At 50.9% G+C, this 279793-nt stretch overlaps 9 protein-coding genes and 1 long non-coding RNA gene across 19 annotated transcripts; 4 read left to right on the top strand and 6 right to left on the bottom strand.

The window, feature by feature from the left end:
- Nucleotides 1–67105: 67105 nt before the first annotated feature.
- Nucleotides 67106–192289, top strand: LOC150052050 (uncharacterized). Of its 2 annotated transcripts, XR_016538373.1 has the most exons (8): nucleotides 67106–67423; nucleotides 68455–68538; nucleotides 69039–69127; nucleotides 69603–69788; nucleotides 70518–70655; nucleotides 70790–70982; nucleotides 71414–72058; nucleotides 192243–192289. XR_016538373.1 is itself a non-coding variant. In XM_090351290.1 (7 exons), the coding sequence occupies exons 1-7, from the start codon at nucleotides 67222–67224 to the stop codon at nucleotides 71695–71697; spliced, it is 1176 nt and encodes a 391-aa protein (XP_090207416.1). In that variant the 5' UTR covers nucleotides 67106–67221; the 3' UTR covers nucleotides 71698–72093. The 2 variants fall into 2 exon arrangements, 1 of the variants encoding a protein (XP_090207416.1); XM_090351290.1 differs by lacking the exon at nucleotides 192243–192289 and having other exon boundaries at nucleotides 71414–72093.
- Birc5 (baculoviral IAP repeat containing 5) lies at nucleotides 75556–80972 on the bottom strand. The gene is made up of 4 exons (XM_090351284.1): nucleotides 80756–80972; nucleotides 80424–80533; nucleotides 78506–78623; nucleotides 75556–76094 (listed from the first exon to the last, which is right to left on the bottom strand). The coding sequence occupies exons 1-4, from the start codon at nucleotides 80864–80866 to the stop codon at nucleotides 76005–76007; spliced, it is 429 nt and encodes a 142-aa protein (XP_090207410.1). The 5' UTR covers nucleotides 80867–80972; the 3' UTR covers nucleotides 75556–76004.
- On the top strand, nucleotides 81020–93578 carry LOC150052057 (uncharacterized). Its single transcript, XR_016538372.1, has 3 exons — nucleotides 81020–81273; nucleotides 92754–93002; nucleotides 93374–93578. It is a non-coding gene; the product is annotated as an uncharacterized LOC150052057 (long non-coding RNA).
- Nucleotides 86824–98287, bottom strand: Afmid (arylformamidase). Of its 2 annotated transcripts, XM_090351282.1 has the most exons (11): nucleotides 98208–98287; nucleotides 97575–97665; nucleotides 93315–93419; nucleotides 93173–93221; nucleotides 89921–90006; nucleotides 89752–89824; nucleotides 89508–89605; nucleotides 89212–89290; nucleotides 88990–89131; nucleotides 88671–88775; nucleotides 86824–87029 (listed from the first exon to the last, which is right to left on the bottom strand). In XM_090351282.1, the coding sequence occupies exons 1-11, from the start codon at nucleotides 98238–98240 to the stop codon at nucleotides 87003–87005; spliced, it is 888 nt and encodes a 295-aa protein (XP_090207408.1). In that variant the 5' UTR covers nucleotides 98241–98287; the 3' UTR covers nucleotides 86824–87002. The 2 variants fall into 2 exon arrangements, with proteins under 2 accessions (XP_090207408.1, XP_090207409.1); XM_090351283.1 differs by lacking the exon at nucleotides 88990–89131.
- Tk1 (thymidine kinase 1) lies at nucleotides 98369–106809 on the top strand. Of its 2 annotated transcripts, XM_090351775.1 has the most exons (7): nucleotides 98369–98583; nucleotides 98658–98689; nucleotides 99465–99575; nucleotides 103126–103219; nucleotides 105110–105199; nucleotides 105742–105861; nucleotides 105951–106809. In XM_090351775.1, exons 1-7 carry the CDS (start codon nucleotides 98410–98412, stop codon nucleotides 106140–106142), a joined length of 813 nt encoding a protein of 270 aa, XP_090207901.1. In that variant the 5' UTR covers nucleotides 98369–98409; the 3' UTR covers nucleotides 106143–106809. The 2 variants fall into 2 exon arrangements, with proteins under 2 accessions (XP_090207901.1, XP_090207900.1); XM_090351774.1 differs by lacking the exons at nucleotides 98369–98583; nucleotides 98658–98689 and having other exon boundaries at nucleotides 99093–99575.
- Nucleotides 108069–111956, bottom strand: Syngr2 (synaptogyrin 2). The gene is made up of 4 exons (XM_090351281.1): nucleotides 111811–111956; nucleotides 109615–109852; nucleotides 109169–109308; nucleotides 108069–109021 (listed from the first exon to the last, which is right to left on the bottom strand). Exons 1-4 carry the CDS (start codon nucleotides 111907–111909, stop codon nucleotides 108824–108826), a joined length of 675 nt encoding a protein of 224 aa, XP_090207407.1. The 5' UTR covers nucleotides 111910–111956; the 3' UTR covers nucleotides 108069–108823.
- Nucleotides 113475–123591, bottom strand: Il40 (interleukin 40). The gene is given in 8 exon segments (XM_090351534.1): nucleotides 113475–113596; nucleotides 113752–113764; nucleotides 115069–115310; nucleotides 117140–117185; nucleotides 117187–117235; nucleotides 117237–117438; nucleotides 120502–120534; nucleotides 123540–123591. Coding segments are annotated over 8 exon segments (759 nt in total).
- Tmc8 (transmembrane channel like 8) lies at nucleotides 124686–134342 on the bottom strand. Of its 3 annotated transcripts, XM_090351279.1 has the most exons (15): nucleotides 134148–134342; nucleotides 133909–134057; nucleotides 133559–133708; nucleotides 133361–133446; nucleotides 132538–132674; nucleotides 132198–132345; nucleotides 131483–131653; nucleotides 131151–131290; nucleotides 129159–129282; nucleotides 128800–128897; nucleotides 128479–128662; nucleotides 128087–128217; nucleotides 127511–127669; nucleotides 126182–126260; nucleotides 124686–125558 (listed from the first exon to the last, which is right to left on the bottom strand). In XM_090351279.1, exons 1-15 carry the CDS (start codon nucleotides 134273–134275, stop codon nucleotides 125304–125306), a joined length of 2139 nt encoding a protein of 712 aa, XP_090207405.1. In that variant the 5' UTR covers nucleotides 134276–134342; the 3' UTR covers nucleotides 124686–125303. The 3 variants fall into 3 exon arrangements, with proteins under 3 accessions (XP_090207405.1, XP_090207404.1, XP_090207406.1); XM_090351278.1 differs by lacking the exon at nucleotides 124686–125558 and having other exon boundaries at nucleotides 125785–126260; XM_090351280.1 differs by lacking the exon at nucleotides 124686–125558 and having other exon boundaries at nucleotides 125785–126260; nucleotides 128087–128145.
- Nucleotides 136768–149410, top strand: Tmc6 (transmembrane channel like 6). The gene is made up of 19 exons (XM_090351276.1): nucleotides 136768–137242; nucleotides 137343–137473; nucleotides 137594–137689; nucleotides 138084–138239; nucleotides 139399–139504; nucleotides 139635–139725; nucleotides 139880–140143; nucleotides 140326–140516; nucleotides 141553–141697; nucleotides 141964–142119; nucleotides 142636–142787; nucleotides 142892–143071; nucleotides 144176–144268; nucleotides 144363–144438; nucleotides 144974–145107; nucleotides 145230–145406; nucleotides 145492–145570; nucleotides 147490–147557; nucleotides 149159–149410. The coding sequence occupies exons 1-19, from the start codon at nucleotides 137187–137189 to the stop codon at nucleotides 149280–149282; spliced, it is 2475 nt and encodes an 824-aa protein (XP_090207402.1). The 5' UTR covers nucleotides 136768–137186; the 3' UTR covers nucleotides 149283–149410.
- Nucleotides 153041–252204, bottom strand: Tnrc6c (trinucleotide repeat containing adaptor 6C). Of its 5 annotated transcripts, XM_090351288.1 has the most exons (24): nucleotides 252101–252183; nucleotides 219560–219659; nucleotides 218528–218549; nucleotides 210889–211215; nucleotides 200064–202655; nucleotides 190978–191184; nucleotides 187194–187360; nucleotides 182455–182535; nucleotides 180599–180656; nucleotides 179654–179796; nucleotides 177383–177556; nucleotides 176062–176199; nucleotides 174766–174885; nucleotides 172592–172675; nucleotides 172151–172385; nucleotides 170253–170420; nucleotides 166460–166651; nucleotides 165361–165504; nucleotides 161076–161192; nucleotides 158387–158581; nucleotides 157462–157532; nucleotides 155592–155731; nucleotides 154930–155092; nucleotides 153041–153526 (listed from the first exon to the last, which is right to left on the bottom strand). In XM_090351288.1, the coding sequence occupies exons 2-24, from the start codon at nucleotides 219620–219622 to the stop codon at nucleotides 153509–153511; spliced, it is 5619 nt and encodes a 1872-aa protein (XP_090207414.1). In that variant the 5' UTR covers nucleotides 219623–219659; nucleotides 252101–252183; the 3' UTR covers nucleotides 153041–153508. The 5 variants fall into 5 exon arrangements, with proteins under 5 accessions (XP_090207414.1, XP_090207415.1, XP_090207411.1 ...); XM_090351289.1 differs by lacking the exon at nucleotides 153041–153526 and having other exon boundaries at nucleotides 154373–155092; nucleotides 252101–252204; XM_090351285.1 differs by lacking the exon at nucleotides 153041–153526 and having other exon boundaries at nucleotides 154373–155092; nucleotides 177383–177532.
- Nucleotides 252205–279793: the final 27589 nt, after the last annotated feature.

The following is a 279793-nucleotide window of genomic DNA, read 5'->3' as shown; positions in this document are numbered from 1 at the left end:
GGCTGGGCTCACCTCTCCGGGCAGGGGCGGGAGGGAATCCGTCATGGGTCACCAGGGGTCACTGACCCCCTCCGGGAGACGACTCAGAAAGCCCTGACTCTTCTTTTCTCCCGGCAGCAGCGAGTGAATCAAGTTTTCTTGTCCTGGAGGAGCAGAGACCTCACCATTAGGCCAGCAGGGCCAGCAGGGATCGGGTTCCCGGAGCCCGAAGGCCCCCCTCTCCTTCCCGTTCATTCATTCGTGTGTCCATTCAGCAGATATCTACTGGACAACATGGGGGGTCAAGGGCGATGCTGGGCCCAGGAGATTTAGGGTTGGACCCCACAAGGCCCTGCTGGGGAGGCTTCCCAGGAGCCAGGGGTAAGACCCACCACTCAGTAAACTAGCAAAAACGCAAAGTGGATAAATAAGGACTGCCATTTGTGTCACTAAGGAGCCTGTCTTCACTATTTGGTACAGTTTTGTCTTTGAGACTGGCCAGCCTGTTCAGGTTTGGCCCTGAGAGTTTGCCATGCTAGGACAGCTGGTTTCTCCACCCCAAGGGCAGAACTTGTTTTCCATTGTGGAGATGGAGACACTGAGGGCCCCCAAATCCAAAGACAATCCAGAGCCCTGGGGTTAGAGAGAGTTGAAGGCTCTTAATACACAACCTAGTTTTCTTCCCACAAGCCCTCTGTGTCCTCCACCCTGCTTCCCAAAGTCCCCCTGAAAGGGCAGAGGACTGACTCTGGCTTCCTCCCCACCCCTCACCCCCCACAACCAGACTGAGGGTGAAATGGCCCTTTCTTGAACTCCAACTTCTGCGCCTGAGACTTGCACATCTGAGGGGACATCTGGAGTCTGGGCAGTTAACCACCTCCCAGACTAACTCTTCCACCACCTCCAGCTGCCTGGGTCCTTCTCTCTTCCTGGACAGGGAGTTTCCTCCTTGTACTTTGACTAAGCCAGAGCTGGGAAATCAGCTGGGAGTGCACCACCACCTGCACTGTGGCAAGCGTAGACAAGTGAAGCCCTTTCTCTGTCCACAGGCTGCAGCCCCAGGGGCCCTAGGCCCAAGGACAGCTGGGTCAGGGTGCAAGATGGTGCTTCTTCCACAGCTCTGAGCCCTCCCAGCTGTGCAGTGCTGGGAACCAGCCAGGCAGTTTGTGAAATTCTTGAGTGAGCTTGACCCACTGTCATGAGGACTGCCTGTGGAAGCAGGAGCCGGGAGGGGGATGGGGGGCTGTTCCCAGAAGCAGGGAGAACTCTGGACTTCCCACTCCTGAGCGGGCTCTGGATTGCAGCACAGCCTTAAGCAATAGCAGCAACCTGGAAGGCGGCTTGCAGAGAGAACCAGAGGCCCCAGAAGAGAAGCCAGGGCTCTGAACATTGAAACGATGTGGACCTTTGTGATAATACTCTCCTGGCTGTTATTCATCGAAATATATTTAGGTCTACCCTTAGGAACATCTAGGCTTAAAAAGAAAAACACCGAAATGCAAGTTTGTTATGTACATTACACAAGGAAATGTGTTTCCTCTCTTTCTCCTCCCCTCCCCCAAAGAATCACTTTTCATACTGAAAGGCATTGCTTTGCGTCTGTGATGTACAGAACAGTGGAGATGTGCATTGGAATATAAAGTCTGGGAGGCGGAGCAGCGTTGCACACCTCCAGGGGGCACTGTGGACAGTGCCAGCTCTGTGATGGGATCCCATGAGGCTGAGAGCCAAGCGGGCTGCAGTGTTCTTCAGCAAGGTAGGGGCTATCACCTGACTGGTGCACGCAGGTGGAAACTTCTGGTCACTCCAGTGTCCAGTGCTGGACATCAGTGACCAACTTGGATAAAAGCTGGCTCACAACTTGAAAGGGGAACCAGACTGAAAACTGAGAAGGATCCTAAAAAGGAATGGGTATAAAAATAAACTGGTTTGCAGGGTACAGCTGGGGGGTGCCCAGGAGGAAATGACCTACGGTGGCTTCCCAGAAGGGGAAACGGAGAGATGAGTGGAAAAAGCAGGTGCTCCATCCAAAGGCCCCAGAGAGCAGACACCAAAATACCAGTACGGGGAAATGGCCTGAAAAAGAGGAACTTCAGGAACTTTGTGAAAATTTCTATGCCTCCACTGGGCATATCCATGCCAGACTCATCTTCTAAAAATATTTCTGTCCTGTCACACAGGATGGGATCCCTGCTACTTCCCCTTGGTCTTTTCCACCAAGCCCGTTCCAAGCCTCTCTGACCTCTCTGACTGGTATAGTCAAGGCAGGGTGGGCTCAGTCATCTCATCCTCACTGGAGGCAGGTATACTCCTGTCATCACAGCCATCTCCAGTTCACAGGCGCATCCCGCCCTGACTCCACCTGTGGGCCCACCTTGACGTTATCCCACCTGGCCAGCCAGCCCTTCCTCTTCCTCCAGGTCCTATCTCCCTGTTGAAGTGCTTCCCATCCCTCCTCTTCCCAGCAGTTTCCCATGACAGCCACTGTGCCCCCAACCCCATTTCTTTAAAACATACCCAGCAACTATGCATTACCAATCTATACCTCTCAGAGTGAAAACTCACACTGTGTGTGTGTGGGGGGGGGTGTCTTGAACTCGGGCCTGGATGCTACCCCTGAGCTTTTGTGTTCAAGGCTAGAATTCTACCACTTTGAGCCACAGCTCCACTTTTGGTTTACTGGTGGTGTTAATTGGAGATGAGTCTCGCAGACTTTCTTGCCCAGGCTGTCTTTGAACCACAGTCTCTGACCTTAGCCTCCTGAGTAGCTAGGATTACGGGTGTCAGCCACCAGTACTCAACTCATTCATAATTCTTACTTCAAGATGTAACCATTATCTTTTGGGCTGAGAGTTTGGCCTAGTGGTTAAAGTGCTTGCCTAGCATGCACAGACCCGGGTTCAGTTCCTTGGTACCACATATATAGAAAAAGTCAGACGTGGTGCTATGGCCCAAGTGGTAGAGCTCTAGCCCTGAGAAAGCCAAAGGACAGTGCTCAGGACCTGAGTTCACACCCTAGGACTGGCACGCACACACACACACACACACACACTCACACACACTCACACACACCCATTATCTTTTATGAGTTGTACCATATATCTGGATACTCTTGTATTTTTGTTTCCTTCCTTCCTTCCCTCCTTCCTTCTGTCTTTCGAAGCTGGGACCTGAATTCAAGCCTTCACACATCTATGACAGGTACTACCCATCTATGTAGTTTTCTTTTGGTTTTCCCAGAGGAGGGTCAGAGAAGTTTGCACCTGCCTCCCATCACAAAGCAGTGGAATCGGTACCGCCTGACTTTGCACAGTGCCCTTTCCTCTTGGGCTTACACCTGCGCAAGCAAGCCTGCCTGCCATCCACTTCGGCCAGTGAGCCTCTCCACTCAGCTACCGTGAAGGCTCCCAGTGGGACGCAAATAGCTGCTGGGCCAACGCAGCTGTCGTCAAAGGGTTGGTCAGCCCTGGGGGCAGTCAGTACTGGACCGTCCTCCTGCCCCGGTAGCCCCCGGGGAACTACAGGAGCACTGTTTGTCCTTTTGGACAGGGGACCGGTGAGCCTTGGCACTCCCAGTAAACACAAGTTCCCCACGCAAATCCCAGCAAGGCCTCTCGCCAATCCAACATCCAGGACTTGGCTTGAAGCCTCAGAGAACCCTAAATCTCTTCAAACAATCCTTTCTAGAAACTGGGGACATGGAGGAGATGACCTCAAAGTTCCTTCCTGTTGCGGAATCCTAGGACAGGAGGGGAAGAAAACCAGTGCCAGGAGGGAGGCAGGCTGCCTTCCAAGAGTGGTCCCCGGTCATTCATTGTCCTTTCCGTGCCCTTTGGCACCTGGTGAAAGTAGGCAAGGGGGTCTGGCAGAGGGCTGGCATTGCCCAAGGAGAGGGAGGTGCAGCCACTAACTCTGGAGTTCTGCCCAGCCTGTCTCAGCCTCTCCACTGGACTCCATGGGCCATCAGAGCTCCAGACGGTGGCTAAGAACTCGGCAAGACCTTTCCTGAGCAGACTCTGGCCAGAGCCCTGGAGTGGAAGGGAAGAGCCCAGAAGCCCAGCCTGGACTCTCCCTCCGGCCCTCTTCCAGGCCTCTCCATTCTAAGAGAAGGAGCTAGAAGGTCAGCCAAGGGGCCCAGCTGCCATAAGAGACCTTGTGCCCACACAGGATGGGATCTGGGCAAATGTGCCCTGAGAGGAGAAGGGCCTTGCTGAGCCCTTGGAGCCAGGATCTGTGTGGCTCAGAGGCTAGAAGGACTCCTGGAGAGGAGCCCCCTCCCCTCCCCCTTCTCCTGCCTCCTTCTCCTCCTCCTCCTCCTCCCCACCAATGATGGGGAAGTAGCCAGAAATGACGGGAGAATTTCCCGGAGGCGTCCAGGCACACAGGTTGCTACACGCACATTACTGCTCGGCACATTCTGAGCTCCATTCGTAAAGACGACGGATGGCTCTGCGGCTGGCCTGTGTGTGGCACATTCTCTTTTCCATGGGTGATGAGTGATAGTGAATCACCTCCAGGCTAAGCTCTCCTAGTGAGCCAGACAGCTCGGTGTGAGACTCGGAGGTCGTGGCAGGGGTCTGAGTTTTCCTCCTCGGGAGGAGAAAGCTGGCTCAGTCCAAGATCAAAAGGTGACCTTCGTCTTAGAGAAGGGATTACGCCCTGGAGTCAGCTAGTCCTGGACAGAGAGGAATCTCAGCATCCTCCTGCTGCAACCCAACTGTGTGACAGTGGCATCGGCTTCATCTCTCCCTGGCCCGTGGAGGAAGAAAACCAGTGGCCATGCTGCAGCTCCTGTCTGGGTGCTAAGGCTGGAGGAAGAGAATCTGGCATGGTTTGTTGTATTTCACCAACACTTTTATGACCATGCTTGCAATGTGCCAAACACTATTCTAAGCACTTAAAACATAACTCATTAAATTCTCTAGTAATGCCTTCAGTTAGATACTATTACTGGATTCCAGGAAAAGAAATGATGGGCCAAAGAGGTGGGGTAGCTTGTGCAAGGATGGTCAAGAAACCAAAGAGAGCTGTGTGCCCGTGGGTCATACCTACACTCCCTGCTGCTGAGAAAGCCGAGGCCTGAGGAGTGTAGGTCGAAGCCAGCCTAGGCAGAAAAGTTCGTGAGACTGTTTTCATCTCCAGAAGCAGATGGAGCTCAAATGGTAGAGTGCCAACTTTAAGCAAAAGAAAAAACAAAGGAAAATACAAGGCCTCAAGTTTAAGCCCCAGTATTAGCACAAAAATAAAAAGCAAGAGAGGGTTGGGAGTGTGGCCTAGTGGTAGAGTGTTTGCCTAGCATGCACAAAGCCCTGGGTTCGATTCTTTGGTACCACATACACAGAAAAAGCCGGAAGTGGTGCTGTGGATTAAGTGGTGGAGCTCTAGCCTTGAGGAAGCCCAAGGACAGGGCTCAAGCCCTGAGTTCAAGCCTAGGACTGGACAAAAAAAAGGAAGAGAGAAGAAAAACCTCGGGTACAGCTGGTGCCCAAAACAGAGCAGATGGGCCACAGTGCTCACCACACCTCTCAGCAGCTCCAGCGAGACTTGGCCTCATGCACGGGAGCCCTGGAGTAGCAGAGATTAAGAGGTAAGGGCAGGCGTGAGCCATGGGTCAGGAAGGCTGTGCCTGTGTTCTGCACCACTGCTCAGGGTCTATGACCTTGAGTCCCCTCTACCTGCCTAAACTGCTACTTATACCCAGGGATGTGAGCAAAACATGAGCTGCTGTGTGGAAGAGTCAGTGATGCCAGAGTCAATGAGATCTTATCATTAACAAGGTCTCCCAGCAACCCAGCAACATCCAGATCCCTTCACTTCCTTACTGCTGTCCCATCCCCCCATCACTCCCCCACCCCCCACTTTGCTCATGCCCAGAAGTGATAACTTCTGAGGCACCACCATTGGTCCCCAGGTTCCTGTCTGGGGGGAGAAGAGGAAGTGGGAAGCATTTCTTCCTGTTCCCTGCTTGGGCTCTTCCAAGTCTTTGCATCATGAATCTGATGTGGGTTCTCTCTCTCTCTCTCCCTCTCTCGACTTCTCCTCTTCCTTTTCCTCCTGTGTGTGTGTGTGTGTGTGTGTGTGTGTGTGTGTGTGTGTGTGTGTCTTGCAGGGCCAGGCCCTGAGCTTTTTTTTTTTTTTTTTTTTTTTTTTGGTAGGTCATGGGGACTGAACTCTGGGCCTGGGCGCCGTCCTTGAGCTGGTCAACTCAAGGCTACCACCCTACCCCTTGAGCCACAGTGCTATTTCTAGTTTTCTAGAGATTAATTGGAGATAAGAGCCTCACATCTTCAGTGCCCGGGCTGACTTTGAACCAGGATCCTCAGATCTGAGCCTCCTGAGCAGCTAGGATTTCAGGTATGAGCCACCAACAGCTGACTCAGTGAGACTCTTATGCACAAAGAACTAGCACTCGTCTAGAGCGCAAAAGCTCAGGGACAGTGCCCAAGCCTGGAGTTCAAACCCTAGGCCAGGCACACACACACAGAAATGAGGCTGGCAGGGAGCCTGTCCAGCAGCAGGGCTGAGAGGCGGACATGTGGCCATGGCGTTGCTTCTCAGGGAGAAAGCACTCATCCCCTCCACAGCCTGCCTGGCGTGGCCTGGTTCTGCTCAGACCTTACTCCATTTACCACAAGGATGTTTCCCGCATGTGGCTGGGGAGGAGCGGTGGAGTTAGCAGCCTCTGATGAGCTCACACAGGAACATCAGCCTCTAGAAAGCTTAGGCCCAACTTCCAGAGGTAACTGGAGCGGAGGGAGAGCTGGGCAATCGGACATACAGACAGTAGCACATTTCCTTGGCAGGGTCACCTAGGGGAAAGTCCAGGCAATGATCAGCAACCAGTCCATTCTTTTCCAAATCCCTGGAGGATCTGAAAATGAGGGGGGGGACACACGGCATGGAAATCTTGTCCCTTGGGAGCTTGTATTGAATCAGGTGCCCAGGCTTGGGAGAGGCTCGAAGGCTTTCAGCAGCATCTCCCATCTCTGCACCCTTCCCTGCATCCCTCCTTGCTCTCCTCAACCAAGCCTGCAGTCCCCTCTCTGCCCATCCTACCCCTCAGCTGCAGCGCAGGACACTAGATAAAGGCTTGGCCTGGAGAGGGTCTCTGGAGGTCCCCAGATCTGACTTACAGGGCTTGGGAAAGGAGACAGAGGATGCCAAGAAGATATGGGGTTATGCCCTCACCTGAACCACAGGAAGAGGACCGCCCCTCCCCAGTGTACCCACAGCCGCTATCTGTTCCAGGGACAGGAAGTCAGCTGAGTTCCTAGCAAGCAGGTGTTGCACCTGCTTTGGGGGGAGGGTAGAGTGGGGGGGAGGTGGCAGGTACCTGCCAGTCCACTGAGCCCAGTGGTTCCCACGCTTAGGAGACCGGATGGTGCAAGGGGTTAGGCAGCCCTGGAAAGCCTTGACTTTGACCCAATTTGCTTCTTTGCAGCTCTGAGACCCAGGCAAGACTCTAAATGTGCTTCCCATCTACGTCACGGGGCTAATTAAGTCCTCACTTCTGGGGTGGTGGTGAGAGTTTGGTGAGTAAACACCCATAATGCTAGTGTCTGGGGAATGCTCAGTCAACACTAGCCATTCCAATGCCCTCAGGAAGGAGCTAAGCCCTGCACAGCCTGCCCCCTCCCCCCATTTTTTTCTTGCATAGATAGAATCTGGCATTTAAGCAGAGGCCTGGCTTGCTCAGGAAAGAAGTGCTCATCTCCTTCCCTTGGAACGCAGCAGGCCTTCCAGTCCCCAGGACACACACACTGGGCCCCTGCAGTGTGAGGCAAGCTCTGCCCCCATCCTCCCTACACCGGAGGCCTCTCTCTTGGGCTGGCCTGCCCAACCACAGGCCCATCGGGCGTCCAGCCAGGAAGTTACAGTAAACTGGGACCGCCTTCCTTTATAGGTTGGTCCCTGCTTCCAAGCCTGGGTCTCATACAAGTGGGGCAGCCAGCTCTTCCCCTGCCACACACACACACACACACACACACACACACACACACACACACACACACACACACCCCAGTGGCCGTGTGCTTCTAGTGCCATCCCCCTTTTACCCTGAGGACACAGGTGGTCTACCTGATATCCAGGAGACACCTCATCCTGGCAGCCACCTGGCCCCAGCCACAAAAGGTAGCAGCCAGAGTTGCAGCTGGCGGTGAGGACAGGCTGCCGGCCCCACTTCAGCCCTTCTCTCCTTGGGCCTCAGCCCAGGATCCCTGCAGGCTCTGGCAGTACATTGGGCCATCCCTTTGAGTGAGGTGGCATTCAAGTGAACCCTCAGACAATGCTCAGGCAAGGGTGTGTGTGCCTGTCCACCCCCAGGCCTGGGGGCCCGGTAGTCACACAAGCGGGCTTTTCCGCTGTTCTCTTTTTAACAATCCTCCAGGGTGGACTCGGAGGTTAGGGGAGCTGGAGGCTGGTGGTGGGAGGGGGTCAGCCGAGAGAGGGTGGCTGCTGTAGGCAGCGTGTGTCCTCAAGCACTTTGGGACGTTGCCCACTTGTGTTGAACGGCCCCCACCCTGCGTCCTGCGTGGACGGGGTGCCGTGCACCTCTTGGGGGTCCCAGGACCCCCACACCCCCAGGGACTGCCAATTGCAAACTGCACCCAGTGGGCAGGGGCTGGGCCAGGAGAGGGGGGGTCCCTGGGAGCGGGTGACCCTGGCCGCCTTCCACCCCCAAGCCCCACAGTTGTCCCGCGGGATGCGGGGCTCCCTGCGGCGGGACCCGTGGCCATGGCAACCGCCGCCGCGCGGGGCGCGTGTGGCGGGGACGGGAAGGCGGGAAGGCGCGCGCTGCCAACCGCCAGCTGCGAATTCCTCGGGGCTTCCATCAGCCCGGCCCGCCCCGACGGCTTCCACGGGGTGTGGGGGGGGCGGCTGAGGTCAGCGCCCGGCCCGAGCGCCTCGCCGTGGGGTGGGAGCTGGGCCTGCGCCCAGGATCCCAGCGCGGGGGCCCCCGAGGTCCACCCACCGCCGGGCAGGCCCAGGGCGCCCGGGTGGGGGGGGGGGCCCTCCCGGCCCCGCTCCCTCCGCCGCGCCCGACCTGCCGGGCCCTATTTCGGGAGCTGGCGCAGCGGGCCCTCGGCCCTGCCGGGAAGGGAGGTTATTCTGGGCCCGGAGGCCCGAGGAGCGGCGACCCGGGGGTTCTCGGCAGACTGGGCGCGCGCCGGGCACAGGGGGCAGGCCGGGGACAGGGCGCAGGCCGGGCACAGGGCGCAGGCCGGGGACTGGGCGCAGGCCGGGCACAGGGCGCAGGCCGGGGACTGGGCGCAGGCCGGGGACTGGGCGCAGGCCGGGGACAGGGCGCAGGCCGGGCACAGGGCGCAGGCCGGGGACAGGGCGCAGGCCGGGGACTGGGCGCAGGCCGGGCACAGGGCGCAGGCCGGGGACTGGGCGCAGGCCGGGTACAGGGCGCAGGCCGGGCACAGGGCGCAGGCCGGGCACAGGCCGGGCGCAGGGGGCACCCGGGGACAGGGCGCAGGCCGGGGACAGGGGGCAGGAGGGGCACAGGGCACAGGCCGGGGCAGGGCTCCCTCCTCCCCCCTCCGGCCTACCCTGGGCCTCTGGTTCCCTCTTCCTCCGCCCTGACCTGGTCGGTAACCAGGGTGAGTGCTGCCACCTGGTTCTCAGACCCTGTCCGTCTGTCATTGCACCCCACTGTCGGTCTGGGGGCCAGAGCCTGGTCTCCAGTATCTGTCTGACTCGCCAGCCTTTCCTCCCTCCTCCCAGGACTCTGCTGTAGTTAGTTCCATGTTGAATCCCTACTGCCCAGTCCAGGACCTGTGCCCTCAAAATGATCATGGAATATAAACTGGCACGCATTTATGTCCTTTTTAGAACACCAAGCTCTAAGTAGGTTTGTTGAGCACTCTATGAGCACACATGTCAGCTGCCCTCCAGGCCTCTTCCCCTCCACATCCACGGATGTCCACAAAGGTGACCCTTCCCCCTTGGAGTTCATTCTTTTTTTTTTTTTTTTTTTTGCCAGTCCTGGGCTTGAGCTCAGGGCCTGAGCACTGTCCTTGGACTTTCTCAAGGCTAGAGCTCTACCACTTGAGCCTCAGCACCACTTCCGGCTTTTTTCTATGTATGTGGTACCGAGGAATCGAACCCGGGTCTTCATGCATGCTAGGCAAGCACTTTAACCACTAGGCCAAACTCCTGGCCCTGGAGTTCATTCTTGTGACCCAAGGACCCCTCACTCTCTTGCGCGGTGGGGGGGGGGGGTGAACCAGGATAAGAATATCTGAAGTTGGGCTGGGAATGTAGCTTAGTGGTAGAGTGCTTGCCTAGCATGCCTGAAGCCGTGGGTTCTATTCCTCAGTACCACATACACAGAAAACGCTGAAAGTGGTGCTGTGATTCAAGTGGTAGAGTGCTACCCTTGGGCAAAAAGAAGCTCAGAGGCAGTGCCCAGGCCCTGAGTTCAAGCCCCAGGACTGGGGAAAAAACAAAAACATATCTGAAGTTGAGCTGTGGTCACTGAGTTGCTCACACCTGTAATCCTAGCTACTAAGAAGCTGAGGTCTTTGGGTGGTGGTTCAAGGTCAACCCTAAGAGAAAAGTCTATGAGATTCTTATCTCCAATGAACCAGAAGTGGAGTTGTCACTCAAGTGGCAGAGCACTAGCCTTGAGCAAAAATGAAGAGAGAATGGGAGGCACTTATGAGGCACTGGGTTCAAGCCCCAGTTCCAACATCAAAAAAAAAAAAAAAAAAAAAAAAGACTTAGCAGTTGGGTCCACACAGCAGTGGTTTTCAGGAGATCAAAAGCTTTCAACACCACCAGAATACAAGTTGCTACCATGATCTAAACCCAAACACTCTCTCTGCAGAGTGAAGGCTCCCCACTCAGCCAAGTGTCTGGGACTAGCAGAGAAAGGGGAGGAGGGACGTCTACTCCGCCCACTTTCTGCCAGGTGTTTTGCATACGCTCCACCATTTTCCCAGAGCCTCTCATGCTTCAGCGTCAGCTCCAGTCCTCTGGAGCTCGTTGAACAGCAGCCTCTGATTCGTCAGGTCCAAGCAGGGCTTGCAATGGTGCATTTTCCCTGAGGTGGTCTTGATCTGGCCTGGGAACTGGGAGGGAGGGTCCCCTCTCCAGTCCTGTGGGTGCCACACAGCTCATTATTGAGTCATCAGATGAAGAACTCGAGGTCAGCAAAAGGATGGAGTGGCTGACCGGAGTGCCAAGCGGGACAGCACCCAGGCCAGCTGGTCCACGGAGGGCATCAGGAGCCCTGGGCCCCAGGCCCCACCCTCTGTCCTGGCATGATCACAACTTTGCTTTTTCCTTTCAAATATTGTCCTAGTACTAAAGGTGTCGTCATCCAAAATAAAAGCAAATGTTTAAAAAGTTCAAGGTAAATTAAAAATGTGACTTACTTTTATGACACTGGCGTTTGAATTTGGACCTTGTGCTCTTCTACTTGAGCCACGCCTTCAGCCCCAACATGACACACACACAATGTGTGTGTGTGTGTGTGTGTGTGTGTGTGCACGCGCGCACGCATGCGCTGAGGTTGAACTCGGGGCCTGGTGCTAATCTCTTAGCCTTTTCACTTTCGCCTGATGTTCTATGGTTTGAGCCACAGCTGCACATCTGGATTTTCTTTGGTGGCGGGGTGTGCTAACTGGAGGTGTGTCCTGGGCTTTCCTGCTGACTTTGAATCAGAATCTTCAGATCTCCGCCTCTTGGGTGGAATCGGAGGCATGTGGCTTAAATGACACTTAGTGTTCATGAGGTAGAATGTGAGTGAACGAGTCGCACATGGGCTGGACCTCTCAGGAGAAAGGAGGAAGGGATGGGAGCGTGGAGGGAAGGAGGTGGCCTGTGTGTGTGTGTGTATGTGGGGGAGATACGATTCCAGTGTAATCCCAGGAAGTCAGGAAACTGCTTTCTCCCCAGGGCGCTTCCCCTCATCTTTCAGGGCCTGCAGGAACAGGTGAGGGGAAACCCAGATGTGCCCACACCCTCCTTCCTGAATAGGTAAGCCACCGAGTGCTTCCACTCTCAATGCTTGCTTCCTGACAGAGAAGCCAGAGCCTTTCCCCTCCCTGTCAGTGGAAGGGGAATCAATGGGCGATTAATTATGGTGGAAGTGACTAGGAATATAGAGTGTCTCTGTCCATACTCGCAAAGGCAGGATTTCTCAGGTGTGAGCATGTGTGTGTCTAGCATTGCAGCTGAAATGGCGCCGGGTGTCTTAGGCTCCTGGTCTTGGAAAGCCTGGCCGTCCAGGGTGCAGCCTGGGAAGCTGGTTGGTCTCCATCATTGGAGCCAGGACACGGTCAGCTTCTGGCATCCCCGCTCACACCCACAGCTGCCCTTGTACCTTCTACAGAATGAGAATTGTCAGGCTTGCAAGGAACCGTACAGGGCTGGTTTGTTTTCCAGACGGGCATTTTCACAGACTTGAGCAATTGGGAAAAATCATGTCTCATTTCTGAAAGGGAAGAGATGCAGCCTGTGGGGGAAGGGAAAAGGGGGTAAGAGTGAGAAAGGAAGGGAAAAGGCTGGGGGAACTGGGAAATCTCACCCCTTCTCACTTCTGTTTTTCGGGTCATAATCTCTGAGCTGCCCACAGCTCCCCCGCCCCCCAGTCTCAGCACTTCCTTCACAGAATCCACAGGCCATTTGCATGTGTCTCCTAGAAATTGAGGATCCCAGCCTCACCCCAGTAGACCTCTGCAGCACTACGGGGGAGCCGAAGCGTGGGACAGTGTCGTGTGCCTGAAACCTTCCCCAGGGTGATTCACTCTTCTTCAATCCACAGGCCATTTTTCCTAGAATGTTGCAACAGGAGTATTAGGGTTTTTCCAGACGTTTCTACTCTCGATTGCCCAACCCTGAGCCCCCACATAGGACTCAAGGTGAACCCCCTCTGGTGAGCATGGGCGCCCCTTCTGACTTTGGTGTTGGCTCCATTTGGTCCCTTCTGAGGGGAAGGCTCACTCTCCTCCGGAGAGCAGACCCTTGCTTGGTGCCTCCTAGCTGCTTACGCAGTGGCTCTGATCCTGTGATTTTTCTTTCTTCATACACATTTGTTTAATGAGTGAATGACTGGAAATTACTTAGTCCTGATGAAGAAACAGGAAGAAAACATACTTCAATTTCCTAAAAAAACAAAAATAAAACACAAAGCAACTCTCCCAATCCTCTCCCCTTCCTCTTTACATCCTTCTACTTCCAGTCCTAAAATTTCCAGGCCCAGAGCCCCAGCTCTTAGGAAATAGGTCCAAAACCTTTTTGGGGTGGTGGGGGTGGTGGTGACTGGGCTTTCTTCATTTCCCCACTCCCCACCCCTGGTTCCCAGGCTCACAGGAAGTGCTCGTTATACATCATTGTATCAGATTGTGTTCCTTTTCTTTCTTTTTCTTTTTGCCAGTCCTGGGGCTTGAACTCAGGGCCTGGGCACTGTCCCTGAGCCTCTTTGTGCTCAAGGCTGGCACTCTACCACTTGAGCCACAGCACCACTTCAGGATTTTCTGAGTAGTTTATTGGAGATAAGAGCTTCATGGATTTTCTTGCGTGGGCAGGCTTTGAACTATGATCCTCAAAACTCAGTCTCCTGAATAGCTAGGATTACAGTTTTCTTTTTCTTTTCTGTCTTTTTTTTCTTCTGTTGATTCTGGGGCTTGAATTCAGGGCCTGGGTGCTATCCCTTCACTTTTTCTTTTTTTACTCAAGGTGAGCACTTTATCACTAAGTCCTTCCACTTCAGGCTTTTTGCTGGTTAGAGGAGATCAGAGTTTTACAGATTTTTCCTGCCTAGGCTGGCTTCAAACCTCAAGTCTCAGATCTCAGCCTCCCAAGTAGCTAGGATTACAGGCACGAGCCACTGGTACTCAGCTTGTGTGGTTTTTTGTTTGTTTTTGTTTTTTGTTTGCCAGTCCTGGGCCTTGAACTCGGAGCTTAAGCACTGTCCTTGGGCTTTCTCAAGACTAGAGCTCTACCACTTGAGCCACAGCACCACTTCCAGCGTTTTCTATCTATGTGGTACCAACGAATTGAACCCAGGTCTTTGTGCATGTTAGGCAAGCGCTCTACCACCAGGCCACACTCCCGGCACTGTGTTTCGGTTCTTAACCATGGATTACTAAGGCAGCCCTTGGAGAGCACAGCAGCCATCACACCTTAACCTCGGGCTGGGTTTGGGGATCTAGCCTGTTTGGGTGAGGCTGAGCCCACAGCCCTGTGGGGCAGTCCTTAGCTTTGCCCTGGTTGGCCAGGGATCAAAACTGTCCTCACCCCAGAGGGAACAAATTTCACCCTGAGGTCAGGTTCTTCCAAGGGTGCTTGCTGAGCTACCCTACAGCTCTGTTCTGCAAGGCCACACTGAGACTTTAGAGGGAATATTTCCAAAAAGCTCAAGAAACTCTAGTACAAAGCTATAGTTTCTAGGAGTAGAAATGGCAATTCAGGAGGCTGAGACCTGAGGATCTCAGTTCAAAGCCAGCCGGGGCCCTAAAGTCCATGAGACTCTTAGTTCCAATTAACCACCAAAAAACTGAAGTGGCCCTGGTGGCTCAAGGGGTAGGGAGGTAGCTTTGAGCGGAAGAGCTCAAGGACAGAGCCCAGGCCCAGAGTTCAAGCCCCACCACAGATGAAAAAGAAGAAAAAGAAGAAGCAGGAAGAAGGGAGATGGCACTGAGCACTCAGTAAAGCTTTGGGGATACTTTTTTTTTTTTTTTTGCTCAAGGCTAGTGCTGTGCCACTTGAGCCACAGCACCACTTCCAGCTTTTTCTGAATATAGGGTACTGAGGAATCGAACCCAGGGCTTTGTGCATGCTAGGTGAGCACTCCACCGCTAGGCTAAGCTCTCAGCCCAGGACCACCTTCTTAAGGGTGGTTTCAGAGGGGAGAGGAGAAAAGAGGTGAAGCAGAAAGGAGGAAGGGAGGAAAGAGGGAAGAATAAGGAATAGAGAAAGGAAAGAAGGAAAAAAGAAGAATCAAAAGAGGAAGGAAGGAAAGCAGGAAGGAAGAAAAGAGGCAGGGAGGGAGGGAGGGAGGGAGGGAGGAGGAGCAAAGGGAAAAAAGGAACGAGGAATGAAGGATGGGGAGGAGGAAGGGACGGCGAAAGGAGAAAGGGAAAGAAAGAAGAAAAGGAGGAAGGAAAGGAGGAGAGGAGGGGAGCAGGCATGCGGAGCAGACTCGCTGAGAGGAGCGCTAGGGTGCTGTGTGGACGGACGGAAGGGAGCTGTTAAACTTCAGCTCCTAATGAACCTTCTAGGGAGGAGACAACACGGTGGACGATCGTAGCCAGGGGGAGAGGGAGTCTGCGATGGACAGTCCTTAGATGGGGATTATTACCTTCCGTGCAGGCAGCTGCCTCCGTCTCTCAGCTTCCTACCAAGCGGACAATCTCTTCAAACGCCAGCCCCACATTCTCCTGGCTCCTCTGTCTCATAGGAAAGTAGCAGGGAAGGGGACACCTGGCTGGCATCAACTCTGGTGGGCTGGGCTGGGCACACATTCCCCAGGATGGGAGTTGCTGGCACCCATGGCCTCTGAGCTGGCCCTGTCACTCGTCCCTAAGACCAGGGATGGGGGGTGGGCGGGGTGAGGGGAAGGTGTGGAGGAGAAACCAGGCTTAGGAAATTAGAAACCAGTGCATGTTGTGTTAATCAGCAGTGCAACTCCAGTGAATCACTGAACAAATTCATTTATTCATGCCCTTAGTCAACAGGGATGTGTGTGTGTGTGTGTGTGTGTACTGGGTCTTGGGACTTGCACTCAGGGCCTTGCAGTCTCAGCCTTTTTGCTGAGACTGTACTGCGACCACAACTCTACTTCTAGCTTCTGGTGGATATTGGGAGATGCGTCTCACAAGACTTCCCTGCCCAGGCTTACATGGACCCATAATCCTCAGAGCTCAGCCTTCTGAGTAGCTAGAGATTGAATAAGGCATGAGCCACTAGCACCCCACTTTGCAAGCCTTAACTTTTTTTTTTTTTTTTGTCAGTCATAGGGCTTGAACTGAAGGCCTGGGCACTGTCTCAGCACTCTTTTGCTCAAGGCTAGCGCTCTACCACTTTGAGCCACAGTTCCACTTCTGGTTTTCTGGGGGGTTAATTGGAGATGAGTCTCATGGACTTTCCTGCCCAGGCTGGCTTTGCACCATGATCCTCAGATCTCAGCCTCCTGAGTAGTTGTTTTTTTTTTTTTGCCAGTCCTGGGCTTAAGCTCAGGGCCTGAGCACTGTCCTTGGATTTTTCTCAAGGCTAGAGCTCTACCACTTGAGCCTCAGCACCACTTCTGGCTTTTTCTAAGTATGTGGTACCAAGGACTAGAACCCGGGTGTTCGTGCATGCTAGGCAAGCACTCTACCACTAGGCAAACTCCTGGCCCCCTCCTGAGTAATCCAGCCCAAAGGCCCCAGGTGCCCAGAAAGAAAAGCTGGATGTGTTGCAGGAAGAGCTCAGAAATTTCCAGAAGCTGATTCCTTCCTAAACATCTTAGAGACATGGTGTCCAACCTACAGCAGTCCTGAGATTTGCTGCTCAGAGGGAGCCAGACATGCCTTGAGCTTGGGCCTGGACAACCTGGAGAGCTGGACCCCAGGGGACAGGGCATGGGGGTGGGGGTGGGGGCTTTGCATGGCTTCTGAATGCTACTGGGTCTTTGGTGGGTGAAGGCAGAGTGCCAGAGCCCCAGCAGGGTCGAGGACTTTGGCAGGGAGTACTGGCTGGCTGTCTCTGCAGGCATTGGGGAATTCTGAAGGAGCACTCGGCATTGAGCAAGTGCCCACCAGTATCTGGGCAACTCTGCAGGCTGGGGACAGAGCTGGCTGGCAGAGAGGAAGGTTCCCCAGCTGAGTGCCCGTATCCCCTCTTTCTGCAGCACCACTCCTTGGCTATGTCTGTGGGCGCAGAACTCCTTCTCTTTGGGGCCTCAGCCCATATTCCAGCCTCCAAAAGGGAGGGTGCCACCCTGTGAGTCACTGTGCCCACTTCCTGCCACATAGAACCCGTGGCTGAGTCACTGACCCCCCAAAGGGAAAGACTGGCCGCAGGCCGCGAAGCTGAGGCCTATAGTGGCCAAGGGGTGCTGGGATGGGGTTACTGCACTTCTCCCCCTTGGAGGTCTCCAAGCCTCCCCAAACCCTGCGGCACGCATCCTTTGCTGGGGGTTCTCCTAGAATATTTATCGTGTGATACCCCAGAAGCACCACCATGGAATGGAATGCGAATCCTAAGCTTTACTTTGAAATAATACCCGATGGACGGGAAAGTCACTACACACCCGGAGTGTCCAGGTAGGACCATTCGTCATGTGTGGGCTATTTTCTCTCTCCTTTTCTCCTCGCTTTCCCCCCTTAGATAGTTCTTTACTACAAAAATATTTCCTTGGGGTTTCCAAAAGCAAGAGCATTTTTCCCCCCAGGATAACAGAACCTCAGCCGCCTTCAGAAATGGCACCTCTGTCACACCTCTGCTGTCTCCAGGCTCTGGCCTCCCTGGTCTCCGGCAGAGGCCTGCCTGGCCCTCCCAGCTCTTTCCTCCCTCCCATCATCCTCTGATGCCCTAGACATCACAGGATGGTGGGCGAAGCACGTGGAGATGCTTCGTCAGTGGCTGGGCACCGGTGGGTAGATTGAAATCATCAGCTTCCAATCTCGGCCTTCTGAGTAGCTAGGGTTACAGGCGCGCGCCCTGGGCCCTGCACTGGAGCTTTGTTTCCAGCTGCAGTGTGGAAGTGAAGTCCCAGGAGGAGGTCCAGCCTTCTGCCACGGCTTCTTCATCCCCGCTCATCCAACCACGCTGCCTTCTCCTGCGGGTGGGGCCTGGGCAGAGAGGGCAGAGCTCCTGGGGTCCTGATCAGCCCTAGCTTCAGTCACTGGTCACCTCATTTACCACTGAGGAAACTGAGGCAATTAGACAAGACGCTGAGGCCATGTTTCTGCCTCACATGGAAGGTGGCACCTTGCCCTGGCATCTACCCTTGCTACCCTCATGGCTTCTACTCTTCTGTCTGGAAGCTGCCGTGGGTGATTCATCCTCAGAGCACTGGTCACCATGGGAGAGAGCAGCACAGCCTCCTGCCTGTCCCAGTGCCACCCAAGGTGACTATTAACGGTGATGTGGGCTCTCTTTCCACTCACTCGCTGAGCCCCCAGCCTAGTTTACAGACCTCCAGACCCAGCCTTAGAGCCACGGAGATGCCCACGCCCAGCCAGGAACTCAGCAGGGAGCTGGCTCGTGCTGTTCTGAAGCCAAAGCTCTTGCTCACACAGCCGTGGTGTGTCAGGGCACCTTCTTGGACCACGGAGAAGCAGGGCAGCGAGTCTTGTGGAGCCTTTCAGGACAGGGTGCTGGGCTTGGGTCTGGGCCTGCATCCGGGAGACATGGGAGGCCTGTGGTCAGGGGGCCGAGCCCAGCGGCTCCCAGCAGTCCTCTGATCCTCCGTTGGGGGATTCTACCAGCCAGGTCCCGTCCAGCTGCACCAGGAAGGCCCTGCTGACCCTCACGCCTCACCCATACTCAGGCGTCCTCATCCTTCCTCACTAATTTGTGCGCTTTCTTTCCTGAAAGAAATTAGGAGTGTCAAGCTGGGAAGGGGGTCAGTTCCCTCAGCTCTTTAGCCCTGGGGTCCAGTTGCAGAGCCTGGGCTCCTGTGGCCCGGGGTGGGGATCTTGGCCCTATCTCCCTGCCCTCCTGGGCTGGCCCCCACAGAGCAAGTGCTCTGAGCCTCACATCCTCCTAAACGGGGCCCACGTGATACCTTGGAACTGAGGTTTCCAGGGGAGCTTGAAGTTCTGGAGCATTCTGAAGAGAGCCCACGGGCCCTATCTGTGTAGATTGTCTTCACTTGCCTGGCACTGGTGGTGCATGCCTGCAATCCCTGCTACTCAGTAGACTGAGAGCTAAGGATCTGAAAGGATCTCTAAGGAGCTCGAGGTTCAAAGACAACCTGGGCAGAAAGTCTGTGAGACTCTTATCTCCAATACACTACTCAGAAGAAGCCAGAAGGGGTAACCTTGAGCACAAAAGGCTCTTGGACAATACCCAGACTCCAAGTTCAAGCCCTAGGACTGGCAAAAAAAAAAATCAATAAAATAAAATTCTTCACTCTATTATCGGTCTTTGAGGGAGTAAGGGAGACGGGGAGGGGTGCGCACAGAAATGGAGGGACCGAGAGTGAGCAAATGCTGCAGTGGTGCTCAGTACTCACTGGTGAAGATGAGTTATACAACGCGTAGGTGGGGATGGGAGGGGGGAAAAGTGGGCGAGAGCAAGGGACGGGGTGACATTGTCCAGAAAGAAATGTACTCAAGGAAGTGGCACTGGGGCTCAAGTGGTAGAAAGCTAGCCTTGAGTAAAAAAGCTCACAGATAGCCTGGCGCGGTGGCTCACGCCTGTAATCCTAGCTACTCAGGAGGCTGAGATCTGAGGATCAAGGTTCAAAGCCAGCCCAGGCACAAAAGGACCGGAGACTCTTCTCTCCAATGAACCTCTAGAAAATGGGAAGTGGGGCTTGGCTCAAGGGTAGAGTGGTAGCTTTGAGCTGAAGAGCTCAGGGACAGCGCCCAGGCCAAGTTCAAGCCCTAGGATCCATCAAAAAAAAAAAGCTCAGGGACAGCACCTAGGTCCAGAGTTCAAACCCTAGAACTGGCATACCCATGCGCATATGTGCATGCAGACATGTACGCGTGCACACACACACACACACACACACACACACACACACTCCTCACTCCATGAAGAGGAAAACAGAGGCTGAGAGAGGTTAAGTAATCTGTGTAAGGCAGTCCAGAGGGCCAAGCAGTTGACATCTAGCAGATGACTGAACGGAGCCCTAGCCCTAGAGGAGCAGCGAGCTCTGGCCTGGAGCCCAGGGCTCGCAGCGTCCAAGGCTGTGGCTGTCCAGCGCCAGGCCAACTTGAGGAGGAGCAATGAGGAAACTGACCCTCCAGATAAACAAAGCACTTCCCCTCCGAGCCTGAGCCCAGAAAGAGGAGGTGTGCCCGTGTACAACTGTTTATAGAGACAGATGTTTGGGATGGAAAAAGAGAGAGGGCCCTCCTCCGTCCCCATGGAGACAGAGGAAGTTTGTAACTTGGGCACAGCCACTGGAATTGAAAAGGGAGAGGGGAAAAAAGGGAGGGAATGGGTCTGACCCAGTGAAGAGGGTTTGACATTTTCACAAAGGGCTGTTGCTAGGGCAACCAGCCCACAGGGCACAGGGCTGTCCATCCCAGCTGGATCCAGGGAGGTGGCCAGGAGATGAATGCATGGGGAGGGGGATCTGCAGAGGAGCAGATGTACCTGGAGGGGCCTGGGGAAGGAAGGTTTCATGGCCCCGTCTTCTCTCTCTTCTCCCTACACCTTCTTCCCTCCTTTCTTCCATCTTTTCTTCTCTCTTCTGTCCATCCCCTTCCCTTTCTCTTTCTTTCCCCTTTTGTCCCTCCCCTCCCCTCCCTCCCTCCTTCCCTTCCTCCCTCCCCAGTCCTTCCCTTCTTCTGGAGAATTCCATTTTGCTTCATCCCTGGCCTCCTCTTCTGGGTAACCACAGGCCCACAGCCATGAGCACGGTGACACTGGAGCACTTCCTCAGGGAAGACTCAGCTCCCGCTGCCCGGGACCCTGAGCTCTAGGGTGCAGCCAGGGCCAGGAGTTCAGGCACCAGGAGCCAGCCTGGAGGAGCCAGCCCCGGGAGCAGCAGGGCCATGGCCTCCTGAGGCTGATGTGGGTTCCTCCTGCCTCTGGGCATCTGGTGGCTCCCGATACTGTGATGTCCACTGGTAGCCAAGACCTCGGGACCTCATCCAGCTCCCAGGCCAGACGTCCAATGGGTCCAGTATGGTGATGACCCTAGGCTCTGCGCCTTGTCTCCAGTCAGAGCTAGGGAAAGGGTGGACCATGAGTGTGTGTGTGTGTATGTGTGTGCGCGCACGCGCGCGCGCACACACACACACACACACACACACATTTTCTGCTAATTGGAGATAAAAGGTCTCATTTTCCTGCTTGGATGCCTTCAAACTATGATCCTCAAAGCTCAACCCCTTGAGTTACTAGGTTTATAGGCATGAGCCACTGGTACCAGCTAATCTATACTTTTTTTTTTTTTTTGCCAGTCCTGGGCCTGAGCTCAGGGCCTGAGCACTGTCCTTGATCTTTCTCAAGGCTAGAGCTCTACCACTTGAGCCTCAGCACCACTTTCGGCTTTTTCCTAGGTATGTGGTACCGAGGAATGGAACTAGGTCTTTGTGCATGCTAGGCAAGCACTTTACCACTAGGCCAAACTCCTGGCCCTAATCTATACATTTTTAAACAGTTGAAAAATAAACTATAAGAAAAAAAAGCATTTCATGACTCATGAAAATCATATGAAAGTCAACTTTCTGAGTCCATAACCTGTTATTGGTATGGTGGTCTATGAACTACCTATCTGTCCCGCTGAAGCCAGATCCTAAAATAATTATCACCTGGCACTTCTCAGGGGGAAAAAAAAAAAGTGTGCAAGCCCCTGGTCTAGGGGAGGAAACATGTTCAAAGGCCCTGTGGCATGACACAAAGAGACTGCACTGACAGAAGCTGACTGCAGCTGGAGTTCGGAAGGGAGGCTGCGGAGGCCACCACACCCTGGCACTGGAGAGGACCCCATGTCCCCACCCACTGGAGGGTGAAAGTGCTCTGCAGGCCACCACCTGCCAGGTCTTACCCTCCACAGCCCCCAGTCAAGAGGAAGAAGAGGAAGACAAGGGGAGAAGCAGACCCTCCTATGACGCTGCCCCAGGAAGCGGGTTGGGTAGGGGCACCCTGGCCACCCCGGGGACGCAGGGCTGGCAGGGGAGCCCCCTTCAGCTGGAGGGGGAATGTGGTGGAGTCTACTGATGGTCGGTCCTTCCAAATCTTTCTCTCCATCACCCAGATCTGCAAACCCAGATTGGGTGCCTAACACAACGGTCTAAGGGCTGGCCGCCAGGGTCACGGGTGGATAGCTGGGAACCTGGGCTTTGGGATCCCTCCTCTGGGGGAGGAGGAGGGGGGGGAGGACCCAGTCAGGATGTGGCACGAGTAGAGCTGAATGGCTATGAAGACAGGTCAGCCTTGCTCCAGTAGCGACAGAGAATCAGGTGTGGGGTGACTTCCTGGCTCAGGGTGTGGTCACGGGCAGGAACAGCCATCTCTGGCTGGGGCTCTGAGCGCTGACCTGTTCAGTGCGCAGACAGATCCCCCCCTTTCCCCATAGCTGCACGGGTGGGGTCCCTGCTTCCTCAGCCCCCTTTCCCCTCCCCTCTCCTCCCCTCCCCTCCCGCTGCAGGGCCCTCTCTGGCCTCCCCCATGCCGGGAGCCACAGCTAACTCTTGGCTCACAGACTCCTGGGGCTCCCTCACGGGGGGGGGGGGGGAGCCCCACCTCCCACCGTCCTTGGCTCTGGATCCAGAACTCCTGGCTCTGATGTGATCTCATCCTCCACCAAATCTCCTCCTCAGCCGATCCCCACCCTGGCTGGCCCTTTCCTTCTGTCCCTCCCTCCCTGCCTGCAAGTCACCTGATAGAGAGGCCCAAGTGCAGCCCCACCTAGATCCCACACCCTAACTTTCCCAACTCTGAAAACACCAGGGGGGTGCTCTTCCTAAGCACGCAGGCTATACCTTCCAGCCACGCCATGCAGGCGCCACACTCTCAGAACCACACTCGCCCACACACAATCTGTGCACACACCTGCTGCAGCTTCATGCAATGCACAGCCATGGGTGTGTACACATGTACATGCACACACGCACGTGTGCAACCTTAGGCATGTACACATCCACACAACACATGCTCATATGCACACACACACACACACGAACTATCCTGTCCATTTTACACCCTGCACTCCTTCTAGAAGATTCCTGCAAGGCACTTGGCGTATGTCTTGGAGCCTTCCAGAGATCTGCCTTTATAGCTTGGAGTCACCGTGACAACCACACCCCTGTCCCCAGGCTCCTCCTTCCAGAGCTGACAGCTCATACTTCAACCTTTTTTTTTTTTTCTGCCAAGATTGAAAACCATTGGCTTATGTTGGCAGGCTGCTGGGGAGTGGTGGCGTGGGCAAAGCAGAGACTGAGTTTCAGGGGAGAAAGGGACTTTTCCTCAGAAGGAACCGAGACGCCTCCTGCCGCTGATTGGTAAGACTGATTTGGGAAGCTGAACAGCGCTTTTACTGTAATTCCACCAACTAAATTATTCATGGAGAACTGCAGACGGAGATTGGACGGTGACCAGAGAAACAAGCGACCCCAGCCCAGCCCTGTGACCCAGGCCTGGGGCTGTCTCCCTGGCCTTCTGGGTGAGGGGCGTCTAGGGGACCCAGGCATCTGGCTGATTCTCCCTGTTGTGTCAGGGGCTGGGATGTTAGGGTACCCTGGGGGATCAAGTAGGGAGGGGGCAGAGAACAAGAGTACACCAGAGCTTGGCCTTCAAATTTAAAGCCACCACGGGTGGCCCTTCCCGCAGGACCCCTGCTCTGGGCAGGGCAGGGGAGGGCCAGCTGGCTGAGGAGCAAAGCTCCCTGGAGCCCACAGGCCCTGAGCTCCAACCCAGGGAGGAGGCAGACAGAGAGCTCCACCACGTTCCCAAGCAAGTTTTGGGGTCCAGAGCAACCTGTCCCAGAGAGGGGCGCGGGCTCTGGGTTGTGGCTGCCACTGTCCTCTGGTCATGCCCTGTGGGTTTCCAGCACAGAGGAGTCTGGGAGGAGATGGGCCTCTCTCTGACTCCCTCTTTCTTCTTCCATGCAGGGCTGGGCCTAGAAGGGGAAAGGATGAATGGATGCACCAACAGATGGACAGACAGAAGGACAGATGGATGGAGGAAAGGAAGCTGAACGACGCAGGGTGAGCCCAAAACTGGAAGAAAAGGAAGAGAACAGAATGGAGGAGGTGGAGAAGGCTAGAGAAGGAGGAGGAGAAGGCTGGAGAGGGAGGAGGAGAAGCAATTGGGCCCGGGGCCGCACGTGCTGACTCACTCTCCTGCCTCCAATTTTCCCTGTTTCCTGGGGATTCTCATTTTATTTTCGGGAAAGCTGCCTGTTCTGTGACTAATTTGTTCTTAAACAAACCAAACCCAAGCAGTGGGGAAGCTGGGCGGGGCCTGAGTCACTCTCCACCCAGGGGGACCACACCTCAGGGGGTGGCTGCCTGGCTCTGTGCCTGAGTGGAGGCCTGGGCCGGGCCCTGCTCTCAAGAGCCCTTCTGCCAGGCCTACAGGTAACCCCAATGCTCCTGGGGGTGCCAGAGCGCTGCCCACTCTTGAGGGGGGCACCCTGGCTTCGAGGGGTCCCAGGCTGCTGGCAACTTTTTGACTGTTTACTGACCAGAAGTGTGCCTGGTCCAGAACTGACGGTCAGGTGAAGCTTGCTGAATGACTCATTTCTTCACTTCTTCACTTTTCTCTCCCAAGATTCCCCCTTGGACGCTCTGGCAGCACCCCCTCCCCCAGCGGCACGAGGCAGGCTTTACTAACAAGTCCTGTTTCCAGGAACCCCAGTCTATGCCATGAGTGTACACAGTCACTGCAGGACCCTTCCTGGTGGCCCTTTTTGGGGGGAGGGGGAGTGTCTCTCACTGTACCACTGTCACCCCATTCATTCATGGTTTCATCCCCCTCACAGGCCCAGGCAGCAGGTCCAGGGGTTTGTCTTACAGCCCCCAATGCCCAGTGCCCACTCCCAGCAGGATGATCCCTCGGGCACTCTGCTGCTGGGGCAGATTCAGGAGCCTTCCCTTGGTAGAAGAAACTGAGGCTGGGCACTGGTAACTCCAGTCTGTCATCCTAGTTACTCAGGAGGCTGAGGTCTCAGGAGCCTGCATTGAACCCAGCCCCAGGAGAACAAATCCACAAGACTCCTATCTACAATTAGCCCACAAAAAGCCAGAAATAGAGGTGTGGCTCAAGTGGTAGAGTGCTAGCTTTGAGTGAAAATGACAAGAACTCAAGTCCCAGAGTTCAAGCCCCAGGATTGTCACCAAAAAAAAGGTGGGGGAGAGGAGGAGGAGGAAGATTAGGAGGAGAAGAAGAAGGAAGAGGAGGAGGATTAGGAGAAGGAAGAGAAGGAGAAGGAAGAGGAGGAGGATTAGGAGAAGGAAGAGAAGGAGGATTAGGAGAAGAAGGAAGAGAAGGAGAAGGAGGAGGAGGATTAGGAGGGGAAGGAAGAGAAGGAAGAGGAGGAGGATTAGCAGAAGAAGGAAGAGGAGAAGGAGAAGGAGGAGGAGGATTAGGAGGAGAAAGAGAAGAAGGAGAAGGAGAAGGAGGAGAAGGAAGAGGAAGAGAAGGAGGAGGACGGGAGAAGGGGGAGGGGGAGGAGAAGGAGAAGAAGGAGGAGGAGGTGGCCCTGGAAGGCAGAGGGTCCCTGGGCCAGTGAGTAGCAGGTGTAGAATTTGAACTCAGATCCAGAGCAATTCCTTGACCTCCCTCAACCCTATGTAGAGGGCCAGCCTGCCAATGCCTGCAAGCTAGCTCAGCCTTGGGCCTGGGGACCGGGTGGCATGAGTCCAGATGGAATGGGTGCCCTTTCCACCCCAGGGCCCAGGCAGGATACAGCAGCTACTGAAGCCAGATCTCCGAGGAGGGATGTGTACAGCAACTCATCCCCACACAGAAAGAAATGAAGCCCTATTTCTATTTTTTTAAATCTCACCCTCTTTAAATTTCAACTTTTATAGATACATAATATATAAACCGAGTAATAAAGTGCTTATGGCTTATAAATAAATAAATATACATGCTCTGAAGCATTTTCCTGAAAGGGAGAAACCGCCCTCTCCTCCTCCAGTCAGTGCGCCCAGGGAAACGCTCAGGTAATAGGTGCTCAGTAAACGTCGGTGCCCCATGCACGCAGGCCTGCAGGTCCTCCGCGGTCCCGTTGGATGGGAGGAGAGGCCGCAGGCCGAGGGGCCCCCCAGGACGGCTAGCCAGTACCCCAGCCCCACCTGCCCCCTCGGCAGGGCGTGGCCGCGGGCCGGGCTCCCGCCTCCGCCCCCCGCCCCGGGCTGGCACGGAGCCTCCACCCCGCGTGGGTCCCGGGGGTGGCACGCGCCCAGGGCGGCCCTGCGAGGTGGGGCAGCCTGCAGACTCCCCGAGTGCCGGGGCCGGCCCTGCCCGCGGCCCGGGCGGCAGCCACCCAGCTTCTCCCCGCTCGCTCGGGAGCGCGTTTCCAGTAAGCACGAGCCAGCGCAGCCCGGCCGAGTTCCCGACAGCGCGGCCCGGGTGCGGGCGGGCAGGCGCGCACAGCAGCCGCCGCGTCTGCGCCAGCGATCAATGCGCGCCCGCCCGCCCGGCCCCGCTCCGCGAGCGCCCAGACGGCGGGGCCCCAGCCGCCCCGCACGCACGCATGCACGGACCGCACGCACGGCACGGCACGGCACGGCACGGCACAGCACGGCACGCCAGCGCCAGGCCGCACACCGGCCCGGCCCCGCGCCCGTGCCAGGCCCCGCGCCAGGCCCCGCGCCCCCCGCCAGGCCCGCACACCCGCCAGGTCCTGCGCCCCCGCCCGGCCCCGCGCCCATGCCAGGCCCTGAGCCCCCCTGCCAGGCCAGCATACCTTCCAGGCCCCGCCCCCCCCCCCGCCAGGCCCACACACCTGTCAGGCCCCGCGCCCCCTGCCAGGCCCGCACACCCGCCCGGCTCCGTGCTCATGCCATGGCCTGCGCCCCCCGCCAGGCCCCGCGCAGCTGGAAGCCAGAGTCCGCTCTGCCAACTGCGTTAAGCCGGGGAGCCCCCCCACCCCACCCCCGCCAAGCCAGAGCATGGAATTGCTCAACCATGTCCCCTCTCACCCGCGCTGGGTTCCAACGCAAGCAGGTGGAGGGGTTACCTGGGTACTCGAAGACGGGTGCCAGGGAGCTGCCCGTGCACTGGAGATGTCGTGTGGGTCTCACTAGGAATCCGTGGGCAGGGCTCTGTTTGGGACAGCCAGGGGTGAGGAGACGGCTCTGTCCTACAAGGGTCTTCTTCCAGGACCTCACCCGGAGCTGCTCCCAAGACCAGAGTCGTCCCCAGGATGCCAGCCTCAAGTGGGGGCCCTGGGATGGAGGGACACCTGGTGACCGGCCCTCTCCGTGCTCTTCCACCTGGGAGGGTGAGAGGGAGCCCAGGCAGGAGGCCTTGTCCCCAGGATGTCGAGAGCACACTGGGCAGGTGTGCAGGGTAGACTTTCCAGACTGGGCCTCATCTGTGGCCAAAGATCCTGCTGCAACCAGTGGCCTAAGTCAAAGCGCAGGGGGAGAAGCAGGAGAGGCCCGCAGGTCTGTGCGTCTGGAACGGGGCTGTGGAAGGCATGGGCCGGACGAAGCACTCACCCTCGGAGTCTGCAGATGGCTGGTTGGGAGCTGGGCTCCCTGGACGCTGGTGGTCACCAGGCAGTGTCCGTTGAGGACTTGGGTCTCGAGCCTGGCACTTAGGCTTTCCCAGAGGCTGCCCTGCTACGGAATCCCGATGAAGGGCTGCCTTCCTGTTTCAGCTGCACCCACCAGAGTGCAGTCCTTCACACAGTCATTCATGCATTCTCTGAGGAGTTCATTCATGCATTCGTTCTCAGTCATTCATGCATTTATTTATGTCTTCATTCATGCATTCACCATACAGTCATTCATGCATTCGTTCATATGCTCATTCATGCACTTATTCTCCCATTTGGTCACACATCTGTGCAGAGTTGATGCATATTCTTTTCTGCATCTGTCCCTTGCTCATCCCATGTTTGGGGACGACAGTAGACATGACAGACGCTGGGCTGGGCTCAGAGGATGTGGAGGAAATGCTGGCTGCTGACGGTGTCTTTATAAAACTAGGATGCCAGAAATACCAGGAAAAGCCCCTAGACAAGACTTGAGCACTAGAAATAATTTTTTCATTGAGATTTTGTGGCTAGAGCTTGAACTCGGGGCCTGAGCACTTTGTTCAAGGCTAGCTACCACTTGAGCCACAGCTCCACTTGTAGCTTTTGGGTACTTCATTGGAGATAAGGGTCTCACAAGTTTTCCAGCCTGGCTTCGAACCATAGTCCTCAGATCTCAGCCTCCTGAGAAAATAGGATTACAGGCATGAGCCACCAGGGCACAGCTTCATGTTTATTCTTGTTAATTAGTTTTGCTTCTCTGCCCCCTCCTCCTCCAATCTTCTGCAGCAAGTAGGAACCACCTCATATATGCAAAGCTTCTGCTCTACTACTGAGATACATCCTCAGCCCTTTTCTCTCTCTCCCTCTTCACATTCTACGTGAACAATATGACTCAGGGCCACATGCAGGCTTGCGCAGGCTGCACATGGCAGAACTCCATTGCATTGTTGGAAAATGTGAGCGATATGCAAGCTGTTATGCCTCTGGGGCCTGGGTACGTTGGAGGTGGGTGATCTGATGATTTAGGCTGCCAGGAATTCTGCCTGGGAGAAGAGTGAGGTAGTGGGTTTTGTTGTATCATGTTTTGTTGTTGTTTGGGGATTTGTTTTTTGGCAGCACTAGGGTTTGAACTCAAATCTTGGCCCCTACCTAAGGTGACTCCACTGCGTGAGCCGTGCCACCTGCCTTAGCAAGGGGGTTTTTGTGGGGAGAAGGTTCCTGTGTGTTTATTTGGAGCAGAGTCTTGCATTAAGTTAGATGCTCTGTAGTTTCAGAGCTGGAGTGCAAGATCGTGCTCAGTATCTTTGCCAGTCAGGAGCTCCTTGCATCTTTATTTGAGTGCTTAATGTCTTAGTCCACTCATGCTGCTGTGGCAAGAAATCGGGGACGGGAATTTATTTCTTACTGTTCTGAGGGCTAGGAAATCCAAGATCAAGGCTCTGCTTCCAAGATGGCACCTCACTGCTGCCTCATGGAGGAGACAAAAAGGCTCCACATGGTACAAATGGGACCCAAACACTGTGTGAGTGTCTTTTATAAAGGCCTCAATTGCATTCACAAGAAGGAAGGAGCCATGACCTAATCACCTCCTCAGGCCCCCCTCTTAATCCCCCTGCCCTGGACCCAGCTCTGTCCCCACATGGACCATCCACTGCAAAACCCTTCAGTTCATATGGCTCAGTGCTTAGTCTGCATCTCCTCTACCCCGTGGGTCATGTGACCAGGGCTGGCCAATCAGGACACCCCCTTTTTGGTCCTAGCATGTGAACCACATTCAAGTAGCCCCAGGCCAGCCAGTCTATCCAGCTCCTAAAGTCTCACATCTCACAGTCCTTTTCCACCACTGGGAAGAGCCTGTTTGAGGGTAAGGCCCTGGCAGAGGTCAGGCACCCTAGGAGGAGGTTTTGGGGTCTGAGGATGGAATGCTGTGTGTTTTTGCCTTGTGAGTTGGTAACATAACTCTCTTCTAATTACTTAGACCAGTTTTAATTGTATCCTGCAGTCCTGGCTGACCCGGGGCATTTCACCAGCACGTAGGCAGCTTGGAAGGTAGAAACAAAGGCAATAACAATATTCATTGATAGGACTCCTGTGATACAGGAATAACACAATGAATTCAAGGAGCTAATTAGTGTCTCGCACGTGGTGAGTTCAGTTATTGTGGCAGAGTAATTACTTTGTGGGGATTGGATCACAGCCGTGTTGATCAAGCAAGTATGCATGACTCAAATGAGCCCTTGAATTCCAGCTGGGGAAAAGGCTCACCACTGGGCCGGGGAGACAGCTCAGCAGATGCCAGAGCAGCTCTGTGCTAGGGGCAGAGACCTGCTTCCTCATTGGAGCCAGCCAGATTGGCAGGAGAGCCCTGCATCGATATCTGTGGATGGTACTGAGCCACTCCAAGATGTCCCTGTGTCATTGTCCTGGGGCGGAGCCCGGGACTTGTGCTAAGCAACAGAATATGGCCAAGTTGATGACATCACTTCCCCAAATCGTGTTACACTATACAGGCTCCATCGCAGCAGACAAGACTGAGATGGAGTATATGTACCTCCAAGTTGACCAGGCCCAGGACCTTTAGGAACTGAGGGTAGCCTGGGCCTCTAGCCTCAAGCCTCCAGCCAGCAAAACCATTCACACAGCCACCAGGAAGCCTGCTGTGGACAGGATGCAGAGGCAGATTCTTCCTCTGTTCTGCCTCCAGATAAGAACACAGCCCAGGCTGGGCGTAGTGGCTCACGCCTGAAATCCCAGCTACTCAGGAGGCTGAGATCTGAGGATCATTGTTCAAAGAACCTAAGACTCGTATCTCCAATTAACCGCCAGAAAAGGGGTTGTGGAGATGTGGCTCAAATAGGGATGTAGCCTTGAGCGGAAGAGCTCAGGGACGGTGCTCAGGCTCACAGGTCAAGCCCCATGACCCACAAAAAGAAAGAAAGAAGAAAGAACACAGTCCAAGTGACACTGTGGCTCAAGTGGTAGAGCACTAGCCTTGAGCTGAAGAGCTCAGGGATAACGCCCAGGCCCAGGGTTCAAGCCCCACAACTGACCAAAAACAACCACAAGGAAAAGAACACAGTTCAGCTTCCGCTGGTGCCTTGGATAGTGGTGTTGAGACCAGTATGCACATGGTCTCCAGTCCTTGCACAGAAAACCAACACCCAGTGCACCCACACTTCGGGGCACCGATGTACGCGCCACACTGTCTTTCTCACCAAGCTACTGCACTATTTTTTAAGGTACCCCAAAACTTGGTAATTTTAAGCAAGGATCTTTGTTTATCATCTCTCCCTGTTTCTGTGTCTGGGAAGCTTGGGCTGGATCCAGGCAGAAGGACATATTTCTTTCATTTCTTTTTCTTTTTTTGGCCAGTCCTGAGGCTTGAACTCTGCCACCCACCCATGGCTAGGGGCTCACTTGAAACAAGGAAGGTCCTGGCATTCAGGGAATGGTTAGTGCTTGATTTCTGGGCCACTTCTGATTGTGTCGGCCATTTCTTCACTAGGGTCCCGCCGGGCGCTGGTGGCTGCTGCCTGTAATCCTAGCTACTCAGAAGACTGAGTTCCTAGCCAGCCTAGAAAACCAGAGGTGACTCAAAAGGATAGAGCACTAGCCTTGAGGGCGGGGGGGGGGGAAGGGGGGAGTCAGGGCAGGACCCAAGCTCTGAGGTCAAGCCCCATGACCAACTAAACAAATAGAGATTGGTGGGGGGGCATCAGGCACATGGGAAAGTAGTTATCTTACCCTGTGTGCTGCTGGTGGTCAGACTTCTTGATTATCTTCCCCTGGTGGCCTGGAATCTCTTCCTGATGCCCCATCGTCCATCTGGGGAAACTGAGGCACCAAGGAAGTGGAGGCTCAAGGAAGCCTGGGAGGAAACTTTCCTGCCCGAACCCAGGCTGGGCATGGGCCCAGGAGAGGAAAGAGTCAGAAAATCACTGCCCAGGAGGAAGCAGCCTGGTCTTGGCCTAAGGGCTGGCAGGGGATTGGACGCCCTGCCTGAAGCCCACCCAGGACCAGGCCCTGTTGCCTCTGCCCTGCTTGCTGGCGGCCAGCCTTTTCTCCACGGAGCCAGGAGCTGGTCAGGTATCCAGAACTGCCCTCCTGGCTCCCTCCAAAGAGCCCAACCAAGCTGCGAGGAAAAGGGCAGAGATGAGGAGGCCCCAGGTACCCACGCCCCAGCTTGTTGGGCATTCTGGTTTCTCTGTAAGCTGATGACCCAACTCGGCTTGGGACCCCAGGAAATGGTCCTGTGCTTCTGGGGAGGCTTGAGCAGGAGGATGGGGCCTAAGGACCAGCAGATCAGAGGAAGGCTCAGGGCTTGAACTTCAAGGGAAAGGGCAGGGGAGTTCAGGCAGATGTAAGCCTGAGTGGGGATGAGGGAAGATTCTAAGATGTCAGAGGGAAGTGCAGCCCTCCCCTGCCCCCAGGTCAGAACCTCTAACCTCTGGGAGGGGGTGCAGAGGAGGGAGAGGGGGTTCCACACAGGGTTTCCCAGGACTCAGAGGAAAAGGAATTCTGGCACAGGCAGTGATGTGAGCCAGTCACAAAGTAGATTCTGCTCCCAGCCTAACTCACAGGGACAGGAAGCAGTGTGGGGGCTGCCAGGGCCGGGGAGGAAGCAGAGGGGAAGGAGTTGTTGAGGAAGGCAGTTATTGAAGAGCCAGTTCTGGAGATGAAGCTGGCGGTGGCTGAGCAGCACTGTGAGTGTCCTTAGCGTCACAGAGCACGGAGAGAGCACTTTACAAGGTTCAGATGGAGCTGGGTCCTGTCATCATACTGTCACCCTAGCCACTCACGAGGCTGAGAGCTGAGGATCATGGTTCTAAGCCAGCCTAAGCAGGAAAGGCCCTAAACCTCCTAGATAACCAGAAGTGGAGCTGTGGCTCAAAGTGGTAGAGTGCAAGCACCGAGTGAAAGGGTTCCAGGATAATTCCCAGACCCTGAGTTTAAGCCTCAACACACACACACACACACACACACACACACACACACACACACACACACACACACACACACGGTTAAGACAGCAAACTCATGGAACCGAGAGTTTAGCACACTAAAACTATGAAATAAAAACAGCCCCTGCCCTCTAGGCTTGGCCCTTCACCAGGTTGTAAGGATAAGTTTCAGACCTGCAGCCTCACTGTGCCTTCCACCCCTGTCCTGGCAGGTTATGGGGTACAGAAATCGAACACCCTGGAACAGGAGACTCCACAATACAGAGATTCTGCAACAAGACTTAGGGGTAGCTGCCGTCTGGGATGTAGGTGAGGCAGACACACATGCACTGTCCCTGTCACAGTCATACGGAGCCCAGCGCAGCCCGGGGGACAGTCCACAGAGGAGATGGGGTGTGCCTCCTCACATGTACCCATGTATCTTGGGAGATTTGCAGACAAGGCCCAGGACCCTGGTTTCCAGACACTCACTTCCCCCTACACACAGGTGTGTTCGAACCCCCTGCACACAGACACATATACTCACACAAACACATATGGGCGTGCACACAGCACTATGTGAACAGACATGACGCCTGCATGTGCACAAAGCGCACACATACAAGCATATGCACCTATATCTGTATATACCTGCACATGGTGCACATGTAAACACATATGTACAAGTCTAACACATGCACACACATGCAGGTAGGCATGTGCACACAAAGCAACGAGGACATGCACATGCATGTGCATACTGCAACAGCAGGCACACAGGCACACGCGTCTGCACAGAATCATGTATGTACATGCATATTTGTGTATACACAGGTGCAGCACACATGTATCTGTACACACCCCTGCACACACCCCTGCATCACACACACACACACACACACACACACACACACACACACACACGGGTGCATATGCACGGCATTGAGAAGGTCACCCTGTCCCAGAAGCCTCTTCCAGCCCTGCCTGTCCGTCCATCCCAGCTGCTCCCCTCAGTAACAGTTCAAATGACCCCAAGCCCAGGCACCTGGCTCGGTCGGAGCAGGCCAGCCTGGGACCTGTCCCAGAAGCTGCCTGGAAACAGGAGGCCAAAGAATGCAGTGGGCAGCTTGGCAGCACCACAGGCAGAGCCAGCCAGCTTCCAGTAACTCACCCGCCCCCCCGACCTCGCCCACCGGCCTGGAGCCTCAGCCAATGGATGCCAGCCCCAGACTCCAGCCCCCAGAAGTGCCCTGATGCACAGCTGCTGCTGCTGCTGCTGTCTCCACCCCCCCACCCCGCCCTGGGTGCCACCACTCCCTGTCCCCAGTGACAGCAGAGCAACAGGGAACTGGATCCTTGTCCTCACAGGGACCTGCCGGGAAGGGGGATCTTCAGCTGCCCTTCCTGGAAGCCCACTGGCTCCCGTCCCGTGGGGCCACCCCCCCCAGGACTGACTCCCCAGGAAGGGAACAGCACCCTGCCCCCAAGAGGCTTGACCCTGACTGAAGCACGAGACCCCAGATCCAGCCAGGACACGAAACCAGGAGGACCAGGCTGGCAACGGCCCTGCTCTCCCCACCCTTCCCTCCCCACTGGGTGGTCCTCATGAGGACCAGCCCCTGCTCTAAGTGAGAGGCTCCAGCAGTGCTCACAGGAGCCCCTTCTTGCCAGAAGAGGCGGCAGAGGCCCAGACTGGGAGACAGAGCAGGGTCACAAACGACCAGGGGCAGAGGAGCTAGGAGAAGGTGGGAGGCTGAGATCAGAGGAAGAGCATCCGTGCACTGGCTCCTCCGGGGGAGAGACCTGGGGCCAGCAGGTAAGGGCTGAGTCAGACGGGGTCGGACAGTCAGGGGAAGACATGCAGGTCTGGAGCGGGGGCAGCCCTGGGGCTCAGTGGAAGTGAGTAAACCGGGGCAAGGTGACTCCACAAACCTGAGGATGACATAGTGGGGCTGGGCCCGACCTCACTCCCTAGGCTGGAGATAATGTTCAGTATGATGTGTGTGGGGTGTGTGCGTGTGTGTGTGTGGTTTTGTTTGCCAGTACTGGGGCTTGAATTCAGGACCTGGGTGCTCTGCCTTAGCATCTACTGCTTGAAAAAGCTATGTTCAGCTTTTTGTGGATGACTTGGAGATAAGAGTCTCACGGGCTTTCCTGCCAGGCTGGCTTGAATCCCAGAGCCTCAGACCCCAGCCTCCTGAGTAGCTAGGATGACAGGCGTGGGCCTCGGGCTCTCAGCTTGGGTTGATTGGCTAAGCCCTGTCCCGAGCACTCTCCACCAGACTCAGATGGGGAACCAGCCTTCCGGTAAGGAAGGTAGGCGGGAAGGAGAATTAGTACCCAGGGCTGGGTGGGGACCTGGAAGGGGGGGAGGCAGCATACTTATCCCAGTCAGGAGAAGCCTGGGGGTCTTTGGGGGAGGCAGCTGCTTTGGGGAGGCTGCTGAGGGGCAAACGTCCTCCATCCAGGACAGCGTTCCAGTGACTGGGGCAGCATGAGATCAAGACAGAGGCGGAGCCGGTGCCTTGGCTCAGGCCTGTCATCCCAGCTATTCAGGAGGCTGAGATCGAGGATCAGGATTCCAAGTGAGCCCTGGAAGGACAGTCTGTGAGATTCCTCTCACCAATGAAACACCAGAAAGCCAGGAGTGGAGCTGTGGTTCAGCACACAGACCCGGAGTTCAAGCCCCAGTATTGGCATCAAGAAGAAAAGAAAAGGGAGAGGACAGATGGATGGGCGGGAGGCATGCAGCTCCCTGGTTTGCGATCCCAGGGGCGACCAACCTGACAGGGGCTTTAAGCAGAATGACCCTGATTGTTGAAGATACAAACAATTCCAAAGGTTAGGATGCTTTCAGACCACCGATTTCAGGTCGGAAGAGGTGAGCTGAAAGATGCTCTTGCTAAACGCTGTGGATCAACTGAAAGTTCCCCCAACTTTGTACCTGTGCCCTTTGACCTCAACTACTTTGTGCTATAGTCCCTTTGCAAACATGTTGGGCTCCAGTGGGAAAGAGAGGCTCTCAGATAACATCTTGTGTGGAAGGTATAATTATCCCTCCGCAGGCTAGGCCTTCTTATCACCATCTCAAAGGAAACAGCTGAAAACCCAGGAGATGACCCAGCAGGTCCTATCTGCTCCAAATCCTTTCCTGTAATAGAGTGCTAACCTCTCGGAAATCCCTCCAGAGACAAAGACTGAGGTAATTGTCAACCAGGCTGTACCTGGGACACGAAACTGTTTCACCTCTGCATACCTTTCTCACTCCCTGTCTCCAGTCCTCCTGAGTAACCCAAAGACAATGTCTGCACTCTTGAGGATCAAAGGAAGTGCTGTCTTCCCAGAGTTTGCCATGTAATAAATCTCCTTCCAGAAGGAGAGTGTGGTCTAGTGGCAGAGTGCTTGCCTACCATGCACAAAGACCTGGGTTTCATTCCTTGGTACCACATACATAGAAAAAGCTGGAAGTCTACTTCCAGCTGGGAATTTGGCCTAGTGGTAGAGTGCTTGCCTAGCATGCACGAAGACCCAGATTTGATTCCTTGTTACCACATACACAGAAAAAGCCAGAAGTTGTGCTGTGACTCAAGTGGTAGAGGTCTAGCCTTGAGAAAGCTCAAGGACAGTGCTCAGGCCCTGAGTTCCATCCCTATAACTGGCAAAAAGAAAAAAGAAAAGAGCAGTTTTGGCTGAGGATCATGGTTCAAAGCCAGCCAGGGCACTAAAGACCATGAGACTCTTATCTCCAATTAACCTCTAGAAAATGGCAAGTGGGGCTTGGCTCAAGGGTAAGGTGGTAGCCTTGAGCTGAAGAGCTCAGGAACAGCGCCCAGGCCGAGTTCAAGCCCCGTGACCCACAAAAAAAACAAACAAACAAAACATAACACATAAAATGACAGACAAAATCCATGCTCTGCACATGGATTTCAGCTCAACTCCTAAGACAGCAGAAAGTCCAGTGCAGCCAACCTTGCCTTGTGCCTCAGTCTCCCATCCAGGACTGTACACCACAAGGTGAGAACACTTAGCCAGACTGGTGTCTTACAAGATGCTCTTTGCCAGGCACAAATGGCTCATATCTTCCTTCAGTGCTTACTGCTCAGTAGGCTGAGATCTGAGGAGCATAGTTTGAAGCCAATGAAGGCAGGAAAGTACGTGAGACTTATCTCTACTAACAGCAAAAAGCCAGAAGTAGAACAGTGGTTCAAATGGTAGAGCACCAGCCTTGAGTGAAAAAGCTAAGGGATAGGCCAGGAGTTTGGCCTAGTGGTAGAGTGCTTGCCTAGCATGCACTAAGACCAGGGTTCAATTCCTCGGTACCACATACAGAGGTACCGAGTCAGAAGTGGTGCTGTGGTTCAAGTGGTAGAGCTCTAACCTTGAGAAAGCCCAAGGACAGTGCTCAGTCCTTGAGTTCAAGCCCCACGATGCTATTGGTCTAGCAGAGGCACAAGCCTGTAATCCTAGCTACCTGGGAGGCAAAGCTTGCAGTTTGCAATCAGTCACCCTGGGCATAAAAGTTTGAGAAACCCCACCTCAATGTCCGGGGCAGTGGTGCTTGCTGGTCATCTCCAATAACGCCGAAAGACCACAGCCCGGGCTAAGCCAGGCATTAAATGACACCCTACTCAAAAAATAACCATGGGAGCTGGCCTGTGTGACTCAAGTGGCAGAGCGTCTGTCTGGCAAGTGGGAGTCCCTGAGTTCAATGTCCAGTACGACTGTTGGGAGTAGAAAGGAAAGTCTGACTGGAGGCTCTGCTTGCAGGACAGAGGCTGTGTGGGACCAGTGGCCTGGTCAAGGGGCCAGACGGAGGGGTCCAACCAAGACGGAATTGTTTCCTGGACAGGCACCTTTGTGGCAGGAGGAGGGAGCAAACAGAATGGTTTTTGTTGCTCCTCTCCTCTCCGGGGCAGCAACACGGGAACGGGAACTAGGAGGGACACACAGGGCCAGCCTGTAGTCCCCCGGGGGGCCGAGCGAGATGGTAAGTGTCGAAGACCCAGCCCTCCCCCAATCACCGGGGAAGAAAAAACCATGCTGAATCAGAAGCAGTGTTAACCATCAGATCTCTCTGCTGATCTCTGCTGATCTCTGATGCTCTCCTCTCTTTATTGCGTCAGACAATTAGTTATATACTGTTAGGGTAGGAGAAGGTGGGCACTGGGAAGCTAGCCAATAGGAAGAGGGCCTCTGTGCTACCACTAAGGGTCTGGGTGGGGCTTTCAGGTACTGGGCAGGACAGGTGCAGGAAAGCGCACAAGACTTGAGCTGCTGCGAGACCCGCGAAACTGCGGGGGGTTCAATCGAGTCACTACACAGAGATGCCTTAAGAGAGGTATGCAAAAGACCGAATGCCTAGACAAAGCCCCTTAATTGCCGCTGAGCCAGAATCAGGCCTCAGAGATGGAGGCTAGGCCCCAACAGTTTTCACCAGCAGGCTGGACGATTTCAAGTCTGTGTTGGTTGCACCCACAGTTAACACTGCTTTAGCAATGTTTCTCCACACCAGGCACACGAGGATGATAAAAAAAAAAGTCTTTCAATGGAAACAGAACATGCCTTAGGGGGGCATGACCTTAGTCACCACACTTGTACAGCAGGCAGGAGGAGGGAGAGGCGCTGGTTCCCCTCTCCAGGATCAGAGGGCAGGGGTTATGCCCACAGCCAGCCTGGTATGCAGCCCGGCCAGTTTCCAAACTTACTGTAAGGGTACAGCCCACACCCAGGTGCAGCCGGGAACCCATGCCTGCCCTGGCTCCTTGCATGCTGTGGTGGACAGCTTGAGCACCTGTCCAGTACCCTCTCGGGTCTGGCCTCCTGCAGTCAAATTATGTGCTGCGGAGACTCTGATGTCCTCAGTGGTGCATCTAGCTGCCGCCTGCTCTCACTTCCCAAGGTCTTTTTCTTGAACACTGGGATTGTGCATGTGTGTGTGATACTCGGGATTGAATTCAAGGCCTTGTACTTGCTTAGACAGGCCCTCTACCATGTGAGCCACGCCCCAAGTTCTTCCTCCTCTTCTTCTTCTTTTTTTTTTATTTACCAGTCCTAGGGCTTGAACTTAGGATCTGAGCACTGTCCTTGGGCTTTCTCTACACTTGAGCCACAGCACTACTTCCAGCTTTTTCTGTATATGTGGTACCAAGGAATCAAACCCAGGGCTTGATGCATGCTAGGCAAGCACCCTATCACTAGGCCACACCCCTAGCCCAAACCCCAGTTCTTTTACTTTTTAGTTGTGTGTGTGTGTGTGTGTGTGTGTGTGTGTGTGTGTGTGTGCCAGTCCTGGGGCTTGAAATCATGGCCTGAGCAGTGTCTTGGAGGGTTTTGCTCAAGACTAGCATTCTACCACTTGAACCCCAGCTCCACTTCAGACTTTTTGGTGGTTAATTGGAGATAGGGGTCTCATGGACTTTACTTTCCTGCCTGGCTGGGGTAGCTGAACCACTACCGTCAGCTCTCAGGCTCCTGAGTAGCTAGGATGATAGGCTTGAACCGCCAGCACCCATTTTACAAGTCGAGTCTCTCACTAACTTTGCTTCGAGCACGGCTCTGTGGCCTCTGCCTCCCGAGTCGCTGGGATTATACATGTTCAGCTCTCTCGTGGTCCTCTGGGCCCTTTCCACGTGAGACCATTACTGAGGGAGCCCCAGTGACCATTTTAGCACACACATTTTGGTGGCTATGCGCAGAGTTCCTGCTGGGTACAAACCTAGGAATAAATCTTGACGCTGCTGGCTGTGAATGTCATTTGCTTTAGGAGTCACTCTGGCCCAAAGAGGGCTCCATCTCACCACTGACAGCCCAGCGTGCATGGCTGCCCGGTTCTTCCATCTCCTCACCACCACCAGTTGTTTCCCACCCTCCTCTCTTTCATTTTAGCCATCCTGTTGGCAAGCAGCTGTACGGTGCTGTGGTTTGAACTGAATTGCACTCATCTATTTCCCGGCCATGCACAGCCTCTGCTGGACAGGACCAGTTCAGATCTTTGAATTTTTTTTTTTAATTGGTTGTGGGGCTTGAACTCAGGGACTGAACTCTTTTTTTGTTTTGTTGTTGATTTATTTATTTATTTTGCCAGTCCTAAGCTTCAGCTCAGGGACTGAGCACTGTCCTTGGGTTTTTCTCAAGGCTAGAGCTCTACCACTTGAGCCACAGCACCACTTCTGGCTTTTTTCTATGTATGGGGGACTGAGGAATCAAACCTGGGTCTTTGTGCATGCTAGGCAAGCACTCGACCACTAGGCCAAACTCCCAGCCCCTGTTTATTTATTTATTAGGGTGATATGTAGAAGGGGTAGTTACATTCATAAAGCAGTGGGTACATTACTTCTTTTTTTTTTTTTTTTGGCCCCCTTCTCTTTCTGGCCCCGCTCGCTCCGGCCCCGCTTGCTCCGGCCCCTTCTCGCTCCGGCCCCGCTCGCTCCGGCCACCACTCGGTTGGGCTCCGCTTGCTTGCTTTCGCTCTCTGTGGCTTGTTGCAGTCTCGTCTCTGCCACTTCCGGCTTGGTTGTGTATGTGGGATACCGAGGAATTGAACCCGGGTCTTTGTGCATGCTAGGCAAGCACTTTAACCGCTAGGCCAAACTCCCAGGCCCGGTACATTACTTCTTGAACATTGTTACCCCTTCCCATGTTTTTCTCCCATTTTCCCTCCCCCACCCCTGCCTGAACTCTTTTGCACCAAGCCAGCACTCTATCACTTTGAGTCACAGTTCCATATTCCATTTTCATATGCTTAATTGGAGATGAGATTCTCATGGACTTCCCTCCCAGACTGGTTTTGAACCTTGATCTTCATGGCTCAGCCTTAAGTAGCTAGGATTACAGGTGTTTGCTGCCAGTGCCTGGCTCATCTTTTGTGCTTTTGCTTTTGGACTCTCCTCCTGTCTGGCCGATGTGGATGGGTTTGATGGATACCCTGGATCTGGATTCTTTCCTGACCATGCCGTCCACACAGTGGCTTTCCTTTCCTCTTACCAGCTGGGTGCAATCACCACAGTATGAATGGTCCTGGGACCTCATCACCTCTCCCAAACACCCACCATGCATCCCCAGCAACCACTGTGTGCTGGACCAGTGCTGGAAGACAGGCCCCCAGCTGCACTGTCCAGTCAGTGCCAGTGTGTCTCAAAGAGAAGTAAGGGGTGGTGGCTCAGGCTCTGCCTCCCCAGAGAGGGAGCACAACAGCGTCCTTGAGGCTGGGACATCAGGGCCTGGCCACGCTGCCCAGCCACTCTGCACATTTTGAACGGAGTGATTTCCACACATGCCCACTCACCCTACATACACAGAGACCCCACGGGCTCTGCATCTCCAGAGAACTCTCACCAGTGCAGACCTGCTCCCCTGTAAGCAACACAAACACGAACACCTAGCCATGGGAGAACAATCCAGTCCGGAAGGCAGCCGAGCGGACACAGCATCAGGAGAGCCCACTGTGGAAGGCTTGACGGGTGGAGCAATCTGGGGTGGTCTGGTGGTCGAAGCACTCTCGGGATGGTGGAGAGAAACAGAAACATTATCTCTTTCAGAGAGAGAGAGAGAGGGAGAGAAGTTACCTGGCACGGATGGGTTACACCTGGCTACTCAGGAAGCTGAGATAGAAAGATCACAGTTCAAAGCCAGCCCAGTGAGGAAAGTCTGAGACTCTTATCTCCAACTAAGCAGCAGAAAACTGGAAATGCAGTGGTGGCTCTAAGTGGTAGAGTGCTACCCTTGCGCTGAAGTGCTCAGGGACAGTTCCCAGGCCCTGAGCTTAAGTCCCACAATGAACCAAAAAATAAGAACAACAGTTTCTTTTTAAAATGGAAAGTGAACAAAACTGAAGGACTTTCTGGTTGTCAGGAAATTGTAGAGTCTACAGGAGCACCCAGCTTGTAGCCCTTTTCTGTCAGCTCTGAGGACCAGTGCCAGGGGTACTGCAGGTGGACAGCCCTGCTCTTGGGGCATCTCAAGGGGCCGGGGGTGGGGACTGTGGCTGGGTGGGGGGATGGCATAAGCATGGGTCTCTGGGGTGGCAGATGGAGAGGAGGCTGGGTCATCCTGGCTTCCGTAACAATATCCGTGCACAGTGTGATTTACAGAAAATGAGTGTGTTGTTCACATTCTGAAGGCCAAGGCCAAGGCCAGGATCCAGCCAGGCGTGGGCAGGCTCCCTGTTAGATGACGCGCCCGTGTCCTCGCCTGGCGTAGGGGAAGCGCAGGCTCCTTTGTGGGACATTGCATTTTTTAAAGTCACTTCCTGTGGGCTCACCTCTAGACTGCGCCAGCAGAGACACCGTCACAGCAGGCAAAAATGTATTTGTTTGGGTTCTTGGGTGAGGGGTACACCGCATTCAGACTATGGCAGGTAAAAAGCTACCGAGGCAGGCACAGGACTCCTCTCCCTGGGCAGACATCTTGTCTCTGAATTCCCAGCAAGGCACCTGGAGGCCCCCAGGTGCTGTGTTTACTGAGCAAATGGGGCAGGGATATGCTGGACGCATTTAACTCTGCCCCAGCAAGCCCGTGGGGGCCGCTGCTGACAGCCCCCACCTGTAATCAGGAGGCTGAGATCTGAGGATTGAAGTTCAGAGCCGGCTCAGGCAGAAAAGTCCATGAAACTCTTCCTGCCCATTTACCAGCTAAAAGGCCGAAGTAGAGGTGTGGCTCCAGTGATAGTCTGCCAGCCCTGAGCAGAAAAGGCCCAGGGAGATCATGAGGCCCTAAGTACAAACCCCAGTACCACCAAGTACACACACACACACACACACACACACACACACACACTCACACACACTCACATACCACACACACTCACACACACTCACACTCACACACACTCACACACACCACACACACTCACACACACACCACACACACACTCACTCACACACACACTCACACACACACTCACACACACCACACACACACATTCACACACACACCACACACACCACACACACTCACTCACACACACACACCACACACTCACACACACACTCACACACCACACACACACTCACACTCACTCACACACACACTCACACACACACACTCACGCACACTCACACAGTGGGAGCTGCAGAGGGAGAATTCTGGCCTCAGTGGGCCCCGGGTGGACCTTGAAGAGGTCCAGCGAGGCTCTGGCTCTGATTACCCCCTCTGGCCAGGACACAGCCTGTTCCCAGAACCCTGCCTGCCCCACAGGCCATTCACCCTGGCTGGGCACTCTGGGTCTGACCAGGAGCCAGGAACCAAGGATGAAAGATGCCAGCTGAAGGTCAGGCGTCCCTCCACTTGGCTGACCGAGGACAGATGCTGCAGGCCACTGGAGAGCCCTCCCTTCATGCGGTGCCAAGCATCCCGAGGGGGCTGGGGACAGAGACTCCCTCTCCATTGCTGGGGTGCAGGGGGGCACGGGCCGGCCAGCCTGGCTGAGATTCCCATCTTGGGATATGACAGCCAGGGATATGGCTCGGACCTCGACTCCAGGGGTCTTCTGCCTTTAGCCCCTGTTAGCCAAAGGAAGGGTTGGGCATGGATGGCCAGAATAGCCTCTCATTTGTCTCCAATGCCCCTCAGCTCCTCTGCTCACTCCTCCTGGGGGGCCAAGACACCAGAGGGGATGGGGCAGGCACATAAGTGGCATGCTACACCCCACAGTGAGTGCCAGGCAAAGTGAGCAATGAAAATGCTAGGATCCTTGGCCCAAAAGGACTAAGACTGCTGGGAGGCCAGGCCCCGTGTCACACACAGCTAATCCCAGCTACCTGGGAGGCAGAGATTCGGGAGAATTACAGTTGGAGGCCAGCCCAGGCAAAACACTTGGGAGACCCCAACCCAACGGTTAGAAGCTGGGGCTTGGTGACCTGCATCTGTCACTCCGGCTATGCAAGAGAAGGAAATAGGAGGATCTTGTTCCAGGTCAGCCTGAGCAAAAAGAGAAACCGTTCAAAAAATAGCTAGTGTGCGCTAGGGGCTCCCTCATTCTAACTACTCTGGAGCCTAAGACCTGAGGATCAAGGTTTGAAATCAGTCCTGCTCACAAATCCCAGAGGCACTGATTTCCAATGAATCAGCAAAAAGTTGGAAGTGGAGATGTGGCTCAAGTGGTAGAATCCCCAGCCTTGAGAGTCCCAAGTTCCTGAAGTCTGTATGTACGCACAGAAATAACTAAAGGAGCTATTCAGGAGGCTGAGATCTGAGAATCACAGCTTGAAGCCAGCCTGTGCAGGATCATCTGTGGGCTTGAACTCAGGGCCTGAGCACTGTCCTTGCACTTTCTCAAGGCTAGAGCTCTACCACTTGAGCCTCAGCACCACTTCTGGCTTTTTTCTATATGTGGTACCAAGGAATTGAACCCTGGCCTTTGTGCATGCTAAGTAAGCACTCTACCACTAGAACAAACTCCCAGCCCTGTGAGACTCTTATCTCTAATAAACTACTCAGAAAAAGCCAAAGGTGACTCAAGTGGTACAGTGCCAGCATTGAGCAAAAGAAGGCCAGGGACAGCACCCAGGCCTTGAGTTGAAGCCCTAGCACTGGCAAAACAAACCCCATAAAACCTCAAGGCAAAGGGCTGAGATGTGACTCGAGTAGTGAAACACCTGTCAAGCAAGTGCAAAGCCCTGAGTTCAAATTCCATGTTGAAAAAAAAATCAAAATGGTAAGCATTAGGGAAGCAGAAAGTCTTTCTGAGCCTGCCCCCCACCCCCCGCACACATCAGGTCCCCCATACCTGGTGCTAGCCCTGCTGGAGGGGAAAGTGAAGAGGAGTGCGTGGGATAGGACCACGGGCACCCATGGAAGCGCCCTCCTCCATCCTTAAGAAGCCAGGCCCCTGGGCAATGTGTGCAGGGTCGGGGTGGCTACTCGTGAACATCTCTGCCCAGGAAGGATATGCGTGTGTTCACATGTGCACACACGCACACATTCCCTCAGCCAGGGTGCCAGGCTGCAGGCAAAGGTTTCAACCAAGTGCATGGCGGAGCCGCCAAGGTCTCCCTCTAGTGGCCTTGGTGCAGAGCAGCTCCTGGGCCCCTAACCAGCTCACACCGGGAGCAGATGAAAGCTCCCAACAGCTGCAGCCCAAGCCAGAGGCCAGATGGTAGAAAAGAGTCACAAGGCTCCAGGACCTGGAGGGCCCCAGGCTGGCACAAGGAGCACAGCCACCCCCAGGTTCACAGCACTCCTGCACCCTGGGTGTCTCGGCAGTGGACAAGAAGGCTGTGGGGGGTTGGGGGTGTGTGGAAGGGGGGAGGGTAGGCTGTGTTCTGGAAGGTGTTTGAACTCGCAGAAACTGCAGGAGAGGGGTGGCTGGGCTGAGTTTTTACCATACAGAATGAGTGAGTGAATGAATGAGTAGATGAATGAATGAGTCAGTGAATCAATGAATGAGTCAGTGAATAAAGGGAATAACTGAGTAACTGAATGACTGAGTGAATGAGTCAATGGTGAATGAATGAGTGAATGAACAAGTTACGGAAAGACAGAATGAGTGAGGGAATGAATTGGATGACTGAGAGACTGGGTGCGCGGATGAATGGATGGAGTACTCTTGACAGTCACCACAATGGATCCCCAGGCCTTTTCTCCACTTGCTGGCTTGAACTCCCCTGTAGGGAGAAGTCCAGGAAGCGCCCAGATCCCTCTGATGGGCTCCCCACGGGACCCCCAGAAACCCAGGAGGCCAAGAACACAAGCAAGGAGAAGCTGCTTGTATAGCAAGCACTCTGTGTGCCAAGGTAGGGGTGGCAGCCCCCTGGGCAGTATGGCCCCTAGAGGAAGAGGCTCAGAGGAACCTCAGGGCCACAGACACAGCCACTGTCGCAGCCACTGGTGCGGGCCCCAGAGACCTCTGTCCACGCACGTTCTGGAGATGTCGGAAGTCCACTCAGCAGAGGTCATGCCTGACCTCACTGGAGACACCTCTATCTCTCCTCTACCTCTTCCCCACTGTGCGGCCCCCACCACAGCCTGGCCATTCCTGGTCCATGTCATCACCAGGCCCATCCAGTCCACAGGCTCCTGCTCCCCAAGAGATGCTTTCCTTAAAAAAGAAAATGCATGGGGCCGGGAGTTTGGCCTAGTGGTAGAGTGCTTGCCTAGCATACACAAAGACCCAGGTTCAACTCCTCGGTACCACATACATAGAAAAAATCCAGAAGTGGTGCTGAGGCTCAAGTGGTAGAGCTCTAGCCTTGAGAAAGTCCAAGGACAGTGCTCAGGCCCTGAGCTCAAGCCCAGGACTGGCAAAAAAGAAAGAAAGAAAGAAAGAAAGAAAGAAAGAAAGAAAGAAAGAAAGAAAGAAAGAAAGAAAGAAAGAAAATGCATGTAATAGACCTGACATATGACATGTCATGGTACTGACAACTCACGCCTGTAAATCCTAGCTACTCAGGAAGCTGAGATCCAAGGATTTTGATTTGAAGGCAGCTTGGTCAGGAAAGTCCATGGAACTCTTATCTCTGATAAATCATAAAAAAAAAAAAAAGAGCTACAGGTGGCTCTGCGGCTCAAGTGATAGATCACTGATCTTGAGCAAAAGAAGCTTAGGGACAATACCCAGGCCCTGAGTTCAAGCTTAGGGACAAGACCCAGGCCCTGAGTTCAAACTCTAGGATCAGCACACAAAAAACACAAAAATCCAATGTGTCATTCTAACCACTAGTAAGGATTTCAAGAGCAGTCTCTGAGTACCATCAGACTTCTGCAGCCACTAACACCGGCTGTCTCCAGGACATGACTCCTTCCCAAGCAGAAACTCCATCCCGCACACACAGAACTCCTGTCCCCTCCTCTCCTAGCCCCTCCCAGCCATCTACTTTCTGTGCATTCTAGGAATCGCCTGGAAAGGGAATCCTAACATTGGTCATTCTGCACCTGCTTCCACTGCACATGCTGTACTTAAGGTTCTGCTGTGTTATAGCAGATTTTCCTTTTTTGTTTTTTTTCCAGTCCTGGGCTTGGGCTCAGGGCCTGAGCTTTGTCCTTGGGTTTTCTCAAGGCTAGAGCTCTACCATTTGAGCCACAGCACCACTTCTGGCACGTTTTCTACATATGTGGTACCGAGGAATCAAACCTGGGTCTTGGTGCATGCTAGGCAAGCACTCCACCACTCGGACAAACTCCTGGCTTAATTTCCCTTCTCTTTTGAATTCTTTTTTCTTCTTCTAGTCCTGGGATTTGAACTCTGGGCCTGGGCACTATCCTTGAGTTTTTGTGCTCAAGGCTTACTCTCTACCACTTGAGCCACAACTCTACTTCTGAAGTAGAGTTTTATGGCTGGACAATATTCCATTGTATGGCTTGGTCAACTATAGCTACACAAGCGCTGATGAACATTTGCTTCTTGCTATTTTCTTTTTTTAGTAGTGCTGGGGATAGAACCAGAGCTTTGCGTGTGCTGTGCAAGTGTGCTATACTACATCTCTTTTTCGAGAAAAGTTCTGTGTGCAAGTTAAGCTGACCTTGAACTTTCTAAACCTGGGCTGACCTTAAACTCAATCCTCCTGCCTCTGCTTCCTCTGTATCATGAGTCACCACAGCTAGTTTATTTGTGGAGATGGGGTCTCCATGAGGCCTGGGCTGGCCTCAAACCTTAGTCCTTCCGGTCTGTCTCCTGAGTAGCTAGGATTACCATGCCTAAGTCCAGTCCCTGCCAGAAACTTGGCATCTGCATCTGTACCAACGGCCTGCCAGGCCCTGTCCCCAGGCACCAGAACAAAGCTTCTGCGAGCACCCGCTAGGAGACCTGCCAGGCTTCTCAACTCTTCCCCTTTACCTGCCACCCGGTACTCTGCTGGTGTCAGTGATAGTGTCACAGTGGCTGCACCTCCCCCCCAAAAAAGATATGGAGATATGTCACCCAGAACCGGTGAAAGAAAGAAGGCTGCTGGTGTTGTAATTAAGTTAAGCATCCTAAAATGAGAGAATCTGCTGGATTAAGAGAGGCCCAAGTCCACTCAAATCCCTTTAAGCGTCAAAAGAGGGGGGCTGGGAACAATGATTGCTCACATCTATAATCCTATTACTTGGGAGACTGAGGTCTGAGGATCAAGGTTCAGCTCTAGCTTACAAAGGAACGTCTTTGACCCTCTATCTCCAGTTAATTAGCGGAAAGCCAGAAGTGGAAGTGTTGCTCAAGTGAAAGAGTGCCAGCTGTAAGTGGAAGAAACCAAGTGAGAGTGAGTGTAAGACCCAGAGTTCAAGCCCCAATACTGGAGAGACTGCAAAGGGAGAGAGAGAGAGTGAGAAAGACAGAGAGACAGAAATAGAGAGAGCACTGTCAGGCAATGAGCTGCACAAGGTGGCAGAGGGTACAGAGGTGAGATCAGGTGTGGTCAAAACTAAGAGCGGCCTGGGGCCACCGGGAGCTGGGGAAGACAGGAAGGGTGGGCCCCTGGAGTCTTAGGACCTTGGAACAATAGGGTTCTATAGCTTGAAGCCCTGCCCCCACCCAAGTTTGTGGTTCTCTGTTCCTACATCCAGGGAACTGGACCCTGGGTCCATCCAGCATGGGCCAACCACCTGATACTTTTTCTTTCTGGTACTCAGCACCAGCTGTCCACTTAGGGTCCCTTTGCCCCCCCACAACCACTGGTGTTCTGAGGTGTAAAGGAAGGCCTCTTTGTGTGTCATGTGTTTTCTTTCCTTTGAAGTGGGCCCAGGAGCCCCAATGGGTCAGGCAACCCCCCCCACTCCCCATTCCCCACTCCGTCATGAGACCCATCAAGATGGAAACAGAGCGCACTTTTTCCAAGAAAGATGTTTAATGTGTTTCCAGGCATTGCGTTGTGATGTGTATGATTTACGGTCAGTGTTTGGGACAGAAAATTCAGCTGCATTGTTGGAAGCAAATTTTATTTCCATGGCTTGAAAACACACACAAACAAAAAATAATAATCCCATTAGTAGTTGAACATTGTTATAATTCTGTAGAATGCAAGTATTACTGCAACAATAACTGTGAAGTACCAAAAGCCCATGGCAGCGGAACCACTGAGCATAATGTTATTGCTAGATCTTGGGCTTTCATGGGCCTCACACTGGGAAACAAAGATGGTAGAAGCCGGCTGCTGGCGGCTCAGGCCTGTAATCCTAGACTGAGATCTGAGGATCGCAGGTCAAAAGCCAGCCTGGGCACTAAGGACTGTGAGACTCTTATTTCCCGTTAACCACTAGAAAACCGGAAGTGACTCTGTGGCTCAGGGGGTAGGGCGGGAACCTTGAGCTGAAGAGCTCAGGGACAGCACCCAGACCCAGACCGAGTTCAAGTCCCACGACCGACCAAAAGAAAAGTAGGGTGCTAGCCTTGAGCAAAGGAAACTCAGGGACAGTGCCCTCACAGTGCAGGGCAGAGGCCCAGAACTGGTCACAGGACAAGCCCTTAGTCTGCCTGCCAGGGAGACATGTGTACCCCCTTTCCACCAGCAGGCCCTGGAGAGGGGCCTCCCCGAGTCCCATCACCCGCGGCAGCCTGGAGCAGCCTCCCCACCCCCAGCCAGGGAGGGCTCATGGGCCTCACCCTCCTGCTGTGGCATGGTGGGGAGGCAGGGAGCAGGGGGGAACCCTCGGTGCAGGGCTGGCTGCTGGGAGAGCTGGCACCTGGGCCAGCCCCTCCTCCACCCCGGGTTCTGTCATTCCGGGAAGCCAGGAAACCTCTTGGGGTCTCACAGAGCTGTCTGCTGGTAAGTCCCATCCCCAGCGGGCCCTTCACAACTCCCACAGCCCCAGCTGTGCCCCCAGCTCCATCCTGCCCCCGCTCCCTGCGCCTGGCTCCTGCTCCAGGTGGTCTCCTGAGGCCCTGGCAGTGGGCAGGGAGGCATCTGTGCCACCTCCCCCGTTCCCTTTCCAGAGGAAAGGAGCCCATGTTCAGGTCCACAGCAGCCCTTTTGGACAAAGGAGGACTCCTTCCCCTTCAGCCCCTAACAAACTCCCTCCAAGAGGCCCAGCCTCTTGGGCCTCCTTCCCACACCAGCTTTTCCAGTTCGGGGCAGAGGGAAGGGAAGCCCTTCCAGGCAGTGCCCGCTGGTGGTCATGTGGCCTTGTGACTACCTTTGGTCCAGCCCCTCATGCCCTGTCCTGCAGTGGGCTTCAGGGGTCAGGAGGTAAAGGGACAGTGTGTGAAGAGCTGGACACAGCACAGGCCTCCAGCATGGTCAGCACAAAGCCAGGGTGGACGTGGCATGCAGAGCTGGACAGCAGGGCGTCCTCCAGCACCCTGGGTGGCTCCGGCTGGCTGGCAGAGTGAGCACTGGCAGAGGGGAGCTGAGGACAAGTTCAGCCTGGAGTGGGTGGCCACTTGCATCTGGGAATTGAGGTTTAGGAAGTGGGCAGAGTCTTCTGGAGCTGACAGCTTGGTGCCCTCATACAAGGAGGTACAGAGGCACCATGAGGCCCCTGGGAGGGGAGAACGGATGGGGAAGCCACCCTGTCCCCCAGGAGAACAGCCTCACGGTCCAGTCATCATCGCCCCCCTCAAGCCCTGTGTTGGGGCGTCAGGGCCCTGACCACAGGTGAGGACTTAGTGACAGACAGCACACAGCATGGCTTTTTGTTTTGTTTTGTTTGTTTGTTTTTGATGCCAGTGCTAGGACTTGAACTCAGGCCTTCTGTTTTTGCTCCGCTTTTTCATTCAAGCCTGATGCTCTACCCCTGAGCCACACCTCTACTTCCAGCTTTTTTGGTGATTAATTAGAGATGGGAGTCTTAGGAATTCTGCTGTCCTGGTTGGCTTCGAATTGCAATCCTCAGAACTCAGCCTCCAGAGTGGCTAGGATTGTGGCTAAGTGCAGCTGAGGGTCGTGTTGGGGAGAAGACCCAGGGCTCTCTGAGTGGGCACCTGCGGCCCCAGGTGTCCTCAGAGGACGAGAAGGCAGAAGTCAGACATGAGAGCAGGAGGCAGCTGCATGGCCTGAACATGCAGGAAGAGACCCCGAGGACTGCAGGCAGTTCAGAGAGCCTAGAAGAGGCTGGGCACGATGCAAGGTCCTAGCCTGGGGTCCTCAAAGGGGACTGGCCCTTAGCCAGGTGCTGTTAGTTCACAGCTGAAATTCTAGCTACTCTAAGGCTCAAAAGCCAGCCTGGGCAGAAAAGTCTTCTCTCCAACATAATACTCAGAAAAAGCCAGAAGAGGTGCTGTGGTTCAAGTGGTAGAGCGCTGGCCTTGAGCACAAAGAGGCCCAGAACAGCACCCAGGCCCTGAGTTCAAGCCCCCAAGCCTGGGGGAAATAAATAAAAGAGGGAACTGGTCCCGCTAATCCCTTGATTGTCATATAGGGAGACCCTGTTTGATTCTGGACCTCGCAAGCCCTAGGTAGTAAATTCGTGTTGTGTAGATCCATGCTCCTGATGGGACACAAAGAGTTCGAATCCATGCATTGATGGCAGCCCCCTTCACCAATCCTCAGCATGCAAGCTTCCCAGGACATCTCCTCCATCTCCAGGACCAGGATACTACACTATGACCCTGTGGCAGGATCACTCGGCCAACGATGACAGGGACACAGCAGCCTTCAGAGCCCACCTCCTCTCCAGATGGATACGTTCTGGGTTAGTCATAAAGTACCCGAAGCCATAGCTTACAAAGAGAAGAGGTTTGTTTAGGTTCAGGTTTGGGATTGGCTGCCCCCCTGTGTGGGAGCTCTGTGGCCTGCCCCCATTCACTTGCTACAGAGTCTGGAACTCTGGGATTAGAGGTGTGTGCCAGGACGCCCAGCTAAATGCCTACCTCCTGAAGCTTCCACCCTGGACACCGAGCCTTGAACACATGACCTTTGGAGGACCATTCAAGATTCAAACAGCAGGCTGGGCACCCCAGGCTCATGCCTGTAATCCTAGCTACACAGGAAGGAGAATTCTGAGGATCACAGTTCAAAGCCAGACCAGGGACGAAAAGGAGACTCTTATTTCCAATTACCATTCAAAAACCAGAAGTGGAGTTGTGGCTCAAAGTGGTAAAGCCTTGAGCAAAAGAGCTCAGGGACAGCACCCAGGCCCTGAGTTCAAGTCCCACAACAGAGCGGGGGGGGGCGGGAGAGAGAAGAGAGAGGATTGAGAGAGCAGAGGAGAGGAGACAGAGGAGAGGAGAAAGGAGAGGAAGAAGAAGAGGAGGAGGAGGGGGGGGAGAGGGAAATCCAAACTACAGCAAGACCCTGTGAGGGTCATCATGCAAGCCAGTTATTCTGGTGCTGTATAGATGGCAGCCCAGGAGCTCAGCTGGACTCTCGAGGGCCTCTCTCCATACACGTGGCCACCACCTCCTTCCACTGAGAGCCACGTGGGTCCCGTGAGGACTCCCAGAAGCTCCCTGAGCTCCTCTGGGACTGCCCAAGCTTGCAAGAAAGTGGAGGACGCCCATCAAAGCCCAGGATCCCAGACCCTCTGCCACCCTCTGTGTGGCCCTAGATTAACCCCGTGATGGAATGTGAGGCCTCGCCATGCTTCTCTTCCCTCAGGAGGGCTGAGGCAGGACTGGCCCAGCCCCCTTAACAACTCCAGGGCGGGAAGGCAGGGCGCCCAGCACAGCTCCACAGGAGGGTGGGGCCAGGAGCCCCACCTGGGCTGATCCCGAAGCCACAGCCACGGCCGTGGGATCTGAAGCTAGGCCTGCCGAACCGCCCTAACTCATACCAGTCCTAAGAAACAGAAACCCAGCTCAAAGACCAGAGTAAAAAGGAGACTGCCATGCAAATCAACAGCTCCGCACAGGGCCAGGCCCAGCAGGCCAGCCACAGCGCACGACACAAAATAACAAGCGGGGGTGAGGATGTGGAGAGGCCCTGGGGAAACTGGAACCCTTGTGAGCTGGCCTCTGGTGGAGATGCAAAGTGCTACAGCCACTGTGGAAGGGAGAGTCCATCCTCAGGAAAATCGTGACCAGGTGACCCAGAAATGCCGCCGCAGCTGCACTGGAGTCTGTACAGGAGGACAGACGTGCAGACCGACCGACCGACCGATGCTCACTGCAGCTTTGTTCACAGGGGAGCCACCCAAGTACCCACCCATCAATTAATGCAAACACAAAAGACAGTAGATCCTTACAGCCTTAAAAATAAAAGAATGAAAACGGGCTGGGAGCATGGCCGAGTGGTAGAGTGCTCGTCTAGCATGCATCAAGCCCTGGGTTTGATTCCTTGGTACCACCTACACAGAAAACACCAGAAGTGGTGCTGTGGCTCAAGTGGCAGAGTGCTAGCCTTGTGCAAAAGTGCTCAAAAACAGTGTGCAGGCCCTGACTTGAAGCTCCTGGCCAAACAAGAAAAAAAAAAAAAAGAGGGGCCAGGAGTGTGGTCTAGTGGTAGAGTGCTGGCCTATCATGCATGGAGACCTGGGTTCGATTCCTCAGTACCACATACATAGAAAAAGCTGAAAGTGATGCTGTGCTCAAGTGGTAGAGCTCTAGCCTTGAGAAAGTCCAAGGACAGTGCTCAGGTCCTGAGTTCAAGCCCAGGACTGGCAAAAAAAAAAAAAGAAGAAGAAGAAGGAGCCAGGCTCGGCAGCTCACACCTATACACCTAGCTACTCAGAGGCAGAAATTAGGAAGAGCGGTTGGCAGCAGATTTGGGACAAAAAAATTGACCCAGCCTTCACGTCAGTCATACCTATCACCTCAGCTGCCCGGGAAGATGGGCGTCCAAGCTAGCCCAGGTAAAAAGCAAGGCCATATCTAAAAAGAAGCAAAGGCAAAGAGGGCGCAGAGAGTGGCTCAAAAGTATCTGCCTGCCAAGCACAAGGTCCTGAGTTCCAAACCCCAGTTCTGCAAGAAGAGGGGAAGAGAAAAGAAAAGGAAAGGAAAGACAGATTCTGCGCCATGCCTCTTCTATGGGTCCGGGGGAAGGAAAGCAGTGAGGAAGCCGCCCCGGAATGGAGAGCTGTCTTTAATGGGGACACTGCTACACTGGGGAAGATGGAAAACGACGAGCAGACACAGGGTGGTTGTTGCGCAATGCCAGTTACTCAATGCCACTGGGCTGTCAACTTACACTCGGTTAATATGGTAGATTTGTTATGCATGCTTTGCCACAATGGAAAGTTTTGAAAGTTCGGGGATTAAAAAGGACAGAGTAGACAAATACGGGAAGGCATTAATAACTGTGGGATCTGGGCGACGTCCCGTGGGGATTCCTTATGCCCTTCTTCTGTCTGTTAAAAAGCGTTTGCATAATAAACCAAAAAGAGAGGGTGGGATTGAATCCTGACTCCTCACTCTCTCTTTTTTTTTTTTTTTTGCCAGTCCTGGGCTTGAGCTCAGGGCCTGAGTACTGTCCTTGGACTTTCTCAAGGCTAGAGCTCTACCACTTGAGCCTCAGTACCATTTCCGGCTTTTTTTTATGTATGTTGTACCGAGGAATCAAACCCAGAGCTTTGTGCATGCTAGGCAAGCACTTTAACCACTAGGCCAAACTCCCGGCCTCTTCACTCTCTTGTAAGATGATTACACATAGATACTGCTGTCTTTTTTTTTTTTTAAGAATTTATTAACATTGATTTTTACATCATATTTTAAATGACAAGTTTAACATACAAGTGTTCAAGGAGGGACTCTCTATTTACAATCACTGGGACTTAGTATTCAGAACTTAATCACGATTAGGCTAAGGGTTTGTATGTCATAGAAACATTAATTTATGAAATAAAACATTATGTCTATAGAGTCATAGGTTTTTATGTCTATGTAGTGATGTTTGTATTTCCATTACCATGTCCATAGTTTTGCGTATGCAGTTATTGAGTCCTCGCTCTTGTACTCTTTGGATTTAATAGCCACCTATTAAGGATACCGTGCGCCTTTTGAGCCTTAGGTCTTGACTTGTCGATACTGCTGTCTTTTGAGCAGAGCCACGTGCCTTGCTTTGACCAATGCTGGGCCTGGAATCTGCTTTGTGCAATGAACTCTCTTCTTCCTGCTGCTAAAAAAGCTCATGGAGGACTATTCACTTGTCAGAAAGCACGCTGGTCCAAGAAGGATGAGTGGCACAGACGCGGGACCCAGCTTCTAGCCTAGAGCCAACCCTGCAGGGCAGACCCACAGGGATGGGGGCAGAAAATAAACACCTCCTGAGATTACCGAGCTACTTGTTATGAAGCCTAAAGATGGTGACAGCTTTCTGATACACAGAGGGGAACCAGAAGGAAGTCACCATCAGCACTTGGGAATGACAGAGGCACTAGCTAGTTAGCTGAGGCAGAGGAAATACTAGCTCAGGTGGACTCTCGTTGTCTGACTTAAGAACAGTTCCAAATTACTGAGCTTGTCTTTGTTTAGGTGCTGGGGACTGGTTCAAGTATGCTAAGTATGTATGTGCTCAACTATTGAAATGCACCTGCAGCCCTTTTATTACTCTCCATCCTCCAGAGTCTGATTCAGAGTCAGGTAGAAACATCTGATGAGTCTCTCTGGTCATGTGTCTATACAAGCCCTGCTCTCCCCAGTATCTTGGTCCCCACTTGTGTGTGCCCCACATGTCAGGGCATTTCCTATCTGGCATTGAATGACAATCCTCAAATCTCAGCATCGAGTCGCTAGCTAAGAATACAGGTATGAGCCACTGGAGCCTGCTCCTGGTTCCTTTCAAGAGGAGAGGCTGTATGGACACACTAAGCATCCTGCAGACTGTGGATGAGAAAGAAGATATCTGCAGGGCCTGAAGGTCTGGGGATGTGGCTTCATGGTAGAGTGCTTGCCTAGCATGCATCAAGCCCTGGATTTTTCTGTGTATATGTAACACAGAAAAAGCCAGAAGTGGCACTGGGGCTCAAGTGGTAGAGTGCTAGCTTTTGAGCACAGAGAGGCTCGGGGACAGAACCCAGGCCCTGAGTTCAAGCCCCAGGACAGGCAAAAAAAAAAAAAAAAAAAGAATAGGGCCAAATACAAGGTTCTGCCATCTAGAGGGAGAAGACTTCCTCTTCTCTACTCCTGGTTTCTGAAGCCAGACAGATGTCTATTTGTGGAGAATGTGCCCGTCTGTTCCCATCACTGCAGCTGTCCCCAGCCAGAGGGAGAGAATAGTTCCCAGAGGTGAGGAAAAGGAGGGGAAGGGGCCGGGAGTTTGGCCTAGTGGTAGAGTGCCTGCCTAGCATGCACGAAGACCTGGGTTCGATTCCTCGGTAGCACATACATAGAAAAAAGCCGGAAGTGGTGCTGAGGCTCAAGTGGTAGAGCTCTAGCCTTGAGAAAGTCCAAGGACAGTGCTCAGGCCCTGAGCTCAAGCCCAGGACTGGCAAAAAAAAAAAAAAAAGGAGGGGGAGACAAGCAATGGGCTCAAATCCTTCCTTTGACATTGGCCAACAGCTTGGTGGCTTACAGCTGGCACTTTACCACTTGAACCACAGCTCCACTTCTGGCTTTTTCTCTGGTTAATTGGAGATGAGTCTCTTGGGCTTTTCCCGGCTTTGAACTGTGATCCTCAGAGCTCAGCCTCGGCTGAGTAGTTAAGATTTCAGGTGTGAGCCATTGGCTCCACTCATCTCTGCCCACTCATCCCCACATCACAAGTCAGTGGGTTCTGCCGGGTCCTCCCCTCCATGTGTCTCAGAACAGTCCTATGCTCCATCCCCGATCCACATCTCAGCCCGTTCCTTATACCCACAGTAGTCCCCAAGTGGCTCCCCTGCAACCACCCAGCCTAAGGCTTCTGTTCCAGGTCTCTGTGCTAGTTGGTGCCTGCCCTGACTCTTGGCTGGCACCCCGCAGCTGGAGAGGATCCCACCTCCCACTGTTCCTGCACTGCTTTGGGGCTGTCTGCACCCCACCCTACCACTTCTATGACTGCTGTTCTGGGGCATCGCTGTGTTCCATCCATGCCAGGTGCTGCCTGAGGCTCTGCAGCCTCGGGATCATTCCCGTGTGTACCCCTGGCCATTTGAACTGGCCTGGCAGGGGGGAAAGCCTAGGTGAGTGTGTTCCCAGTACCCATCCATCAATGCAGCGTTTCCAGCCACGCCTGCCAGCCCCGTGCACACCAGCACAGCCCCAAATGCAGGCATGTTTACTGTCTGACCTCTGCCTGGAGGGCAGGCACAAAAGCTTGCTTCTTTTCCTGTCACTCCCAAGTTCCCGAAAGTGGCCCAGGCTGTGTGAGTAGGCTGGATTGATGGAGCCCAGGCCCCGCCCAGCAGCTCCCCCCACCCCCCACATTGTGAGGGTGCCTCTCCCTGAGGGCTGAGGGCTCTGTCCAAAGCCTGGCCTCCACACTTGAGCCTCACCTTGGGAGAGGAAGCTCCATCCTGCGTCTTAGAAGGTGGATGGAACTGGGGGGGGGTGCTATCTGTCAATCCCAGAAGTCAGGGTGTCAGGTGGGGCTTAGGGGGCTCCATCCCCAGGCACATGCAGGGCCCCTGGGCCTTGGAGGGAGCTGCGGGTGAATGAATTGTCCAGGTTGCCCCAGCTGGGCCCCTGCACAAGTGGCCAGCCTTCCTTCATCATTTGTAGCAAGCATTTACAGTCAATAAGCAGCCTAATTAATTCTCTTCAAAGACCTCTCAATTATTCATCCGGGCTACAGAGAGAACAATTAGAGCACACACCACCAGCCTCCCCCTCAGGCTCCCCGCTCGGGCTGAGGAAGTGAATGAGAGCTGCCTGGCCGGCTGCAGGAGCAAGCCCTGAGCCCACCACCTCCTTCCCAGCCCCCTCCCGGAGAGAGGCCGGGCAGCCTGCTCCTGGGGGGGCCTCAGCTCTGAGGGCCACCCTCACCCCTAGACTTGGAGAGCTGCAGGGGGGCCATCACCCCCATCTCTCCTGAGGGAGTCCAGCAGCCCCCAGGGCAGAGCTGCGGTTGCAAAACAACCAGGCTGCTGGTCACAAGCCCTGTGCCTCCAGCAAAGGGTTAATGCCCACAGAGGCAGAGGAGAAGGGGCAGCTCCGCGGGCCCAGCTGGCAGCTCCGCGGGCCCAGCTGGCAGAGCCACTAACGGCAGCTGGCCTTCCTCCTGGAGGCTGCAGCCAGGCCCCCGGGGCCCCAGCAAGGCCTCCTGGAGTCCCGGGAGTGGGAGGCTAAATCAGAGCAGCCTCACTTCTCAACTCCAGCTTCCTGGAGCGGCTCGGGTCCCTGGTCCAGGCTGTGAGTGATGGGACAGGCAGCTCTGCCCGGGGTCTCCTGGGACCCTTCTTCTGCGCAGAGCCCCCCGCTTCCCGCACTGGGGACTTCTGCTCCCCCCACCCCGCGTCCCCTAAACCGAAGCCCCTGGCATGCGCAGGGTTAAGCCGCAGCCGCTCCCGGCGCAGATGGGGGTGGGGGCCGGGGGCGTGCCTGTCGGGAAGTATGGATTTCTGCAGTGGTTTTACTGGAAAAGCTGTAGCTGAAGGTGGGAGGGGGTCACCATGGCAACTTCAGGCTGTGGGAACAGGTTGGCTGGTGGGAACCAATTCTTCCAGGGGCCCGAGGGGGCCTGGGAGCCCTGGGCACCGGGGGGGGGGGGGGACCCTGTTGTCCGGGGTCCTCAGAGACGTGGGACGACATCCGGGGCCCTCCCCGACCTGGCTCACCGGTTCCCCGCCTCCCCCGGGGCCGCACTGCCCCCCGTCCAGGCCCGGCCCTGCCGCAGTCACCAGGTGGCCGGGCGCGGGCCGCTCCAGGGTCTCCGCCGGGAGAGGGACCCCCTGCCCGGCCCAGCTCCCCCGGGGTCTGGGGTGCGCGTGGCCGGAGCGCACCCCAGCCCGGGCCCAGCCAGCGGACTGCGGCCAAGCGAGGCGCTCAGGTCCTCGCCGCCCTCGCCGCACGCGCGCGGGGCCTCCGCGCACCCCAAGAAGAAGGCGAAGATTGGGCGGGGGCCAAGACGCCGCTGCGGCTCGGATCGGAGGCCCCGGGCCGCCACCTGCCGCCGGCTCCGACCTGCCCGGCGCCTCCCGCCCCATCCCCGCGAGCCGGGCCTGCCCGCCGGCCTCCGGGTGCGGGACGCGGGGCCCTGGGCGCGCAGAGCACACTGGGGGGGGCACCCAGGATGGCCTTGGAGCCCCAGCTTCGGGAAGGGGGGGGACTCGGGGGAGAGAAGGGGCGGATATGCGGGGAGGGGACCCGAGGGCGCTTCCAGGAATCTCCAAGGGCTCTGCCCAAGCCGGGACCTGGTGGGGAGGCGGGGAAGGGACGCCCCGCCCTGAACGCAGGGGAGCCCCGATCCCCGCTGTCGGGGGTCCCCTAGAGCTGCAACGCCTCTGAGCCTCAGTTTCCCCATCTACAAAACGGGGAAGGCCACTCCTGCTTCCAAGGAGCGGTGAGCCCTACCTGAGCAGGGGACGCCCGGCCTCTCTTCCCCCACCCACTGGAAGGGGAACCCGCGGACGCCGGCGCCCCTGCCGGCCCGGGCTGCGGCCAGGTGAGCCTGCGCTGGCTGCGGTCGCCGCCCTCCCGCCCGCCCGCCCGCCGCCCAGGTGCGGCTTCTGAAGCCCACCGAGGGGCCCCTTCCTGTCCCCGGCCGCCCAGGCTGGGTGCGCATCGCCCGCCCCCTGCGCCCCGGCTCCCCACCCCGCCCCGCTCGCCCTGGGATCTGCAGAGTCCCGAGAAGACATCTGTGGGGAGGGAGATAAGTGCTGCGTGTAATTAAGACCACATACATATTCGCCAACAAAAGACAAACTTTTGAACCCCCATTCCGGGAACAGCCGGCTGCCATGGCCCACCCCCACCCCTCCAGCTTGGGAGGGCCTGCCAGAGGCCCCACCCCAGCCGGCCAGGGGGTGCTGTCACCCTGCTGGGCCCACCGTGGGCCGGGAGAGGTGGGGAGCTGCTCCTAGCCCTGGGGGGAGGAAGCACCCCGTCTGCAGTCTGGCCTGGCACGGGTGGTGGCCCACACACACCCTGGCCCAGCCCCTGTGCCACGCAGGCACTCCCGCAGCCAGCTGGTCCCCAATAAACATTTATTGAATTAATGAAGCAACGAACTCCAGGTTGCATTGCAAAGGAGTGATTGTCCTGGGTGCTGGCTGAGGGCACACGGCCCCACCTGGATGAGAAGCCTGGAACTTCTGGGGTGGCTCTCCCTGGCCTCCTCTTCCCAGAAGGGTCGTCCTAGGCTGGCTGGGGAAATTAAGCCTTCCTCTGCCACACCCCTACTTGAGGACCTGCTAGGGCTCTCCACTTAACAGTCTTCAGTCTTTGCTAGAGCTGTTACCCTTCCCCTGCCCGGGCCCTGAGTTCAAGTCTCATGTTGGCAAGTGCATGCAGGCACAGGAGCCCCCTTCCCCCCCCACACCCTGCCCTCCATTAGCCAGCAGCCCCCTGTGAAACCTCGGCAGGCAAGCAGGTGCAGAGTGGGATGTATCTCAGGAGATAGTGAGGCCGCTACGGAAGACTCCCGGGATACTGAGAGACTGCAAGACAGAGTGGACCTGCGGGCCCAGATGCAGAAGAGGAGGAAGGCTGGACAGAACCTCCAGACTTGCAGCGCTATCCCTGCAGGCCTCACACACCTCGGGCATTGCCAGCTGGAGGGACAGGAGGGGGACGTGGAGACCTGTGAGAGGCCAAGTCTTCAATCCTGGCTAGTTAGAACACCTCCCTGCCTGCCCTGTTTCCTCACCCGAGAAATGCCATCTCGCTTCATGGAAGACAAAGCACCCAAGTACCACCTCAATGCCAGTCTGAAGTGTCACACCCTCTCCCTCCCAGCCACTGTATCTGCATCCAGGAACAAAGCTGGGTGTCCAAGATGTGCCTTCCTGTGTGTCCTGAGTCCACAGGACATCAAGGAAAGAGGAAGCAGCCCTGGCTGCAGAGGGGAAAGCAGAAACAGGCCCCGGGGGCCCAGGGTAACAGAAGGGCACCCTTCCTGTGAGGGGTGCAGAATGTGGGTGCAGATCAGCCCTCGGTGGCCAAGGTTGGAATCTTGGTTTGGTTAAACAACAGACCAGAGAGCCAGCAGCTATAACGCACAGTAGGTTTTCAGCAGTTAAGAATTATGAACCACACTGTAGGTATACAGCATATCAGAAGCATTTAGTGCATGGGAGATACTTGACACATAGTAGGACTGTAGCACACACTGATTAATAGCACATGGGAAGGGTTCGGTACCCAGTAGTTATGAAGCACAGCAGAGGTGTTCAACGCACAGTAGGAGTGCAGCACACAGTAGGCGTTCAGCATATGAAAGTGTTCTGTTGCTAGCAAGCATGCAGCACACAGTAGGTAATCAGTACATAAGAGGATATTGGCACACAGTAGGCAATTGGTACATGGGGGTATTAGCACACAGTAGGTGGTTGGCACTGTGCAGCCATTATGGGTGTTACTTGCCTTCCAGTGGGTTACAGTAACACCATGACCTGAAAACAAAGAGTGCATTAGTCCAGGACAGTGCAGCTGGTGGGTGCAGGATGGTGGGAGCCAGGTCCCTTCATGTCCCTTCAGGGCTGACCGTGAGCCCTGAGTCCCCACCACTGTAATCCAACCAAGTGCAGTTTCTAGTGTGCGCATGTCCCTTTCTCACCACAGTGGAGTAAAAACCAGCCGGGGCTAAGTCAGGATCTCCCAGAGATGGCAGGCCTTCCACAGGGGTGGTGGCCATTCCTGCCTACACCCCCCTGCCCCTGCCAGAAGAGTTGGGGGGACCCACCCAGGGTGGCCAAGGTGGGCAAGTCCTGGAGCTCTGCTTCTCCAGGGTCTAGACCTGAAGCCTAGGCTTCTGGTGTCCCCTGCACCTTCCTGTCCTTCCCTGCAGGCAGGAATGGAGAAGAGTGCTCTCCATCATCCTTCACCAAAGCCTAGGCAAGAGGGGGTTCAGGATCTGCTCATCCTAGGGTTGCCTGTGCCCCTCACTGCTCAGACCTCCCCACAGGGCCGCAGTGACCCCGCCATCCTCCTGCCTGCTGGGCCAAGGAACCAGAACAGGAGTCCCACAATGCATGAGGACCCAGCAGGCTGGGAGCTGACCGTGGAGCCTCAGTCCAGGCCCAGTAACAGGAAGTGAGCACCCCATTGCTGGTAAATTCGATCTGAGAGATTAGAGGTCTCGCTGCCTAATCAGAAGCCTCTTGAAGTTAGAGAAGTTACTGGAAGGAGGAGGAAGCTGCAGCAGTAAATAATGTCAGAGACACACCAGCAGCTATAGGCAGGGCCTAGCCTGGTGCAGATGGGGTGAAAGGTACAAAGGTGTAGCTGGGGCACCTGAGAAGCAGGGGGCGGGGAGACAGGGGTGGGGGGGGAGGCACAGCTGGCAAGGGCTCAGGAGGGCAGGGAAGGGGTTTTCTTGAGCTGGGGGGGGGAACCCCTGGGACTCAAGTCACCTGTACCTCAGAGCCCATGCCCAGCTCCCTCCCTCTCCGGGAGACCCTTGAAGTGGGAGTATTGGGGGTGGGGTGGGGAAAGGGGATGTCTATTACACCCCAGTCTTTGTGAAACCCTGGGTTCGAGGCTCACAGGCTTGCCCAAGGCTGCCTCTGACGGGTTCCTTTGTGATAGCCTGGTGTCCTGGGGGCTCTCAGCCCCCTCTGCCCCCTTGAGGTCCTCCTCATGTGCCCTTTCCTCAGGACCTGTCACCTTTGAGTCCTAACCTGACCCTGCATATGGCCCTTAGGTTGAGTGGAGGTCCCTGGGGAGAGGATCCCGCTGTCCTCTAAAGTCAGGCAAGCATAGGGAAGTGGTACATGTGCAAACTTACACGCTGCACAGTTTCTCAGAGGATGGGACTGCAACACACACACACACACACACACACACACACACACACACACACACGAACATCCCAGCCCTCGCCGGCTACCTGTGGCTCACACCTGAAAGCCTACCCACTCAGGAGGCTAAGATCTGAGGATCACGCTTTGAAGCCAGCCCAAGGAAGAAAAGTCCATGAGACTCTTAGCTCCACTTAACCAGCAAAAAAGCCAGAAGTAACGCTGTGGTTCAAGTAGTAGAGCATAGAAACTAAAGGGCAGCTCCTAGTCCCTCAGTTCAAGACCCAGGAGTGGCACAAAAATAAAATAAAATAAAGCCCTCAGTCTGATTGGTCAACAAGAGAAGACAGATAGAGAAATCCAAATGTAGGAAAGGCCTGGTGCTTGGAAACAATACTCGGTGCTTGCCTGAGGCAGGAACTGAAAATCTCAGGATACAAAAGTCGAGGACAGAAACAAGCGTGGAGCTGTGGGGTGAGTTGTTGCCACCCCGTGGGAGATGGCTCACGGGGTACCAGTGATAATGGACCATTCTGCAGGACTGTGCCCCATGGGACGGGATGGAGACCCCTGAGGCTGGGACCCAGGAGAGCACAGTCAGCGGAGAGGCTGGAGAGGTAGGAGGAGGAAGTGTGAGTGCCAGGGAGGGGTGGAAAGGCTCAGAATCACCACAGTGACTTGGGAGCAGGATGCGGGCCCAAAAGAAGTCCACATAACCCACCTGCCTGGGTGTTGATTCATGTACATAGAGCATTAGACTATAAAGAAAGATGGGTGTGAGGTCACAGCCAGGGCCGAGGGAGGGAGGGACTGGACAGTTCATATTTATTTGTCTCAGGGAATAAATATGCTTCGTGGGCATCTCCATACTAGGGTTCTATTTCATAATTTTAAAAGAAAACGTTAGCCGGGTGCTGGTGGGGTCATGGCTATAGTCTTGACTATTCAGGAGGATCACAGTTCAAAGCCAGCCCAGTGCAGGAAAGAACTATTCAGAAAAAGCCAGAAATGGTGTTGTGCTTCAAAGTGGTAGATCACCAGCCTTGAGCAAAAGAGCTCTGGGACAATGCCCAGGCCTGAGTCCAAACTCCATGAAAAAAAATATAAAAATAAAAAGCTGCTGGCAACAAGCTAAGGGACAATGCATAGGCCTGAGTTCAAGTCCCCAGAGCTGGCAAAAGAAAGGGGGGGAGGGAGGGAGAGAAAAGGAGGCAGTGAGGGAGAGAAAGGGAAGGGAGGGAGGGAAGGAGGGAAGGAGGGAGGGAAGGAAATTATTGTATAGTGAGATCCTGTCTCAAGAAAGCCCAGAGCTGGGGACATAGCTCGGTTGTGCAGAACTTCCCTAGCATACGCAGGGCCTTGGGTTCCACCGCCAGCCCTGCAACAAAAAGAAGAGGAAGACCAAGTGTGCTTGTGACCCACGCAGCCGTGCACAGCGCTCACCCAGGCCAGTCCCCGGAGTGTCCACCATGAGCTGCCACTCTGCACATGGGCGGTTTTAGCAGGGCAGCCCCACAGTCCAGGAACTGGAAGCACACCTGCTCCACCCCTGCCAGGGTGCCAGTCCTTTGGCCCTCCCCTCTCTGCCCCCTTTCTCTCCCAGCCTTCCTTGGACACCCACTCAGGGTTTCATGAGATGGTTCAAGGATGTTTGGCAGCTTCCCCGCCTGCCCCCCCAGTGGAGGTGGAGACAGGCCAGGCTGGAAGGACCCCTCGCCCTCTCCTCCACGCAGCACAGATGGCTCCCCCATGGGCCTATGCATGTCCACCACGACGCCCAGCCAGGCCCCCTGCCCAGCCCCCACCCTTTCACTGCTGTGACAGCTGGGAATGACAGTGATGGTACAAACAGCTGTCTCTTGACACCCAGACTAGCACCCCAATGGAGGGGGCAGGGCCGAGGAGATGGGATGGGGAGGACACCCGCCCCCCCTCACCACACACATGTTTACCGGGACCCACTGCTATCTGCAGCTCCAATCTGCTGAGTCCTTTATCTGGGCAGGGCCAGCGTGGGTTCCCAGCAGCTGCCACCCGCGGCTCACTTCCTGCCAGCAGCCCAGCCTTACAGGAATGTGCACACTGAACAACCCAGCACATGAGTGTGTGTGTGTGTGTGTGTGTGTGTGTGCCCACAGCCCAGAACCCCGCCTGCCTGGGCAGGTGCCAGGGAGCCAGGGGTAGAGAGAAACAACCCATGCCTGCTCTTGTCCTGAGACTCCTGAGACCCACACTCTCCAGGGCTGGCAAAGTTAGAAGGCCGGAGGCCAGGCCAGCTGGAGGACCAATGGCTATTCCCATCCATACTGCTGAGGAGACCTGAGGTCAGAGCACGCTGGGCCATGGGTCCTTCTTGGTATGTGCTAGGCCACTTAGGTATTAACTGAGTTCCAGGGCCAGGCGCTGGGGGCCAGGCAGAAGGACGGGACCCAAGGAATGAATGAGGCAGAAACTGTATGGAGAGGCCCAGGCAGGCCTACAAGAGCATCCAGGGCTTGAGCAGTGGACACTTGTGAGCAGGGCCAGCTCCCGAGGACAGGAACCAATTAAGCCAGGCAGGAGTCCAGGACGCACACTCCAAACATCAGCTATGATGAAAAAGCCCAGGAGGCAGGCAGGAGGCAGAGGCCACCTCCCGCTCCATCAGTGGTAGGAATGCAGGGACAGTCAGCTCTGGGATCAGGGCAGGGCTGGCTCCATGGAAGGATTCTTACCCCAGCCCAGGAGCTATGGCCTGTCCCCAGCTGACCGCAGCATAGCTGGGTATACACAAAAAACATGGCTACACACACAACACCACTATATTCATATGTACATGTGCACACACAGGCAGACACACAGATGGCATGATGCATGCATGCATGCACATATGTGCACACGTGTGACTGATACCTATATACATAACCACCCGTTCAAACACATCTGTGCACTATATGCCCACATACCATGTGTTTGTGCATGCACACAGCTTCATACAGTTATACATATGCACGCACATGCACGCACACCCACACACACCACACACGAATCCAGACAACTTCCCCGAGGCTGGGCACTGGTTGGCTTCCTTCAGGCACACCTCACTCTGCTCAGAGATACTACTCTTCCACATCAGCCCCCTTGCTCCTACCCACTCCCACCCCCAGACCACACCAAGCCAGGGCAGGAGGATCTGTCCCGGCCCCAGGGAGAGACTACCTCCCTGGGGAGACAGGGCTGGGCCAACAGACAGCCAGCTGTGTGAACTGGCTGGGAGTGGGGGTGGGGTCCTAGGCTCTAACCTTGCCCATTACCCTGGGTCCCTGCCAACAGGGAAGAGCCTGAAAACAGGAGGGCATTCTGTCGTTCTGCCATAACTGGGAGGTACCCAGGATCTGCTCTTTTGTCCCCTCCTTCCCTGCTCCCCTGTGAGTTCCTGGAGGCTCCCAGCCCATTCATCTCCCTTCCTTCCCACAAAGCCTCTACTCCCCACCCCCCACTTCCCAGCAGAAGGGCTGGAGCCAGACAATGAGATAAGGGGTTTGTTTTCTAAGGACTGGGAATTCAGGAATTTGGTGGCACTTATGGGTCAGGGCCAGAGGCCCTGTTTTTGGGGTCCTCTGTAAGCCTTTCCATTAGGAGGAGTCCCTGGGGGTCATAAGCCTGTAGGGACCTGTGACAGCCACTGTGTCAGGATGGCTTGTCAGGTGCAAGGGGGGAGGAAGGAAGGGAGGGGAGAGGCCTAAGAGAGCTGGCCCTGGCTCTGGTGTGGAGTTTGAGCTCCACCGGGGTCCTGAGCACTTTCCCAGCCATTCTGCAGTTCCTTCAGAGCCTCAGCCTCTACGCCACCGCTAGCCAAGCTGCCACCCACACCGTCCTCTGCTCTGGATGCTCTCTGCTCTGTGTCTGCCTGGTCACTACCTTAGGTAACCACAGCCTCTCTTGACTGGCCGCCTCCACCTGAGCGGGTGGCCGGCTGACAAAGGGAAGGTGCAGCCGGCATCTGAACTGAGGGTCTTGGGCACCAAGCTGTGACCCGTATCAACAATGATAGAAACATCTAAAGGACACCCAGAGCTGACCACGAGCAGCTACTGGAGTCAGCACGAAACTCATTTTCTCCTCCTCACCACTGCATATGCAAGATTATTAAAATTGTTGTTGTGTGCCAGTCCTAGAGCTTGAATTCAGAGCCTGGGCACTGTCCCTGAACTTTTTTTTTTTTTTTGGGTTTCTCAAGGTTAGCACTCTTGAGTCACAGCACCAGTTCAATCAAACCCAGGGCTTCATGCATGCTAGGCAAGCAAGCATATTCCCATATTCCCAGCCCCAGAAGATTTCTTTTTTTGGTCGGTTGTGGGGTTTGAACTCTGGGCCTGGGTGTTGTCCCTGAGCTCTTCAGCTCAAGGCTACTGTCCTACCCACTGAACCACAGCACCACTTCTGGTTTTCTGGAGATAAGAGTCTCACAGACTTTTTAGTGCCTGAGCTGGCTTTGAACCACGATCCTCACAGATCTCAGCCTCCTGAGTAGCTAGGATTACAGACATGAGCCACCCTGCCTGACCAGAAGATTTTTTTTTAATGTCTTTTTTATGGCACTGGGAACCAAAGCCAGTGTCACACAGGATAAGCAAGCACTCTACCAACTGAGCTACCCCACCAGCCCTAAGTGGAGGATTTGAACTTTAAATGCATTGAGGCCGCAGCAGTGTCGTCCACCACAGCCTGCACAAGTGTACCCACCCCACCAGGACGCTCTAGGTACCTTCTTGTCCCCCTTATGCTCTCTAGGGCTGTATGGTTGGACCCAGGTGCATTTATCCTTGTGTTCACCCCCCCACCCCTGAAACCTGGCACCAACCTAAACAGACCTGGAAACAATAGGTGCTCAGTTAAAACTATATTGGAAAAAAAGTAACTGATGAGCAGGTATGTTATCACGTGCCCCTTTGAGGGCCACACAGATAGCATCAGTGGTCCAGAGCTGGCCCAGTTTCTACTCAGGTGACCTTAGCAACGTTCAGCTTCTGCAGTGTCTACCTAACTGGACTAAATTTGTCTGCTCCATAAAAGCTTGGTGAGCCTCGTTTTCCCCTTCAGTACACAGAATCCCATGCTGGGCCGGTGTGGACTACAACTCCCAGCATGCTGTGATGCCCTCGGGAATCTCAAGTGATAGATGGTGGACTACAACTCCTAGCATGCCTCACCCATCTGCCCGAGCGACTAGCTCGGACTACAATTCCCAGTGTGCCCCGGGGCTAACCCAGTGCAGGTCCTGCTGGAGACCCCGTGTGGAGGAAAGGTGGCCTCGAGGACCCCGCGCTCGAGAGCAGCAGGGTCGGCCGGTCCCTCTGGGGAGGGGCGGGCGAGCGCGCCTCCACCATGCTCGGCAGGCCTGGCCGGGCGCTGGGCCGGGTTCTCCGGGCGTCCTGGGTGCGGCGGTCTGGGAGCCAGGCTGGGGTCCCGGCCCGCGTGGTGGACCTGCGAAGCGACACGGTGACCAGGCCCGGGCCCGCCATGCGGCGCGCCATGGCCGAGGCGGCCGTGGGGGACGACGACTACGGCGAGGACCCCACCGTCCGCGGTGAGCCCGGCGCAGGCGACCCCCGGGTGCTGTCCGTGGTGCTGGCGGGGAGGGCGTCCGGGGCGCGGGGTGGCGGCCCCACCACCCGGAAACCCAGGGCAGAGTTCCGGGTCCCCCCCCCCCCCCCCCCCCGGGCCGGCTGAGCCGGAAAAACAAACCCGGGGCGGCCACCTAGGTCTTCCGACTCATAAGAATGGAAAGAATCTGCAGGCCGGGTTTCTCCGCTGGCTGCCTCCCCCGCCCCCCAAACGGTGCCTAGGAGGCTCAGGAATGACTTACAGAGACGGCGACCCCCAGCCTAGCCCAGGTTGAGTCACTACTGCAGAGAACCACCGGTACTGCTGGGGGGTGTGCAGCCCTCCACCGGGTCTGGGCCAGGGCAGATTAAGGCTAATTGTGCCCTGAGTGACATTCAGTGTGGTTATAAAACTCAAAGACACAGAGCCTCTGCTCAGCAGATACCTGATGTGTACCAAGTGGCATGTGGACTGGAGTCTGCAGAGGGTTTGTTGGGACCTAGGGAAGGGGGGGGAATGCCTCTCAGAGGAGCCCCTCACCCAAGGATGAGAGGCAGCATCCCCCAGGGTTTGGGGGGAGAATGCAGAGTCACCTGGCAGGGCAGCTCCAGGGCACTTCTGGCTTGGGTGACAGAGGCCAGTTCGTGTCAGTCTTGAATGTCATGTCAAGGGCTCTCAGATCAGTGTAGACCTAAAGCAGGAGTCCTATAGGCAGGACAGGAGATTCAAATGATGAGATTTGGTGGCCTAGGGATGGACATAGCCTGGGAGACAGGTCCTGGAACCACAGTTGACCAAGGGGTCTCTGGACCTGGAAATGCCATTGCCCAGCCCACAGACTGCTGCTGGCAGGCAGCTCCAGCTAGGCTCCTTACCACAGCCCCAGGGCAAAGGGCTGCCATTGAACAAATGAACTTTATGCCCTGTGCAAGGCTGGTATACGGAGACTCTGAGAGCATTTGTTGATAAAGCCTTTCCTGCTTCTGCTCCTCCCCCTCCCCTCCCCCTCCTCAGAGCTACAGGAAAAGACCTCAGAGCTGCTCGGGGTGGAGCGGACTCTGTTTGTGCCCACAAACACCATGGCCAACCTCATCTCTGGTGAGTCTGCCTCCTCCCCGGCCTCAGTGGACACTCCTTCCTCTCTGTGGAATGTGAGAGTGGGGTGTCCTGGAGGACTGGGTCGTGTGGACTGAGATCAGCATGAATCTCCCTGAGATTCCCCCCCCTCCCGCTCCCCGCTCCTCCTCTATGCTGGACTATATTAAACACTCTCACTGGGGTGGGTCCCAGCTGTGCCCTCATTTCCTCCAGGCCTGGCAGCATCTGGCACTGAAGGGGCAGCCCTGTGGTCCTTTCAAGGAGACCCTGTGCTGGGCACTGCAGGGCCCAGCAGGCTGTGTGTGACCCAGCAGTCCTGGAGTAACATCCAGTTATAGATTCCATGTGACAGTTTTCTGGCACATGGCAGGAAGGTGTTTTGATGGGGTACCATTTTCTAATTAGCATAGATCTGGCTCAGCCTGGCCAAGCTGAGCAGGGGCAGAGGGGCCCCCTTTGAACTCAGTGCCAAGTCCCACCCTCCTCCCCATCTACCTCAGTGATGGGTCATTGCCGGCGCCGGGGCTCCCAGCTCCTCCTTGGGCAGGAAAGTCACCTCCACGTCTATGAGCAGGGCCTAGTGGCTCAGGTAAGGACCAGGCATAGCTTTCCTGGGGCCCTGGGAATCTTCCAGCTAGCCTGCCTCAAGCTTAAGGGAGTACTTGTTTACCCTGGTACTAGGCTGGGATCTACAGAGGGAGAGAGGGAGAGCCATAGGGAATCTGGCAGGGGGGGTGGGAAGTGCCCCACTCCAGCTTTGCCACACGGGGGCAGTATTTGCCAGGCTCTGGTGGGCCCCCACCATCAGGTGGCAGTCTTCTTGGTGTTCTACTGCCCCCTAGTGGACAGTGCATTCCAGGAGGAAGTCAGGCCTCTCAACACCAGCAAGGTCCTGCACCTGCCCCATCCTACAGGAAAAGGTCCTGAGGCCCACCCAGAGCTGGGGAGGGGCGGGCTTAGGAGAGGGAGTCTGGCTCCTCTCCCAGAGGGAACCCCTCCCCATCACCAGTGTGTGCTGCTGGACCCCTGCATCCACCTGGTCCTGCGCTCTTCTCCACTTGCAGATTGCCGGGGTACATTCCCACCCCCTCCCAGACCTACCCCATGGCACCCTGGACCTGGATGAGCTGGAGCGGGCGATCACGCGTGGCCAGGGGAGCCCGTACCACCCCATCTGTGAGCTCGTGTGCTTGGAGAACACACATAACAGTGCAGGGGGCCGAGTCCTCCCCATCGACTACCTGCGCCAGGTAGGCCTGCCGCTGTGCTCTGTGATCCTCTGAACTACCCCCTTCCTGGACTGAGTCTTCCAACATATGCCATGGGCACTCTGGCTACACTGTCATGGCAGGCTGTGGACCCATGTGGATGATACCAAGGGAAATGGCCACCCAAGGACAGGGTTCCAGCCCCTCACTCACCCAGGAACTGGTGTCCTGTGCACATACTCTCCTTGCCCAGAGCCAGGTCCCAGGGCAGCTCCAGGCACTGCCCTGGCCTGGAAGCACATGTCTCAGGTGAGGCTGGGAATAGCCGTTCAGCTCCAGCTCCAGCTCCCCTGGGCCTCAACCCGCCACATACATGGTGAGGGCCACTCTGCTGAGCTTCTGCAGTGAGAGCTCAGCCCACACCCAGGCTCCAGACCTCGGTGCCCTCACCTCTACAGGAGCAGCAGCCCCTCACTGAGCCACTGTGCAGCTAAAATGAAATGAGCCTTTTTACCCTCTCCTATTGCCCCCCAGTCCAGTGTTTGCTGCTTGGTGATGCCCAATAAGGAAGCAGAGGGCCTGCCTAGCATGAAGACCCTGGCTACAAGCACATGAAGTTAGTATGGTTGCTGTCAGCCCCTTTACCACAATGAAGCCAAGGCTCAGCCAGCATGGTGTACATATCCAGAGCCAGCCAAGCCCAGGGGCCTCCCTCTGGCCCAGCCCCGCTCTGGCCTGGCTCCTATGACCTCTGCCTGCCTTCTGTCCCAGGTGTACTGCTTGGCCCAGAGGCATGGGGCCCGGGTCCATCTGGATGGCGCCCGGCTGATGAACGCAGCCGTGGCCCTGCGTGTGCCCCCCGCCCGCATCGTGGAGCACTGTGACTCTGTGTCCTTCTGTTTCTCCAAGGTAAGGAAGGAGCTCCTGGCTGGCCTATCACAGGAAGGTGGGGTGCAGAGCTCCTGTCTTGGCTGCATCTGCCCCACCCAGCTAGAGGACAGAAAGGTACAGATGGATGCCAGGAGCCTCTCCTCTCCCCCCAGGGCCTGGGCGCACCTGCAGGGGCCCTGCTTGGGGGGCCTAGGGACTTCATTGAAGAAGCCTGGCGACTCCGGAAAACCCTGGGCGGAGGCATGCATCAGACAGGGGTGCTAGCTGCAGCCGCCTTGGTGGGCCTGGCCGACGCAGAAGAGGTGCTGCTGAGGGACCATGCCAACGCCCAGCGGTTTACCCAAGGTGCTGGCACTGCCCCTCTTGGCCTCCCTTTACTCTTTTCCTCTCAGGCCTCGTGGACTCTGCAGGGCTCTGCCCTTGGAGCCTCTGTGATGCTAAGTGTTAGCTACCCTCTGCGGGGATCAGGTCTGCTTGCCTCCCCAGCCCCTGGTGCATTCAGCAGAACCTGCCAGAGAACCTCCAACACGGGTCTCCCACCCATTAATGGAATCCTCACAATCCCACCATGTCTCTACTTCACAGATGAAGACAATGAGGCCAGGGGGCTCAATTGATTTGTCATGGTTAAAGTAGCAGAGTCAAAGGCTGCATGGGCCTGGAGGCTACATGGGGATGCAGGGTCCTCCTTTCCTCCCATGGCAGCTGGGCTCCCACTCTAGGTGCTGAGGTATGGGGGGGCTTGGGCTCGATGCTTACCACTGAATCTGGTCTAGGACTCCGGGATCTGGCATCACCCATTTGCTCTGTGGACCCTGCTGCCGTAGAGACGAATATAGTGCTGGTGAATGTGGATGGGCTGCCACCTGACCAACTGTGCCAGCGCCTGCAGGCTGTAAGCGCCGAGGAGGTGGCCCAGACAGGCCAGGCTGTCCGCGTGCTGCTGTTTCCCTGGACAGAGCGGACTGTGCGTGCCGTGTGGCACCGTGACATCTCCATGCAGGACACTGAATTGGCACTGCGGAAGTGGGAGTTTGTGCTGCGGCGGGTGGAGTCGTGAGGACAGAACAGGAAACCGGTGCCCTGGCTGGGACGGAGTGGGGATGGAACCCTTGGCCTAGTGGCCTGCCAGGAGTAAAGGCCAGTGTTTCTTGGGGAAGCTTCCAAGTGCGTATGCAATGCCCCCCCCCCTCCAGCCAGGAGGGGGATGAGACAAGAGGTGATCAAAATCAAGAGAAAAAGACAAATCAGACCCCAAGTCAGGCACTGGTACCCCACTCCTGTTATCTATCCTAGCTATTGAGGATCATGGTTTAGCTATCCCAGGCAGGAAAGTCCATGAGATGATCAAGATTATAGAGTTATTAGAGCAGACTTTAAAGTATTTAAGAAATTACAGGGAGTTTGGCCTGGTGGTTAAAGTGCTTGCCTAGCATGCATGAAGACCCGGGTTCAATTCCTCCGTACCACATACATAGAAAAAAGCTGGAAGTGGTGCAGAGGCTCAAGAGCTCTAGCCTTGAGAAAGTCCAAGGACAGTGCTCAGGCCCTGAGCTCAAGCCCAGGACTGGCAAAAAAAAAAAAAAAAAAAAAAAATTACAGGGTAAGATAAAAAAATGTGACCAAGAGGCCAGGACTTTGGCCTAGTGGTAGAGTGCTTGTCTACCATGCACGAAGACCCAGGTTCAATTCCTCGGTACCATATATATAGAGAAAAAGCCAGAAGTGGTGCTGTGACTCAAGTGGCAGAACGCTAGCCTTGAGAAAGCCCAAGGAGAGTGGTCAGGCCCTGAGTTCAAGCCCCAGGACTGGCAAAAAAAAGTGACCAAGAACCTGAAACTATAAGGATCACATGGAGATTTTTAAACTGAAAAACATGAATTAACTCAGTGATTCAATTGACCAGCCACTGCTGAAGAGAATTGGTGAAGAGGAAGGTTTATCTAGAGACCCAATGGCAATTTCATGAAGAGAGTAATTGATAAACCTGTGGTGAATTGATTAAGAAAGTGCAGTTTCTAGTAATACAAAGAGAATAAAATTAAAAGTGCCTGTGTACATATCATCCAATAATCGCAAGTGTGTCTATGTTTCATTCTGGATATGTATGTGTCCCATTCTGCATGTGTGTTAGCTCTCCCTCACTGTCATAATTCCCTGGTAAGAAGAAAGGTTCCCTTTAGTCCACTTTGGGCCTGTGTTGAGGCAGTGCATGGTGGGAGCATTACCACAGGGTCTCTGGGGCACATGACAGGCAGTTAGTGGTGCTAACTACTACAGGAACAGGGGCCCAGGGGAGGCTGAGGAAAGCCAACTTCAGCTTAAGAGCTCATGGAGGTGGCTGGAAGTTCCAAGCATCTCGGCGGCCTGGCGTTCAGATGTCTGTGGCACAGGTGTGGGAGTCCACCAGAGGAGTCTGCAGTGAGAGGGCTGTGTTCTCAGAACTCCAGGACGTGATGAGTGCTCCTCACAGGGCCCAGCTGTGACTCACTCCTGCATGACACCTCAGTGGGCCTGCGCCCTCACCTGTGACTGCTGTCTGGGCTGTGGTGCTCCCTGGGGACACTGGTGTCACCTGAGGGTGTGACCAGAGGAAGCCACAATCCAGTGCCCCTTCAAGCATGAAAGGAGGGCTCTGCTAGCTATGTGTGAGATGCGAGCTGTGTGTGGGAGGTGGGGCCTCCTCGGCCACACCCATATGTGGCTGAAGGAACAGAAGTGCAGTCAGGTGGAGGGGGGGACTGACCGCAAGGGGCGGGCGAGGTGCACCCCCAGATTGCTGTAAGTCTGGCACAGGGGTGGGCTTGGTACCTGCTCTCAACCTTCAACTGTGGTGAACCTCTTCCCCGCAGTGCTCGTCCACCTTTAACCTTTAAGATGAAACTTGAGCTGGTCAGAGGGTGAGGTATCAGCTTTGTGGCTAAATCACACACATGTGCACGTGTGCACAGACACATACACACACACACACGTGTGTGTGTGCACATGAGCACCAGCCATCAGTGTGCTGGCCCAGAGCCCAAAGCCATGTGAAGTCAGACCTGGGGTTAAACTCACAGCTCAACTTCCCTGCCACCCCAGAACTTCCTGGTATACACTTGGCTGGGGACAGAGGACAGGCCTGAATCCTTCCTCTCATGAGGCAGCCCAGCCCTGGCTGACAGCCAGGAGGCAGGCCTCACATCTGCCTGGCATGGGCTACAAGCTGATGAAGGGTGAGTAATGAAGAGCAGTGGGTCATTCTAAAGCAGTACCTCTTCAGGCTGGCTGTGGCGGAATTCAGGCCCCTCTCAAGGAAAGTACACTGCCAGAATTTATCTGAGATGGTGGAGGGCTGATTTCCAGGCTGGCCCAGGGGGCTGTGACCAGCTGTCAGAATCCAGCATGCGATTTAGTCCCCATCAACCTTTCCCACCACAGCCCATAGATATCACTCACCCCATCACAGGTTTGAAATTAAGACAGACACTCTCAGATAAGGGCCTTCTCTACACAAGGTTTCAACATGTAGGCCAAGCTGGTTTCAAACTCATGATCCTTCTGCCACAGCCTCGCTACTGCTGAGATTACAGGTATGCCCACCATACATGGCTTGGGGCTTTATTAACTAATGTTAATTAAGCTTTCAGATACTGTGGTCTAACAGAACGAGTGTGTCAGACGGACAGCTACAGCTCACCAGGATGGATGAAAGTAGAGATTGATATCACTGATTATGAGCAAAGGAACTGCACAAAACATGGCTTCCTCAGGGGACATCTCCTGGTGTCCACGGAAAACAAGCAGCTCAGGTGAGGGTCAAACTGGGAGTGCTTTTTTTCTTGAGAACAAAAATCCCCATAACAAGCAGGGCACGGTGGCTCACACCTGTAATCCTAGCTACTCAGGAGGTTGAGATTTGAGGATTGTGGTTCAAAGCCAGCCCAGGCACTAAAGAATCTGAGACTCTTATCTCCAAGTAATCAGAAAACTGAAAATGGGGCTGTGGCTCTAGGGGTAGGATGGCAACCTTGAGCTGGAGAGCTCAGAGACCAAGTCCAGGCCCAGAGTTCAAGCCCCACGAGGGGGGAAAAAAAAAATCCCTGTACTATTCAGTGCACAGTGCTGCAGGTCTGAGCCTCAAGTAACCCTCAGGAAGCTGATTTACATATCTGTAAATCCATGCTGGCTGCTTCCCAGCCAGGATTATAACTCTTCCCCAGCCGCTTGGGCAGGAAGGCTGTACTGGCAGGCTAAGGAAGGGGTACCATAAAAAAAAAAAAAACCCTCAAAAAACAAACAAAAAACCCACAAAACATTTGAAAATCCCACCAGGGTCTGCAGCAGTGAGAATAGGCTGCAATGTTACAGCAGCCACCGGGGCCATAGCCCTAAACCAGCCAGGGCTTTGCCCTTAACTCCAGAGGAAACAAAGGCCCAGAGGGGATGTAGCTGCTTAGGAACAAGCTCCTCTGACAGCTCCGGCTACCTGACCTCTCTAGAGCCACAGGAAGAAGCCCCACTGCCTCCCACTGGCTTGGCATAACACTACAGCACCTTGTACTGTTCTGAAAAATGGCACTGCAAACAAGAAAACCACACTAAATGTTATTCGGAAGAGGTGACAGAGGCTTTGTCTGGATTCCCTACCTCAGCCGACAAATCCAGAAAGGAAAAAAAGAAAAGAAAATGCAGGAGAAGTATATGGGACAGACAAGAAACTGTGGTCTGGATGCCGGTCAAACCACAGGCAACCTCCTCATGAGAGGAGGCAGTAACGCAAGAGTGGGGTGTCCCAGGCAGCCTTCTACTACTATTCAAACTCCTCCTGCTCCACACTGGGGATGAAATAAAACTCACTGGATTTACGACCTTGAAAAATTGCAAACAATAGAAACAAGTTACTTCGAAAACAAAACCCATTTCCTCAAAAGAGAAAGGGTTTCCAGATCACTTTCTTAGATTAATTTATTCCATTACCCTTCTTAGGAAAATTCACATTAGAAAGTCAAGTGAGTCAGCGGCCAGGCCTACCACCCAGGCCCACAGAAGAACAGGAGTATTGGAAAAAAAATGCTAAGACCAGAAACTCTCTGTGGGCACCCTTCCCCCTGCCTCCATAGTCCAGTCACAGGACACAGCCCCCTTCCTCACCTGCGAGTCCAGCACCCAGCAGAGCAAATTACAAAGCACAGGGAAGTGGCCAGGGCAGCCAGCAAACCAGCTGCCAGGTGGCGGCGCGGGCACCACTTCCCAGCAAAAGCCAAAGTAAAGTGATATGGCTAGTTTCAGAATGCTGCCATCCTCCTTGCCTTTGGTGTCACAGAAAAAGAACAGGCCTGGACATGGTGTGTTGCTCTGCCTGGAACCTGGTGGCATGGCAGGTGCTCACTTCAAAGTGTTCATCTGCTCAATGGCATTGCGGACTTTCTCCGCAGCTTCTCCAAATTCTTTCAACTTGCTGTTCGCTTCCTTGGCCTGAAAGTAATAAGGAGACTTTCAGGCCAGGAGTGAGGCTCAGTAGGAGGGCTCTTGTTTAGCAATCAAAACAAACACATAATTACATGAAACAAGCAAGCTCTTGTACATAAGATCAGAAAACGGAAGGATCCTTGAGCACCTAAAAGCCAGTGGGTTGTGTTGGGGGATACATGACCACAGGGAGCCAGTCCTGAGTTCATCTGTCATTAAGTATGCAAGGGTGGGGACACCACAGAAGCTTCCCCAGAGCTGCTGCCACTGTTCTCCCCATCCTCTCGCAGAGCTTTACTAATATGTAAAAATGATTATGGCCATGCAGGTGTGGGCCCACCTGTTATCCCAGCACTCAGGAGGCTGAGGCCAGAGGACCATGAATTTGAGGCCAGCTGGGCTTCCTTGTGAGACACCGTCTCAGAAACAGAACCACACTGCCATCGATGGTCACACAAATGCCCCTCCCCTGCCTCTGGTGCTTCATAAAGCCTCCCTCACAAGCGTCACACAAACCATTCAAGAACAAGGTTCCAGGCGTCCTCACATTAAGCTCATTCCCTGAGCTCATCCATTCCTGCTGATCTAGTTCTGTTCTGTTCTGTCAAAAGCTAGAGGATCTGGGGCGGGGAGTTTGGCCTAGTGGTTAAAGTGCTTGCCTAGCATGCATGAAGACCCAGGTTCGATTCCTCGGCACCACATGCATAGAAAAAAGCCAGAAATGGTGCTGAGGCTCAAGTGGTAGAGCCTTGAGAAAGTCCAAGGACAGCGCTCAGGCCCTGAGCTCAAGCCCAGGACTGGAAAAAAAAAAGCTAGAGGATCTGCAGGGTAGTAGGACCTAGAATCAGAGCTATGGCTGGTTCCCAGGATGGGGGGGGGGGGGCGCGGGTCCATTGGCTCTGCTTCTACGGCACTTCTAGCATCCCCCAGAGCCACAGCACCTCCCTTCCAACTGGGATTTTAGAGTTTCCAACTCCAGGAGCTGATTATGGGCTCAGTGTCCATTTCATGGATATTTTGGACTGCATTGTATCAGAACTGATTCTATTTCTGTTGTCCTTTCCAGCTCCTCCTGGGCTGGTTCATCCCTCTGACTATTCATGTACCCCATGCCTATTACCAAGAGCAGTCACTGAGCTGGGCAGGGAGATAACAATGATTTTATTTTTATTTCTCTCTCTCTCTTTCTCCCACTCCTGGGGCTTCAAGGCTGGGCCTAGGCACTCTCCCTAAGCTTCTTTGCTCAAGGATAGTGCTCTATCACTTGAGCCAGAGCTCCACTTACGGCTTTTTTGGTGCTTAACTGGAGATGAGTCTCGTGGGCTTTCCTGCTCTGGCTGGCCCTGTACTGCAATCCTCAAATCTTAGCCTTCTGGGTAGGTACAGGCATAAGCCACCTCATTTAAAACTGCTATCCTGGGCTGAATTATCTTTCTTTTCTTTTTTGTTGATCATGGGGCTTGAACTCTGGGCCTGAGCACTGTCTCTGAGCTCTTCAGCTCAAAGCTACTCCCCACTACCCCTGGGCCTGGGCATTGTTCCTGAGCTCTTTAGCTCAAGGCTACCACCCTACCCCTTGAGCCACAGCACCACTTCTAGTTTTCTGGTGGTTAACTGGAGATAAGACTTTCATGGACTTTAGTGCTCAGGCTGGCTTTGAACCATGATCCTCAGATCTCAGCATCCTGAGTAGCTAGGATTATAAGTATGAGCTACTGTGTCCAGCTTGGGCTAAATTATCTTATATATAGATTCCTACTAAGGAATGCAATTTTTACGCTGAAAGGGCATTTTAACTATGGGACGGGGTACCCTCCATCAGGTAGCAAGGGAGTGGGATCAGGGCTGGCTTAAATCCAAGTTCCCAAGCAGTAGAGCCGGGGCAGGGATGTTCCTTGATCTCTGTGCAGGGTTTTGCTTTAAGGATCTTAAATCCCTAGAGGGCTATCTAACTTAGCATGTACAAATAGAGTTTGCCTGTTAAATGTGAACTTCTGCTAAATGAACAATTTTTAGTTAAGTGCCCACACAAAATGTAAAATAAAATACACTTTTACTCAAAAATTACCCTTCTCATACAAAGGCTTCTCAGAGCCACCTCTGTGACTCAGAGTCACTTCCTGCTCCTGACTCCACAGTGGCAAGGGACAAAATGGAGCTACAGAAGTACTTTAGATCTGGCTGGACCTCTGCCTTTCCCTCCTCTTTCTCAACATTGTCTACAAGTCCACAACACTCTGTCTCTTTCTTGAGGGCTTGAGTCTTCCAAATGCCAAACCCAAGACCACTCGGGGATGACTGTGTCTCTGTGCTCTGGTCCCATGCACTTTCCCTCCCCCTCCCCGTGGGGCTTTGACAAGTCCTCCAGATGAGTCCTTCTAGTAAATAGAGTTTGTATCCCAAGGATGGATACATACAATTTTGTTCTTGGCTCTTTCTCTGTCCAGCTTCAAAAATTCTCCCAGGGTTAATTCTTCAAACTGCTTCTTGACAGAAAGGAATGCACACCCAGATGAATGCTTCTTATGCTCCTCCCTAGAAAAGTCAATCCACAGACATGTGAGCAAAATTACAAGGGCCCCTCCTACTCTGCTTGAAGAGCAAGGTGCCAGGCATAGCTACTGTCTGTTCTATATATGTTTCCTCCCATCCACACAGCTAGTTTTTTTTTGGAGGGTCATGGGGCTTGAACTCAGCCTAGGCATTTTCCCTGAGTTCTTTAGCCCAAGGCTGTTGCCCTAGCTCTGGGCCTAGGTATTGTTCCTGGGCTCTTCAGCTCAAGGCTACAGTCCTACCCTAGAGCTCAGCCCTACTGCCGTTTTCTAGAGGTTAACTTTAACTGGAGATAAAGAGTCCCAGGTCCTTTTGTGCCTTTTAGCTCAGCTACAGAGTTTTAGTCTCTCAGCAAGTCCAAAAAGTGTTGTATGACTTAAATCCCGGAAGAATTATGATTTGAATCCTTCTGAAGTCCTCAAGAAACCATTGGAAATAACTTCACTCCAGAGGGATGCTCCCATCATCCACTGGCTCAGAGAAAAGCTGAACTGACCAAGTCCCCCAAGGGTTTCCAGTCCTCTGCAAAAGGAATAGCGCTTGACAGCAGATAGCATCCAGTTCGAAACTGGAAGGTGAAGGCAGCCACACAAGCTGCAGAGGAACAGGCAACAAAACAACAGTGGGAAAATGTCATGACACTCAGGAACAATATTGGCATTTCCCAATGGTTTCTGGTGTAACCACCAGGTCATCCCTGTTGATACCTGGTCACAATGGGGGAAAGACAGTATCACTTTTTTTTTTTTTTTTTTTTTTTTTTTTGCCAGTCCTGGGCTTGAGCTCTGCCCTTGGACTTTCTCAAGGCTAGAGCTTTACCACTTAATCCTCAGCACCATTTCTGGCTTTTTCTACATATGTGGTACCATGAAATTGAACCCAAGTCTTTGTGCATGCTAGGCAAGCACTCTACCACTAGGCCAAACTCCCGGCTGACAGTATCATTTCTAAAAAGAGAAACAACTTGGGAATTCTGCTAGTGGGAAATTGATATTATGGAAGCAATCAACTGTAACAGGAAAAAGAAGTTGAGAAAAGAATTTGGAAAGAGAAGCCAGCTCATGCAGAAAACTCAGAGAAGTTCCAATTAACTAGCAAAATGTCAGCCAGGAGATGTGGTTCAAGCTGCAGAGTTCTAGCCCTGAGCAGAAATAACTGAAAGGACAAGGTCTTTGAGTTCAAGCCCTACTAGCAGCACAAAAAAATAAGTCAATGAATAAATGAATAAAATAATAGAATAAAATTCTAGAGCTGAGTGCTGGTGGCTTATGCCCATAATCCTACTACTCAAGAGGCTGAGAATTGAGGATCAAGATTTGAAGCCAGCCCAGGGGGCAAAATCCATGAGACTCTTATCTACAATTAAGCACTAAAAAAGCTGGAAATGGAGCTGTTGTTCTAACGGTAGAATGCTACTAGAGCCAAAAAAAAAAAAGCTCAGGGTCTGTACCTAGGCCCTGAGTCCTGAGTTCAAGCCCCAGGACCAGCACACACACAAAATCAACACTAAGTAAAAGCCCAGGCTGCAAAATCAGTAGCAGATTCGGGAGACAGGCCAGAAATAGATCCTGTATCCTGCTGGAGTTTCAACAGGCATCAGAACTTTGAAGGGATGGGTCGTGAACCTTCAATCAGATTTGGTTAAGTGGCAGGCATCACCGGGGCCCCAACATGTGCAATTTGAAGTCACGCCCCGGCACTAGCCAAGCACTTTAAACTACAGGCTGCCTCAGGCACCAGGCACTCAGGAAGCCCCACAGGGGCTGGTCCGGAAGGACTTACATAGGGTTGTCGTCGGGCTCCCAGCCTTCTAGCTCCTTTAAGCAAAAGAAACACTGGGCCAAGTCAGGCTCGTTCTCGGTGGGGCAGTGAATGAAGCCGGCCTCGGCCATCTGCAAGAAACAGCAGTTAGAATGGGAGGCACGGGACCCGGCCAGCACGGAGGCTGGCAGCCCCCAAGGACATCGCAGGGGCGGAGGCCGCGGACTCCGGGGCTCCCCCACGCCGGGGTCGGGAACCCCGGGAAGGCTGGTCCGCGGCCCCGGCCGGAGGGGCGTGGCGCCTCGGCCGGGGCCGCCGCGGGGCGGGCCGAGGGAGAGGCCGGGCGGGCTCACCCGCTCCGGAGTGCAGGAGCAGCCCTCCAGGAAGGGCCAGTTCTTGAACGTGGAGAGGCGGTGGTCTCTGAGATACAGCTGCCAAGTCGGAGGCAAGGAAGGAGCTGCCATGGCGCTGCCGCCGGCCGGCCGCGAGATTCAAATCGCGCGGGCAGCGGCGCGGCGCAGGGCCTGCCGGGATCGCCCCGCCCCGAGAGTCCGCCGGCGCCGGCCGGGGGAGGTCGGCGCGGAGCATGTCGGGGCGCTCCGCCCCCAGGCCGCCGCGCTTGGACTTGTGGGAGCGGCTGGTCGGGCGGCTCGCGGGCGCCAGGGCTCCCGGCTTCCTCAGGACCGGCGCGCGGTGCCGGGGAGCCGCCCGGGCCGTCTGTGTCCGCCGTGTCTGCTCTGTGAGCCCCCGGCACGCGGTGTCCGCGGTTCTCTCGGTGTCTCGCAGGCGCGCGCGCCAGCCGGAAGTGGCCGCCCTGACGTGCCGGGAGCGGGACCCTGAGGAGACCCCAAGAGAAGCGGGGAGCGCCCAGGTGAGGCCCGGGCCGGGCCGACCTCGCGCTTAGGCGCCCGCCGGCAGGAGCGGGTCGCGCCCGCGGCTCCGCGCCGGGGCCGCTCCGAGCCCTGCGTCTTCCCTCCGGTAGCTCCCATGCCGTGGACCTCGGGCGGGGCCGAGCGGCCGCCTGGACGGAGGGCGGGGGAAGGGCCTCCCGGAGAGGCCAGGGAGCCGAGCGCTGCGCGTCGCGGACTTGAGCCCAAGCCCCGCCTCCGGCCTTTTGATGGGCAGTTGTAGAGGAAGAGTCCTCGGGTCGGGCCGGGAGTGTGGCCTAGTGGTCGGGTGCTTGCCTAGCCTGCACGAAGATTCAGGTTCGATTCTTCGGAACCACATAGACAGAAAAAGGGGGAAGTGGAGCTGTGGCTCAAGTGGCAGAGCTCTAGTCTTGAGCAAGATGTGTCCTTGGACAGTGCTCAGGCCCTGAGTTCAAGCCCCAGGACTTGGGGGGGCGGAGCGGGAGAGAAAGTCTTAGCTGGGCCCAGTGGCTCACTCAGGAGGCTAAGATCTGAGGATTGAGGTTCAAAGCCAGCCTGGGCACAAAAGACCTGAGACTCTTAAGTTAACGTCTAGAAAGCGTGAAGTGGGGCTGGGCTCAAAGGTAGGGCGATAGCCTTGAGCTGAACTGCTTGGGGACAAGGCCCAGGTCCAGGGGTAGGGCTGTAAAGGTGAAGAACTCAGGGACAGCAACCCAGGCCGAATTCAAGCCCCATGACCCACAAAAACAAAAGTGTCCCATGCTCAGGCCAGGCTCTAGTAGCTCAGGCCTGCAATCTTAGTTACTCCAAAGGCTGAGATTTGAGCATCATGGCTCAAAGCTTTGAACCATTCCCCAACCGGAAGTGGAGCTCTGGCTGGGATGCTAGCCTTGAACACGAAAGCTCAGGAACAGTGCCCAAGTCCCAGGACCGACCTCCCTCCCCCCAAAAAAAGTCTCATGGTCTTTCCTGCTCAATAGCTAGGATTATAGGCATGAGCCATCTTTGCCCAGAATGAAATAGGGAGCTCTGTAAGGGACTCAGTGCTGTTTCATCAAGGGATATGAAATAATTTCCCCAAGCATTGACGGTTCCCTGTCACTTTTTTTGTGTGTGTACTTACATAAACCAGTTGGGTTTTAGGAAACAGTTAAATGAGTAAAGATCTTACTTGGTTGGGGGCCTGTTTGACATATATATGAAACACTGTTACCCAACAATAAATGGAATTTTATTTTGCTCAGTTCTATGAGCAACAAAAATGTCTTGTTTTATAAGAGTAAATCATGTCCCATGGGCTGGGAGTGTGGCCTATGATAGAGCGCTCACCTAGAATGCTAGAATGCTAGTCTTGGTCAAAAAATGTGTCCAGGGACAGTGCCCAGGCCCTGAGTTCAAGCCCCAAGACTGGCCAAAAAATACAAAAATAAAGCATGTCAACACAGCGGGGGGGAGGTTGTCTAATGAAAAGCCAAGCATGGTGGTACATAGCTATAGTCCACACGCTAGGAGGTGGAGACTGGAAGATCAAGAATTCAAGCTCAGTTGGGTGCTGTTTTATACGTTGAAATCAGCCGAGGCAGGAAAGTTTGTGAGACCCTTCTCCAGTTAACTACCAAAAAACCCAGTGGCTCAAGTGTTAGTAAAGCTCCAGCCTTGAGTGAAAAAGCTGAGAGACAGCATATGTGCCCTATACCAGTTCAACTCCCAGTACTGGCACCAAGAATTTGAGCCTAGCTTGAGCATCATCGTGAGTTCCTGGCTAGGAAAAAATATGTCACTCAGAACCTCTAGCTTGAGTTCCTCCCAAAGTGAGTTTTTTTTTTGTACCAACATTGTGGTCTTGTCTTTTTGGATCATGGCTGGTACTGTACCACTTAAGACATCCTCTAGCCCACCTTTTTTTTTTTTTTCCTTTGGCAATTGCACTTTTCTGCCCTGGCAGGTTTCTAACTTCATCCTGTTTCAGGAGTGAGGCCCTGGCATCTAGCTTCAGCAACTTGTATGTCTTTGCAGATATTTGTACATACTCTGTTTGGTACTTGACTGCTCTGGTAGCAGGAAACCTCAGAGAACTAGAACTCTGACATGCCTGCTGACCTTAACCCATTTCCCTCCAGATTCCTCCAAAGAGGTTGTGTAAATTACAACCATCTTAGCCATAATCAAAAACACCTTTTTGACCCTTTCCTCCCTAGCACCCACTAGTACTGATGACATTAATTGAAAAAAATTACCATCCAAAATCATCTCCCATTGAGCCAGTGGATTTCTGTGGTCATTTCCTGTTTTGATACAAGTAAATTCCAGAACTTTTTCATCTTAAAGTTTTTATTTTACTGAAAACTTCAATGGCTTAGATCCTTAAATTAATATATATATATATATATAGTTACTTATATACAACAGTAACATAATATTGGTAAGAGGTTTACCAGGTGCTAGTGGCTCATTCCTATAATCCTAGCCACTCGGGAGCCAGCCTGAGCAGGAAAGGCCGTGACTCTTTTTTTTTTTTTTTTTTAAATTAGGCTGTGACTCTTAGCGTCAGTTAGACACCCCAAAAAGCCAGAAGTGGAGGTATGGCTCAAGTGGTAGAGTCCTAGCCTTGAGCAAAAGGAGCTCAGGGATAGCATCCAGAACTGGCAAAGAATAAACATGCCTGGCACAGTGGCTCACACATGTAATCCTAGCTACTCAGGAGGCAGAAATCTGAGGGTCATAATTCAAAGCCAGCCTGGGTACTAAAGTCCCTGAAACTCTTACCTCCAATTAACCACTAGAAAACTGGAAGTGATGCTGTGGCTCAAGGGTTAGGGCGGTAGTGCCCAGGCCCAGAGTTCAAGCCCTACAACCTGCAAAAAATAAATAAGAAAACATTTGAGGCTTGTATCAAGTTTAGCAGACATTTACTGTGCAGCTTTAGCTGTTACAAATCGTTTTTGTTCATCTGGCAACAACATGAATTTGATAAGAAACCGGTAGCTTCAGTTTATTTCTCAGAATAAGAAATTTTGTTATTTTGTGAATCTCTCAGTGGATTTGGGCCCCTAGGTCTCAGCCAGAAAATTCTTGGTCTCACTGGAGAAAGATGCTAAATCAAAGCAGAGCAGAAATGCCCTCTCTGGAGAGGACAGTGGGCAGGCTCAGGAAAGAGCTCTGTGATGGAGGTCCCAAGACCTCAGGCCTCTGCTGGGATCTGAGAACACAGAGGTAGTCAGCCCTGGGGAAGTGGCTTATGTGTCACTCATTTCCAGAGTGGGTTATGCATCATCAACTCCTCCTCCTTACTGATAGGAGGAGCTTAGCCTTGGATGGAAAGCTGTGGGCTGTCATTTTCTATAAGCAGAGGGGGTTATGTGTCAGTGAGATACTGCTGTATGTCCTAAGGTGTTCTGTTCACACCAGGAGTCCAGAATGTGGTTCCTTCTCAGTACCCAAGCCATAGTTCTCAACCACCAGGTTTTTTAACTCGGAGACTAATGAAAACTACACCAGAGGGGGGGAGGGGGTAGTGTGAGTTGTGCTGCTTCTATTGGCCATTGTCAGTGCAGAAAAGTCAAGACTGTTTGATGTTCCCAGAGATCTTGTTTACCCACAGAACCCAGCAACATCAATTTTGATCTTTGCCTATCAGAGAGTACACAACAGTTTTCACTTGTGTCTAAGGAGGTGGAGTATCCCTTGAGGTCAGCAATTTCTTGTAAGATATTCCTAAGAGTTCTTGGGTTTTTTCCTTCCATGGGTTTTCATGATTTGGGTTTTTTTGTTTTTGTTTTTTTGCCAGTGCTGGGGCTTGAACTCAGGGCCTGAGCACTGTTCTTGGGCTTTCCTCAAGACTAGTGCTCTACCACTTGAGCCACAGCACCACTTTTGGCTTTTTTCTATATATATGGTACCAAGGAATCCAACCCAGGTCTTTGTGCATGCTAGGCAAGCACTCTACCACTAGGCCAAAGTCCCTGCTACACGGTCTGGGTTTTAACGAAGTCTTGGCACCCTTCTGAGGGAAGTCAGTGAAAGAGCTGTGGAAAGGGTTCAGATTTATGTTATCCAAGGTCTAGGACTTATTTCCGTGTTGTTTATTCAGTCATCAGCAACTAAATTGCTTTATGTGGTGAGACCTATGTCCTCATACTAGACTTTGTTGGTGTGCCTACCAGATGATTTTTTTTTTTTTTTGCCAGATGATTTTATAGCTGAACAAATGAAGCCTCAGAAGGAAGCCTAGAAGGCCCAGGAGTTGGGGTACAGTCAAGTGTCAGGAACAAATCCATGGGCGGGTTCAGGGTCCTAGGCAGGCAAAGCGCTTCCAGCAGTTCTGGCATGCCCAGCAACAGAAAGCAGTTTGATTTGGCTCTACCTCTGCATGAAAGCAAAAATGAAATTACAAATGTAATTTGTAATTATGGCAGGAGAGCTGAGACATGGCTGACACCACTGCCTGCTGACACCTGGGTCTCCTGGAGAGCCCCTTTCTGTAGCCAGAAGACAGAGGCCAGGACACTGAGGTGACAGGTTCACAGGAGAGCCAGTTGTAAAAAAAAGACAGGAAGACTCCACACCAGCACTATAGGCACTGAAGTTTGAACTCCAGGCCTTACACTTGTTAGTCTTGCACTTTACCACTTAAGCCTCATTTCTTTCTTCCCCCGCCCCCCAGTCCTGGGGACTGAAGTCTGGTGGGCCTGAGCACTGTCCTTGGTTTATCTCAAGGTTAGAACTCTACCATTGAGCCACAGCACCACTTCTGGCTTTCTGTGTGCCTGAGTCTTGGTGCATGCTAGGGAAGCAATCTACCTCTAGGCCAGTTTAAGCCTCATTTCTAGCCTAACTTTTTGCTGGTTATTTCAGAGAATTTCTTGGAATTTTCTGTCCTGGCAGCACTTGAACCATGATCCACTAAATATCAGCCTGCTGAGAAGCTGGGATTAATTATGAACCGAGGCACCTGGTTCACTCCAGCTCTTTGAAATCAAAGACCACTGCTGACAGGGCTTGTTACAGAAGTTAGCCAGGGTCTGGTGGAGAGAGCATGTCACACTCCTCCTTGGTGGCTGTCTTGTCTGGAATGCTATTGACCCAACTTCTTGGCAGTAGTTTGGAGACACACAGGTGTGAAGGCTCCTTTTTTTTTGTGCTGTTCGTGAGGCTTGAACTCAGGGCATGGGTGCTGTCTCTGCTTTTGTGCTGAAGAAGAGTGCTCTGTCACTGGAGCCACAGCTCCACTTCTGGCTTTTTGGTGCTTAATTGGGGATAATCATTTCACAGACTTCCCTACCTAGGCTGGCTTCAAACTGTGATCCTCAGATCTCAGCCTGCTCAGTCGCTAGGATTACGGTGTGAGCAACCAGTGCCTAGGTTGAGGCTGTTCTTGTGACTACTCTCCCTAGTGCTCGGGATGGAACTTGGCCTCACATGCCGAGCAAGCACGCAGCCTCCTCATGGCCCCAGCAGTCTATTTTTGGTATTGATAACTTCCACAGGTCAATTCAGAGAGAAGTCATTTTGTCACACCCTGTCAGTAGGCAGAGAAGCCAGACATGGCCAAGTGGTGGATTCAGGCATCTTAGCTAGGACTGTAGATGCTGCCTGAAGCTCTTCCAGGCTGCGGACAGGGAGGACTTGGAGAGCATAAGTCAAGTTCACAGCAGTGGGCAGAACATCAGAGCCAGTTCAGCGCTGTCCTTTTACCTGGGAAGGCTCTCTAGGGTGCAGAGTGCTTGCAGCCCTACTGGAAGATGGTTTTCAAAATGATCTACAGTAGAAGGAAAGACAAGAGAACCCTGGAATTAGAATGACAGATTAAAGAAATGGGGTGTTATTTCTTAGGATTTAAGGGGTTTTTTGTTTGTTTTGTGGATCTTGGGGCTTAAACTCAGCCTGGGGGCTGTCCCTGAGCTTTTCAATTCAAGGCTACTGCCCTATCCCTGGGCCTGGGTGTTGCTCCTGAGCTCTTCAGCTCAAGGCTACCACCCTACCCTTGAGCCAAGCCCCACTTCCCATTTTCTAGAGGTTAACTGGCGATGAGTCTCAGGTCCTGGGCTGGCTTAGAACCTTGTTCCTCAGATCTTAGCTAGGATTATAGGCGTGAGCTACCATGCCCGGCCTTAGGGTTTAAGTTTTAATGGGGGGAGTTTGGCCTAGTGGCTGAGTACTTGCCTAGCATGCACAAAGGTCTGGGTTCGATTCCTCGGTACTACATACATAGAAAAAGCCAGATGTGGTGCTGTGGCTCAAGTGGTAGAGCTGTAGCCCTGAGAAAGCCCAAGGGCAGTGCTCAGGCCCTGAGTTCAAGCCCAGGACTGGGGAAAAAAAAAGCCAGGCACGTGGCTCATGCCTATAATCCTAGCCACTCAGGAGGCTGAGATCTGAGGATCAAGGTTCAAAGTCAGCCTGAGCACTAAAAAGTTCATGTGACTCTTATCTCCAATTAATCACCAGAAAATAGGAAATGGGGCTGTGGCTCACTTGAGCTGAAGATCAGCTCAGAGACAACACCCAGGTCCAGACTTCAAGAGCAGGAAGGGTAGGGGTTGGAGGGAAGCTGTGCACTCTAGCTTACACCTGTAATCCTAGCTACTTTGGAGACTGACTTAAGATCACAGTTTGAAGCTACCCTGGGCAGGAAAGTCCATGAGACTCTTATCTCCAGGTAACCAACAATAACAAAGCCAGATATGGAGCTGTGGTTCAAGTGATAAAGTACCCAGGTCCAGAATTTAAGCTCTAAGACTGGGCTCCCCCCAAAATAAAAAGTAGTAGGCTGGGGGGCTGGGAGTTTGGCCTAGTGGTAGAGTGCTTGCCTAGCATGCATGAAGATCCGGGTTCGATTCCTTGGTACCACATACATAGAAAAAAGCCAGAAATGGTGCGGAGGCTCAAGTGGTAGAGCTCTAGCCTTGAGAAAGTCCAAGGACAGTGTTCAGGCCCTGAACTCAAGCCCAGGACTGGCAAAAAAAAAAAAGCAAAAAAAAAAAAAGTAGTAGGCTGGGGGCTGGGAATGTGGTTTAGTGGTAGAGTGGTTGCCTAGCATGCATGAAACTCTGGGTTTGATTCCTCAGTGCCACATACACAGTAGGCTGGGGGTGGGGGTGGGGGGGGGAGAAAGAAAAACTAACCAAATGCCTTTTTCCCAGAAACAAACAACAACAAAAAAAGACAAAAGATTAATTCTAAATTTGCCAGGTTCATAGCAAATACTGTTCTCATTTACCCTCTAACTTTGGTGATAGGGTTTTGCAATGTAGCCTAGACTGGCCTTGAACTGCCTACCTGCAGGGAAAGTTGCCCAGGAAGCCTAGAGGACTTTGAATTCTCATCAGGACACCCAACCTTTTGGGTGCCAGAAGTGAGGTGGTTCCTCCTGTGGGGGTGACATGGGAGGACCTGGCCCTACCTGGTTGACCTTGTCATCTTCCTGGGCAAGGTTCCAAATAATTTCAAAGTGATCCACGCTGGGCAGCTCTTCAAATGAGGCTTTCCAGCCTGTTTGGCACAGTGTCTGGACAGGAGAGATGAGGGCAAGGCAGTGTGAGACTGGGGTGGGAAAGGGGAGGGTGGGAGTGGGGAGATAGTTCCCACAGTGCCTAGCGGAAGGTTGGGACACAGGAAGTATTTGTTGAGGGAATGGCTAAGGTCAGGTCCCTTTGGGCAAAATAATGGGAAAAGTTAATAAGGTCACATGACCCTTGACTGGCAGCAGATGCTAGAAGTACCTCATAAAACTCCCTGGACTGTCGGTGGAATTCTGGGGAGTCATGCTGACCCACAATCACCAGCACGGGGCAGACAGAATTCATAGGCTCGAGTGGGGCCATCTTCAGGTGCCACTGTGGGCTGTTCCTCCGAGCATCCTCCCTGGTGTGTTGGGAGGGGTCAGGACCGGGGACTCAGCCAACCCCCAGGTGGATAGGGAAGGCAGAAAGCCGGTGACTCACAGCGTCATGTGGAGAGGGGCGTTCTGAGAGGTGTACATGAGAGGTTCCAGGTCATAGATCCCACTCAGCAGGAAAAACCCTGTAGAGGTAAAGGAAGTCTTGGGGCCTAGGACCAAGTAGAGCAAGATGGGACCAGGTGAGCCAGGTTAGAGGGGCGAGCCTGGGAAGGGGCAGAGAGGAGACAGACACTCATCTTGCAGCCCAAAGCCCCAGGATCAAGCCACTTATGACTATGAGGACCTGGAGAAGATGCCAAATGCTCAGCCCACTGGGGAGCCAGCAGTCCCCACAGAAACCTTTGAGATTGGGTGTGACTCCACGCTTGGACCAGTTAACCAAGAGCATCATGGCAGCCAGCTGAGCTCCTGCTGAATGTCCACACAGGAAAATGCCTCTAGAATAGGACAGACAGAACTAGGTTTGTGTTACTTTCTCAAGGCATCAGAGGCTCCCATTGTCAGTGGACTACAGGCCAAAGGGGCATTGTGGCTGTATCCAGCTGCCTGGCACAGCCCAGCAGAACACCAACGTGATACCCACTTGTTGTCTGGAAACCTCTTCTGTACAAAGGCAACACTGCGGGCCACCTGGTCTACCATCTTGTCCAGGGTGCCTGAACAAAGAACACAGACGGTGTCAGGATCCTCTGGGAAGCTCTCTCCCTACAGTGCCCTCTGGCCCTCAAAGCCACAGAGCCCACCCTTATTACCTTTGGGGGCAATGTCATAAGCCACGATGACCACAGCCACCCCATGTGCTGTCAGTGGGTTCACCATGAAGGCAGACTCGTCTTTACTGCAAAGACAAAAGAAGGGACAGCTGGAGGCCACTTGGCCTTGGTCCTGTTCCCCCTCAAGTCCAGGACACACTGAGTATCAAGATAGGGAAGGGGGAGGGGCTGTGACCCCATGTTTCATATACTGGCCAGAGGAGCTCCAGGACTTCATTTAACTTCTAAGCCTGGTTCCCTTACCTGCAAAATCCAGAGAATTCAATTCCTCCTTTTTGTGTAAATTCCTTCTTGATGCTGGTACTAAGACTTGCACGCAGGGCCTGGGCACTGTCCCTGAGCTTTTTTGCCCAAGACTACTCATTACCTCTTGAGCTACAGCTCCACTAATAGCCTTTTCTTTGTGGGCGGGGGGGGAGGGCAGTCCTGGGGCTTGAACTCAGGGTCTGAGCACCATCCTTGGGCTTTCCTCAAGGCCAGAGCTCTACCACTTGAGCCACAGCACCACTTCTGGCTTTTTTTTCTATGTATGTGGTACCGAGGAATCCAACCAGATCTTCATGCACGCCAGACAAGTACTCTACCACTAGGCCAAACTCCCGGCCCTGATGGTTATTTGGAGATAAGAGTCTTTAGGGACTTTTCTGCTCAGACTGGCTTTGAATCTGAACCTTGATCCTCAGCTTTCAACCTCCTGAGTAGCTAGGGTTACAGGCATGAGCCACTGATGTCCAACTATGTGTCCTCTTAGAATGTTCTGTGTTTTTGAGGGTGCAAAGATCTCTTCATGCAGTAAGTAACGAATAGCTATCAAGGTGAATATCTAGACCAGAAGCAGTGGCTCACATCTGTAATCTCAGCTACTCAGTACGCCAAGACTCCCTACAAAAGTACCAGAACAGCAGAGCCAAACACTACCTTTTTAGCTGCGTGCCAGTCTTGGGGCTTGACCTCACCACTAGGCTTTGTCCCTGAGCTTTTTTGCTTAAGGCTGGTGCTGTACCACTGAGCCACAGCTCCATTTCCAGCCTTTTTGGGGGTGGGTTACTGGAGATGGTCTCTCAGACTTTCCTTCCCTGGGCCCTGGGCTGGTTTTGAACTGTGATCCTCAGATGTCAGTCAGCTTCCTAAGTAGCTAGGTCTATAGGCTTAAGCCACGTGCAGCTGTCTTCGCTTTTCCTTTTTGAGCACTGCAAGCCCCGTGTCTTTCTTTCTTTCTTTCTTTTCTTTTCTTTTTTTTTTTTGCCAGTCCTGGGCTTGAGCTCAGGGCCTGAGCACTGTCCTTGGACTTTCTCAAGGCTAGAGCTCTAGCACTTGAGCCTCAGCACCACTTCCGGCTTTTTTCTATGTATGTAGTACCGAGGAATCAAACCCCTGTCTTCATGCATGCTAGGCAAGCACTCAACCACTAGGCCAAACTCCAGGCCCTAAGCCCCGTGTCTTGTAGGTCATGAGCAGACTCCTTGAGACCCCTGGCCACTCTGGCTTCCCTTAATCAGCAAGTTGCCAATGTCTCCACAAAGGTGTACCCACAGTCTTGTTTGAGACCTAGTAAATGGTAGCCTTATTTGGAGTTAGGATCTTTGCCTAGGGACAGGAGAACTCTGAGATTAGATTATCCTGGAGTAAAGAACAGATATGCGGGCCGGGAGTTTGGCCTAGAGGTTAAAGTGCTTGCCTAAGCATGCATGAAGACCCGGGTTCGATTCCTCGGTACCACATACATAGAAAAAAGCCAGAAGTGGTGCTGAGGCTCAAGTGGTAGAGCTCTGGCCTTGAGAAAGTCCAAGGACAGTGCTTAGTCCCTGAGCTCAAGCCCAGGACTGGCAAAAAAAAAAAAAAGAACAGATATGCAGGAAGTTGCATACAAGATTAGCCAAACTCAAAAAGCAAAATGGAGCTGACACTCGGTGGCCCACGCTTGTAATCCCAGCTGCTCAGGAAGTTGAAATTTGAGGGTTGAAGTTCAAAGCCAGCAGGAAAGTCTGTGAGTCTCCTGATCTCCAATTAATTATCAAAAAGCCAGAAGTAGGGTTGGGAGTTTGGCCCAGTGGTAGAATGCTTGTCTAGCACACACCCAGACCTGGGTTTGATTCCTCAGTACCACATACATAAAAAAGCTGGACATGGTGCTCAAGTGGTAGAGCTCTAACCTTGAGGAACGCCCAAGAACAGTGCTCAGGCCCTGAGTTCAAGTCCCAGGACTGGCCAAAAAAACCCAAAAACCAGAAGTAGAGCTGTGGCTCAAGTAGTAGAGCTCTTGCCTTGAACAAAAACAAGCTCAAGATCAGCACCCACAGGCCATGAGTTTAAGCCCCACAACCCCTCAAAAAAAGAAGCTAAATAGTAAATCTTTTCCATTCATTTGCAAAATACAGACATTAAAAGATACATACTTGCTCTGGGCGCAGGTGGCTCACTCCTGTAATCCTACCTACTCCGGAGGCTGAGATCTGAGTATTGCAGTTCAAAGCCAGCCCAGGCTGGAAGTGGTGCTATGGCTTAAGGGATAGGGCAGTAGCCTTGAGCTGAAGAGCTCAGGGACAGTACCTAGTCCTACAACTAAACAACAACAACAAAAAAGATACATACTTGCGTATTTGTGTGTGTGTGTGTGTGTATAAGGGGGAAGAAGAGAACATAAGTATAATAGGACTATCTGAGGGGAGGAGGAAGAATGGCGGAGGCCTATAATATGGAAATCCATGGTGTCTATGTATGAAGATGAGTTCCCTGAAGGCAAGAGAACAATAGAGGTACGGGGACCCCAGGAAAGATAGTGAAAAATCAGTTAATCTGACTACATTTATAGGCAAATATGAATGACCACAATAGAGAAAAAGAAAAAAGCGGGAGACTTGAGACTCAGACACCATGGCTGTGGGAAGACAGAGGACCATGTGAGACCACCAGAAGCTACGAGGATGGGAAGGACCCCTCCCTGACAACCTGACTCAGTGGCCCCTCATTTCCTGACTTCTAGACTCTGCAGTGTGAGCACGTACACTTGTGTGGTTGGACGAAATTTGTTGAGTTACAGCCCACACACGCACAATGAGGGGTAAGGAACTTAAGTTGGTAAAAGCACAAACACTTGATAAAGCCTTGAGCCCATTGGCCTCTTACTTCTGTTAGAGCACTGGCCACATTGTAAACTTGCTCCTATGAGATGCAGACTGGGTTCATCTGAACCGCCTCCCACCCCTCTGCCCCCCCCCCCCCCAAGCTCACCTTCCGCTCTGCCAGTATCCTCCATGAAAAAACACCAAGAAAGGCAAAGCTGCAAGAAAAAACAGAGGGCGCTGGGCAAGGCTGGGTCCTGGGCAAGGCTGGGCCCTGGGGGCTGCAACAGACCAATGCCCACTTGGCTCACCTTCCAATGCTACATCAGGAAAGTAAATGTCTACTTTCTCCCCTTCCCCATCTCCATAGGGGACATCCAGCTGGCTCCTCCTGGTGGCCCGGGCTTTCCTGGTAGCTGCCTCAGGAAATGGACAAGTCACTGTTAACTCAGGTGGCAGCAGATAAACCCAGGGCCTCATGTGAGGTAGGCACCTAACCACTTGGGCCATGTAGTCAGATTCTTTTGATTTACATACTTTTTTTTTAATCAGTCCTAGGCTTAAACTCAGGGCCTGGGGCACTGTCCCTGAACACTTTTGCTCAAGACTAGTGCTTTGCCATTTGAGCCACAGCACTACTTCTAGATTTTTCTGAGTATGTGGTACCAAGGAATCAAACCCAGGGCTTTATGCATACTAGGCAAGCAATCTACCCCTAGGTCATGCTCCTGGCCCCTATACTTAACTTTCTGACCAGACTGACCTGAGATTCTCCTTCCTATACCTTCCATGTATCTAGGATTATAGTCCTGAGCCACCACTCCTGGCCAGAAGCTTTCTTGAAACAAGTATCTGCCTCCCTTAAAAAGTTCAGGAAGACTGGGCTGGGAGTATAGCCCAGTGGTGGCTCATGTCTGTAATCCTACCTATTCAGGAGGCTGATATATGAGGATCGCGGTTCAAAGCCAGCCTGGGCACGAAAGTCCTAGAGACTCCTATCTCCAATTAACCACCAGAAAACAGGTAGTGGGGTTTGGCTTAAGGGTAGGGTGGTAGCCTTTAGCTAAGGAGCTCAAGGACAGCGCCCAGGCCTAGAGTTCAAGCCCCATGACCGACTTAAAAAAAAAAAGATGCCCAGGCCCAGAGTTCAAGTCCCACAACTGACCAAAAAACAAACAAAATTAGCATAAATCCGGCAGAGTGGTTCTGCTTAGAATATTCATGAGCCAAAGTAGCCAGTACATATAAAGATAAACAAATTGTATACTTCAACGGATATTACTGGGACATAAAAAAAGGAATCTAGCCAGGCACTGGTGGCTCACACCTGTAACCCTAGCTACTCAGGAGACCCATAAGACCCATGAGGATCATGGTTCAAAGCCAGCCCACAGGGAAGTTCATGAGACTTTTATCTACAATTAAGTACCAGAAAACCTGAAGTGAAGCTCTGGATCAAAGTGGTAGAGCAGTAGCCTTGAGCTGAAGAGCTCAGGGACAGTGCCCAGGCCCAGAGTTCAAGACACTAAAGGATACCTGTGGTATGACTGTCTACAGAGAACATCCTCAAAGGAAAGGCAGCAGGGGTAATAGGTGGAAAAAAGAGGTCACTGCTGAGCAGATGCAGGGTTCCTCTTGGAATGATAATAAGTTTGAGGAAGTAGCTGGTCATGATTGATCTGGCAACATTTGAGTCTTCAACAAAATGTTACAGCCTCAGGATTGGCACCTAATGCACAAAAGCTACCAAACTGAACACATTCAAATGACAAGCCGGGCACTGTTTGCTCATGCCTATAAATCCCAACTACTCAGAGGGCTGAGATCTGAGGATCAAGGTTTGGAACTAGCCTGGACAGGAAAGTCTATGAGACTCTTATCTCCAATTAACCACAAAAATGCCTACATGGAGCTATGGCTCAAGTGGTAGAGTGCTAGCCATGAGCACAAAAAGCTCAGGGACAGCACCCAGGCCCTGAGTTCAAGCTCCAAGATGGGCTGAAAAAATACATCTATCTCTCTCTACATAGATATAGGTACACACACATACACATATATGCATATGAGATATATATATATATATATATGGTTTGGGTTTTCATTTGTATTTGTGTGCCTGCTTTTTCCCTCTTTATCACCCCCATTCTCCCGTCCCCCTTCCTTGAGGTAAACAGGGGAAAATCCTAATTACAGAGCCAACTAGCCTAGCTAGGCCGGTTAGGCCAGGACAGTCAAAGGGGCTGCCAACCACAAGGTTCCACCTACTAATCCACACGGGTGATTGGTCCTTGAAGAGGCAAGGCAGGGCTTGCGTCACTGGGAACAGGAACTGCGCCGCCTGGGCTGGGGTTTAGGGTGTCTGCTTGAAGCTCTCCACGCTTCATGAGCTGGCAGACTCCAGAGTATGGCTGCCAAGCAGGCCTTACTCTGGCCTGGGCCCAGGGCACGCCTGGAGTTGAACACCGCCATGGCCGGAACTTGGAAGAACGGGGACTGGCACGGGCTAGATAGAGTGGCAGTGCTCCTGGAGTGCTGCTGCCATGGGGTTCAAATGTGACGCACAGGATTTTTAATTGTGGGAAAATATAGCATTCTGTTTTAACCAGTTTTATTATTTTTTAATTATTTTATTATTATTATTTTTGCCAGTCTTGGACCTTGAGCTCAGGGCCTGAGCACTGTCCTTGGGCTTTCTCAAGGCTAGAACTTTACCCTTGGAGCCACAGGAGCACTTCTGGCTTCTTTCTGTGTATGTGGTACTGAGAAATGGAACCTGGGTCTTCCTGCATGCAAGGCAAGCACTCTACTACTAGGACAAACTCCTGGCCCTAACCAGTTTTTTTTTTTTTTGCTCAGGGCCTGAGCACTGTCCTTGGATTTTCTCAAAGCTAGAGCTCTACCACTTGAGCCTCAGCACCACTTCTGGCTTTTTTCTATGTATGTGGTACCAAGGAATCGAACCCGGGTCTTCATGCATGCTAGGCAAGCACTTTAACCACTAGGCCAAACTCCCGGCCCCCTAACCAGTTTTAAATTCAGTGAGGTTATGTCCACTTACATTGTAGGTAATCTTTGCCTTTTCTACCTCCAGAACTTTCCTCCCTCAAACTGAAACTCTGTCCCATTAATCATTAACTCCCCATTCCTCTTCCCAGCCCCTGCAAGCCATCCTTCTAGGGAAACATGACTACCCCAGAATTTAGAAACACAGAAGAAAATGGGTAGTATTTACCCATTTGCATCTGAAATGCATATACTTTTTGTGTGTGGGGGGGGGTGGTCATGGGATTTGAACTCTGGGCCTAGGCACTGTCCCTGAGCTCTTCTGCTCAAAGCTACTACCCTACCCCTGGAGCCACAGCCCCACTTCCCCTTTTCTATTTTTTTTTTCTGCCAGTCCTGGGCTTGAGCTCAAGGCCTGACCCCTGTCCTTGGACTTTCTCAAGGCTAGAGCTCTACCACTTGAGCCTCAGCACCACCTGCAGCTTTTTTTTCTATGTATGTGGTACCGAGGAATCAAATCCAGGTCTTTGTACATGCTGGGCAAGCACTTTACCACTAGGGTAAACTCCTGGCCCCTTCCCCTTTTCCAGTGATTAATTGGAGATAAGAGTCTCATGGACTTTAGTGCCCAGGCTGGCTTTGAACTACCATCCTCATATCTCAGCCTTCTGAGTAGCTTGGATTACAGGTGTGAGCCACCATGCCAGGCTGAAATCTATATACTTATATGCATATCTATATATAGCTTTACTAATATAGATATATGTATTACATGTTCTTTGTTGTAAAATGAATTTTAACTAGCCATGCACTAGTGGCTCATATCTGTAATCTAAGCTATCCAGGAGGCTAAGATCTGAGGAATCATGATTTAAAGCCAGCCGGGCTGGCTTTACCATGGCCTTAACCAGCAAAAGGCCAGAAGTTGGAGCTGTGGCTCAAGTGATAGAAAGCTAGGGGATAGTATCCAGGCCGAGTTCAAGCCTCAGTTCTCTCTCTCTCTCTCTCTCTCACACACACACACACACACACACACAACCTTGAAGGGAATGGAGGGACACATCTGAAATGTCAGCTATGCAGGAGGCTGAGGTTTAGGAGGACTGAGATGGATAGTTAAGACATCTGAAAAATAAACTAAAATAAGAAATAAGGGCTAGAAGTGGGGCCTATAAACATATTGCCCAGAATGACCAAAATAACCAAAATAAGAAAAACAAATTCAATACAAAAACAAAATAGCAACAAGAAGGGAAAGGAGTAAAAATAACACTATTGCAAAATTAACATGCTAATAAAGCCTGAAGTGTTGCTTCAAAGCAGCAGTAACATCCCATCTCCAGTGAGTAGTTATTAAATGTACCCTCCCAAGTGGACTTCAGGATCTGGCTGAGACCTCCCCCAGCCTCTTGGGCCTCCTCTCCTCCTCACAGACAGGGGTCCTGAGCACAGGAGACTTGCCCAGTGTAGGCTTGGGAGTGAGTGGCTCCTCATCCCTGGCCCTGATACATTGAACCATTGCCACAAGCTAAAGGTCACCCAAGGCAGCCGTCCAGACCACACAGTACCTTCGATTCCCATCTGCACGTAGGTCTTCAGGGCCTCCTCTGCTCCCAGTCGGACCACCCATTTGCTGGGCGAGTACTGCTTCTCTAGCTCCTAAGGGACACAGACACAGTCCCCCGTGAGACAGCTCCTGGCCAATGCCCCTCTCAGCCTAGGGAAGCTCTTCCCCAAGACCCCAGACTCGCGAGACATCTCAACCTCAAGCCTGTCCAGGTCCAGCACGGTCACTCACTCCCCTTTACTCCCCACTGTGCTTCAGATCCAAGGCATGGAGGCGATCCAGCGGCCTTTACCCAGCCTCGGGGAGATGAGGTCCGAAGGTGCTTGATGAGTGCCAGGGTGGGCCCTGTCACCACGCAGAGCCAGAATACGGGCAGGCCTGGGGAGGGAGGGCTGGGCGGCTGGGCCTGCGGTTCAGACTCAGGAGGTATGAGTAGGGAAGCGGGTGTGGAGGGGCCAGGCCCGGCCACATCCTGGGAAACTCAGAGGCAGTGGCCGGGCCTCCCGGACCAGGACATCAGCACCGACTCGGACACGTTCGCACGAATGTCCAAAGCTGGGGCCCGTGGGTGGCTGGAGGCCTGGCCTGGACCGCCTCCGGGCCTCCCCCTCCGAGCTGCGCGCGCCCTGCCTACCTCGGCGGACGCGGCCTTCCAGGGCGCGGACATGCTCTTCCAGGGAAGGTCGGGGCCGCGTCCGCCGCCGGCGCCTCCTCTTCCCCGGCGAGGGGGCGGGGCGTGTGCAGGCCCCGCCAATCGCCGGGGAGCGTCTGTCCTGCCGGCTCCTGGTTGGCCAGCGCTCCGCGCTCCGCGGGCTCCGCGGTTTAAAGTTTTGGGAATGCCGATCTGGCGCGCAACTCCAGACGCGCGGCCCCGGCTCACAGCTGCTGTGAGCTCTTCGCCTCCCTCTGCTTTTCTTTCTTTAAAAACTCTTTTAGTACCCATCATGAGCTGCGTCACTCTGCCTACGGTGCTGCCCGGCTCCCCCAGCAAGATCCGGGGGCAGATCCAGGTGCGGGGCCCGTCCCGTGGGGGCCGGGTGGGGCCGGCGCTCGGGCGGGACCCTGACTTCTCCTTCTGTCGTAGGTGATTCTCGGACCCATGTTCTCAGGGAAAAGGTAATGGCCTTCCCGGGCGGGTGGCGGGCGGCCGCCTGCTCCCCGGGGACCCCCGTCCTCCCGCAGGCCCGCGCCTTCCTCCCTCCTCCGGGAACAGCCCCTCCTCCTCCTCCTCCTCCTCCTCCTCCTCCTCCTCCTCCTCCTCCTCCTCCTCCTCCTCCTCCCGGTAGTCGCGGTGCCTGCGGCTTGTCCCGGACAGCCCTGCCGTGTCGCCCTCACCCCACCCCGCGACCCTTCGCTCGCGTGGCGGGAAGACTTTGTCACTTCCCGCACCCCGGCCTCCCGGCCCTCCTCCCCCTCCCGCTCCTCGTCCTCCCTCGCGGTCCCCCGAGGCCCTGGCCTCGTTCCCGCCCAGCCCTTCCTCGGAAGGGTCGGGCCGGAGGCACAGGCTTTGAACAGGTCCAGAAGGCTCCGCAGTCAGTTTACAATCTGGGATGGGGCCGCCTGGGAAGGAAGCCTGGCCCTGCCCCTGCCCTGTGCCCCCGCCCTGTGTCCCTGCCCTGTCCCCGTCCTGTGCCCCTGCCCTGTGCCCCTGCCCCTGCCAGCTTCCTCACGGCGTGGCCAGAGCCGCCACCGGATGCCCGGTGCGCGCCTGCGGTCGGCCCCGGGTGGCGCATCCCCGGCCGCACCGGAAGGCCGCGCCGAGCCCGCCTTTTCGTCCCCCGCTTTGGCCCAGGGCCTTGGCGGCGTTCGGGCCTCCGCCGCTAGGGGCGGTGGGGGCGGCGTTGGCCCGGGCCTCCCCACCGGGCCTCACCACCGGCCCGCGTTCCTGCAGCACCGAGCTGATGAGACGCGTCCGGCGCTTCCAGATCGCCCAGCACAAGTGTCTGGTCGTCAAGTACGCCAAAGACACCCGCTACAGCAGCAGCTTCTCCACCCACGACAGGTCAGTGCCTGTCCAGGGAAGATCCCAAAGCACGGGGCCTACTCCCAACTCCCGGCTTTGAACACTGCAGCTTTGCACTTGGTCCCCACAAAGGCAGTGGGGCATCTCCTCCCCTCCCCCGGCAGGACTGGTGACATTGTCTGGAGGCATCTCCAGTAGTCAGAGCTGGAGCAGGGATTGGAGGCACCGCCCCGCGTCCCGCAGTGTGTGGGGTAGACCCCACCACTCAGAATGTCCTGATGGTCCCAAGCCTGATACCCTGGCCCTTCCTATTATCCTAGCTACTCTGGAGGTTGAGATCTGAGAATTACAGTTGGAAGTCGGGTGGGGTAGGGAAATCCAATAGACTTATTTTGACCAATAAACAACCAAAAAGCTGGAAGTCATGAGTGACAAAGGTAAGGGACAGTGCTGAGCCCTGAGTTCAAGCCCCAGAGCTGGGACATATGCGCTCATGCAACACAAAGACTGATCTGGTCCCAAAAAGTCCATCTTGCCTGCTATTGCTGAGAAACACACTTTAGAATTCACACCTGTGCAGAGGCTGCAAACAGCCTTCTGCTTGGCCTTCACTGATTTCTTTTGGTTCTGTTGATTGTGGGGCTTGAATGCAGGGCCTGGGAACTGCCCCTCAGCTTTTGGGCTCAAGGCTAGCACTCCACCACTTTGAGCCACAGCTCTACTTCTGGTTTTCTGGTGGTTAATTAGAGATAAAAAGTCTCACAGACTTTCCTGCCTGAGCTGGCTTTGAACCTTGATCCTCAGTGACCTTGTTACTCAGCCTCCTGAGTAACTAGGATTATAGACGTGAGCCACCAGCACCCAGCGCTTCACTGGTTTTAAATTTTGTAGTCCTTTATCAGCTGGGCCCTGTCAGTTTGTGGCCTTCTGGGTTGTGTATTTATCTCCCTGAGCTCTGGACATTGCTGCCTGTAACCTCTGGACTGGAGTCAGATTTAATTCCTTGGTAGTGGGTTGGGGGCTGGTGCAAACTTTTCAGTGTTGGGTTGCAAAGCTGTGCTGCACCCAAGTGTAGGTGGTTCCTGTGCACTGCAGGGCTTTGTGGAGAGTGGAGAATGCCCAGAGCTCAGAGTGAGGATGGACCTAGGTTTGAGTGATACAAGTCTTTTTACTTTTCCATGTTCCCTAACCAAGGTGCTGGCTGCAGGGGTTGAGCACCCATCCCGTGGAAGCAAAAAAGGACTCCAGATGCATTTAGGGTGGGACAGGTGTTAGGTGTCTATGAGAGTCACAAGTCACCAAGATGGGCTGCTGACATCTACAAAGCCCCAGGGAGGAGCCAATGCCACAGCCAGGGCCCATCCTCCCCTTCCCGTCTCCCTGTCCTCCCCTTCCAGTGTCTTGCTGGGGGAGGCAAGAGGGAGTTGAATATGCACACAAAACTGCTCCATGCCCCCCCCAGGATTTGAGGTTTATTATCGAGAGATGATAACTGAACAGTAGTTGTGAAGTATTTGATTTTCTACATACTGGAGCCACTCTGAAGGTCAGTCAAAATGGGGGCAGAAGAAAACAACATTGTAGGAAAACATAGAAACTATTTAGAAAAGCCGATGACAGCACACAGCATTCCTTTCCAGAAAAGGCCCTGGCTGTGGGAACAGGGAGAGGTCCCCAGCATAATTCATGCTGCTGGAATGGCCCCAGACAAGCTTCTAGACTCTGCCTGGTGGGGTTCTCTCCAGTAAGATAGGAGATCTGCACTGGACACTGTGTCCGTCTTCCTTGCATCTTGGCTCTGCTAGCTCATGGTCACCTGACCTTGGAGAAACCCTTTAATTTGCTGGCATGCCAACTGGAGGAATTCTAGGTCACTGCTGGCCGGTTGTGTTCCCAGCTTATCTCTGCGGAGGCAGAGCCCCCGTAGTCTTCAGGGTGTGTGTGTGGGCTCCCCACCACACGTGGCCTTCGTGGGTGAGCCTTTTCTTCCATTTACAAAAAGGAAAGTACTGCTTTGGTTTTTATTTTGAATTGGGGATACATTTAGTACTAAATGACATTCCCAGCATTTTCCCATATCTGAACCTACACTTTATGATAGCATTAAAATAAAAATCCACACCAAGGGCCTGGGAGTTTGGCCTAGTGGTACAATGCCTGCCTAGCAAACATGAAGACCTAGGTTCAATTCCTCAGTACCACATACATAGAAAAAAAGCCAGAAGTGGGGCTGTGGCTCAAGTGGTAGTGCTCTAGCCTTGGGAAAGCTCAAAGAAAGGTCAAGGCCCAGGACTGGCAAAATATAAAAAAGTTTCATGGACCTGCCTGCCCAGCCTGGCTTTGAACCACAATCCTTAGATCTCAGCCTTCTGAGTAACAGCTAGGATTATGGGTGTGAGCCACCGGTGCCTGGCTTTGTTCCACATTTTAATAAAAGGGAAGTCTTTTGCTGGCATTGGCCTTGGACTGGGGTATAGCATTGTGCTTGCCTGCCTGGCTCAAGACTCCAGATTTCATCTTTAGCATTGCCAAGGCGCCTTTGACTGCCCTGTCCTGAAGGATAGAGGAGTTTTGGAGACTTCATTGACCTTTCCATTGAACATTATTTTTAGTCCACAGTGTTAAGTGACATGTGGTCAGTGGTATTAAATAACTAGTTTTCTTTTTGGCTAGAGAAAACCTTTTGGTATCAGTATGGGGACTTGAACTCAGGGCCTCTTTTTATTTTTTTGCCAGTCCTGGGGTTTGAACTCAGGGCCTGGGCACTATCCTCGGACACTTTTTGCTCAAGGCTAGCACTCTGCCACTTGAGACACAGTGCCACTTCCGGCTTTTTCTGAATCGAGGGCTTCGTGCATGCTAGACATGTGACCATTTGGCCCCACTCCCAGGCCCTGCAGGGCCACTTGATAATGGCTTTTCACTCCTGGCTGGCACCTAGCCACTTGAGCCACACCTCCGGTTCCAGCTTCTTGCTAGTTAATTGGAGATAAAAATCTCTTGGATTTGTCTATCATCTGAACAATCCATTAGATAACATTGAATCCACTCTTGTTATTTCACTATCATCTAATTGAGAGGAACCTTAGCATGCTGATATCACTTCTACTCGCAGCATGGTCTGAGACAGTAAAGAATACATAAATGCCGGGGCCGGGAGTTTGGCCTAGTGGTAAAGTGCTTGCCTAGCATGCATGAAGATCCGGGTTTGATGCCTGGGTACCACATACATAGAAAAAAGCCTGAAATGGTGCTGAGGCTCCAGTGGTAGAGCTCTAGCCTTGAGAAAGTCCAGGGACAGTGCTCAGGCCCTGAGCTCAAGCCCAGGACTGGGGGAAAAAAGGGTACATAAATACCTACCAAGTCAAGAATGGCTGCAGCAGCCTCCTTATGGGAGAGGCCAAGTGCCTTCAGAATCTGGAGAAGCGCTCAGGTTCTTGTGGCAAGTTGTCACGGAGATGGTTACAGAATGATAGCCCAGCAATTGCTATCGAGGTTCTCCCAGTCCTGCTGGACAACACTGTGACAGAGATTGCAGCCTGGCTCTCCGCAGCCCTCACTATGCCAGTGTTTTGCCTTCTCTTCCTAGGAACACTATGGAGGCGGTGCCAGCCTGCCAGCTCCGTGATGTGGTCCAGGAGGCCATGGGTGTGGCTGTCGTGGGCATCGACGAAGGGCAGTTTGTAAGTTGGCTTCCTTAGCCCTCTGTCTGCATTTTTCCCTGGTGGCTTGGAAATGATCAAGTCTGTGTCTGGTCTTTGGTAAAGTAACAGCATGCTCTGATTAGCATCCAAAAACCCTGTGACTCCCTCCCGGCTAATCTCCTTATCACAACAGAAGGATCTATTTTACCTTTCCTCTTCCACCTGAACCTCCTGAACGCTGGAATGGCAGGCGTCCGCCACCACAACTTGCTCACTGCACTCATTTTTTGTGCCACAATTTAGTGTTGTTGTGTGGGCAGCTCCACCTCTCCTCATACCTGCTGTCATGAGCTGCTTGGTGGCTCTGCTCTCTTGGCTTTCCAGAAAACTCATTACCATGAGGCTTAACCCAACAGGCAGCCATTTGCTCCAGAGTCCTGTCTCCATTGTTGTGGAGTGACTCGTCTCCAATTAGCCACCAAAAAGTCAGAAGTGGAGCCGTGGCCCCAGTGGCAGAGCACCAACCATGAGTGGAAAAACCAGGAGCATCAGTTTGAAGTCCTGGGTTCAAGTTTTAGTACCAACATACACATACACATAAAAAAAAAAGTTAAATGTCTTCCCAGAGCAGAACAAAGCAAGGACCACCACCCTCTTTCTTAGCTCTGCCTGGTAGTAGCCAAAGTCATCGCACCCCACCTTCCTGCCACTAACTCAGGACTTGAATTCAAGCCTGTGCCTGTTTAGCACCCCCTCTGGCTGAAGAACTGGAAGGAGGAAGCCAAAGCTGTGGTCCTTCCCCTTGGCCTAGGGAGGGCTGTGCTTGGTGTCCTGTGATTACAGAGGAGGCTTTGTCTGGATTTATCCTGGCCTTGGTGGCCTAGTGTGATGTTGGCTCATGGAATCAATTCTCTTCATCGAGCACCAGGGCCCCACTCTCTCCATGTGAGTCTAGACCCCATATTGTGTGGCCTCACAAAATGGTGACATACAGCTTGGGGGAGGGGTGTCTGTGCGTGTGTATTCCAGTATTAGGGCTTGAATTCAGTCTGGATTCTATCCTTAGCCTTTTTTTTTTTGGCTGGTTAATTAGGGATAGGGGTTGTATGGATTTTTCCTATCTGGGCTGCGTTCAAACCATAATCCTCAGCTCTCAGCTTCCTAAATAGTCAGGATTACAGGTGTGAGCCACCAGTGTCAGACACTGCTACAGACACAGCTTTTTTTTTTTGGGGGGGGGGGAGTCATGGGTCTTGAACTCAGCCTGAGCACTGTCCCTGAGCTCTTCAGATCAAGGTTACCACTCCACCCTTGACCCAAGCCCCACTTCCTGTTTTTCTAGAGGTTAATTGGAGATAAAGTCTCAGGTCCTTTTGTGCCAGGGCTGGCTTTGAATCTTGATCCTCAGATCTCAGCCTCTTGAGTAGACAGGATTACAGGCGCGAGTTACCACACTGGGCACTTTTTTTTTTTTTGGCCAGTCCTGGGGCTTGAACTCGGGGCCTGGGCACTGTCCTTGGGCTTTTTCAAGGCTAGAGCTCTACCACTTGAGTCATGGCACCACTTCTGGCTTTTTCTATATATGTAGTACCAAGGAATGGAACCTGGGTCTTTAAAAACAAAAATCAGCACCTTATTCTCTGATTGTCCTAGAGGCCAGAAGTTGGCAGGGACGCTTCCTTCTGAGGAGGGAGAAGGAGGGTCTCAGGCTCTCTGTAGCTTACAGCAGCCCAGGTTTTGCCTGCCAGTCCCGGAGCAGGACATGGCTGGGAAGGGGACTGTCAGCAAAGATGTCTCCTTAGCTGGAGGGGTGTCGGTGGGGTGCCGGTGGGAGAGAGAGGCCCCTTGTTCTCAAGCTCTGGGCTGTTTTGCCTTGTTGAATCAGTGCTCAGGGTAGCAGCTCCCCCTTCTCTCCATTGGTCTTTCCAGTTCCCTGACATCGTGGAGTTCTGTGAAACAATGGCCAACAGCGGGAAGACGGTCATCGTAGCGGCCCTGGATGGGACTTTTCAGAGGAAGGTGGGCACGTGAGCCAGGTCTGCCTGAGGGTTCAGGGGAGGCGAGGAGGACCCTCACCACGCACGGGTGGTACATAAGAAACAGGGTCAGTCAGTCCACTTTTTCTTGGTCTCTCCCTCCTTCCCGCCCCCCTCCCCCCCGCCTCTTTCTTTCTTTTTTTTGCCAGTCCTGTGATTTGAATTTGGGGCTTATGCACTGTCCTTGGACGCTTTTTCTCAAGGCTGGCACTCTGCCACAGCACCACTTTTGGCTTTTTCTGTGTATGTGGTATTGAGGACTCAAACCCAGGGCTTTATGCATGCTAGGCGAGCACTCTACCACGAGGCTATGCTCCCAGGCCTGCATAAGACCTTTATCTTCAGTTAACTACCAAAAACCTACAAGTAGTACTGTGGCTCAGTTAGTAGGGTGCTAATTAGTAAGGTGCCATCCTGGAGCAAAAAAGCTCAGGGACAGCGCCCAGATCCACACCAGAGAGAGAGAGAGGATGAGGCGTACCTGGCTGGGTAATGGGCATGCCTGTCTTTCTTCTGTGGATGTAGGCCTTCGGTGCCATCTTGAATCTGGTGCCCCTGGCAGAGAGCGTGGTGAAGCTGACGGCTGTGTGCATGGAGTGCTTCCGGGAAGCCTCCTACACCAAGAGGCTGGGCCTGGAAAAAGAGGTAACTCCCCAGGCCTCTCACTTGGGCGGGCTGGGGTTCTGCCTGCGTCCAGCTCCTCCACACCTATTCCTTTGCATCTCTGCCACCAGGTGGAGGTGATTGGTGGAGCAGACAAGTACCATTCTGTGTGTCGCCTCTGCTACTTCAAGAAGTCCCCATCCCGGCCCGCAGGGCGGAACGACAAAGAGAACTGCCCTGTGTTGGGAATGTCGGGGGAGGCCACGGCCGTCAGGAAGCTCTTCGCCTCTCAGCAGGTCTTGCAGTGTAGCTCTGTCCACTGAGGGGCCTGAAGCTCCTGCCGCCATGCCCCCCCAGGAGGCCAAGTGGCCTCAGAGAAGCGGTCCAGGCTCTGATGGGGCTGCTGCCTGCAAAGAACACTGTCTCCGGACAGGCCCTCCAGGCCTGGTTGCCTGTGGCCTCCTCCACCTGGCCTGCCACTTCCCCTCTTGGCCACCGAGAAGACTGTCCCCAGGTTGGGGCTGGGCGTGCCTCGTGGCTGGGCATCTGGCTGCCGCCAGCATCCCCTCTGGGGGAGGGTCAAGCCACACGTTATGACACCCGTACATCTGGCCTCTTCCTCTTCCGTGGTTTTCACTGCCCAGTTTCTCTTCTCCCTGGTATTCTGTGCAATTGTGCATTTGGGGGGCTCCAACAGGTCCACGGAGGATTGCCTGGACTCCAGCCCTCTCACTGCCCTTTAAACTTTAACTAATGCCCTTCCTGCGCTTTCCAGAAAGCAGGGCATAGTCAGTGCTTGTTTTATAGTATATGAAATCAGGGATCGGGAGTTTGGCCTAATGGTAGAGTGCTTGCCTAGCATGCAGGAAGACCTAGGTTCAATTCCTTGGAAGTGGTGCTGAGGCTCAAGTGGTAGAACTCTAGCCTTGAGAAAGTCCAAGGACAGGGGTCAGGCCCAGAACTGGCCAAAAAAAAATAATAATTAAAAATATTTAGTATATGAAATCAATAAGACTAAAATTCTTGTGTTATTGAAGGCTCACGGCTTGGTGGCCTGGGTTTCCCCATGTCTCCTGGGCAGCATCCACGTGGTCTAGTGGGGATTTCTTCCCAGATCTTTTTGTAGCTTTACTGTTTTCTTAAACCACAACCTTTTCAACAGAAATGCTCACAAAGCATGTCCTAAACAGGACCAGTCACCAGCCTTTCTGTCCATCTGGCTTCGGGTTGGAAAGCCAGCAAATCTACTTCCAGCTTTTGGGTGGTTCATTGAACATGAGTCTAAGGAACTTTCCTACCAGGCCGGTTTTGAGCCATAATCTTCAGATCTCTACCTCCTGAGTAGTTAGCATTACAAGAGTGAGCCCCCAGTGTGCAGCTTGGGTTCCTTGTGTAAGACTTGGTGGAGCTGAGAGCTGAGGATCATGGTTCAAAGTCAGTTTGGGCACAACAGTCTTTGAGACTCTCCTCTCCAATTAACTCAAGTGGTAGAGCATTAGTCTTGAGTTGAAGAGCTCAGAGACAGTACCCAGGCCCAGAGTTCAAGCCCCAGAACTGACCAAAACCAAAAGACAATGGCTTGGGAGCTCGGATGGCTCAGCTGTGCCGCAGTTAGTGGACTAGGGCAGTTCCTTGGCTGGGGTGCTCAGGTTTGATGTGCCCTGGTGCAGCGGTCAGTTCCCAGAGGCCTCTGCTCTGCCCTGCCCATGCTGTGCCCAGCTTGCACACTTGTCATCTCCCTCATGCCACAGCTAGAAGAGGCTGTGCTCATACTTGGAATTTTGAAATCGCCAGGGTCCACCGTTGCTGGCTCCCTATCATTGCAGAGTTCTTTCAGGGGCCTGGCGGTCTGCTAGACTTGGGCTCACTCTCCCAGGGTTATTTAATAGGGTCTCTGGAACCTGGCCCCCACCCTCCCATGGTGCCCTTCTGTCAGCTGACAGCTGAGAAGGAAAGTGTTATGAGAAAAGGCATTCAGGGGGGGCCGATCCCCCAGCCCCTCTAATTCCATAAAGGCAGTCCAGAAGAATCTGCCTTGTTTACAAGCTGAGCACAGTGGCTATTTTGGGATGTCTGTGGAGGGCAGTGTAAGAGCGAAACCCCAGGCTGAGAAGTGCTCTGGGCACACAGGAAGGGTTCTTCCCAAGGCAAGTTCCAGGTTGATACTAGAGCTCTGGCAGAGCACCTACAGGCTTCCTGCCGAATCCAGTCCTACCCCAGACTGAGGCCCAGCCAAGGACCATGGAAGCTGGATGAGAAAAACATTTATTCACCTCTGAACCAGTATAACAATGGAGAGTTGTCTCCACCAAGGCTTAATACATTCAAGCAGTCAAGGGCTCGCGCCCTTCCCACGCTGTGCTGGAGTATGTACATAAAGCTGGGTGTTACCAGGCAGAGCCCCTCCCTCCTGCCAGGGGTAGGAGCAGGAAGGGAGTGCTGTCTGTGCCCCCTGAGATGGGCACCAGTGCCACCATACCTGTCAAGGCAGCCAGGGGACAATTGGCACAGCGGACAAAGTGAGTGAGCACAGAGCCCAGCCAAAGGGTGGGATGACCACTGGGAGCTGGAGTGGCAAACCTGAGTGAGGAGGTTGGGTACTGGGCCCAGCACCCCAGAGAGACAGGTGTGGGGACCTCCCAACCCCATCTTTGGTAGAGAATCCAAATGAGCCGTTCCCACCGCCTCTGGGACGGGCGCTGTACACTGGGTTGGAGGCTGGCGGCTGGCAGGTGGCTGCAAACAGCACATCACAGGGCGCTTTCCTGCTCGGGGGCACTAAAAGTTAGTGGGGCTGGGATACAGCTCAGTAATGTAGGGCCCAACCCCAGCACCACAAAGAAAAGAAGCAGTGAGGAAACGTCTAGCTAAAACCCATTCCTAACAAGTGCCTTGCATAGGTGGCACGGGGACCTTTAGGCACAGGCACTTGGGTGGGGCTGCAGGAGGTTGGCAGGAGGGGCACAGGGAGGAGTGGCCCCAGCGCTCTCCTCCCCTAGGCTGCTCAGTACACAGGGGGGGGCTGGTAGCCCTCGGTGGTCTCTGCGTTCTGGGTGAAGGGCGGCTGCTGGTAGTTGTCCACAGATGCGCCGGGGTAGGAGGTATAGGCCGTGTTGGGGTCTGGAGTGGGGTCCACGTAGTTCTGAATGAAATCCTCTACTCCAGCCTTGTAGCGCTGGTAGGCCAGGGAGGCCAGCACACCCTGTGGAGACCGCAGATGTGGGCAGGGTGAGGGGCCATCAGCAAGCACTCTACCTTGATCTACTGGCAGGGGTGGGGGTGGGGGGGCAGCACTGAGCTTCCCCCCCCCTCCAGTTGACCACGAGCCCACCAGTCCAGGTCCACTCACCCAGGAGAAGATGGAGAAGAAGCTGAAGGTGATGGCGGCCCGGGCTGAGTCGGCTCCCACAGGCACTTGCTCAAGTTTGGTGGCTGACCACTGGTTTGTAAGGAAGCAAAACCCTACAAACCACAGGAAGGTCCAGAGAGCTGGGGAGAAGACAGAGAGGAGGCTGGCTCCACAGAGGACAGGGGCTCCCAGAGCCTCGGGATGGGGAAGCTGCTGGAGCAGAGGAGGGGCCGAGGGGAGGGATTGTGGAGGGGACCCAACCAGGAGGCCAGAACCCCACATTGGTGCCCCAATACCACTGGGCTTCTGTGCCATCCGCAGTATATAGCATGACCCAGCCAAAGTGTCCATTCTCCAACCTCCCCAGGCCTCCAGGCCCCACAATCAGCCCGGCACTAGCAGCTCTCCCTCTCCCGGGAGCAGAGAGCAGTGCCAGGGGTGGATACCTGAGAAGAGGAGGTCACCAATGACCAGGTATTTGCGGTCAGTGGCGTTGCTGATCTGGGGGAAGTAGATATCCACCACGAAGAAGAAGGCTGAGGCCAGGAAGGCCAACACCCCAATGGCACAGCCGTAGCGACAGGCATCCTCGTTCTGGTTGAACACACAGTGCAACTCAATAGACTGCGGGGTGTTGCTGTATCCTTCACCGAAGATGCACGAGAAGACAATCAAGGCGAACATCTGAGGGGAGGGGTGGGTGCACAGGGTGGGTGCCGGACCCTGGAGACCCCTGCAGGCTGTGGGGACACTGGCCCATCCCTCGAATGCTGCCCCTCCTTTCTGGTGCTGTGGTTGCAATGTAGGGCCTGAGTAATGTCTCTGAGCTTCATTACTCAAGGTTAGAGCCCTTGCCATTTGAGCCAAGGCTCTAACTTGTGGCTTTTTGGCAGTTAACTGGAGAGAAGAGTCTCCTGAACTTTGCTGCTTGGACTGCCTTTGAACCGTGATCCACAGATCCCAGCCCTGTGAGTAGCTAGGATTTACAGGCATCAGCCACAGCCGCCTGGCTCTCCCCACTCCCCCCACACACACATTTTAAAAAAAATTTTTGGAGATAGGGTGTTGGTAACCCAAGCTGTCCTGGACCTCAAGATCCACCTGTCTCAACCTCCTGAGTTCTGGGATTACAGATGTGTGCCACCATGCCTGGTTGCTGTTCCCTTTTGAGACTGGCACTCTACCCCTTCTGGGCATATTGGAGTTTGGTGATGAGCAAACTGTCCCCTGGCCATGACCTGACCACAGTCTCCCCTACCAGGGGCCCTGGGGATTCCTGGACTGAGAAGACTTGAGGGAATCAGCCAAGGAGGGGATCTCCGGAGAGGGAACTGCCCCTTCCTTCCAGGCTGCCTGCCTACAGAGCTGAACTCATCTGGTGCAGGACAGAGAAGGTCAATCACCTGCCCTGCCCTCATCTTCCCCCCACGCCCCTCTACAGTGAACTGAACACCTCTGGAAAGCCCTGCCAAGGCCCAGGGTTCCTGCCTCTCCACGCTCCCTCCCAGCAGCCTCCCTAGCCCCCTCCAACCCTCTGGGTCCAGGTGGGAAGCCTGCTTCCACGACAGTTCTGGCTCCTGTTGGTATCCTGTTCCCTCCTAGGGCTTTCCAGGCACTTGGGGGAGGACAGGGCACTGCACTCAGAGACTCACAAAATGCCAGGATGGGGGTGGAGAGTTCACCAGCTCAACTCCCCAGAGGAACTCCCCCCGCTGGGGATACCCTCATGTCACCACGCCGCCGAAGCAGACGTGGATGAGGCTGAGGGCCCCTGAGGCCCCTGGGACTTCCCGGGGACCCTCTCCTGCCACCCCGCGGCTCTCAATCCGGCTCTGGACTGGCAGTCACAAGCCCCACCCCCAGCTGCCGAGGAAGCCGGAACTCCAGGGCCGGGAGCCCAGTGCTGGGCAGAGCTCCCGGCACTACCACCCTGACCCACAGGGCATCTTTATCTGTCCGCTCCTAGGCGCAGCCAGGATGGAGCCCATCAGATCCCGGCCGGCCGTGAAGCACCGCCCAAGGCTGTCCGGGAGCGGGCAGGCGCACTCTGGATGCGAGGGCCGCGGCTCCGCCTGGCACCCCAACACCTGTCCAGCTTTCAGCGGGTTATCACGGAGCCCCCGCCCCGCCCAGGCCCGGTGCCCGGGCGTGGGGAGAGGGGCACATCGACGGTCACCCGGGCCTGGTGAAGCCGGCCACAGCCGGGCCTGGCAGGGAAGGAGGCCCCGCTCCGTCGGGCCGGGCAGGGCAACCCCGCCACGTAACCCACGTGGCTTAGAAAGACCCCCGAGGTGAGTCCCCCGCGCGGGGAGTCTCCGGCTCCGATCACCTGCTCCGAAACTTCCCGAGCCAGTCCGCTGCCGGCGGGGCGCCGGGGCCGGCGGGCGGAGCGGGCCGGGATCCGGGAGGGGGCGGCGGGCGGGCCCAGGCCCCGCGCGCGGGGGGCACTCGACGCACCCACGCGGGGGTGGGTGGAGGGCCGAGGGCCCCGGGCCGCGGGGGGCGGAGCCTGGGACCGGGACGTCGGCCCCACGCGCGCCGCCAGGCCCCGGACGCGCGGCCGCCGCCACCTGTCGCGTCCCGGAGCTGGCGGGCCGCGGGGGCTCGGCGGGCAGGGCCGGGTGGAGGGGTCCCCGACCTACCATGCACAGGGCGCGCGCCACCACCTGCGGCTTCGTCAGGAAGCTCCGCAGGTCGAAGGAGCCGCCGGCCTTGGCCGCGCCGTAGGCCCCGCTCTCCATGTCGCCGTCGCCGCGCTGCCGCCACCACCGCCGCAGAACGCGAGAACCCGCCGGGCCGCCCCGCCCTCCCCACCCGCGGAGGCCCCGCCCTCCCGCCCGCGGAGGCCCCGCCCACGGGGGCGTGGCCGCCGGCCGCCAGGGACCGGGGGCAAAGTGCGGCCCTCGCCAGCCGCTGCCCCGCGGCAGGTGGCGGCCCCAGGGGCCGGCGCCCGGAGCGGCGGGGAAGGGGTGCGGCCCCTGCGCTCCGGGTCCCCCGCAGCACACTTCCTGGGCTTCGCTGGCCCGCCGCCACCGGACAGGGTCGGAAGTCCTCGGGAGCAGAGGCTGGCGCCCTGCCCTGAGGTCCTCTCCTCGGGGAAGCGGGCTGCCGGCCGCGCCTCCCCAGGACCCAGGCCTCCAGGTCCCCGCCCCCTCCCCGTCCCCTCCCAGCTCCACCGAGGCCTGGGGCTGCCGCCCGGACGAAGGACGAGCCCGGGCTCCACCCGGGTAACAGCCCGTCCAGGCTCCTAACCCCTTCCCGTCCGTCCGTCCGTCCGTCCGTCCTTCCCGGGCCAGGCCCAAGCTGCCGAGGACAGAGGGGCTGCTGTACACACAAAACCCAGGATCCTGATACCAGGGCAGAGGTAGGAGAGGACTAGGATATAACTCAGAGAGAGAGGGGGAGGGGGCAGGGGAGGGGGGAGGGGGAGAGAGGGGGAGGGAGACAGAGAGAGAAGAGAGGAGAGAGAGAGCTAACCCTCGCCACTCAGAAAGCTGAGCCCTGAGGAGGCAGGGGGAACGTGCTGGCTTCAAGGAGTTGTGACACCCTTTGCTAAGGACAGGTAAGGCGTGATGAGAGCGGTGTACCCGGTGTGGACAGCCAGAGGCCAGGGCCGCCTGGGGGATGGAGGGGGGCTGGTCCTTCCTAGAGCCATCCCCTGCCTCTCCCCCACCCCACTGCGGGCTGCCCAAGAGCCACTGCAGGCAGGCAAAGGCCCCACAGATGCACTGCCTTTCTCTCTACCTCCTGAAATTCTTACACCAACACTGAAGTACGTGAAGTCCCCTGGGTCTAAAGGGTCGTGGCTGGCAGGCCTTTCCCGTCCCCTTCCCTCACATTCTCTGTGTCTCCTCCCCTCCCCTTCCCCTCCTTTCTTTTTACTAACTTATTTCTAGCCAGGGGCTTCTTCCTGCCGCAGCCTCCTGAATACTGAAATTACAGGTATTCACCAACAAGCCTGCCTTTTTTCTTTTTAGTACCAGGGCTTCTTTTTCTTCTCAGTACTTATATTATGTACATTAAAGATACACAACATGTGCTCTGGGATACGCAGGGATAGCTGACAGTCTCCTGGAAAGGAGCAGACAAGTCTGTCCTCACAGTGGCTATGCAGTGCGAGCCCCACACGCCACGCGGCCCAGTTTTATTGCCTCTGGTGCTCGCATGCTTTAGGTCTCTGAGCTGCACATATCACTTAGTTGCTATTCTGTGTCCTCTGACCTACACCAACTCCCCCCTCCACCCCCAAGGCTTTTCTTTGATCCGAGGATGGGTCCTTCTGTAGGGCCCAAAGGCAAGGTCCAAGTTACTCCCACGGGACTCTGGTCACCATCTTGACACCAAAGTTGCTGATGGGCTGGGTCAGGCAGGCATGCCTCTTTTCCACCCTCTGCCGAGCCCCCTCTTGTTTTATGGTGCCTCTGTGCCCTGGGCAGGAAGACAAGAGGCTTACTCACCCCACTAATTGAAGTGGGGTGCTGAGTCACTGAGTGGCCAAACATTGTTCCCTGGTTATGTGGCTGGTGGCAGCCAGGTCTCTGAACCCCACTTTATAGGAGAGAAGAGTGAGGTGCCATGCTCACCCGTGAGGATGGCCTGTGGACAGGATACACCAGAGAAAAGGGATCCTCGAAGCAGGACAAGTGTCATATGGGAAGTTCAAGAAGGCAGGAGCTGCCCTGGGTCAGCAGGTGGCGGGCACAGGCTGGGACCTCAACTTAATGCAGTCATGAAGTAGTGGCCTTGGGAAGGAAGTCCCGCCACTGTATCCCCGGGACAGGCTGACCAATGCTTCTGTGCATCTTGCCTGGCCCACGTGGCACTCAGCAGACCCACGAGAAACATGGAAAAAGCCAGGTCCTGGTAGCTCATGTCTGTAATACTAGCTACTCAGAGGGCTGAGGTGTAAGAATCGGGATTAAACGCCAGTCTGCATGGGAAAGCTTGTGAGACACTTCTCCAATGAGTCACCGAAAGGCAGGAAGTACAGCTGTGGCTCAAGTGATAGACTGCCAGCCTACAAACAAACCAACATAGCCAGGAACCAGTAGTTCACAGATGTAATCCTAGCTACTCACGAGGCTGAGATCTGAGGATCATAGTTCAAAGCCAGCCAGAAAGTCCAAGAGAGTCTCATCTTCAGTTAACATCAAAAAGCCAGAAGAGGGGCCGGGAGTTTGGCCTAGTGGTTAAAGTGCTTGCCTAGCATGCATGAAGACCCGGGTTCAATTCCTCGGTACCACATACATAGAAAAAAGCCAGAAGTGGTGCTGAGGCTCAAGTGGTAGAGCTCTAGCCTTGAGAAAGTCCAAAGACAGTGCTCAGGCCTTGAGCTCAAGCCCAGGACTGGCAAAAAAAAAAAAAAAAAAAAAAAAAAGCCAGAAGAGGAGGTGCTGTTCAAATGGTAGAACACTAAACTTGAGCATGAGCGCGCAGGGGTATGGTCCTGACTCTGAGTTCAAGAGAGAGGGAGGGGCTAGTTGACCACTGAAGGGCACCTGGGGCACAGGGTACACCCTTGTCTCGTACATGTCAGTAACCATCTTCGGGATGGGCCTGTTGGTATGCCCCCTTTCTTACTGTCTTGGTGGCAGCCCTGACCTGTAAGCCCTGCTCCCTTTGCTCCCACCAGGGCCCCGGGTTCACAGGGGTGCTCAGCAGCTCGCCCAAGCCACCCCTGCCCAGAGTTGCAGGGTTTACCAAGTCCAGCTGAGTATCCTAGAAGCGATGGCTGCCTACCAGCAGGCACGTGGGTCCCAGGGGCAGCTCCCCTGTGGGTTGGGCTGGCTGCCCTCAGGCAGGAGACCTGGCAGGCATGGCTGCCCCATGAGCTCCCTTCTCTTCTGGGCAGTGGTTGGGTCCCAGCCACCTCCCCTTCCAGCCCAGAAGGGTACTCTCACCCGGGGGCACCAGCGTGCAGCGCTGCTCAGGACGCTGATGCTGTCTTCAGCCTGGCACTAGTACCAGCCGGATGTCTGGGTCAGCTGGAAGAAGTGGGCAGGCTGTCCATGCAGAGGCTTCTGTTGATGCAGACATGCCCATCCTTCCTGACCAGGCGGTAGGTGATGGGAGGACACCTCCATCCTGGAGCCCGATCCTCTGTCCCACAGGGAGAAGTTAGCTTGCAGCTGGGACACTGGCTCTGGCAGGGTGGGGAGAGACTACTACAGACAGGGTTGGTACCCTAATATAACATGCCTGACAAGCCCAGGGCTTTGTGTGGCTGCCGCCTCCCCCAGGCAGCCCACAGGATTACCCTGTGTGTCTGAGTGTCTAGCCTGCTGGCAATGTGACCACACAATTGCCCTTTCAGTGTGGTGTATTTCAGGTTTCCAGACTTAGAAAGGAAACATGCAAGGCACCCAGTTACATTTGAATTTTACACAAGCAGTGATGACTTTTGCAGAAGCAGTATGTCCTGTGCAAAACATACGTGGCATCCTCAATTACATTCAGTAAGTAAAAAATCTTAGCAGGGTGCTGGTAGCTCACACCTGTAATCCTAGATACTCAGCAGGCTAAGATCTGAAGATCGTGATTTGAAGCCAGCCTGAGACTTATCTCCAATTAAACACCAGAAAACCGGAAATGAAGCTGTGGTTTAAAGTGCGTGGCAGAAGGCTAGCCTTGAGCTGATGGGCTCAGGAACAGAACCCTCGAGTGCAAGCCCATGACTGACAAGCAAAGAATATAGGAGTCGAGACTCCCAGAATTCTAGACTCTGAACCCCTTACTAATTAGCGGCAATCCACATCTGGGTCCATCCTTACCACCTCCTAAATGCCGAATGGGGCCTGTGCCCTGGGACGCTCCTGCCATTATCTTGTTTTCAGGCATAGCACTGGAGGCTTGGAGGCTAAGAGAGGACCCACCTGTCCCCCAGTGTGGGTGGGGACCTGAGCCTCACCTGTCAGGTTCCTATCTGGCACCCGCTCTCCTAGCATTATTGGGTCGAGAGGCAAAGAATAGAGGAGAGACTCCATCTAATCTTTGTCAAGCCATAGCACTTGGTCTAGCCAGCAAAACTTCCTGGTCCTCACTGCCCAGGGCTCTCAAGGAAGACCCTCGGGGATGAATGGGGTGGAGAGAAGAAGCAGGCAGCACTTGGAGCTGATACAGGGTGGAGTGGGGGTCTGAAACCAGCTTTGGCTACTTGCCAGTTGCTGGGGCAACTTCCTCAGTCTCCCAGAGCCTCCAGGCTGGAAGCTGGAGCCTCAGAGGAGCTGTGATAGTGAGCTGAGATCAGTTACAGCAAGGGCTTGGCCTAGTGGGGTGCCAGTGGCTCTTGACTGTAATCCTAGCAACTCAGGAGGCTGAGATCTGAGACTGAGCTTTGAAACCAGGGTGAGCAAGAAAGTCTTTTTTGTTTTTTTTTCCATATGACTCGAAGCTCCCATTAACCAGCAAAAAGTGGAAGTGGAGCTATGTGGCTCAAATGGTAGAATACCAGCCCTGAACAAAAATGCTAAAGGACAGTGTCCAGGCCCCGAGTTCAAGCCGCAGTGCTGGCAGAAAAAGAGGGAGGGAGGGAAAGAGGGTAAAGAAAAAGGGTTTTTGTTTTATTTTGTTTTGCCAGTCCTGGAGCTTCAGACCTGAGCACTGTCCCTGAGCTTCTTTTGCTCAAGACTAGCATTCTACTACTTGAACCATAGTGCCACTTCCAGATTTTTCTGTGTATGTGGTAGTGAGGAATTGAACCCAGGACTTTATGCATGCTAGGCAAGCACTCTACCACTAGGCTACATTTCCAGCCCGAAAGAAGGGTTTATAAATAATGGCTCATTAGCCCTAGGTATGGCCCCCAGGCAGGATAGCGTCACACAGGCATGAGTCTGGGCACAGCCCCGGGGCTGGCAGCCTGTTCTCCTTTCCCACTGTCATGCCCAGGACCCCACTCAATCCCTCAGGAGCTCCCCATTTGTCAGCCCCCCATGCCATCCCCCTCCCCTCCAGCTGGACCCTGGCACTCACTGGCCCACAGCTCCCAGTACATCTGCAGCCTGGCGCTAAGCCCATTGGATGCCCAAGGTGCAGACGGCCTGGCAGGAGTAGGTGAGCAGGCTGGGCTGACTTGAGTGTGACACGGATGTTGAAGTAGGCTGGCTGGTGGGTTCTTATCACTCTTCTGTCCACCAGGGTATTCTGGCTAACCAGGAGGGAGCAGGTGATGGGCAGGGGTGCCCAGGGCACATGGCATGTTATAACTACCCACTGGCTTTGGGGATAGACCTGCAGGACTTTGTAGGTGATAGAGATGTCTGGGGTGGTACCTAGGAGGGAACGAGTCCAGGAAGGAAGGAAGGAAGGAAGGAAGGAAGGAAGGAAGGAAGGAAGGAAAATTTATCACACCTCTTAAGAAAATGCTGGTTTCAACTGGGAACTGGTGGCTCACGCCTATAATCCTAGCTACTCAGGAGCCTGAGAGCTGAGGATCACAGTTTAAAGCCAGCCCAGGCAAAAAAGTCCTTCAGAGTCTTTTCTCCAACTAGCCACCAAAAAGCTAAAAGGAGAGGCGTGGCTAAAGCACTAGCCTTGAACATAAAAGCTAAGGGTTCAAATGCCAATACTAGCCCATTAAAAAAAGAAAAAAAAAAGACCACCATGTCCTTAGACGCCCAGCGCTGCTGGGCTACCTGCAGCAACCATACGGCAGCAGGCAGGCGCTCCTGGTGCCCGGCACAGTGACAGGTGACAAGGCCTGGGACTCCTGACAGCTCCCTTACAGCTCATTGCTATGTCTGTCACCTGACTCACAGTGAGGGCCTCCCTGTGTCACCCCAGGACGGCTCCTGGCATACGGTGAGTGGAGGCCAGGGAAGCCTGGACCACCCACAATGCACCGGGCACTCAGACAGCGGAGACACATCCAGCTGCTAAGGCTAGCGTCGTGGGGCTGAGAGCTACAGGGACAGTGGCTGGGACCTGCTCAACTGGGCCTGCACAGCCACCACCAGGTCTGTCTCATCGGAGTCTCCACCACAGCATCACTGGCTCGTGCTCTACCAATGAGCCGTGCCGACAAACCATATTTTTTCTTTTTCTTTTTCATTTTGGTCAGTCGTGGGGCTTAAAGTCTGAGCTTTTCAACCCAAGCTCTAATTTTCTGGTGGTTAATTACAGATAAGAGTCTCATGGACTTTAGTGCCCAGGCTGGCTTTGAACCTTGATCCTCAGATCTCAGTCTCTTGAGTAGCTAGGATTACAAGCATGAGCCACTGAGCCCAGCAAAAAGGTTATTTGCTTTTTAATACACAATCATTGATTTGATAAAGCAGAGCTGCTGCTAGACTTCGAGCTTAGAGCCACTCTCTGAGCCATTGCAATTCCATCCATAGTTATTTCAGTTTGACTCTTGGGACAAAGAAGCCCAAAGGCATCTTAGAGGCTGGTAACTCATGCCAGGGAAGTGGGGGTCCCCCTGAAGCCCCCTTGCACCTCTTGTGTTCCCTTCAAGAGGAGAAATGAGCTAGACAGCTAGACATATAAATGTAGAAAGGGAACCAGGAGTGTGGCCTAGTGGTAGAGTGCATGAAGACCCAGGTATCATGTACATAGAAAAAGCGGGAAGTGGTGCTGTGGCTCAAATGGTAGAGCTCTAGCCTTGAGAAAAAGGCCCAAGGACAATGCTCAGGCCCTGAGCTCAAGCTCCAGGACTGGCACAAAAAAAGTGTAGAAAGGTAGAAAGGAAATGTTGCCCCATTTTCACTTCAATGGCCAAGAATAGAAGTTTCATTTGCATAAGTCTGCGGCTGGGCATTTACTGTCTATTCAAACAAGGAGTGTGTGTGTGCCCACACATGCACATACACACTCATTTTCATTGTTTGGTTTGTGGACTTAGTGTGTCAATAAAGGGCAGTAGTCTATCCCTAATTTAGCATGCAGCTATTAAGTCAGAACTTTGGGATACTGAGATGTCACATGTAAATCAGAGAAAGGAATATCAAGGGCCCCCTGGGGACCAGAAGTTAAGTCAAGTAGAGGCTGGCTTAGGGAAGAGTCTCCTTCTGGGAGAGGTCTGTACTAAAGAAAGAAGGACATAACCCTAGCTCCTTGGGAGACTAAGATCTGAGGATCAAGATTCAAAGCTATGTATCTTCCTGGGAAGACAAATTCAAGAGGTTCTTATCTCAAATTAACCACCAAAAAGCCAGAAGCACCAACCTTGAGCAGAAAAAACTAAGCAAGAGCATGAGATCTTGCTAGGGCTGTGGCTTAGTGGTAAAGGGCTTGCCTGGCATACGTGAAGCCCTGAGTTGGATTTCTCAGTACCACATAGACAGAAAAAGCCAGAAGTGGGGCTATGGCTCAAGTGATAAAGCACTAGCCTTGAGCAAAAGAAGCTCAGGGACTGTGCCCAGGCCCTGAATTCAAGTCTCAATCCTAGCAAAAAAGAGAGAACGCGCGCATGAGATCTTGAGTAGATTCAGTTGGCTGAGCAGAAGTCATGGGCTGATTTGACAGAAGAGGCAGGCAGGATTCTGCCCCTGCTCAGGTACTTTCCAGAGAACCAGCTATGGCTTTTTTAAGAGCAACACCAAATATGTGTGTGTGTGTGTGTGTGTGTGTGTGTGTGTGTGTGTGTGTGTGTGTCCCTCCTCTCTTTCTCTCCAGTAAATGAGGAAATGATAGGTGAGCCAGCCTATGCCTCCTCTAAGCGAGAGAGACCTACATGCATACACCCCATGAGAAACAGAGGCATGTCCGGCTCTGGCCTGCGTAGCTGGCCACACAGGTAAGGGACAAGACAGGGAGGTGACCACGTGCCCACACCCTGACTGACACAGGGGCTTCTGATGGGGAGAGGGGCAGGCAAGGAAGAGAGGGGAAAATGAGGAGCAAGTAGTTGGCATTGAACGTGGGCCAGGCTGGGGTCTGGGGACTTGTCACCACCTCTGCTCCTCCCAGAGGACCCCATGGACAAAGACCCAGTGCTCTCCAGCTGCCTCCAATGGCGAGGCAGCCTCCCCTGCTGGTTCCCACGAGGGATTCTAGCTTCTCCCAGCCATCTCCTGGCCCAAGGGGCCCCCTCCTGGGTCAAGGCGCTCCCCAAAGAGCTCCCCACCTGGCTTGGCAGGTGGGGGGGGATTCTGCTCCTCCCCTCTCCTCCCACCCCACCCCGCTCCATCACCCAGAAATCCCACCTCCACCTGTCCAGCCTGCCTTCCTCACTCCCCAGTGCCCTGCAGGGTAGAGGCTGGGTTCCAGAGAGGTCCAGATGGCTCTACCAGCCCCCCCCTCCCCATCAGCTTCCTTGAAACCAAGGATCACATATGGGAGGCTTTGACCCAGCCAGGGACCCTTCTCCCTCCAGCACCTGGGGGGCTACTCACCTTCTGCGTCCTCTTTGGAGAAGCTGCCGGAAGCTGTAAGAGAGGGGAGGGGGGGTAGGGAGCGCCCTGCAGGGGAGCCCAAAGCCAGCCCAGCCCAGCGAGGAGGTCAGGGAAGCCCATTGTTCAGGTGATGGAGCAGTGATGTGACCACCCGCGCCGTCAGCAGGGGGCTGGTGGGAGCGTGGAGGCCACCCTGCCTTCTCTGTCCCTGCCTTCCCCAGCACGGCTACTTCAGGCCACCTCCTGTGCTCCCCAGTGCTCCCAGGCTCTAAGCCCACCCCGAGGCCCTGGCGGCCCTTCCCAAGGTGTCCCCAGGGCCTCACCCAGCTTGGCCAAGCAGAACAGTTGAAGCAGCATCTTGCCTCCTCAGTGGGGCTGCGTGGGGCCTCTGCTCAGACTCAGTGGAGCTTCCTGCACATGGACCCTCCTCCACCTGGGGCCCAGGCAGGCTCCTGCTCCCTGGTGCTGCCTGCAGGGTGAAGACTGCAACCCCCCAGCCACCCTCCCTCCCACCCGGGCTGGGCACAGAAGAGACTTGCGGGCCCAAAGCAGCCAGCTGTCCCCTGGCTCCTGGGAGAGGTGGGTAGAATCTGAGCCTTGGAGCCATCATGGCTGCGTTGAGGCACCCGGACTCTTGGCAGGCGAGAGATCCCTGCATCTCCACTTCAGGACTCTGCGGCAGTGGGGAAGCCAGGTCATGTGTGCTGTTTGAGGTGGGGCGATTCCCATGCGGGGCCTTACAAGACAGACTGGAGATGTGGCTGGCTGCATGGCAACTTCTGCCCAGATACCAGTGGTTCACATCTGACCACCAGTTGTACAAGCTAAACCGCTGACTGGACGAGGCCCCGGCCACCCCATGAGTGTGATGTAGTGGTCACGAGCTCTACTTTTCTTCATGCCAGCAGATGGCAGAGAGCAAAGGGCTGGTCATCTCCAGGGACCTGGGCCCGAGGCTCATTCAGGCAAAATAAAGATGAAGCCATGTCGGCAACTGTGGTGCATCTTTGCAGGTGCCCTGAGCAGAGTCATGGGCCTTCCAGACTGGGGGCCACTGGCGCCTGCCTGCCCTTCTAGGAGGGTATTACTCAAGCCCAGACCTAGGAAGCCTGGCTGGTGGCTCTCTTGCCAGGGTCAGTGACTTCGTGCAGAGAAGCAATCATTCAGGACGCCAGTTGTGGTGGCTCACGCCTGTAATCCTAGCTACTCCGAGGCTGAGATCTGAGGATTAAGGTTCAAAGCCAGCACAAAAGGACCTGAGACTCTTATCTCCAGGAAAATGGGAAGTAGGGCTTGGCTCAAGGGTAGGACTGTAGCCTTGAGCTGAAGAGCTCTGGGACAACGTCCAGGCTGATTTCAAGCCCCATGACCCCCCCCCCAAAAAAAAAAATCATTCAGGGGCAGGAGCTCAGCCTAGTGGTAGAGTGTTTGCCTGGCATGCACAAAGACCCAGGTTTGATTCCTTGGTACCACATACACAGAAAAAGCTGGAAGTAGTGTTGTGACTCAAATGGTAGAGCTCTAGCCTTGAGAAATCCCAAGGACAGTGCTCAGGCCCTGAGTTCAAGGCCCAGGACCACCAAAAGAAAAAAAAAGAAAAATTAGTCAGGTGTTTTTTTTTTTTTTTGGGGGGGGGGGGTTGGTCCTCCTGGGGCTTGAACTCAAGGCCTGGATGCTGCCCTGAGCTTTTTCCCCTCAAGGCCAGTGCTCTACCACTTTGAGCCACAGCTCCACTTCTGGTTTTCTGGTGGGTAATTGGAGGGAAGAGTCTCACAGACTTCCTGAGTGGGCTGGCTTTAAACCACGATCCTCAGAACTCAGCTTCCTGAGTAGCTAGGATTACAGGCATGGGTCACCACTGCCAGCCCCTGCAGCTGGGGCTACATGGCAATGTCACCTGCCTGTCACCAGGTGACTCTCAGTCTGCAGTGTCACTGCTGCCCAGCGCCTGACCCAAGGAAGCCAACACAGCTTGGTCCCTCTTTCCGTTCCTGGTGCACCACTGAAGCCTGTGAGGTTGGGCTGTGTCAGGGTCGGCAGCTGGATGGCTGGGAAAATCATGCAGGCATCTGGTCACTCACTGTGTGGCCAGCGGTCAGGTATGCCGCCTGCACTCATGCTCCCTGAGAACGGGACCTGCCATCACTTCTCGACGTGTAATTGCTCCCAAAATTCCCCTCCAAAGGTTTATTCTCGCTTCTGCTGGAGTAGAAGGGAGTGAGGACTTAGGAGGCAGGATGAGTGTGGACTGGCCCACACTGAGATCTCAGGCTTAAGCTGAGACCCAGAAAATCTGGTTTTCCCTGGTGTGGAGAACGGGAAAGCTCCCCGGGCAGGCATCGAGGAAGAGCCTTCTCTTCCCTGAGTACCTGGGCCACATTCAGAGGCTGGAGGCCTGGGCTGACTCCGGGGACATGTTTGCTCGGCCTTGGTGGGAGCCTTTCACGGGGAGCCTGGGGTCTCTCTCTAGGGATCACCTGTGTACCTGATTATGCGTGGCGGCTCTGTCCCCATGGGAAGTGCAGGGCTGCTCATCTCCTGAGGTTACCTGTGGGACACTTGAGTCCCCACCACACACTGCTGCTTGTGATCACACAGGGCACGTGTGCACAGCAGAAGGCACCATCTCGACTTCTTGATTGCCTGGACCTTGGAAGGACTCCACCGATGGGAGATAGTTCTGGGCCACCTTGGCCAGAAGACTGAGGAGCCACCTTCCAGGCCTGGGAGGGTCCAGACAACTCTGCAGTGGGGTTGCTGGGCTGACGGCTCACCTCCTTCCCCTCCCCTGCTCCCTTACCTTGTACTTTGGAGACGTTTTCTTGGCCTGTGCCCCTCACTGCCCCAGTGTGGCTTCTGGGCAGAGTAGACCTGGCATGTTACCACTCACCACTCCCTGGCTCTCCTACCACCTAAACTCAGGGATTTCAGGTGTGCACCACAATGTTCAGATCAAAAACAAACCCCATGCAGGGGACCAGTCTTGCACAATCTCACCCATGAGGTCAGAGCAAGGCCTGAGCACTGGCATTTCTCACCATTCCCACCCAAGGGCTGCTGCTGCTGTGGGTCTAGCTGCTGATCAGTCATGTGGCACTTGCCTCTGGGTCAGATAAACCAGCTCCCAAGGGGGCCTATCTCCCTGGTGGCCTCATTGGCAGACCCTGGATCAGGACCTGGCCCTTGCTGAAGGTACTGGTACCTGTGGTGCAGGACGAGATAAGGTCAGCCGGAGAGGAAATGAACTGGCCATGACTGTCACCTGGGCCTCTAGTTCCAAGAGCTTCAGGCCAAAGCTACCTGAATTCTTTACCCCAACAGGAATCCAGCCAGGCATTGGACCTCTGAGGGAGCTGAGGAGGCTAAAACACATCCTAGGATTCTTCTAGACCTCCACAGTTCACCTTGGTAGCCTGTGGGCTGCCCGGCTACTTTCAAATGTCCCCCAGCATGGTTTGCTGGCTGGCAGCGCATGAACCAGTTACCATAGAGTGATTGGGGCAGGACACTTCTGGCAGCTTTGCAAGCATTCTCTGAGCCTCCAGGCTAGGAGTGATGGGTTCAAAGCACTGCAGCATAAGGTAGGGGGCAGGAGGCTTAAAGATTTTTGTTTTGGGGGGAGTACGTGCTGGTCTTTGAACACAGGGCCTAGGTGCTATCCCTGAGCTTTTGCGCTCAAGTCTAGTGCTCTTGCAATACTTGCGATACTGCTCCACTTCTGGCTTTTCTTGTAGTTAATTGGAGACGAGTCTCATGGGCCAGGCACAGGATCTCAGCCTCCTGAGTAGCTAGGATTACAGGCATAAGCCACCCGGCTAAAGAAAGGATGCCTGAACAGGTTTAGAAATCTCCACCATTGGTCTGGGCCGCACCCCGGCCCTGTCTTTGCTCCCCTGATGATCATGTCATCTTCCTGGGTCACCTCTGGAGGCCCGCACTCCCCATCCCACAGTGCAGGCCTGCCCAGGCCTCAGACACTGCCAGGACAACTTCATCTGAAGGATGTTCAGGCTGCCCAGTGGGCAGAGGGGGAGGGCAGGGTCTGCAGAAGGCCTGGCTGGGGCTCCTTGTCAGCACAGGCTTGCTGAGTTAGTGTATGGTCTGTGAGAAACCCTATGACCTACCTCTCATGTACCCTTCAGTAAGCACTGTTTAGTCAGGGTCTGGCCTCTGAGTGCCACACCAGGGCAGTGTGGTCAGATCTCAGCTCTGCAACCCCTTCTGTAAGCAAGTACCAGACACTCTCAAAACAAATGATACTTATAAACTGATAATATTTATATGCACATGGTAACGCATTCAATAAAAACAGAAAATTTGGGGCCAGGAGTGTGGCCTAGTGGTAGTGCTTGCCTAGCATGCACAAAGTCCTGGGTTCAAGCCCCGGGCTAGCAAAATTAAAAAAGAAAATTTAAAGAGATTAAAGGGGGTGAGGAGCATAGCCTGGTGGTAGAGTGCTCACCTAGCATGCATGAAGCCCTGGGTTCCATTCCTCAGTACCACATACTCAGAAAAAGCCAGAAGTGGAGCTGTGGCTCCAGTGGTAGAGCTCTAGCCTTGAGCAAAAAGTGTCCAAGGACAGCGCCCAGCACTGAGTTCAAGCCCCAGGACTGGCAAAAGAAAAAAAAAAAAGTGAGAGATTAAGAAGGTAGGCATTCCCAGGGCTCTTCCTGCTGTCCCTGGGCAGGGGTGTCTGCCTTTGGAGAGCCCTGCTGGAGGCCCGCGCCCATGGGAGACAGGGGCCTGGGGTGGGAGGGCTGGGCTGAGGGGGGGGTTGTAGGTCCAGCCCGGGAGGGGGGGTGCTACGGGTCTGCGCTGCGGAGGAAGCGGAAGCTGGAAGCGGAGACATTGGAGACATCGAGCGGCCTGGATACACTGGAAGGTCCAGGCTGGGGGCTCCGGGGGCCCGGGGAGCCTGGGCACGGGAATCCGGGGCAGAAGGACCTTGGACGGGAAGCTCGGGAGAGAGGTGACTCTGGCCCCGGAGCTTCACCGGGGTCTACCTCCAGGAGCAGCCGCGACAGGTCCTCCACTAGGTGCCACTTCTCCCGGACTTGCTGCGAGGGGAGGGAGTGGTGGGAGGGTGGTTGCAAGCAGAACTTCCTCTTACAGGTCAGCCACCTGTCAGAGGTTGTGCCCAACGGATACCTACCAGCTGGCCCGAGGAGACACTGCCCCACGGGGACACTGCCCCACCCCGGCGGAGGCCACGCCCACAGGACCCACCCACCCTCAGAGGCCACGCCCCCACGGGACCCGCCCCACCCGCGGAGGCCACGCCCCTTCGAAGACAGGGCCTAGCATCGCCTCAGGCCATGCCCTGCACCTTATCTGGCCTGGCTCTAGGAAAGGCCCTGTCCCCAGCTCCACCACCAAGGCCATGCGGTCAGCAGGATAGGCCCAGAAACCTGAAGCATGGGAGGGGAGGAGGGGAGGGGAAAGGGTCTCCCCCCTCCTCCCCCCCGCCCCCGCACACATACCCCCACCCCAAACCCAAGGTCATATTCTTATCAGGTCTTGTTCCTGGTCCAGCACCACAGGACCAGCCTTTCCTACAGTCCATACGCCTGTGCTGTAAGGACAAAGACCTAACTACCTCAGAGCTCTCCCAGCCTCGGCCCACAGACCAGTCTCTCAAGGTGGGTTCCTCCCTTTGCTCCCAAACCCAGCGGGCACTCACCCAGACCAGCTGCTTCCGGAGCCTCCGGATGGCCCTGGCATTGGCCTGGGACTGGGAGATGCACACTGTCAGCATCAGGCTTTGGGCGGAGAGGATTCAAGGTCAGTCACACTTTAGCTCACAAGTGCCTCCACGTATTTGTGGGCGTGCTGTACTGAGGCTTTTACTCAGGGCCTTGAGCTCTCACTTGGCTTTTTCACATGAGACTGACAGCCTACTTCAGGTTTTGCTGGTTAAATGGAGATAAGAGCTTCCTGAGCTTGGAGAAGTGGCTCATGCTATAATTCTAGCTACTCAGGAGGCTGAGATCTGAGGATTGCGGTTCAAAGCCAGCCCGGGCACTAAAGTCCAAGAGACTCTTATCTCTAACCACCAGAAAATTGGAAGTGGGGCTGTGGTTCAAGCTGAAGAGCTCAGGGTCAAGGCCCAGAGTTCAAGCCCCACAACTGACCAGAAAACAAAACAAAAAACACACAAAAAAGAGTTTCCTGGACTTTCCTGCCTGGCCTGGCTTTAAACCTCCATCCTCAGACCTTAGTCTCTTGAGTAGCTAGGACTACAAGTGTGAGCCACCAGCACTCAGTTCCCTTTTCTTTCTTCCTTTTTTTTTGGGGGGGGGGGTGGGTCATAGGGCTTGAACTCTGGGCCTGTGCGCTGCCCCTGAGCTCTTCAGCTTAAGGCTACCGTCCTACCCCCCTGGGCATTATCCCTGAGCTCTTCAGCTAAAAGCTACCAACCTACCCCTTGAGCCACAGCACCGTGTCTAGTTTTCTAGTGGTTAATAGGAGATAAGAGTATCACAGTCTTTAGTGCCTGGGCTGGCTTTGAACCTGAACCTGGATCTCAGATCTCAGCCTCCTGAGTAGCTAGGATTACAGACATGAGCCCACATGTCCAGCTTCTCTCTTCTTTCTCTGTGTCTCTGTCTTTCTGTCTCTCTTTTTGGCCAGTCCTGGGGTTCGAACTCGGGGCCTGGGCACTGTCTTTGGACTTTTTTTTGCTCAAGACTAGCACTCTGCCACTTAAGCTACAGCTCCACTTCTGGCTTTTTCTGAATATGTGGTACTGAGGAATTGAACCCAGGGCTTCGTGCATGCTGGGCGAGCACTCTACTGTTAGGCTGCCCTCCTGCCCCCTTTCTGTTTCTTAAACAGATTTCAGTGTCTTCTCTCTGTACATAGCCTTATCTGAAGAGAAGATTCTGCTGTGCCTCCCTGCCTGTCCTGCAGCACTGGGGAGCACCAGGGGCCCCCAGGCTTTCCCGGTCCACTCCTGGTCCCACCACTAGGTAAGGAAGAGTCCTCCTCGGGTGGCCTGGCCTGAGCATACCTGAGCAGGATGACGAGCGGGAAGCCAAAGGCATGAGAGCCGAGGTAGTGGAGGACTTGCTGGGCAGGGAGTGGAAGCTGGAGGGCCACCAGCTCTGGGACCACCTGCCAGGGGGCCGAGTAGTTGGTGAAGAGGCCACAGTCCCAGGAAGAGTGAGTGCTGGGGAGGTGGGAGAGATAGTATGGTCAGCACTCAGGCCAGGGCTTCCAGCAGCCTCCCCCGACCCGCTGACCACCCAGACCAGAGCTGCCCAGCAGCCTCCCCCGACCCGCTGACCACCCAGGCCAGAGCTGCCCAGCAGCCTCCCCCGACCCGCTGACCACCCAGACCAGAGCTGCCCAGCAGCCTCCCCCGACCCGCTGACCACCCAGACCAGAGCTGCCCAGCAGCCTCCCCCGACCCGCTGACCACCCAGACCAGAGCTGCCCAGCAGCCTCCCCCGACCCGCTGACCACCCAGACCAGAGCTGCCCAGCAACCTCCCCTGACCCGCTGACCACCCAGACCAGAGCTGCCCAGCAGCCTCCCCCGACCCGCTGACCACCCAGGCCAGAGCTGCCCAGCAGCCTCTCCCGACCTGCTGACCACGTAGACCAGGGGCACAGCGGCCAGGAGCAGGCCCAGGAGTAGCATCAGCTGGAAGAAGAAGGTGGAGCTGGAGGCTCGGAAGAGCCGCGTGGATGCCCTGCAGTTCCTCATGAGGGTGTACTGGGGGAGACAAGGACGGACAGGAGGCCTCATGGGGGCATAGCCCAGGGCGATCCTCAGATCTCAGCCTCCCGAGTAGCTGGGGTGACGGGCATGAGCCGCTGTGCTCCACGTGATACACAGGACTCTGACGTGAGTGCACTGTACAGACCCTCCCTGAGGCCCAGAGGGAGGGGGACGGGCAGGAGCGGATGCAGCCTGGCTGGGCCAGGCCCAGTGTGCCCACCCCGATGCCCCTTCCACATAGGGGCCGTGCCTCACCTTCTTGATGTAGAAGGTGAGGAACAGGAAGATGCTGTTGAAGAGTGGCAGCAGGGGGCAGTAGAAGAGGCCCATCCACGTGACTGTCTGGCCAGCCACAATGTCCAGCACATTCTTGGGCACCAGGAACTCCTCCCGGTCCAGCCAGTTCCAGAAGCGGCCTGAGAACCTCTCCACCAACAGCCTGGACATGGGGGCAGAGTCTAGCCACTCGACTGGTCGAGACCCTGGACCATCACACTCACCAGCACAGGTCTAGCCAGCAGACACACCCCTGCCAGTTCACACCCCGTGCTGCCCCCCGTGGCGTCTGTGGCTCACCTCCGAGGCAGGCTGACCAGGAAGGAGAAGGCCACCGTGAGGAGGAAGTTGAAGGTAATCAGCTTATACAGCTCCTCGCCCACCGAGTTCTCCCAGCACTGGGGTGCAGAGGGAGGAGCAGGTCATCCTCCCCAGGTCCCCCCTCTGTGCCCTCCACCCACTTGTTAGAGAAGACTGGCGTGACTGTGGGGATGACCTCAGGGACGTTCCTAGAACAGAGCTCCTGGCCAGGGCTGCCCAGGCCTCACATGCTAAATCTGCTCCTCCTTCCAGGGGAGACAAGGAGACTGGAGAGGGGGTCAGGGGTGGGCTTTGCTGGGAAGGATGGGAGGGACAGGTCCCGCAGGGCTGCCAGCCACCTGGTAGTCACAGGCGTTGTAGCCGTAGGACTCACAGCTGCTCCTGTTGCTGCCAATGCACAGTACAGTCTGACCCAGCGAGAAGGAGAACATCCCCAGACTGGCCAGCTTCAGAGCCACGCACCTGGGGGCGGGGCAGGGGCGTGTCAGAGGACTGTGGGCGGGGCAGAGGGCACGTGGGCGGGGCAGGTTTGTGGCAGAGGGCGCAGCCTGGCCACACAGGTAAACCCGTTGTCTGTGAGAGGGATGGTGTCTGGGCCTGGGCCAGGCTCCCTGCAGCTCACGCCCTCTCCAGCTGTTTCCCAAAGTGTGTTCCTAGAAGCCAAGATTCCTGCGCCCCCTCCCCCACATCCATGCCATAAAGAAACTGGAGCTTTCAATAAGAGCTTCCTTTTCCTTTCTTTTCTCTTGCTTTCTTTCTTCTTTTTGGAATTACTGGGGTTTGGACTCAGGGTCTCAGGCTTGTTGGGCAGGTACTCTACTCCTTGAGCTATACTCCATAGCCTGATTTTTCCTCTCTTCTTTTCTTCTGTGCTAGTACTAGGGCTTTAAGACTGCTCAGCTTGCTGGGCTGCTGCTTTTACCACTTGAGCCATGCCTCCGACTTTCTTGGAGGTGGAAATCTTGAGGACTTTTCTGCCCAGGTTGGCTTTGAACCATGATCTCCAGATCTCAGCCTCCTGAATAGACTAGAGCTACCAGTGCTCAGCTTAGGGGAGGGGTTCCCCCTCACACACCCCTGTTTTCCTTTTGAGCATTTTGAATTAAAGTCTTTTTTTTTCTTTTTTTCTAATGGAAGGTCTTGCTATGCAGCCCAGGCTGGCTTCAAACATGAGATCTTCCTGCTTCCGCCTCCGAGTATGTGTGTTTTACCACATGCCAGGGTATTCCGAATCTTTCATGGTATGTGTATTTATAATCTATTTTCTTTTAAGTTTTCTTGGGAGGGTAAGACTGGGCACAAGGGCTGGGAATATGGCTTAGTGGTAGAGTGCTTACCTAGCATGCATGAAGCCCTGGGTTCGATTTCTCAGTACCACAAACACAGAAAAAGCTGGAAGTGGCACCGTGGCTCAAGTGGCAGAGTGCTAGCTTTGAGTAAAAGAGACTCAGGGATAGTGTCCAGGCCATGAGTTCAAGTCCCAAGAATGGAAGCTAAAAAGCGTGAGCACAAATTGAGAGGCAGGGTGAATAGATGCAGCAGGCTCTCACTAGACACAATGTTGACAATGAGCTCTACAACTTGTGCATGAGAATGAGAGGGAAAAACAGGGAGTGAGGGAAGGGGCAACACTGTTCACAAAGAAATGTATTCCTCCTTTTACCAGCCCTGGGCTTGAGCTCAGGGCCTGAGCACTGTCCTTGGGCTTTTTCAAGGCTAGCACTCTACCATTTGAGCCACAGCACCACTTCCGGCTTTTTCTGTGTATGTGGTACTGAGGAATGGAATCCAAGGCTTTGTGCATGCTAGGCAAGCACTCTACCACTAGGCCACACTCCCAGCCCCCCAAAAGTTTGAAAGCAGGTGAGCTGATATTGAAGAAGCAGAGGAGGACTTGGGCTGGGCTGGGCGGGGGGTGGGGCAGGAAGTTAGGAGGGGTTCCTAGAGGAGGAGGACCTGGGGGAGAATTCAAAACGGGAGTCAGGAGCATGTGCTGGGAGGGGACCTGGCAGAGCCCAGGGGGGAGGCAGGCGAGCAGAAGCTTCGTGGGGATGGCCTTGGCCCGGCGCCTCACCCACGGGCCTCCACAGTGGCTGGGGACAGTCCAGATTTCCCAGGTCAAGGACGGAGCCTGAAGCCCCAGGCACAGAGGAGCTGTGTGCAGCCCACGATGCTGGGCTACCCCACTCCCCCACCCCCCCTCCTCCACCCCCCCCCACCCCGCTGCCCTGTCCCAAGGCAAAGTGGCCCCCTGCTGCTCTCAGCCAGGGTGGAAGTATGACCCGAGGCCTTGGGGTATCCTTGGTGGAAGGGGACCTCCCCAGGCTCACCAGAACAGGGTGAGGTTGACCTCGGTGCTTGGAGCATACTTCTCCAGCTGGACCAGGATCACAAACAGCTGGGGACCCAGGAAGTTGACCAGGGCGATGACCCCGGGGGGCAGGTACTGGAGCACCACAAACAGGGACTCCTGTGGGGGCAGATGGTCAAGGGACCCTGGCCTGGCTTTCCCGGTGTCCCTCCCGGCAGGCTGGAAGCTCTGGGGGACACCTGTTGTGACCTTGTGATCACCACGGCTTTGACTTCTGACCCTTAGGGTTCTCATGTCCAAGTGTCTCCTCCCAAAGCCCAGGCCGGACTGAAGGGAGACCACAGCCTGTACCTCCTTGTTGTCCTGTGAATACTTGGTGGCCCAGAAGATGGCCGCGATGGACCCGATCACCAGGAGAATGATGAGGAAGTTGACCCGAAGGTAGGAGAGTAGACGGCAGGCCCTTTGGGTGCGGGACTGCTGCTGGCTCAGCAGGAAGCGGCGATCTTCATCCAGTTCCATCTGAAGGCAGGGCAGGACAGGGTTGAAGAGAGCAGAGCAGGTGTGCGTAGGCAGGGAAGAGTGAGGTGAGGATGGCAGGGCAGGGTTGACGAGAGCAGAGCAGGTGTGCGTAGGCAGGGAAGAGTGAGGTGAGGATGGCAGGGCAGGGGTGAGGAGGGCAGAGTAGGGGTGAGTGGGCAGGGCAGAGGGGAGGGGAAGACGGCGGGGCAGGGGTGAGGAGGGCAGAGTAGGGGTGGGAGGGCAGGGCAGAGGGGAGGGGAAGACGGCGGGGCAGGGGTGAGGAGGGCAGAGTAGGGGTGGGAGGGCAGGGCAGAGGGGAGGGGAGGATGGCAGGGCAGGGGTGAGGGGGGCAGGATACACTCAGGCACACTCATCACTGAGCCACACACTCTCATCCAGTCACACTTGTCCTGCGCTCATGGTGTAGCACATCACACACACATGGTCACAGGACTTCCCACATGCAGGCGGAGGCACACACTTGTCCTCGCACGCTGCCTCATGTCCTCACACGTCTCATGGCCTCACACACCGTCACCCCTACCCTGAGCGCATGGCTGATCTCATGCGTCTTGATGATGGCCGCCTCTCGCACGCGGATGCAGAAGTCCCAGGAGGAGAAGAGCTTGGCGCTCAGCCTCACCCTGTAGTCCTGGCCCAGCAGCAGCCTCTGCGGCAGCCCCTTCACCATCCTGGGAGAAGGCAGCAGAGCAGAGGCTGCTGCGGTCTCCAGCCTTGCAGTGAGTGAGGTTGGCTAGCCTGCCCTTAGGGCTATAGCTCGCCTGGGGGGCTGGGGCAGCTCTGCTGAACAGGGGCAGCTGGGTCCTCTGCTGTGGGCGGGGTGACTGGGAAGGCACCTAGGGACGGCCTGGGCTTCGGCTTACCGGTGTAGAGTCCTGCAGAAGCACAGGAGCAGGCAGACCAGAGGGCTGAGCAGGTAGGCCAGGCGGAGGCTGTACCCAGAGCGGCTCTCAGGCCCTGCCCGGTAGGCGCCATAGAAGAGATAAGTGTTGTTGAAGGCCTGGGGACAATGACGATGACTGCTGAGCATGGGTGCATGCGGGCTCAGTCAGGTGAGTGTCCCTCCCTTTACACGTGTGTGCATGTATCGGGGATGAATTCAGGGCTTTGGATTCTCCCTTGACTTTTTTGTTCAAGATTGGTGCTCTACCACTTGAGCCACATCTCTGTGTCGGGTTTTTTTTTGGTGGTTACTTGGGGATAAACGAATGTCCTTCTCTGGTCCTTGACTTTCAGATCTCAGCCTCCTGAGTAGCTGGGGTGATGGGTACCAGCTACCAGCAGCAGGTGCTTTGCTTGATTGTTGAAAGTAGCCTAGACTGGCCTGGAACTCTAGGTTCCAAACGGTGTGAGAATCGCTGGCTTGAGAGTAGAGAATATTATAGAGGCTCAGAGAGACCAGACAGCTTGATCAAATTCACACCACTTTGAATCCATAAACCCACTGCCCTCATGGCTTTCAGGAATTAGGGGTACTTAGTACAGAGACCTGGGCTCTTTCCCCTGTGTCCTGGGTACCTCCATCCCTCCCTGCTGGGCTCTGAGGGCCCCAAGCATGTGTTTGTGGATCTATGCAGAGCCTCTCTCTGCTTCCATTGGTGGGCCTGGAAAAATGCCCTTGGGTGGGGGATCCTCTTAGACTGGCATCCCCAGGCCTCATGGACCACCCCGGACAATCTCACTTACCCTGCCAGTTAAAACATTCCAGAACTGATTGTGGAACTTCGGGATGCCACTCTGGGGCTCCTGGCTGTCCGGGCACTGGAGGGCTGCTGAGGAAGGAGAGGGGGCCAAGACACAGGTCCCCTTCCCCTTTTTGACCTCCCCCCCAACCCCCGCCCCACAGGATGTCAGGAAGGTTGTGTGAGAAGGCCCTGAACTTACTCAAGCCCAGGGCCGGGCCTGGGTCGGGGCGGTGGAGCCAGGTCAGCGGCAGCAGCACGAAGCCGGCGGTGGGCAGCAGGGTCAGCAGGTTGAGCAGCAGCAGGAAGCGGAGGAAAGTGAAATAGGACTGGATGCCGCTGCCATAGAGGCCTGGGGAGGGGAGAGCGGGGCGGAGGGAAGGAGAGCGGGCGCGGTGGCGGGTCAGGGCGCTGCTGGTGCGCCGGGTACCGCGCGGGCACCGGGGGCGCTGTCACACCCCGGGTTTGCCCCCGACGGGACGGGAGGGGGGACGGCGCCCTGCCCGCCTCCCCGGGTTGCGGGCCGGAGGGGGAGCGGGCGCGGGCTCCTACCCCCGATTTCGTAGAGCGCCCCCTCCCAGAGCCCGAAGCCCCGGGACAGCCGCCGCGCCGCGTCTGCCAGGCGCCGTCCAGCCGCCCGCCACCGGCGCTGCCACCTCCGCCAGCACGAGGTCCTCGCGTCCTCGGGCTCCCGCAGCTTCCTGGGGCCGGTGGAGACGAGGACTCGGCTCAGTCACCCGCCGGGCGCGCCGGGGCCGGGCCGCCGCTCCGCCACCCCGCCGGGCACCCACCGGATGAGGCGCCGGTCCACCATGGCGTAGGGCAGGGTCCGCAGGGGCGCCCGCGACGCGCACAGCCACTCCAGCTCCGGCGCCCACAGCTCCGGGCCCCCGGGGGGCCCCTCGGACCCCCGCCGCATTCCGGCCGCCAGCTGGGCCCCGGCCCCAGGAGGGACGTGGGCTCCAGCGGGGCGCTCAAGGTCTCGGCCCTGGCACGATCAGAGACGCAGGGGTCCCGCGGGGCTCCCCGGCCCGCCCGCCAAGCCGGTGAGAGGCCTCGGCAAAGCCTCTAGTCCCCGCCGCACCGCGGCGCTGGGTTCGCGGGGACCCCGTCCGCGCTCCTTCCGGGGGTCCCGGCGCCGCCGCGGGACGGAGGGGACCCCACGGCCCCCAGACCTCCCGCCCCTCACCGCTCACCTGGAGACCAGGGTCCCGGCGCCCCAGGCTCCGCGACGCCCGGGGTGGGAGGGAGCGGAGGGGTCACATGACAGGAACCCCGGGCCCCCGCGTCTCCTGTCCTCCGCCGCTCCCCCTTCCCCGCAGTTTCCTGCGCCCCAGCTGAGGCCCAGCGGGCACTTCCTGCGCGGCGGCGGGCGCAGGTGAGGGTGGCGGCCGTGCCCGGTGGTCAGGTCCCCGCGCGCGCCTGCCCACGGCCACTCGCGATCGCCCCTGCCCACCCGGTTCCAGCCCGGGGCCGTGACCTGACCGAGGCCGGGCGGGCGAGGCTGCCTTTTATCTGCCCGCCACACGCGCTGCTGCGCAGACAGGACAGAAGTGCGAAGAGTGGATCCGAAGCTGGGGCTGGCTTCCGAACTTCCCGCCTCCGGGCTGGCCCCGCCCACCCCGGGCTGGCCCCGCCCGCCCCCGGCACGCCCCGCCCACCCCGGGCTGGCCCCGCCCGCCTCCCGGCACGCCCCGCCCACTGCCAGCCCCCCAGCCCCAGGCCCGCGTCCCTCCTCCCGCCCTCGCCCGCAGCTCCAGCGCTCTCCTGGGCGGGGGTCTGGACCGCAGGACGGCACGGCCCTGGCCCCACGGGGAAGGGAGGCCCTCTGCCCGCCGCGCGCCCGCCCTGCATTCATCCCGCATTCCTCGTGAGCCCCTGCCTGCCCCGTGGAGCCGAGCCGAGGCTGACGGGGCAGCCGGGGCCAGGCCGGCCGGCGGGGACGCTCAGAGCGACCCTCCCCGTCCTCCCCGCCTCCCGCCCAGCCCAGGAGGGGCAGGCACTCTGGATACGCCCGGCACCGCGGGGAAGGGGAAGGGACGACCCCGGGCGGAGCGCGAGAGCGGGGAAACAGCCCCGCAGAAACGGGGCCTCCATGGAGAGGGCTCCCGGCTCCAGGCGGGCCGCCTCCCTCGGCTCGGATTCTGGAAGGGCGCGGAGGGGGCAAGGTGGGGGCGTGGAGGTGTGGGGGGGGCGTGGAGGTGTGGGGGGCGCGGAGGGGGTGTGGCGGGGGCGTGGAGGAGGTGTGGTGGGGGGGGTTGGGAGGCGTGGAGGGGATGTGGTGGGGGCGCGGAGCGGGTGTGGCGGGGGCGTGGAGGGGGTGTGTTGGGGGGGTTGGGGGCGTGGAGGGGGGTGTTGGGGGGTTGGGGGCGTGGAGGGGGTGTGGTGGGGGTTGGAGCGGCGTGGAGGTGAGGTGGGGGCGTGGTGGAGGGGTTGGGGGCGCGGAGGGGGCGTGGGGGGCCTGGTAGGGGGGCCGGGGGGGGCGCGGGAAGCCCCTCCTTTCCCCCCACGGGGTGGGCCGCAGGAGGGGCGGACGAGGGCAGAAGACGCTGTAGGCGGAGTCTCGGGGATGGGCGCGGGCGGGGCCGCCGCGGCGAGAGCCGTCACGTGACCTGCCAGGCCCGCCGCCACGTGAGCGCGGAGCCTCGGGCCGTCCGGACCCGGGCCACTCCGCTCCCGACGGCCCTTGCGCGGACAGGTGAGGAGGCGCAGCCCCGCCCCGCGGCGGCGCCAGGTGAGTGGCAGGGGTGGAGCTGGGCCCCCGGCCGTGCCGCCGAGTCGGGGGGCTCCGAGGGCGCCCCACCCTTGGGGTCGAAGCTGGGCGGCCGCTCTTCCTGGCGCGTCGCTGGGAGCCCTGCGTGCGGCTCCCCACCCGGCTGGGGCTCAGGGCGGGGGCCGGGGGGGGGGGGCGGCCCGGGCGGGCTGGGGCTCAGGGCGGGCTGGCGCGGGCGGGGCTCAGGGCGGGGGTCGAGGGGGAGGGCGGGGCACGCCCGAGGGCCGCCCCGGGGCGGGGGCGGGGGTTCGCCGCACCGACGGGGCCGGCGCGCGCCGCCGCTGAGCACTTCCTAGCCAGCCCGCGGCGGAGGCGGAGGCGTCGAGCCCTGCAGGGAGCCCCGACCCCGGGGAGGGCAGGGCTCCGAGATCAGACCCGAGCCCCGCCGCCACTTTCCACGCCCCACGCCCACAGGGTGGAGGCTGAGCTGCCGACAGTGCGGTGGCTATGGTTCCGGTTGTGTAGGGCAGAGCCAGGACAAAGCGGGGCTTGTGAGGGCCGCGTTACCCACCCCACGGCTGTCCCCCCCCCACGGCTGTCCCCCCTCCCCGCGGCTGCCCCCCCCCGCGTCCGCCCCCCCGCGGCTGTCCCCCCCTCCCCGCGGCTGCCCTGGCCTGGTGGACCGCTCCCGCTGCTCAGGGCTGCCCTGGTAGGACTTCCTGTCCCAGGAACACTTCGGGGTTGCCGTGGGGCCACAGGGAAGGCCTCGGAGCTGCCCTGCCCTTTCTGCAGGAGGGAGGTGTCCCTGAGGCGGCGCCCTGGGAAGTGGGGCCTGACCGGGCCGAGTGTCCTCCGATGACCAGGAATCAGAAGGGGAAGGGAGGCCCCCACCCCCTTCCTCTCCCCTGGTCTGGCGGAGGGTTATTTTGGACCACTCTCCTGACCTTCTGTCTAGCTGCCTGGCGAGTCGGGAGAGCGGTGCCGCCTCTGGGTTTCCAGGGAACTGGTAGTTGGACGATTGCCTGTTTTGTCAGATGGGCAGTGCGAGGCCCTAGGGTCCGTGTCCAGGCCTTGAGCTGCTCTAGTGCTGCAAACCTACCGGGTGTGGACTGCAGACATGGCCCAGGCACCTGCTTTAGCCCTCAATGTTCCTGAGTCAGAAGAGGACCAAGAGTAAGTGATTTGGGAGATGCCCCCCACCTTCCTTCTAGCAAGGACTGGGCTGCCCAGGTGAGCCCGGGAGCCTGGGTTCCCACACCTACTCCTCTGGCAGCCAGGAGCCCAGCCCCTACGAGGAGAGTGAAGTGCACGACTCCTTCCACCAGCTCATCCAAGAGCAGAGCTTGCGGGCAGCTGAGGAGGGCCTGGAGCTGGGGCCAGTGACCAGGACTCGGCAGGACCCAGGTGAGCCAGGCTGGGGATGCTGGCCTGGAGTAGGCAGGCCCTGGGGGTCTGCAGTCCCAGTACGGTAGGCCTGCAGTGAGGTGAGTGAAGAGTCTGAGTAATCAAACCTTTCTTCTTCAGGCCACACGCACCAGGCCTTCTGGGGGCCCGAGGGGGGCCCTGTGTATAGCGAGGCCACGCTCCGCGTCCTGGCCTGCATGCCCAGCCGCACCATTGGTAAGAGGGAGTCTTGGCCCTCGTGGTCTCCTTGACCCCAGCACTGGGGTTGCCATGGGGTTTCAGCAGGGCACTGTCTGGTAGAGCCAGGCCTATCCAGCCATGGTCTACTCAGTCTGCTGCCTAGAGACCCCTACAACCGCAGGCTGGCCTCAGTGGCAGCTAAAAATGACCTTGCACGTCATCGCCCAGGTCAGAATAGGCCCCTGGGCGTACAGTGGACACCAGGCCCCAGATAGAGGGGTTTCCTGGGGTTTGGCCAAAGGCTGAGGGCTGGGAAAGGCTTGGTGCCAAGATGAGCTATGAGAGGGAGGCCAGGTGAGGCTTGGTGCCGCTCCTGCCCCTGCCCCCGCCCCGCCTCTGCCTCTGTTGCCACAGCTGCCTGCCTTTCTAGGCCGCAGCCGAGGAGCCATCATCTCCCAGTACTACAACCGCACAGTGAGACAGCGGCACAGGAGCAGCCGGCCCGTGCTGGGGAATGTGACGCCTTCTGCCCGCCCCAGTCTCCGCTTGTATGACGTAGAGGTGGACGCTGCATCCCCGGAGGACGGTGAGCGTGCGGGGAGGGAGGTCAGGCCGCGGGGGCACTGAGGGATTAGGGACCTTGAGGTGGGATCTTGCATCCACGGCAGATAGACACTTGGCTGTCTGGTGCACACCCCACAAACACCCTCCAGTACTAGGTGGCAGCTGCTGGGCGTGGCCTGGGCATGGAATGGTGGCTGATAGGCTCCTGGTAGCTCTTAAGAAGTCCGTGAGACAGATGGAGCCAAAGAAGTGGATAAGCAGGCCCTCCCTGGCAGCTGATATGGACAGTCAGGGAAGGGGCCCTACAAGTTGAGCTCAAGCCAGGGGCTGGTAGCTCATGCCTGTAATTCTAGTTACTTGGTAGGCTGAGATAGAGAGGATCAAGGTTTGAGGCCAGCTTCAAAAAATTAGACGCCCCCACCTCCTTTCTCAGCCATACCTGGGTGTGCTGGTATGTTCCTGTCATCCCAGCTACAGTGAATCATAGGCGGGTCATAGTCTAAACACTCACCTGTGCAGTGCCCAAAGGAATCCTCAGCACTCTCACCACTGGGTAGAGTGCCAGAGCAGACATCAACACTGAAGAAAGAGCACTTAACAGTGAGCTAGAACATGGGGGAGGGAAGCTGGGAGCCAGCCTGCTTCCTGGAGGTGCCTGGAGCAGAGGGCACATAAACTTAGTCCATGCCTGGCTTTTCTGAGCCGCTCTGCGAGGGTGGAGGGAAGGGCAGCTGGGGCAGGCAGAACATCCCTCGAGTAAAAGGTCTCCTTTACTCCTCAGTTTGGGCTGTATTTCTGCTTGGGGTAATTATTTACAGAAAGTTGGGATTTAGAGTAAACTTTGGCATACTGGAGCTCTCGGTGATGAGTTCTAGGGGGCTCTGGTCAAGCCTCCTGGTGAGAGGATGATGAGCTGGGCCTGGCCTTGCTTCCTTGCAAGCTGAGTGCAGCTAGGCAGTGATGGGGAGATGGGGTTTTGCTGGTCCGGGAGGATGGCTTGGGGTCGGGTGAGGGAGGGAGGGCAGGGAGATGAGGTGGACTAGTGCTAGTCCAGGTCTGGCAGCTGCTGCATAGGCAGAGAGGTGGCATGCAGGCCTGGCGGGACCTGGCACCGGGTGAATGGAGACTGTGTCCAGTGCCCATAGCCAGCATAGACTAACCAACCTCGTTCCTATTGGCAGAGAAGCAGAGCCTCCTCATGAAGGAGCTTCAGGGGCTCTCGGTGGCCCAGCGGGACCACATGCTCCGGGAGATGCCCCTGAGCCTGGCTGAGAAGCGCTGGCTGCGGTAGGTGTCCACGGCTCTGTGCCGCCCTAGCCCCACTTCCTCGGCTGGCCTGGGTGGCCCGAAGGGGTCCTGAGCCTGCCAGTGGGTGACATGAGCTATGTCTAGACACCAATGCTGTCTCTGTCCCCAGAGAGAAGAGCTGGGCCTCTCAGGGGAGGTCGAGGGCCCAGCGGGGCCGTGGGGTCTCCTGCTGTAGCTGGCTCAGTTACGCCTGGATTCTGGTAGGCGGCTGGGGGCTGTGGGGAGAGGGCGGGCCAGGCCAGTCTGGGCAGGGCAGCCCCTTTCTTGCTGCTGTTCATCGGAGGGTCCCTAGGCCGGGCCCTGTGGTCCAGCCACTGTCGACAGGTTCTGTCATTCTGTCGCTGTCCTCCACAGGCCCTGCACAGCCTGGGGCTGCTGCTCTCTGGTCTGCACCGGGGGCGCCCGTGGCACTATGCCTTGAAACAGATTGGCGGTCAGTTCGGCTCCAGCGTGCTCTCCTACTTCCTCTTCCTCAAGACCCTCCTGGCCTTCAATGCTCTGCTGCTGCTGCCTCTGCTGGCCTTCATCGTGGGCATGCAGGCCGCCTTCCCACCAGCCCCACTGGACCCACCAGGCCCCTCTTCTTCCTTTACGGGGCTGGAGCTCCTCACTGGCGGGGTGCGGAGCCCAGTGGCACCCTCCTTCCTTCCCCTCTGCATTCCAGGGCTCCCCCAGTGCCCACAGCTGCAACTCCTCCCAACTGTCTGCTGGCCCTTTGTTTCTAGTGGGTCCAGTGCTAGGGAGCCCCCGGGGCGGGTCTGGGTGGGGAGGGGACCCTTGACTGGCCTGGCTTCTTGTAGGGCTGTTTCACCCACACCGTCATGTACTATGGATACTACAGTAACACAACGCTGAACCAGCCGTGTGCCCCACCGCAGGATGGCAGCCAGTGTAGCCCCAGGGCAGGCAGCCTGCCCTACAACATGCCCTTGGCCTACCTGTTCACTGTAGGGGCAGCCTTCTTTATCACCTGCATCACACTGGTGTACAGGTAATTCTCTGACGTATGACCCTGGCTCTGAGCACCATCCCTCCATCCATTACTCTATGCAGCCATCTGTCCATCCACACCCATCTACAAATCCATCCATCCATCCATCCATCCCTCTACACATCCACACACCCATCTACCCATCCATCCCTCTACACATCCACACACCCATCTACCCATCCATCCCTCTACACATCCACACACCCATCTACCCATCCATCCCTCTACACATCCACACACCCATCTACCCATCCATCCCTCTACACATCCACACACCCATCTACCCATCCATCCCTCTACACATCTACACACTCCTCCATCTACTGCTTTATCATCTGTGTATCCATCCATTCTTCTATCTGTGCCTTTCATCCTTTACCCATTCATCCACGCCACCCATCCAAAGATCCATCTTCTACCGTTCATGAATCTATTTAATCACCCATCTATGCTTTATCCATCCTTCCATTCACCTACCTGTTCATTCTTTCATTTACCACCTATCTCTATACCCATCAACCTATGGATCCATTCATCCAGCCACCAGTCTAGCCATTCTTCTACCACTGTCTACCCATCCATCCAGGTCTTTGCCTGTCTGCTCCCATCTCCCGACCTGCTCACCTCTATTCATCCATCTCTCACACATCCATTGACCCTTTTAACAGTGCGCCCTATAGGTGCTCTGAGATTAGGCCTGGACGGGAAGGTCATGGGGCATAATGCCTGCTCCAGAGGAACTTGCTTTTAGGGGAGGACACAGAACAGGGTCTGTGTGTTAGGAAAGCAATGAGATGGGGCAGGAAGAAGCAGGGAGGGTCTATGGTCACAGAGTAGGCAGTGCCAAGGCCCTGAGGTGAGCATGCCATCTTCTGTATTATTTAGCGGGGCAGTGGTGGGGTGGTGGTGGATGAAGCCCTGACCCACCTTCCTGTCATGGGACAGCGGCCTGTCCACAGCAGGACACTGGACTGCAGGGTGGGAGGCAGCAGGGGTGTCCTGCCTGGCTTCCTCCTTAGCTCTCTGCCTGTCTCAGCATGTCCCGTTCCTTTGGGGAGAGCTACCGAGTGGGCAGTACTAAGGGCATTCACGCCCTCACTGTCTTCTGTTCCTGGGACTATAAAGTGACCCGGAAGTGGGCCGTCCGGGTCCAGCAGGATGACATCCGAACCCAGCTGAAGGTGAGCAGGCTTGCTGCGGGAACCTGGCAGGGGGTGGGGGGCACCGTCCTGCCTCACGGGGCCCGGCTGGCACAGGTGGTATGAGTGTAGTCTGGACGGGGCCTCTAATGCTGAGCCTCTGGTGGGGAAGCTGGCCTAGGACACTGGTGATGGCCGTGTGCCCTCTGGCTGGAGGCCTCTGTTGTCTGCAGTAGGAGTGATGAGATCCAGGGCTCAGGCTGGAGAGGGTGTGTCAGCGGTGGTGAGGGGCCTTTCTCTCCTTGCAGGAGCTGCTGGCCGAGTGGCAGCTGAGCAGGAGTCCTCGCAGTGTGTGTGGCCGATTGCGGCGGGGGCTGACCCTGGGGCTGGCCTGGCTGCTGTGTCTGGGGACCACGGTGGGCTGTGCCGTGGCTGTGTTCACCTTCTCCGAGGTCACCATTCAGGTGTGGCAGGGTGTGGGGAGGGAACCCAGCTCTGGTCTGGGTCGCTCTGGCCCTGACCTGCAACCCCTCTTGCCTGAGTTCCCACGCCTGCAGTCAGTTGGTGGCAGGTCCTGTCAGGGTTCTTTGTTTTGGCCCCCTGCCCACTTCCTGTGTGGTTTGAGCTGAGCCCTGGGAGAGCTGAATGTTTTCCGACCAAGTGCTAAGCGGCTCCCCACCCACAGGCTGTCGGGTCACCTGTTCCTGTTGGGGGTGCTTCCTTTTCTTCTCTTTTCTGTTTTTGGGGTGTGTGTGGAGGGAGATGGGGTTTGAACTCAGGGTCTGGGTGCTGTCCCTTAGCCTTTTGTCCAAGGCTGGTGTTCTATCACTTGAGCCACAGTACCACTTGCAGCTTTTTGCTGGCTAAGTGGAGATGAGGGTCTCACAGGCTGTCCTCTTGAGAAGCTAAAGTGGCAGATGAGAGCCGGTGGTGCTGGTGTGGTGGGGTGCCCTCTGCAACCCAGCCCCCCATCCTTGCAGAGCCCTGCGACTGGCAGCCAGGAGGCTCGCTTGCTCGCCCTGCCCCTGGTGGTCAGTCTCCTCAACCTGGGGGCTCCCTGCCTATTTCGTGGGCTTGCCACCTTGGAACGGCACGAGTCCCCAGTCCTGGAGGTGTACGTGGCCATCTGCAGGTGGGTGATGGGGCACGGGGTGGCGTGGGGCTCCTTTGCCCCACCCTTGCATCTGCTGCCCCTGGCAGCCCTACCTCAGCCTTGGCGGCCCCGGCCCTGTGCAGGAACCTGCTTCTCAAGGTGGCTGTCCTGGCTGTCCTTTGCTACCACTGGCTGGGCCGCAGAGTGGCCACGCTGCAGGGCCACTGCTGGGAGGACTTCGTGGGCCAGGAGCTGTACCGGTTCACAGTGATAGATTTCTTCTTTTCGCTGCTCGACACACTGTTTGGGGAGCTGGTGTGGAGGTGAGGGGCCCCACCCACCCCTCATCCCCTCTCTGGTCCTCTGGGCTCCCACCTCTGCACCGGGGTTGGGGGGGTCTCTTAGCTCAGGGTCAGAGGAGGCAGCAAGTGTGCAGCTTTGGACTGGAGAGGAAGGGAGGGTTCCATGGAGTGTGTCTGGTCAGGGTGTTACCCGAAGGAGCCAAGAATGAGAGGGTGGGGCAGGGGCACTGGGTGTGGTTTCCAGCACTTGTGTTCTCCTCGAGCACATACAAAGTGAATAGTAAGGGGACTGAACTCAGGGCCTAAGCACTGTTCTTGGGCTCTTTCAAGGCTAGAGCTCTATCACTTGAGCCAGAGCACCTTCTCTAGCTTTTTTCAACGTATGTGGTACTGAGGAATTGAACCCAGGTCTTCATGTGTGCTAGGCAAGCACACTACCACTAGGCCACATTCCTAGCCACAAAACAGTTTTTGTGGTGCTGAGGAGATGGAACTTAGGGCCTTAGATATTACCAGGCGCATTCTCTGCTACAACCCCAGGCTTTGGCATTTTGAGAGGGGACCAGCTGTGTAGTTCAGGCTGGCCTTGAACTTGGAAGGCTTGTCAGTGCTAGGGAGGATGCATGCTAGGCTTGGGGTTCTTGGCTATCTCAGCTACATGGTGGGTCAGGACAGTATTGTGAAACTTGTAAGTTTAAAGTCAGCGTGGGCTATATAACAAGCCCTCTGGGTGGTGGGGAAAAAGTAAGATTTTAAAAATTTGTTAGTACTGAGGCTTGCACCCAGAGCTTGTATTCTTGCTCATCTTTCTTTCTCACGGCTGGTGTGCTGCCACTTGAATCAGGCCTTCAGTCTGGCTTTTTACTGGTTGTTTTGGAGGTGAAGGCTGTAGGTTTTGCTGCATGCACTTTTATTCTCTGGATCTCAGAATCCTGAGATAATGCTGCAGCTCTGACGCGCCTCTGGGTTTAGGGCAGGGTCTGACTTGACCTTAGAACACGTAAGAGACCAGTGCAGAGTGGCCCTGGCCAGGATGGCTCAGGGAGGGTTGGCATCACCTCACAGTGCCGTGGCTGGGGCCAGGCAGCAGAGCTCTCTGCCTACCTTCGCTCCTTTTTGTCCCAGGCTCATCTCAGAGAAGCTCAGGAGGAGGCGGAAGCCCGAGTTTGACATTGCACGGAATGTTCTGGATCTGATTTATGGGCAAACTCTGATCTGGTGAGGGTCCCCCGTGGCTGGTGCCCTCCCCCTGGATCCCGGCTGGAGGGAGGGAGGCAGCTGGGAGGCGGTGTTAACCAGCTGTGGCCCCCAGGCTGGGCGTCCTCTTCTCCCCGCTCTTGCCGGCTGTGCAGATCTTCAAATTGCTGCTGCTCTTCTACGTCAAGAAGGTGACTCATGGCCTGGCGCCCTGGCTGGGGATGGCGGTGGGTGTGGGGGGAGGTCTGGGGGGCCCGGCAGCCCCTTCTTCTCTGGGCTCGGAGCCCATGGGACCACAGCTTCCATGCAGGGGTTCCCCCGGTCTCACATGGTGCAGGAAGGGAATGGACAGTGGGCGTCTGTCTGTTCTCAGCTGTGTTGGCTCGGGCTGCCAGCCCGGGCTCTTGGCTCCTGGCTGGGGTCCTCTGTCACCCACCGCACGGTGGGGACAGTGATCCTGTGGCTGGTGGTGGAGGTGTGGGAGGGGTCAATACTGGACAGCATGGGGCCTGCATGCCTCAGTCTCCCTTTTGGGGATGAAACGGCACAGCAATTTTCCCCAAACTTAGAGTAACATCCTTGGAGAGCCTCCTGCGCATGTCTCCACGGCCTGGTGGGGAGAGAGGCTGGGTCTCAGGCCCCTTCCCTGCCCTCTGGGAGGCCTCAGAGGCAGGGACGCCATGGCCAGAGCCTCAGCCTGGCACAGAGTGCATCCTTTGTCCCCAGGCAAGCCTGATGGCCAACTGCCAGGCGCCGCGCCGGGCCTGGCTGGCCTCCCACATGAGCACCGTCTTTCTCACATTGCTCTGCTTCCCTGCCTTCCTGGGTGCTGCCATCTTCCTCTGCTACACCGTCTGGCAGTGAGTGGCTGTGTTCTCTGTTGTCCAGGGTCCGGTGGTGTGGGGTGCCTGGAAGAGGGGTGACGAGGAGGGGAGACACCGCGGGAGGGGGTGCCAGGGTTCTGCCTCCCTTCCTACCCTAGGGTGAAGCCCTCCAGCACCTGTGGCCCCTTCCGGACCCTGGACTCCATGTACTCGGCGGGCTCCGTGTGGGTGCGGCACCTGGAGGAGGCGGGCCCCGGGGCCTCCTGGCTGCCCTGGCTGCACCACCACCTGCTGGAGGACCCCCTCTTCATCTTCCTGGTGGCGGCCCTGCTGCTGTGGGTGCAGCGGGAGGGGGTGGGGGGTCCTGGAGGACAGCCTGGCACCAGGTCTGTGCCCTGCCTGACCACCCATCTCCTGCAGGGCTGTTATCTACCTCAACATCCAGGTGGTGAAGGGCCAGCGGGAGGTCATCTGCCTGCTCAGGGAGCAGATCCGGAATGTGAGTGCCCCACCCCCATGAGGGTCTGGTCACCCACTCATGGGCGCCACGCTCCTTATCAGTGCCGTCCAGGTCGACAGGCACCGGGGTGCCAGCTGGAAACAGCCTTAGGATGCAGCTCCATGGTGGCTCAGACCCTGTGAGGATCCTGAGGATTGCGGCCTCGGCTGACAGGGCAGAGCATGGCGGGAGGTTGAAGGGAGGAGAGCCAGGATTTAAAGCAGCCTGGGTTGGTCAGGCAGGAGCTCTGTCAGCCGAGCCAGGCTTCCAGCCCTTTGTTTTTTTTGTTGGTTGGGTGCTGTCCCTGAGCTCTTTGGCTCAAGGCTAATGCTCTAGCACTGAGTCACAGCTCCACTTCCGGTTTTCTGGTGGTTCGCTGGAGAGAAGTCTCACAGACTCTCCCTCCCAGCTGGCCTTGTCGCTTCATCCTTAGATCTAGGCTTCCGGAGTAGCTAGGGTGACACGCAAAGGTGCAGTGATGGTTTGGATGGACTGAGCATCACAAGTGGGCCTGGAAAGCTCCAGTGTGCCTCAGTCTCTCCCTGCCACTGGCAGGGCCCACTTCCGGGAGGAGGGGATCCCTCGAGCCTGGCCTGTTCCTGGCCTTCTAGAAGGTGTCTTGACACTGGGGCTCTGGCCCGTCCTGCTTATATGTCCTGCAGGCATGGCTTCCTGCTGGGATGAGAAAGGGACCTGGGGCTCTCCCAGGGCCAGAGCTGCACATGCATCTCAGCGTGCCAGGCCATGCCCTCAGCCTGCCCAGCCAGGCCCCTTTGCAGGCTCCAGGAGCCAGGACTGGAGCTGTTGGGCTGAGCAGGAAGCGCTGCGCTATGTCCAATGTCCAGGAAGGCACCCATCTGCCGCTGCCAAGGGCCACTGTGGCATCTTGATAATGGGAGTGGCCGAGGTGGCTGAGCTGTCAGAGGCAGATCCTGGTGCAGTGGCTCCTGCACAGGGGTCCTGGGCTGTCAGGTTGCCTGGCTGCTGGGTTGGCTTCTTGCAGGTTGTCTGCTCCTGTGCTGGTGGCCACTGGTGTGCGGTGCGGTCTTTGGTGTTGTTTGTGTGCACCTGGTTCTGTGCCAGATGCTCAGCAGGCATATGTCCCCTGAGCTGGAGCCCTGCTGTGCTGCTCTGTTGGGGACAGAGGGGGAAGGGAGGGGAGAACGGGGAGAGTGAGGAGGAAGAGGGGAAGGAGCTGAGTGCAGTGCCTTCAGAAGCAGGGCAGACCTGAAGTGGTTCTGCAGGGCCAACACCTTGCTTTCAGCCCTCTGATCTCCTGGGAGGGAAGGGTGAAGCCACTGAGTTGGTGGTAGTTTGCTGTGGCAGCCACAGGCCCCTCACACAGGCTCCACCATTTGTACCGTCCAGTCCCTTTTTCAGATGGTGGCACTGAGGTCAGAAGATGGGTCATCTGCCTAAGACAAGGTAGTTAGGGACAGGACCAGCTTGAAATCAGTCTCTGGTTCTGGGACCTTACTGTGTGGCCGGGTCGTCACATCTTTCCCTTTTCCTTGGGCACCAGGAGACATCCACAAGTGTGCCAATTTCTTGGTTATGGTCTTTTTTGTATGTGTGTGGGTCATGGGGCTTGAACTCTGCCTGGGCGTTGTCCCTGAGCTCTTCAGCTCAAGGCTACCACCCGACTTCCCATTTTCTAGAGGTTCACTGGAGATAAGAATCTCAGGTCCTTTGTGCCCAGGCTGGCTTGGAACCTCGATCCTCAGATCTCAGCCTCCCGAGTAGCTAGGATGACAGGCGTGAGCCACCGCTCCCAGCGGCTGTGGTCATTGTTTCTCCTCTTTCTGCTTGTGTGGTTGACAGCTTAAGCTCTCCCTCGTGCCATCAGGGAAAGGCCGGCCCTGGGGGACTGTGCGAAGGCCCCCTTAGTTCACACACCTCTTGTGCTCTGGCCTTTCTAGGAGGGGGAGGACAAAATCTTCTTGATCAACAAGCTGCACTCAGTGTATGAGAAGAGGGAGAGAAGCAGGTGAGGCTCCCTGAGGGGCGGAGCCTCTGCCAGGTAGGAGGGGCCAGTGCCTTCCAGGAGGGCTGGGCAGGAAAGGTTAGGAAGGAGAAAGTCGAAAGGAGAGAACTGCATACCCATGACCTGCACACACCCTCCTCCACATACACCCTCCACACACACACACCCTCCTCCACACACACACACACCCTCCTCCACATACACACACCCACCTCCACATACACACACCACACACACACACACACACACACCCTCCTCCACATACACAGCACACACACACAGCACACACACACACACACACCCTCCTCCACATACACCCTCCACACACACACACACCCTCCTCCACACACACACCACACACACACACCCTCCTCCACATACACAGCACACACACACACACCCTCCTCCACATACACCCTCCACACACACACACACACACACACCCTCCTCCACATACACCCTCCACACACACACACACACACACACCCTCCTCCACACACACCCTCCTCCACACACACACCCTCCTCCACATACACCTCAACACACACACACACCCTCCTCCACATACACCCTCCACATACACACACCCTCCTCCACACACACCCTCCACACACACACACCCTCCTCCACATACACACACCCTCCTCCACACACACACACCACACACACACCCTCCTCCACACACACCCTCCACACACACACACCCTCCTCCACATACACACACACACCACACACAGCACACACACACACACCCTCCTCCACATACACCCTCCACACACACCCACACCCTCCTCCACACACACACACCCTCCTCCACACACACACACCCTCCACACACACATACACCCTCCACACACACACACCCCCCTCCACACACACCCCTTCCACACACCCTCCTCCACACCTCTTCCACCTTAGCTCCCCTGGCCCGGGCCCTCCAGGACACAAGAGGAAATATCTGGTTTCTTTTCCTCCCATGCCCTTCTGCTACAAGGCCCTGGCAAAGCAGGGCTATGGCTGTAGCCAGCCCGCTGGGATGCAGGCACTGGCGCCCTCCTGTGCCTTTCCTGTGACACCTAGCCTCTAGGACGGTGGCAGGGTGGCAGCTGCCTGCTGGATGGAGGGAGCCCTAACCTGTGTTATCTTGCCGCAAGGGCCAGAGACGGAGGCCTGGTTCTGCCCACCTCCAGGTCCCACCTGGCAGGGCAGCAGGCTGAGGCTGCCCTGTTCCTCCTTGGATGTCCTGCCCACTGGCCCGGGCTCCTTGTAGCAGCAGGAGCTGCTGGGCTGACACCTTGCTTTCAGCCTCTGGTGTGCTGATGGGTTTGGATGTCCATTGGTTTAGCCCATTCCCTGGACTTGGGCCCTGAGTTAGCCTGGGGCCCCCAAGGCAGGTGTGAGACCACACTGGGTTGGGCCACAGCCTCAGTTTCTCTAGGTAGGTGAGGAGTTGGCACTGTCCAGCCCACATGGCTGGTGGATGTGAGGTGGTCCTTGCGCCCCCTCTCTTTGCCAGCATGCAACTCTGCTGCCCTAGGCCCAGGTCTGCTCTGCCAAATGGTGGGGGCACTGGCTTGCTGGCCTCTGACTTCTCTTTCCTGCAGGGCCGGCAGAAGCCAGGGGGCTGCCCCATCACCTGCCCGGCGGGCGGATAGAGGGGATGGCTGGAGGGATGGTGAAGGCTCAGCCCCTGACGCCACGGCCCTGCAAGCAGAAATGTGGACTTGAGCCCAGGCTGGGCAAGAATGGGAGGAGAAGCCTGTCTTCTGTGAACGACGGCCGAGCTGACGACCAGGGCGGTGGGGCAAGGAGGGGAGGCTCTATTTATTCCTGATTAAACCAGTTTTGCAAAGTGAGTCTTTCAGGAGACTGGGCCCATCATCTGGGGCTCGCTTTGCCCAGAGCCTTGGACACTGAGCAGAGCGCTCCCTCTCCTGCCTGAGCCCCTGGAGGTGGCTGCAGTCCTACCACAGTTCAGTGCTGTGTGCCCAGGCGTATTCGGCTACCAGCAGACAGGAAATCTACGGGAAGTGTGGGTAGGGGCACGGTGATGGTTGATGGGGGAGGGCCAGCCTCCAGTCCCCCGTGGGGCCACAGTGAGTGGGCACAGGCAAGAGGGATAGCCTGTGTTCATGCCCAATTCATGTCTGCAGTCAGGGAGCTCCTGAGTGGGTGAAAGGGGGCTAGTAGGCAGCACTGTCACCCCCACTGGACGGTGCTCACCTGGTGTGGCCTCTACCTGCCCTGCGGCACCCCTAGACATGAGCTCTGGGCTCCCTTGGCCCACCTGGGCCTGCTGTGTGGTCACTGGGGCCCAGGGCTGCCATGACTGTTGGCTGGTGCGGGCCATGGACACTTTGGCTACATCTTGGCATGAGTGCTAGGTGAGAAAAGGTGAGTGTTTCAGGAAATGTGGAGCCAGCCAGGGTCTCTGCCACACTCACCACATTGCTGCCTTGTCTCCACGCCTGGCCTCCTGGTGGGTCAGTCCTGGGCCTTGATGAACTCAGGGCCTGGACACTGACCCTGAGCTGCTTTGTGCGCAAAGTTAGTGTTCTTACTACGTGAGCCACAGAGAGAGCTACTTCTGGTCTTTCCTGTGTATATGGAACTGAGGAATGGAATCCAAGGGTTCAGTATGCCAGGCATTCTCCACTCAGCCACATTCCCAGCCTTAGCATCACTTTTGTGGCTGTTGGTTGTAGGACTTGAACTGGGCCTGAGCGTTGTCCCTGAGCTCTTCAGCTCAAGGCTACCACCCTACCCCTTGAGCCACAGTGCCACTTCCAGTTTTCTGGTGCTTAATTGGAGATGAGTCTCACGGGACTTTCATGCCTAGGCTGGCTTTGAACCTTGATCCTCAGATCTCAGCCTCCTGAGTAGGTAGAATTATAGGCGTGAGCCACCACACCTGGTGGCTATGGTCTTTTTTTCTCCTCTTTCTGCTTGTGTGGTCGATTGCTTAAGCTCTCCCTCGTGCTGTCTGGGACAGGCTGGCCCTGGAGGGACCGTCTGAGCCACTGGTCCTGGCCATAGCATCACTCTTCTTTTTTGGCCAGTCCTGGGGCTTGAACTCAGGGCCTGAGTACTGTCCTTGGGCTTTCTCAAGGCTCTACAACTTGAGCCATAGCACTGTTTTTGGCTTTTTCTATATATGTGGTACTGAGGCATGAAACCCTGGTCTTCATGCATGCTAGGCAAGCACTCTACCACTAGGCCGAACTCCTGGCCCTGGTAGCATCACTTTTGATTGACAAATGATCCTACCACAAGAAACACCTCAGCAAAAGATTTTAAAGAACTACCACGTGATCCGTTTTGTGTCCACCGGGCTGGGATTCAAACTTGAATCTCGGTTGCTGAGAAGGGACGCGGAGATGTGGTTATTGCTTGCAGGATTGTGCAGGTGGTGCCGCTCAGCTTGCTATAGCCTGTAGGGTAGAGGTGGGTTTCCTGCAGAGGGGCTGTGCCACTGCACGCCCGCACTACCCCTGCCTGGGTCTCAGCGTGCTGCGGCTGTGCCAGCCAGACTGCCTGCGCCACAGCTGGGGGGCTAGTGCCTCCTGTTTCCATACTTCGGTTCTTTGCATCTCCCCAAGGTGCTTCCCTGGGGGCGGGTGGGCTTGGATCGGCTGGTGGCCTTGCACATGGCCGTGACCTCCTGCTGCTGGATGAAACATCCCTGTGCCCACTCTTGACTTTGGCTGCACGTGTGGACCCTGTGCCTTCTTGGGGTTCTGCATGACGAAGGGAAGATGCTCCTGGCCCGGGGGCTGTGGATGTTTCCCAGTGCCTCTGCTGGTTGTGGTGCTCACTTGGGGTGTTCCACTGTGCTGGCTTCCGCCGTGTGCTTCGGAGGCCAGGCATGCATCCCTCACTTCCTTCAGAGAAACACCAGTGCCCACTGGCTTTTGTGCTCCACACCCCGAAGTCTCTTCCTTCCAGCAACACGGGCAGCTCTTATGGGGTCTCCCTGCACATCTTTTTCATCCAGACTCAGGGCTTGCCCTCCATTTCCTCTTCCTCAAGCCCTCTAGGCCTCTCTGCATCCACCATCCTCCTGTGCTACTGTTGAACCACAAAAAGGCAGCTCTGGGCCTGGTTTCCTTCCTTCTTGCCACCAGGCCTCATGGCTTTCCTGCCTGCCTGTCCTGGCTTCAAACCATGATGGTCAGATCTTGGCCTGAATAGTCAGGGTGACAGGCGGGAGTCCTTGGTGCCTGGTCTTTGACACCCACAGCAGGGCCTCAGTGGGAACGTGGGCCCCTGTTGCCTGGACCACACCGGTTCTGGCGTGAGATGTGGGTGGATCTGCGGTACTCCTGCGCCTGTCAGTGAGGATGACATGTTTAACAGAACAGCAGAGAAGCACACAACACAAGTGAGCCGAGACTGTGCGGATGGTCCACACATGAGCTGCGAGGACGTCACAAAGGGCGGGGGGGAGAGGCTGTTCCAGCAGGACGACTCCCCTAAAAACTACCCGTATGTCTTTGAAAAACAAAAAACCCACTAATCTGAATAGCCAAGAAAAATTGCAATTTATTTAAGATTCAACAAAGCATCGTAGTTTCGAAAGCAACTTTCGGTGTGTGTTCAACAATCACATTCTATGAGAAGAGACATTAAGAGTCACAAAGTTGTTTATCTCAGAGCCACAGACATCTTAAACTCAAAATAAAAGCAAGGGGAGGAGAAACAAACCAAACCCCAAACAAGCAGATCCTTTACTTCTAGCCCCGATGTTCAAACCACGAGTTTTCTACAACTCAGTGCTGAATGGCAGCGTGGCAGCTGTGTGGGGCACACCATGTGCACATGCCCATCTGGTGTGCGCGCGCGCGCGCGCACACACACACACACACACACACACACACACACACACACACACACACACACAGGTCTGCACACAACACAGAAACAGAATGCACGTATTGGCGATGAGATGGGGTCACTGAGGGCCTGCTCGGCTACAGAGATGCAGTACTAGACTAGATGATGCACTACCAGACTGGAGAAAAGAGTCGAACCCAGTTTGTGCATAGTTCATGATCCTCTATAAAACCAGCTTTTGTTGACCTGCAGTCTCGCAGGACTTTTTTTTTTTTTTCTTTTTTTGTTTTTGTTTTGACAAAACCATTAAAAAGCTAATTAAAAAAGAATGTAATGCACAGAGCCCTGGCCCTGTGGGCAGGCAGCACAACGTCCGTGTGTTTTTAAACATACTCGAGGGTATGTCCTTCCATTGTCTTTCTTCCTTGTAAAACAATCAGAACATCGATCATTTTAAAACATAAAGCAATTTTTAATATATAAAGCACTCTTCAAACATCTATTTCTTTTGAGTCCATTATTTGGTAAATATGTAACTGCTACACATTAGAGATTAGGTATTTTTCTTCTTTTGTGTTTTTTTTCCTCTTTTTTTCTTTTTTTTTTCTCTTTTTCATTTTTTTAAAATAACATCTTCAGTGCTAGGAGTGGGGTTTAAAAATACATGAAATGGTGTGGCGCTGCCTCGGAGCCCTGGCTTTCCTGAGAGTGTCCGGCATGTGCGAGACTGACCACAGTGCCTTGTCACCTCGACGAGGGCGAGGCCCGCCGGCAGAGTCCAGACGATGCCCGGTCCCAGAGCCCGGAAGTAACGTATCTGCATTCTGAAAATAGGTTCTTTACGACGAAAGTCTTTTTTTTTTTAATTCCTTTTTATTTTATTTTTAAATTTTAAAGTCTGAAGGAGAAAAAAGGTCTGTAAACAGGTGGAGCCCGAACCCGGCTCCTCCAAAAGCAGTCATCACCGCGTCCAAGTGCTGGCTCGGCCCCCGCACGCGCACATGCGCACGCGGCACCGCCGTTCTCTGCAAGTATCTATGGCCACAGTTCAGCAACAGTTCTTTCTCTAACTTTTATTCCAAGTGGAAATGGTGCAATGCTCTGGTAATAATGTTCTTGCATTAGTCCACGATAAAAAGCTGCTAAAGGTAGATATACATATTATTTTTCCAGAGATATACACTGTAACTTTAGACGCATAACAGAGTCCTTGAGTAAACATGTACACGTGAATTGTCGCCGCCCTGTCCTGTGAGTTCTCTGCATGTTTAAGATTTAGCTAAAGGAAGGGCAAGGACAGCTCAGTGCAGAGTTAGATGCTAACAACAACAATAACAACAACAACAACAAACATTTGACCAATGCGCCAAAAAAAGCATATACTGAGTAAAAGGGGAACCCAGATGAATCCCTCCCGCGCTGTCAGGCATGCGTCAGGCACGCACACAGGAACTGCGCTCTGTGCAGGAGCACTCGCACATAGGCAGTTTTGTGCATGCACGCGCGTGCGCGCACGCGCACACACACACACACACACACACACACACACACACACACACACTCTCTCTCTCTCACATACACATAGGCTATGAGCTTAGAAACTTTTCCTAGAGCCTGTTTCTGTGTTCTGCTGTCAACCTGGAAGTGTAGAATTAGACTTAGAAAGCGTTCACATTTCATTATTGGCCTGCTGGATTCAAGTATTTGCATGTTTGATATGTCTTTTTTTTTAACTTTTAAAAAATATTTTTTTGGGATAAAAAATGACATGAAAAAGTAATGAAACAAGGGTAATGTGCATAGGCAGATCTGGGGACAGAAAGCAGATGGAGGCGGTGCCGCCCTTGGCGCTCAGCTCCACACTCGAGCCACACCCGCCCGCCCCATCCTGCCCCTCCGCCTCTGGTAATGTGCATAATCATCACAGGCTCACTTTAAATAGGCTTCTCATCCCCCTCCCCCCTCCCTCCCTCCCTCCAGCCCAGCCCATGATAAAATAACCCTTTCCAGCCCACAATCTGAAAAGTGCCCTTCATGATAGAACTATTCTAAGCAGCTTTTATACTTAAAACTCAAAATGACAACACACTGTACGAACGTGAGACGACACAAAAATCAAAAGCTATGAGGAGCGTCCTGTGGCGTGCACACAGCCCGCACTGTTCCAACAGTCCTCCAGGCCACGGCCACGCCACGGCCACGTCTTCAGAACTGGACAGAGGTACTCAAAAGGGGGCAGCGCGGCCATCCCACAGGCCCTGGCTTGGGCCTGGCCGGGCCCGCTTCCCTCCCCACCAGGCTGGCTGGGCCCAGCTCTCCTCCTTGCTGGTGGCACCGAGCGGCCCTAGATGGACTCCCCGCTGAGCAGGTCCCCAGGCAGCAGCGTGGTCAGCGGGGTGGGGCTGCCGATCACCCGGCCGTCCTCGGTGCTAGGCGGCCCCCACAGGCTGCTAGAGTACTGGGGCACCCCACCCCACAGCAGCTCGCTGCTCCCTTTGCCACCCAGGCAGGGGGTGCTCCAGTGAGCAGCGTCACTACGCACCAGGCTGTGGGTACTGCCTGAGGCACCCAGCCGCGGCTGGCCACTCCCGCTACTGGGCTGCCAGCTGGAGGTGGGTGGCAGGGCCTGGCCCTGGGCCAGGAACCGATTCACTTCCTCCTCGCTGGCGAACTCAGCCAAGATGGTGGTGTTCCCCAGCACACACCTGCAACACGGAAGTCAGGGGAGGTCAGGTGAGCAAACCCTAGGTGTGAGGCACGGCCGATGGCCACAAGCCACAGACTCCGCCCACACCCCATGGCTGGGCCCTGGTGACTGCCCACTCTGACAGGCAGTGTGGGTGTGCGGGGTGCACGCCTCAGGGCACCACTAAGATGGGGAACGGGTGAGCGGCACGTGGGCAGTGTCCCCAGCTGTTCCAGGGAGGGCCCTTGCTTTGCTCACAGACGCCCTGGGTGCTCTTGGGAGCTTTTTCCTATGAAGAGAGCAGCCACAGACACAGCAAACGCAGGGACGATGAGCTGCACCAGCCCCGGGGCCTGGGAAGGGGGCAGCGTCTGGAGATGGTGGTGTCACAGAGATGATGACACTGAGTACGCCTGGTGCTGCTTACAGCCCCAGTCTCCAGAACTGCGAGAGGACAGACCTCTAGAGGGGATTGCCTGAGGCCCTCACAGGCACCGGGAGGGCAGCTGAGAACTCACATGTGCAGAGACTTCTGGGCCTTGGCAGCCTCCTCCTTGGAGCTGTAGCGGACCACGGCATTGCCCTGCGTGAGGTTCAGGTGGAACGTGACCAGGGGCCCATGCTGCAGGCACAGCGTCCGCAGTGTGGAGCCGTCGATCTGCAGAGGAAGCACAGGCACACCTGAGTTCTCCGCACGTGACGGGGCGCAGACCTGCTGGTGGCCTGTGGCAGCGCAAGGGGAGCAGCAGTCATCTTCTTTTCAGGTACTAGGGTCTGAAGAGGCCCTCTTGGTTGGTTACTGTTTCTTTTTTAGCATATGGAAACAGGTGGGACTCTCAGAGACATTTCTATGCATGTGTACAATGATCTTCAATCAGCCCCTTCTTTCACCTCCTAAGACAACGCCAACAGTCTCATTCTTTTATTTGCATACCTGAATACAAGTTGTTAGTCAGGACTCCCTTTCACTCCTTTGCTCAACCTCTTCCCATCTAGCAGCACAGCTCTAGTTATTTTCATCCAGGCAGGACTGCCATTCTATCCATGCATCCTCCTCCTGTTACAGCAGAGGTGAGCGGTGCACAATACCATACTCACTGCTGCTGCTGAGATGGGGACTTCAAATGTTTCCCTGGTGGGCTGGCCCTGAAGAGCAATCTTCCCTGTCTCTCCCTCCAAGGAGCCTGGGTTACAGGCGTCAACCATCATCATCTGGTTCTAGTTCCGAAGCATTTTTTTCTTTTTGCCAGTCCTGGGGCTTGAACTCAGGGCCTGAGCACTGTCCTTGGGTACTTTTTGTTCAAGGCTAGTGCTCTGCCACTTGAGCCGCAGCACCACTTCTGACCTTTTCTTAGTATGTGGCACTAAGGAGTTGAACCCAGTGTTTCCTGCATGCTAGTCGAGCACTCTGCTACTAGGCCACACTCCTGGCCCTATAACATAGGGCCCTTTGACCTTGCTAGGAAGGTGCTCCACTACAGAGCTGCACTGATTCCTTGGCAACCCTGGGGATCTGAACTTAGGGCCTCATGTATTCTAAGCTGGTAGAGGCATGCCTCCAGCCCTGTTCTTCACCGGTTATTTTTGAGATTAGGAGCTCCATCATTCTTCTCAGGCCTGTGCCTGGACCTTTTTTTTTTTTTTTTTTTTTTTTTTTTGGTGGGTCATGGAGATTGAAGTTGGCCTGGGCACTGTCCCTGAGCTTTTCAGCTCGACTATTGCCCTACCCTAGAGCCAAGCCCCACTTCCCGTTTTCTAGAGGTTAACTGGAGATAAGACTCTAAGGTCCTTTTGTGCCCAGGCTGGCTTTGAACCTTGGTCCTCAGATCAGCCTCGTGAGCAGCTAGGATGACAGGCGTGAGCCACTGCGCCCGGCTTGTGCCTGGATCTTAACCTGTCCATTCTAGGCGCTCCACTGTAGCTGGGATGCAGGCATGTACAGCCATATGCAGCTTCTTCCTTCCTTGACCAAGTCCCATGGGCCTTTTTGGTTATTGTTTCCTGGGTTGGCCTGACACTATGATCCTGTAAATCTCACTCCCATGTAGGGTCAGAGGCATGAGCCACAGGCTTGCCCAGCTCCAAATCGCTCTTGAATGGACAATTATATGAGAGGCAATTCTGTTTACAAAATTGTAAACAGAATTTCTTAGCCACAAAGGATAAATGAACAACTCAAAATAGGCTAAATGAAGCTCACTGGCTATGTCTGCTTCCTGCTACCTGAACTTTATTTCATAACTCACAAATCTGGTGTTTGTGGACCCTGAACAAAGGCCCCCTCCATAGGCCTCTGCACCAGGGATGGAGCAGCACCTTCCTGGCCAGGTATGTCCAAAGGCCTGTGGGCCCCACACTGCCCTTCTCCTGCGGCACCAGTTCCTGTACCTGGGGTGTGAGGTTGCGAAGCACGAGCCAGCTGCTTGTTCTTCCTGAGGTGTCAGTACTCCATGCAGAACCTGTGTTACAAGCCCAGGAGACAGGAACTCAGTTGATAGGCCATAAGGGAACCAGGAGCGACGGTCCCCACCAGGTCTATAACACTGCCCAACTACAGCACCTCTGACAGACCTAGACCTCCTAATGCCCCGGGGCTCTGCCATCAACTGGGCACTGTGACTCTGCCTAGGACAACCCATTTGTGCCTTGAGGGGTGGGCAGACTGGGAAGTTCTGGCCTCCACCTCAGCCTGCTTCACCCCCACTTAGAATCAAAGCACTAAACTGCTTGCTCATGAAACAAGTGTTACTCTAGAATGTTCTTCTACCGGTGGCTGTGTGAGGCCTTCAGTGCCCTAAGTCCAGGATACCTGGCTTTCCTCCCTCACATTGACCGACAGGGCTGTGGGAACCCAAGAGTGCCCTCTGAAGGCTGCTGAGCTGAGTTACTTTCTGGCCTGGAAAGCCCTAAGGTTCCATTAAAATCTTGCGGAGAAGCAAATACAAGGAGAAATGAGGTCCTGTGCTAGCTGACAGGGACACAGTGGAGATGCAAGTCCAGGGATCTCCTGGCTCAGACAGAGCCTCTGGGAGCTGTGTACCCAGGGCTGACACGGCTGGCTGTAGGCTGAGCCAGCCAAGGCCCTGCCAGTCCAGGTGGCTGCTCACAGGCAGAAGCTGTTGTCTGCTTCCTGTGGCTAATGAAACACCGAGAGGAGACCCCGGTGAGGAAAAGGGTCCTAGTGCATAGAAGAGCAAGACCCAGCCTAAGATCAGTGCTCCCACCCCTTCCTCACTATGGGTAACGAGCACCTCCCGAGGGCTGAGCCCAGCAGCTTGGAGGGGCCCACAGCAAGACAGGAGGAAGAACTTACCCGAGGAGTAGGAGCTGGTCCAGCCGAGGGGGCTGGCACCCCAGGTGGAGGAAGGCTTGGGATTAGCTAACCCTGGAGGGGGCCTGGTGGGTGCGGTAGTGTTTCTGGGCACCTTCCACAGCTCGTGAGACAGGGAAGCTTGCGTGTGGGAGGCTGGGCCAGAGGACCAGTTTGACTTAATGTCCGACAGCTTACCTAGAAGACAATGGAAAGAACACGTGCAACCACAGCCCAGGAGGAGGGGCCGCAGAGGCCCCCCGACATCAGAAACTAGAGGAAAACACCAGCACAGGGACCCAAAGGGAGGCCCACAGTGCACTCCACTTTTTATGATTCCTTTTCTTTACTTTTTCTTTACACCATTGCACAAGAGACTGTGTGGCACAGCCTGACTTTCAAATCCAGGCTCAACCAACCTTCTGGAGAAGCTGTGGCTAGAGGTGTGGGCCACTGGGCCCAGCCACATCCTTTAACTTCTGCTCAAAGATGCAATCTGTAATTCTGGCACAAGCCATGCCAGTGCTTCTGACACTTTCCCAACCGGGTGAACTTTGTCATAGGAAAACAATGCTCTGAAGGTCAATCTTCTTTTTTTGCTGGCAGCACTGGGGTTTGAACTCAGGGCCTCACACTAGCCAGGCAGCTACTCCACCACTGAAGCCACATCTCTAGTCCCTTTTTCTCAGTTTAACCCTTAAGATAGGAGCTTCTGCCCAGGCCTGGAAGTGCTATCTTTCTTAACTCTGCCTTCCACCTAGCTGGGATGACAGGTGCCAGCCATGGAGCTCAGGCACTGGTTGAGATGGGAGCCTCACTAAGGTGTTGCCTCGGCTGGGCTCAAACGACGATTCTCCCAATCTCAGACTCCCAAGTAGCAGGTACACCAGCATGCTCTGCTACTGGATGAGGGTCTCACAAACTTTACACCACAAGCCTTGCCATCTCCCCCTCCTCTTCAGTAGTTAGGATTATAAGCGTGAACCACTGGTGCATGGTTATGAAGCTCAATCTTCAGGCCAGCTCAGCAGGGCAGCTCTGACCACAGGCAGTCCAGAACAGCACCCGTGTATACAAGCAACCTCTCAGCAGCCACTATAATCACCAAAGGTTCTAGAGATGCTTCTGCCCACCACACCGGGAGGGATGCGGCACGCCACTTTGGGTTGAGTGTGGTAACTGGCACGCTGGCAGTAGATGCACTGTGTAAAGCACTGGGGGTAAAAATACTGATCACAGCCCCACCCTAAATATTCTTATGTGCCCTGCAGGACGTGCTGCAGTGGCACAGAGCTTGGCGGGGAAGGGCTGAAGCTCAGTGAATGAGCACTGGCTTGGGAAAAAGGAGTCACTGGTGGGTCGGGAGTGTGGCCTAGTGGGAGAGGGCTTGCCTAGCATGCACGAAGACCCGGGTCAATTCCTCGGTACCACATACATAGGGAAAAAAAGAAAAGCCGGAAGTGGTGCTGAGGCTCAAGTGGTAGAGCTCTAGCCTTGAGAAAGTCCAAGGACAGTGCTCAGGCCCTGAGCTCAAGCCCAGGACTGGCAAAAAAAAAAAAAAAAAAAAAAAAAAAAGGTGTCTCTGGCTAGAAGAAAAATAATCCCGTTCTCATTCTTTAACACTATGCTATAAATATTAAAACTGTCCTGGTATGACAAGAATTCCTAGGGAGAGACTACTTGGAGGCACCGTAGGTGTAGCTCAGGGCAGCACACTGGCTTAAACTCATGTGGACAGGAAGAGAAGGCTTCACAAACAAGCTGCGAGGTTGTATGTGTGTTCATGTCACGACCTTCTCTAAAGTGTTTTAGATTCAAATTCCCTTTTTTTTTTTTTGCGGGGGGAGAGGGGAGGGCACTGGGGACCAAAACCAGGGCTCTGCACGTCCTAGGCAAGCCCTGTGCCACTAAGCCCTATCCTAGGCCTTTGGGTGGAGATTGGGCCAGACTGGCCTTTAGTTTATCAGTTTGTGAGCTTGGTCCTCTCACTCGAGAGGACCATACATGTGACCACCACTCTGGGCATCTTGGGAGTTGAGGTTTTTGTGGTCGGTCATGGGGCTTGAACTCTGGGCCTGGGCACTGTCCCTGAGCTCTTCAGCTCAAGGCTAGTGCTTTACCACTTTGAGCCACAGCACTACTTCCAGTTTTCTGTTGTTGGTTAAGTGGAGTAAGAGTCTCACAGACTTTCTTGATCAGGATGGCTTTGAACTGCAATCCTCAGATCTTAGCCTCCTGGGCAGCTAGAATTACAGGCGTGACTTGCTGGTGCCTGGTTCCTCTGGAGTTTTTATGACAACTGTCCCTTGAGTCTGAAGGATCTGTGCGGTCTGCAGGAGTACGGGGAGTGCATCAGGTACCACACTGACCTGAGAAATGGAATGTGGTGCACTGCAGGACTGTGGCGGCCTCCATACCTGCAGTAAGCTTAAGAGACAGCAAGTTCCAGGCTGCTGTGTGTTTCTAAAGTCTCACCAACTTGCTGTCTTATAGCCAGGTCTGTACATGGTGTGAGGAGACTCACCTCCATGCTGTAGGGGCCCACAGCTATGTTGGCTAGGCCCCCTTCCCAGCATTCTCCCCTCACAGCCTTCCAGCTCAGGACAGGGCTCAGGGACCAAAAAGTTGGGCCTGTAATGATGGTTTGGGGAAAGAAAGAAAATGCTACCTGCACAAGGGGGCCCAACCGTACCTGCAGCGCTGGGCGCGGGTGCAATGCTGCTCAACGAGCCGCTGCAGCCGGAGGCACTGAGCGGCCAGGCACTGGAGGAAGGCAGCGTGGCGTTCTGAGAGCATGGTGGGGAGGACCCTGCAGAACCAAACACGGCACTAAGAGAGGGGCAGCAGCGTGTGGTAAGCAGCTGCTCCTGAGCAGTCGCTGCTAGGGGAGACTGGGCGGAGAGCTGTGGCATGGAGAGGAAGCTGAGGGGTCCCCCTTGATCTGAATCCTGCTGCCCCTTAGAAAGGACTGTACCGGACCTTTTAGAAATCCCAGAGGACTGAAGTGGCACAGGGCAGGCAATGGCTAAAGTGAGGCTAAGTCACTGGGGGAGAGAATCACCATCAGTTGGTGCCACAGTGAGTGACCTTCACAAAAAGGATAAAAATGTAAACATAGGACAATTTCCCTCATTCTGTCATCAGGAACAGGCCCAGGTGAATCAAGGTTTTCACTATAGTTTAGTCACAGAACCAGGGGACCTCTCGTGAGATGGCCTCTGGGTACTGGATGTGTGAGCTCCAGTCTCCCCATCCTGGGCTCACGTCCCGCCTATATGCCTGGCAGCCTTGTCCTTCACTCTCCCTCATACACATCTGGAAGGTAACAAGCCGCTGTGGCACACTGGATGGAAGAGAAGAGTCAGTCCGGTCAGAAGCAGGGTGCCAGAGCTTCTGACTTGGGACATGTGAACATCAGGCTGTCCAGCTCACCACATACACAATGTGGAGCTGCACGTGGTGCCTGGCAAGAGTGCGGCACAGCGGCAGGCTCCGCCGACAGCCTCAGCTGCACTTCTCTCTACAGTCAGTACAGAGGATCCCAGGTCACGCTCACTGGCCCTAGATGGTGTTTCATTTGTTAACAGTTAACAGCAGGTTGCTGGTTTTGAACTTGGTTCATAGACACCATTTCCCTTCTAGATGACATGACCCATGTTCCAAGAATCACTCCATGACAGACCTTGCCTAGTTGTCTCTACCACCCCACTTCTCAGCAACCATTTCTCAAGTGTGCATACAAAACTAGCATCTAATCAGCCGTGCTGATGGAGATATTTTCTCCCGGGCACTCTACCACTGTGCATTCTCCCAGATTTCTTTCATTTTTTTTGCATTGGTTATTTTTGAGATTAGGTCTTATTTCCTGTCTGGATTCTTGCCTATCTGTGCTTCTCATTGTAGCTGGGATGAGAGATGAGAGCCATTATGTAGAGCTTCTTCTGCTGAGATGGAGCTGTGGATTTTTCTGCCCAGGTTGACCCAGAATTGCAATTCTTCTGATCTCAGCCTCCCACAATTCTAGAATACACATGCCACTGTGCCATGGGTTGAGAAGGGGGTCCAGGGTACATGATGGACTGGCATGGAATTTTGATCTTCCTGATCTCAGTCTCCTAAGCAGTGAAGATTACAGATGTGAGCCACCACGGTCAGCCTGAATTTTAAATGTAATTTAGAACTCAATGAAAATGACAAGAAAACATAAAAACCTAATAAAAATGCTAAGATCTAGCCTACTCAATTAAAAATAAAATTCCACAATAAACATATGTAAAGCAGGCCACTGTTAAGAGAACTGTGGGTATGTCCTCATTGTCTTTTTTACTCTCCGTACTTTGGATCAGGCTGGCCATTCAGTGACAGGATGGCCTTTCATGGCTGGGAGCTGAGCTAGGTCCAGGGCCTCTAGGAGAGCCACCTGGCTGCTGCCCAGTGGAGATGCAGGGCTATGGGCTGGCAGGGGTGCAGGAGGCCGACTTGGTGCAGTCACTCTTGCTGTGTGACAGAGGAGGGGAAGCACCCTGTGGCTGTCAGCATCCGGGACCCAACTACTCTATTTCTGGTTCTGTCAGAGACAAACCCCGATACAATTCCTCCACAGCCCTGAGGGTTCCCAGCACACGGCACAGGGCTCCCCAGGGACTGGGTGGGGATGCTGGGAGTTCCTAGGACCACTCGACACACCTCATGCCATGCCAAAAGAGCTTCCAGTCACTTGGTGTGATGCTGGCTGATATCTTCCGTGATAGACTGGGTTCTAATTTCTTGCCTTAATGATGGGTGTCTCCTTTCCCTTTCTCCTCTTTTCCTTCCTGGTAGCACTGAGGACTGAACTCAGCCTCCCGATTATCCATTAGAGATGCCTCTAGTCTATTACTATTATTGTTGGTGGTGGTCATGGGGCTTGAACTCTGGGCCTGGGCGCTGTCCCTGAGCTCTTTGGCTCAAGGCTAGTGCTCTGTATCTATGAGCTACAGCTCAACCTCTGGCTTTCTGGTAGCTAATTGGAGATAAGAGCCTTATGGACTTTCATGCCTGGGGCTGGCTTTGAACCCTGTTCCTCAGATCTCAGTCTCCTGAGCAGCTAGGATTAGAGACATGAGCTATCAGTGCCAGGCTGCCTTGGTTATTTTTTAGAGTTTCTCACTACCTCTGGGCTGCAGCCTTCCTTTTCATGTTTTCTTAGTAGTTGGGCTCATACTCATGCTCCACTGTGCCCAGACATTAGTTGAGATGGAATCTCATGTACTTTCTTTTGCCTCAGCTGGGTTTGAATTGAAAGTGGTTACAGGCTTGAGCTAGCATTCCCTCCCCCCCCCCCATGGTACTGGGGTTTGAACTCAAGGCCTCAGGCATTCTACCACTTGAGCCACTCAGCCTGTATTTTGGGCTTTAATTCTGTTTTGCCTTAGGGCCATCTCCATTACTGAGCAAGTAGAGAAGACAACTGCCCAGCTTTCCAGAGCTTGCATGTTTCTCTAGGCTGCCTGCCACATCCTAAAACAGATGGTGGAGGACATTTGCAATTTTCCCAGGCTGCCCAGGGGTCAAGGGACCAGAGGCCACTCAATCAGAGATGTGCTCAGAGCCTCACTTCTCCCCACTTCTCCTAATGCTTGCAGAACCCTTTCCACATGTCTCCACATTCCTGCTCTGCCATGGTCTCAGGTGACAAGCAATGAGGGAGGGCTGGGTCTCTTAGTTTTCACATTTGCTCCACTCTGTCCCTGCCACCTCTCCCAGGCTTCTTTTTCTGTGCCTCACACCAATGTCCCTAATATCAGGGACACTTGAAATACCCAAGAAAGCAGTTGCACCACCCCAAGAAATGCAGAGTGTTAGAAGGGCGGTCTTGGGCCGGGAGTTCGGCCTAGTGGTAGAGTCCTTGCTTAGCATGCACAAAGACCCAGGTTTGGTTCCTTGGTAGCACATACATAGAAAAAAAGCCAGAAGTGGTGCTGAAGCTCAAGTGGTAGAGCTCTAGCCTTGAGAAAGTCCAAGGACAGTGCTCAGGCCCTGAGCTCAAGCCCAGGACTGGGAAGAAAAAAAAAAGAAGAAGAAGAAGAAGGGCGGTCTGTACTTAGGTAGGCCTCATCTATACCAGACATGCTCAAGAGCTGACTGCTTTCAGGGACAGGAAGGAAAAACACCTGACCCCTGCAGGGAATGTTCTTCGTGGAAACATAAACAGAAGCTTCTAGAACAGGGACCCCAGGACACCCCACTCTACGTCTGTCATCAAGTCACGGGGGCTGACTCTTCAGCACTGTCTCTACAGGCTGTGCTATCCTCGGCACACTGGCTCTAAGTTCTGTGCTGGGCTGTCCAGCCACAAGGCTTGTCCCACCACTTCCTCAGCATCCTGAATTCTGACAGAGGGTGTGCCCCAATTAGTACCAATATGTGTGCGGGAAAGAAGCCATGGACAGACTCTTTGTGGAAAGCAAAAAGAGAGTGAATGAACGAGTAAGCATAGGGACAACTCCTTTTTAGTTTAAAGAGATTTCAAATGGAAATCTTTTCATTAAAAAGCTAAGGTTAGGAAGTGGTGCTGTCGTTCAAGTGGGGAGCACTAGCCTGGAGTACAAAGAAGCTCAGGGACCGTACCCAGGCTCCGGGTTCAAGCCCTAAAACCACAAAAATAAAATAAAATAAAATGCTTGAGAATGATACAACATGATATATGGGTTGAGCATTGCTATTAACAATCTGAAATCAAGAGACTTTCTGACTTCATGCTGGCACATTTTGGATGCTTAGCTGGAAGAGCCCATGCAAAAATTCATAACTGGAAAAGCTCTAAAGTCTGTGCTTTTAAGGAACACAAATGAAGCACAAAGGTGCCTCAAGCTGGTCTCTTGTCTGCAGAGAAAAGGCCCCTACCAACCATGTCTGATAATGCCTACAGTGCCAGCCCCTCTGCAGGGGCCTGGAGAACTCCCCCATGTCTGGAAGGCAGAGCAGCGGCTCCTCACCTCCACTCTTGAGGAGGTAGCGGTTGACATCCTGGATGGTGGTGTTGATGGTAGGCCCAGTGGGTACACTGCCAGGAGTGACATCAGGGTCATTCTCAGGATCGATATTCTGAAGCCCTTTCCATGGAACTCCAGGGTGAAATTCTGTTCATGGAAATCAAAAGAAGGTGCATACTGACACACTATCACATTGCCTTATGATATTCTATCAGTCTATCTCTCCATCCATCCATCCTTCCATCCATCCATCCATCTTAGGACTAGGAGTTGAACTCAGGGCTTTGTGTTCTCATTCAATTTTTTTGCCTCATGGCTGACATCTATTTTTTTCCATTGTAGCTTTTATGCTGGTTAACTGATTGGAGCTGGAGTCTCCCAGATTTTTTTGCCCAGGCTGCTTTGAATCGTAATCCTTAGACCTCTATCTTCTGAGTAGCTAGGATTATAGGTATTAGCTACTAGCACTTGGCTTCATGACATTTTTTAAATAATTATTTCCTGCTTATATAAATTTAAGAAAATCTGATAATTAAATTCAGGTATATTTTTAGAGGGGATGGGTGTGTGTGTGTGTGTGTGTGTGTGTGTGTGTGTGTGTGTGTGTTAGTACTGAGGCTTGAACTCATGTCCCAGGCATTGTCCCTCAGCTTTTTTACCCAACTATGCTATTACTTGAGCCACAACTCCATTTCTGGCCTTTTGTTAGCTAACTGGAGATAGAATTTCATGCACTGAATGGTGATTCTCAGCCTCTGGAACAGCTAGGATTATAGGCATGAGCCACTAGCACCTAACTAGAAGCTCTCTGATTATATCATACCCTCTTCTGGCACAAACTAGAAGCAGGTATAACAGCTACCAGAGTAGGATCTGAATGCTTCTACCAAGTAGGATACAGAGCTTGACCTCCACTTTCTCTGTCACTCTCACACCTTAAGTTGAACAATGCTTGATGCCAACTGTACCCCAAACTGATGCCAAAGCCACAGGCTTCCAGAGCCCATGGTGCAGACTGAAGTCTGCTCAGTTCTAATCTCTCCCAGGCTTTGAACATATTTAATTCTGCTATTTATTCACAAGTGTGGTTACATGGACTTACCTGGGGGCCAGTTGATACTAGAGCCATTCGAGATTTTATCACTGTCAGATTTGGCACGTGACCAGCTATGGGGAGCAGCTACAGGAGGACTGGCTGGCGAGTCACTGTTCTGGATTAAATCGTACCGGCCATAGGAGTCTTCAATGGAGGACTTACCAGGAGGCCCAATACTCAGACCTCCAGGGATAGCACCTGTGGAATGACAGGAAGCAGCAGCATGAACACGCCCCCTGCAAGGCTCCAGGGAGGCTTCCAGCTTCTAAGGCCTCGTCCCTCTCAAAGTGACATGAATTGTGAGACATGGTCTGTCAAGGTTTCAAGCAGTGGCTGGCTGCTATGGTAAGCCCAAGTGTCGGCCTTAGAAGACCAAAACATTTTTTCTTTCTTTCCCTTTTAGTGCTGGTATTAGGGCTTGAACTCAGGGCCTTGGGCTCTTGATCAGCTTTTATACTAATAGCTGGTACTCTACCACTTGAGTCATTCCTCCAGTTTCATTTATTTATTTATTTATTTATTTTTTTAGTTGGAGATAAGAATCTGGTAGATTGCTCTTCCTGTAAGCGGCTTGAGGTGACCTGTGAAAATAGTTCACTACTCTGTAGACTCAGAAAACCCCACAAAATCATGCAAGTTAAGAGGCTCAAATCTTCGCGTTCTCTTTAAGAACACCAGAGAAACAACCCAGGCCATCAAGGGTATGCATATCCTAAAAGCTGCAAAGTATCTGAAAGACTTAACTTTAAACAAGCAATGTGTGCCATTTTCCGAGAGTTGGCAGGTGTGCCCAGGCCAAACAGTGGGGTTGGACACAAAGTGGTGGCCCAAAAAGAGTGCGGAGTTTCTGCTGCACATGCTTAAGAATGCAGAGAGTAATGCTGAACTGAAAGGGTTTAGACATAGACTCCCTGATCATTGAACACATCCAGATGAATAAAGCACCCAAGATGCACCGCTGAACGTACAGAGCCTGTGGTAGGATTAACCCATACATGAGCTCCCATGCCACAGTGAGACGGTCCGTACTGAAAAGGAGCAAAGTGTTCCTAAAGCGGAAGAGGAAGTTGCACAGAAGAAAAAGGTATCCCAAAAGAAACTGAAGAAACAAAAACTTACGGCACGAGAATAAATTTAGCATGAAGTAAATGCAAATAAATGAAAGAAAAAAGAATCTGGTAGATTTTTCTGCCTGAGTTGGTTCATAACCATTATCCTCAGATCTCAGCCTCCTGAGCAGTTAGGATTATAGGCATGAGCCACTGATAGCCTGTTCCAAAACCTGTTTTTCCCTTCAATATTGGAAGAGATAAATTCTCCACCACTGCTGCATCCCCAGCTCAAATATTACCAATCATATACCATAATTCTTTTTCTTTCTTAGTGCTTAGGATAAATCCCAGGGGTTTATGCACAGCAAGCAGCCTGTCACTGAGCTAACAAAACTATCCAAGAATGATTTCAGTTTGTGGAGCTAGAAACTCACGATGATGATGATTGATGATGATTTTTTTTAAAGAGAAAGGGTTTCAGAGGTGGAGGTGTGGCTCAATTGGTAGGGCACTGGCTTATGAGTGAATGAGTCAGATACCAACTTTGAGGCTCAATCTCAGACCAAAAAAAAAGATAAGAGAAAAAAAAAAAAAGAGAAGAGAAAGGGTCTCCCAGGTGCCGGCGGTTCATGGCTGCAATCCCAGCTACTCGGGAGGCAGAGATCTGAGGATTTCAATTCTAAATCAGCTCAGGCAGAAAAGTCTGTAAGACTGTTATCTTCAATTAGCCAGTAAAAAGTGGTAGAGTGCCAGACTTAACTGAAAAAGCCAAGTAAGAGCACAAGACCTTGAGTTCAAGCAAAAAGGGCCTTTTTATGTATGTCAAGCTAGTCATCAACTCCTGAGCTCAAGAGATCATTTTGATTTAGCCTTCCAATTAGCTGGGACTATTGGCATGCCACTGTGCCCAGCAAATATATATATATATATATATATATATATATATATATATATATATATATATATATATGGCTTCATGCATGCTAGGCAACTAAGCCACATTCCCAGCCTTCAACAGACATTCTTTTTGTAGCACTAGGCATCAAACCCAGGGCCTTGCTCAACCACTGAGCTGCAGCATTTGCCTAGCTGGAAATCTTTGTGTAGTGCTGGAGGCTGCCCATAATAAAGGCTTTTTGGTTATAGGTGAGTCTGTGGTTGGTGGTTATGTTCACTGTTGACTCCTTGCCCTCCACTCCTGTAGAACAAGCTGGGCTTGACATGTACAGACTTAATCATTAGTCAGGGCTCTCTACTGCCATGTAAAGGCCCAGAAGTCATGCGGGAAGAATTTTCCTCTTAGACCGCTTTATCAAGTGAGAATTATATGCCCTATTAAGTTTCTGCTATTTAGCAACCAGAAACTCAAGCTAAATTTAATACTCAAAAGTGTAATTATTAGCTGGGTACCTGTGGCTCACACCTGTAATCCTAGCTACTTAGGAGGCTGAGATCTAAGGACAGCAGTTCAAAACCAGCCCATGCAAGAAAAGTCCCTGTGAGACTCTTACCTCCAATTAACCACCAGAAAACCAGGAGTGGAGCTATGGCTCAAAGTGGTAGAGTGCTAGGCTTGAGCAATAAAGCTCAAAGACAGTGTCCTAGGCTCTGAGTTCAAGCACCACAAGCACCACAAACACCCCCCCCCCAAAAAAAAAGTGTGATGACTTCTTATGTTTAGCATTTTTCTTTAATTCTCCTTTATAGGCATTTACTTTTCCACTTTTTATTTTTGGTGTGTGGATATATGCATGTATGTGGTATACTCAGGCTTACACTCAGGCCCTCGTGCTCTTGATTGGCTTGTTTTTGCTCATGGCTAGCACTCTGCCCTTGAACCACACTCCTGGCCCTGGCTTTTTGCTCAGACTCAAATTTATTTGCCTGGGCTGTCCTTGAGCCTCAATCCTCAGATATAAACCTCTTAGACTTCGAGAAGAGATTACAGGTGTGAACCACGAGTAATCAGGATCTTGGCAAACTTTTTTCTTTTTAATAGAGGAATATGGACATAAGTAAAAAGTATATGGTATGACCCATATTCTTTTTAGCTCAGGAACATTTTCAGTGATTTCTGATTTTGAAGGTAAGACTTGAGTGAGGTTCAAGAAGTGTGGCCTGGGGGGCTGGGATGGTGGCTTAGTGGTAGAGTGCTTGCTTAGCATGCGTGAAGCTCTGGGTTCCACTCCTCAGTACCACATACACAGAAAAAGTGGCCTTGTGGCTCAAGTAGTAGGGTGCTAGGCTTGAGCAACAAAAGTTCAGGGACAGTGCCCAGGCCTTGAGTTCAAGTCCCAGGACTGGCAAAAATAAACCAACAAAACTCAAAAAAGTGTGGCCTATATATAATGAGATAATTTTTTTTTTTTTGGGTGGGCCATGGGGCTTGAACTCTGGGCCTGGGTGTTGACCCTGAGCTCTTCAGCTCAAGGCTACTGCTCTACCCTTAAGCCAAGCCCTACTTCCCATTTGTTTTCTAGAGGTTAATTGGAGATAAGAGACTCAGGTCCTTTTGTGACCAGGGTGGCTTTGAACCTTGATCCTCAGATCTCGGCCTCCTGAGTAGCTAGGATTACAGGCGTGAGCCATCATGCCAGGCTGTAATGAGACCTTATATATTCTGGAATATTTTTACTCAGCTCTCAGTGCTAGATTCACAGAAATAGAAAAAACATGCTATACTTTCACAAAATCAGTTAATAAACCAGCAGTGCCCACTGCAGCACAGTGGGGTAGCTAGGATGTACCATGCTTGCCAGGATTCTGATCCAGAGGAGAAGCAGCGCTGGATAAATTATCCATGGAGTTGGGGTGTGTCCACTGGGGAAGACGTGACTGGGATGGAGACGGGTCCTTCACAGACAAGCCACTGGTCATGTCCATGCTGTTGACATTCACGTTTGGGTTCAGTCCAGCTGGAAACAGAGATGTCATTAGGGTTGGCCTGCTCCTCCTCTGGTTCTGAAAGTCCCCAGAGTCACAGCCACATACTTCCACATCAACTTAATGTGGTGGAAAGGACCTTTGCTCACCTTAAGTATGTATGTGCACACAGAATATTTAGCTGCATGTATTTATGTTATACACAAATAGAGAAACAGAAGGGAACAGTTGTGTCTAATTAAGGTGAAAATGCAGATCCTCTTCCATTAAGTACACCTCACCATTCTCTTTGGTGTTGCCCGCTGTGTAAACAGAGTTCTGTGGCTTCCAGGTGGTGTCTCTACCTAGGAGCAGAGCAGGGCCAAGGACAAGGGCACTTTCTTTTGGATTTCAAGGTACCTGTGGGAACTACCAGATTAAGCAAACTTTCTCAGAGTCCTGATGTGCCGGCCAGAGAACAAGCTGGCACTGAAGGAGTTTATGAGCCCCATACCAAACAACTTGTTGGAGCTAAACTCTTTGGGGGCAAGGGTGCGGTCAAGCGGTTGCCCTGTGGGATTTGCCAAGCCCCTCTGGAAACACACCAGGAAGAGGCCATTGGCCAAGAATCTGATCTAGAGGACCTGACAGGAAGCGTTGCAAAGTGCTCGTGTTCCTATACTGCACATACCCTCTGTATTGCCATCCCCCATCCACACAGGCATGTCATGTGGCATGGCAGAAGGCACAAGAGACAAAGAGCAGAACCTTTTGATTCTCCATCTTAATCCAAGGACTAGAAATTCACATGTACATAAGGAGCCACGAGCAGCTGAGTGATGCAAATGTAGGTGGGATGGACATTTAGGATAGTGGCAAAACAAACAAACAAAAAAACAGTGCTAGGTTGAACACAGGACCCTGTACACACTAGGCAAGCACTCTGTCACTAAAGCTCATCTTATTATTATTATTATTTTTGGTGGGTCATGCGGCTTGATGTTGGCCTGGGTGCTCTCCCTGAGCTCTTCAACTCAAGACTACCGATCTACCCTTGAGCCAAGCCCCACTTCCTGTTTTCTAGAGGTTAATTGGAGATAAGTCCTTTCGTGCCCGCCTGGCTTTGAACCTTGATCTTCAGAAGTCACCCTCCTGAGTATGTAGGATTACAGGCATGAGCCACTGCACCCGGCTGGCTCATCTTATTTTAAAAAAGACAAGGTCTTATCATGTAGCCCAAACTTAACTCGGACTCTATGCTCCTGCCTGTGCTTACTAGTTACCTAGATTACAGACATGTGTCACCAAGCCCAGCTTCAAGAGTGCAACTTTAAAAGCCTATACTCAAGGGCTGGGAGTTTGGCCTAGTGGTAGAGTGCTTGCCTAGCATGCACGAAGAGCTGGGTTCCATTCCTCGGTACCACATACATAGAAAAAAAAAACAGAAGTGGTGCTGAGGCTCAAGTGGTAGAACTCTAGCCTTGAGAAATCTCAAGGACAGTGCTCGGGCACTGAACTCAAGCCCAGGACTGCCCCCCTCCCCCCCAAAAAAAGTCTATACTCAAGTACTTGTGTCAGTAGTGCAACTGGTGCTCTGCAGAAGCAGTTCTGCTGCTGTACTGCAAAGAAGCCTCAGGAAACCCACTCTGTGGTGTGCCTGGGGCTGCATACTCAGTGTCCTGATTGGACAGTGGCTGTGCACAGCAGTGCCATCCTGGCTGGTACAGAAGACTCCAGGTAGCCCCTATTCCCAGTACAGCTTGTAAGCCCACAGGAGACTCACCAAGAGGGTAGGGAGCAAAGGTGTTGGGTGAAGACTGCTGCTCTTTGGTCTGCAGGTCAGGTAGGCCGGAAGCCTGGGGGTGGGGAGGGAAGCCATCTATGGCCGATTTGCCTGCAGAGGGGTGCAGAGACAGGTGCGGTGGGGGCGGTGGAGGCTGCTTCACAAGCAGGGCCTGGGCCAGCTGGCGCTGGTGCTGCTGGATCTGCTGCTGCAGATTGGTGATTGTGCGCGCAACCTGGCAGGTGGAGACACATGTATTTTAGCTAGCTGTGTAGGGATATGCACAGCTTCAGTTTACCACTTTAATGAGCTAGCCCCAGGACTTTGCTAAAGGGGAGACTCAGCTGTAGAAGTCAGTAGCCTCTTGGCTCATCAACTGGAGCCCCATATCTACCAGGGAAAATGATAGCTGGTGACAGATGCCAGAGTGGCAACACCTACTTGCTGCTCCTGTTGTCTCATGGGTCCGGAAACATTACGCTGGGCCTGTAGCATCTGCTGCTGGATTTGTAAACGTTGGTAAGCCTGTTGACACAAAAGTCAGAGCACTGTAAGGAAATGTCCCCAGACAACTACTGCATCAGAAGATTCCAACAGGCTGCCATGCAGAGTATTAAACAGCTCTGAAGTTTCTGGAGCCCACGCTTGTCTCTGCCTGCATCAGGGAACTAGGTGGGTGAGAGGCCAAAGCAGGGACCACAACAGACCTGGCAGGATGACCACAGAGCTCTGCACAGGGAAGACAAAGGCTACTGCTGGTGTACTATTGCAGGATCTTTTTCTTACAAATTTCTAGGGACATTTTGGCAACAGCAAATTAAGATAGAATGGAAACAGGAAGACATTAGACCATTAGAAATCCCTCTACTACCAGGCGCTGGTGGCTCATGCCTTGGCTTACATGAATCCCTAGAGGCCCTAGACCTAACAGATGTTACTTCTGCAGTAATCCTAGGAAAAGACTTAAGAGAAGACTTTATTAAACAGAAGTCACCATGTTCTTGCTGTCCTTCACACCACTGGGGCCAAGAACCCGCTACATACTAAAACATTTAGCGGGTGGCTCCACATTCAGCTGCTTCCTGTCAGGAGGCAGCATGCTTAGCAGCACTGCCATGAGCACATGTACGCCTGGCTCGGTGTCTCCCTCAGGGTTGCCTTTCCAAGGTGCAGGGGTCTCCTGCTATTGCGGTTGGGAGGGCAGAATACAACATGATTAGTCCCTGGCCCTCGTTGTAGCACCACATGTGTGTGCCTGCCTTGTGATGAGTCAAGACACAGCAGAGGGCGAGGCCACATCTAGAACTGGGCCCTTCAGGAAAGCAGAGACAGGTGCACTTTCCTAGGACACTGCCCTCTTGACCTCTTCCCATCTTCCCCTGCTACATACTGAAAACCCAGCCACTCAATAGAGCATGCCTACAACTGGCACAGCAGGGTGGGGGCTCCCAAGCGGATACATGGCAAAGGTTTCATGCTAGTAGATCCCTGTGCAGGACTCTCCCTCTAGTTATTTTCCTTTTCCTTTCCCTCATGACTCCTTTTAATTTTCAGGGCAACTAAGATATCTAAACAAATATACACAAAAAAATAAAACCATACACTCGGCCCTTTAATACATATAAATTTGGTGTGTGTCTAGGGACTGATAACATGACATTTTATGGTAAAAAGCAGTTAAGTTGGTTAAAACTTAAAATTTCAACTACGCAGAGTGATTAGATTTTAAAGAATGAGTCATTTCGGGGCCGGGAGTTTGGCCTAGTGGTTAAAGTGCTTGCCTAGCATGCATGAAGACCCGGGTTCGATTCCTCGGTACCATATACATAGAAAAAAGCCAGAAGTGGTGCTGAGGCTCAAGTGGTAGAGCTCTAGCCTTGAGAAAGTCCAAGGACAGTGCTCAGGCCCTGAGCTCAAGCCCAGGACTGGCAAAAAAAAAAAAAAAAAAGAATGAGTCATTTCAACTGTTCTCAATGGGCACTGTATAAGAGAGTTAAGTTTGATATTTAAAGAACTTAGGATAGGGGCTGGGAGAATGGCCTAGTGGTAGAGTGCTTGCCTAGCATGCACGAAGCCCTGGGTTCAATTCCTCGGTATTATAGATACAGAAAAAAACCCGGAAGTGGCACTGTGGCTCAAGTGGTAGAGTTCCCTCCTTGAAGAAAAAATGTCCAATGACAGTGCTCAGGCCCTGAGTTCAAGCCCCAGGACTGGCAAAAAAAAAAAAAAAAAAAGTACTATAAAGCAGTAACCTTCCTACATTTCTAGAATAATGTTCGTGCATATGACCCTGGAGGGTCACACACATATGAAATGTGTGTGTGTTTGTGTATGTTTGTGTACGTGTATGCACACAACATGCATCTGTCCTGGGGTTTAGGTGAGACACTGAAGTTGAGAGTTCACAGCCCAGATTTTATACCTGGACACTAGTTATCTCCTATGAAGATGCCAAAAATTTACACAGTTCAATGAAAGCACAGTTGAGTGAAAAACACCCTCTAACACACAAGTCACAACAACTATGTGTGTGTGGGAGTACCGTGTGGCAAAGGAACTAGATAGAGGTGGGCAAGCTCTGTCCTGCTCTGGAACCCGCCCATCTCCTCACTCACCAGCTGCAGCTGATGGAGCTGGTTCAACATGGTCACATGCTGAGGGTTGGTGGGCGAGGCTAACAGTGCAGGGTTGAGACCAATGGTTTTCGCTGCAAACTGCAAAAGCTGTGCTTGAACCTGTGAACACATTGACAAGGCATCTCTATGACATTAATCATTTTTATTTTTTTTGAGCTTCACAAACTGGTTAACTTATATCTGTCATGGCCAAGCTCACCAAAGGCTATTAGGATGTTTATGATATTTTTACATTAGTTAACAGGAAGGAAGGAAGGAAGGAAGGAAGGAAGGAAGGAAGGAAGGAAGGAAGATCCCCTGAGAGGTTCCTTCCTACAAACACTTGGCTTATCCACTGGCTTTCTATAGTTATGGGTCAACCCTACTGATCATGTTTGTGTCTTCCAGAGTGGAAACCTTAAGGAGAAGTTATTCCAGCTGGCTCTGTCTTAGTAATCAAGGAGGCAGAGGCTTGCATCTAGTGCAGGACTGCTCTAAGTCCTTCTCTAGCACGGCTCAGGAGGTGTCCGTGTTGCTGGGGTGAGGTGAGCATTCCCTGCAACCTGACTAATACATGCAGCTGTCAGCTACCAAATTCCAGCTATCTCAACTCAGTATATATGACTGGGTCCTGGGTTGTTGTGGGCTGCTTCTCTGATGTCCCATACAACCGTGAGGCCTACTGAGAGAGGGACCGATGGTCCTCCACCAGCAACTCAAGGCCATCATCAAGGTCAGTGGAATAAGTTCCTTGGGTAAGAACAAGATCAGGGTTATAGCAATGGGTGCCATGGGGCTTGGCTTCCTTTAGAATTGCCCTGGGGCTGGGGTAGGGCTCTGTGGCAGAGCACTTACCTAGCATGTGCAAGGCCCTGGGTTCTATCCCCAGTGCACACACTCACATACATACGTGCACGCATGTATAACCTCTGCTTGGCTAGTGGATGCTTGTTGTGGCCTGGGTTCAATCTCTAGTGCATACACACACACAATGTGTGCATGTGCACAGACACACATCCACAACCCCTTTGCTCTGGTCTGGGTTCCATCCCTAGTGCACCCGTGCACCCGCACACCCACCCCTATCTTGCTCTGGCCAGTAGATGCTTGTAGTGGGCTTGGATGGCTGGGCTGCCCAGGGCAGTAGAACCAGTACACTATTTCATGGGTCAAAATGGCCTTACAGGTTTGAAAATATTAGTTCTGAGATGCAGGTTAATTCAGCTCTTGCTTTAAAGTGGTTTTAGCAAAGACCCATCTGTGCCTCCAACTTGAGCACATAGGCTTGAGTCTGACCTGAGGGGAGAGAAACTGAGGCACTTGAGCACGGAGGCTGGGCTGGGAGGAATTAAGAGGCTGCACTGGCGGCTGCTGCATGGTCCTGGCTTGTGCTGCTCCGCTATTGCCAAACACACCCAGATTGCCACTTGGGATCTGCAGGAGGAGAGGAGGGTGGTTAGGATCGGAGTGTTGGGGAGGGGTGAAGGGGCAGGCTTTCTGTGTCCACCCCTGCCAGCCTGACCTCCAGGGTACTCAGGACAGAGCTGTCTGTATGGGTTAAAGAAGCCTATGGGTTTTTTTTTTCTGTATATGTGGAACCAAGGAATCGAACCCAGGGTTTCGTGCATGCTAGGCAAGCACTCTACCACTAGGCCACACTCCAGGTCCAGAAGCCTATAGCTTTAAACCCCAGTATACTTGTATCTATAAACACACAGACCACACCCAAGAAAATAAGATCAAAGAGTGTTTCAGGCCTGGGTGGACATGGTTGTCTGGATCAGAGGCCATCCGTGGTCAATTAGGGAGCAATGATCATGGTTTCTCCACTAACCTGAGAACAACATTTTCAAGTAGGCAACAGCGCTAGTACTTCACAACCAACTGTGACTGGCCTGACAGAATCACTGAGGAAATTCAGGTATTTAGCTCATTTTGGATGTAAGTATGTTCTGGAAGTATTTTCCACTGCTTGGCTAGGCACAAGCTACCTACTGTAGGTGGAGAGCTCCATGAGCAGGTGTTGTGTGCTCCATGCCCTTGTAGGCAGTCAAGGTCAGACAGCAATGTCTGCAATGCAGACTTTCTACTGCACTCTACTGACTCAGCCAGGGGTGGACAATGGAGTCATGCATGGTGTAGAGCTGCTGATGGTGGATGCTGGGATCATGCCTGGGGTCAGTGTGGAGCTACTAGAGGTGGATGTTAGGGTCATGCCTAGGGTCAATGTCATTGGCAGTGAATGCTGGGGTCACACCTGGGGTCAGCAAAGAGCTGCTGGGAGCAGGGTCCACAGGGCTGCTTAGCCCCCAGGTACCAGGGACGCCTGCATGAGAAGGACAATGTGCCTGAAGCAGAGTGGTGAGCTGGCTGCTATCCCAGCAAGCATGGGTTTGTTTGAGGAAGGGTGCATGCATTTGAAGGGAGGGAAAGATAACCTTGAAGCTATATAAGCAATGGTTAAATTCCTTGCATTGTTGCTTGGTTCTAGGCTCCGATAAGCCTCTGCAGGGAAATCCTCAGAGCCCCTCATCTGCCTTGCATATTTGAATAAGGGCAGTTCTCTTTCTAAACACTTAAAAAAAATGAGCCAGGTGAACACAGACCATGTTCTTACCTGTCTAGAAGAGTTCAAGTTTTGCATGCCCAGCCCTGAGGCAATCCCACCCAGGGCCTGACCGGGGAGTGCACTGTTGGAAAGGGGGAGCTTCAGGCTTGGGGAAGGCAAAAACGGTGAAGTCGTGGGCTCTTCCACGAGGCCGCCATCCTGATTAGAGAAAGAAAGGGTGAGCTGTGCGCAATGTCCATTAGTGGACAAAGCACCAAACAGTGCCCCGAGGGAATAGAGGAAAATATGGATGGATAAAGAAGCAAAATTGTGGATAACAAGGGAATGGAAAACATGGGTAAAAGAAGGGGGGGGGAAAGAAGAGAGAAACAGGATTAAGATGCTGTTTCCATTAAAAACAATTGTACAAACATATACATTAGCTTCTAGTACTCTCTTAGATGCTGTTGCCCATGCCCTGGCTAGAGTAGGGAGAAAGGACAGAAACACCCAGAGTCCTGGCTGGAGTTGCCAGATTCAATAAATAAAAAAATAAAAGGACACTAAGTTCACTCAGAATTTCAGTAAATAATAACCTTATAGTATAAATACATCCCTGGGGTTTGGCACCAGTGATTTAGGCTTATAATCTTAGCTACTGAGGAGGCTGAGATCTGAAAACTGGAGCTTGGAGCCACCTGAGAAGGTAAATTGATACTCTTATCTCAAAATTAAGCAACCAGGACTTAGAAGTAGAAGTGTGACTCAAGTGGTAGAGAGAGAGTGAAAAAGTCAAGCAAGAACACAAGGCCCTGAGTTCAAGCCCCAGTATGTGTGTATATATATAAACATATGTATGTGTATATATAGTGTGTAAATGTATGTATGTGTGAACACAAATCCCTGGCTACTCCACAGCCCCGCTTTGAAGTGGACATATGTTGGGAGGGCTGATGACAATAGAAAACTTCTCAGGATGTTAATTCTTCTCATGGGGCTTTTCTGGTCTTGAGAGTCTAGTCATGGAACAATTCTACCATTGAGCTAACAGTCTCGGTTCTTTTTTTGTTTATCTTGAGACAGGATATTATTATTTAGCCAAGCCTGGCTTTGAACTCATGATGCTTCTGCCTGCCTCAGCTTCCAGAGTAGTTGGGATTATAAGCATGAACCATCAATTCTGGAATTGTTTTTTTTGTTTGATTTTTGTTTTTTTTGCCCTGAATTCAGGGCCTAAGTGCTTTCTCTGAGCCTTTTTGTGCTCAAGGCTAGCACTAGGCTTTTTCTGAGCAGTGTATTGGAGATAAGAGTCTCACAGGCTTTTCTACCAGTACTGGCTTTGAACTGTGACCATCAGATCTCAACCTTCTGAGTAGCTAGGATTACAGATGTGGGCCACTGGTCCCTGGCTCATACCTTGACATTTTTTTTTTTTTTTTTGCCAGTCCTGGGCCTTGAACTCAGGGTTTGGGCACTGTCCTTGGGCTCTTGGGTTTTCTCAAGGCTAGAGCTCTACCACTTGAGCCACAGCACCACTTCTGGCTTTTTTCTATGTATGTGGTAACAAGGAATTGAACCCGGGTCTTCGTGCATGCTAGGCAAGCACTCTACCACTAGGCCAAACTTCCATCCCCTTAATGTTTTTTAATCTTTTGATTTTTTTCTTGCTTCTGTTTTCAGGATGTTACTTTCTAGTTGGAGATAATGTGATGCTTCTGCCTTTGGTAGTCACTCCAATATGGAGAGGATATATCCGTCCATGACAACATGAAGGCAGAGCTCTGGCTGGACTGAAATGACCATGCGTGCCCTTCAGGACTGACACACTCACTGACCTAGCCTCTTGGCAAGTGTCAGCTAGACACAGGTGCCCTGCCCCCACCCTCCCCTTCCTATGTAACTTCATCTCCACACTGATATGTAAACAGATAGTTGAACTGAGTATTTAAAATTCAACAGTAAACAAACAAAATTTCAAGGATCCTAGTATATTGGATAGACTGAAGCAGATAACCAGTCAAGTTCACACAAAAATAAAAATCTGCTTTTAAGGCCAGCATTTTTATTCCTAGCACTACTATTTAAAAAAAAAAATATATATATATATAATTTTTTGTCTTTTCTTTTTTGGTACTGGGGATCGAACCCAGGATGTTGTACTTGCTAGGCAAGTGCTTTGCCACTGAGCTACATCCCAGCCTGCTACCACTACCATTAAACATTGCATCAGAAGAGCTGAAAAAGCCCCCTCTAATACAGTGTAGCAAGGTCTCAGTCTGCCTCACACTAGTCAGTCTGAGACTTGTACCAAGCAAGTTGCTGACCAGATGTGGTAGGTACCTTGTCAAGAAAGGCGGGGCGGTCCAGGGAAGACTCTTTGGAGATTGGTGGGCGGCAGCCAAGGGGTTTGGTGACCATTCCATTGTAGTCGGTCACTCCTAATCCACGCTTGTCCATGTCCACCTTCTTTTCCAGCAGAGCACCTGGGGCACACACAGGGAACCATGCTGAAAACCTGTACTCAGCAAGGCACAACTCCAGTCCCTCAACACTAGACAGGAGCGGGGGCCCAGCCTGGCCACCCTAATGCCTCTCCTCTCCTGCCCTAAACACCTGGGATCTGGCCCTGCTGGCCTCTGCTCTCTACCTCGCTTGTTCTCTGCTCCCTTTCCCAGGCCTGCCACAGGATGACTTCCTCCCTGGAACTCATGGTCTCAGGCCTACAGAGCTCTTGTCACAGTCTGTCCTCAAGGAGTTCCTGGCCAGTGCTTGTTTGGGTAGTAGTAGAACTATGTACTACTTCCCATGTGCACGTGGTGTGATTCATAGCCGCTGGTCTTCTGCCTGCTGTCTGAATTATGCACTGACAGTTCCATGTGACTCTACCACCTACCCCCTCACACATGGCCCTGGCCTGCTCACCAAAACCAACAGCTGCAGCAGCAGTCCCGTGCTCCCTGTGGGTGTGCAGAACACTGGATGCACGGACCGACACAGCTCAGGTCAAACAAGGTGACGGGTGGATCAGTGTCTTTGTTGTGATCTGTTTAGTGACATGTTTTCCTATTTTTGTGCTGTTCACTGGTGACTGGGTGTTAACCTGGTCCCTAGTACAGTGCTATGCAGTATTGCTAATGCTGGGTTGAATTGTGCCCTACATGGAGGCTTCTTTCAGATGTATGCTATAGGATTGTGAGTCGCGCTTCATGTTAATGACTCCATCCAAACCTTCCTAGGAATGAGGGCTTCTCAAGGGGCACTGGGGAAAAGCACCTGCACACTTACTCATGGCCTGGTCAAGGTTCATACTGTTGCTTTTCAAGGCCTCTTCAGCTGGCTCTCTCTGGGGAACAAAGCAGAGTTCTCATTAGCAGTGGCCCACAGGAAGAAGAACCCAGAATCAGTTGGATCACTGCAACACAGATGGCTATTGTCACAAGTTTTTAGAACTGCTGAGGGTGTAGGCATGGCTGTTACACAGAAAATACTTGTCATGAGTGAACTGATTTTTTTTTTTTTTTGCCAATCCTGGGCCTTGAGCTCAGGGTCTGGGCACCGTCCTTGGGCTTTCTCAAGGCTAGAGCTCAACCACTTGAGCCACAGCACCACCTCTGGCTTTTACTTGGTATGTGGTACCGAGGAATGGAACCCAGGTCTTTGTGCATGTTAGGCAAGCACTCTACCACTAGGTCAAACTCTTGGCCTGTGAACTGACTTTTAATAGGAAAAAAAACCACACGGCAGGGTTCCAGGAAACCATACAAATACTCCTACAACAACCGCTTCTAAAGAGTGCCCAGCAGCAACTACTCAGCAGAGATGCCAGCTAGGCCAGGAGAGCAGAGCCAGGGGCACAGGCAGGCCCCCTGTCCCACCTGGCTCTCCAGTGCCAACAGCACTTTCTACATCTCTTTCTTGGTGTGAGCCTCTGTCTGGAGTGAATTCATCTCAGTAGACAACGGAAACACTAGGAGGAGAGGGGTGTATGATGGCTACCATGTCATGGATGGCTTGTTAGCTTTCTCTAGGGAGAGACTGGCCATGGGGCAGTGCCCTGTCCACTGAAAATGATGCTTGATGAAATGTGCATGAGGCCATGCTGGACCAACGTTTTTTTTTGGGGGGGGGGGTCAGTTGTGAGGCTTGAACTCTGGATCTGGACACTGTCCCTGAGCTCTTCAGCTCAAGACTATCAGCCTACCCTTGAGCCAAGCCCCACTTCCCATTTTAGAGGTTAATTGGAGATAAATATCTCAGGTCCTTTTGTACTGGGGCTGGCTTTGAACCTTGATCCTCAGATCCCAGCCTCCTGAGTAGCTAGGATTACAGGCATGAGCAACCATGCCTGGCTTCATGTACCACTTTTTTTTTTTTTTTGTGCCAGTTTTGGGCTTAAGCTCAGGGCCTGAGCACTGTCCTTGGATTTTTTCTCAAGGCTAGAGCTCTACCACTTGAGCCTCGGCACCACTTCTGGCTTTTTCTAAGTATGTGGTACCAAGGAACCGAACCCAGGTCTTCGTACATGCTAGGCAAGCACTCTACCACTAGGCCAAACTCCCGGCCCCATGTACCACCTTTTTAAGCAACATCCATAGTAACCAAAAGATACATGCTTGTTTGAGCAGGACTCAGAAGCCACTGGAAAGGCTATTTATTGCCACATGCTTACATGGGGAAAAAGAGCACAGCCCTCACCTGCTAGACAGCAGCTAACCTCAGCAACTGGCCATACTCTGATGTCTTCAGGGGACCATGTATTCTTTGCATACCACCAGAAACTCAGGAACTGAATAGGTTTGGTTAGGATGCTTTTCTGGACCTTCATATTTACTGTTTATACCAAGCTTCCTCTTGTGATCTTTTAATTCATTGTATAAACTAGGGACATTCAGTTTTAATTATAAATTACCCAAATAAGAAACTTTAAAGGTTCATGGATACTATACGCTACTTTGATGGAACTGAGTGAGACTTTGCAGTAGTGCAAAGGAATAGTCCCTATCCCAAACTGCCCAGGTTAAAGGAGACATAAGACCTCAGGAAGTGAGTAATCTCCCCCCCAGCAAGGCTGTTAGCACATCCAGACATGAATCAGTGGTCCACCTGGGAGCCGTGGAGCACTCTTACAATACACCACTTACCGGGAAGCCCATGTCTGTGAGTTGTTTGATCAGCCGGCTCATGATCCAGGCTTCGTCTTGCTTACCAGACATTTTCATGCCCTAGAATGAAATATGGGAAAGGGAAAATATGAGTGAGTCCTTTTTAAAAAAATTTTTCTTTTCTTTTTTTTTTTTTTGTTGGTCGTGGGGCTTGAACTCTGGACTTGGGTGCTGTGCCTAAGTTCTTCAGCTTAAGGCTACCACCCTACCCCTTCAGCCAGAGCTCCACTTCCGATTTTCTGGTAGTTAATTGGAGAAAGGAGTCTCACAGACTTCCATGCCCCGGCTGGCTTTGAACTTCGATTCTCAGATCTCAGCCTTCTGAGTAGCTAGGATTACAGGTGTGAGCCAGGCTAAAAAATTTCTATTTAAAAAAGAATTTTTTTTGTAGTGTTGAGGATGGAACCCTGCTCTTTGCACATGAAAACAAGTGCTCTACCCCTGGGCTATATCCCTAGGTTATACCTAGCCCACCAGACACATTCTAATACATTTCTATTAGAAATGGAAGGTATCTGAAAGGTATGCTGATATAAAAGTCAGAGAATATTTTGCATTAATAATGAATTGTAGGGGGGCCAGGAGTTTGGCCTAGTGATAGAGTGCTTGCCTAGCATGCATGAAGACCCGGGTTTGATTCCTTGGTACCACATATCTAGAAAAAAGCCAAAAGTGGTGCTGAGGCTTAAGTGGTAGAGCTCTAGCCTTGAGAAAATCCCAGGACAGTGCTCAGGCTCTGAGCTCAAGCCCAAGACTGGCAAAAAAAAAAAAAAGAATTGTAGGGCCGGGAGTTTGGCCTAGTGGTAAGAGTGTTCGCCTCGCCTTCACAAAGCCCTGGGTTTGATTCCTTGGTTCCACATACACAGAAAAAAGCCTGAAGTGGTATTGTGACTCAAGTGGCAGGGCACTATCCTTGAGCAAAAGTGTCCAAGGACAGTGTCCAGACCCTAAGTTCAAGCCCCAGGACTGGCAAAAATAAAGTAAAATAAAATAATAATAATGAACTATAGCTAGATGCCAGTGGCTCACACCTATATGCTATTCAAGAGGTTTAAAGAAAAAGCTGAAAGTGGTGTTATGGCTCAAGTGGTGGACTGCGAACCTTGGGCTAAAGCAGCTCTGGGCCAGTGCCTTGCTGGCATCTCTGTTAAGTAGTTGCTGCTTGGTACTGTACAGAAATGGTTGAAAGAATGCTTGTATAGTTTTCCTGGAATCCTATATTGTGTTTTTTTCCTACTAAAAACAGTTCTGTCAATCTAAGTACTTTCTATATGAAAGACAAATCTATACCCTACATAGTTCTAATCCTCCTGACTGAGGTTCAGTCAGCCCAGATAAAAACAACAAAAGCAGCCAGGTGTTATGATCCTAGCTACTGAACTTAGGCTAAGATTTGAGGAACAGGGTTCCAAGTCAGCATGGGCAGGAGTCTGTGGAACTCTCATCTGCAAAAAAAATACTCAAAAAAGCCAGAAGTGGGGCTGTGGCTCAGGTGGTAGACTGCTAGCCTTGAGCAAAAGAAGCTCTGGGACAGTGCCCAGGCCTTGAGTTCAAGCCCCAGACTAGCAAAAACAAAACAAAACAAACAAAAAAACCAAAACCCACCATCAACAAAAACAAAACCGAGACTCTAGCCCCCATTAACTGGCAAAAATGCCTTCCAGAGGCATGACTCAAATGGCAGAGAGACAGTCATCAGCAAAACAGCTGGGCAAGAGTATGAGGCTCTGAGTTCAAGCCTTGGTAGAATAAAAACGAAAGATGGGTCATGCTGTAGTATATGAGTCCGTTTGCACTTTGGCTCACATGCATAGTTAATGGGCTTACAAAAAGCAGGATAATCAAGTTTTTTGGTTTTTTTTTTTTGCCCAAAGAGATAATTGGGCTATCACAAATGGGCACTCTTTCCATTAGTAAATCATCACAAGGGCTGCTCCCATGAACTTGGTGGTATATGAAGGTTACTAAAGATCACATGGTTTTTATCCTTTCACCAGTTTCATTCTAGACAACAAAATGCAGAGGGCTCATATCAGTAAATGAAAGGACAAATAAGGAAAGAAGAAAACACCTAGTAAGAAAAAAGGAGTCAGGAGAAAAATGAAGATGAAGAGAAAGGGGAGAAAGGTAACTAACCCGAGTATCCTAGAAACTGAGTATCCTCAGAAATGGAGTATCCTAGACAGGGGCCCATGGGTGCCACATGTGCCAGAGGCACCACAAACCATGCCTAAGAACCTTCCCTCTCATCTACAATGACTAAGGCTGAATGACAAATATTGGCACAATACAGTATCAAAAGAAAAGAAATCCTAGTAGCATTCTCCTGCAGTCCCAGACACTTGGAAGGCTGAGGCAAGACTGCTGAGTCCAGGCTCAGAGGTCAGTCTGGGCAACAAAGTTGACTGTTAATTAGATAATAGAACACATGGCATAATAAAATTGACGAGACTATAAAAATGGGCATATGCCCAAGAAGTATTTTATTTAAGGCTATTTTAATCTTTACTATGTCGCCTAAGCCAAATTAGTCTTAATACTTTAATTAACCAGCTGGTATTTACCATACTTGCATTACCTGCTGGCTCAACTGGAAAGAGACTTCATGTCTAATAACTTCTGCACCTTCTCTCTCTCTCTCTCTTTTTTTTTTCTGCCAGTCCTTTGCTAGGCAAGCACTCTACCACTATGCCACCTTCCCAGCCTCAGCTAATGTTTTTGGAACAGTACTGTCATATGATTAAAAAATATGAGGGAAGCTGGATGCGGTGGCTCATGCCTGTAATCCTAGCTATTCAGGAGACTGAGATCTGAGGGTTGAGGATAGCGGTTCAAAGCCAGGCCAGGCACAAAAGGCCGAGAGATTCTTATCTCTAATTAATCACTGGAAAATGGGAAATGGGGCTGTGGCTCAAGGGTAGGGCAGTAGCCTTGAGCTGAAGAGCTCTGGGACAGTGTTCAAGCCCCAGTTCAAGCCCCATGACCTCCCCCTCCAAAAAAAAAGTATGAGGGAGGAGTAATGAAGGTTTCTGCTCAGTTCTGCCCTTTGTACAACTACTTAAAGATATTTAGTTGTACGAGATGACTCATTCCTGTAATCCTAGCTATGTAGGAGGTTGAGATCTGAGGATTGCGGTTCAAAGCTAGCCTTGGTTCTAAAGACCAGGAGATTCTTATCTCTAATTAGCCACTAGAAAATTGGAAGTGGCTTTGTAGCTCAAGGGGTAGGGCAATAGCCTTGAGCTGAAGAGCTCAGGGACAGTGCCTAGGCCCAGAGTTCAAGTCCCACGACTGACCTGCCCCCCCCAACCAAAACAAACAAACAAAAAAACCCTCTATTTTTAAAAATGAATGAAAAAAAAAAAAAGAACATGACACATGTTATTGGCTATGCCTATGACAAGCAGTGCTGCTGCTTCAAGGTGCTGAGACATCAGTAATGTCAACACTCCTCTATTTGGCTCTTGCCAATTTATAGCCCTGCCAGGGACTTAGGAGTACTGGCGCTTCTACTGCTTTGAGAACAGACTGTTTTCTTTGGCAGGGGTGTGGCTCACAAGCATGAGGCCCTGAGTACCAGTATGCCCCAATACCACCAACGAAAGAGAAAGTTTGAGCTCTGTCTACCCATATTTATTACATTTAAATTTAAAATGGATTATGTTCAAACTTTTTTTTTTTTTGCCAGTGGTTGGGCTTGAACTCAGGGCCTGAGCACTGTCCTTGGACTTTTCTCAAGGCTAGCACTCTACCACTTGAGTGGCAGCACCACTTCAGCTTTTTTCTATGTATGCGGTACCGAGGAATCAAACCCGGGTCTTTGTGCATGCTAGGCAAGCACTCTACCAACTAGGCCAAACTCATGGCCCCTACAATGGATTATGTTATTACCAATTCCAATTGGTAATACCATAAAAGACACTTTCAAATAAAAAGCATTTTCGTGAGAGGACTGTGTCACTTGTGTAGGTGTGGCTGGATTCTCCAGAACTTCCAGAGTGGTGGGCTGGGTGAAGGCATCTCTTGACAGTGCCACCTGCTGTGGCCTGTGCTGAAGACTTCCCCAGAGTGACTGAGTGGGGCTCAATGGAACCTCTAGGGGTCGCTGGAGGCATGACTTGAGGAAGACAACAGAACCCTGGCCCCTCCCTTCTCCTCCACTCCCCAGTCATGAGCAGAGCAGCCTAGCCGTGTGCTCCTGTCGCAGGCTAGCGTAACAGGGCCAACCTCCAGGACTGTGAATCCAAACTTTTTCTTCTCCTTCTTTTTGGCCGCTGTCCCTGAGCTTCTTTAGCTCAAGGCTAGTCCCTATCATTTAAGCCGAAGTGCCACTTCTGGCCTTTTCTGAATAGTTCAATGGAGACAGAATCTCATGGACTGTTTTTCCCAGGCTGCCCTGGAACCCTGCTTCTCAGGTCTCCTCAGCACCCAGCTTAGCCTTTCTTCTTTATAGACGGATTTTGTTCAGGTATTTGTTACAGCGATGGCAAGCTGATGAAAATGCCACTCTACTACAAGTACAGAACTTGCTGGAAAAGACCAAGTATCAGTCCTGTAAATATATCTTTGGCTGATGACCAGGCAAAGGGTCTCAGGGACAACCAAGGGTCCTGAGAGTACCCTGGGAGCTCAGGTCTACTACTCGTTGGAGATGCCCCCTCCAAACCAGTCAGCCATGGCTGTCTCCTGTCCATTCTTTGCCCGCCACCGCCGCCTACCTTCTGAAGTCCTTTCCTGGGGGCACTGGCCCAGGAGCTGCAGGAGGAGGTGCTTTCTTGGGAGGCAGCATTACTCCATAGGTCCCCATCCTCGTCCTCCCATTGGCTGGTGCCCAGGTTAATTTCATCCCCACCACTCCCCCAGCCATCTTGCATAGATTTGGAAGCTGCAGAGAAAACAAAAACAAAAACAAAAAAAACCTTCTCAGACTCACAGGAAAGCAAGTGTAGCATGTGCTACGGCTTCCCTCCTCATGTCCCCTGGTGTAAAAACTGAATCCTGCTTTCCAGACATGTACCATGTATGTGAGGCCATGGCTCCACCTCAGACTCCACCAACATGCTATGCTGTCCCAACTTCTACAACCAAATACACACCACTTCTTTCCTCCTCCTCCTCCTCCTCCTCTTCTTCTCTCTCTCTCTCTTTTTTTAATATCAGTCCTGGGGCTTGAACTCAGGGCTTGGGCACTGTCCCTGAGCTTCTTTTGCTCAAAGATAGTGCTCTATCATTTGAGCCACAGCATCACTTTTGACTTTTCTGTGTATGTGGTACTTCATGTATGCTGGGCAAGCACTCGACCACTAAGCCACATTCTCATCCTTACACATTATTTTGGAACATAGACATTCTAAGAGACAAGACTCTCTGCATGGTAAGAAAAGGCTACTCAAATGTAGATGCCTGGAAAGCATCATTGTCCTGGGTTCGAGTCTCGAGCGAAGCCTATGGCACTGTCACACAGATCAGTGCTTCTCCAATTTGGCCACAGGAGGAAGTTGGCAGGGGGGATGTGAGTCCAGGGTAGGACCAGCCAACTGAACTCTGATGAGTTCCCAATACATGCCCACAGACTCTAGGACGGAGGCCTGGGGCAAGAGAAAGTCAGGCTTAGTTTCCATGTTAGAGTGTAATTTTTTCCTCGTTAAAAATACAAAGTAGGGGCTGGGAGTTTGGCCTAGTGGTAGAGTGCTTGCCTAGCATGCATGAAGACCTGGGTTCGATTCCTCGGTACCACATACATAGAAAAAAGCAAGAAATGGTGCTGAGGCTCAAGTGGTAGAGCTCTAGCCTTGAGAAAGTCCAAGGACAGTGCTCAGGCCCTGAGCTCAAACCCAGGACTGGCAAAAAAAAAAAAAAAAATACAAAGTAAGCTGGGTGCGGTGGCTCACGCCTGTAATCCTACCTACTTAGGAGGCTGAGGTCTAAGGATCAAGCTTCAAAGCCAGCCCCGGCAATAAAGACACTAACGACCAGCAACGAAGACACTAAAGACTGAGAGACTCATCTCTAATTAACCACCAGAAAATTAGAAATGGTGCTGTGGTTCAGTAGGGTGGTAGACTTGAGCTGAAGAGCTCAGGAACAGCACCCGGGCCCAGATCCCAAGCCCTACAACCAAAACAAAACAAAAACAAACAACGACAACAAAAAAGTGATTTTTGGAAGATCCACTACATGAAGACAAGACTTGACTAGCAACAGGTAGCCAACACCCTGAAGATGATGCAACGATGATGATGATGATGACACTGACAATACAGATAGGTAAGTACCCAACAAACCTAAGGGCAAATTCTTCTTTTTTTTTTCTTTTTCCTTTAGGTTCTGAGGCTTGAACTCTGGGCCTGGGCACTGTTGTTAAGCCATTCAGCTCAAGGCTAGACCTCTACCACACTTCCCATTTTCTGGTGGTTCACTGGACATAAGAGACTCAAGGACTTTCATGCCTATGTTGGCTTTGAACCACCCTCCTCAGATCTCAGCCTCTGAGTAGCAGCGAGGATTACGGGTGCCTGGCCTAAGGGAAATTCTAAGAACAAAATATACTATGGCATGAAGCCAAGTGCTCAGGAAGTTTCTTGATCCTGTAGCTTTGTGACAAATACTCCAGGAGGGCAGTGACCATGCGGACCCACTGTTGGCAAAGTACTGAAACACAAAATCAACAGTTGCCTTTGAAAATCCAGGAAAAGGACAACCTAGGAAAACAGCAAGATTCTGAAGCTGTGAACAATTAATTTAATATTAACTATAAGTCCAGTGACTTTATATTTTCATGAATATGGTAAGTGTCATACTGCAAGACACCATACACTAGACACTCCAGACAGTAACCAGAGTCTAGGTACCTGTAAGAAATGAGTGCTAGACAAGTGCTCCGCCTCTGACCCATGTTCTTAAGCCTATTTTGCAAATTTAAAGCACAAACATGGAGATCCTGAAGTGCTAATTTTTTAAAATGAGAGCAAGGCAAGAAGTGTTGGGGTGCTGCAAGTCTCTGCCTTCAAACACAAAGCCCAAGAGGAAAGATGCTGTGGTCTCCGCATCCTGCTGGGAAAGTGGGCTTGCGTTTCATGAGCACGGCAGTCAACATCCTTACTGACTGGTGGGAACCATGAGGCTCTCACTCACATAGTTTTAGGTTTTAGAATATTTACATATTCTTACTCCCCTGCTCCCCCAGTCCTGGGGCTTGAACTCAGGGTGTAGGCACTGTCCCTGAGTTTCTTTTGCTCAAAGCTAGCACTTTACCACCGGAGCCACAGCACACCACTTTCAGCTTTTTCTATTTTCGTGATGCTGAGGCTTCATGCATGCTAGGCATGTACTCTACCACTAAGCCACATTCCTAACATTCCTAGCCCCAATTCTTTTTTTTTTTTTCTTTTTTTTGGGCTTGAACTTGGCTTGTATGGTGTCCCTGAACTACTTTTTACTCAAGGTAGCATGCTACCACTTGAGCCACAGTGCCACTTCTGGATTTTTCTGCCACTAGCAGCCTGTCTTTCTGTCTTTCTTTCTTTCTCTTTGTCTTTCTTTGTGGGTCATGGGGTTTGAACTCGGCCTGGGCGCTGCCCCTGAGCTTTTCAGCTCCTTACCTCTGCCTGAGTGTTGTCCCTGAGCTCTTCAGCTCAAGGCTATCCCCTACCCTTGAGCTAAGCCCCACTTCCCATTTTCTAGAGGTTAATTGTGCCTGGGCTAGCTTTGAACCATGATCCTCAGATCTCAGCCTCCTGATTAGTTAGGATTAGAGGTATATCTATCTTTCTTTTTTTTTTGTGCAAGACTAGGACTTGATCTTGGTACCTAATGCTTTTGCTCATTGGCAACCACTATACCAACCAATCCATGCTTCCAATGTCTACATGATTATTAAGATGCCATAGAAGCATGGCATTCACTTGTTGTGGCATATATGCCATACATACACAGCAGAAAGTATCTATATAGAATACTAACAGTGTACCTGTATTTTGCTAGTGACCTAACATGTGACTTATCTACTTGTGGTGTCAGAAAGTTTCAGATTTTAAAATAGATGCCCCTTAGAATGGTACCAAACATAAATTCCCAGTTACTTTCCTTCTTTTCCTTTTCCTTCACAGGGTCTTGTTGACAGTGAGGTTGGCAGGCTGGGAACGTGGTCATCCTGCCTTAATTAACCTTTCTAGTGCAGAGTTACATGTACACTACCACATCTGGATTCTAAACTCCCTTCCCTTTCCTTCTTCCCCTTGTCTCCTCCCCCTTCCCTTGCCTCATGTCCCTTTCTCCCTTTTTGGATGTACTGGAGACTCAGCTTAGGGCCTGTGCTTGCAAGAAAGTGCCTTATTGCTTAATTCACCTCTAGCCCACATTTCTTTTTTTCTCTTTTTTCTTTTTTGTGGGTCATGGGGCTAGAGCACTAGCCTGAGGAAAGCCCAAGGACAATGTGCAGGTCCTGAGTTCAAGCCCCAGGACTGGCAAAAATAAAAATAAACTGTCAGAAGAGGGCCTTACCTGGTTTGCACAGGGCTGGGCCGGTGGCAGGAGCACTGGCTCTCCCAAAAGTCACCGCCGGTTCAGCAGGATGGTCACCCCACCCGCCGCCACTGCTGGGTGGCTTCCCCCAGGCCGCTGTGCCGTTGTCCACCAGGGTGGCAGTGGAAGAGGGCTCTCCCCACGAGTTCTCAGCCTTTGAGTGCACATTCGGCATTTCTCCCCAGCCTGATGAAATGGAAACGGTGTCCACAAGAGAGAAAGTAAGAAAGTGAAATTGTAATTCAACTATCACGACGGCTCCAATGCTACTACTCCTGTGGGGTCTGACACTACCGCTCAAAAGGCTTACACCAGGGGAATTCTCACGAGTTCATTGCCTCACCAAGAAATGAAAATGTTTCAAGCAGTACCCACACACTAGAAAGCACCTGACTCTGACATAAGAGAAAGCTTATGCTATCAAATAAGAATAGTTAATGTAAATTTTAAACAGTTTAGCCTCAATATAGGTATTCACACTTGTGAAATTTATTACTTTTGTTCTTAAGGGAAATCGAAGGTCAAGACCAGCTCAGGTAAAACACTTAGTGAGGATGCCGTTTCCACAAACTGGGTGTAGTGGCTTAACTAATTCCAGGTATGTGGGAGGTGTATGCAGGACTGTCATGATAAAAATGAAGTAAAAAAGGGGCATAGTTCAAGTGGTGCAATTTTCTGTCTAGTAAGCACAAGGCTCTGAGTTCAAACCCTGATACTACTGAAAAATTTAAAAAGATCAAAATGCCCTTTAAAGGATGGTGGTCCAGTAGCAGAGTGTGTGCCTGCATGCGTGAATGTGTGTGTAAGGCTCTGGGTCCAAGTTACAGCCCCACAGACCTGCGCAGAGGTGGCTGCGCTAAGTTGGCTTCACCATTAACCCACTGCCACAGCCAAGCAAGGCACAGCTGCTAGAGGTGTGAGGGACCTTAGTACTGCTGAGTGTGTTGAGGCTGCCCAGCCACCACGGCCAAGCATGGGAAGTTCAGGTCAGTGCCCACAGCTTAGACAAGTGCCAAGCCAGCTGTGCGTGTACACATCCTTTGGTGACCAGCCTGTGCGTGTGGAATTGGGGGAGGCCTTTGTGCTGAGCCATTGGCACCAACAGGGAACTACAAACCTGAGTGAGAGAAAGCCTGCCAGGTGCTTTACTGGTAAAGGACCCTGGCAGACTCAAGCTGAGTGGTATTGGAGTACTTCAAATGCAAGAAATCAAAGACGGGGCCGGGAGTTTGGCCTAGTGGAAGAGTGCTTGCCTAGCATGCATGAAGACCCGGGTTCAATTCCTCGGTACCCCACATACATAGCAAAAAAGCTGGAAGTGGTGCTGAGGCTCAAGTGGTAGAGCTCTAGCCTTGAGAAGTCCAAGGACAGTGCTCAAGCCCTGACCCCAAGCCCAGGACTGGCAAAAAAAAAGAAATCAAAGACATCTGTCAGATCATACTACTTTTAGTATACCATTTCTTTTTTTTTCTTTTTAGTATACCATTTCTTTTTTTTTCTTTTTAGTATACCATTTCTTTTTTTTTCTTTTTAGTATACCATTTCTTTTTTTTTCTTTTTAGTATACCATTTCTTTTTTTTTCTTTTTAGTATACCATTTCTGTACCAAGGAGTTCTGGAGTCCTAATTTCTTTTCAGTGCCTTCAACTGAACAAATACAGATTTGTGAACAACAAATTAGCAAAACTAACAAACACCACAAGAAATTGTAGCTTTCATTCACTTTAAATTCTTGCTGAAGCCTGAATTCAGGCCTCTCACACTAATCTGGCTTCCACTCAAGATTGGGGCTCTACCACCTGAAGCACAGCTCCACTTGTAGCATTAGGTGGTTAATCAGAGATGAGTCTCAAGCACTTTTCTGTCTGGGATGGCTTACCCTCCTGAGTAGCTAAGAATATAGACACGAGCCACTGGAGCCTACCTGCGTGTGTGTGTGTGTGTGTGTGTGTGTGTGTGTGTGAGAGAGAGAGACAGAGAGAGAGAGAGAGAGAGAGAGAGAGAGAGAGAGAGAGAGAGAGAGAGAGAGAGAGACAGAAAGAGAGAAAGGGGAGGGGGAAAGGGAAAGGGGGAGGAGGAGAGGGAGAGGAAGTGGGAGGATTGAATTTATAACCTCAAACCTAGCTAGGCATGCAATCTACTATTGAGCTGCACCTCTACCCCAAATAAGCTTTCTTCATGTTGGAGACAACAAACTATATAAGTAAGTGGCTGTGCCTGTAATCCTAGCTATTCAGGAGGCTGAGATCTGAGGATTGAGGTTCAAAGTCAGCTCAGACAGGGAAGTCCATGAGATTCTTTTTTTTTTTTTTTTTTTTTTGTGGGTCATGGGGCTTCAACTCTGGGGCCTGGGTGTCCCTGAGCTCTTCAGCTCAAGGCTACAGCACTACCCCTTGAGCTACTGGCCCACTTACTATTTTCTTTTCTTTTCCTTTTTTTTTTTTTTGGTGGGTTATAGGGCTTGGACTCTGCTTGGGTGCGGTCCCTGAGCTCTTCTGCTCAAGGCTACTGCCCTACCACTGAGCCAAGCCCCACTTCTCATTTTCTAGAGGTTAACTGGAGATAAGAGTCTCAGGTCTTTTTGTGCCTGGGCTGGTTTTGAACCTTGATCCTCAGATGTCAGTCTCCTGAGTAGCTAGGATTACAGGCAGAGCCACAGGCCTGCCTGTAAGATAAGAATCTCAAGTTCTTTAGTACCGGGCCTGGCTTTGAACAGCAGTCCTCAGATTTCAGCCTCCTGAATAGCTAGGATTTCAGGTATGAGCCACCTTGCCCAGCTAGTCCAAGAGATTCTTATCTCGAATTAACCATAAGAAAACTGGAACTGGCCCTGTGGCTCAAAGTGCTCTGTAGAGCGCTGTCAAGTGTTTTTTGGATTTGTTTAATTGCCTTAGAGACATAAGTAAATGCGGTGTCCACTCCCTCAAGGAGTAGAAAGAACGGCTTGGTGCTACCATGACCTGACAACTTCAGGTTCTGGGCGTCAAGGTGCTATCACACAAGGTGGTGCAGCACACCAGGCAGCATCAGAGCGCATCCTGGTCACTTACTCTGATAAAGGCTTTTATCGGGGCTCTACTGCTAGAATGGGGCTAAACCAGGGCTAAGCGAACTGCTACTTCACTACCTGCCATGCATCACTTTTCCTCAGGCTCATACCAACCGCAAGTGAGAAGGCACACTTTATAAAACAGGAGTTAGCAATATCCTTCAGGGCTAATGACCGCCTTAAAACTACACCACAAGTGAGAAATAACACCCCAATTCTCCTTCAACCCTGTAAAACCAACACAGGTCCATGGCAACACTGTACACTTTCGGAACATCATTAGGCTCTCCTAAGTGGAGGCAACTGTCTGGAGTGAGGAAGCCCAGGTATTAGGACAGCCCATGCAGGTGCTCCAACCACTAGTCAGCACCCAGCCTGGCAGCTGTGTCCCCTGTATGGAGAGTGATGTGGCAACACACTGTGGCAGGAGCTGCCATGAACCTACATGAGACCTTACAGGCTCAAAGGATAGCTTGGCCTACAAGCTTGCCAAGTTGCAGGCTTGTGAGGATGACGACCTTTGCTCTCACTGCAGAGGACAACTCCGTTCAGGTCCAGGGTGGGACTTCACAGGTAATGCAGAACAGGAATACCATGAGTTGTACCACGATAGGAAGCATTAAGCCCTGGATAAGAAAAAGATTCCTAACAACCCTATTACATGTTGCGTGATATACTCAACTTGACAAAAGTTGTGCATTAAGTGGTAAAACTAAATTCATAATTGTTTCTATAATAATGCTACATAGGACCATAGAGCTAGAGAGGAGAGCAAGGAAGCTGCAGTTTGTTGAGAATGGAATGGACACAGCATCGTTTTCTTCCTCTTCACCTGAAGATAATATATAACTTGTTTAAAAATTCTATTTTTTGGTTCGGGAGTTTGGCCTAGTGGCAGAGTGCTTGCCTAGCATGCATGATGCCCTCCTGGGTTAGATTCCCTGATACCACATACACAGAAAAAGCCAGAAGTGGTGCTGTGGCTCAAGTGGAAGAGCGCTAGCCTTGAGAAAGCCCAGGGACAGTGCCCAAGCCCTGAGTTCAAGCCCCAGGACTGGCAAAGAAAAAAAATTCTAATTTTCCACATAAAAAAGACTGATTTTGGATCCTCTAAGTAAGAATGTCTTTATTGTGGAGGTCACATTCCATGTCTATTCAAGACTAGTTAAAGTCTGGGTATGTAGTTCAATGACAGAGTGCTTGTCTAACACAAAGGCCTTGGAAATAGTTTATAGATTGACATATGCGAGTGGGAAAAGCTGAGAGCAAATACAGTATGGGTCCCCTCTGTAGAGTGTCACCGAAAATGGCAGGCCATATGCAAGTCACTGTGAGGCCCCACCTTTCCCCTTGTGACAAGTGATATAGGAAATTAGCTACTCAAAGACTGTGTATGGTTACAGACACTGGTAGTCAAGCTTGCCCAGTGCTGTCCTAGATTCTGGTGATGGGCAAGAGCCCTGCACCAGGTCCTCCTGTCTTCTAGGAGGGGGCACAGGACTGTTCACCATGGGCAGAACCTGGCAGGTATGTTATACACACACACACATACACACACACACACACACACACACACACTTCTTTTTCTGGTACTGGGCCTTGAACTCAGGGTCTCATGCTTTCACTTAGCTTTGTAAATCACAGCTGGTGTGCTATGACACGAGCCACACCTTCAGTACTAGTTTTCTGCTAGTTAACTAGGATAGGGACAGCTGTCTCATGTATTTGCTTACCTGGCTAGCTTCAAACTATGACCCTTAGATCTCAGCCTTCTGAGTAGCTAAGATGGCAGATGCTGTGTGTCTATGTGTGTGCACATGTGCTGGCAAACTTTTTATTTATGTATGTATTTATTTATTATTTATTGCCAGTCCTGGGGCTTGAACTCAAGGCCTGGGCCCTGTCCTTAGGCTTTCTCAAGGCTAGCACTCTGCCACTTGTGCCTCATCACTTCTGGCTCTTCTGTATTAGTGGTTCTGAGGAATCAAACCCAGGGCCTTGTGCATGCTAAGTGAGCACTCTACCACTAGGCCATGCTCCAGGGCCTTAAATGTTAACTCTTCTAAGAATACCTTCTCAATACCTTTACTATGCTATCACTGCTGATCAAAGCTCAGAGTTTAATATTACTGGCCTCTCCTGCTACACTGCCCAATGCCTGCATTTTCAAATTCCCTTTTCGCCATCAATTATCTTATTTCCCTTGTTCTTTTATATACTTCATAGAATTTTAAGTGCTTAGAAATGATAGTCATGTAATAGAAAAAAAATATTCAAATATATCAAGAAAGTAGCTGCTTGCTATTGGGTGTGAAGTGGGGGTAGAGGTCTAAAGGCAGCCACTCTCATGACTTCAGAGTCCGATGAGTAAAAACAAGCCACAACTCTGGAAGTCTATATATACATTTTCCTTAAAAAACAATGGCTCAAGATGGGTGTTAATGGTTGTAGTCCTAGCTACGCGGGAGGCCGAGATCTGAGGACTTTGACTTGAAGCTAGCCCAGGCATGAAAGTGTGTCAAAGTACAATTAACCAGCAAAAAGCTAGAAGTGGAGCTGTAGCTCAAATGGTAGAGTGCTGGCCTTGAGCACAAAAGCTCAGGTGCAGCAAGCACTTATGCTCTGCATTCAATTCCTAAGACTAGCAAAAGCGAGAGAGGGGAGAAAGAGAGGGAGGAGGGGGGATGGGGGGAAAAGATTCACTGAAAGTGGACTAAATAGGGTTAGGCTGTGCTTTGGACCCTTGGCGTGGTGGCACCTAACTACAAGTGGATCCATACTGATTTTCTGATGGTCTTGCAAGGTGAAGCTGCCAGGGCCTTGAGTGGAAGCTGAAAAACCATTTGCAGCAAGGGGACTGAAGAGGTTCAGTAGAACAGTGGCACTGAATTTATGCAAAAGGATGGCTCTTTGTTCAGCAGCTGCTCCATGTCTAGAATGCCTTCCTCTCTGTGGCCTTGGCCTCCCTGGGCTTGCTACACCCCCAGCATTGTTTCACTATGTACAGTCTCTGCTTCCCTCACCCGCTGGCTTGCAAGTTCTACAGGGCAGGGGCTTGACTCCTGCTCCCCTATCTACCCGAGTACTAGAACGCAGCCAGGACAATAGGCCCCAACACAGTCTAACAACTTGTTGGACCCTGCTTAGACTTGTGTTCTTGTCTCTGCAAGAGAGGTAACACAAGCCCCCTTGTGCTTGCCTTTTTGTCTACTCCACTGACAAGTAGACTGCCCACACCTGCCCTTTCCGTGACCTCTCTTCAAGATGGACAAGCAGCCAGTCTCCTATGGGGCAGAAGGCACTATCCTCCCTTTACATCCATTCTCTTTTCTAATTACTCCTTTCTGTTGGCCTTTAAATATGCTTTCACCTACTACTTTGGAGGTCTTGGTGATAGAATCCACGGACATGTGCATTCTAGACAAGCACATCCTCCCTCAGCTTCCACACTAATTATTTCTTAGGGATGGCCTTTCCACCTCAGCTGCACTAAGATTTGGTCTTCCACATATTTTTTTACTGTGTCTGAATTCCATGCCTCCAGCTGGGCTCAGGAATGTACCAGCACGCGGGGTAATCCTTACCCAGCTCTAAGCTGCTTCCATCTGGCCTTCTCTTTTGTTCCCACACTCTTTCAAGTCAGCTTCCATTCTCACTCTACACTGCAACCTTCCTGTCTCCTCTCCATCCCTAGCATGGCTTCCCATTTATCCATTCTTCATTTTCTAGCCACAACTGATTCTACAAAAAGTGTAGGCTTCTACCTCTGCTTAAAAGACCCCACCTGACCCTGCCTTGGGTCCCTCTTTTGGGCTGCTTCCCACTGCAAGGCCTCCCACCATCACAAGGTGCACACACTCTGGCTTCCCTGGACCACCTCAGGGGAGCAAAGATGGAGACAGATGGAAAGAGCCAGTATAGTGGCACTGATGGCACTGTAGAATAGGAAGCTGTGTGACAAGACTTTCCAGATGGGTCTGCTCAGGAATCTGTCTAGGACACTGTTTCAAGCCAACAACTACATGTATGACAAGTCATGGATACCCATTTAGCTTCCCTCTCCAAGCCTTCTGGAATCACAGAGGACTAGAATGGACACAACCATGTAGCCTTCCCCCCACAGGCTGAACTCTGGGTGTCACAAGATGCCTGTCATGGGGGGAAGGGAAACAGGGACAAAAACATGAGAGGGGTTATCAATGTGCAAGAAGTAATGTATCCACTACCTGATGAATGTAACTGTAACTCCTCTATACATTACACAGACAATTAAAAAAATAATAAAAGAGATTCCAAGAGTGGCTATGCATACAATAAATTGCTTTTAGAATTTGGACCTAAGGCTTTTGAAAATAAAAAAATATCACATGGAAAAAAAAGATGCCTGCCATATATGACCCATGTCTGAGGGGCCTTGGAGAGCTGCTCTCTCCCTTTAAGTCTTATCTTTACTGTATGTCTATAAATTCAGAGGTAAATAAAACCGGAAGGTACCTCTAACACGAACTCATAATAGGAAGCCTGATCCTAACAGCTGGGTGGGATAGGGCTCTACTTGGAACAAAAACACACAGGGAATAGCAGTTCTGAGGGAGGGATGGCTTTAATAACATTACAAGGAAGAGGTCAGGTTTTGAGCTCAGTTGGAGAAAGTGTGACATGGTATGTGGAGGAGTGCAGTTTTGGGGTGTTATAATCTCTAAGAGCTACTTACACCCATTGCTTAGGTAATTTTATGCTGGAAGCAAGATGGTACTTTGCATGACACATCAATACTGGCATTAGAAACCTGGAGGCTACTGTGCTCTCTAGCATCTAGCTGCATTCAGACTTCTGGTCTGAATCTTCTCAGCATCCAATTACACAAACAGGAATCCAAAGCACAAATATTTCACATTGGAATTCCTCTCTCAACTGAAATCAAAACATAACTCATAATGGCCTTCACACTTTACAAAATCTGTCTTATTGCAGAGCTGAGAAACACTGAGAATGAGCTTCACCACAGACCCAACTAGACTCTCTGGGTCTTCTGGGATGGACTGATTGCCCTCCTTCTCCTTTCCTCCCCTCCCACCCACCAGCTTCAAGGGAGTTCTATGGAAAGTAGGGACAAAGAATCAATGGATCATCTGATAAAAGTATTTCATAGATGAACACAGATGAACATAATGGATCCCAATCTTTCCTAAGAGGGGTATTTTTCTTTTCTCTTGCATTTTATGGTCAATGCTGAAACTGTCATGTAGCGCTATGGAATGAATGTAAACCTGGGCTATTTGCACAATATAGGGTTCAGAGAATATGCTCATACTTTAAAACCTCACAACTTAGGACTAAAACTAGTTATAGCTTTAGCAGTCAAATCATATGGCACAAATGTGCCAAGAGCCTCTAAAATATGGTTACAACAACACTGAAAAAAAAACCTCCAAAGTATGAGGCTAAAACAAGAAAGGAATTCAAAACAGTTTCTAAAAGATGTCAATGGCTGGATGCTAGTGGCTCACACCTCTAATCCTAGCTACTCCAGGAGGCTGAGATCTGAAGAACCATAGTTTGAAGCCAGCCTCTGAAAAAAGGTCAATTAACTAGCAAAAAGTGGGGTGGAAGGCATGGTTCAAGTGATCTCAACACAGTAACAAAAGCAAATTAGATGAATTAAAACCCCAATACTAGTGCAAAATAGGTCAATTATCTATTAAATGATACAACCAACAAGGAACAAGAGCCTAGCACAATATAAACACAACTTCAAAGTATGTTATCCTCTGGCAATTTGAAGCAAAAAAAAAAAAAAAACCCACCAGTCTCTACAGAGTGCTCAGAGATCCTTTCCCTTGGCTAGTCAACTATTAGATCTTTATTTGCTGTTTTTAGATAGCCACGCCCAAAGGCCAAAGGACATTTGCCTTCCAGTCGCTAGCTACCGAATCTCTAGCCAGAGTACTTACGTATGTGCTGTAAGAATAAACTACTCTTTCACTCATAAAGCGGCATGGAGCACCTTCCGTACCTGGCCCGAGTAATGGCGACCGATTCAGCTGAGTGCTGGCCTGATGCGAAGGTGGAGTCTCAGCCCGGTGTGTGGTGCTTGAGGTGGGGGTCGTGGGTGTGGCAGTGGTCGTGGCACTGCTCTGGATGACTGGGTTGTTCCTGTCCCACATGTTTACAGTTTTATTGTTGTAGTTGCTTGGGTCCCCCCAAGCTGAGGTACCATCATCGATTTCCATTTTGCGTCGAATGGATGGTGGAGAGGGCTCCTCCCAGCCAGTCGCCTCACTGCTGTCCTTCTGCATGAGCGGCGCTGGGCCCCCAATCCACCCTGTCCCCGACTGCTTAACAGAAGCAGCTCCTCCCCAGTTACTCGAATTGTTGTCTTGGGCCTTGTGAGTCCAGTTCTGCTGGGGACCAGGTTTGAGAGCCTCGCCCCAGTTTGTAGCTGGATTTACCTTTGCACTTGTGCCATTGCCCCAGCTGCTGGTCCCAGACCTTGCAGCCTCATTCCAACCAGACCCCGATCTAGTACTGTCAGCCTCCCACCCAGATCCATTTTTCTTCCCATCCCCCAGGTGTCCAAGGACAGGAGATGGATCTGCCCAGTCTCCTCCTCCTGCACTCCAGCTGGGATTTGATCTTTGTCCATCACCCCAGTTCTGGGATTTGGGTTTTTGAGTCTCACCCCAGGTGGGTGCCTTGTCCTCCTGATTTACGGTCCCACTCCAGGCATGGCCACTCTTGGCAGCAGCAGCATTAGTAACAGCAGTAGAGCTCATCGAGTCCCCCCACACCCCGGGGCCACTGGGCAGTTTGTTGCTGTCTCCCCACCCTGTGTTTGCTGGCGCAGCGGTGGGTGGCGAGCTGACCCACCCCGATACTGAAGAGGTATTTGTACTGTTCACGATGGACCCATCGTTCTTCCCCCCTGAGTTTGAAGGCTGAGTAGCTACACAACCCCAGGCCTCTGTCCCATTGTCATTTTTCCTTTCAGACCTAGGGGACTCTTCAAATTCCCAGGCAGTGTTTTGCTTTACAGGAGTCTGTCCCCAACCAGTATTAGACAGAACTCTTGGGTCAAGGTCGTTCCTTGGCAGCTGGATGTGTCCTTGGTCTATAACACCTTTATCTCGCCGCCTGCACTCTGCAACACCTTCCCGCCCAGTGCCTCCATCACCATGGCTGCTAGAGCCATCACTACTTCCTCCGCTTGCGGTGGCTCCAGAAGATGCAGCTTTGGCCCACGTGTTCATGTGCTCACCACCTGGCTGCTGGGCAGGAGGGTGGCTGGCAACACTGGCGCTCTCCCACCCTGGGGATCCTTTTCCACTGACATCACCATTGGAATGCTGGTTTGGGGACTTGCCCCACTCTCCATTCACACCACTAGAGGAGTTCCGGCTGGGATGGCCCCAGGCTCCGGAATGGATATTACTGACTCCACTGCTGCTGCCCCTTCCCCAGGAGAGGATCCCGGGTCCCGCAGGAGGCCCCGAGTCCCAAGCGCTCCCTCCATTCCCTTCCTTTTGCCCAGCACTGCTGGATCCATTTTGCTTAGCACTTAATGCTGAGTTCACAGTGTCTCCATTCCCCTGATTGAACCCAGGATTATTACTTCCTGTAGCAGGATTGCTGGAGGAGAGTCCCCACACTGAACTGCTCATTCCTTCCCCACCACCCCCACTGCCTTGAGACACTGATGATCCGTTAGCACCAGGAAGGCCTTGCAGGTGGGGCGGGATGATGGCCCCCATACCAACAGCCATGCCCCAGTTTGGCAGTCCGTCTGTCTGCATCCCACTGACAGGGTTTGGTGAAGAGCTCATGGAGTTAGTGTTATTTGGCCCATCAGTGTTAAGGTTCTGAGACTGTACGCTGAAAGACACATTCTGAGAAGTGGACGTTTGTGGTTCTGTGCTCTCTGGTGGCAGCAGGTTTCCCCATGCACCTAGAGTGCCCGCTGCATTCCCATTCTGACTGCCCATGCTCTGACCTATGGCACTGACTGGACTGCAAATACTGGAAGGGTTGCCTGTTGCCACAGGTCCTTCATGTCCAAGCACAGGCCAGGCAGCTGGGTTGGCATTAGGATTAAGGTTAAGATTAATGCCGGCATTGGAGTTGGAAGCACCCCAGCAATTCTGACTTCTCCCATCTCCAATCATATTGTCCATTTTTCCATCCCCACCACCAATAGAACAGTGAGCCAGGCCAGAGCTGGAGCCTGTGGCTACACCCCACACTCTGGCCGCACTTCCGTTCCCATTAGCTCCCCCTGCCCCAAGGGCACTCTGATGAGAAGGGCTTTGGACGAGTGCGCCACTGGCGCCATTATTGCCATTTGTCTTCTTGGTATGTCCTGTGAAGCTGCCCTGGGCACTCCCTGTAGCCATGCTACTGTTCTCTGAGCCACAGTTGGAGGCAGAGTCAGTGTCTGCAGGACATTCCGAGGCAGACTCAGTCTCTGTTCCTGGGATGGTTGGCCAAGCCTCCTGGTCAGTCTTGTCAATGATCACTTTATCCCAGCTGCAGTTGGCTTCGCTCCTGTAGGAGGGCTGCTGTCCCCACTGAGAATTTTCATAATGATCTGCCAGTCCACTGTGACCAAGATCTGGAAGAAATGGAATGGAATATCAAAATTTGATATTCATGCCACTTGTCAATGAATCAACAGTGAACTAATATTTGGGGGAAGTTCTATATTTAGTTCAACTTTTCAGTTCAAAATGACCAAGTAATATAAAAGACTTGAAGAGCTCAGCGAGATTGCTCATACCTATAATCCTAGCTACTCAGGAGGCTGAGATCTTAGGATCAAGGTTCAAAACCAGCCCAGGCACTATTGACCATGAGACTAACCACCAAAAAACTGGAAGTGGCCCTGTGGATCAATGGGTAGGGCGGTAGCTTTGAGCTGAAGAGCTCAGGGACAGCGCCCAGGTCCAGAGTTCAAGCCCCACGACCAAACAAAAAAAAAAAGAAAAAAAAAGACTTGAAGAGGCTAAAGGTACCATCTCTGAATTAAAAAAAAAAGGGGGGGGGCTGGGAGTTTGGCCAAGTGGTAGAGTGCTTGCCTAGCATGCACGAAAACCTGGGTTCCATTCCTCCGTACCACATACTTAGAAAAAGCTGGAAGTGGTACTGTGGTTCAAGTGGTAGAGATCTAGCCTTGAGAAAGTCCAAGGACAGTGCTCAGGTCCTGAGCTCAAGCCCAGGACTGGCCAAAAAAAAGTTTCTTAGACGCTCCCACTATAAAATTAATCTGTACCCTCATACTACTTTCCTGTCCCTTTGGGCATATGTGCTAAAGAAAATGGCCGATGTGGAGTACATGCCTAGGCAACTTTTGCAAATATGTAGATTTGGGAATCGCTAGCAAAGATATTAAATTCTCCTGGGCTTCTGAGTACAGTTCAAGAGTCCTAATGAGGGCAGGGATGTGGCTCAAGTGGCAGAGTACTTGCCTACCATGCACCAGATCCTCAGGTTCAAGCTCCAGTATTGAAAAACAAAATTTAGACGGGTACAGTGGCTCACGCCTGTAATCCTAGCTACTCAGGAGGCTGAGATCTGAGGATCACAGTTCAAAGCCAGCTCGCCAGCTTGGGCACAAAAGAGCCTGAGACTCTTATCTCCAATTAACCTCTAAAAACAGGAAGTGGCCCTTGGCTCAAGGGTAGGGTGGTAGCCTTGAACTGAAAAGCTCAGGGACAGCGCCCAGGCAGAGTTCAAGCCCTAAGCCCCATTAAAAAAAAAATTAAAAATTAAAAACAAATAACCCCAAAAGAGTTTCAATGAGGTATAATGACCTTCCCTTTCCTATAGCCAATAGCTTGCTGTTCTTCAATGACAGCCAGCCCCCTCCCTCTTCAGATTTGGCTATAAACATTTATGCTCTGATTCACTCAGAAACACTGTCTACCATCATATCTTCAAGGAGCCTACCTTGAGAAATCGGTCTTAATTCAGTGATTTTGTGTGTGTGCTTTTGTGTCAGGCATGGGGCTGGAACTCTGGACCTGGGTGCTGTCCCTGAGCCCTTCAACTCATGGCTAGTACCCTATTCCCTTGAACACAGGGCCACTTGTAGCTTTCTGGTGGTTCATTGGAGATAAAAGTCTCACAGACTTTAGGGCCTAGACTAGCTTTGAACAGAGATCCTCAGATCTCAGCTTCCTAAGTAGCTTGGATTACAGGTGTGAGCCACCAAGCCAAGCCAGTTTGATTTTTAATTACCCTGAATCTGTGTTTATCACCACACTTTTCTAACAAGATTTACTTATAATTAAATTCCCTCTAAAAACATTGGATAATTAGGTAAGTTTTTGGGATTCTATTATGCCAATATAGTCTTTCACTTAGATTACATCTAATGACAAGTTGTGAAGTTCTTTGACAACAGAAAGTATACATAGTCTTTATTGATTAAAACACATTAGTCGTATAAGGGGGCTTCATGGAGACACTTCCATATACATAAACAATTGTTTGCTTATTTTTGGTGCATGTGTTGGGCTTGAACTCAGGGCCTCGGCATTATTCCTAAATTCTTTTGTACAAAGCTAGTGCTCTACCACTTTGAGCCACAACTCTACTTTTGGTTTTCTGGCATCTATTAGAGATAAAGAGTTTCACAGACTTTCCTGACTGGTCTGGCTTTGAACAATGATCCTCAGCCCCTAAATAGCTTGGATTACACTCATGAGGCACCAGTGCCCAGCGTAATATATCAATTTTTTTTGTGTGTGTGTGTGGGGGTCATGGGGCTTGAACTCAGCTTGAGTGCTATCCCTGAGCTCTTCAGCTCAAGGCTACCACCCTACGCCTGGGCATTGTCCAGTGAACTTTTCAGCTCAAGGCTACTGCTCTACCCTTGAGCCAAGCCCCACTTCCCGGTTTTTCTAGAAATTAATTGGAGATAAGAGTCTCAGGTCTTTTTGTGCTTGGGCTCACTTTGAACCTTGATCCTCAGATCTCAGCCTCCTGAGGAGCTAGGATTATAGGCATGAGCTACTAGCTGGCTTGGCGAAAAATAATTTTTAACAATTTAATTGTTCTATTTTCATACATATAAATGAAGTATATTTACCATATTAATCTTTACTCACCGCCCCCTCCCTTTTCTCTTTCTTTTCTCCCTCTCTCTCTTCTCCTCTCTCTCTCTTTCTCTCTCTCTCTTTCTTTTTTTCTTTCTCTCCCTCAGCCATAGGGCTTGAATATAGAGCCTGGGCACTGTCCTGAACTCTTTTTTTTGGGGGGGGGGGGGCAGTTCCGTGGCTTGAATTCAGCGTCTGAGTGCTGTCTTTGGACTTTCTCAAGGCTAGAGTTCTACCACTTGAGCTCTAATTTTTCCTCATTATTTTTAAAACAGGGTCTTACTTTCTGTCTGGACATGATCCGCTTATGTTAGGTTTCCTATGTAGCTAGTATAGCAGGCATGACCACCATATCCAGCTCTTCCCTGAGAAAGGGTCTCACAAAATATAAATATATAAAATATAATATATATATATATATATATATTTTCCCCCTCCTGTTTGCACTGACCTCCAACTGCAATTCAAACAATCTCAGCCTCCAAAGTGGCTATGATTATGGGGGTGAGCTACTAGTACCCAACCAATTAGTTGATTCAAGTATCAAATCTATTAAGGCAGAGAGAAGTAATGTACTTACTACCCGATGAAGGTAATTGTAACCTCTCTATATATTATCCTAATAATAAAAATTTTTAAAATCTATTAATGCAAAGATATTTTAATATGATAAAATATACAACATAAAATATTCCATTTCAACCCTTTCTGAGTACAGAATTACCTAGTATCAAGTATTAAAAAATTAAAAACACATTTAATGTAACTATCTGTCTTGCAGAATTTCTCTATCATCTCAAATGCATTCAAACCACTTCTTCCATTCCTCCAGCTGCTGCTAACATCAGTCTGTTTTTATGAGTGGGATTATTCCAAGTGCCTCCTGTGAGGGGACTCACACTATATTTGTATGTGACTGTCATATTTCATTTTGCCTAATGTTTTTAGAGTTCATTCATACTCCATTTGTTTTTATGGCTGGATTACTACTATCATTAACTACTGTTATTCCACTTTACACACAGACCTCATTTTGTTTCTGCACTTACATGTTGATGGTCATGTGGTTCTTTCCACCTCTTGGTCATTTTGAATAATGTTGCTATGAATGTAAGTATACAAATCATTGTTTCAGTTCCTTCTTGCAATTGTTTTTGGAATATAGGAGTAGTTTTACTGATTCATATAAAAATTCTGTTTAGGAAAGCATGGCTCAAGTGGTAGTGTATTAGCTGCAAGCAAAAAAGCCAAATGAGAATGAGGCATTCATTGCCACACTTGGCCTTGATTAGATTATTACACTAACTATAGGGCCTGGATCTGAAGTAACTCCCAATCTCATATGTTGGGAGCTTTAGTCCGCCTCTGAGGGCTCTATGCTAGAGGGTTCTGGAAACTTTAGGAGATGAGACCTAACTGGAAGAAATAGGTCACTAGGGTGAGTCCTTATAGTTATCTTGTCCCTATCATAATTATGATACCACCACCACCACCACCACCACCACCATCACAGGCCACCATTACCATCTTCACCACCACATATTCTTTTTTTGGCGGGTGAGTAATGTGGCTTGAACTATGCCTGGGTGCTGTCCCTAAGCTCTTCAGCTCCAGGCTACCACCTTACCCTTGAGCCAAGCCCCACTTCCTGTTTTCTACAGGTTAATTGGAGATAAGAGTCTCAGGTCCTTTTATGCCCGGGCTGGCTTTGAACCTTGATCCTCGGATCTCAGCCTCCTGAGTAGCTACGATACAGTCGTGAGCCACCGTGCCGACCCACCACATATTCTTTCAACAGGAACCTCCAGACATGTCCCTTACCAAAACAAAAACTTTCTCTTTATATTGAAAAGACATTTAGTGTCATAAAAGAACTCCAACTTCAAAAACATTTGACTCAGATACTTTTCAGAAATCAAAGTCTCCTGTATTATCAATTCACAAATCCTAAGTAGTCCAATGAACTGAACTACAGAGGGGAAAATTAATTAAAATGACTGTTTTCTAGGAGCAGGCTTTTTCTTTTTTTGGGGGGGGAGTTAGTTGTAGGACTTGAACTGGGCCACCATTACCATCTCCACCACCACATATTTTTTTTTGGGGGGGGGGGTGAGTAAGGTGGCTTGAACTCTGCCTGGGCGCTGTCCCTGCCTGAGCTTTTCAGCTCCAGGCTACTATCCCACCCCTTTGAGCCACAGGGTCACTTCCAGTCTTTTGGAGGTTAATTAGAGATAAGAGTCTCCCGGACTTTAGTGCTTAGTGCCCAGTGCCCGGGCTGATGATGAACCTTGATCCTCAGATCTGTCTCCTGGGTAGCTAGGATTATAGGCAAGAGCCACCACACCGGCTAGGAGCAGGCAATTTCAACTAAAGGAAAATTCAAGATGAACGAAGACTGAATTCTCTCTTAAACATCTCAACTGTTCTGTATAGCACTGGAGTTTGTAAAGCTGAAGCCCACACACTTGACATGCAGCATGTCTGAGGAAGCTTGTAAGAATTTTCATATCCTTAAGATAGTCACACGGCTCACAACAACTGTAACTATTTTCAAACACATGGTGTAACTCAACCTTACAGAAAAACTAATGTCTCTTTTCCAAACAGTGAAGAAAAAGCACAGAGAGGTAGTATGACTTAAGTTTGCAACTAACACATAGCGAGGAATAAACTGAAATTTGTGATTTCGGAAAAAGATTTTTAGTACTTTCTGCCATGTAATTTAGTTATCAAAATAATTTCCCCTGAAAGAGAACAAAAGAAGCTCAGGCAAAACATTAAATCCTCCTTTCATCGTCTGCTTGCATGTTTTACAGATTTGATAAATGTCTATAAAAATCTATATAGGGGCTGGAAGCGGAGTCTAATGGTAGAGTGCTTGCCTTGTATGCACAAAGCCCTGGGTTCAATTTCTTAGTACCACATACTCAGAAAAAGCCAGAAGCAGTGCTACGGTTCAAGTGGCAGGGCGCTAGCCTTGAGCAAAGAGTGTTCAAGGACCGTGCTTGGGCTAGGCTCTGAGTTCAAGCCCGAGGACTAGCAAAAACAAAAAACAAAAAAACAACAACTATATGAGGTGAATACATTAAAAGGGTTACTGTTTAGAGAGAAAAGCTTTCCTGCTTTAATTTTTTAATTTCCAAATGTCATCATATGAAGATAAATTTTCTTGTAAAAAAACTGATTATAAGCCTTCTAAAAGGCATAGTAAGACAAATTTTAATTAAGTGTCAAATTAATCAGACAGAAAAGCATAGACAAGCTCTACTTCAAAGCATGCTGACAACTACCTAACTAGTAATCACACAAACAGTAAATATGTCCATTCTTTACCTTCACCAGGCTACTAGAAATTGTAAAACATTGTAAAAAAATGGTTTACAATGGTTTAAACAGCTGACAATGGGTTTACTGGAAACAAATTCCTTGCTATGTGATTTACAGAGGGATGATAAAGACTATAAGTATTCTACGCTCTTGAGAACCCAAGATGCTGCTCTGTCCACTGCACAGTGAGTGTAAATATGTCAGCAATCATTCAGAATTCTAGTGCTGGACAGACTCATGTGACAACTGTTGTAAATGTAAGGAATTCCCAATGCAGAGCAGAAGAAAGGTTTGTTGGAAATAATAATGAAAGTGTCCAAAAGAATGAGCTTGTTTCTGTATGTCTTCCAAAGAGCAGGCAAAGGAGACTGTTTCCTCTAAGAACGTATTACAATGAAGAAAAGGGATAACAAGCTTGCTTAAGCAATGCTGTGGCCATGCCTTTAGCTCTGAAGCAGATCCCAGCAAGCAGCAGTGATCCAAGACGCCATTTTATCCAATCTGAACTGCTGCCAAGAGCTTAGGGACTCCATTCCAGCTCGCATGCAGGAAAGGAATGCCACAAGCTGACTGGGGAGAAGCAGCCTCTCTTAGCTCTTGGGTGGCTCTGAATTTCCTGCTCTGGGAGGATAGATCTGTGAGGAAATACCTGCACAAGGTGCTGCCCACCTCCTAGGAGACATTGCCTCTCAGAACTTCCCTGCTCTGGCTCCAATAGGTCAGCAGAGGCCAGCAGGAACTGCTTTCTGTAGAGCTGCCGGGATGCTCCAGAGCCAGCCTGGCGCAGGCACTAAGAACAATGCCCTTTCCACCCCAGGATTTAATCTTAAAGCCTGGATTATCTAATTGCAACCAACATGAAACTGATCTTCCTTCCTCTTTCACTTTAGCAGCAGCTTGCACTTCAGGAGTCAGTGACAATTAGCACCACAACCACTTTTCTAGTTTTTTTTTTTTGAAAGCCAGCCAGTAGAATAAGAGTAGACTGTCTACTGGCTGCATTCAAATCAACTATAATTCTACCAAACTGCCTTTGTTTTATATTCTTTCTTTTCCTAACAACCTCTCTGTTTGGCATACCAACACTAGTTGTAATATTCTAAGTGGGCCTCATATGATACATATAGGAATAGTCAGTCGTGGGGCTTGAATTTGGCCTGGGCACTGTCCCTGAGCTCTTTAGCTCAAGGCTACTGCTCTACACCTTGAGCCACAAGGCCACTTCTGGTTTTCTGGTGGTTAATTGGAGATAACAGTCTCATGGTCTGTAGTGCCCAGGCTGGCTTTGAACCTCGATCCTCAGATCTCAGTCTCCTGAGTAGCTAGAATTACAGGCATTTTTGCAGCATTGATAATAAAACTAGGTACCTTGGACATGGGTTCCAAAATCTTGAAAGCTTATCTAAGGATAAACTTTATCTAAGAATAAACTTTCACACCAGAACTTTCTAAATCAATTCCTTGATCACTTCTACTTATTTAAGCAAGTCCAGCAACACTTCTGTACTGGCAAGGTATACCCAAGTGAAGAGTTGTGTTCATTTTTTCATTAGTTTTCAAAAATAAGGGGCCGGGAGTTTGGCCTAGTGGTAGAGTGCTTGCCTAGCATGCACAAAGACCCGGGTTCGATTCCTTGGTACCACAAGAAAAAGCCAGAAGTGGTGCTGAGGCTCAAGTGGTAGAGTTCTAGCTTTGAGAAAAATCCAGGGACAGTCCTCAGGCCCTGAGCTTAAGCCCAGGACTGGCAAAAAAATAAAAATAAAAAATAAACATGTTAAATAAATACACTAAACTGTTTAGATGTGATTTTTTTTTTTTTTTTTTTTTTGCTCTATGAAGGTTGTTGTCCGGAGGACCATATTTCAGTGTGGAAAGTTGGCAGCGTGCATGACTATAAGTGCTCATAGATGAACTTACGGAACCATACTTTTCTCATTTTTCTCTGGCTTTATAGAAACAAACACTAGACCGTATCCCTCTACCAGAAGTTCAGCATATGAAAGGCTACTGGAAGTCACAGGCAAAGTTGTTTAAAAAAAACTAGTTTCAACTAGATCACAGTTGCAGAAAGTACTAACTTAACTATGACATGCTTCTTTCAAGTAGTTAATGCTACCGACAGATAAGTGAGAAATCCTGTAAATAAGAGAAGCACCAAATCCAACTGTGTCAAATCCAATTTGTGTCAAATCCAATTGACACAAATCTGTGCATATATATTTTATATATATAGTTAATATGAACCAATATACATCTATTTTTGTTGATAAGCAACAGAGTACTCAGATAAAAACAAAATCTCAAGCTGGGCGTGTAGCTCAATGACAGAGGGCTTAACCAGCAGCATGAGGCCCTGGGTCCTAGCCCTACCAGTCAAAACAAAAACCACCAACCAAACACCTCATTCTTCACAGTTTGTACCTGGCTGGAGCTTGCTGGGATGCGGCTGTGGCCCAACTCCAGAGAGAGGAGGAGGGCTTGCCCCTGCAGGCCCAGTACCCTGTGTTGGGTTCACACTGGTCAGAGTCCCAGTGGGCAAAGGCTGGCCTCTCTTTAATAGCTGCTTCTGTTCTTGTTGGCGGAAGCGTGGAGGCACCTCTCGAGGCAGGTAACGGGGTGCAGCTGGCTGCTGGCCAGTGGTGGACACACGTTTGCCATTGCTGCTGCTGGAGATAGTGCTGGTGGAAGTACTGGTACAGGTACCGGCAGGTTGGGGCTGGCTTGAACAGATCTTAGTAGGTTCTGGCACTGAAAAGAACAAAAGGAAAAAACAGCCAAAGGTTTAGTAGCACCTCCTCAAAATCCAACCCAAACAAAAGGAAAAATGCCATGTAGTATTTTGAAAAGAGCTGGTCTAAAGTAGAGAGTTATAGGTTAGAGACTCAGTTTCCCCACAGTGAACTACAGTTGATTCTCATACCTGATTTGCATCAGAATTACTGAGGGATCATAAAAGTCCAGAAGGTTTAGTTCAAGCCCCAGAAGCTCAAGTTCTCCTTCAGAGTGTGTGTGTGTGTGTGTGTGTGTGTGTGTGTGTGTGTGTGTGTGTGTGTGTGTGTGTGTGTGTGTGTGTGTGTGTGTGTGTGTGTGTGTGTGTGTGTGTGTGTGTGTGTGTGTGTGTGTGTGTGTGTGTGTGTGTGTGTGTGTGTGTGACTTAAGTTCTGAGGTAAAGGTGCTGTCACCACCTCCTAGGCCATCCTGTGAGAGCCACTGTTCTTGTTTAGGGTTTATACAAATCATGAGATCTTCATAAGTTCATGAATTTACATACATATGTGTGAGTAAACACAGACATATATATATATATATATATATATATATACACACACAGTACTTACATGTGTATAAATTTATTTGAATTTATAGTACACTCTTGGTTCCTGAACAGCACCAGGTCTCAGTATCAGCATTTGTGGCTCTGCTAAATTTGTTGGGCAAGAATGTAGGAGGCTCAACTAATGCTCAACTATGGTATAACACTAACCAAGTCCCTATATGCTGATGTCAGTGCAAAATAATTTGAACCTCTGGAGCTAGGTATGTAGCTTAGTAGTACAGTGCTTGCCTAGCATGCATGAAGTCTCAGGTTCAATTCCTCAGTATCACATAACAGAAAAAGCTGGAAGCAGGGCTGTAGCTCAAGTGGTAGAGTGCTATCCTTGAGCAAAAGAAGCTCAAGGACAGTGCCCAAGGCCTGAGTTGAAGTCCCAGGCCTGGCGGGGGAAAAAAAAAGAAAGAAAAAAAGAATCAGAACTTCAATAGTAGCTAGTTTTACCTTCAGCTTGAATGTGATACATCATTATATACAATAGTATGTACATTTATCATATTGTCTGAATATTTGGGAGGGAATAGTTTCTATTTAATCTATAAATGTCTTCAGTTTAAATCTGACTGAATACTATGTAAAAATGCATTTATATATAGTTCTGTGTATATCTGAAACTCTATGTATAACCCTTCTGAGCTAAAACTATTTCAAGTCAACACTGGGAGGTCCATGAGATACTACTTTTTTCCTTCACATTTCCAGATTTAGCTGGCATACAGTTTGGTCTCTCAAAGAGATGACTAACATGTCTGCTTGCTAGCATTCTCCACACATCCTACTCCCCCCAACCCTGCCCCAGACTAGCAAGTCCTCAATCTAGATGAAGCTACCATCTATTCTCTTCCCTCTTACTCACACAGCTATGGATCTCTTAAGAAAGCTCTGTGGCCACATGGTTTGGTGCCACTGTGACTGCATGGCCCCTAGATGCTTCCAGTCAATCTTACTTGGATCCCATGACCTGGGTCAGTGGCTCATTTATTCAGACATTTTCTTCCGCTCAAACCTCTAATGTCTTCTCCAATGTCAGACTAAAGTAGTCTGGGATGTTTACCAGTGATCTTCCTTCTTTTCCCTGTAGTATGTGTGTGAATCTCACCATCAGTGTCTGAGAAAGATGAGGGATGCCTGGGCCTTCAACCCACACTTATTCTAGAGAAAACACAAAGACACTCAGGTACGACCTGTGTCATGTGAACTCTTTTTTTTTTTGGGGGGGGGGTAGGTTGTGAGGCTTGAACTCTGGGCCTGGGCATTGTCCCTGAGCTCTTCAGCTCAAACCTACCACCCTACTCCTTGAGCCACAGCCCCACTTCTGATTTTCTGATGGTTAACTGGAGATAAGAGTCAGTCTTTAGTGCCGGGGCTGGCTTTGAACCATAATCCTCAGATCTCAGCCTCCTGAGTAGCTAGGATTATAGGTATGAGCTACCGCCGGCCTGAACTCATTAATTTATAAACATTTACATGTTTTTTAGCCAGTGCTTTAATCCATTGAGCATCATGGGGGATCTGGTCATTTGTGTTTCAATGTCAACTGACCCAAGCACTCAAACCTCTAATCTCATGTCCAATCCCAACAATCAGCCTTTCTCACTGGCTCCCAATTCCTCTTCATTACCTCCCAATCTCCTTCCTCTAGTCCAGTCAAACTTCTTCGAGATTGTATAAGCTACCTTTGTTGTTTCTCCACTTGATATTCTTCCTTTATCGAGCTTTTTACAAAAAAAAAATGCACTGCCCAATGCAATGCTAAAATCCCATACCATAATCGGATCTTTATTTTCTGACCTCTCAGTCTTTAGATCACTCTTAGATCACCAGTGAGAGCCACTCCAGCTCTCTTGGCAGGTTTTCTCTTCTGTCTTTTAAGGTCTTATCATGACACCCTTTTCTACTTGATACTTATCTTGGGACATTTGATCTATACTTATGAAGCCATAAGTCATGTTCCAAGTGCCAGATGGCTACTGAATACTGTCATCTAGAAATCTTACAAACACCTCAAATTCAACATTTTCCCAATATTCATTAGCTTTCTTTTTTTGGAGGGGGGGTTTATGGGGCTTGAACGCCGGCCTGGGCGCTGTCCCTGAGCTCTTCAGCTCAAGGCTACTACCTCACCCTTGAGCCACAGCCCCACTTCCCATATTCTAGCGATTAACTGGAAATGAGTGTCTGGGCTTTGTATTGCCTGGGCTGGCTTTGAACCACGATCCTCAGATCTCAGCTTTCAGAGTAGCTAGGATTATAAGCGTGAGCCACCATACCCAGCCTCACTAGTTTTCTTGACTCACTCTGTTAAGTTTTCCAGTTTCCCTAAGATTTATTACAAAATCCAAAGGAAGCAGAAAAGAAGGAAAGACAATTAAGAAAGAGACCAGCTGTGTGCTGGCGGCTCACGCCTCCAATACTAGCTACAAAGGAAGCTGAGATCCGAGGATCCCAGTTTGAAGCCAACCTGGGCAGGAATGTCCCTGTGAGACTCATCTCCAATTAACCATTCAAAAACCAAATGTGGGGGCTTTCTAGTGGTAGAAAGCTTGACTAGCATGCAGGAAGACCTGGGTTCGATTCCTCGGTACTACATACTTAGAAAAAAGCCAGACCTGGTGTTGTGACTCAAGTGATAGAACTCTAGCCTTGAGAAAACTCAAGGACAGTGCTCAGGAACTGAACTGAAGCCTAGGACTGGCCAAAAAAAAAAAAAAAAAAAAAAAAAAAAAGTAGGGTTATATCCTACAACTTGTCAGAAGAGGGAGCCCAGCCTACATCAAGCCACTGCAACATGGAGTAGAGAAGGCTGATTAGGGAGGCGTCTTGAAAAAGCTTCTCCTCTCAGGAAGAGGCTGCCATCTCCACCAAGCAGGAACTATGGGTCAAGTCCTGTGTACCACTGAACATGTGGCAAAGTAAAAGTTTAAGTTACAAGCAAGATTAGAATACAAATTAAACGTCTGAGTTTATAAACATTTACAAATAACTCAGATTCATAATTCAGTAACAGCATGGAACTTGAACTAACGGGACATCAAGCCATTCACTTTGATATATGGTTAATTAGCTTTTTTTTTTTGCCAGTCCTGGGCTTGAGCTCAGGGCCTGAGCACTGTCCCTGGACTTTCTCAAGGCTAGAGCTCTACCACTTGAGCCTCAGCACCACTTCTGGCTTTTTTCTATGTATGTGGTACCGAGGAATCGAACCCAGGTCTTCGTGCATGCTAGGCAAACACTTTAACCACTAGGCCAAACTCCCAGCCCGGTTAATTAGCTTTAAGTGCACTCTCTCTCTCTCTCTCTCTGTCTCTCTCTATATATATGTATATATATATATTTTTTAAATGAACCTTAATAAACATGGCTTAAACCATGTTTAACATCACATTTACACAAACTGTATTTTTGTAGTTAACCTCGCTCAATTTCAACCCATGAAAAAAACACAGAAACAAAGAAAATGTTGGCTTACAAATCCCTCACATCACATATACCAATACAATTAACTGGCAAATAAAGTACACACCTGCACACACACACACACACACACACACACACACACACACACACACACACACACACACACACACACACACACACACACACACACACACACACACACACACACACACACACACACACACACACACACACACACACACACACACACACACACACACACACACACACGGTATTCCCTGGCTCCCACTATTTGGTAGGGCAGGATACTACCTCACCTGGCCTGAACTTTTTTGTTGTTGTTGTTTGTGGCTCATGGGGCATGAACTCAGTTTGGGTACTGTCCTTGAGCTCTTCAACTCAAGGCTACCGCCCTACCCTTGAGCTACACCCCACTTCCCATTTTCTAGAGGTTAATTGGAGATAAGAGTCTCAGGTCCTCTAGTGCCCGGGCTGGCTTTGAACTGTGATCTTCAGATTTCAGCCTCCTGAGTAGCTAGGATTATAGGCGTGCCCGGCTGAACCTTTTTCTTTTCTTGCCAGTAATGGGGCTTGAACTCAGGTCCTAAGCACTGTCCTTGGGCTTGCTCTAGGCTAGAGCTCTACCACTTGAGCCATAGCACCACTTCTGGCTTTTTTTCTATGTATGTGGTACCAAAGAATTGAACCTGGGTCTTTGTACATGCTAGGCAAGCACTCTACACTAGGCCAAACTCCTGGCTGGTCTCCACAAAAATCAATCAATCAATCAGTCAATCAGGTCAGGACTTGAAAAAAATAGCCAGGGAGAAAATTTCTATTTTAGGTTATTTTTTTTGCCTGTCTTGGGGCTTCTTTTGCTCAAGGCTAGCACTCTACCACTAGAGCCACAGTGCTATTATTTTGAGCTAAGAATCAAAACTGAAACAATTCACACTTTTTTTTTCTTTGCCCAGTCCTGAGGTTGAACTCAGAGACTGGGCACTGTTCCTGAGCCTCTTTGTGTTCAAAGCTTACACTCTAGCATTTGAGCCACAGTGCCACTTCTGGCTTTTCCGAGTAGGTTACTGAAGGCAATAGTCTCGCAGGCTGGTTTTAAACTGTGACCCTCAGGTATCAGCCTCCTGAGTAGTTAGGTTTATAGGCTTGAGCCACCTACAACCTGCCTCAAACTTCTTTTTAAGTTGATTCAATATATCATATAATGCAATTTATAACTTAGTCTCTCTCAAGTATATTCAAGCTTTGGACTCACTCAAATTGGCTATACTTTTCCTACACCCAAACAACTCTGGGCTTGATCTCCTAACAGCCTAAAAACTAACCTGGTCCCAGAAGTTCTGCTACTCACTAACTCTGTCCCTGAAAGCTGCTTTCCTTCACTGAGTATCTCCCTCACATGAGAAGGACTCTGCCCATGGGTAGCTTCAGGGCACAGGAGGTGTTGGATTTGCAAATAGCTGCTGTGTGCCAGCTATATGTACAAGAGTGAAATCCTGGCACATCAGACTCATCATGTTCTTACTAAACTTTCACAGATCTGGTTTGTTAGTCTGTGCTCTGGAGATGACACCATCAGACATGAGAAACAGCACGTAAAACAATAGTGACTTTAAGGACTTCGAACAGGTCTAGTATGAAAGCAATGGCTGACTGAAGCTCAAGGAGGAAATTGTATATGGACTTCCAGGTGAGAGAGGGAAAAGAAATCAAAATGCTGGCATGTTAGAAAAACAAATCAATTTTGTATGAGAGCGCAAACACTATTATAATATGCCTCACTGATACAGGCAAAACAATTGCCTCCCAGCAAATTCTGGTTTCTTTTAGTAATAATTAGACTTAGAAAAATTCAAACCAGATATTAATATCTATTAGTAAATTACTTACCAGTACTGTTACTCTTTCACAGTCACATAAACATTTTTTGTTGTTTGAAAAGATATGAACAATTCTCATTATGAAAAATCATTGGGAAGAGGTAGGGGAGAGAAATGGGGACAAAAACATGAGAAGGGGTAGCAATGATTGTTAAGTAATATACCTTCTATCTGGCAAATATAATGTAACCCTTCTATTAATTACAATAAAATAAAAAATATATAAAAAAGGAAAAAACATAAAGCTAGTGAGTAGTTACTAATAAACTATATCCAGGGGGTGTGGGGGGGGAGGGAAATGGGAACCAAGACATGTGAATCAATGTATGTGAATTAATGCACCTTCTATCTGGCAAATATCATGTAACCCTTTTACTAATTACAATAAAAAAAATGCAAAAAAAAAAAAAACCCAAAAAACCTATATCCAAGGTAGCAGTATTTTGAGAGGATACAAGGAGCAGATAAAAACTCAGCACTGTTTGGAGTCAGCAGTGAAAATATTCATCAGCATAATGACAGAAAATAACAATCTTGTAACAATTCTGGTATTTGAGAAGAAAATAATTATAATGAAAATGATTAAATGAGATTGGAGAAAAAAAGAAAGCAAAGAAATGATGAACCCTTGAAGTTGGAAATGTAGCTCTGTTGGTAGAATGCTAGCCAATGATCAAAAATGTTCAGAACTAAAACTGAGCTCTGGTCTTGGACCCAAAAAAAAAAAAAAAAAGGGAGCAAGGGAGGGGGAGGGGGGAACAAAAGAGGAGGGGGAAGAGGGAGAGGGAAAAGGAATAAATCAGGTAGCAAAAATCTCAAGAAAAAGTTCTGGCAGGGTGAAGTTTGAACTTAGGAGTTTGTGCTGTAGGCAGGAGCTCCATGCCTCCAACCCCATTTTATACTATTGTTAAGACAGGGTAATGCATTCTGCCAATGTGAATACTATTTGAAACATTCCATAGTTGCTGGGATGACAGGTATACACTACCACACCCAGCCTTTCTCCAACAAGATACAGTCTTGTAGACTTTCTGCCTGGGATAGCCAGACACTGTGATCCTTCCAGTTCTCAACCTCCCACAGAATTTAGGATGACAGATGTATGTTACTACACTCACTAACAGGGAGTCTCACTAACAGTGCTGAGTTTTTATCTGCTCCTTGTATCTTCTCAAAATACTGCTACCTTAGATATAGTTTATTAGTAACTACTCACTAGCTTTATGTTTTTTCCTTTTCTATATATTTTTTATTTTTATTGTAATTAATAGAAGGGTTACATTATATTTGCCATTATATGTGTTGCCCCACAACAGACCCCCTCCAAAAAAAAAAAAGAAAGAAAAAAAGAAAGAAAACTATCAACTTTGGTATTGCCATAAAATGTACCCCCCAAAATATAAATAAAATTTACCTTTGGTTTTTTGATCAGCAGCCTGAAAAACATAAATAGAAACTCTTTAGGACAAGCATGTGTAGAACATATATACACATCTATGACATATCATAAGCAAACTTCATACCAAACATTATTAAAAAAAAGCTTTACTTTATTTATTTACTTTTTTATCTGTTGTAGGGTTTGAACTTTGGGCCTTGGGCACTGTCCCTGAGCTCTTCAGCTCAAGCTAGCACCCTACTACTTAAGCCACAATGCCACTTCTGGTTTTTTCTTAGTAGTTTTATTGGAGATGAATCTCACAGACCTTCTTGCCTGGGCTGGCTTTAGACCTTGATCCTCAGATCTCAGCCTCCTGAGTAACTAGGATATAGGCATGAGCCACTGGCATCCAACCTTTACTCTTCATTTATTATGATTGAATATTATTAGAAGTAAATAGTCGTCTATATGCTATTGATCACATGCCAACATTAAGTCAAAGGCAAAAAAAATCTACATGGAAGCTTGTTTGAGCACTATCATCTGTTTAGTAAAAAAAGGTATATAGTTTAACTACATGCTACATTAAACTAGGCAAGAACAAAGGCAAATGTTATAATTTAGTATTTTACATGCTATAAAACTCAAGACTACAGAGCGATATATATATATATATATACATATATTTATCTTTAACATTTACTGATAGGAATTAATGTTTACTGATAGGATTTCTAAAAGAATACTTGCCAACACTACAAGGGTTATTTCTACTTCTTCTAGTAAGATCAGCCCAGTGGTCCTTTCCTTATTACTTAAGACTGGCTGTCCTGGACAGTTGATTGTAGTAAAATGGCACAGCTGTACTTCACAACCAAAACCAAACTTCTTGAAATGTAGCTGCCATCCTTTTATTTTTTCACCATGACAATATGTATTATTTGCTAATGTTTACAGATATAGCGTACTGACAGAATGAAACTTAGCAGTATAATGGCTATGACAATGTAAATGATACAGATATGACTGATTACAGGGACAATGAAGTCAGGGCTTCAGCCAAACCTTTTTCTGAGCACCTTCCTTCTTTTTCTTTTCTTCCTGCTTTTTCTTTTTCTTTTCTTCCATCAAATGTTCCTCTTCTTGTGTTTCTTCTTCTTTTTCCCTATTAAATATAAAGAAAAGTGATGTTGGTATAGTGGTTGTTTTTGAATGGTTGCTTTATTAGGCTAGGTTCAGTTGCTCACACTTGTAGTCTTGTAATCCTAGCTATACAAGAGGTTGATATCCATCTCAACCAATAGCTCAGCATTGAACCAACAGCTAGGCACAGTGGCATGTGCCTATGATCTAACTTATGCATAGGACTGAAATCAGGAAGATGGCAGTTCTAGGCCAGCCTAGGCCAGTCAGTCTCCATTTTGATGGAAAAAGCTGGATATGGTGGTGTGCAACTGTCAGCTACAGCAGAAAGAATAAAACAGGAGGATCACCATCCAGGTGCATGCCTGGGGGGAGTGGGAGAGGGGAATGAGACCTCATCTCAACTGTAACTAGACTAAAAAGAGCTGAGGGTGTGGTTCAAATGGAAGAGTACCTAACAAACATAATGCCCTGAGTTCAAATGCTAGTTCTGCCACATGGAAAAAGAGAAAGGCAAGGGAAGAGAAGGGAAGGAAAAGAAAGGGGAGCATCAAACATAAAATACCCAAAGCCAGAGTCACCTACAGAATGTAGACCAAGCTAGTTGTTTGAGATGGGGGAGGGGGTGGAGGAGTCTTTCCAACTTTTGCCAGGGATAGCCTTGAACCATGACAAATTCCAGAGTAGCTAGGATGTAGGCATAGAGTTACTTTTACCACATTGTATTTCTTATATTGGACTTTACCTGTTTATATAAACTATATGGTTTCTATCATCTGACTGAACCCAGACTAATACTGGCAGGTAGGACAGGCAGGTTAAGCAGCAGGAATAACATCCTTAGAAGTATCCGTAGACTCTCCCTGTCATTGGGGACATAGTGAGAGTGAGTACCTGTCCATCATGTGCAAGGCCTTGGGATGGAGGCCCACTACTAGGGAAAAACACCACGATGACAACAAACCACAATACACATACAATCAGTATATTACTTTTAATATATTAATTTATAAATACTTTAGAAAGATACAACTACATATATAAGGAATTTCTAAACTTACTATCTGATGTACATAAATACTGTTATACTAGAAACAACATGAGGCTGCTACCTGTGAGTATTTGCTCTTTAAAACAGTGATCCTTAGACTTTGCCCATCAGCATTTGGGGAGAAGCTTCAAAAACTTCCAAGGCCTGGAAGTAGCACTGTAGCTCAAGTGGTAGAGTGCCAGCCTTGAGCTGAAGAACTCAGGTACAACACCCAGGCCCAGAGTTCAAGCCCCATGACTGAAAAAAAAAATTCCTTCCAAGGCAGCAACCCATGAAACCTGTAGGAACAGGACTCAAGTGTTAACAGTACAGAAGGCTTCCAGGTGAATCCAGACCCAGCCTAAAAGTTGAGAGACACTGCTTTGAAAGGAGATGGACATACTGGGCATGGATGGTTCACACTTATTATCCTAGCTACTGAGGAGGCTGAGACCTAGAGCTTTATGGTCTAGGCAGAAAAGTCCAACACCATCGCCAATTAGCCAGCAAAATGTCTGAAAGGATGTATGGTTTAAGTGGTAGAATGACAGCCACGTGCAGGGGGAAAAGAAAAAAAAAAAACACAATGCTTTTCATTCAAGCCATGGTACCAGGACAAACAAACAAAAAGATTAGACATTTATGCAGTTTGAAAGTGGTTGTTGATCATCTTAGATGATAATTTCTAGGTAAAAGATATAGACACTAGGTAATATTCACATACCACAGACAGCTCTGGGGAGTGACCCGGCTAGGCTACAATCACCAAACTTCAGCCGCTTACCCACAGAGAAAATCAGCAAATGAAAACCAGGTCAACAGTGGCCTCCCTTGCCACTCACTGTTAGACCCCTTTACCTAGAGTAATCTTCAATCATCTTCAGAGAGTAAATTCAATAAAGTAGGTTGGTACAGACTACATTTAAAAGTATTCAATAAAGGAATGAAAATGAATTTCACTTAATTTGATTCATCTGCAAATTAAATTAGTGCCAGCTATTCCTCAGCAATAAGATCCACTATCATAGTGAAGTGCTGTAAAAAGAGCTCACATAGCCATGAAACACCTCACCCTGGCCTGCTTGACTCTGCCACTTTGAGCTCACAAAAGATGGCCTCAAACTCATGATCCTCTTACCTCAGTCTCTTGAGGGCTGGGATCATAACACCCCCATTTAAGCAGCTGATTTTTGTTTTGGTTGGTCTTGGGGTTTGAACTCTGCACCTGTGCGCTGTCCCTAAGCATTTCTGTTCAAGGCTACCACCCTACCCTTGGAGCTATAGGCGCCACTTCTGGGAGGTAAGAGTCTCAGGCACTTTAACGCCAGGGCTGGCTTTGAACTGTGATCCTCAGATCTCAGCCTCCTGAGTAGCTAGGATAAAAGGCATGAGCCACCATGCCCGGTAAGTTGCTACTTCCTAACTTAGTGATTTGAGAGTGCAACAGTTAGATATGAGGAAAAAAGACGTGATGGCTCTAACATTTTCATCACTACTTCCAGTTCAATGGATAAATGGCACCTGCACTATATGTAAATATTTGCCATGGTTATTTAATGAATTATTTAATACATTTATTTAATTATTTAATAATTATTTAATACATTGTCATCCATTTTTACTTTTTGTTTAATTTTAGTTCCTAACTGCTTTTCTTTTCCTTCTATTCTATGTTTGCTTGCTCGCTTACCAAAAATTTAAAACATTCTCCTGACTGTCCTGCCCAGGGCTTTCTATCCTGCTCCATCCCAGCAGGGAAGAGCCTGGTAGAGCTCTGACCACCTACAGTAAAGCCTCATTAATTTTTTTTATTGTGCAAAAATGTATGTTCCACAGTTTGTCCCTTTAAGGACTTTCAAGTATTCAGTTCGATAGTGCATTCCCTTTATGGTACAGTTAGCACTCTTCACCCTACCAACACTAAAATGACTTATGAAACAACTCACTTGCCCCTCTGCCTGTTCTGCCTGTCTACAGTTTGCCCCGCCCCCCTTGGCACTGACTGCATCTCCCTAATGCTCAGTGTTCTCAGAGGCTATGGGCCATGTGTGCAACTTTTCTGGTGTCGATGGTTACTCTTTTATCAAAGCCTACTGTTCTTTTACATTGGCCTTCTACTGGGCTTATTGATTTCTGTCTGCTCCAGATTGACAAGTTGGAAATACAGATCAAAGGTGAGTAACAAACCTGTGAACTCCTCTGAAAATGTCAGCAGCCACCCATCAGCTTTTATTTATTAACTCAATCATTTCTGACTGCCACTCCTTGAATTACTCTCAATGTGCTGGACAACATCCAAATGTCTTTTCATGAAAGGATGCATGTGTGGGAAGTCAATTTCTGGAGACCTTGTATGTCTAAAAATAGCTCCAGGCCACCTTTTTGTTTGACTTATGTTTTTGGCTGAGTCTTTAACATTCCAAGTTGAAAACCTGTTTTCAGAAGGCATTGTGCCACTCTATTCCAGCACCCAACACTACAGGTGGTGTGTCATGCCTTTATCATTTAGTTTCTCATCATTAGTTTTATCTGCTTGACACTTCAGAACTGATACCCTAGAGTTGTACTAGTTAGACTCTATTGTCATCTCACCAAAATATCCATTCTCAAATTTGTTTTATGAACACGAGGGGGTATATATTGTAGATCATTATTTAGAAAGTTTGGAAAATTCAATGTTTAAGTCAGGAAGGGTTGGAAAAATGGTAAATGGTGTCCTGTCTAGTTATCACAGAAATACTGAAAACTCTTAATGTATTCAGCATGTTTGAAGACCTGCTGTGTACAAAAAAAAAAAAAAGATGTGCTAGATTCTGTGGGCTATATGAAAATACAAAACAAAATAATCTCTAATCTCAAGGGGCATATAATCTAGTAGGAAAAAAAGACAGTAAAGCCTGAGTTATAATTAGTATTTGGTAGAATCTGAAAACAAGCAGTAGTAGAGAAGGGTATGCTTGCCACTGAGCCCCAAGGACTAGGCTGCACAGAAGCATCAGGTAATGGCACATAGGGAGCTTGCAGAAGTATAAGAGTCATCATATAGAAGGAATATCCACAGGGCCACAAAACTACAGGACCAAGGAGTGGAAGGAAGACTTTTTTGCTGTTGGTGGTTGTGAGGCTTGAACCTGGGGCCTGGGTACTATCACTGAGCTTTGTGCTCAAGTCCAGCGCTCTACCAATTTGAGCCTCAGGCCCACTTCTGGCTTACTGGTGGTTAATGGGGATCAGAGTGTTATAGCCTTTCCTGCCTAGGCTGGCTTTGAATCTCAATCCTCAGACCTCAGCCTCCTGAGTAGCTAGCATTACAGGTATGAGTCACCAGCATCAGCTGAAAAAGTTTTTATTTGAAGACCTAAGTGTAATGTGAGTGACAAGGCTCTAAGGTCTTCTGAAGTTCACACTGCAGGGAGTGGGAGGGGGCTGCAACAAATAATATGCCAGTATGTTACTGAAAATCCTGTTCTAGCCTACAAAAAAAGCAACTTAAGATGGGGGCGTTATGATCCCAGCACTCAAGAGGATGAGGTAAGAGGATCATGAGTTTGAGGCCATCTTTCGTGTCTCACAAAAATAACAAAAATTTTAAAATTTCCATGGGCTGGGAATGTGACTTAGTGGTAGAATGCTTACCTAGTATTCATGAAGCCCTGGATTTGATTCCTCAGTACCACATAAACAGAAAAGCCAGAAGTAATGCCTACAATCTTTGCCCTAGGTCTCAGACACATTTTCTAGTAGCAGGTGTCCAGAACAGTGTAAGGAAGAGCCAGATGTCAACTGATCCTGGCCCTGCCCACAGAGGTTAAAGCTGACCTAATATGAGCCATATTTCAGAGTGTGAGGAAGATGCTACACACTTAGCTCAACTCAAGCTTTGTAAAGATATTCTGGATTATTCCCATTTTAATGCTAATATGGACTCTATCAACTCTAGGATTTAGTTCTTCAGTTTACAATCTCCAAATGTGTAAAACAAGGCAGATCTAGCAGCAACCTCAGTATGGAGCTCCTATGGCCAAAATTTACCTGCCTTCCTAAGAAACAGCATCTGCTGCTTCACCTCTTAGTAGCAAACATCAGTGAAGCTTGATGGCTAGCCACTAAGGGACCAATCAGCATGCTCCGGCATTTCTACCTTCTCCCAGGGGCTTTATATCACAGGACAAATGGCAATTCTCATTCTTCATAAAATAAGATTAACCACCAAAACATGTCACTATGTCACGTGGCATCCTTTACTTCCCACTGGTAACTATACTCAATTTCCTACACAGAACTATTGAAGTCAAGGATTTTCAGGGGTAGTGACTTCAGGGACAACATAAATCAAAGCACAACATATTCCTAGGCCACAGTACTTCAGTTCACTGATAGCACCGACACAGATCAACATTCAAAACCATAGGCGGGCACTGCCTCTCAGTGCCAACCTCCTGCTTGCTCAGTCAAAGTGGATTGGTGATGGGTAATTATCTTTTCTCAGCCAGGTGGGGCTTTTCTGGCAGAGGGCGCTAGAGAGAAATGGAGAGAGAAGAGCTGGCCTCCCACCTGGTACACAGTGCTGCAGAATCAACCTCACAGGGCAGAAGAGCACAGCCTCCTGAGGAGTTAGCACATTTGCACCAACTGATTTCCCTAAGACAGTGGCTTTGGGGCAAAGTTCACAGACAAGGATCACTGCAACTTTTCTGCCATGCCTGTGCATGACGGTGGCCTCTTCAGTGAGTCTAAACCAGGCTTTGTCTGGTTGTTCCACCTCAGTTCTCCTATCTACCATTCTTGTACTCTCTAGAATCTTCTTTACTTAGGACCATCAGCAAGGTCTCCTGATATAGTTAGTTAGCAGTTTGTTGTGCAAACTCCGCTCATCACATTACTATCTGGCTTCTCTCTTCTAACTGATAAGTGAATCCCTTACACAAGAGCCTGCTCCAAATTTGCCAACACTTTAAAATACTGCCATACCAATAAAACTCCATGGATATGCTTAGATCCTAAGTTAGAATATAAAACACAGACCAGAAATACTAGACCCTACAGGTAGAGTTAAAAACTGCCTAAATCCACTCACAGGGAAGTGGATGAATCTAGAGCAAATCATGTTGAGTGAGACAAGTCAAGACCAAAGGAACAAAAGGCGCATGGTATCCTTAATATGTGGCTATTAGATCCAAACAGTACAAGAGTGAGGACTCAATATTTGTGTACCCAATGCCATGGACATGGTATTGGAAATACAAACACAATTACACAGACATAAAAATTTGTGACTCTATAGACATGTTTTAATACATAGACTAATATGTATCTATGACATACAAACCCTCAGCCTAATTTCAATTATGTTCTAAAATCTAAGTGCCAGTGATTGTATATATAGATTCCCTTCTTGAATACTTGTTAAATGTCATTTGAAATATGATGTAAAAATCAATGTTAATAAATTTTTTAATTAAAAAAACTGCCTAAATCTGGCTAATATCACTAAAAATCACTAAACTGCTTGTTTTTAGTGTGCTCTGGTATTTCTGTCTTCCAAATGTGTGCTACATCTGGACAAGTTTAGAAAAGGAGGAGCTGGGAATGTGGCTTAGTAATAGTGTTTGCCTAGCATTCATGAAGCCCTGGGTTCCATTCCTCAGTACCATATAAACATAAAAAGCTGGACATGGTGCAGTGGTTCAAGGGATAGAGTGCTAACTTGAGCAAAAAGAGCAGCTCAGGGACAGTGCCCAGGCTCTGAGTTCAAGCCACAGGACTGGGGGTGGGGAGGGAGAAATAAAAAGAAAAGGTCTTCCTTGACCACAAAGAAAGAAAGAACAAAGTCCTGTCACTATGTAACTGAGGGCCAGTCACTGAAACACACCTGGACTGTTTTCCTCTCTAGGTCTTATTCAAAGATTATACAATTCTGTGAATAAAAGGGTGGTTAAGTCATTGAACCAACTCCTGCTCAAAACTAGATTCTAAATTCAAACACAGTGATGTTAGCAATCTGACAAAAAATCTAAAGGATAGAAACATTGGAAGAAGCAGAGAGTCCAGTAAGCAGACTTAAAATCCATGGTCTTCACCTTCAGAGCTATGAAAAACCACTGAAGAACTTTAAGCAAGCAAATAACAATCATATTGGGAGAGCAGGCAGGTGAATAAGAAAGACATGGGCAGAAATCACTTGATAATACCAAACATCTGAAGCATGAAGCCTCTTCCGTGAGGACAGCAAGAGAAAAGGTTTCATGAGTCTGCACTGGAGCAATAAAACAGGAACTAAGTATCTTCCTAAACAGCTTCTATCATAAAACAAAAGTAGTAGAAAAATTTGTGATTAATTCTATTCTGGGGGAAAACAAAACAAAACAAAACAAAAATACCACCACTACCACCACCACAGTATTTCACATTAAAAATGTCAAATGCAAAGTTTAATTTCAAAAATGAAGAAAACATCTGAAACCTATCAATTATAGAAAAAATTCTATTTTATTTTCAAACACATAACAGCAGGTTCAGATGGGAGGAAAAGAGATCTAAATAGAGATTCTAGAAGTGGAATCTCTAGTGATTCACTCAACAAACACAAAGCAGTGTACTGTTTACTGGACCAAACAGCTCATACTTGAGACCCTAATGGGTTTAGCCTTACTTTGTAAACAATGTTGACAGACTGTTTCTGCACCAGTTATTTCAAGCTGCTGTCTGGAAATCACTGTCTTAAATGAGCTCTAATATTCAAATTATATTATCTCTTAAGGGCCATGTGTCCAATATCATGCCCACGTACCACCCTGTTAATCTCATGAAATCAAAGTACTGATAGTTGCTACCAATTTGGCTTCCTAGTTTCTTTTAGCTTAGAGTTTGTATGCTCCAAGTGGTTCAATAGAACTATAGCCACATGTACTTAGAACCAACCTATAATTTGCCCCATAGTGAAAGCAAATGGCAATTTACCAAATTATCTTACCATTTTATGATAGTTATTCTCTCTGTTCTTTATAGATTCTCATTAATCATGATAATAAACACCCATTTTGTAATGGAATAAAGATTTTCCTAACAGGTTCCAAAGCAAGTCTCTCAAAAGGGGCTTCCTACAGGCAATGGTTACATACTAGGCAGCATATTTTGAGCCCCCGATTACATGAAGGGTGGGCTAACTCAGAGCACCTCCTGACAGTCAGCTGGCACAACGAGAAAAGCTCAGGGGGTATTCACAGAGGCAGCAATCTTCTGGGGACCCAAGGGAACATAATACGAGGTTTTGGATGGTCTTGTTTAATTCAAAGGCAAAACTATGAAAATCGAACTACTTTTCATCAACAGCAAGTTTCCGACAGCTGAAATACTAGGCATAGTGGACAGTTTGAGAATACAGTGTGGGAAAATTCATACTACTAAGACCTGTCACTTCTCAATCTATTCCTGGTGAAGAGCATTACCACAGCTTACAGGGGAAGTAAGTATGTGAGATCCAGCCCAGTGGAGTAACACCGTCAGAAGTGTCAAGAGTTGCCAGCCGCACTGAAGGCTGACCTAGTCTCAAGCACACACTGCGGTCATCACACTGTTGGGCACCCCTAACAGACATGCATTTCTTCTTTGTTGTGGGGTTCATCTCAGCACTGGGGTGTTGTCCCTGACCTCTTTTGCTCAGGGCTAGTGCTCTACCACTTCCAGTTTTTTGTTGTTGCTGTTAGTTCTGGGCTTGAACTCAGAGCCTGAGCACTGTCCTTGGACTTTCTCACGGCTAGAGTTACCACTTGAACCTCAGAACCACTTCCAGCTTTTTCTATGTATGTGGTACCAAGGAATCCAACCCGGGTCTTCACGCATGCTAGGCAAGCACTCCACCACTAGGCCAAACTCCTGGCCCCCTTCCAGTTTTTGAGTGATTAACTGGAGATAAGAGTCTCACTGAGGGTGGGGGGGGGGTGAAGAGGGAACTGCAATCTTCAGATCTCAACTACCTGAGCAGCTAGGACTGAAAGCATGAGCCACCAGTACCTGGCAGGGTGCTGGGAGAGCTCGGGGAGAGCCAATGAGACAGGAGGTCATCACCTACACTGTGGAGAACTGGCTGAGCGAGAAGGAGGGCCTTCCATGGACAACGGTACTATGGAACAAGGAACACAACATGCTATATAGATTGGTGGTATACCCAAGGTTTTCCTGGATTGTATACGGCCCATCCTCAGCACTGGAAAAACAAGCGGGGAGGGGATGGGTGAGAAGGAGGGAAGAGCAATCTGACAAACAAGCTTAAGAATAGGAACAATGGAAGCCACAGAGAAAGTCTGGTGGGCAGACTTAAAATCCATGGTCTTTATCTTCAGAGCTATGAGAAACCATTGAAGAACCTTAAGCAAGCAAATAACAATATTTGGTCTTCTAAAATAAATATGGTTGGTATAATTTTTACATAAGATTCCATGTTGGTTCTATTAATTACAATAAAAAAATATATGAAAAAAAAGATTCCATGTTGGGCATAGCGGTGTACACCTGTATCCCCAGTTAGGGGATACTAGAGAGGCAGAGATTATAGTGGTTGGAGGCCAACACCAGCAAGAAGTTAGCAAGATCCACTCTGAACAAACAAGCTGAGTCCCAGCTCCTGGGAAGAAGTAGGAATGTAGCCTGAGGCAAATGAAGACAAAAAGTGCAAGATCCTAGTGGTAGAGTGCCTGTTAGATATGAGTTCAAACCCCAGTACTGCAAAATAAAAGGAAAAAGCAAAAACCTGGGGCCAGGAGGGTGGCCTAGTGGTAGAGTGCTTGCCTAGCAGGCATAGCGCCCTGGGTTCGATTTTCGATAACACACACACATACAAACCCATACTCAGAAAAAGCCATAAGTGATGTTATAGTTCAAGTGGTAGACTGCTAGTCCGGAGCAGAGAGGTTCAGGGACAGTGCCCGGGCCCTGAGTTCAAGCTCTAGGACTGGCAAAAACATAAACAAAAACAAAGACAAAAAAACTTAAAGTATTTGCACATCAACCAAGCTTTACAATTGGTGCTCATTACAAGCAGCTCAGCTGGTACACTCAAGTCATTCCAGTGTTATCCATTGTGTTTAAATCACTGTGTGATCTGAGTGTCCCAGTGCCCTTAATTTTGAAAATGGTTTCCCCAAAGCATGGTAAAAGCAAATGTGCTTGCTGAAACAAAAGGTGAAAATGTTGTTGAAAGGTGGCATGTCCTTTGTAGAAGTTGAGTGGTGTTACGGGAAAAGTAAATCAAGCATCCACAGTACAGTACTAAGCCCTATGCACTCTGAACATTCAGTTTCTCCTCAGTAGTATCTCCCTGTGTATTCCCAGGTAGTGTGTGAGAGAGTGTGTGTGTGTGTGCGTGTGCGTGTGCATGTGTGTGTACAGGGGGGGAGGGAGAGAGGGAGAGAAGAAGAGAGGGAGAGAGGGAGAGAAGAGAGGGAGAGAGAGAGAGAGAGAGAGGGGGAGACAGACAGACAGACAGACACAGACAGACAGACACAGACAGACAGACAGACAGACACACACACACACACACACACACACACACACACACACACTCTCTGGGGTTTGAACTCAGGGCTTGGGCATTGTCTCTGTACTTTTTTGTTCAAGGCTTGTGCTACATATCACTTGTGCCACACCTCCACTTCTGGCTTTTTTGGTGGTTAATTGGAGATCAAAGTCACAGGACTTTCTTGCTGTTTTCCAAGTTGCTATGCTAAGATCTCAGCCTCTTGAGAGCCCTACCACAGTGGGCAGAAATTTGGCTGAGGAATAGGTGAGCCAAGGTGTATTTGTCAGCACCAGAGGTGAGCAGTACTTACTTAGTGGCTCTGTCAAAAAAGCAAGGTATAAAGCTGGGTGATGCTGGCTCACAGCTATAATCCTAACTACACAGAAGGCTGGATGTGAGGACTACATTTCAAAGCCAGACTGGGCAGGAAAGTTCATCAGACTCATCTCCAATTAACTACCAGAAAACGGGAAGTGGAACTATGGCTCAAAGTGGTAGAGTGCAAGCCTTAAGCAGAAAAGCTCAGGGACAGCACTCAGGTTCTGGGTCCAAAGCCCATGACAGGAGAAAAAGAAAAAGAAAAAAGCAAGGTGTAGATGGATGGATTTGGATTTGCAGACTGAGAACTAGAGACAAATTAAATGTTGGCATAATCTTTCCCTACATATAACAATGCATATACTTGATGCATTAGCATCAAACAATCCATTTGCATCCAATGACTTGCAAGTGGTTTAATAGATATGAAAATGTTTTTGCCTTCCTCGAACAAGGAAACACAGTCCCAAGACTATACTTGCCCTGGTGATATTAATTACACCTGATAGTTCAGACATAGTCCACTGAATAAGACCGTTAAGCTAATATTCAAGTATATGTATATAAATGAAGGGAACAAGAGTTTGGAAAAGACAAATTAATTCCTGTTTCTAGGCCATGGATAGATAGTATCCCTGACTTTCTCCTTTGCCCTCAATCAGTGCTATTAAAAGCCAATGTTTTCAATATGACAGGATGATTCAGTAGACCTCCTCCTATCTGGGTACTGAAGTTTTTCATTATTCTTTAATATTGTACTATAGACACTCCAAAGATTTCCCTAAGTTACAGCATCCTTCCTGACCCACTGCACAGTATTACTCCAATTCTTATTAATCAGCATTAAGCACTTTAGGCAGTAAAGTAACCCTCTTTTCTACAAGATGGTCAAGTGGCATAAAGAGCTCCCAATGGAGGCACCTTCCTCTTCCAATTCAATAGAACTTACCTGGGTCATTTAGCCGAAGTACTTATTCCCTACTTTCAAAGTAAGAATTCCACATTCCAGTACAGTTTTAACTTGCCAGGATGGCCAAGAGAAATTCTTCCACGAGTTAGTAGGTGTATAGTGAGAAGAACCATTTTTAGTGAATAACCATTAAGTTTGATCATGTAAATGTGGTTTGTAAATTTATGGTACATTAAATATGCTGCTCTTCCTAATGTGTCTAACAGAAGAAACAGAAGTATTTTTCCTTTTGATTATATTGATTTTTTGTGCATTATCACTTAAACTGAACATTTTACTACTACTAAGAATTTCTCACCTAATTTATGCCCTCTTTCTCTCTTTTTTTTCCCAATCCGTTAATTGTTATTTATTATTCTATCTCCCTTTTTCTACTAGCTTGGTGGTATAAATTGTCCTTTTGTCCTTGTAGCACTTACTCTACAGTAACTTGGATTCCATGAAAAAGCCATATTCTGAAGAAAATATTGAGTCACCTTTCCCTTCCCAATTCCTTCATGCATAGTTTGTGCCATTCTAGATACAAGAAGTTAACTCACAGACATTGTCAGTACAGCAGTTTTCTGGACTAACAAAAGCGCCAAACACTAGATGGCTTAAATAACATTTCTCACAATTCTAGAGGCCAAGCAATCTAAGATCAGGCTACCAGCTTGGTCAGACTCTGGTAAGGGCTTCTTCCTGGCTTGCAGATGGCTGTCTTCTCTCTGTGTGCTCACAGGTGGATAGCAAAAGGAAAGAAGTAAGCACTTTCACACAAGGGCACTAATGCCATTCAAGAAGACTCCATCATCAAGACTTAAAACACTTCCCCAAATCCCCCCCCATAACATCACATCAGACGTTGAAGATTTCCACATAGACATTTTGGGACACAAAAATATTAAGTTCAAATGATGGGAGTGTTTTTTTTTTATTAAGGACTAGATAGTAAATATTTTAAGATTTGTCAGTCATCTTGTCTCTAAGATTCTAGCTACTTACAGGAAGTTGTCTGACCCTGTGTTTGGGCATTAGTTTATCTTACTCAGCAGTGATAGGAAGGGTGGCCTTAGACATGACATTGCTAAAGTTTGATACCAATCCCATGAGAACTCCCAGCTTTGGGTGTTGCTGTAATTTACTATCTTATTGCTGTCTTACATACTTAACATTGCTTTAGATTTATTGACCTAGTCATCTTTTCCAGTGCTCATGCTCATTCCTTTCTGCATTTCCATGTTTTCTCCTAGGAAACATCTTCCTTCTACATGAGAATTTCTTATAGTTACATGGTATGGGTCTGCTATTGATGAAATCTTTCCAATTTTTGTTTTTGTGTCTTTTGCATATATTCTACCTCTATTTTTCAAAAGTATTTTGATATAGATGTCCAGGTTGGCAGTTGTTTTCCTGGAACACTGCAGTATTTTTCCACTGTCTAGATTTCCATTTCCTCTACAAAGCAGACGATCACTCTTCATCGCCCCTCCTTTGAAGGTTGTGAAGGTTGTATCTTCCTACTCTTTTAGCTAACTTATCTCTCTCCTTTTTTTTTTCCAGTCAAGAGTCTCACCAGGTTGCCCAGGCTGGGCTCAAGTGATTCTTATTGCCTCGGACTCCTGAGTTCTTAGAAGGTAACAAGTTCACATCACCACATTTAAATTGTTTTTTGGATGGTTTTAAGATTTTGGTTTTGGGGTCAGGCACTATTTAGGCTCACGACTGTAATCCTAGCTACTCAGGAAGCTAAGATCTGAGGATGGAGCCTGGGCTGGGAAGTCTGTGAGACTTTTTTTTTTTTTTTTTGCCAGTCCTGGGCTTGAGCTCAGGGCCTGAGCACTGTCCTTGGACTTTCTCAAGGCTAGAGCTCTACCACTTGAGCCTCAGCACCATTTCTGGCTTTTTTCTCTGTATGTGGTATGGAGGAATCGAACCCGGGTCTTTGTGCATGCGAGGCAAGCACTCTACCACTAGGCCAAACTCCCAGCCCAAGTTGTGAGACTCTTATCTTCAACTAACCAGAAAACTAGAAGTGACACTGTGACTAAACATGCTAGAGCACTAACCTTGAGTAAAACGAACTAAGGACAGTGCCCAGACCCTAAGTTCAAGCCCCACTAACAACAAAAAAATTTTTTTGGTTTTGCAGAGGTTTTTTGTTGTTGTTGTTTGCTTTTTGCTTTTTAATATCCTCAATTTTTTTGTGTGGGTCATGGGGCTTGAACTCGTCCTAGGCACTGTCCCCAAGCTCTTCAGCCAAGCCCCACTTCTAGTTTTCTAGAGGTTAATTGGAGATGAGTTTCCTTTTGTACCCTGGCTGGCTTTGAACCTTGATCCTCAGATCTCAGCCTCCTGAGTAAGTTAAATCTGCAACTTAAGATTCTAATTACAGCTATTTTAGACTTTTTAACATTGTTTCATCTCATTTATCCCTTGGGTATTTTTGTTTTCCTTTCCATCTTTTTGTCTCTCTGTGCTTGGACAGGATTATTTATAAAAGACTGTTGGCCTTATATGTGAAAAATTATATAAATCATGTGAGGTTCTACATAACATGATCTACCTCTATAGAGAATTTGATTTCACATGTCACAGGCACCCAAAAGCAGAGGTGATTCACTACTCTATTCCAGGTGACTCATAGGTTTCAGGATCATTTTAGGGTTCCCACTACTTTGAGAGAAAAATACTTGGGGGGATGGTTTCCAACTAAAAGCTAGGGTGTTCTTTCTTTCTCTTTTGTCCTCACTAAAATCCATGTTTATGTGTCTGCTAAAACTGTATTCAATGTCTCAACCATAGCTTTTTGCTCAGCTTTGCAATCAGAAATTTAGGTTGGGAAATGCTTCACAGAAAGGTAAATGGTGCCAAATACTTATTCTGTTTTGTTTTGTTTTTTTGCCAGTCCTGGGCTTGAGCTCAGGGCCTGAGCACTGTCCTTGGGCTTTCCTCAAGGCTAGTGTTCTACCCTGAGCCACTGCACCACTTCCGGCTTTTTCTATGTATGTGGTACCGAGGAATTAAATCCGGGTCTTTGTGCATGCTAGGTAGGCACTCTACCACTGGGCCAAACTCCTGGCCCCTTATTCTGTCTTTTTTTTGACCTCCTTTCTTTCAATCATCTCCTAATGCTATTGTCTACCTGACAGCTGCCTAGCCTGACATAGCTAGTCTGCTTTAGCCAGAAGCAGTAGCAGTAGTTTAAAAAGATACTTTTATGAATGACTCTCCAGGAAGCAACTGATCTACTACTTAATCTACTAACAGCAAGAGAGTACTAGCAGAGTTCTTTGAATTATAAAGATAAACCTTATTTGTATTTAACATCCTCCCTTTCCTTGGCAGTTAGAAGGGATCAAAACCAGAATGTTACTAGGCAAGCATTTCTATTACTGAAACATCCCTAGCCCTACTCTATTGTTTTTATATGCTATTGAATTTGTCCCAAATTATCTTTAGGATGAGGTATTTTTCAGCAGTACTGGAGTTTGAATTTAGGCTCTTCCCTTGTGAGATGGGCATTCCACCATTTGAACTATATCATACTCAAGCATTTTTGTGCTCTAGTCATTTTTCAGATAGGGCCTAGTGGTTTTCTGCCTGGGGCAAGTCTCAGACTTCAATCTACTACCTACATTCTCTTGCATTGTTGGAATTATAGGCAACTTAAACAGTATCAGGCCTAGAATGAGGTTCAAAAACAAAAAAATACTAATACTGCCGGGTGCAGGTGACTCACGCCTGTAATCCTAGCTACTCAGGAGGCTGAGATCTGAGGATCATGATTCAAAGCCAGCCCGGGCACTAAAGACTCTTATCTCCAACTGACCACTAGAAAACAAAATGGTACTGTGACTCAAGGGGTAGGACAGAAGCCTTGAGCTGAAGAGCACAGGGACAGCATCCAGGCCCAGAGTCGAAGCCTCAGGACATGGGTGGAGGGTATGGGGAGGGGGGAATGGGGGGATTGGGGAATGTGGAGAGATACTAATACTGGCAAAATATACTTTCTGGTTATTGTATGATTATCCTAAAAATCTAAACTTAGCTTTCTGGCAGTTACTTCTCAAATTTTGGCTATAAGAAAGCTAACTTAAAAAAAATAACTTGGTGATAATGGAATAGTAGTCACAACTGTTGGGTTAAAAAGAAAAGTACAGAGATTATACATAGAGATTCCCTTCTTGAATACTCGTTTGTTAAACATGTCATTTGAAATATGATGTAAAAATCAATGTTAATAAATTCTTTAATAAGAAAAAGTAAAAAAAATAACTTGGATAGTTCCCCTCTATTTAAAGGTCTAAGGCAATTTAAATAGTAAATTTAAGGGACCGGGAGTTTGGCCTAGTGGTAGAGTGCTTGCCTAGCATGCACGAAGACCCAGGTTCGATTCCTCGGTATCCCACATACATAGCAAAAAGCTGGAAGTGGTGCTGAGGCTCAAGTGGTAGAGTGCTAGCCTTGAGAAAGTCCAAGGACAGTGCTCAAACCCTGAGCTCAAGCCCAGGACTGTCAAAAAATAAAAATAAAAATAAATAGTAAATTTAAAAAGATGTAAAGCTTAAGAAGGGGGTGGGGAGTGTGCCTAGTGGTAGAGTACTTGCCTAGCATGCACAAAACACTGGGTTCGATTCCTCAGAAAATGCCAGAAGTGGTGCTGTAGCTCAAGTGGCAGAGAGCTAGCCTTGAGCAAAAATGTTCAAGGGTAGTCAGTGTCCAAGCCCTGAGTTTAAGCCCCAGGATTGGCAAAAAAAAACAAAAAACAAATAATTAAATAAAAAATAAAGCTTAAGAAAGAGGACATAGGAAATAATTATTTTTGTTTCCTTTGTACTGGTACTGGCACTTGAACTCATAGCTTTGCACTCACTCAACTTTTTCGCTTATGGCTAGCATTCACCACTTGAGCCGTCCCTCCAGTTCTCGAAATAGTTATTTTGGGTGCTAGGAGCTGAACCTTAAACATGTTAGCACATCCTCTATCACTGCACTACACCATCATCTGAACTATATCCCCAAGCACTGGGAGGGAGATAAATTCTTTCTTTCCTCCCTTCTTTTCTTTCTTTTTTTAAGTACTGATCTAACTAGGGGTCTCACACTTGCTAGGAGGCAGTACCATACCGCCTACATAACAGGTGCTGGCCATCTTCAGCTTACTGATGTGAAGTCTCTATAACTGGCCTAAACGAGTATCCTCCAGATCTCTACCTCACAAGTAGCTGGCTTTATAGGTGTACAAGGCCATGTCTAGCTCAATTTAGAGACTGTGACTACTTAAAAAGTCACGATTGGAGCTGGGCACCAGCAGCTCACTCCTGCAATCCTAACTATTCAGGAGGCTACTCAGAAGAATTTGAATTTTTTTTTTTCTTTTGTATGTATGTGGGTGTGTAGCCATGCATGTGCCAGCATTGGGACTTGAACTCAGGAGTTTCTACTCTCACTTGGCTTTTTGTTCCAGGCTGGTATTCTACCATTTGAGCTGTACTTCCACTTGTCTTTTGATTCAGAATACAAGCTGGATGCCACTGGCCCTTGCTTGTAATCCTACTCAGGAGGCTGAGATATGGGGTTTGAAGCCAGCCTGGGCAGGAAAGTCAGTAAGAGTCTTTTCATTAAGCACCAAGTGGTATAATGCTAGCCATAAGCAAAAAAGCTCAGAGACAGTGCCAGGCCCTGAGCTGAAGTCCTAGGACTGGCACCAAAAAGAAAAAAAAAAAAAAAAAGATCCTAAGTAGAAAATTAGAAAATTAAGGCTCATCAAGTATTGATTTTCCTTTACCAGAAAAGTTGTCTTTTCAAAAGCCAGGTACAATGGCATACACCTATAAATTTAAGCACTCACGAGGTGAAAATAAGAAAATCTGAATGTAAGACCAGCTTGGGTTACATAAAAACCAAGAGTCTGGGGTGAAGCTCAGTGGAAGAGCACTTGTCTAAGATATACAAGGCCCTGAGCTGAATTCTGAGAACAGAGAGGCAAAACAAACTACTGTCTTTTTGACATTGACCTGAGGCAGGGAACTGCTTTTCATTATCTAATGCTTAAAATTACTGGAGATTAGCCAGGAGTTTGGCCTAGTGGTAGAGTGCTTGCCTAGCATGCAGGAAGACCCGGGTCCAATCTCTCGGTACCACATACACAGAAAAGCCAGAAATGGTGCTGTGGCTCAAGTGGAAGAGCTCTAACCTCAAGAAAAGCCCAAGGACAGTGCTCAGGCCCTGAGTTTAAGCCACAGGACTGGAAAAAAAAAAAAATCACTGGAGATTCGTAAACCTAGCAAAGATTGTAGTGGAATTAAAAATGAGGTATGAGGAGCCGGGAGTTTGGCCTAGTGGTAGAGTGTTTGCCTAGCATGCACAGAGGCCCGGGTTCGATTCCTCGGTACCACATACATAGCAAAAAGCCGGAAGTGGTGTTGAGGCTCAAGTGGTAGAACTCTAGCCTTGAGAAGGTCCAAGGACAGTGCTCAGGCCCTGAGCTCAAGCCCAGGATTGGCAAAAAAAAAAAAAAAAAAAAAAGAGGTATGATTGCTCACTGTTTTACCCAAATCTTACCAAATTTTGAAGAGCTGATACTATGAGAAGTCAGTATAAAAATTCTAATATACATGAATACTTTGTATTTAGTCAGCCAAATAACATTTACTGAATCAGTAAGAAAAGTTTTACAAAAAAACAAAATAAATCCTGCCTCCAAGGAATTACAATCTAGTGGAAGAAATAAAGCACACACATACGGGCTGGGAATGTGGCTTAGTGGTAGAGTGCTTGCCTAGCATGCATGAAACCCTAGGTTCCATTCCTCAATACCACCTAAATAAACAGAAAAAGCTAGAAGTGATGCTGTCTCTACTAGTACAGTGTTAACCTTGAGCAAAAGCAACTCAGGATCAATGCCCAGGCCCGGAGTTCAAGCACGCATACATTCATCATAAAGGAAAGTCTAGGTACACTGGTCAACATAATGATTTATACAACCTGTATGCCAAGCAATAATATGTTTAAGCATTCTATTTTCTTCCTCCACTTTGGCATACCTCTAAAATAAAGAAAAAAATCAAGTTTTATATATAACATGACTGCTGTCAAGCATTGGTAGCTCACACCTGTAATCCTCATTACTCTAGAAGCTGATAGCTGAGGATCATAGTTAAAAGTCAGGCTGAACAGAAATAGTCTATGAACGTCTTATCTTCAATTAACCAGTAAAAACATGGCTCAAGTGATAAAGCACTAGCCCTGAATGAAAAAAACTAAGCCAGATCGTGAGATCCTGAGTTCAAGCCCCAGTACCTGCACAAAATAAAATGACTAGGTATTTCTTAGGCATTTGATCTTACTGAACAAATTTTAATTTGTTCATGAAACACAACATCATCACATTATGGTAATTAATCTCACAAAAGACAAACAGTTTGTTTTTGGTTTGCTTTTTGGAGGTATTGGGGTTTAAACTCAGAAACTTAAGGCTTACTAGCTATATACTCACTCAGCAGGAGCCATAATGGCTTGAGCCATGCTCCCCTTCCTTCTTACTTTTCAAATAGGGTCTCATTTTTTGTATGGGCTGGCCTAGACTGCAATCTCTCTCTCCCTCTCCCTCTCCCTCTCTCTCATTTTGTCAGTTTGTCAGTCCTGGAGCTTGAACTGTGGGTTTGAATGCTGTCCCTGTTCTATTCAGCTCAAGGCTAGCATTCTACCTCTTGAGCCACAGTGCCACTTCTGGTTTTCTGGTCGTCAATTGGAGATAAGGGTCTCATAGACTTTTGTGCCCAGGCTGGCTTTGAACTGTGATCCTCAGATCTCAGCCTCTTGAATACTTCAGATTACAGACATGAGCTGCCAGTATCCAGCTCGGATTATTCTTATTCTACATATGCTAAAGCTTTAATATCCTTAAATTCCTATATTACAAGAATAAGAGCTGTATCTTACTCCACCTATTTTCCTTCTATATCAATGTCTACCAATTTCAGATATTCAACATGTCTCTTCTGAAAGCTATGATAGCAAACTAAAGAAGAAAAATTGCTACAAAGCCAACCTAGAAAGCTACATAATGAAACAAAAGATATTTCAAATCTGGTAACTGAATTTCCTTAGCTAGTAAATCTGTATGGTTTACAGCATTCCATGTCTACATTTTTTTGTGTGTGTTAAAGAACCAGAAGAGGGGGTGGCCGGGTGTGTGTGGGGCGGTGGGGGGGGGGGGGAGAACCAGAAGAAAGAGAAAAAAGGTACAATGCAGGAGAAAAATAGGTCAAGTAAGGGAAATTGCTTTCCAAAACACTTGAGATTGAATAGGAAGTAGGTGAATTAGAAGATGGAGAAAGGTGGGGCTGGGAATTTGGCCTAGTGGTAGAGTGCTTGCCTAGCATGCACAAAGACCTGAGTTTGATTCCTTGGTACCACATACATAGAAAAAGCCAGAAGTGGTGCTATGGCTCAAGTGTAGAGTGCTACCATTGAGGAAAGCCCAAGGACAGTGCTCAGGCCCTGATTCCAAGGCCCAGTGCTGGCAAAAAAAAAAAAAAAAAAAAAAAGATAGAGAAAGGCAGTAACCACTCCTTCAAATGCTGCTCTGACCTATCACAAAAGGTGGTTTACTTCTAGCTTATCCCCATTAATTGTATTCTACTTTCAAGGTGACAGTTTTTGTTTTGTTTTAACAGAATGTCTTCTGACTTTTTTTTTTTTTAGATATACTACTGCTACACAGCCCAGAAGGACCACAGAATGTTTTTTGTTTTTTCTTTTTTTTCTTTTTTTTTTTTTTGCCAGTCCTGGGCTTGAGCTCAGGGCCTGAGCACTGTCCTTGGACTTTCTCAAGGCTAGAGCTCTACCACTTGAGCCTCAGCACCACTTCTGGCTTTTTTCTAGGTATGTGGTACCGAGGAATCGAACCCGGGTCTTCGTGCATGCTAGGCAAGCACTTTAACCACTAGGCCAAACTCCCGGCCCGTCTTCTGACTTTTTATAATTAGGATCAAACCCAGAACTTATTTAAATGGGCTTAACCTTTTAGTATAGTAATGTTAATTTTCAAAGAATATACTAAGAAAAACCTGTTGTTGTGGCAGAAAGTAACCTACGAGCTCTATCTCCTAGACACAGTCCTGTCCAAGCCACTTTTCTGATATAGTTGGAAATCAAGGATCCATATATGGTTTTCAAAATATAAGCAATCATCCTTATATCAAATTATTTTCATTTACAGACAAAAGAACACAATCTAATACTGTGAATTTCCAACCCATTAGGTCAGATACTACAGAGTAAATCAATTCCAGATCCTCAGATCTCAGGCTCCTGAATAGCTAGAATTACAGGAATATACCACAGGCGCCCAGTGATCTCTTAGGTTTTAAAACCACTCAGCCACACTGGGCACAGTGGGCACAGTGCCTCTCATCTGTAATCCTAGCTATTCAGGAGCCTGAGATCTGAGGATCACAGTTCAAAGCCAGCCTAGGCATCAAAGTCCATGAGACTCATCTCCAATTAATCACCAGAAGTAGCACTGTGGCTCAAAGTGGTAGAGGACTAGCCTTGGGCAAAAAAGCTCAGAGACAGTCTAAGCCCTGAGTATAAGCTGCCCGACCAGCAAAAATAAGATTAAAATAAAAGCACTCAGCAAGTCTGATGAAGTGACATAACAGAGCAGTACAGGAGAGTATTGAAGACAAATAGGTCTCAACACTTCAAGGTGCCTTAGTTTCTTAATCTATTGTAGAAAATTAAAGCTGCCTTGAATCTTCACCAACTGCAGAATGACACTTTCAGAGCTAAAAAGCTTAGCAACATCTAACACAGAATGAAAAGGAGCAGAACTCATTCTACTGACACATCTCTGAAGTACAGCACTACAGATAAGTTGAGAGAGAGAGAGAGAGAGAGAGAGAGAGAGAGAGAGAGAGAGAGAGAGAGAGAGAGAGAGAGAGAGAGAGAGAGAGAGAGAGGTGAGCCCAATGCTGGTTGTTCATGCCTGTGATGCTAGCTTACTCAGGTAGCTGTAGAATGATTGCTAAAAGAGTACTTAAATTATGAGTCAAAATGAGTTTAAGACAAAGAATTTTGACAATACCCTTCAAAAAAAAATCCATACTTCCAGAGTCCTCCCTAAAGGGAAAACAGACAAATTCAGTTTTGGTCCTTATAATAACCCATTTTTCCAATGAGCTGTAGCTAAAGACAGTCATCAAATCTGTGAGAGAGAAAAAAACAACCCAAGAACTCTTTTGAAATGTATATACCAAACCTAAAACTTCAATGTGTGTAAGGAATGTCATGTTATTATTTCTTCCCATTCTGTCTGGGGACACTTACTGGCAGTGCCAGGAGCCTCAGGGAAAAGGAGCTACCCATTCCTTAAGCTACCTATCGGAAAAGTAGCATGAGGATCTCCAGACAACCACGAAGAGTGGGCGCTCCCATCTGACTCACATCCTCACAAGATAGCTGCACTGGCTGGTCATTACCCTGAAAGACTAAAACCCAAGGAAAAAATGTTCAGTTATCAACCTCCCTTCCCCCATTATCATCCATGAAAGCAACATTTCTTAAAAAAAAAAAGACTCAAAACTGAAAAACCTTTCTCTTAATACCTACAAAATACTAAAGATGGTATAGGGATTATGAAGATTAATATGTTATCCCTGTTAAATAAATGATCACAGTAGCACTTCCACTGCAATAATCTGATAGGGACTGTGCTGGGGCTTGAAGATAGAGAGGAATATAAATGATAAACAATGAAATTCAACTACAAAAACTCAATACAAAACTCATAATATGTGCAAAAGTACATCAGAGACTAAGAGTCTCCTCACCTGATAGGTGAAATAAGAATTACTTGGATCTGGCTGGGAGTGGTGGCTCATGCCTATAATCCTAACTACTCAGGAGGCTGAGATCTGAGGATTGAGGTACAAAGTCAGCTCAGGCAATACAAAGCTGTGAGACTCTTATCTCTAATTAATCACTAGAAAATAGGAAGTGGGACTATGGCTCAAAGGTAGGGGGGTAACCCAGACCCAAAGTTGAAGCCCCATGACCCCCCCCACACCTTCCCCCTGCCAAAAAAAAAATTTGCTTCCCCACTCCTTCACTAGTATGTTTTTTTAAAAAAAGGAGTAGAAATCTTTTATTGCTTTACATTTTTCTTTACTAAAAAAGAATCTACTATTCCTTAAGTTTTTGGAAGCTATTAGATTTATCTGACCTTTAAAAAGTTCTAGAAAACTTCAACACAATTGCTATGAATGCTACTATGCTATTTATGTGATAATCTGATCTTGTTTTCTTGTAACTTGAAAGACTTTTGTTTTCTGTCAATATTCCAAAGCTACAATGTTTACTGTGTATCTGGGCTTAGTATATAAAGTCTGAGTTAAGAGTTTTCTATGAAAAGTTTGATTTCATTGTATATTCACCATAATTAACAGTAGAACCTTATTATTACATGGCTCAATACAAGCCTGGGTTTATGGTATGATTCCAGTCTCTACTCTAGAACACCATCTCATAAAATACACTGTCCTGAAGCTGCTATCTTTGTGTCATCTTGCCCCTGATCGTTATCTAGAAAGGAGGCACTGTGTATATTTAACAAAATATTTTAACACTGGAATCTCCAGAACTTAAAGCCTCCCTAGCATGCAGTAAGTTATAGCTGACTTAACCCTCTACACCAAGCCCTGTGTATTATTTTAACCTATAGAGCCTTCCTAGCACCTTTTCAGTTCTATCCTACCATTAGATGTGTTTGTTGAAGCCTGCACTGCCTCGCATAGACAGCCAAAACAGCCACAATGTCAATGTTATATCTCTGTTTAAGAATTATTTCCCATCTACCACTTTGGTCAGGTACTAACCAGGCAAAAAAAAAAAAAAAAGTAAGTCCAAGTCTACCCAATGTGGCCCCGGCTATGCCTTGGTGTCAACACAAAACCTTCATTCATGGCAAGGCCTCAAGTGATCATCAGTCCAAAAGTATAGAGTGCCACTATGTCCTAGCCATTGTGTTAGGCACTTTCGAAAACGTTCCCAAGGCCCATTTATCCTTTTGGGTCCCCTATTCTCACTGGCACTCTCCACATTTCCCATTCTATTGATCTATAAGATTGGGTATAAAGTGAAGCCATGCTTAGTGGCCATGTGGTCATGTAAGATGGAGAGATACTAAGCTTTTCAGGATAAACATGTTTCTTTTATGATAGAAATGTGTGTGTGTGTGTGTGTGTGTGTGTGTGTATCTATCCTCAAAGTGGGGCAGTTATGGTGGGTGATTACTACCTTTGATTTTTTTTCTAAATTATTAAATGTGCACATGGCTTCCTTCAAACATTTATTGCTAGTGCTCTTAAAAAATATATATAACTGGGCACAGTGGCTCACAGCTGTGCAGGAGATCTGAAGATCACAGTTCGATGCGACCCTAGGGAGGGCTCAGGTAAGTCTGTAAGACTCTTACTTGTTTTGGCCGGTTGCAGGGCTTGAACTCTGGGCCTGGGCACTATCACTTTGAGCCCCAGTGTCACTTCCAGTTTTCTGGTCTTAGTGGCAATGCCCTGTTTCTGGGCTCCACAACCAACCTAAATAAATAGATAAATAAATAAGTATTTGTTTGATGCTATCTCTAACAACTCTGGAAGGGATAAGCAAAGTCCATCTCCTTCACTGTAGCCACTGCACACGGAAAGACAAGTCTTTGGAGAGTGAAAAGAAAACAGTGATGCTAAGCTCAGGCTTTAAAATGTGACACATGGCATGAAGAACCTCTGGCATTGGCAACAGAGAGCCTAGACAAACTTGCTAAGGTTCTGACTTCCATCAATTTTAGCTTCCCCATTTATAAATTGAACAGAGTGTCAGTACCTACCTTACAAAATGCTCTTAAGAAGAGGTGATGCACAGAGTCCTAAGAAAGCATCCAATTAATGCAAACATCTGAGCTGAATTAATAAGGGGGGTATTAAAATTAATTAAGGGTGAATGAAATAAGCCAAGCTACTTTCATTTCTGAGGACTTCAAGGAATACTGAGTTTAAATTATCCCATCATCTCCTATAATTTGTAGGATCTTAGGAAAGTTAATTCCTTCACTGTGCCTCCACAGGTTCATCTGTAAAATGGATTGATAGACAAAGGAAACAGTAAAGGATAAAACAATACATTCTTGGCACAGGGTCCCATAGTGGCCACCCAAATATTAGCTGCCTGAGAGAACAGTAACTTCTCTAAATCTGGCCACACAATTTCTTAGTGTCTATCCTCAAGATATAGCCATTGCCTTCTTCACAGTGCTCCAACAGGAGCCCACAGCTTCCTAAAGACTAGAACTGCTGCTGGGTGTGGTGGCTCACACCTATATTCCTAGCTACTCAGGAGGCTAAAATCTGAGGATAGCAGTTCAAAGCCATCTGAGGCACTAAAGAACTTGAGACTCTTATTTCCAACTAACCACTAGAAAATATGAAGTGGTGCTATGGCTCAAGGGTAGGGTGGTTGCATTGAGCTGAAAAGCTCAGGGACAGGGTCTAGGCCCAGAGTTCAAGCCTCACGACCAACGAGAGAGAGGTGGGGGAGGGGGGAGGGCGGGTGGGAGGGAGGCCCTAAGCTTACTCTGTATGCTCTCAGTATTCCATATTTCATATGTAATGTGAACAAACTCAATTTGAGCCAATGGATGATTTTGTGCCCTTCACAAAAAACTTCTGAACTGTTGTCAATCTCATTTCCCAGCAAGAATCCATCCACTGTGCCTATACCACTATTTCCCAATTTCAGATTTTAGTTCAATTCTTGGTTGCTATTTCAATTCCAGCTTTTCCTGCTTATTAAAGACTAACTAAAAACAAATCATATTTTGAAATAAAAAATAATACCTTTACCAAGCTCAAGGAAAGCAAATGATTTCAGTTGTGAGAGACCTTAGTCTTAATAAGCTGGATGCTACATATAAAATGAGTGAATGCACACATTCCCAAAAAGTACTTAGCAAGCTGACCAGTTCACATCTGTAATCCTAGTTACTCAGGAGGCTGATCTGATGAGTGTCCTAGCTCAAAGCAGGTACAGCAGTAAAGTCCACAAGACTTATCTGGAATAAACCACCAAAAAGAAGTGGATCTGTGGCGTAAGTGGTAGAGTGCCAACCTCGAGCAAAAAACCTAAGGGACAACACCTATGCCCTGAATTCAAGCCTCAGTACTGGTATACACACAAAAAAGTTCTTTGTTATGAATCTGCATTTGTCATTAGCCAGTCATGTTAAAAGACTGTCAGTTGGTAAAAGACGGAGTCACAGACAGGATAAGGAGGAGGATGACTCCTCCTCTTCCTACTCTTCTCCTTCTCCTTCTCCTTCTTCTTCACTAGTCGTGCGGCTTGAACTCAGGGCCTGAGCACTGTCCTTGGGCTTTCTCAAAGCTACTATATGAACCACAACACTACTTCCTCCTTTTTCTACGTATGTGGTACTGAGGAATCGAACCCGGGCTTCGTGCATGCTAGGCAAGCACTCTACCACTAGGCCAAACTCCTGGCCCCCAGACAGGAATTTTCTGAGTGTTGAAAATAGTCTCAGTTGATGATGTAGCATTGCAGCCTACAATTCAAGTCTTCAGAGGAAGGATTTTTACAAAATCGTAAGAGTATTCTTTTATAAAAGATCTACAGAAGGAAGATGGAGAAAGTCTAGAAAGGTATTTGTGTCTTGGAGAATCACAGAGGATCATCTATAAATATACAAAGATATGCTCGTCACAAAAAAATCTCACAAGGTTATTATTTATTGCCAGTCCTGGGGCTTGAACTCAGGGCATGAGCATTGTTCCTAAGCTTCTCTTGTTCAAGGCTAGCACAGTACCCACTTCTGGCTTTTTCTGGTTATATGGTACTAAGGAATTGAACCCAGGGATTCATGCTAGGCAAGCACTCTACTGCTAAGCCACATTCCCAGCCATGTCATAAGGTTATTAATGACAGTGAACTAACATACTTGTGCTTGCTGTACCTCAATTTCATATGTTTGTGGAAATATTAAATGTTGTGTCAGAAAGGTTGATAAGTGGCTGTATAAGAGCCAGTCTGTAGGTGACTCCTTGAACCATGTGGCTACGTGTGGGTAGGATGACTATAATAGGTAAGATGTGTTGCAACAAATACACAGAGGGAGATAGATAGGTGGTAGATGAGACAACTCAAAACTCTTTATGTTCTTAAGATTCAAATCCACTAGGCCACCAAATGGCTCTTATTTCAGAAGCCATATTCCTGCTCATCCTTAATCAAGATTATATATTTCAGGGGCCGGGAGTTTGGCCTAGTGGTTAAAGTGCTTGCCTAGCATGCATGAAGACCCGGGTTCGATTCCTCGGTACCACATACATAGAAAAAAGCCGGAAGTGGAGCTGAGGCTCACGTGGTAGAGCTCTAGCCTTGAGAAAGTCCAAGGACAGTGCTCAGGCCCTGAGCTCAAGCCCAGGACTGGCAAAAAAAAATAAATAAATAAAACTTGAGGTTGATTACTCTATGTCAGAATAAAATTAAAAAAAAAAAAAAAAGATTATATATTTCAGAAAAATAAAGTCCCACATCACAGCTGGAACTTAAAGAGCCACTGAGAATATTAAGAGTTCAAAACAGCAATGAAAGCTGCTTCCCCAAGGCTGCTCCTCCTTCTGTGGTTTGCAGCTGAGGAGGAAGGGCTCAGGAGAGCTGTAGGGAGATGTCTCATGGCTGGGTGCCCAGAATGTCTAGCTCTGCACACAGCTCTGTAGGTTTGAGGGCTACACCAGAGGAATGCATTCTTAACAAACAGCTCTCCATCTCGCACAGCTTCTTCATTCTGAGGCCAAGAAAATAATTCATTTTTAGTATAACTCTACAAATGAAAAAAAAAGATATGGACTTTAGTCATATTTTAACATGCAAAACCTTATTATAACACAGTTGGTGAATTAAATGTATATGTATACACACACACACATACACACATACACATACTCTACTTTTTGATGAATTAGTTAACAGTTCAATGCATGGTATTACAGGAAAAAAACCTTGGTCTTGGGGCTTAACTCCGGGCCTGGGAGCTATCCCCAAGCTTCTTTTGCTTAAGGTTAGAGCTCTACCACTTGACCTATAGCACCACTTCTGGTTTTTATTTTTTTATTTTTTAATGAGGTACTAAGGAATTGAACCCAGTGCCTCATGCATGCTAGGAAAACACTATCACTAAGTCACATTTGTAGCCCCAAAACCTGTATATTTTGGGAGTATTCAAACATCTTTGGACAAGGATTATCTCTTGGTTTCAATATCACACATACACTCTATGTAAGATCATACAGTTGCGGCAAGAAATTGTATTACTGAAAAGTTGTACATGAGCTTAACTTTTTTTTTTTTTGTAGTTCATGGGACTTGAACTCTGGGCCTGGGCACTGTCCCTGAGCTCTTCAGCTCAAGGCTACCACACTCCCCCTTCAGCCATAGCCCTACTTCCGGTTTTCTCATGGTTAATTGGAGACAAAATCTCATAGACTTTAGTGCTCAGGCTGGCTTTGAACTGTGATCCTCAGATCTCAGCCTCCTGCGTAGCTAGGATTACAGATGTGAGCCACCACACCAGGCTTGAGCTTAATATTTCTAAGTAGAATTCATTTATTGCACTAATTTTTTTTTTTTTTTTTTGCCAGTCCTGGGCCTGCTCACTGTCCTTGGATTTTCTCAAGGCTAGAAGTCTACCACTTGAGCCTCAGCACCACTTTCGGCTTTCTTCTACATATGCGGTACCAAGGAATCGAACCCCGGTCTTCGCACATGTTAGGCAAGTACTCTACCACTAGGCCAAACTCCCGGCCATTATTGCACTAAAATTTAAAGAAAATGTACTGTGTATCTTGTAAGTTACTTTTCATAACTGCACAATTACATGAAAGCTAATTTATATTTAGTTACAATTAGACTTGTTTAAAGTAAGAAAGTCTGTCAAATTTGCCCCCAATTCTCATTCACATTTTTTCTCCTAACCTCCAGTCCATGACATTTTCAAACAAAATGACTAATGTGCTATGTTTACTCAGCAACTAAAATCCAGTCCCCTTCACTGTGAAGCTAGTTATACAAGTGAGACAACAGCACCTATCGTCACCTAACACATGGGAAAATTGACTGAAATAAAGCTTGAAAGGTAAAAGCACATTGGACTGTCTCTAAGTCTCCAGATGGAAGCTACAGCAGTTTCAATCAAAACAAAACAAAACAGACAAAAATAGTCACCTGGCTCTTCCTGGTATATTGACAGCCTTACATACAGTGTCTACTGGGGCTCTGCCTCTTGCTCCCTCCAACGATCATTCTCTTGGTTCCAAGGGCAACTATAAATCTGTTCCCTGCATCCTCCTCCCTGCTTCTCACCCCTGCAGTTGTTTTGGTTAAGCAGTCTTTGCTTGTTCTCTCCTAAATCATCACTGTCTTATATACTACCTGGTATGAGGAACCACCTCAGACTTCACAGCCAATCTATTGTCTTATAAAATCTTCTCAAATATTACCTTACAGAATAGTTAACAGTCATGTAACACATACAACCTAATGGGTCAAATTCCTACTGGGTAAGGTGGCAATGACCCATGGAAGCAGACTACAATGGCTCTTCAACTTTACGATGTTGTTAGGGAACTTCTAATATGATGCTAAAGACATTCTATGAACTCAAATCAAATAACAGACAAATATTAAGTAACATCTACTAATAATCTCAATGCTTTTCTCCCCAACTCCTACCTACTCCTTGTCTCCATCCCTGTTCTAGTCCTTCGCTTCCAAGTATTTACATTGCTGATGCCCTTCCTCTCACCTGCAGCTAGGAAGGTGATATAAACACCCCATTCTCATCTAGTTCTGCAAACAATGTTATCTTCTGACTACTGAAAGTTCTCTTCACAAAAGAAAAAGGCTGCTGGGCACAGTGGCTCATGCCTGTAATCCTAGCTACTCAGAAGGCTGAGATCTGAGGATCGAAGTTCAAAGCCAGACAAGACACTAAAGGCCCTGAGACTTTGGGGTTTTTTTGTTTGTTTGTTTGTTTTGCCTTCCTGGGCTTGAGCTCAGGGCCAGCGCACTGTCCTTGGGCTTTCTCAAGGTTAGAGCTCTACCACTTGAGCTTCAGCACCACTTTCAGCTTTTTTCTATGTATGTGGTACCGAGGAATCAAACTTGGGTCTTCGTGCATGCTAGGCCAAACTCCTGGCCCACAACCCTGAGACTTTCACCTCCAATTAACCACTAGAAAACCAGAATTGGGGCTGTGGCTCAAGGGGTAGGGTGGTGGCCTTGAGCTGCCTTGAGCTACCTTGAGCTCAGGGACAGCTCTCAGGCCCAGAGTTCAAGCCCCATGACTGACCAAAAAAGAAAGAAAGAAAGAAAGAAAAAAAAACTGCCCTGCTCCTGCCCCAAACTCCCCCTCTGCTTAAGTCTGGATATAAGCCAAAAGACAGTTTGGGAAAGCACATGTTTATCTCAGTAAAGCTTGCTGTTTAACAAAAGGGTGAGAAACATTGTCATTTAAAGTTTCATATATTCCCCACACACTTTATTTTTTAATCACTGAGTGTCAAATGAGACAATTCACATTCTCCCCACAATCAGTACTGTGATGATAACTACTTATTCAATAATTCCCAAGTCAATAAGTATAAGCACAAACCTATTATAAAATAATCTAAGTGCTGGGGGTGGGATTGTAAGGAGGAAAATCTATTAAAGCAACACTTGTTTCCCAAACTACTCCCCAAATAAATAAATGGCGAAATCAAAATACTGTCAAAATGTCAAACTTGACCTTCATACCTTTAGTAGTTAAACCGGAATAACAGAATGCTTTGTATAAGAAAATCAAGTTGAAAGCAAGCTTTTAAAATCAGTCCCTTACAATGAAATTAAGTATGTGTACAATGTATATAATTTACTATTGTTTTCTGAGCTACCAATTTCTCTTGATGCCAATGTCAAAGAAAACTAGATTCAAAGAATCTCTATCCTTAAGAGAATAAAAATATTGAACCCTTTCTGTAGGGAAAAAAACCCATCACACACTACTTTTCCAGTACAGGTAAACAAAGTTACAACTGCCCCAACTACAACTTTGTTCTTTAAACATAAAAATGATCGATTCCAATAATACAACAAAACCAGTCGTTTTTAAAGCCTCATTTTGCATCTTTCCACTAACATACGCATCCCTAATGCTACCCTGCTAAGCGTTCTAACATAATGTACATTTTCTCCCGTTGCCCTCTCCCCAAGTTGGTCTGGGAGTCGGTTTCTTCACTCATCCTCTCCTCAGATTTCCAGGTGTCGGAAGTCTCATGGTCAGCGCCCTTACACAGCTCAAACGCTCAGCTGTGTCCTCAGAAACCCATCTAGCCACTTTCTCAGTGTCTCAATTTATTCACAGCTGCCTGATTCGTAAAACATAGGCGGATTCGGGGTCAGATGACACGCCGAGCCTTACACATGACAGCCATGATGAACTGACTACCTACTGTACACTGGCTCCAAGTGCATCAAGGTGCATACTAAACAACCGTTGGGGGGAAACCGGGAACCTCAGACAGCACAATGGATCTATAATCCAGCCAGGAGGCTCTCACTTGCCGCTCCTTCAAGCAGCTCAAGTTGAACCTCCACGGGGCACCATTTTGAGTTCAGAATCTGCACCGCGCGCCCAGAAATCACCGAGCAGACTGCTCAAATGGAGATTTCATCTGGCAGAGGCAAAAGGTAGGAGCCTGACTACCGACGTACAGGACCAGAACTGTCAGCTGCCGATGAACGCAATAGGTGCAGCCAGGACCCAGCGGCTCCTCCCCCAGGCTCCCGCCCAGCCCAGCAGCCAAGCTCGGCCCCCCCCCGCCCCCCGCCGCCGCGTCTCCGCTAAGATTCCCGGAGCCCCCGGCGGCCCGCGCGCCAACTGCCTCTCGGACAGGTTAAGGCGCCGGGAACCTTCGGGTTCACACCCGCACGCTTCAGGAGCTACCAGTCTATTCACTACACCGCATCCACGGGCATCCCGTAAAGCAGAGGCGGCGACTGGGCGGGCGCTGGGGCTTCGTTACGCGCGAGCCGGGCAGGCGTGCGGCTCCTCCCGCGCGTTACTCCGCAGTCCGCAACGCTGCTCCAAATCCAACCGCACCTCAGAACCGCACGTCGCCCGCGGGTCGGGCTCAACCCGTGCACCCGAAGCAACGCCACGGGGGGTTTGGAACCCAAACACGGCCGGTTCCTGCATGCCAACCGTCGGACATGGACAATCCGAGGGTGACCATTAAGGGAGGACCCGACTGAGAATTGCACCCATCGCACTGGTTTTTTAAGAAGGGAGAGAAGGGGGCCGCTGCGTGCGCAAGCCGTCCCACCACCCCCGTGCCGCCTGCCCCGGAGGCTCGCTCGGCCGACGGCGCGCCCTCCGGCCTCGGCCCCGACGCTCCTCCAAGGAGCCGCTCCCCCGAGCCCGCCGGACGGGACCGGCGCTGCACGCGGGTCGCTCGGGGCCACGGCGCTCCGGCTCGGCTCCGACGAACAAAGGGCCCCGCGAACCTCGGGACGCCGCGGCGACCGCGCGCTCACCTGGGCTCCGTCCCCGGCGGCGGCTCCGCGGGGCTCCGGCGGCGCGGGCCTGGAGGCGGCGAAGGAGCCAGCGGCCACCCGGGGGCCTCGGGGGCGCTCGGGCGGCGGGGGCCCGCTCAGCGCCGGCGCAGCGGGCTCGGGTCCCCGCGCGGGCGGCGGCGGCGGCGGCGGCGGCGGCAGCGCGAGCGGGTGGGCGGCGGCGGAGGGTTCCGGCAGGTCCAGGTCCAGCGCCGGCGACGCCGCGACGCGTCCTCCTCCGGGCGCCCGGCTGGACGAGGCTCCGGGGCGGCCCGAGTCCGCCGCGGCGGCTGCAGCGGACAGGGCGCGGGGCCGCTCCGCTGCCTCGGGCTGCGGCTCGGGCGGTCCCGCGGCGGGGGCGGCAGGGGTCAGGGACGGCTCGGCGCGGAGCAGCGGGGTCGGCCCGGTGGCGCTCAGGGCTGCGCGGCGGCGCGGCCGGCGGCGGCGGCTGCGGCTCCCGGGGCCGTCGCGCTGAGGTGCAGAGCTGCCACCGCGGCCATCTTGTTGCTCTAACTGACAAGAACCCCCCTCCCCCCGCTCCAGCCAGAAGGGGCGCTCGCGCCCCCGTGCCCCGCCCCGCGTCGGCCGCCAACAGGAAGTCGTCCCGGCCCCGGACACGTGACTCCTGCTGTATCTGCATACGGGAGAACGAGCTGGCCAATGGGCACCCGCCGCCGAGCTCCGCCCTCGCACGCCCTTCCCCTTCCCATTGGTTCATCCCAGGCAGGCCACGCCTTCTCCTCCTCCTTAATACCCGCCCGCGCAGGAGCTTCGCTAGCCGCGCTCTGTCTGGCTGCGCGCGCTCGGTAGGGTTTGGACGCGCTCCGGTCTTGGGGAGTTGGGGCTCCTCTCGGGGCTACGGGTAGGGCCTCGCCGCGTGGCCCCCTGCCTCTGGGTACTGTGGCTTGGAGTCAGCGCCCCGGTCAGGGGAACGCCCACCCTGGTCTGCTGGTCCTCCGGGTTCTCCCGGTCGGCTCTCCGCAGCATGCAGGCTTTGCGCGGTATTTTGGCCCGGCGACTCTGGCCTTCTTACGCGGCGGTGTCCAGCGCCTGGCGTCCGCTGCGGCGCGCGTCCGGCCCGTGCCGAGCACACGCCCTGCACCCCCCCCCCCACACACACACACAGCGCGCACACATTCGTACTCGCGCTGGCCCGGGGCTGCGAGTCCCTCTGCCCGGGAGCCAGCCCCCCGCTGCGAGCCCGGCCGCCCCGGCTGCGGACCGCCCGCCCGCACCGCGCACGCGCCGGCCGGGCCCCAGCGCGGCCAGGTCCGGCGCCGTGGGCTGCCCCGAGGCCCTCGTTGACTTTCGGTCGAAGCCTCGACAAGCTCTGGGAACCAAGGATTTGTTGCTGTGGTCTTGTTTTTTTCATTTTTCTCAAAGGTGGAAGCAGGCGCAGCCGGTTCCCATCGTGAGGACGAGATAACGACGCGCTGGTTCTTCGCCCATGCAGTCTTGCTACCGCAAGTAGCCAGCTTCGAATTGTTCGTGGATAAGAGACACAGCACATCCCCGGCTATCGTTTCCACGAGCTCCTTACACTTCTTTCTGCCATATTTTAAGCTCTTTGTAACCAGATTCACAAGTCGCCTAGAAAGTCGTCGTTGAACATCTGCTGTGCTGTGTTTTTTTCCCTCCTTAAAACCCACATCCCCCACCCCTCAGAAGGGTCTGAAGGCAGAAAGCAGGCGTAGCTTACATTCACTTCTGCTTGTTTAGCATTTTATTGAATTCTTGACGGCAAAGAACCTGCATCTTTTCTTTTGTTATTATTTCTCAAAGACAGTAGTCCCTGGTTCAAGGCCAGCGCTGTCACTAAAGTCCCTCTTATCTACAATTAGATAAGAAAACTGCAAGTGGGAGTGTGGCTCCAGGGATAGGGCGGTCCAGGCCCAGAGTTCAAGATCGCCAGAAAGGAAAAAAAAAAGTATTATTACATGATCCTGGAGGGTGCACGAAATAACATCTCCTACACCCACTAAGTAGATCATTGCATCATCCAGGTATCTTGATGGACCAATTACAACTATCTGTTATAATCAAAACTGCAACTTTTTAAAATACAGAATCTGGTGCCGGGAGTTTGGCTTAGTGGTAGAGTGCTTGCCTGGCATGCACGAAAACCCAGGTTCAATTCCTCGGTACCACATATATAAAAGAGGCTCAAGTGGTAGAGCTCTAGCCTTGAGAAAGCCCAAGGACAGTGCTCAGGCCCTGAGTACAAGCGCCAGGACTGGCAAAAAAAAAAAAAAAAAACAAAAAAAAAACAGATTCCAAATAACATTTCCTATTTGTCCTTAAAATTCTCTATCCCATTCCTTTATTCCCCCCCCCCTCAGTAAAGGAGGTGACTCTTCCTATATTAGGCTCTAAACACCTGGAGAAGAGGTAAACTGCAGATTCTGAATCCAAATTTAGACTCATAGCTGTTTTTGTCAGTCCTGGGGCTTGAACTCAGAGCCTGGACACTGTCCTTGGGCTTTCTCAAGGCTAAAGCTCTACCACTTGAGCCACAGCACTATTTCTGGCTTTTTATCATGTATATGGTACAGAAGAATCAAACCTGGGTTTTGTGCATGTGAGGCAAGCACTCTACCACTAGGCCAAACTCCAGGCCCTGCTTTGTTATTTATAATGGTGAAAACCCAACAAAATTACATAGAAGTAAAATGTTAAATGTCACCAGCCCTTATATTAAAAAGCCACCTTATTAAGGACAAATAAAACTTGATTACAGTACAACCTCGTGTAAGAAAAACAATTCTAGTTTCAAGTGGCTGAATGTGTGAAATGATTTGTTTAAAAAATATACTACATTAAAAGTGTCAACTTCAAGAGACTATATTATACTACATCTGATCACAAATAGGATATTAGGCTTATTCTAAGTACTACAGTATAGCAAGAAAATGGGTCCAAGACTATCTCAGTGATATGTGCAGTTATTGGTGGAAGTTCTTTGATCTGTGCAGTGACTAAAGTAGCAGAAACATTGTGTAGCAAAGAAAAGACAGGCAGGTCTGGATGGTGATCTTCAAATATACATGCATACATATTATACATATATATATATATAATTCATTGTTTTACAAAGGGATTACTGTTACATAAGTCAGAGAGTACTACTTTTATTTTTTTTTTATCATTCATGACACTTGAACTCAGGGCCTGGGCACTGTCCCTGAGCTTTTGTGCTCAAAGCTAGCACTCTACCACTTTGAGCCCCAGCTCCACTTTCTGTTTTCTAGTGGTTAATTGGAGGTAAGATTCCCATAGACTTTAATACCCGGGCTTTCTTTGAACCTCCACCTTCAAATCTCAGCCTCCTAAGTAGCTAGGATTACAGGCATGAACCACCACTGCCCAGCTCCACAGTACATTTCTTTTTGGACCATGGCACCCCTTCCTTGGCCCATTCGAAATATTTTTAGAACCTTCATATACACGTGGGAACAGGTATATTTCTGTGAGAATCCAGTAGGCAGTCCTGGGTGAAAGGCATGCAAGATGAATTTTGTTTTAGTTCAAAAACCATGAGTGAGAGTTATCCACAGAAACCTCATTTTGAAATTAACAATATCCATCACCCCAGGTCCTACGAAAGAGTTTATACAGAAGGACAAGGAGATAGCCTAGCTCCGTGGATAGTGCTGCACAAAAAGCAAAAACAAAACAAAAAAGTTGCCAGCTCAGCAGTTTTCAGATGTGTTGCCTGGGCCAGCAACAACAGCATCTAGCAGCAGGTTAGAAATACAGCTTCTGAGAACCCCATTGCCGGACCATCTGAACCAGGTACCTGTGTCTTACAGGCCTTCCATATGGCTTTTTGCGCCATAAAATTTGAGAACCAAACCAAAGGGTGCCTTTTTGTGGCACTGTATTTATGTGTACTGTTCTCCTCCCCGCTGGGCCCAGCTGCTTTCACCTACATAGGTAGATCTTGTTTCCCCGGCCTACTTCTTACCCCATTCTTCCTCTCCACAGATTCTACAAGTATTATTTGCATCTTAATGGTAGGCTCTTAAAGGGAAAAGCTTTAGGACTCAAAGAAAGGATTGCTTTAGGTCCTGGAAGCAAGAAAGAATTGCTTTAGGCCTGGGAATCTGATACTTAACCAGAAAAGGAAGGGAGGAACAAACAGCCATCTCTAGTAATAGAGACTGGAGATAAGAGGAGAGAACCTGACAGACAAGAGTAAGGGGAATCTCAGCCCCACGACCTTGGGCAGGTTTCTGAACTTCAGAGCTTTTTCTTCTCCTCACTGAATTGTAGACACCAAACATTTATGGACTCTGTCTTATGTGCCAGGAAGTAGGCCAGATGCTGGTGGTTTGAAGTGCAAGCTATGGCTGAGACACAGTTACCTTGCAGATGAACTATTGATGGAGGCAGCAGAAACCTAGGTCAATATGAAAGATTCAGGATGCTTTTACCAGAGGGCTTGTGACCTGAGTCTTGATGGAAGCCAGAGAAGCAGTAATGCTCAGAAACTGAGGGAAGGACATTGAAGGAAAACTGGATTGCCTGTGTGAAGGAAACAGAGGGGTACATGTACCACAGCACTTTTGGGGGCTGCAACAGCTCAGGGAGATCTCAGAGAAAAGGAAAAGTGAGCAGGAGCCAGATTACAAGGAGCATGGCATCCATATAGAGGAGCTTGAACTTTCTGTCCTTAGAACCTTTATGTAGGGCCCTGAGAGGGCTCTACACATCGCTAGACTTGGTTGTGAGATCTCCTTGGAAACATTCATGATTTGAAATTAGCCCAGGCAAGAAAATCTATATATGACTCTTTATTTTCAGTTAACCAGCAAAGTACTGGAAGTGGAAGGGTGGCTCCTGTGAGAGAGAGCCAGTCTGAGCCAAGCAGCACCCAGGGTGGTGAGTCCCTAGTATTGACACACACACACAAACACACACACACACACACACACACACACACACACACACACATACACACAAAGAAAGAAAGCAAGAAAGAAAGAAAGAAGGGAAAGAAGGAACAAATGGAAGTACCTAGTGTGAGTATGGAAGTCAGAGGAGATCCATTTGAGATATAGTGTGAGCTTGGGCTCTGGGGGCCTTGGGGAGGGCAGACATGGATGGTAAGAATGATGCATGAGAGTGAGGATGGTCCTTAGAGGCCCCAGGAGAAGCAATGGGTGCAGCTGGAGGCCTTTGGTGTGTTTTGTTGTATCTTAGGGTACTGGGACTGTGGCCTAGTGGTAGACTACTTGCATAACATATATGAAGACCTGGGTTCGATTCCTTGGTACCACATGCATAGAAAAAAGCCAGAAGTGGTACTGTGGCTCAAGTGGTAGAGTGCTAGCCTTGAGAAAGTCAAGGACAGTGCTCAGGCCCTGAGTTCAAGCCAGGACTGGTAAAAAAAGAAAGAATGTTTAAGGGTAAAAGTTGGGAAAACTGGTAATAAATGATGAGGAGGAATTCAGTGGTCTCAAGTATTTCATACAGCTTCCTCTCTCTCTGGGCCCTGAAATACTGGGCAAGTAGATTTTAAAGACAGTGCAGCGATTTTGATCTGCTTCTTCCAAACTGACCATTTGGTATGCCAGGGAGGACTCATCTGAGTCTAAGCTGAAGAGTTGCTTGGATGGTAAATGGGAGGATTCCTCTCAGGTTCTTTCTGAAATGTGTTTCTCTATGGCCTTAGGCCTGGTGATGCATCTGGTGACTAACCAGGAAAGTGCTTCTGCCACTAATGCTTAGATTTGCTGTCTCTGTGAGCTCCCTATTCTAAGACGGCTCTTTTCATCCTTAACTTTTTTTGTGTGTGCCCTCTTGGCATTTGAATTCAAGATCTCAGCACTTTTAGCTTTTTGGACATTAATTGGAGATAAGAATCTCCTGGATTTTCCCACCTATGCTAGCTTCAAGTCATGATCCTCACACCTTGGTTTCCTGAGTAGCTAAGATTAGTGGCATGAACCACCCACTAGTGCTTCGTTCTCCATTTGGCTTTTTGGAGAATGAAAACAGTCTTAACCTCAGACACTCAGATGTAACTCTTGCTAAAATCAGCAGGTTGAATAATTCGAGGAGTGGGGCCAAAGAAATAAATTCATTGGCTTACCACATCTATACCAGCCCCAGATGTGAACTGACTGATGCCAGGGGCTAATTGACTGACCTGGGTCAAGTCAGGAGGCAAGGCCATTGAAAGATTGAGAGCTAATCACCAGTCTCCAGGAATTTGAGTACTTCTCAGCACCCATTCATCCTCCAGGACAGGGACTGTCCGTTGCTCCCAAAGATGCAGACGCCCTGTGTCTATACCCGAAGTCACCTCTGGCAAGCAGTCATCTTTATTTTGAAAAGTTTGATGAGATTATCAAAGCATCACTGTTGCCTAGCTACTCAGGCTGAGATCTGAGGAGCGCAGTTCAAAGCCAGCCCAGGCACTAAAGTCTGTGAGACTCTTATATCCAGTTAATCATCAGAAAACCAAAGTGGCGCTGTGGCTCAAGGAGTAGGGTAGTAGCCTTGAGCTGAAGAGCTCAGGGACAACGCACAGGCCCAGAGTTCAAGTCCTATGACTGACCAAAAAGAAAAAAGCATCAATGATCAGTGTCCATCAGAGAACAAAATGAGAATTTCAACATGTACTGAAAAAGAAAAATCCATCTTTCCTCAGGTGAGGGTCTTCACCAGCCTGCTGCTTGCAGGGCGTCTTCCCTGTTGACTGCTAGTAGCCAGCCCTGTACATTCTGGTGTGTGTGCCTGTGCACATGGCTGTAGTGTAGCCAGAAGAAGGAGGGTGGGGGAGGAAAACCCAAACCTGATTGACATTCACAGTTTGCCAAACCTCTCCGTTTGGCATCTGGTAGGATTTGGACTCACAGCAGTCCTGTGTGTTCACTTCACACAGCCTGGGCAGGACTCCCAGAGGCCAGTTGTCAGACCAGATCGTAGATATAACAGGACATTGGAACAAGGAGGGGGGGGTGCTGGCTAATGAGGTCCCCACTGCATCTTCTCACCATAGCAACAGTTTGTTTATTTCTATTTCTTCTTTCCAGCTCTAAAATAATTTGCCCATTTTATAAACTCATATTTAGAAAATACAAATATGGAAAGAAGAACAGTACTCCATTGTTTCAGTCCTTGTTGAGGGGTACGGCTTGAACTCTGGGCCTGGAAGCTGTCCCTGAGTGTTTTTTGCTTGTCTGGTGTTTTACTACTTGAACCACTCCTCCACTAATGGCTTTTTGCTGGTTCATTGGAGACAAAAGAGTATCATGGACTTCCATGCCTAGGCTGGCTTTGAAGTATGATACTCAATAATTCAGCATGGTGATTAGCTAGGAGTACAGTCCTGAGCCATTGGAACCAGCCTTTTTGTTGTTGTTTCTTTAGTACATACATTAGTTATACAAGGAGGTCTCACTGTAATATTTCCACATGTACAATGTATGCTGATCAACCTCCCCCTACTTCTACTCTTCCCATCCTGCTATCTCTTTAAAAGGATTTTAATAGGTTTCCTTGTTACTTTCATATGTCTTCTCTCCCTCCCTCCTTCCCTTCATCCCTTCCCTCCCTCCCTTCTCTTCCTCCTCCTTCCTTCCTTCACTTCTGTGGCCAATCTCATGTTGGCTGTAGATCTCCACGAGTCAGAAATATGCAGAGCCCAAAGCTCTTGGCAGGTGTAAATTTCCTTGAAGCTCCCTAAAACCTTCTTCAGCTCTGCAGGGAGGAGACAGATGCTCAAGATCTCAAAAATGGCTCACCCTAGGGGGGAGACAGGGTGCCTGTCAGACAGGGGAACAATGCCACAGGGGCCAGTCTTAGGACCTCTGCCACTCCAGCTGATCACTAGCTCAGCTGAGCATGAGTGGAGGGCTCTCCAGACCCCACAAGTAGCCAGCTTAGGCTCCTTTATCCAGAGACCTATGTGGAAAGCTTCAAGATGCTTCCCTTTGCTGTCAGGCACAACTGGACTTTTGTACACCAAGGTCAAACATGGTTTCCAATTGGCAGTACAGACAATGGGCTTCTGTGTTTGTCACCAGAAGACAGTACAGATCTGTAGTAATGACACGTGTTTCAATGTGCAAGAAAGAGAAAGTGTTGGAGCCTGACCTTTCAGCAGTATTCTCTTTAAAGAATCCCATACTTATTACTAAAAGACCTTGTTATACTTCACCCAATGGCTGTGGTGATGGGTTCCCTCTGTCTGGCAGCCCACTGTCCCCTTGCAGCCAGCCAGCCTGTGGGCACTGCAGGCCTCTGGTGTGCCCTGTCACACAGAGCTGTGGTTAGTGATCTGAGAGGTTTCCCTGGGATTGACTGAAGGCCTGGTTTGACAAAAGAGGCCTCCACCCTGTGGTCCCAGTCAGACAGAGCACAGTAGCCTGCACTGCGAAGGTTCCCACTGTTAACACAGGAGCTGCCAGCAGCAGCTGCGCTATGGGGAGACACAATGTGTATGGCTTTTAGGTTTGTTTGTTTTGTACTAGAGCTTGAACTCAGAGCCTGGGCACTATCTCTAGCTTTTTCACTCCACTTCTGGCTTTTTGTTGGTTACTTGAAGATGAGAGTCTCACAGACTCTCTGTCCAAGCTGGCTTTGAGCCTCAATCAGTCTCCTGATATCAGTCTCCTGAGTAGCTAGAATTACAGACGTGAGACACCAGCGCCTGGCCTCACACAGGGTTCTTTAAAAACAATGTACCTGTAGCCAGACTGTTGGCACCAGTCAGGGCAATTCCCATACCTGCTTGTGGTAGAAACTCAGAGGAGCAAAGTTTTCTGGTGCTCTGTGAGACCAAAGCCCTGTCCCTTTGCAACTGACCCTAGGAGTAGTGGAGAGTTGAGGGAATTGGTTCACCAGGGCAGGCTGGCAGGTTGAGTTGAGGTCGACATTTTCAATCTAAAGGCCACTTGGAGGATGAGTTCTTTCTTTCTTGAGGGGCATCTCGTCTTTTTCTTTTAAGGCTTTTAATATGCAAGGTAATCTCCTTTACTTGAAACCCACTGATTTTTAAACTGGTTTTTTTTTTGCACTGAAAACATATCTTTGAATACTTAGCTTCACTTCAGTGGCTACAGTGATACTTTACCAAACCACATACTATACTTTTGCCAAATAGCGTTGCTAAGCAATTTAGCCATCACAACCTCCCACATGTAGAACCAAGATGGTACATGCCAGTGAGCCACCTAGCATTCTCCACCATTCATTTCTCTACAAGACCCACTCTGGTCTTTTGCAGCCATTCCTTACATGTGTTTGCTATTATCTATGCCAGCCTTGACTTGGTTTTTGTCCCCAGTGTCTAGATGAGAGCCCAGTACACAGTAGACATACATCTTTGTGGAATGAAGGGATGAATTGGAGGTTCCACAGTGCCCATGGGCAAAGCATTCAAGTCTGGATCTCACCTGTGACACAAATCATGCAGAAGAGCCTCAGGAAGCACCTGAGGTGTCTAGGCAGGCCAGGGAGAGAGAGTTGGTCAAGCTTCTAGCCTTTCTACCCGGTGTGGACCAGGCACGGGCTCCATGATCAGGGCACTTGTTATCCTTGCCCCAAAAGAAAAGTTTATGTCAGACTAGAACTTACCAATGATGCCATCATCCTCTTTTAATACCATGTCCTCTGTGTTTTGCAGTGGTTGATTGGTTGGTTTTTATTCTAAGTGATGAGGGTTTCACCATGTTGCTGGTTCTTCTGCCTCCGGCTCCCAAATAACCAGGACTACAGGTATGAGTTACCATGCCCAGATAGCTTTTATTTTTGCTACTGTACTACATTTACTAAGTAGGAATTCCTTTCATTAATAAACACATATTGACTGATAATCTGGTAAATGGAAGATAAACCATGCTATCACACCAAGTTAATTTGACTTGAGCAAGACCCAGATTGCTTTGGGTGACTTTACTTCAAGAATATAGGAGCCAAGCCAGGCACGTTGGCTCTTGCCTGTAATCCTAGCTACTCAGAAGGCTGAGATCTGAGGATCACTGTTCAAAGCCAGCCCAGGCACTAAAGAACAAGAGACACTTATTTCCAATTAACCACTAGAAAATGAGAAGTGGGGTCATGTCTCAAAGGGTAGGGCAGTAGCCTTGAGCTGAAGAGCTCAGGAACAACGCCCAGGCCCAGAGTTCAAGCCCCACAACACCCCCTCCCAATATATACATGAGCCAAATGTAACGGTCATTGCAAATATATTTGATTTCTATTGGTATTCAAAGTGTTTCCTAGAATCTGATGCTGGGACAGATGTGGGAAGAAGGGGAATGGCCATGTTCCTCTTCCCTGGGGATTCTATCTACCTGTTCCCCTGGAAGACTGTCCTGCCTGTGTGTCCCAGTAGTAGCCAGGGATTCAAGGAGCCTAAGTGAGAAAGGCTGACACCAAGTAGCAAGCACTGAAGGAGACGCCTCACAAATACCCACATGGGGAAAAAAAAAATCCATGATTCATTAGAAAAAGCACTGTGCCTGAAGGAGTACTGCTGTGGTATCAGTCCTGACCTTCCAAGAGATCAAACATCAAAGGAGGGGTGCAAGGGGACAGAACAAACAAAAACAAATGCAGGACTTAGAGCTAGAACACCTGAAGAGATAATACAACGTTGAATTTGGACTCTTTGAGGTTCAGCGGTCTATACGCTGCAATACAGGAAGTGGATTTTAGGGGTGAAGATAAAAGCATATTTGCAATGGAAGCACCATCTAATGAATACGTAAGTCAATAATAAATAAACCATCAAAAAACATTTTGGGTTTCCAATTACAGTAGGAAAGGGAAGCTGGTTCACGCGGATTGTCAGAAATAATCAAGAGATCACCAAGCAAGAGAAGAAATAAAAAAACAAAAACCACTGCCCTTGACTAATACAGCCAAATGACGGGAGGCTGGATCAGCCCCGGGTAAATACTGAGCAGGCAGAGGAAGACTGGTTGATGCAAACATCACATGGGAGAATTTCCCACTGTCTAAGCCCCAGGAAAATTGAGGCAATGTGAACTCTGAGGAGACATCCTGAGGGACCCAGCTGAAGTGTTTCATTTTATTGAAAATTGGTCTGTGTGAAATGGGGTCAGATTAAGGAACCTTTCTCAGCAGTTACCTAAGGGGCCTCTTCTCTCTAATTACTGGGACAGTGAAGTTAAAACAACCTCCATTGTTCTGCCTTGCTTTGGGGGTGGGGGGAAGCAGCCTTCTCTCTGAAGGCTACTAAGGCAAAGCTCCTACTTATCTGGCATTGTCTGAAGTGGTTAATCTGCCGGCAGAATGATGAAAAGATGGTTTATTAGGTTAATTGCTACTGCAAAAAGAAAAAAAAAAGAAACAAACAAACAAAAAGACCTGCTGGGAAGATAGTGTGGGAAATAGTTATGAAAGTGCAGTAAAATTGTGGCTCTGCTCTCTCCTGCATAAATCAGTGTAGTAAAAGGTTTGGTAACTGACTGAGCACAGGTAATCCTAAACTGCTCTGGAGGCTGAGTTCTGAGGATTGAGGTTCAAAGCCAGCTCTGACAGGAAAGTCCATGAGACTCGTATCTCCAGTTATCCACCCCCAAAACAGAAAGTGGAACTGGCTCAAAATGGTAGAGTGCTAGCCTTGAGCAGAAATCCAGGACCAGCAACACACCCCCGCCCACACACACCCAGAAATTATGGTGACCAGATAATAATGACTCCTCAAAACAGACCTGAAAAAGTCTACAGTTACTGTACTAGGAAGTCCAGGTTGTCTTAGGTGCAATTTTTCTCGTGAGTCCAGAAACAACTTTCCCCCACCCCCAGCCCTACACCATCTGTCTGTTTTGTCACGGTCTCCATCTCTCTCTTATTTTGGGTCTAGAATACACTAGGAACTTTGAAATTTACAGCTAAGGGACTGTGGGGGAACCCTTAGGACATTCACCTCTACATTCATTTAGCAAAACAATGCCCACTTCCCCGGGGACTTGTTCTGCCATCTGAGCACCAACCCCCAGGGAAGCAACCTTCACAGCAGAGAGAACTTGACTTGGATAATCCAGGGCAAGATGTGATTCTTGCCACTCCACACTTCTCCCCATTTCCTAGGCGTTGCCCTGCAGCTTGGAGTAACTGTTTCCCTTCTGAAATCCTGGTGGGAGATAGATGGAATGCTGGCACAGGAGAGTGAGCAGTGGGGATATGGATGAGGACAAGCCCAAAGAGAACCCTGGACAGACATGACTGTCCTCCTGAGCTCTTAGCTGCAAAAACATTGTTGCATATTGACAGCATGAATTTGCTATGTCATGGAGGTAGACTAGTTTAATATCAGGTTGGGTGAGACCCCAGTCTGACAAAGATATGAAGTGTGGAAAACTGGGAGAATGCCCAAGAAGCTTAGTGAAGCCTGGAAAGACACTGAGCAGAAGAGGCCTCAAGAAAGGTTGGCCTAGCACACCAGAGCCAAGGTTGGAGTGCCCTTGTGGGTGTCTGCCTCAACCACATGAACTTGGAAGAGAACCAGACACTCAGACACTAGGTCAGACCAACACCTTGGTTGTAGCCTGTTAGACACTACACCGAAGACCCTAGGTAGGGTCTGGACTCTGGCCTCCCCAGCAATGAGATAAAGCAATTTGTACAGGAAGCTTCTACAAGCAATATGTAGATTGCTTCCCAGTGCAGTCTGCTGAGAGCAGGAGCTGTGTCTTTCAGTATGAAAGTAGTAATAGGATTGTTTTTGTTTCTTTTTTTTTTTTTTTTGGCCCCCTTCTCTTTCTAGCCCCGCTCGCTCCGGCCCGGCTAGGCTCCCCCTCCAGCTCAGGCCCCGCTCGCTCCGGCCACCACTCGGTTGGGCTCTGTTCACTTCAGCTCAGCTCGCTTCTTTCGCTCTCTGTCGGCTTCTTTCGCTCTCTGTCGCCGTCGCAGTCTCGTCTCTGCCACTTCCGGCTTGGTTGTGTATGTGGGATACCGAGGAATCGAACCCGGGTCTTTGTGCATGCCAGTCAAGCACTTTAACCGCTAGGCCAAACTCCCGGGCCCTTTTTGTTTCTTTTTAATGGTGCTAATCATGGTAGTACATGCCTATAATCACGGCTACTCCAGCAGCAGAAATAGGAAGATCACCATTCAAAGCTGGCCAGAGCACAAGTTAGAAAGCTCCTATCTTAAAAACAACAACAACAAAAAAAAAAAAAACAATCAGTTTGCAGTATATAACTATAGTCCCAGCTACTTATGAGGCAGAGACAGGAAGTCTGAGGTTAGTCTGGACAAAAAGTCTTATCTGAAAATAAGCTAAAAGCAAAAGGACTGGGAGCCAGGTGCAGGTAGGTGGCTCTTTTCCTTACTTTTAGCTACTCTGGAGTTAGAGATCTGAGGATTGAGGTTCTAAGCTGATTTGGGCAGAAAAGTCCATGGGACTCTCATCTCCAGTTAACTAGTAAAAAGCTACAAGTGGATTTGTAATGTAAGTAGTAGAGCACCAGCTTCGAGTGAAAAAGCAAAGTAAGAATATGATGATGCCTTGAGTTCAAGCCCCAGTACTGGCACCAAAAACTGGCTCATAAGGTAGAGTGCTTACCTAGCAAGTGTGAGACCAGGGAGTTCAATCCTTAGTATCACTCCCCCAAAAAAGAAAGGGAAAATAAAAATGAAATAATGTGACACATTTGTTTCACTTGTTTATGTGCAAGTGTGTGTGTGTATAGATCAGACTGATACACTGTTGTATACCTCCAGACCTAGGTCCTGGGAAAGGTGTTGTCCAGGACATGCTCTTGAGAAAGGAGAAGGAGGAAATGCTGGGGTTGGCAGCTGGATTGGCCCGGGGCCTGGAAACCCTGGCTGTTCCCTGAACATCTTACATTGGAAGGTAAGACTCTGGCTTGTAGGCCAGTCCAGGCAGGGCATCCCGAAGCTTCTTTACTTCTTGAAGCCTGGTTCTCAAGGCCTAGGAGGTCCTAGCCTGGCTTGGGGAAACCCTAGACCTGAAGCCCGGTCCTGTGAGAGTGAGGGGGAGCAATGAATGTCTTAGGGACACCGCAGTCTTCAGGCCCTTTCCCACCTAGGGAGCCTCACCCCAGTTTTCCCCAGTCCTAGCCAGGAAGAAAAGCCAGGTGGGGAGAAGTGGCAGCAGGTATCAGAGAGAAAGTTTGGCTGGTTGGGATGGAGGGCATGGACTTGGCAGTAGCAGGAGAATGGTGACCTCTGCTACCCTGGCTCCATCCTGCAGCAGAGCCATTGCCTCTGGTCCAGAAGCCTCAGCCCTGGGTTTTCTTTTCTATGGAGCAATTCTAGGCTGAAGGTAGATAGGCGGGTGTGTGCCTCTGACCAGAAACCTCCTCACCTTGCTGCTTGCCACAAATGATCTGTCCTCATCCCTGTCTCCATGGGGCACTGGCAGGCTGCATTCCAGCCCCTTTCAGGGATCAGGGACTCGGATGAGGGTTTGAGGTCGTGCTTGGCAAGAGAGACTTTCGTTAGTTGTTTTTTTGTTGTTACTGGTACTGGGACTTGAACTCAACTAGGTCCTATCCTTTAGCTTTTTCTACTCAAGGCTAGAATACTCTTATTTGAGTCCCACCTTTACCTCTAGATTTTTTTTAGTAATGGGAGATGAGAGTGTGTTGGCTTTGTCTAGGCTGGCTTTGAGCCATAGTCCTCAGATCTCAACTTCAGAAGTGGCTAGGATTATAGGGGTAAGCCATCAGCACCCAGCCAGAGAGGTGTTTTGAAGTTTCTGGAAGGCCTTTAATCTATCCAGCTACTGTAGACCCTGTCTTCTTCTTGCTGCCTGGACCTGTGAAGTGAAGAATCTAAATCTCCTGAGGAGAGGGAGGGGTCCTGAGTGACAGAGGGTGAGTGCACTGTTGGTGAGGTGAGGGAGGATTTGAGCAGCAAGCCAGCTTTCTGTCTATGGTGGTCAGAGTCAAGCAAAGGTCAGAGTGTCCTTTGAGTGGTCTTCGACAGCTGTGTTCTCCACCTCCTTGCAGCCAAAATCCAGTTCTACTGTGTGTGAGCCAGGGAGGCAGAAGACAGAAATGCCATAGACAGAGTGGCCATGCATGCATGCAGAGTGTATATCTGTATGAGAAAAGCAGAAAGAATGGGAGGTGTGTGTGATCTCATACATGCCCAAAGAAAGCGCTTACCAGGCAAAAAGCAAATGGAAAGAGAGCAACCCAACATCTCCCATCTCAGTGTATTATATTCACCAATGACCCCTTTAAATATATGACAAACAGTTAAAAACAAAAGCCCATTTAGCTTTTATGCCTCCAATTCCCAGTATCCATTCCAGTTAATTACAGTGATTTAAAAACATCTGCATTTAATAAAGAGCCTCCTCCCGCACCCCTGTTCTTGGCCCCACCCCCACCCCATCTTTCTTCAGGCCACTGGGCTAACGCAGTAATTATTATCTCCATGGAGCCAGTGAAGGCCATCGGGCAGGATGTGCAGCACCAAGAGGACTCTCAAGGACTGGGAGGAGACAGGGAGGGGCCAAAGGGAGGTGTGGCAAGTGGGGCCAGGCAGGCTGGCAGCTTGGCAAGGAGCAGGTAGGGCTGGGAAGATTCAAATCCAGAAGGAAGTGGAAGGAGTCAAAACTCTTCTTCTTTCTGAGATTGAGGACTGTTCATTAGATCCCAAGGTGGACAGAAACAAGGCAGGAGCTTCACCTCACCTGATTTCTCCCTTTGCTTCGGGAGCTTGGGTGGGCATGGTGAGATGGTTTTGAGATGTCTTTCTTTTGGTGGTGGTACTAGGGTTTGAACTTGCACTTGCTAGGCCCAGGATACTGTACTTGCTAGGCAGCCACTCTACCACTAAGCCACACTTCCAGGCCTTTTATGCTTCTGAGAAAAGGGGGCTTGCGTTCTGTTTTCTTGGGAGAACCTGGGCTATGATCTACCTATTTTAGGCTTCCTACAGAAGCTAGGATGGCGAGCACACAACACCGTGCCTCGCTTCTTCCATTGAGACTGAGTCTCCAGAACTTTCTGCCCAAGGAGTTGTGGATATTTTTTTTTTTTTTGGCCAGGCCTGGGCTTGAGCTCAGGGCCTGAGCACTGTCCTTGGACTTTCTCAAGGCTAGAGCTCTACCACTTGAGCCTCAGCACCACTTCTGGTGTTTTTTTTTTAAATCTATGTATGTGGTACCGAGGAGTTGAACCCGGTCTTCGTGCATGCTACGCAAGCACTCAACCACTTGGCCAAACTTCCGGCCCCGAGTTGTGGATATTTTGAGCCCCAGATTCATAGAAGAATTTATCCAAGTGTAGGAAAAACTAAGGATTATTAGGATACTATTAAATTTTATAAGTCAGGCAGCTTGACAAAGAATTGTTCTGCTCTTGGTTCAATATCAGGCTGGGAATAGGTTTTTTATGGGGTTACTGGGCATTTTTCTGATTGGCTGTTTCTTTTTCCTGGGCCTTGCTGATTGGCTATCTTCATAGTTTGAATTAAGCAGACCTGGGAACATTGCACCAACCTGGCTTGTACTTCCGCATTCCATCTGGCCTTTTCACCTGCTTCATTTGCCTTCACATTCCACCAGGCCCTGGGTATTTTCCTCGCCTTTGCGTCTCCTTAAGGAAGTGGTAAATGAGGAACTTTCCTCCATGTAGTGCTGGCCAGGAACTGTAATCCTCCCGATCTCAGTTTCCCAGGAGCTAAGCGGACAAGCTGGGCGACAGGCATGTACCGCTATGCTCAGCTATGGGTTGAGTCATGTGAATTCTTCTGTGGAGGCTGACCTCAAACTTCAACCTCCCATGTACATAGGATTACAGGCATAGCTACTGGCTCTGGCTGTGGGCTTCCTTTTAAAAGCATGTCCCTTTGATTGCCCTGGTGCCAGGCGTGTGCCTTCTGTTTGGAGTCTGAGTGGCATCTGGCACACTGTCTCCTGGATGGCACCAAGAATGCACTCTGGGAATGTTCTGCCTTGAGTGAGTTCTAGCTTGTGGGTAGTTTGGCATCTGCCCAGGGGCAGGTGGGTCTGGTGTTTCCGCTGAGACTGAGATGCTTGGCCCTTTGATGGGAATCCCAGCTCCTACAGCTGCCCGCCCCAACTTCCACATGACCCCAAATGTGACCACTGGTGCAGAGGCAGCTGCTGCCCCTCGAATTCAGCAGAGGTAAGAGACCCAACATCTGACTCTACCCAGCAGTTCAGAGCTCAGGGAGCTTAGAAGGCTTGGTGTCCTCAGGAGAGGAGGGACTTGCTATAATAGGGAAGGGAGAGGAGAAAGCTGGGTCCTGAGAGGAAGACCTCAGGTGAGAGACCCAGGATTACAGGAAGTGGGTGGCACAGAGTCACCTGGCTGTGCCCAGGTATGGTATCTTTCCTTCCTGATGCTTTGCCAAGTGCTGGAGACCTGGCTTATAGGACAGTAAGCCACAGTCAGCGGTCACTACTCCTTGTCCAGGTCCTGCTCACCAGCAATCCATGATCCAAGAGAAGCACTGTTGTCCAAAGCTGAATGCATGCCCTAAATCCTAGCTACTCAGGAGGCTGAGATCTGAGGATCCCAGTTCCAAGCCAGCTCGAGTAGGAAGGTCTGTGAGTCCCTCCTCTCTAATGAGCCAGCAAAAAGCCAGAAGTGAAGCTGTGGCACAAGTGATAGAACTCCAGCCTTGAAGGGGAAAGCTTAGGGACAGTACCCAGGCTTTGAGTTCAAGGCCTAGTGAAGGCTCAAAAAGAAAAAAGAAAGGGAAAAAAAAGAAAAAGAAAAAAAGAAAGCCAGCCTGATGCCAATGGCTCGTGCCTGTAACCCTAGCTACTCCAAAGGCTGAGATCTAAGGTTCTCAAGCCAGCCAGGGCAGGAATGTCCATAGGACTCTTATCTCTAATGAACTACTCAGAATGAATGATAAAGGAGTGAGTGAATTAATGAGTTGAATAAGGCCAAAATATGGGGGCAGGTGGCAGGATAGTATGTGCTTTCAATATCATGGGTTCAAATCTCAAACTCAGCCAGGGTTTTTGTTGTTGTTGTTGTTTTGCCAATCCTGGGGCTTGAACTCAGTGTCTAGACACTGTCCTAGCTTTTTCAAGGCTAGCACTCTGCCCCTTGAGCCATAGCACCACTTCTGGCTTTTTCTGTTTATGCAGTAGAGAGGAATGGAACCCAGGACTTTGTGCATACTAGGCAAACATTTTACCACTAGGTTTTTGTTGGGTTTATTGAAGAGAAAAGTGTCTTAGACTTTCTTGCTTGGACTGGCTTCCAGATCCTCAGATCTCAACCTCCTGAATGGCAAGGATTACAGGCATGAGCCACTAGCAAATATTTACTAAATCCTCACAATGGAGCAGCCTCTGAGCTGGGAAGGCTGGAATTCGCCAGTATAGCCCAGCACCACAGCAATCAGAGATGATAGGCAAGCAGTGGAAGCCTTGTACACTAGGTGAGCAGCACCTGCTAGCAACCAAGGGCACTGCTTTCTGCCTTACACCCAGTATAATGTTCTCCAACCTCTGCTCTTTTCCACTGGAGCATGTGGAACAATCTGGACTGCTTCCAAATCTCAGGATTGATCAACCCTTCAACCCTTCACCAGCTGTTTGCAAAGGAATCCAAGCATGACTTTACTTCTCCATGGAATACGGCCTGGCCTGCCACTTCCCTATGCTGCGCCAGGCTGGCTGGGAGAATCTCAGACCTGGCTGGGCTCTGCTGACATCATGGAAAAGCTCTGCTGAGGCGCACAGACAGGCCACCCACTCCATTAGCCAGAGAGCCTGCGCGGGGAAGAAATAGGTTTGTTTTCAAGTTGTCTTTTCTGGAAACAAAGGGCTCACAGCCTCGCTTTGCTGGCTTTCCCCCCCTCACCCTCCAAATCCATGGCTGCCCGTCTCCAGACTAGAAGAGACCGAGTCAAGAGTGTGTCCTGGGAGCACCTGCGAGTGTAGCTCATGTTCTCTAGCTCCCTTGAAGGAATGAAATGACAAATGGCTCCCGCTGGGAACCCTGCTGGCCACATCCTGCCCAATCATTTATTTCTGCAGTGAGTGGTTTATGTGCTGACATCTGGGTAGGAAGTTCATCTACACACCCACCTGGTTCCTTTTCCAGCCTAACAGAACCGGGGACCCACCCCAGTTGCCCCCTGGAATGGCCCCTAAAATCTTGGAATGTGCCATCCCAGCCCCCCCCCCCCCAGGAGTGCTGCTCCAAATGGTTACCATCTCTCCTATAGGCTCATGTGAAAAGGCCAAAATGGGCCAGGCTCTAATGGCTTAGCTGCTCAGGAGACTGAGATATGAGGATCCTTGTTGGAAGCCAACCTGAGCAGGAAAAGTACATGAGACTTACCAGAAAAAAAAAAACAAACCTGAAGCGGTGGCATGGCTCAAGTAGTAGAGTGCCAGCCTTGGAAAATGTCAAGCAAGAGCACAAGGCCCTGGGTTCAAACCCCAGTACTGGGGCCAAAGCTGAATCAGAGGGTCAAGCAAGACTTTCCCAGCTGTTGGAAAGAGAGCATGGCTCAGGACCAAGGCACTGTGCCTTGCCCATTTAGATATGCCAAGAAGCCTTTGGCTTGAAAGAGGGTAGTAGGAGGGAAAGGCCACTATCTACTCCATGCTGGTTGCCCTCCTAGGCACAGTGCCAGTGGCCTATTCTCCCGCCTGTCACACTTGATGACATTGTCCGAGGGCATACAGCCCAGAGGAGCATGCTTTGAGCCTGCTTGCTGCCCCCAAAGCCCCCAGCTTTGCTTTCTTGTCACGAGAGGACACCTGTGGCCAGGAGCACTGGGAAGAAGAAAAGGGGACTGAGTCTGGTGACCAGGTGGAGGTGCTGGTTGGGGTAGCCTGCTCTCTTGTTTTCGGATCCCTGCCTTCTCTGCTTCCTGGTGACTTGATTCTTTTACTGTCTGACCACCACATATCCTGGGAAATCTGGATCCCAATTTGCAGGGCCTATTCGATGGTCAGCTGGTTGAGATCTGCCCCTGCGGGTGAGGCCCTGGTGAGAGTTTTGAAGGCTGCTCAGAGATGCCAGACTCAACAGCCTGGGATACCCAGGGAGGAAGGGATTGCAGGGGAGCCCTGGAGACTGGGGTAGAGTGTTTAGCTTGGAATACATCACCCCACAGATTTCTCTCTCTCTTTCTTCTCCACTCCTTTCTCTTTCTCTCCTTTTCTTTCTTTCTGTGCCTGTACTGGAGGTTGAACTCAGGGCTCAGAGCTCTCCTCTAGCTTTTTTGCTCAAGTCTGGTCTTCTACCACTTGAGCCACAGCTCCACTTCTGGCATTTTACTGGTTAATTGGAGATAAATCACTGAGATTTGTCTGCCTGCACTGGCTTGGCACCATGACCCTCAGATCTCAGCCTCCTGAGTAGCTAAGATGACAGATGTGTACCACCAGCGCCTTCTTCCTGCAGATCTCTTGGCAAGCTGCTTAGCCTTGAGGCAGAGGGAAGGTTTCCAGGTGCTTCATGTCAGGAAGGGTTTTTGTGGAATTCCCTCTTCCCCTGGTTCCCTTCCCAGGTCTCAGCTCTGCAGCCAGAGCTCCATCACTGCCTAGCTTGTTCCCTCTGGGCTCCTGGGGCCAGAGGAAGGCTAAATATCCAAGCCAAGAGACACCCTGTCTCTCTATGCAGTGAGAGACCAGTGAGGTACTGAGGGCCGTTGGTGGAGCCTTCTGTTCCACTCACGGCAATGAGGACACACAGCACTCTTAGCAAATTCTAAAACACACTAAAAGATGGTCTGCTTTCTATTAACACCACATGCCTGCAGTTCTAAACAAGGTCCCTGAGGCTATAATTATTGTTATTATTTTTGTCAGCCATGAGGTTTGAATTCAGGACCGGGGCACTGTCCTTAAGCAATTTTGCTCAAGGCTAGTGCTCTACCACTTTGAGCCACAGCACCACTTCCAATTTTCTGATGGTTAATTGGAGATAAGAATCTCACAGATTTTCTTGCCTGAGCAGGCTTCAAATCATGGCCATCCAATCTCAGCCTCCTAAGTAGTTGGGATTTCAGGCGTGAGCCACCAGGACCTAGCCAAGCAACTCTTTCTGAGGTAAGTTATTTTCTGCATGTTTGTTTTATTTATTTAATTTCGTGCCAGTCTTGGGACTTGAACTCAGGGCCTAGATGCAATCCCTGAGTTTTTGTGCTCAAGGCTAGCACTCTACCACTTGAGTCACAGCTCCACTTGTAAATATTTTCATTGGTCGACATTCTCTGCAATTTTTGTTACCATGGAGCTCTATTACGGTATATGCAAACCTCAAATGAGAACATTTCTACCTGGGATCTCTCCCTCTTGATCCCACCATCATACCCTCCCCCGTAATGTAGTGAAGGCACGCCATCTCTCTCCATAGGGGACTCTGAGCTATTTGGCTATTTAGCCTCCCAAACTTTGGGCTATGGGGCTGTGAGTTTGTCCTAGTGGTGGAGTGCTTGCCTAGCATGCACAAAGACCCAGGAGATTCCTTAGTACTACATACATAGAAAAAGCTGGAAGTGGTGCTGTGGTTGAAATGATAGAGCTCTAGTCTTGAGAAAGCCCAAGGACAGTGCTCAGACCCTGAGTTCAAGCCCCAGGACTGGCAAAACAAAACAAACAGAAAAAGAACCCAAACTGTGGTCTGAATAAAACCTCTTTTCTTTGTTAAGTATCCAGCTGCAGAGACTATGTTATAGTAAAAAGGAGAAGAAGAAGAAGAAGAAGAAGAAGAAGAAGAAGAGAAAGAAAGAAAGAAAGAAAGAAAGAAAGAAAGAAAGAAAGAAAGAAAGAAAGAGGACTCATAACACAAGAACCTGCTAAGTTCAGGGCACTGTCACAGCTGGAGATTCAGCAAAGAATCAGACAAAAATCCCTGCTTCATAGAGCTTCAATCACACTGTGCATTTGTTTATTGGTCTCATCCATGGACTGTACCTGCTTCAGAGAAGACACGTTTTCCTCCCTGCTTAACTGGAAGTCATTTCCCTGGAGGAGCAGCTGACACATGGGCCTCAGTGAACAGTTATTGAATGAGTTGAGGTTTTGTTGGGATCTTGAGGATTAGAATTTAGAGTTTTCAAGGAAAAAAAATGTACCAAGGGGTCACATATAGGGCTTTTCTTGTTCTTGCATTTATTAGGGCAATAATATATATTTTGGGGTGGCACAGGGGCTTGGACCTAGGACCTGGGTGCTGTCCTTGAGCTTTTGTGCTCATGGTTAGCACTCTACCACTTGAGTTACAGCTCTACTTCGGGCTCCTTGATGGTTAATTGGAGATAAGACTCCCATGAACTTGGCTGCTCAGGCTGGCTTAGAACTGCAAGCCTCAGCTCTTAGTCTCCTGAGTAGCTAGGATTAGGGAAGTGAGTTAGCAGTACTGGTGACCAGTACTGGTTGTGGTCATTTTCTCAGTGTCAGGGACTCTAGTGTCTACTGTGGACTGAATTTCTGTGTGATTAAATGGTTAGATGGCTTGTTTGTGGTTCTGCTGAGGTTCTTGCCAGGAACTATAAACTCTAATGGGACTGAAATCTTGGTCTTAGAAGAAGTCATTGGATCTGAAAAACCACTCTTTCCATTTTCCTTCTTTCCTTCCTTCCTTCCAACCTTCCTTTTTTTTTTTTTTTCGGTCAGTCCTGGGGCTTGAACTCAGGGGCTGGGTGCTGTCCCTGAGCCTCTTTGTGCTCAAGGCTAGTGCTCTGCCCCTTGAGCCACAGCACCACTTCAAGCTTTTTCTGAGTAGATTTTTGGAAATGAGTCTTGCAGACTTTTCTGCCCCATAGTTTTGAGCCATGATCCTCAGATCTCAGCCTCCTGAGTAGCTGGGATGAAAGGCGTGAGCCACCAGTGCCTGGCTCCATTTCTTTGGAATGTTCTGCTTTCCCTCATCAAGATAAGAATCGCTGTCCTCTGGGATCCTCCCCAGTGCTGCACTCAAAAGGAGGCCATGAACAAAGAAGACAGCTCCTTGGATGGATGGCTGTCAGTGTCAGTGGGCATGGAAGGGGAAGATGATGGAGTGACTGCTTGAGGAATGGCTCCATCTTCAAACTTTGGTCTTTAGAAATCCCACCAAAGGTTCGTTTAACGGTCTTTGATGTTCTTTTAGCCCTGCAGGAAGAAATGGAGTTTCTGCCACACCCCCAAGCTTTATGATTCAGAATCCAACACAGGAACGCAGCAGCATGGGGAGAGCTTACAAGAAGGAATTTTAGGGATGCAGGTAGTGGAGACCTGCTGGAAGCCACGCCCTCTCCTGACCGGTGTGGGTGTGGGCGGAAGGCCCAGGAAGAGCGTCTCAGTTACCCAGCCAAGGCAGCAAGCGATGGCTGAGGAGACACAAGTACATAACGCAGCCTTGACATGACGTCAATCAAAGCAAAGGTTCCAGCCTGGGGTTCTGATGACACAAACCAGGAGAACAAAGCTGGGAGACATTAAAATGTCATCGCCAGGCTTCTCTGTGGAGTTACAGCTTTGCTATTCATTATAAATCAGCAGAGACATGTCATTCCATGAGTTTGGCAGAACTGGCCAGCTTTCAGGCCACTGTCTTGCTGAGTTCCACACTGTGTCACCCTCTCATCCTGTCCAATTGAGTGGTTTTTCGGGGAGTTGCCAGAAGGGGGAGGAGGAATTCTCATCTTCATTTAAATGTGCCTTATTCAAGGTCATGACAGCCCAGGAACAAAGCGTCAAGAAAGCTGAAGCAAAGGGAATTATGAGTGGGTCAGGCCCCGCCCTGGAGGGCCATGATCTGGAGAGCCACGTGTTTCACTGTGGAAATCCACGAGACTCTCATCTCCAATGAGCCACCAAAAGGCCAGAAGTAGAAGTGTGGCTCAAATAGAGCCACTAGTCAAATAGAATGCTTGTCCTGAGCAAGATAACCAAGCAAGAGCAAGAGGCCCTGAGTTCAAGCCCCCGGATAGGCAGAAAAGAAAAAAGGAAGTCCATGGGGCCGGGAGTTTGGCCTAGTGGTTAAAGTGCTTGCCTAGCATGCATGAAGACCCGGGTTCGATTCCTCAGTACCACATACATAGAAAAAAGCCAGAAGTGGTGCTGAGGCTCAAGTGGTAGAGCTCTAGCCTTGAGAAAGTCCAAGGACAGTGCTCAGGCCCTGAGCTCAAGCCCAGGACTGGCAAAAAAAAAGAAAAAAGAAAAAAGGAAGTCCAAATGTGCATGTGCTTCCAGGTCTAGTGGCCTCCTCATCACTGTTCCGGAGCTTGAGTCTGGCATCTCCGTGCTCCCGCTGCTTGTCTACAGGTGTGCGGGGCCAGGCTCGTGCTGCCTGATCAGGGTCTGGCCCTATTTCATCTTCACACTTGCCCAGCTTCCCTCCCCTTTTTGCATGGGGACATGCAGACATCAATCTGAGCTGTCCAAGAAGTTTCAGTTCCACATTTTTTGCACAGAGACAAAGCGTGCTGACAGATTTGGGCTATGTGACCATGTGAAGAGTGTGAGCCGCTGGTAGTGATCAGCCATGAGCTGGGAGAAGCTTCTCTTCCCTCCCATTCGGCCCATTCATACTGTAGGTAGCCTGTGGACTTCTCAGTACAGTCTTGCCCCGTCTTTATTAAATCGCAGCTCTTGTCTGGGTGCTGGTGGCTCACACCTGTCATCCTAGCTACTCAGAAGGCTGAGATCTGAGGACTGTAGTTCAAAGCCAGCCCAGGCAGGAAAGTCTGTAAGACTCTTACCTCCAGAAAAGTGGAAATGGAGCTCAAGTGATAGGGCACCATACTTGAGCAAAAAAGGACAGTGCCTAAGTTCTGAGTTCAAGCCCCAGTACCAACACTAAAAAAAAAAAAAAAGGCTGGGAATTTGGCCTATTGGTAGAGGGCTTGCCTAGCATGCATGAAGACCTGGATTTGATTCCTTGGTACTGCATATATAAAAAGGCTGGAAGTGGTGCTATGCTCAAATGGTAGAGCTGTAGCCTTGAGGAAAGCCCAAGGACAGTGCTCAAGACCCTGAGTTCAAGCTCCAGGACTGGCAATAATAATAATAATAATGCAGCTCTTAGAGGGAAAGTTAAACTATACACAAATGACAAGGGCCATGCAAACTCAATTCTGTAAAAAAAATTCTGTTTAATTGATTTTCTAAGAGAAAAAAATCTATAATGTTTCTGTGAGTCTATTGACCGGCAGGCCCACAGAAGTAATGAAGGAGCTTTATGATCAATAAGGCCAAAGTGGATCCTCCCTGTATCTGCTCCACAAGCTTGGTGAGGAATGCTACCGCCCAATTCCCCAGGCTGGCTTGGCAAGGGTGAGCCACCATCTCCTGAATGCTGAGATTTATTTCTATTGACATAAACATAACAGATGAAACCCTGATGACTTTTCTTGCTCCGGAAGCCAAGAATATATCACATCAGTCATCACGAAATACAGAAAAACACAATTTGCAAACCAAAAAACAATAATAGAAAAAAAAACAGCATGCATTTTTTTAACTTGAGTGCATGGACTCCTCCTCACACACTTAATCAAGATAATATTTTATTCCTTGGCTCTCATGTGGGTTTTCTTCTTTTGCATCACCACCCTCCAGTTCAGGTTAGTTTCACAAGTCTGCTTCTGCAGTGAATACAAATGCACATAGCTGCAACCTCAGGCTGATAATTTAGAGTTGGGTTAACATTGTCATCTTATTCCCACACCTGTCATCCTAGCCACTCAGGAGGCTGAGATCTGAGGATCGAGGCTGGTTCAAAGCCAGCCTGGGCACTAAAGTCCATGAGCCTCTTCTCTCCAATTAACCACCAGAAAACGGGAAGTGGTGCTGTGGTTCAAGGGGGAGGGCAGTAGCTTTGAGCTGAAGAACTCAGGGACACCACCCAGGCTCAGAGTTCAAGCCCCACAACCGACAATAATAATAGTAGTAATAATAATAATAATAATAATGTTCAATGAGATTAAACACCTGCACTATCATACAGTTGGCCATGAGGGAAATGCAGTGGACACTACTGGCTAATATTCCCCACTGAGAGAAAGCTCCCTCTACCTGGATAATCTTGATTGCTGCTCATTTCCCAATTTATCATTTGCAGGTTCCCTGAAAGCAGAGATTATCCTGTGGCAAGGCTAAGCAGATATTGTAAACTCACCTCCAAGCTGGGCTTCAGGGCTCACTCCTGTAATCCTAGATACTCAGCAGGCTGAGATCTGATGATCAAGGTTCAAAGCCAGCCCAGGCAGGGAAGTGTAAGGATGGAAGATATGCAGGGGCAGCACCCGTTGTAGGGTGGGAGCCTGTGCTTTCTCAAGCCAGAGCCCCTCTGCCCCCTTCTATGCCCTAAAGTATGTGTGGAAAGTCTGGACTTCCTTTCTGCCCAGTGATAGGCCAGGAGGCAATTAGTTCATTGGCCTCTGCTGCTTGGAGTTCTCACAGGAGCCATGGAACCAGGCCCCTCCTGGGACCCCACCCTCCTCCTGGGGGCCCTTTAAAGCTTCCCCATGCATGCCAGGTGAGGGCAGGGACAGGGATAGTGCCAGTGTCACGAGCCAGGTGACCCTCACAGGTGAGTGCTGTGGCCAATCCCCAAATCTCAGCTTCCCGAGTATCTAGGATTACATAGGTGAATCAACCAATGTCTGGCTGCAAGAATGTTTGAGAATTATAGGAAATAATGATAGAAGATGAGGACAACGGGGCTGCACGCCTGGCTCAAGTGGTAGAGCACCTGCCTATCAAGTAGGAGGCCCCAAGTTCAGATCCCAATATGAGAGAGAAAGAGGAGAATGAATGACTGTGATAGTGATTGAGTCCACCTGGAATGTGCATCAGAAGCAGAAGGAACCTCGGAGAGCACAGAGGATCCCCAAATCCTGTGTCAGCAGGCTACATGCCTCACGTTGGCCCCCTGGCTTCTGCCTAGCCACTCCTTGGTGCAGGAGTGGATCCGTCTCCTTCCCTGGTCTCCACCTCAGCTCTGCTGGTGTCTCATGGAACCCAGGTGAGTCGCGGGGCTCCTTGGGCTAAGCAACTGGGCCTGATCAATGGAATAATGGAGCAAAATAGCTGCTCTTCCAGGGCAACAAACTCCTGGTCTACAGCAGGGGCGTGTGTGTGTGTGTGTGTGTGTGTGTGTGTGTGTGTGTGTGTGTCTGTCTGTCTGTCTGTCTGTCTGTCTGTCTATCTGTCTGTCTGTGTCTGTGTGTGTGTGTGCATTTTCTGAGTAATGCCATGTCTAGCATTTACAACTGTTTTGCTGTTTCTGATGCTTTGTGTTAGCTTTTTTTTTTTTCTTCTCCTAAACCACACTTGGGTGATGAGCGATGTTGCTCAGATGTGGGAGTAGGTGAAACTCATTTCCTATCTTAAGGCTGATGGTAGGCTTGCTGGCTTGTACAAATGAGGAGGGAGAAAGACAGAGAGGAAGAGCAAGAAAGACAGAGGAATCCCAAATAGCTCTCAGTTGTCTCATAGGATCCATTTCTCTTGGCCTAAGCTTCTAGTGAGATCAGCCAAAAGGTAAATCAGAATAAAAGGAAACAGTTTGGGGGCCATGCTGTGTGCTTATGCTGATTTACTAAGATACAATGTCTGAGTCCTGATCTGCCATAAGCACTGGAATGTGGGCAGCTTGTGGCTTCTCGATGCTCACCTTTTCCAAGGGTTAGCATGGTGCATGGTGGACAGACTCCTGGCAGGGGAGCCAGGCTGCCAGGTGACCTTCGGGCTGGGGGGTGGGGAGTGGTGATGAGCAGGGAATT

The sequence above is a fragment of the Megascapheus bottae genome, chromosome 17 (assembly GCF_031878675.1).
Source record: "Megascapheus bottae isolate mThoBot1 chromosome 17, mThoBot2.hap1, whole genome shotgun sequence".
In the NCBI taxonomy this organism is placed as follows: Eukaryota; Metazoa; Chordata; class Mammalia; order Rodentia; family Geomyidae; genus Megascapheus; species Megascapheus bottae.
Note: the sequence above shows the minus strand (reverse complement) of the source record. Positions and strands in the feature narration are given on the sequence as shown.

Excerpts from the sequence above, each read along its gene's own strand:
- LOC150052050 (XM_090351290.1), top strand. The coding sequence starts at position 67,222 with ATGCTCGGCAGGCCTGGCCGGGCGCTGGGCCGGGTTCTCCGGGCGTCC. Across the intron at positions 67,424-68,454 it reads CGAGGACCCCACCGTCCGCG|AGCTACAGGAAAAGACCTCA; the intron begins GTGAGCCCGGCG and ends CCCCCTCCTCAG. Across the intron at positions 69,128-69,602 it reads AGCAGGGCCTAGTGGCTCAG|ATTGCCGGGGTACATTCCCA; the intron begins GTAAGGACCAGG and ends CTCCACTTGCAG.
- Birc5 (XM_090351284.1), bottom strand. The coding sequence starts at position 80,866 with ATGGCAGCTCCTTCCTTGCCTCCGACTTGGCAGCTGTATCTCAGAGAC. Across the intron at positions 80,534-80,755 it reads GCTCCTGCACTCCGGAGCGG|ATGGCCGAGGCCGGCTTCAT; the intron begins GTGAGCCCGCCC and ends TGTTTCTTGCAG. Across the intron at positions 76,095-78,505 it reads AAAGAGCCAAGAACAAAATT|GCCAAGGAAGCGAACAGCAA; the intron begins GTATGTATCCAT and ends TATTACTTTCAG.
- Afmid (XM_090351282.1), bottom strand. The coding sequence starts at position 98,240 with ATGTCCGCGCCCTGGAAGGCCGCGTCCGCCGAG. Across the intron at positions 93,420-97,574 it reads CGTGCAGATGGGAATCGAAG|CTACCAGGAAAGCCCGGGCC; the intron begins GTACTGTGTGGT and ends TTCCTGAGGCAG. Across the intron at positions 89,291-89,507 it reads AGTCACACCCAATCTCAAAG|GGTTTTTCCTGCTGAGTGGG; the intron begins GTTTCTGTGGGG and ends TTACCTCTACAG.
- Tk1 (XM_090351774.1), top strand. The coding sequence starts at position 99,124 with ATGGGGCCGCCTGGGAAGGAAGCCTGGCCCTGCCCCTGCCCTGTGCCC. Across the intron at positions 103,220-105,109 it reads GCATCGACGAAGGGCAGTTT|TTCCCTGACATCGTGGAGTT; the intron begins GTAAGTTGGCTT and ends TGGTCTTTCCAG. Across the intron at positions 105,200-105,741 it reads ATGGGACTTTTCAGAGGAAG|GCCTTCGGTGCCATCTTGAA; the intron begins GTGGGCACGTGA and ends CTGTGGATGTAG.
- Syngr2 (XM_090351281.1), bottom strand. The coding sequence starts at position 111,909 with ATGGAGAGCGGGGCCTACGGCGCGGCCAAGGCCGGCGGCTCCTTCGAC. Across the intron at positions 109,853-111,810 it reads TGGCGCGCGCCCTGTGCATG|ATGTTCGCCTTGATTGTCTT; the intron begins GTAGGTCGGGGA and ends CCCTCCCCTCAG. Across the intron at positions 109,309-109,614 it reads TGGTGACCTCCTCTTCTCAG|CTCTCTGGACCTTCCTGTGG; the intron begins GTATCCACCCCT and ends TCTTCTCCCCAG.
- Tmc8 (XM_090351278.1), bottom strand. The coding sequence starts at position 134,275 with ATGCGGCGGGGGTCCGAGGGGCCCCCCGGGGGCCCGGAGCTGTGGGCG. Across the intron at positions 134,058-134,147 it reads GTGGACCGGCGCCTCATCCG|GAAGCTGCGGGAGCCCGAGG; the intron begins GTGGGTGCCCGG and ends CACCGGCCCCAG. Across the intron at positions 133,709-133,908 it reads GGCGCTCTACGAAATCGGGG|GCCTCTATGGCAGCGGCATC; the intron begins GTAGGAGCCCGC and ends TCCCCTCCCCAG.
- Tmc6 (XM_090351276.1), top strand. The coding sequence starts at position 137,187 with ATGGCCCAGGCACCTGCTTTAGCCCTCAATGTTCCTGAGTCAGAAGAG. Across the intron at positions 140,144-140,325 it reads TGGAGCTCCTCACTGGCGGG|GGCTGTTTCACCCACACCGT; the intron begins GTGCGGAGCCCA and ends GGCTTCTTGTAG. Across the intron at positions 142,788-142,891 it reads GTGTACGTGGCCATCTGCAG|GAACCTGCTTCTCAAGGTGG; the intron begins GTGGGTGATGGG and ends GGCCCTGTGCAG.
- Tnrc6c (XM_090351289.1), bottom strand. The coding sequence starts at position 219,622 with ATGGAAGAAAAGAAAAAGAAAAAGCAGGAAGAAAAGAAAAAGAAGGAA. Across the intron at positions 172,386-172,591 it reads TGAGACAACAGGAGCAGCAA|GTTGCGCGCACAATCACCAA; the intron begins GTAGGTGTTGCC and ends TCCACCTGCCAG. Across the intron at positions 161,193-165,360 it reads CTACCTCCTCAAGAGTGGAG|GGTCCTCCCCACCATGCTCT; the intron begins GTGAGGAGCCGC and ends TTGGTTCTGCAG.